Consider the following 288,358-nt stretch of genomic DNA (forward strand, 5'->3'; position numbering starts at 1 on the left):
GCCAAGACAGGACAGATGGATTCGAGTTACACATCTCCGACACAGGTTCCAAACGACAGTAACGACGTCCCAGACAATTCCTGGACTGCGCCGTATCCATCCCAACACTGTCAGGAATCGTTTACGTCAGTACGGGATTCGACCACGACGCCCTGCCATACGTCCCATCCTGACACACCGTCATCGAGTCAACCGTCTAAGATGGTGTCGAAATCATGTTCGCCAACCTCGAATATGGTGGAGAAATGTTGTCTTTACAGATGAATCGAGGTTCAACATTTCCCACAGTGACGGGCGCCAACATGTCTACCGGCGTTCGGGAGAACGTTATGCACGCAACTTTATTGTGGAGAGGAATCGTTTTGGAGGTGGCTCTGTGATGATTTGGGATGGGATGACAGCACGGCACCGAACCCCTTTGGTGGTTGTTCAGGGCAATCTCACCGGTGTTGGCTACAGAGATCAGATTCTGATGCCTGTGGTCATTCCTTTCCTGCAACGTCATGGCCCGTGATTGACATTTCAACAGGACAACGCTCGTCCTCACACGGCTAGTGTCGCAATGGATTTCCTTCACCATAACAATGTCATGTTTCTGCCATGGCCTGCAATTTCTCCAGATCTCTCCCCAATAGAGCATGTGTGGGATGAAATGGAGCGCCGTCTGCGTCGTCTTCCACATCCTCAAGGTAACGTCCGCGACTTGGCACAGGATTTGAGGAGGATATGGCAGACCTTCCATGCCCATTTGGTGGACTCTATGCGTCGCCGATGCACTGCTGTAATTCACGCACAGGGTGGTCATACCCGTTATTGACTTTGTGACTTTGTCGTATGACCCCTACTCCATTTTGATCTTCTGACGTCATCGTAACAGATGTTGTTCAGGTCCCGTTGACATTTTCTTATGGTCCGATCATTCAGCTGCTACAGCGGCTGCATTTTTTGTTCTTGCTGTGTTGTATTTCAATCCAGAATATATTTTCTCCGTGCACAGTTTCTTTATGTGGCTAGTATATAATGAATATGACAAACACGTTGCCATGTTGTAGAATCTAACTCATATGTGAGTGAGTCATATGTTGATGTTCCCGTCGGACAAATAAACAAAATATCATCTCAATATCTTCTTCCTAACACACAGGAAAAAAAGAGACGTGGTTTAGGTGCTCAGTGAGTGAGTGAGTGAATATGGTTTTTACTTCGCTTTTCGCAACATTCCAGCAATATTGTGCCAGGGGACACCAGAAATTGGCTTCACACATTTTACACATATGGGGAATATAACCCGGGTCTTCGGCGTAACGAGCGAACGCTTTAACCACTAGGCTACCCGACCGCCCCTTAGGTGGTAAATGTTTCTGTTACCGTGTACATCAGGATTTAGTAATGATACAAGAAAATGTAAACTGACGTCCTAAAGAACCTTTACCAGAGTTTGAAATCACTCTTGCTCAAAAACAACAAAACATACATGCATGAAGTAAAGTGTATTGAGAAGATCAATATATCAACATAATCAACACTGAAAATGACAATCATACCGCGACCGAGAATGACGTCAGAGCCCCCCAAAGTTGGGTGTGGTACAAAACTCGAGCTTTCAGAATCATGGTCAATAGGCAGTGTACTTAAACAATCGTTCTCACGTTCAATAACAAGTCATTAGTAGCGTGTGTGCCACCAAATGCCTCAATACACGCAAAAACTCTTCGACGCACAGAAAAAGTCAGTCGTCTGATGAGGTCACGTGGGATTTGACGCCATTCTCTTTGGATGGCCAAGATCAGTTCATGTCGGTTGGCTGGAGAGTGTGGTCGTTGTCGAACACGACGATCCACCAAGTCCCAGAGGTGTTCTATGGGGGACATGTCGGGTCAGCGTGCAGGCCACGGCAGGACGTTGACGTTGTTGGCTGCGAGGAAGTTAGTGACAATTATGGCTGTATGGGCTCTAGCGTTGTCATGCTGATAAATGACACCACGTGGCTGCAGTTGGAGAAATGGTAGGACAACTGGACGAAGAATGTTATCCATGTAACGCTGAGCTTTCAAGTTTCCGTCAACGATGACCAGCGGTGTCCTCTCCTGCCCACAGATCCCTCCCCACACCATAACACTCCCTCAACCATATGGTACGACCTCCTGCACGCAACACGCCGCCGTTCGTTCACCCCTTCGGCGGTAAACACGTTGTCTTCCATCAGCCCTAAACATACAGAATCGACTTTCGTCAGTGAAGACAACCCTCTGCCAGTCACGTCGTTGCCAACGTCGTACAGTCCGGGCCCATCTCAATCGTAGACGACGATGTTGCGCTGTCAATAGCGGGAGCAACCGAAGGTTCGTGCAATATGGGCGTGGGTGGCTTCCATCTGTACCATACCCAAGGCTCGTTCACGTTGTTCGACTGTGAGTCGTGGCATTTCTTTTGTGCTTTTTTATCACTGTGGATGTCTGACTTACCGTTGCAATCGTTTAATACCCTTACCCGCACGTGCATTTGCAGTTGTCCGTGGTGCACGTATTTTTCATTTTTTCGCGTGTTATCGCACAAACATGTAACAGACGTTTAACATTTTCAACATACACCATTGTTGTATTTAGGTTATGTGTTTTAGATAGACTTCATCGAAAATAAATGTATACTTTGTAAGAAATTTATACTTTCAGTTGGTAAAGTTTCTTTTGGACGTCAGTTTATAAACACGGGGTACATGGTACGGTATTCACACGGGGTACAGTACAGTAGAGACACGGGGTACGGTATAGACACACGGCACTGTGCAAAAGAGATACGGGGTACGCTATAGACACTGGACACTGTACAGTATGGACACGGAGTACGGTATAGATACTGGACACTGTACAGTATAGACACGGAGTACGGTATAGACACTGGACACTGTACAGTAGAGACACGGAGTACGGTATAGACACACGGCACTGTGCAGAAGAGATACGGGGTACGCTATACACACTGGACACAGAACAGTAGAGACACGGGGTACGATATAGACACTGGACACAGAACAGTAGAGACACAGGGTATGATATAGACACTGGACACAGTACAGTAGATACACGGGGTACGCTATACACACTGGACACAGAACAGTAGAGACACGGGGTACGATATAGACACTGGACACAGTACAGTAGAGACACAGGGTACGGTATAGTCACTGGACACAGAACAGTAGAGACACGGGGTACGGTATAGACACTGGACACAGAACAGAAGAGACACGGGGTACGATATAGACATTGGACACAGTACAGTAGAGACACGGGGTACGGTATAGACACTGGACACAGTACAGAAGAGACACGGGGTACGATATACACACTGGATACAGTACAGAAGATACACGGGGTACGGTATAGACACTGGACACAGTACAGTAGATACACGGGGTACGGTATAGACACTGGACACAGAACAGTAGAGACACGGGGTACGATATAGACACTGGACACAGTACAGTAGAGACACGTGGTACGGTATAGACACTGGACACAGTACAGAAGAGACACGGGGCGCGGTATAGACACTGGACACTGTACAGTATAGACACGGGGTACGGTATAGACACTGGACACAGTACAGTAGAGACACGGGGTACGATATAGACACTGGCCACAGTACAGTGGAGACACGGGGTACGCTATAGACACTGGACACAGAACAGTAGAGACACGGGGTACGGTATAGACACTGGACACAGTACAGTAGAGACACAGGGTTATGTATAATCACTGGACACAGTACAGAAAAGCCACGGGATACGATATGGACACTGGACACTTACAGTATAGACACGAGGTACGATATAGACACTGGACACTGTACACTATAGTCACGGGGTACGGTATAGACACTGGACACAGTACAGTAGAGACACGGGGTACGATATAGACACTGGCCACAGTACAGTGGAGACACGGGGTACGCTATAGACACTGGACACAGAACAGTAGAGACACGGGGTACGATATAGACACTGGCCACAGTACAGTGGAGACACGGGGTACGCTATAGACACTGGACACAGAACAGTAGAGACACGGGGTACGGTATAGACACTGGCCACAGTACAGTGGAGACACGGGGTACGCTATAGACACTGGACACAGAACAGTAGAGACACGGGGTACGGTATAGACACTGGACACAGTACAGAAGAGACACGGGGTACGATATAGACACTGAACACTGTACAGTAGAGACACGTGGTACGGTATAGACACTGGACACAGTACAGTAGAGACACGTGGTACGATATAGACACTGGACACAGTACAGTAGAGACACAGGGTTATGTATAGTCACTGGACACAGTACAGAAAAGCCACGGGATACGATATGGACACTGGACACTTACAGTATAGACACGAGGTACGATATAGACACTGGACACTGTACAGTATAGACACGGGGTACGATATAGACACTGGACACAGAACAGTAGAGACACGGGGTACGGTATAGACACTGGACACAGTACAGTAGAGACACGGGGTACGGTATAGACACTGGACACAGTACAGAAGAGACACGGGGTACGGTATAGACACTGGACACAGTACAGAAGAGACACGGGGCGCTATATAGACATTGGACACAGTACAGAAGAGACACGGGGCGCGGTATAGACACTGGACACAGTACAGCAGAGACACGGGGTGCGATATAGACACTGGACACAGAACAGTTGAGACACGGGGCGCGGTATAGACACTGGACACTGTACAGTATAGACACGGGGTACGGTAAAGACACTGGACACAGTACAGAAGAGACACGGGGCGCGGTATAGACACTGGACACTGTACATTATAGACACGGGGTACGGTAAAGACACTGGACACAGTACAGAAGAGACACGGGGTACGGTATAGACATTGGACACTGTACAGTATAGACACAGGGTATGATATAGACATTGGACACAGTACAGTTGCGACACGGAGTACGGTATAGACACTGGACACAGTACAGTAGAGACACGGGGCGCGGTATATATAGACACTGGACACAGAACAGTAGAGACACAGGGTACGATATAGACACTGGACACTGTACAGTATAGACACGGGGTACGCTATAGAGACTGGACACAGTACGGTAGAGACACGGGGCGCGGTATAGACACTGGACACAGTACAGTAGAGACACGGGGTGCGATATAGACACTGGACACAGAACAGTAGAGACACGGGGTACGGTATAGACACTGGACACAGTACAGTATAGACACGGGGTACGGTATAGACACTGGACACAGTACAGTAGAGACACGGGGTACGGTATAGACACTGGACACAGTACAGTAGAGACACGGGGTACGGTATAGACACTGGACACAGTACAGTAGAGGAACGGGGTACGGTATAGACACTGGACACAGTACAGTAGAGACACGGGGTACGGTATAGACACTGGACACAGTACAGTATAGACACGGGGTACGCTATAGACACTGGACACAGTACAGTGGAGACACGGGGTATGGTATAGACACTGGACACAGTACAGTTGAGACACGAGGTACGGTATAGACACTGGACACATTACAGAAGAGACACGGGGCGCTATATAGACGTTGGACACAGTACAGAAGAGACACGGGGCGCGGTATAGACACTGGACACAGTACAGCAGAGACACGGGGTGCGATATAGACACTGGACACAGAACAGTTGAGACACGGGGCGCGGTATAGACACTGGACACTGTACAGTATAGACACGGGGTACGATATAGACATTGGACACTGTACAGTATAGACACGGGGTATGATATAGACACTGGACACAGTACAGTATAGACACAGGGTACGATATAGACACTGGACACAGTACAGTATAGACACAGGTTGTGGTATAGACACTGGACACAGTACAGTATAGACACAGGTTGCGGTATAGACACTGGACACAGTACAGAAGAGACACGGGGGCGCGGAACAGGCATTAGACACTGTACAGTAGAGACACGGGATACGATATAGAGATTGGACCCAGTACAGTAGAGACACAGGGTTATGTATAGTCACTGGACACAGTACAGAAGAGACACGGGGTACGGTATAGACACTGGACACAGTACAGTAGAGACACGTGGTACGATATAGACACTGGACACAGTACAGTAGAGACACGGAGTACGGTATAGACACTGGACACAGTACAGAAGAGACACGGGGTACGATATAGACATTGGACACAGTACAGTAGAGACACGGGGTACGGTATAGACACTGGACACAGTACAGAAGAGACACGGGGTACGATATAGACATTGGACACAGTACAGTTGCGACACGGAGTACGGTATAGACACTGGACACAGTACAGAAGAGACACGGGGTACGATATAGACATTGGACACTGTACAGTATAGACACGGGGTATGATATAGACACTGGACACAGTACAGTATAGACACGGGGTACGATATAGACATTGGACACAGTACAGTATAGACACGGGGTACGATATAGACATTGGACACTGTACAGTATAGACACGGGGTATGATATAGACACTGGACACAGTACAGTATAGACACAGGGTATTGTATAGACACTGGACACAGATCAATATAGACACGAGGTATGATATAGACACTGGACACAGTACAGTATAGACACAGGTTGCGGTATAGACATTGGACACAGTACAGTATAGACATGGGGTATGATATAGAGACTGGACATTATACAGTATAGACACGGGGTACGATATAGACATCGGACACTGTACAGTATAGACACGGGGTACGATATAGACACTGGACACAGTACAGTATAGACACGGGGTATGATATAGACAAAGGACGCTGTAAAGCATAGACACGGGGTACGATATAGACACTGGACACTGTACAGTATAGACACAGGTTGCGGTATAGACACTGGACACAGTACAGTATAGACACAGGTTGTGGTATAGACACTGGACACTGTACAGTGTAGACACAGGTTGCGGTATAGACACTGGACACAGTACAGAAGAGACACGGGGTACGGTATAGGCACACAGTACAGTATTATATAACAGCTATATGACTTGGCATTCAACATATTTCTATACAGACTGTTTGAACCATTCGCTTCAGATTACTAACACGAAGTTAATCAGTATATTGTTTATGTTCGCATTTTGTATATTGTATACATGACCCTGGGAAAAACAACTGATCTTTGTCCATGCAAGCTACTCTTGATTTGTCTGGCCCGACCACACAGAGCAGTGCGATGTAACACTGGTGTCATCCGGCCCACTAGGACTTAACTAGGACTTAACCCGCATGGGTAACACTATGGTACAACTATTTGTCAACTGTTGACATTCTTCCATCGCAATGCAAGCCTTGTTAATAATGAAATAAAAGGTGAAACCTCGCTCTGGGCGTATGGCGCTTAATGGGAGATTATACAGCAGCTTCGTGAGGTTATGGTCATCAAGCTCCTGTGTGTTGTGGCGACACGAGAGCGGCTATGTCTGACTGCGTTGCATTTGGTGAACTGTAGTTGTCTTTATGTCCACCTCACCGTCGGTACTGGACCGAATACTTGATGGTTACTGGGTGGATGTGACAAAATGGATGTTAGCTGTCACTCCTCTGGTCACAGATCACTGCATGTCATTTACAAAGATTTATGACAGGACAAATCCAGTTAAATAAAACAGGAGAAGTAAAACGGAATGTCATTCACGATTTGTTTATAGGAATGCCAACAGATGTACCATCAACTCCAGATAATACGTATACCGTTAGCTGGATCCAGGGCGGTTCTAACATATACGTGATATGCAATAAAGGATAACTTGAATCGGCTCCATGAAGCCTTCAAGTATCGTGCTATTCTTTACAAACACGGTGTCACTGCCGGAGATGGTGTTATGATAGCGGGATGTGAGGGGATTGATATGAACTCTGTGTTCAGTTACAAGTCCCAGTGACACGCCTGTCAGACTAGGATGCATCTTGTGACGCATGGACGAGTCATCCCGAGCTGAAAGGGAGTTCAGCAGTCGTATTTCAACGAATGTAGACTGAAAAGCATAAACACTACATGAAGACAATTGTTCGGAAGAATTTGAACTTCTATATTTCTTTTACTTTAGAACAGAACAATTTGATAACTGAGAACATGATCAAGGGTATTTTAATACGATTTGATCATTCAAACGCAGCAAGAAAATGTTTTGATCATTCAAACGCAACAGGACAATGTTTTGATCATTCAAATGCTGCCCGACTTACCATGGTGCAGTGAGATGCTACAGAATATAGAAACTGCCTTTATTACGGAATACAGAAACATTCGTCAATGCTAACGTGAAAAAACACAGCAGACATTAACAACAATTAGGTATGTACATACAACATAGGCACATTTTCTTGATAATAATACTAAGAAAGAAACTCTCTCTCTCTCTCTCTCTCTCTCTCTCTCTCTCTCTCTCTCTCTCTCTCTCTCTCTCTCTCTCTCTCTCTCTCTCTCTCTCTCTCCACTATCAAACATTCACATTGATATTAATTTCCTTTCGCATCTGTGGTGTAATCTGTTGTAGCGCCGCATACCACAGTGTCTCAATGGCCCCGTCTTTCCAGGCGTTCACAGCCAAATACTGACACTTCTTCGTTTTCGTATAGCACTGTATGCCGGTGTTGACGTTCAACGTCATATTGTGGCGTATCTGATCGTGCGTAACACCGCCTGCTTTCAGCGGCAGTAGTCCGTATAGGTATACGTCATCAACCCAGAAGAACGGCGTCATGTAGGACGCGCGGTACATCGCACGAATTATTTCTGTTGATATTAACACAACATAACCGTTACAGTAGTTGACTGGGTAGTGAGAATAGCCTTTAAACTGATCGTCCTCTACCTTCCATTTCCCCGTTCCTCGCACTATTGGGCTCGACCCCTTCGTGCGGAGGTGACATAATATATGTCTTTGTTTGGACTTGAGGATCGGATAGTATTTCTCTAAGAGTAGAAATGGATTGATGAACATGTCATCGTCGACCTTGAGAACCATCTGAGCGTGCAGACAGTGCTCCGATATCCAGCGGAATGACAGAACCCCTTTATGCGTCAGATTATGATAGGTGTCCAAGAAGTTACCTTGCACAATGTCCTCGTAGACCAGGCTCTCGTTTTCTATCAATGACTGAACCTTCTCGTTTTGGGTTATACCAAATAGAAACAGTATCCTTACGCTCAGGTCTTTGAAAAGGTTCTTATTCGCCCAAGTTTCTCTGATCAGTCGCCTCCTCTGGAAGTTTTGGGTAGCACTGTGAACTATAACAAGAAACTTGAGGTTGGAGATATTGGTGCATATGTTCGGGTTGTTTATGACGTACGGGGTATCCATAGTCAGAGGGTAGGATGTTTTGGTCACTTCGGGTATCTGTTTTACTAGTTTCTTTACGGCCACGCCCTTTCGTTTGAGACGTGTGATCGTGTCGGAAGGGTGAGGGACGGCTACAACTATTTCCAGTGAGCCATCTTCTCCCACACCGGCGTTCTTCAACACCGCGTCAACACTGACGCCATCTATGTACAAGTCAAGGAAGACCTCCCTCCTGTGACGGCAGCCCACGTAGTAGGCGGCCACGATGGCGACACACAGCAGGAGGGAGAGGAGGTAGATCGTCCTAATCGGGGGGGTATTCCGCACCACCTCCATTATTGCAAGGAATGAGTCCGAGTTCTGGAATGAAACGAAATAATGGTGATTTGGGGCTTTCACATTCTGAGTATTCTGAGTATTATCAATCAAGTCTTATGACAATTATCACGTGTTATTTCCTGAGTATGAGCTTTAAACTGTACTGCCCATGTCAGAAATGGTAGAATCATAACTCTTGGATTGATTTCCATTCAGTGTTCCTTTTAATTACAAGCAAACCAGCTAACATCACCAAAGTATACAATATAGACCCTTTATTACATCCCTGAGTATTGTTAATATGTAATATTAACATAATGTACTATTTAATTCCTGATTATCACCTTGTGTGGGCATTATTTATGTCACAGTCAATGTGTAAAATCACTCAATTTGTAAAATGACAGAAAATTTTCACTTTACAAAATGCCAAAATATTTTAGTAATAATTTTAGTCAAAATAAAGTAATGGAAAATATAGAAATGGAAAATAATAGCAATATGACTGAATGATTTTGGCGTTTTGTGAATTGCCTTAGTGAAAATTTCAGCCATTTTACACATTGAGTGTAACATATACTCAACAACAAAAGTTCCTGTGACACCAATATTTGAGTGTATTTTTCAAACAAGTAAAGTTTGATTTTCAATATTGTAGTACATGTATGGAATCAAGTCACAAAAACGCAACTGCTACAGAAAAGCATGCATTCGATGCAAAAGTTGACTTTTATGCAAGCGCCATGCATTTCGCTACCCAAGAATGGGTATAAAAACATGTGCGTTAACGGTATTCCATATTCATTGTTTAGCATCGTGCTGACAACAACCGCTCAGAAAAACAACAAAATTACGCAATTATTCAACATTACAAAATGCCACGCCTGTCCGAAAATGAGCGTCTGCGAGCCATTGGTATGCTTGAAGCATGATCGAGTCAACGTGATGTTGCAAGACAACTTAACGTCCACAGAAACACCATTTCGTGTTTATGGCAACTTTGGCAACAGACGAATGCAGTCAGAGACCATCCTCGGAGTGGCAGGCCACGCGTAACCAATAATCGACAAGACAACTGGATTCGAACAACACACCTACGAAATCGATTCCAGCCGGCTACAGTGACAGCAAGAAGCATCCCTGGCCTTCGACGAATATCTTCACAAACCGTACGTCGTCGCCTCAGATGTGCAGTGATTGTCGCCAGAAGACCCGCCACACGTCCCATTTTGACAGGAAACCACCGCCAAGCATGTCTACAGTGGTGCAGACAGCGTCTACCCAGGACGGCCATGCAGTGGGGACAAGTTGTATATACTGACGAGTCTCGTTTTCACCTCAGTCACAGCGATGGACGGATTAGAGTGTACCAACGTCGAGGTGAACGTTACGTAAATCATTGTGTCATGGAAGAAGATCGGTTCGGGGGCGGCAGCGTTATGGTATGGGGTGGGACTACAGCAAGACAGAGGGCCCGTTTGATAGTGGTAGAGGGAAATCTCAATGGACAGCGCTACAGCGACGACATCATCGACCCAGTTGTTCTACCGTTTTTGCGTTGTCATGGCCCAGGCATTACCTTTCAACATGACAACGCCCAGTCTCATATTGCTCGACTTGTTCAGGATTGTATTCAACAAAACAACGTGAATGTTATCCCCTGACCGGCTCGCTCCCCTGATCTCTCACCGATCGAGCACATGTGGGATGAGATGGATCGGCGCCTTCGACGTTAACCACTAGTTCCACTAACACTCCAGGAACTTCGAAACATGCACCAGCAGATATGGACAGATATCCCACAGGACTTTGGGCGATGCCTGGTCCATTCCATGAGACGAAGATGTGTTGCTTGCATCGCAACCAGATGTGGACACACACGCTATTGATTTGTAAATTGACATTTTGGCATGTCTTTTGGCAGAGTCTTTTATCTGTTGCAAACCGAAACTGTTTCTGATTTGGTAAAAAACATAACTTTGCATTAAATCTTATTCAATGTCACAGGAACTTTTGTTGTTCAGTATATATATGTCCGCACCTTCGCATGATGTATGTATTAGTTCGCTAAGTATTCTCTGTTGTAAGCCTGGTTAGATATGTGCGCTGGTGTTTACTTATGTGATTTTAGTGTGTTTAGCCGTGTTGGCTTAGCCTATGTCTTATCCTATGTTTTTTATCTATATAAGATTATTCCGCCATCTAATGCAATTGCCTTCGGGATAATAAGGTCTTGTCGTCTTTTATACCAAATAATATTTTAGAAACATTCATGTGTGGATACTAAACTACACTCGGTGTTGTGCTTGTTGTCAACAAGCAGAACAGCTGATAATCGCATAATTCTACAATGAATTAGGGAAATACTCGATTCTGATGTGTCAATCATAGGTTTCAAATTACACAAAACACTTTTGATTAAAACAGCGAATTCAATAACCGCATGACGCTAATATAATAGGAACGTACTAAAATAAATCACTTATTTCTCAGTCCTAGAAGCGGGCGTGTGGCCCAGTCGTCTAATGCGCCCCTTGAGCACGCAGGAAACTGAGGATCGTGGGATCGATCATGTTTCTAGGTTTGCCAGCACAATACCCCGCTCCTTGGTTTCACCAAACTGTGAACGTCTGAGACCTGGAACACATTCCTCCCACGTCAAGCTGACACGCCATGATATAACTGGAATACTGTTCAAAGCGGCCTTCAATAACCCCAACTCAATCACCTACTGTCGGTAGGCATTATAAAATAATGGACAATTAAAGGTTATAACGTACAGAATTGCGGTTACTTTAATATTCAAAGTACATGTATGGTGCATTTCAAGTGTTGGTGACAACAGAAGGCCGATTGTTTCCGATGGTAATGTCTGTGTCATAATCAACAGTGTGACAGCATAATCGTGACGTGCAGTGTTGGGCTCACGACTTCTTCAGAGGTGCCCACTTCATGCTGGCTTACGAACTAGCGTTGCTTACACACTTTCTATACCTGCCATATATGCGAATAAAGAAATGATGTTCAATAAAGCGCAATTGAAAAAAAATGTTTAAAGGCTTTTATTGATGTTTCCTGCATTGAAATCGAAAACCCATTACAAATAATGGGCCTAACTTATGCCGCTTCACTCAATATTTCCGCTTACCCCAACGAGTTTGTCATGGTTGAATTGAGATAAACGTACTGCGTGTTCGGTTCAAATATAAGTTAGTTAGGTTCTATCTACATATAACCTACATATAGCCCTAAATTGAGAACAGAGTGTCTATCTCCTAATTACTCACTATAACTAAGCTATTGAGATCATGTATCTGCATTCTTCCCATTAACGCATGTTCAGGTAGTCGATGGTGTGTGGCCTTGAGCATACTTTCCTTGGTAAACATGCACCTATATACACCCACTTTATCGTAATGAATAGGGAATATCTTTTGAACAACATAATGCACTGACATAAACATTTTCTTCTACTTTCAAGGCAAGGAACACCTCCGCTGAAACACTGTAACAAGTCGTAACAGAAGTGGTATGTCAACAATACCGTTATATCATCATTTAAATTTGCCAGAGGATGAACCTAAATCTTACAGGGATAATAAGGACGTCACTTGGATTTATTTAGTGCCTTAATCAAGTAGGGCGGGGAGACGGACAAATAACCACAGCCGCCCCCATATCTGACCTGTCCAGGCCACAGTCTGTATGTAGTGACGGTAGGTCATGGGGCCTACATACTGACATACAAACACGCAGGCCCACTAGCTCTCCTGCTCTATGCCTGTGGAGATAAGATTGTTGACACGAGGGATAAACCTGCTTATAACGTCTCCAGCAAATATCTAATGACAATAAGGGTGTTTAGACTGACGGATAGGACTCGCGATAAAGTTGTTGGAATATAAACAATGCTTTGTCCTGACCAGGTTGACAGGGATGTTTGTCAGCGATACTTTATGTCAAGTAACTCAAGTGTAATAATAAGAAGTAATTCAGACAAATACGTAAGTGCAAGCTATAAACTATCCATATACAGAAATACATGAAAACACCTAAAATACTGCTTTTTAGCGGGTTGCAGACCATTCGAGATACGTGATCTCGCTTTAGTAGTAAGCGGACATTTCGAGAGAGCTGGTATGTTCTAGATATGATAGTTAGCGGACATTTCAAGAGAGCTAGTATGTTCTCGTTATAATAGTGAAAGGACATTTCGAGAGAGCCGGTATGTTCTAGATATAATAGTTGGCGGACAACCCGTGAAGATCCGGGTTAGAATAGGTCTTCAGCAATCCATGCTTGCCGTAAAAGGTGACTATGCTTGCCGTAAGAGGCGACGAACGGGATCGTGTGGTCAGGCTCGTTGACTTGGTTGATGCATGTCATCGCATCCCAGTTGTACAGATCGATGCTTATGAGATCAATCACTGGATTGTCTGGTCCAGACCCGATTATTTACAGACCGCCGTCATATAGCTGGAATATTGCTGAGTGCGGCGTTAAACAACAACTAAAAAAAGGAAAGTTTATCGGACAGTTCGAGAAAGCCGATATGATCTCGATTTAATAGTTAGCAGACAAGTCGATATGTGCTGTATTTATAAATGAGTACTCACAATACCAATGCCATGCTTCAAGAAACGTCATTAATTACATTTTAAATGGATCCATTACTCTTTTGTCGACAGTCATACTCCATATCATCATCCACCTCAGTCATACTATCATCATCCACCTCTGTCATGCTCCTTATCACCATCCACCTCTGTCATGCTCCTTATCATCATCCACCTCAGTCATACTCCACATCATCATCCACCTCAGTCATACTCCATTTCATCATCCATCTCAGTCATACTATCATCATCCACCTCTGTCATGCTCCATATCATCATCCACCTCTGTCATGCTCCATATCATCATCCACCTCAGTCATACTATCACCATCCACCTCTGTCATACTCCATATCATCATCCACCTCAGTCATACTATCACCATCCACCTCTGTCATGCTCCATATCATCATCCACCTCTGTCATGCTATCATCATCCACCTCTGTCATGCTCCTTATCACCATCCACCTCTGTCATGCTCCTTATCATCATCCACCTCAGTCATACTCCTATCATCATCCACCTCAGTCATACTATCACCATCCACCTCTGTCATACTCCATATCATCATCCACCACAGTCATACTATCACCATCCACCTCTGTCATACTCCATATCATCATCCACCTCAGTCATACTATCACCATCCACCTCTGTCATACTCCATATCATCATCCACCTCAGTCATACTATCACCATCCACCTCTGTCATGCTCCTTATCATCATCCACCTCAGTCATACTATCATCATCCACCCCAGTCATGCTCCATATCATCATCCACCTCAGTCATACTATCACCATCCACCTCAGTCATACTCCATATCATCATCCACCTCAGTCATACTATCACCATCCACCTCTGTCATACTTCATATCATCATCCACCTCAGTCATACTATCACCATCCACCTCTGTCATACTCCATATCATCATCCACCTCAGTCATACTATCACCATCCACCTCTTTCATACTCCATATCATCATCCACCACAGTCATACTATCACCATCCACCTCTGTCATACTCCATATCATCATCCACCTCAGTCATACTATCACCATCCACCTCTGTCATACTCCATATCATCATCCACCTCAGTCATACTATCACCATCCACCTCTGTCATGCTCCTAATCATCATCCACCTCAGTCATACTATCATCATCCACCTCTGTCATGCTCCATATCATCATCCACCTCAGTCATACTATCACCATCCACCTCAGTCATACTCCATATCATCATCCACCTCAGTCATACTATCACCATCCACCTCTGTCATACTCAATATCATCATCCACCTCAGTCATACTATCATCATCCACCTCAGTCATACTCCATATCATCATCCACCTCAGTCATACTCCATTTCATCATCCACCTCAGTCATACTCCATATCATCATCCACCTCAGTCATACTCCATATCATCATCCACCTCAGTCATACTCCATATCATCATCCACCTCAGTCATACTCCATATCATCATCCACCTCAGTCATACTCCATATCATCATCCACCTCAGTCATACTCCATATCATCATCCACCTCAGTCATACTCCATTTCATCATCCACCTCAGTCATACTCCATATCATCATCCACCTCAGTCATACTCCATATCATCATCCACCTCAGTCATACTATCACCATCCACCTCTGTCATGCTCCTTATCACCATCCACCTCTGTCATGCTCCTTATCATCATCCACCTCTGTCATACTCCATATCATCATCCACCTCAGTCATACTATCACCATCCACCTCTGTCATACTCCATATCATCATCCACCTCTGTCATACTCCTTATCATCATCCACCTCAGTCATACTATCACCATTCACCTCTGTCATACTCCATATCATCATCCACCTCAGTCATACTATCACCATCCACCTCTGTCATACTCGATATCATCATCCACGTCAGTCATACTATCACCATCCACCTCTGTCATGCTCCTTATCATCATCCACCTCAGTCATACTATCACCATCCACCTCTGTCATGCTCCATATCATCATCCACCTCTGTCATACTATCATCATCCACCTCAGTCATGCTCCATATCATCATCCACCTCAGTCATACTATCACCATCCACCTCTGTCATGCTCCTTATCACCATCCACCTCTGTCATGCTCCTTATCATCATCCACCTCAGTCATACTATCACCATCCACCTCTGCCATGCTCCATATCATCATCCACCTCAGTCATACTATCATAATCCACCTCAGTCATACTCCATATCACCATCCACTTCAGTCATACTTTCACCATTAACCTCAGTCAAACTATCACCATCCACCTCCGTCATACTCCATATCATCATCCACCCCAGTCATACTATCACCATCCATCTCAGTCATACTATCATCATCCATCTCAGTCATACTATCATCATCCACCTCAGTCATACTATCATCATCAAACTCAGTCATAATCCATATTATCATCCACCCCAGTCATCCTCCATATCATCATCCACCTCAGTCATACTATCATCATCCACCCCAGCCATACTATCATCATCCACCTGAGTCATACTATCATCATTAAACTCAGTCATACTCCATATCATCATCCACTTCAGTCATACTTTCACCATTAACCTCAGTCATACTCCATATTATCATCCACCTCAGTCATACTATCATCATCCATCTCAGTCATACTATTTAACAGTCAAGACATATCTTCACAGACACACACATGGACAGATCGATCACTTTGTACTGACAGAGGTCGTGCCAAATTGAAGCTCGTAAGCTACTTCTCAGGGCTGGAATCTAAATTGTAACCCAACTGTTGAACTTAAGTGAGCTTGACATCCGAAATGCCTTGTTTGATTGTATATGTGTATATTTTAGCCAACAGGTCGGACTGTTTCAAGGAGACATACTCAAGTGTAATTGGCTTCCACCATGCAAGCCGACGCTCTGTATGTTCCTTTGATGAAAGGTAACACGCGACGAAACGAATCAGGAACAGAGATGCAAAGCATGATATTCGCCTTTTAATGTATTGAAATGGGATTGCGAGACTTTCACATTTTTTCAAAACTGTACCATAAAACCTTCATGTTTGGCGAGTTGTTAGCCTACATTGTGATGGAAATCAGCCCGAACAATCGCTTGGACGCCAGGTGCACCAACACGGTTTTCAGTGGTAGAAGTCGTCAGATCTAATCAGGCCTTCCATAACCAATGCGGCTTTAAACAAAACAGCCATGAGCGGCTTTATTTTAAATAAAGGGTTATAAGTGTAGTATTGTGTGAGCCTACAGTTTTCCACTCTCATAAATTTCGAGGTAATTCGTCATTCATGATCTATAAGAAAATGTAACATTCCTTTGTTCCCATGTGGAACACAGTTTAGAAGAGCATTCGTCATAACAACATGCACGATATTTGGCTGCATGGCTGTGTATCAACGCGTGTATCAATCTACATTATATATATTGCACATATCGGAGGCTCACATTGAATATGCAAGTAGTTTCATGATGTGAGCAACACAACGACATAATTCAACGAAGGAAGGTCTTTGATATTGGAATTCGACATACAATACTAGATTGTTTATCATACTATAAAACTGTTTGGAGCATTTCACGCCTATATATCACAGATAGGATTAGGTACACGTATCTATCACTGATTGGACAAGGCGCATGTGTAGGCATGCATCACTGATTGGAGTAGGTACATGTGTTAGAGTGTATCACTGATAGGAGTAGGTACATGTGTCAGAGTGCATCACTGATAGGAGTAGGTACATGTGTTAGAGTGTATCACTGATTGGAGTAAGTACATGTGTAGGGATGTATAACTGATTGGAGTAGGTACATGTGTCAGAGTGCATCACTGATTGGAGTAGGTACATGTTTAGGGATGTATCACTGATTGGAGTAGGTACATGTGTCGGAGTGTATCACTGATTGGAGTAGGTACATGTGTCAGAGTATATCACTGATTGGAGTAGGTACATGTCTCGGAGTATATAACTGATTGGTGTAGGTACACGTGTAGGGAAGTATCACTGATTGGTGGAGTACATGTGTAGGGATGTATCACTGATTGGAGTAGGTACATGTGTCAGAGTGTATCACTGATTGGAGTAGGTACATGTTTAGGGATGTATCACTGATTGGAGTAGGTACATGTGTCAGAGTGTAGCACTGATTGGAGTAGGTACATGTGTCAGAGTGTATCACTGATTGGAGTAGGTACATGTGTCGGAGTATATCACTGATTGGAGTAGGTACATGTGTCGGAGTATATCACTGATTGGAGTAGGTACATGTGTCAGAGTGTATCACTGATTGGAGTAGGTACATGTTTAGGGATGTATCACTGATTGGAGTAGGTACATGTGTCAGAGTGTATCACTGATTGGAGTAGGTACATGTGTCAGAGTGTATCACTGATTGGAGTAGGTACATGTGTCGGAGTATATAACCGATTGGTGTAGGTACACGTGTAAGGAAGTATCACTGATTGGTGGAGTACATGTGTAGGGATGTATCACTGATTGGAGTAGGTACATATGTCAAAGTGTAAAAGTGATTGGAGTAGGTACATGTGTAGGGATGTATCACTGATTCGAGTAGGTACATGTGTCAGAGTGTAGCACTAATTGGAGTAGGTACATGTTTAGGGATGTATCACTGATTGGAGTAGGTACATGTGTCGGAGTATATCACTGATTGGAGTAGGTACATGTGTCAGAGTGTATCACTGATTGGAGTAGGTACATGTGTCGGAGTATATCACTGATTGGAGTAGGTACATGTGTCGGAGTATATCACTGATTGGAGTAGGTACATGTGCCAGAGTGTATCACTGATTGGAGTAGGTACGTGTGTAGGGATGTATCACTGATAGGAGTAGGTATATGTGTCAGAGTGTATCACTGATTGGAGTAGGTACATGTGTCGGAGTATATAACTGATTGGAGTAGGTACACGTGTAGGGAAGTATCACTGATTGGTGGAGTACATGTATAGGGATGTATCACTGATTGGAGTAGGTACATGTGTCAGAGTGTATCACTGATTGGAGTAGGTACATGTGTCAGAGTGTATCACTGATTGGAGTAAGTACATGTGTCGGAGTATATCACTGATTGGAGTAGGTACATGTGTCAGAATGTATCACTGATTGGAGTAGGTACATGTGTCAGAGTGTATCACTGATAGGAGTAAGTACATGTGTCGGAGTATATCACTGATTGGAGTAGGTACATGTGTCAGAATGTATCACTGATTAGTGTAGGTACATGTATCGGAGTATATCACTGATTGGTGTAGGTACATGTGTAGGGATGTATCACTGATTGGAGAAGGTACATGTGTCAGAGTGTATCACTGATTGGAGTAGGTACATGTATAGGGATGTATCACTGATTGGTGGAGTACATGTGTAGGGATGTATCACTGATTGGAGTAGGTACATGTGTCAAAGTGTAAAAGTGATTGGAGTAGGTACATGTGTAGGGATGTATCACTGATTGGTGTAGGTACATGTGTAGGGATGTATCACTAATTCGAGTAGGTACATGTGTCAGAGTGTAGCACTTATTGGAGTAGGTACATGTGTACGGATGTATCACTGATAGGAGTAGGTACACGTGTCAGAGTGTATCACTGATTGGAGTAGGTACACGTGTCAGAGTGTATCACTGATTGGAGTAAGTACACGTGTAGGGATGTATCCCTGATTGGAGTAAGTACATGTGTAGGGTTGTATCACTGATTGGAGTAGGTACATGTGAAGGGATGTATCACTGATTGGAGTAGTTACGCGTGTAGGAACGTATCACTGATTGGTGTAGGTACATGTGTAGGGATGTATCACTGATTGGAGTAGGTACACATGTCACAGTGTATCACTGATTGGAGTAGGTACGTCTGTAAGGATGTATCATTGATTGGAGTAGGTACACGTGCCAGTGTGTATCACTGGTTGGAGTAGGTACACGTGTAGGGATGTATCAATGATTGGAGTAGGTACACTGTAGGGATGTATAACTGATTGGAATAGGTACATGTGTAGGGATTTATCACTAATTGGAGTAGGTACACGTGTCAGAGTAGGTCACTGATTGGTGTAGGTACATGTGTAGGGATGTATCACTGATTGGTGTAGGTACATGTGTAGGGATGTATCACTGATTGGAGTAGGTACACGTGTCAGAGTGTATCACTGATTGGTGTAGGTACATGTGTAGGCATGTATCACTGATTGGAGTAGGTACACGTGTCAGAGTGTATCACTTATTGGTGTAGGTACATGTATAGGGATGTATCACTGATTGGAGTAGGTACATGTGTCAGAGTGTATCACTGGTTGGAGTAGGTACACGTGTCAGAGTGTGTCACTGATTGGTGTAGGTACATGTTTAGGGATGTATCACTGATTGGAGTAGGTACATGTATAGGGATGTATCACTGATTGGTGTAGGTACGTGTGTAGGGATGTATCACTGATTGGTGTAGGTACATGTGTAGGGTTGTATCACTGATTGGAGTAGGTACATGTGAAGGGATGTATCACTGATTGGAGTAGTTACGCGTGTAGGAACGTATCACTGATTGGTGTAGGTACATGTGTAGGGATGTATCACTGATTGGAGTAGGAACACATGTCACAGTGTATCACTGATTGGAGTAGGTACGTCTGTAAGGATGTATCATTGATTGGAGTAGGTACACGTGCCAGTGTGTATCACTGGTTGGAGTAGGTACACGTGTAGGGATGTATCAATGATTGGAGTAGGTACACTGTAGGGATGTATAACTGATTGGAATAGGTACATGTGTAGGGATTTATCACTAATTGGAGTAGGTACACGTGTCAGAGTAGGTCACTGATTGGAGTAGGTACATGTGTAGGGATGTATCACTGATTGGTGTAGGTACATGTGTAGGAATGTATCACTGATTGGAGTAGGTACACGTGTCAGAGTGTATCACTGATTGGTGTAGGTACATGTGTAGGGATGTATCACTGATTGGAGTAGGTACACGTGTCAGAGTGTATCACTTATTGGTGTAGGTACATGTATAGGGATGTATCACTGATTGGAGTAGGTACATGTGTCAGAGTGTATCACTGGTTGGAGTAGGTACACGTGTCAGAGTGTGTCACTGATTGGTGTAGGTACATGTTTAGGGATGTATCACTGATTGGAGTAGGTACATGTATAGGGATGTATCACTCATTGGTGTAGGTACGTGTGTAGGGATGTATCACTGATTGGTGTAGGTACATGTGTAGGGATGTATCACTGATTGGAGTTGGTACACGTGTCAGAGTGTATCACTTATTGGTGTAGGTTCATGTATAGGGATGTATCACTGATTGGAGTAGGTACATGTGTCAGAGTGTATCACCGGTTGGAGTAGGTACATGTTTAGGGATGTATCACTGATTGGAGTAGGTACATGTATAGGGATGTATCAATGATTGGTGTAGGTACACGTGTCAGAGTGTGTCACTGATTGGAGTAGGTACATTTGTCAGAGTGTGTCACTGATTGGAGTAGGTACATGTGTAGGGATGTATCACTGATTGGTGTAGGTACACGTGTAGGAATGTATCACTGATTTGTGTAGGTACGTGTTTAGGGATGTAGCACTTATTGGTGTAGGTACATGTGTCGGAGTGTGTCACTGATTGGAGTAGGTACATGTGTCAGAGTGTATCACTGATTGGAGTAGGTACACGTGTCAGAGTGTATCACTTATTGGTGTAGGTACATGTGTCGGAGTATATCACTGATTGGAGTAGGGACACGTGTCAGAGTGTATCACTTATTGGTGTAGGTACATGTATAGGGATGTATCACTGATTGGAGTAGGTACATGTGTCAGAGTGTATCACTGGTTGGAGTAGGTACATGTGTCAGAGTGTATCACTGGTTGGAGTAGGTACACGTGTCAGAGTGTGTCACTGATTGGTGTAGGTACACATGGAGACATACATATTCACAATTTAGGAAACAATACACTGAGTCGTCTCATATAAAATATTTTTTTATTGAATATTATCATAAATTATATACAAACATTAACATTTCTGCTTGTTCCAAAATGTATATTCGCCAAAAGTAATATATTCTACAAAAATAATATATTTTGGATGTGTATGTTTTTACGAACCTATTATTTGGGATTATGTGAACTACATTTTGACCAACTCGCGCTCTTTGTAGTGAGGGGAGATTCAAAGTACGTTTAAGAAGTGATTATCTATTGAAAGGTCATGAGAACGATTGTGCTAACATCATGAGACTTTATTTGGGATGTTCGACACTGTCACCAAAGAAGGACGAGAGCTCGTTTTTAATGTGCTGGAAACATCAGTGAAAAGTTTCCTACTACCTCACAAAGATGTTTGTGGCAGCGATTTACCTTATCCTTGTGCAACAGCAACCTGGCTCCCGCGACCGCTGCAGATCTAGCCTTGTCGAGTGAAGGTGTAGCACCGGACTAGTACAAGCTGCCACACTCACACACACGTGCATGCACGTGCTTATTTTAGAACAATAATCTTGACCGCGATATGAACCTCCATTTCACCTCACCTCATATGACCTGATGAAATGGGAAGCGTATTGCGAATTCAAATCGTAAACCTTCGTTAATGTTAATTTGGTATAAAGTACGTACGCTGTTGTGTTCAAGATGCTGCAAGGAAAAGTTGCCAACTCGCGATACTCTCTGTATCTGGCAGGAATGTATGTCAATAGGATACATTGTTTACAATATGCGTGTGCCACACCAGTAAACTATTTGGAATACGTGGATTCATCATAACAATGTCAGTATTGAAGAAGTGGCGATGTGTGGTTCACATAGTTTATTGGCCCTTTGCAAAGGTATTGGTCAAAACTTCAAAGAACTGCTTTGCTGTTACTATCTGCCATTGACTGGCGTCGAATAACTCACAGGTTACGAATTATGAACCAGAAACATGAACGAGTCAATGAGTCTCACGTCTTCTTTGCATAGTGTACTCAAAACAGCAACTGGACGACCGAACTCTTGACAAATACAAATCAAATATGTAGCGGTTCTTAAAAAAGTTAATCATTTCGGAAATGAGGTTATACATATTTAACACTATTCTTTAATGAGCAATTGAACTACGCTTGTGAAGGCATTCGATACAGAATCATCCTGCCTTTGGACATCACTGTATGTATGGGAATTGGTAGCTTTGCAATATCCTCCAAAATAAGATAGCTAAGCGATAAAACGAAGCGTGGTTTATTTCACGAAAAAACATTGTTCTATAATGACGTCATTTCCGGAGATTCGAACATGCGCTCAAAACTAGATGACGTCGTAAATTGGAAGACGTTATTTTTTAGAGGGAAGTGTCTCGTGAGTTGTTAGGGTGATGTAGTTTGGCAACGTAGATAAACGTAATAGCTGAACGATCGCATCCAAATGTGGGCGAGATATGACAATCGGTATTGGGAGAAACGGTACAGGTAATGTGAGAATACATGTATGCGGGAAAGTCCAAATTTAACCCCCTGTTCATAAAATGAACTTGTCCGACATCACGGAGTACGGATTCTATTTAGGAAGTCGTCATTATTTAAATACGGGTAAATATGTTCAATATGGATGCTTGTACATTTTAGTAACATCCTTAAAGAGGCTGTACATAATATTAATATCTCATATAAGCAATAAACGATTCGTGGTCGTTGTTTATCGTACAATAAAACACTGCAGGGAGAATGAAACTCTCGGGTCTACAACCCTCATGGTTTATTCTTACTCAGTGTTTTAATGTACGATAAACAACGACCACGAATCGTTTATTTCTTAAATGCACGGCTCTTAGTATTACGAGAACAAGACTTGGCATGGTCAAATATCAACGTTATGGAGTATTGCCAGTAAGTTTTCAACAGGACTGCGACTATTAATAAACAAGGGTTTAGGTATATGACACGTGTAGGGCAGAGGTAATTTTGACTGACTGACTGACTGACTGACTGACTGACTGACATGATACGAATGTATCAAGGTGGCGATATGATACATATGTGTTGTCTCTCGTACAATGATCACGGTTTAGTTCTCGCAGTAAAAATGTAAGTTCATATCTTGAAATGTGCACCTTTGCTTGCAGACACCACCATGACGCTGGTGTCTGACAACTGAGATCACATGACATGTGACGCAGTTCTGAGATGGTGTTTCCACCAAGGAATATAGCCAATGACGTCAGACAATCTGACGCTATACAGAAACATTGATATTCCTGTTATCCCACTGGTTGAATGGGTCTAATTATTGCCAAGATGCATGCACATACAGGTTTCCTTCTCGCGTTATTTCCGGAACAGGAACATGATAGCTCTGTGTGAAAGTGTGAGAATAATTCTACCTCAAGTATTCTCAGATGATTTTTTTCGATAAACTTATTGTTGAGAGAGCGCATGTACACTTCGTGGCAGACGTATATCCGCAGAACACCCCGCACACGACCATTGCTATGATCATGGCAACATAGACTTGGATGGATTCACACTATTTTGGTCCCATGCTATTTCGAAGTACGACAATACTGGCATGTCGCTTAGCCCACAATGAGAGTCGATTGATGGTCGATGCCCAGTAGGTCTCCTGGGAGCCATCTTGCCATGCATTAGCCACTATATAGGTTATTGGTTTGGTGCTCTTGTACTGTTCTAGTGCTACCTTATTGTTGAGTGTGAAGTACTTGGAGCCATCCACATAGTTCAGCTTCCTGGAGAACAGGGGGAGAACCCCGAACATATAAACATCGTCAATAGATATTAAAGGAGCTTGAAAAGACGATTCATATAGTAATGGGATACTGTCAGTTGTCATTATCACAACGTAACCGGAACAGAAATCTGGAAAAGTTGTTTTATCCGGCAGAACGTCTGGCGGAACATACCACTTGTCTTTCGGATTCCTGATAATGACACTGGTCCCGTGTTTCTTGTAGTGACAAACTACTGTTCGCTGTTTCTTGCATATCATAGGAAGAAAATCCTCAACAACCATAAACATATTCACGAACATATCATCATCCGATTTAATGACGTAACGCGCCTGCGCACAATTATCGTTGATCCATTTTATGGCAGTCAGTGCCTTATATGTGAGGTTACGGAATGAATCGGTGAAGTCACCCTGAACTAGGTCTCCGTAAACGGTATTCTCGTTATTTAAACGTAGCTGCGTATCTCTTTTGGAAGGAAGGCCCAATATAAATATCGCTCGGACAGTTATATCCTTAAAGACATTCCTGTTGGCCCAAGTTTCTCTGAGAATTCTCCTTCTTTGAAAATTATCACAAGCACTATTGAAATATATGAGTATATCCACTTTGGAGCCATTACAAATATCATTTGACAGCACGATATCTGGCAGAAAGGGGTGTTTTTGTGAGGTTCGAAAGGGATGAACTACTGGTCTCAAATCGAAAAAGTCCCGAAATGTATCCTTCATAACAGGAGATTTAGTTGAGGTTGCCACAGGCTGGGAGGTGTATTCACTAGTATTTAAGGCCGTCAGTTCGTTTCCTCCAAATGGAAACTGTTTACTGACGTAATCCGACAATTCAGTCATGTGATATCTGCGCTTGGTGAAAGTCGTGTGGGATGTAAAGCCTGTCGCCATCAACACAGTAACGACACAAATAGCCGTCACGCACGTCACAAGAACCTGTTTTATCCGAAGATATGTGGAAAATCGTATCCTTCCCATTCTCGCTGTTCACGGAATTACTTCACTCATCGGACTAGTCGGTGGTAGATTGGGCACAAGCAACACTCATGGTGTCACCTCTCCAATGCTGTCGGCCGAAGGTCAGCGTGAACGAATCTGACGAAAAGGAAGTGGACGGCCATCTTTGTCCTGCAGGAAGAAAGAAGCCCATATCAGCCAAATCCACATAGTTATTGTCCTACTTCATCCTGTTTAAACAATGCTTGCAGCGTTATATATAGCAAAGCGTATCCATATCAACCATGTTTTAAAGAGTTTCCTTCTCACACAATAGGGGAAGAATGTCCATCTGAGGAATAGTGTGAAGATGTCATCGTCCACTGAAGACGTTGTGGAACTGCCATGTTACCCATTCCCCAAGTCCACGACGTCCGGGTCACAATGGCTATGTACATAACGATGTCAACTGGCCAACTGTTTGGATGACAATGCCTGTTACCAGATAGATGGTATTTGCAATATGTGGAGGACACACCCAGAGGTCAGCAGAATCAACTGACGATGGCTTTCGAAGGAGTCAATACTGATAGTAACATCGACAGCTAAAAGGTCGTGTAGTCAAGACTGGGGAAAACATTGGAATTTATGTCTATTAAACCTCCCCTCAAAACCGCACAGATCACGTGCTGTAATTATCACGCACTGTGGGAGATATGATTTTTATGAATCATGATTGTTATCTGTATAAGTAGAGAGAAAATAGAATGAACAAAGATCAATTGAAGGTGTCAGATAGTCAGCACATAACGTGCTGAAATCCTCCTATTGTCGCCCGGTAGGCCCACATACCAGATGCACCAGGGTTTTCTGATAACACAACCTCCAGATTACATTCAGGAAAATGACTAATACGGAATTTATAGAATTCTCCCAACAGTAAAACGAATCACATATCGTTTAATTCAGTAAAGCTGAAGCGACATAGCAGCCAGGTCTTTACGACCTACAACGTCTTACGCGTATTTCCACGTGTATGAGTGTGAAATGATAAGATTTGAAACAAAGAATATAACACTAGAAGAATAGTATTAAACTTGATGAAACTTAAACACAAATAAAACAGTACGAGTGAGGTTGTGTCATGGAAGTGGTAGTACTTACTTAAGCGAAACCAGCGTTTGAATCAAAAGGGCCACACTGAAGTCGGCTTACTGTGACAGTAGTTCCTACTGCCGAGATGTGTGTAGGAAGTCCGCTATACAACGTCCTCACATGGCCCGCTCGGATCTACAATTCACGTGTCGCTGTGTGACTGTCACGTGACGCTGTGACTTCTATTACCAGATAGAGGAAGAACGATCAGTTTGAGTGATCAATTTATCTGATCGTTTGGTCTTTTATGTCTGTTCTACTGACCCCTTATCTCTTTTCGTTCACACACACACACACACACACACACACACACACACACACACACACACACACACACACACACACACACACACACACACACACACACACACACACACACACACACACACACACACACACACGGCTTTGTGATGGAGTGTGGGACGTGTTCACGTTCATAAACCAGATGATAGATTTATTTGCGACAAAAGTCCACAGCCGGCCCACCGAAACTCATCCAACACAAGATGTTGGTAATGCAAGACATGAACGTCCCCGGGCTAGGTACATGTATCTGTCTGTGACAATTCCTGTATGTGTGTAGAGTTCCTTCCTCTGTCGACACACAAGTACACAATTTGTCTTCTCAGTATAATGAAAACTCGGTTATTTTTATCTTTCTCCCTCGTACACCAACAAGAAGCGTCATTCCTACACCAGACATGGCATGAAGTCACTGTTCAGACGGTGTGGCAAGTAACCAATGGGAACAGCGTTCCTCCGGTGCGTTAAGCGGTGTATGCAAACAGGTATGAATGGACTGTTTCTGCACGGCCGGTGTGCGATTTCTGACCAGATTTTTTGTAAACTTAGGCAAATGATAGAGCATACAGTACAAACATGGTATTGTTTATCGAGATTCTAACAATACTTGATAATTTCCTGTGTTCCCCTCTTCCAGTGATAGAAAGGGCCTTGTGTCCCCTCTCAGTTATATGTAAACAACTAAAACACCTTAATCCTTCCCAAACCTCATTTAGAATTATTTTTCCTTTTCATGGCTCGTGTTCAAGCACGGCGATTGATCTTCAAAAGGTTATTTGTTACTTGACGATTTCATCGTTAAATCCAATCAGATGTCTAAAATGTTCCTCGAACTATGCAGATATTCCGTGTATATAGCCATGTGTGAGAACGCATCATGTTTATATCCATTATACTTAGGCCCCAGTTACAAGAGCTTGCTATTGCTTAACTTTTGCATTTGGAATACATCAACTTTTACTGTTACATTTCACGAGAAAGAAAACCGTGCAAACATAACATGCATGTATATTTCAAAATCTATATCCAAATATCACAGCACAGATACAATAACAACACTGGAGTATACTTGAGCATAAATCATATGTCACAGTGTAACACAAGTTGCGAGTGCTTCTCGGATGGCGGATAAGCCGACATGTGACCGTGCATCCAAAGGTAAGTATGTTGATGAGACACTCGAGCTACTGTCGGTACGAGCCCAACGTTACGAGAATATTTTCTTGATAATCTGTAAAACAAGTGCATCCCCCACCTTTAATGTTAGACAAAGTGTTTTTGTGGACATTATTTGAAAGATATTCCAAAACTGTTCGTAGTCTGTATGTATATTGTGTGAATCACCTTAGCGTGTGCATGTGTTTTCTGATGACGATGCTCTTTAAATTAGTGTGGGGTCCTGAACGAATATGCTTGCACATTCTTTTAATACATACTGACGGAGTTATATGAAATATAGAGCAATGAACATGGATATATATTTTTCTTCCTTTTTTAGTTTTTCTCATCAAAGTTGTACATGGAAACTTTAACAGGTACATCGTTACCGGTAACATAATGTAGCACAGCATTATCAACATTATTTTCTACATTATTCTATCCATATAATGTGAAAATGTACAATAGTTAATTTCCTACCATTCTGTCATGTGTCACCGTAAATCGGGTCTCGATTACCACACGTCCTCAAATCATAGGAAACGGGTTCGACAACATGTGCAATAATTCACTTGAGTGTCAAAAGAAAAGAAAATAAGTCAGGCAACTCCAGATGTAATTAAAATCCGCGTTAGAGATTAATGTAATGTAGGCTTGAAAACCCGGCAAGATCCTGAAAACGCTACCACACATCCTTGTACAATATGTCAGTGTAAGATGTACAGTGCACGCCCCGTGTGTCTGGGCAGCATGTTGCTGTGACGTACACACCACACTACTGTACACATCATGTATGTTCGTACGGTGCACACCCTGGACGCAAGGTATCTCTCTATCACCCGTCCGCTTCTCCGTGTCACCCACAAACTTACCTTCACAAAGTTTCCAGTCAGTAAATCTACATGGCAGCTGGGGAGTTGTATTGCCACGATGCCCAACTTTCACAAAATGTTGCGGACTCAAAGCTAAACTTTGATTGAAATGAACAACTTTTGCACAACTTTGTGACCAATCCCGACGTCACATGCACGGTGACCAGTTACACATGGTCGTTACAGGCAGTGCGGCGAGTAGCTGTCCCACCTTCTTGTCACGGCCTGTGTGACGGGAGAGATTAGAGGGCGGACTTAACATAGAATGATAAACATACTGGTGTGAGGGGGCAGTACTCACGTGTGAAATACTGTGTGGTACAGAGAATGAATGTACATTAATGACTAAGTTGTCTCTTTTTGGCGGACAATGTATTTCGACACCGTTAGTAATATAGTCTAGTTCGTTCTATAAATACACTCCAGAGGTAATTATATTGCGCCTTATTTCAAACGGAATATGCCACAGCTCACAATGCTTACTACGTTCAATCATGTCAGCCACTTTGAAAATGTTCCATTACATGAGTAGCGTTTATATGGTAGAAATCCTTCGATTATTTCACGATGGAGATTCGGGTTATTTGACAGGTACAGGCAGCAGAAGATGCAATTGAACATGAGGTAAACCTATTAAAACACATTAAAGAACACTTCAAGTTGTTTTCATGTATCAACAAGGACAGCACATCCTGGTGAGGTCGGTATGTCGGTATGATAGCACACCGGTGTAATTATCCCATATTGTCGTAACAGTCTTGGGATAGGCCGAGGTGTGGCTATATGGTTTTTTTCATGTCAACAGCTTTCATGCATTTCCTTTTCTCTTGTTTTAAAGCCGATAAGCCAGCAAGGTCCATCTTGGGTATACAACTTACAGATGATGACCTGTTAGAAGGGAGATGGTACATCTGTGTGTGTGTGTGTGTGTGTGTGTGTGTGTGTGTGTGTGTGTGTGTGTGTGTGTGTGTGTGTGTGTGTGTGTGTGTGTGTGTTTATGTGTCTGTGTTGGTGTGTGTGTGTGTTTATGTGTCTCTATGTGTGTCCGTGTGTTTGTGTGTTTATGTGTCTCTATGTGTGTCCGTGTGTCTGTGTGTGTGTCTCCGTGTATGTGCGTGTATGTCTGTGTGTGTGACTGTGGTGTGTCTGTGTGAGTGTGTGTGTGTCTGTGTCTGTGTCTCTCTGTGTCGCTGTGTGTGTCTGTGTCAGGCAGTGTGATATAAGTTGTGACCCTGGAGGAAGCGACAACATAACTGTTGATTAATACTTGAAAAAATACACTTAAGTTCTATGTGTTTTAACAATTATATTTTCCATTGAGGTTTGAACTTCAGAGTCATTTCGTTTGGCGAGTGTTACCCTTTAGGTGTATGACTGGCAGACTAGGAATACCATATGTCAACAGCAGGACGGGCTCTCGTTTCCGTATTGACACCACATGGTAGATGTATGACCAGCACACACTTGGCTCTTGGAGGCGCTGTGTCATGTCAGGTGACTAACTGAAGGCAGTTGACCACCCAGGCATGATGCACGGGCTCCACTGGTTAGTAATTGGAGGCAGTCACTCCACGGAACCACCGATTATGCCAGCTATTTGCAGTGGGATGGCCGCTGGAATGAAGACCGCGTGGTGAGAAGTTGTCTCTCACTTTGAGTTGGTCCAACTGACAATAGAGACCATATAATAGAGGTCTCTGCTGACCAGAATCCTATCATATCACGGAGCTATACCAGACAGTACTGGCAATGTAGGATACATGAATACTGGTGTGTTGGTGTCGTGATCAAGGTCGTATATCATGGTGTGTTGGTGTAGCAGGGGTATATCATGGTGTGTTGGTGTAGCGGTGGTATATCATGGTGTGTTGGTGTCGTGATCAAGGTCGTATATCATGGTGTGTTGGTGTCGTGATCAAGGTCGTATATCATGGTGTGTTGGTGTAGCAGGGGTATATCATGTTGTGTTGGTGTAGCGGTGGTATATCATGGTGTGTTGGTGTAGTGGTGGTATATCATGGTGTGTTGGTGTAGCGGTGGTATAACATGGTGTGTTGGTGTAGTGGTGGTATATCATGGTGTGTTGGTGTAGCGGTGGTATATCATGGTGTGTTGGTGTAGCGGTGGTATAACACAGTGTGTTGGTGTAGTGGTGGTATATCACGGTGTGTTCGTAATGTAGTGGTATATCACGGTGTGTTGGTAATGTAGTGGTATATCATGGTGTGTTGATGTAGTAGTGGTATGTCACAGTGTGTTGGTGTAGTGGTGATATATCATGGTGTGTTGGTAATGTAGTGGTATATCATGGTGTGTTGATGTAGTGGTGGTATAACACGGTGTGTTGGTGTAGTGGTGGTATATCATGGTGTGTTGGTGTAGCGGTGGTATAACACAGTGTGTTGGTGTAGTGGTGGTATATCACGGTGTGTTCGTAATGTAGTGGTATATCACGGTGTGTTGGTAATGTAGTGGTATATCATGGTGTGTTGATGTAGAGGTGGTATATCACGGTGTGTTGGTATAGTAGTGTTATGTGAGGTTAGGGTTTGTGAGGTTTTATATACTGGTGTGGTAGGGTGTGTGAGGTTGTATATACTGGTGAGGTAGGGTGTGTGAGGTTGTATAGACTGGTGTGGTAGGCTGTGTGAGGTTGTATAGACTGGTGTGGTAGGGTGTGTGAGGTTTACAGACTGTCGTGATAGGGTGTTTGAGGTTGTATAGACTGGTGTGGTAGGGTGTGTGAGGTTGTATATACTGGTGTGGTAGGGCGTGTGAGGTTGTATATACTGGTGTGGTAGGGTGTGTGAGGTTGTATAGACTGGCGTGGTATGGTGTGTGAGGATGTATATACTGGTGTGGTAGGGTGTTTGAGGTTGTATAGACTGGTGTGGTATGGTGTGTGAGGTTGTATATACTGGTGTGGTAGGGTGTTTGAGGTTGTATAGACTGGTGTGGTAGGGTGTGTGGGGTTGTATATACTGGTGTGATATGGTGTGTGAGGTTGTATATACTGGCGTGGTATGGTGTGTGAGGATGTATAGACTGGTGTGGTAGGGTGTGTGAGGTTTTATATATTGGTGTGGTAGGTTGTGTGAGGTTTTATATACTGGTGTGGTATGGTGTGTGAGGTTGTATATACTGGTGTAGTAGGTTGTGTGAGGTTTTATATACTGGTGTGGTAGGGTGTGAGGCTGTATATACTGGTGTGGTATGGTGTGTGAGGTTGTATATACTGGTGTGGTAGAGTGTGTGAGGCTGTATATACTGGTGTGGTAGGGTGTGTGAGGTTGTATATACTGGTGTGGTATGGTGTGTGAGGTTGTATATACTGGCGTGGTATGGTGTGTGAGGTTGTATAGACTGGTGTGGTAGAGTGTGTGAGGTTGTATAGACTGGTGTGGTATGGTGTGTGAGGTTGTATAGACTGGTGTGGTAGGGCGTGTGAAGTTGTATATACTGTTGTGGTAGGGTGTGTGAGGTTGTATATACTGGTGTGGTAGGGTGTGTGAGGTTGTATAGACTGGTGTGGTAGGGCGTGTGAGGTTGTATATACTGTTGTGGTAGGGTGTGTGAGGTTGTATATACTGGTGTGGTAGAGTGTGTGAGGTTGTATATACTGGAGTGGTAGGGCGTGTGAGGTTGTATATACTGGAGTGGTAGGGTGTGTGAGGTTGTATAGACTGGTGTGGTAGGGTGTGTGAGGTTGTATATACTGGTGTGGTAGAGTGTGTGAGGTTGTATATACTTGTGTGGTAGGGCGTGTGAGGTTGTATATACTGGTGTGGTAGGGCGTGTGAGGTTGTATATACTGGTGTGGTAGGGTGTGTGAGGTTGTATATACTGGTGTGGTAGAGTGTGTGAGGTTGTATAGACTGGTGTGGTAGGGTGTGAGTCGTATACGTATTGAACTACTTAATTGTCTGTACTATACACATGCTTTTTACATTGTTGTTTTTGGCCTATTCGACGGTGTGTGTAATGTTTCGGGAACATTAAATGAAATAGGCATACGGAATATTTTGAAAGACATTTTTATCTTGTGGTTGTCATTTTGAGACCAGCTGTGAAATGTCATAGATTCCAGAAAAGGAACTTGTCTTAAATGCAGCCTCATCTGTGGGAGTAAAGCACGTAGCATCCGTGGGGAAGCCGCATTATTTCCTAAAACGTTAAAAACAGCTGGCTAACTACACGGTATATCTTGACACGCAACACAGACGCTGGTTATTACTGACCAATTGCTGCCCATAACATTGGCGTTCAGTCAATGGATATATCGTATTTATTATAAATGTGTGTATGGGACGATGCAATGGCTTTTGAAATCAAATATGCAGGAAAGAAGAACGGTAAGTAGAATGTCGGCTAGCTGTCATCAATGTCACGTATACCGCCTATGGTCATAGGCAGCACACCCTATCATTAGTTGCTATATTCTGATGGAAGAAAATAAATAACATGCACGGTAAAAAACGGATTATTAGTGTACAAGGAAGGTGTTAAATGTTACAAAACTGTATGCACACGAGCAGCGGTAAACGCCGAAACGGGGCCAAACAAATGTTCAACAGCTTGGGGTCAAAGTAACGACAGGTGTAATCAAATGCATTAGTCAGGACTGATCCTTTGACAGGTCAGTAGTCTAATCATAGTTCCGTACTAATCCCACCACAGTTCAGTACAAGACCTAGCACAGTTCAGTACAAGACCGTGCACAGTTCAGTACAAGACCGAGCATATATCAGTACAAGACCCAGCACAGTTCAGTACAAGACCCAGCACAGTTCAGTACAAGACCCAGCACAGTTCAGTACAAGACCGAGCACAGATCAGTACAAGACCGAGCACAGATCAGTACAAGACCCACTACAGTTCAGTACAAGATCCAGCACAGTTCAGTACAAGACCTAGCACAGTTCAGTACAAGACCGAGCACAGATCAGTACAAGACCCAGCACAGTTCAGTACAAGACCCAGCACAGTTCAGTACAAGACCGAGCACAGATCAGTACAAGACCGAGCACAGTTCAGTACAAGACCCAGCACAGTTCAGTACAAGATCCAGCACAGTTCAGTACAAGATCCAGCACAGTTCAGTACAAGACCCAGCACAGTTCAGTACAAGATCCAGTACAGTTCAGTACAAGACCCAGCACAGTTCAGTACAAGATCCAGCACAGTTCAGTACAAGATCCAGCACAGTTCAGTACAAGACCCAGCACAGTTCAGTACAAGACCCAGCACAGTTCAGTACAAGATCGAGCACAGTTCAGTACAAGACCCAGCACAGTTCAGTACAAGACCCAGCACAGTTCAGTACAAGACCGAGCACAGATCAGTACAAGACCGAGCACAGATCAGTACAAGACCGAGCACAGTTCAGTACAAGATCCAGCACAGTTCAGTACAAGACCGAGCACAGTTCAGTACAAGACCGAGCACAGATCAGTACAAGACCCAGCACAGTTCAGTACAAGACCCAGCACAGTTCAGTACAAGACCGAGCACAGATCAGTACAAGACCGAGCACAGTTCAGTACAAGACCGAGCACAGATCAGTACAAGACCGAGCACAGTTCAGTACAAGTCCCACTACAGCTTAGTACAAGACCCATTCAATCATGACTAGTCAACAACTCTTATCTTACCCCATTCAATCATGACTAGTCAACAACTCTTATCTTACCCCATTCAATCATGACTAGTCAACAACTCTCATCCTAACCAATTCAATCATGACTGGTCAACAACTCTCATCCTAACCCATTCAATCATGACTAGTCACCAAATCTCATCCCAACCCATTCAATCATGACTAGTCAACAACTCTCATCTTAACCCATTCAATCATGACAAGTCAACAACTCTCATCCTAACCCATTCAATCATGACAAGTCAACAACTCTCATCCTAACCCATTCAATCATGACTAGTCAACAACTCTCATCCTAACCCATTCAATCAAGAGAAGTCAACAACTCTCATCCCAACCAATTCAACCATGACTAGTCAACAACTCTCATCCTAACCCATTCAATCATGACTAGTCAACAACTCTCATCCCAACCCATTCAATCATGACTAGTCAACAACTCTCACCCTAACCCATTCAATCATGACTAGTCAACAACTCTCATCCTAACCCATTCAATCATGACAAGTCAACAACTCTCATCCCAACCAATTCAACCATGATTAGTCAACAACTCTCATCCTAACCCATTCAATCATGACTAGTCAACAACTCTCATCCTAACCCATTCAATCATGACTAGTCAACAACTCTCATCCTAACCCATTCAATCGTGACAAGTCAACAACTCTCATTCTAACCAATTCAATCATGACTAGTCAACAACTCTCACCCGAACCAATTCAATCATGACAAGTCAACAACTCTCATCTTAACCCATTCAATCATGACAAGTCAACAACTCTCATCCTAACCAATTCAACCATGACTAGTCAACAACTCTCATCCTAACCCATTCAATCATGACTAGTCAACAACTCTCATCCCAACCCATTCAATCATGACTAGTCAACAACTCTCACCCTAACCCATTCAATCATGACTAGTCAACAACTCTCATCCTAACCCATTCAATCATGACAAGTCAACAACTCTCATCCCAACCAATTCAACCATGATTAGTCAACAACTCTCATCCTAACCCATTCAATCATGACTAGTCAACAACTCTCATCCTAACCCATTCAATCATGACTAGTCAACAACTCTCATCCTAACCCATTCAATCGTGACAAGTCAACAACTCTCATTCTAACCAATTCAATCATGACTAGTCAACAACTCTCACCCGAACCAATTCAATCATGACAAGTCAACAACTCTCATCTTAACCCATTCAATCATGACAAGTCAACAACTCTCATCCTAACCCATTCAATCATGACATGTCAACAACTCTCATCCTAACCCATTCAATCATGACTAGTCAACAACTCTCATCCTAACCCATTCAATCGTGACAAGTCAACAACTCTCATTCTAACCAATTCAATCATGACTAGTCAACAACTCTCACCCGAACCAATTCAATCATGACAAGTCAACAACTCTCATCTTAACCCATTCAATCATGACAAGTCAACAACTCTCATCCTAACCCATTCAATCATGACTAGTCAACAACTCTCATCCTAACCCATTCAATCGTGACAAGTCAACAACTCTCATTCTAACCAATTCAATCATGACTAGTCAACAACTCTCACCCGAACCAATTCAATCATGACAAGTCAACAACTCTCATCTTAACCCATTCAATCATGACAAGTCAACAACTCTCATCCTAACCCATTCAATCATGACATGTCAACAACTCTCATCCTAACCCATTCAATCATGATCAGTCACAATTCTTATTCTATGGGTAGTAGTGTCAGTTAAACGTTTCACTAAACAAGTGAGTATATGTTGACCATAACAGATCACGTTTCATAAAACAAGTGAGTATATGTTGACCATAACAGATTACGTTTCATCAAACAAGGGAGAACATATTGACAACAGCAGATCACGTTCCATGAAACAAAGTTTCGTGAATTGACAACAGACAGAATATTTTTGTGAAACAAAACTGTTTAACAAGAACAGACCGTGAATTGTGAAACAGGGGGGGGGGGGCATACGATGACAAAAGCAGAGATGCATGGTAACCATGTATTACATATCCTCATGACATAAACTGTCAACATGTCAATGCATCAGAAAACATGTCAGTATTTGTTTCCCCTGGGTCGGGAGTTCAACATTTATCATCAAAATGCATGTGATACAAAAAACTATACTCCGACCTTAGCGCATCAACCAGTACAACACAATTGTTATAGCTCCGTTATCAAGTGCTAAATGACATATTGACATTTTCTTGAAAACTTACCCCAGAGAAGACGTGAGCCAAGTGCAACAATTTCTGTCTGAACCCGAAGCTATAGATTTAGGTAATGTAGCCCTTGATATCTGATTTCACACTAAACCTCAAGTCCCGTATGTCAGCAACTTAGACCTTCGTCACTACATTGAAAAACTACCACGGCCGTGACAGCGGTTTATGGCTATTACTTCGGCAAACATCGGCGACTCACACTTACGTCATCGGCAAACATCGGCAAATAGCGAGAGCTTTTCTTGTTCCGAGTCAACAAGTCCGGTCGGTAAACAATGAGCAGTGTAAAGAAGGATTTCAAAGTATCAGCTTTTGTTTCACCTTTGTTAGACGTCATTTGGGTTGAAAATAACGTTTATTGGGATTTTTCCCTACATTTGCACACCTTTCCCAAACTGTGAAGTATATTCGATTAAACAGGTACAGTGGCGAAAGCCACAACATAAAAACAGAAAAACAAAGCATCTGTATGACCATACCAATACTGGAATACGCAAGAGGACGATATATCTTTCATAACAAAATTGAGAGGAATGGGTGGTAGTAAATATGTTTTTTTTATTCATTGCCTAACCGGTTTTGGGTTAATATGTTATGAAACAAGGGATTAAATGGTAAAGAGTGTTATTCAGGAGCATTTCTACACATTGTTATCATTGCTTCGTGTATAATTTCCACTCAGTCTTCGGTCGTGTATATCTTTGAACACTCTCAGGATGTCAACACAAACAGGACATTAGCCTCTCATAACATGCAAGTACCGAGTTGTCCCAGCAGACAATCTGAACAATTAACTTGTCTCCTCTCACGAGTGCTTGTTATAAACAGTGCCAAGACAACATTGTTAGCACCCAAAAGCCACCATGCATGTAGTGTGAGTATAGCGCTCAACTGTTTCTAAAACATGGTGCCTGTGACACACAACTGGGACTGAGATGATACGCTAACATAGGGTATGAAGATGAAACTCCATCTCTTCTCATCCCGTCCACTGCATCATTGGTCACACCTAATTTGCGATCACATAAAATGCATATGTATATCCACTGTTTGCATGAACTAGCAAAAACTTGCTATGACTGGCGAAAATAGTGCTCCCAGTGTCACCCTGTGTAGGCTGAGAATCACAATGTTCCAAGTTTCACTATTATTCACTGTGTTCCAAGTTTCCTTGTTACGGTTGCCTTTGTGAACGTTGGGAGAATTGACAGTCTGTGGAACACAGTGTTCCAAGTTTCCCTGTCACGGTTGCCTTAGTGTACGTTGAGAGAATTGACAGTCTGTGGAACACTGTGTTCCAAGTTTCCCTGTTACAGTTGCCTTAGTGTACGTTGGGAGAATTGACAGTCTGTGGAACACTGTGTTCCAAGTTTCCCTGTTACGGGGGTTGCCTTAGTTTAGGTTGGGAGAATTGACAGTCTGTGGAACACAGTGTTCCAAGTTTCCTCGTTACCGTTGACCCAAGTTACGATCTGTGAAGCGACACAGTCTGTGAACACACCTTTCTAATTGACGGATTGCCCCCGAAGATGCCGTGAGATCAGGGACACAGACAGACTTTGACACAAATCTGTTGAGTCAATGTTATGTCTAATAATAGCTTTCACTGGGGGTCAGATTGTAAATAAAACACCACAACAATCCCAAAATAAATGTTTGGTTTACAAATTAGTCTAAAGCGCACGGAAGCCAAGCAATTCCCGAAATGTATTATCCTCATACGATGTGCGTGCCTTGGCACAGCGATACGTGAATCAGTGGAAACATACAAGCAGTCAAATATTGTTGGCTCCAGAAATGTATCTATGCTTTGGACCTGACAATGAGATGGTCATCCTGTCAAGATAATAACAGTACGGCCGCTAAGCCCAGTTGAAGTCATGGCGCAAGCTTCCTTTCATCTTCTGTCTCCTTGCTTAACATTGGAACTATACGGAAGATTACCGAGGACAGATTTACCTGTCTTGTCGGGCAAACATGTAATGTCTTTGATGTGACAGGTATGCACTTTGATGTGCATCCAATGAATTAAAAAATACAACACACATAGTAATGCACCTGTACGTAACTCTTAGCAAACGACCATAGAATATGACATCGCATATACGCACTGGCGAGTCTAGGGCTAGGGATGTGCTTACAAATATTTACATGGCCAACTAAGCCTTTATGAACCCTCCAATTGTTCCTTGTTTCTCTTTAGATGGGACCGTGCCATACAAGTTGTACAAAACCTGACAACAGACGGCATGATCTAACGTCCAAAACGAATGGAACTCGCTTATTCCGTTTATCACATGCAGCCAATACATAGAGTACCAAAGTCCATTTCTTTATCAAAATGTCCTGTTCTCAAGTTCAAAGACAAATTACATTAGTCTCGTAGATCACACGTATTGTCACCCTACATCATACAAATTAAAGTATACTTTAATAGGGCGGTGTCAAACATGACATATGACCTAGTCATCGTTGAGGCTGGCAGTCACTTGATGATCCCCTAAACACATAACAACACGGTTCACAAATGATTCCTACAATTGTTAAACATATGTATTTACTAGTACCTAGAATTTCAAAAGCAGTATTGATGTTCGCCAGGGACCCTACTTTCTTTCAAAAAGGAGTGGTCTGGACATCCGTGTTAGACAAATTCAAAACGGAATGGAAATCCCATGTATCATCCAAGATAATAGCTGTCGGGCAGTCCAGCTGAAGGGCAGACTAGCCTGTAGCCAAGACAGGCAGATCGCGTAAATAGCCGGATACATGTATGTTATAAAGCAAAATATTGTCCTACCTCACATGCAGGGACTGTCTATATAAACCATGTGTTAAAGTATGTGTCTAGAGGCAAATAGTTACGTTGCTGGAGACGCGGTTCAACAATCTAATACTAAATACTCTCCTCCACAGTGTGGTGTGGTGAGCGACTTGTCACAGCCGAATGTCTGTGGTGGTCTAGCGCATGAAGGGAAGGATGTCATGTTCATCCTCTGTTGTGACACGCTCCATACAGGAGCAATATGTCAGATGCTAGTCTTTGAAAATCTCTCAATGTGAACAATTGAGGCATTCATTCACATCTTATCACAGACATTTCATTTACTGTATTCATTGTTAACAGTTTCTCGCTGACTGTTTGCAGTACAACACCATGGTCCATTCCGTCTCCATATGGCATAAAAACATATTTGCAGTGAGAGTGATCATTATTTTTTCTGGTGTATATTTCCATATACGGAATCTAAGTTGCGGATATAATTATTCAACGTGGATGCTTTTACTAACGCCAACATCTTCACTAACTTGTGGCCAGTGTCATCAATCGTGATGTAATAGTGATTGCCCCAAGCCACGAGCTGAAGAGGTTACACATCACGGGCTAAACATGCGAACACATAGTTATGTCTAGGGGTGGACTCGCGAGTACTCTAATACTTCTGGCCAGGATGGGGTAACAGCTCTTTTATCTATCACCAAGTACCTAAAAATAGATAGCTAAATAACACACAGATCGTATTTGATCATTCCGTTCAATGCATTGACAGATCAATTTGAAACTTCCACCAAGTATAGCCAACGTTTCCACAACGCATGCGATGCCCAAAAGACATGTCCTTTGTAGAACAAGAAAGTTCCTAACCTATTCCTAGGTGCTGATTATTGTTTTACAGAGCTGAGTGCAGTTCAATAGGACCGGATATGCATCGACACGGCCGCTCTTGTGGGTTTTAGAATACCTTCGAATTTAGAATAACCTTGGTCATGTTGCTAAATGTGTGACGACTAGCATGTAATCCGACAGCCAGAGGGACAGTGTGGTTTTTTTTGCATAAAGGCCACATGACCCAAGGCATAAGAACCTTCACATAAGCTTACTTGGAGTTACCCTATGCTACAGAACTGGACGTTACATTCATCTATATAAAAACAATTTGTGTAGTGAATGCTTGTTTGAAGAATGTTGCAGCACGTGCAATTACACTGACATCTGAATGTGAACACAATCTGTCGAGTGACACATACTGTCCAGGTACAGTTGTTGTAATTTAGTGAGTCAGTGAGAGAGTTTAGTTTTTCGGCGTATGTAACAATACTCCAGCAATATCACGGCGGGGGACACCAGAATTGGGCTTCACATATTGTACCCATGTGGGGAATCGAACCCGGGTGTTGGGCGTGACGAGCGAGCGCTTTAAACACTTGTCTACCCAACCGCCCCTGTTGGAATTAAACATTGGCGCTGGTGCTTATTTAGTAATTCTAAACGACATAGATTGTATCTTCAATTGATTTACAGTGCTTACATAAAACAACTTCATCATTACAAGTGTCAAGACTACAACGATTTACTTTATTCCTTGGATATTACATCCACGCCCACTTTTGTTGAGAGCTGTTTATATTCAAAACTTACATAAATAGAAGATAATTAGAAGATGTATGAGACTTATACGATAAAGGAGAATCTAAAGAGGCATGACAGTCCTGGAAAGAACAGCCATTTAACCTCTCAAAGATTTTACTTGCAATTATTTTTTTATCACCTACCTTTTGCGTAATCCAGGCAACACGGAAATTGAAAAAACAAATTTCTCACATGAATTTTCAACGTGGGACGTTTTCTGTCCTCAATACATCGAGGAAACTTACAACACTTTTACGGCTATCTATCCGGATGCATATGTAAAAGTATGATAAGAATGTTATCAAATATCATGCATCATATGCCCATCCCACTATCATGTGTCCACAGCTTGACCTAGGCAGGTGACGGGTTAGGAAGTGATCGTGACGAACCTAGCAACAGACTGACGTCTGCAAGCATTGCGCTAGATGAAATGTACAATCTAGGACGTTATTTTTCCCTCTGCGCACCTTTTTCCACTCATATTAACTGTGTCCTCCATGAAAAGAGTAATGTGCATGATGCCAGTCTCCACGTGGAGGTGGTTCCGCCTGTCATTACCCTCTGCGCGCAGACTCATGGGAAATATATCTAAAACCTTTGTTCGATATGAATAAAAGATAAATGCAATGCACACGTGTCACATCTTATCGAAAGATTATGTGTATGCAGTTTCCTTGTCACTGAAATCATTAAATTGTCAGTTTGAATAGAGATAAGATAAACCTTATTAAACACGTCTCGTATGTGCATAGACACGCATGCCAAACGTCACACACTCGGGTGCATTCTCAGGCGCACACATTTAAAGCAGTTTGTGAAATAAGCGAGTACAAGAAGTAGTCTGTCAGATGCACTGTGTTAATAACAGGAAGGCAGGGGCAGTCTGTTTACCTGTGTATTTACCCGGGGCGACTATAAAGTTCTGAGCCAAACTACGAAGGATGTCCAGTACACCCAGTTTAAATGTAGTAAGCACAATACTTTCCATGCTTAAAGACTGCATTTAAACCACAACCAAGCAGTATATTTCTGCAGGCATTAAACTGACTAGGCATTCACTGTTGACAAAAACTGGGCGTCATGAAGTAACTGCAGCTGAATAGGCTAACTATTACAGCAAGCCATCCATGTTAACTCTGAGGGATGTTGCTCCATCATGTCCCGCTGTAAGAGATGGGCAGCAGAGTTCACAGTGGAAGAGAGATCCTCGATGGTGATCCAAGATGAGGAAAACCTTCAACTGCCATCAAATGTTGACAAAATACATAACTAGTACATAACCTGGTATGATCGACACCTCACAACACGTCACCTAGCCAGTACAGGCACTACTGTGGGCAGCTGTCATGGGAGAGTGGAGAAGGAACTGAGCGTGATAAAGGCTTCAGCAAGATAGGTTCTAAGGCTTCTGAGTCTTGATAAGATACGCTCAAGGTTCATCATCTCTCATCATCATGTCGTTTTGAAGCAGACCAAGCTGATTGTGTTGCGTAATGGGTAACCATGCATCAGCCACACACTGAACAACAGTCAAAGCAGCGGAAACATCTAACGTTTCCTCCGATAAAAGGCAACGTCTCTTCCACCAGCTGACAAGGTGATTGCTTCAGTTTTATGGGATTCCAAAGAAATCCTACAGGTAACTACCTCCCAAAAGGTTAATGGCCAACACCATGCTAATCTGCTAAGGCAACTGCGTGGGAATATCAAGATGTCGTCGAAAAGTCACTAGATGTGTGTTGTTCCACCAGGACAAGGCATCTGTACACAAGACTGTTGTCGCCATGCCTGCAGCGTATGAGTGTGACTTTGAACCCATTGAACAGCCTCCGTATTCACCAGATTTGGTACTGTCAGATTTCACCTCTTCCCAAGCTTATAGAAAGAACTGTCTGAGATGTGCCTGTGGGTATCTATCGAATATCAATGAATCAAAACATATTCATATCTAGTACGGTGAGCTATATATATACAACACATGACAGCTCCTTCTGTCTATATGTCTGTGTGGACACAGCTGGTGGCTCCTTCTGTCTATATGTCTTTGTAGACACAGCTGGTGGCTCCTTCTGTCTGTATGTCTGTATAGACAGCTGGTGGATTCTTCTGTCTATAAGTTTGAGTAGACACAGCTGGTGGCTCCTTCTGTCTATATGTCTGTGTAGACACAGCTGGTGGCTCCTTCTGTCTGTATGTATGTATAGACAGCTGGTGGATCCTTCTGTCTATATGTCTGTGTAGACACAGCTGGTAGCTCCTTCTGTCTATAGGTCTGTGTAGACACAGCTGGTGGATCCTTCTGTCTATATGTCTGTGTAGACACAGCTGATAGATCCTTCTGTCTATATATCTGCGTAGACACAGCTGGTAGATCCAGCTGTCTATAGGTCTGTGTAGACACAGCTGGTAGATCCTTCTGTCTATAGGTCTGTGTAGCCACAGCTGGTAGCTCCTTCTGTCTATAGGTCTGTGAAGACACAGCTGGTGGATTCTTCTGTCTATATGTCTGTGTAGACACAGCTGGTGGCTCCTTCTGTCTATATATCTGTGTAGACACAGCTGGTGTATTCTTCTGTCTATAGGTCTGTGTAGACACAGCTGGTAGATCCTTCTGTCTATATATCTGTGTAGACACAGCTGGTAGATCCTTCTGTCTATGGGTCTGTGTAGACACAGCTGGTAGATCCTTCTGTCTATATGTCTGTGTAGACACAGCTCGTGGATCCTTCTGTCTATAGGTCTGTGTAGACACAACTGGTGACTCCTTCTGTCTATAGGTCTGTGTAGATACAGCTGGTGGCTCTTTCTGTCTATATGTCTGTGTAGACACAGCTGGTGGCTCCTTCTGTCTATATGTCTGTGTAGACACAGCTGGCTGGTGGCTCCTTCTGTCCATAGGTCTGTGTAGACAAAGCTGGTGGCTCCTTCTGTCTATAGGTATGTGTAGACACAGCTGGTGGATCATACTGTGTATGGGTATGTGTAGACATAACTGGTGGATCCTTCTGTCTATGGGTATGTGTAGACACAGCTGGTGGATCCTTCTGTCTATGGGTATGTGTAGACACAGCTGGTGTATTCTTCTGTCTATAGGTCTGTGTAGACACAGCTGGTGTATTCTTCTGTCTATGGGTCTGTATGGACACAGCTGGTGTATTCTTTTGTCTATGGGTCTGTGTAGACACAGCTGGTGTATTCTTCTGCCTATGGGTCTGTGTAGACACAGCTGGTGTATTCTTCTGTCTATAGGTCTGTGTAGACACAGCTGGTGTATTCGTCTGTCTATGGGTATGTGTAGACACAACTGGTGGCTCCTTCTGTCTATGAGTATGTGTAGACACAGCTGGTGTATTCTTCTGTCTATGGGTATGTGTAGACACAGCTGGTGTATTCTTCTGTCTATATGTCTATGTAGACACAGCTGGTAGATCCTTCTGTCTATATACCTGTGTAGACACAGCTGGTAGATCCATCTGTCTATAGGTCTGTGTAGACACAGCTGGTGTATTCTTCTGTCTATGGGTATGTGTAGACACAGCTGGTGTATTCTTCTGTCTATAGGTCTGTGTAGACACAGCTGGTGTATTCCTCTGTCTATGGGTATGTGTAGACACAGCTGGTGGCTCCTTCTGCCTATGGGTCTGTGTAGACACAGCTGGTGTATTCTTCTGTCTATGGGTATGTGTAGACACAGCTGGTGTATTCTTCTGTCTATGGGTCTGTGTAGACACAGCTGGTGTATTCTTCTGTCTATGGGTCTGTGTAGACACAGCTGGTGTATTCTTCTGTCTATGGGTCTGTGTAGACACAGCTGGTGTATTCTTCTGTCTATGGGTCTGTGTAGACACAGCTGGTGTATTCTTCTGTCTATGGGTCTGTGTAGACACAGCTGGTGTATTCTTCTGTCTATGGGTCTGTGTAGACACAGCTGGTGTATTCTTCTGTCTATATGTCTGTGTAGACACAGCTGGTGTATTCTTCTGTCTATGGGTCTGTGTAGACACAGCTGGTGTATTCTTCTGTCTATAGGTCTGTGTAGACACAGCTGGTGTATTCTTCTGTCTATGGGTATGTGTAGACACAACTGGTGGATCATTCTGTCTATGGGTCTGTGTAGACACAGCTGGTGTATTCTTCTGTCTATGGGTCTGTGTAGACACAGCTGGTGTATTCTTCTGTCTATGGGTCTGTGTAGACACAACTGGTGTATTCTTCTCTCTATGGGTCTGTATGGACACAGCTGGTGTATTCTTTTGTCTATGGGTCTGTGTAGACACAGCTTGTGTATTCTTCTGTCAATGGGTATGTGTAGACACAGCTGGTGTATTCTTCTGTCTATGGGTATGTGTAGACACAGCTGGTGTATTCGTCTGTCTATGGGTATGTGTAGACACAAGTGGTGGCTCCTTCTGTCTATGGGTCTGTGTAGACACAGCTGGTGTATTCCTCTGTCTATGGGTCTGTGTAGACACAGCTGGTGTATTCTTCTCTCTATGGGTCTGTATGGACACAGCTGGTGTATTCTTTTGTCTATGGGTCTGTGTAGACACAGCTTGTGTATTCTTCTGTCTATGGGTATGTGTAGACACAGCTGGTGGCTCCTTCTGCCTATGGGTGTGTGTAGACACAGCTGGTGTATTCTTCTGTCTATGGGTATGTGTAGACACAGCTGGTGGATCCTTCTGTCTATGGGTCTGTGTAGACACAGCTGGTGTATTCTTCTGTCTATGGGTCTGTGTAGACACAGCTGGTGTATTCTTCTGTCCATGGGTCTGTGTAGACACAGCTGGTGTATTCTTCTGCCTATGGGTCTGTGTAGACACAGCTGGTGTATTCTTCTGTCTATGGGTCTGTGTAGACACAGCTGGTGTATTCTTCTGTCTATGGGTATGTGTAGACACAGCTGGTGGATCCTTCTGTCTATGGGTATGTGTAGACACAGCTGGTGTATTCTTCTGTCTATATGTCTATGTAGACACAGCTGGTAGATCCTTCTGTCTATATATCTGTGTAGACACAGCTGGTAGATCCAGCTGTCTATAGGTTTGTGTAGACAAAGCTGGTGTATTCTTCTGTCTATGGGTATGTGTAGACACAGCTGGTGGCTCCTTCTGTCTATATGTCTGTGTAGACACAGCTGGTGGCTCCTTCTGTCTGTATGTATGTATAGACAGCTGGTGGATCCTTCTGTCTATATGTCTGTGTAGACACAGCTGGTAGCTCCTTCTGTCTATAGGTCTGTGTAGACACAGCTGGTGGATCCTTCTGTCTATATGTCTGTGTAGACACAGCTGGTAGATCCTTCTGTCTATAGGTCTGTGTAGCCACAGCTGGTAGCTCCTTCTGTCTATAGGTCTGTGAAGACACAGCTGGTGGATTCTTCTGTCTATATGTCTGTGTAGACAAAGCTGGTGGCTCCTTCTGTCTATATATCTGTGTAGACACAGCTGGTGTATTCTTCTGTCTATAGGTCTGTGTAGACACAGCTGGTAGATCCTTCTGTCTATATATTTGTGTAGACACAGCTGGTAGATCCTTCTGTCTATGGGTATGTGTAGACACAGCTGGTGTATTCTTCTGTCTATAGGTCTGTGTAGACACAGCTGGTGTATTCTTCTGTCTATGGGTCTGTATGGACACAGCTGGTGTATTCTTTTGTCTATGGGTCTGTGTAGACACAGCTGGTGTATTCTTCTGTCTATGGGTCTGTGTAGACACAGCTGGTGTATTCTTCTGTCTATGGGTATGTGTAGACACAGCTGGTAGATCCAGCTGTCTATAGGTCTGTGTAGACACAGCTGGTGTATTCTTCTGTCTATGGGTATGTGTAGACACAGCTGGTGTATTCTTCTGTCTATGGGTATGTGTAGACACAGCTGGTGTATTCTTCTGCCTATGGGTCTATGTAGACACAGCTGGTAGATCCAGCTGTCTATAGGTCTGTGTAGACACAGCTGGTGTATTCTTCTGTCTATGGGTATGTGTAGACACAGCTGGTGTATTCTTCTGTCTATGGGTATGTGTAGACACAGCTGGTGTATTCTTCTGTCTATGGGTATGTGTAGACACAGCCGGTGGATCCTTCTGACAATGGGTATGTGTAGACACAGCTAGTGGCTACACAGATTCCGTTTATTCCAGGTGATCCATTGATTCCATGGTACATTACATATATCTAAAATATAGTTGCATCTTCATATATCTCCTTTGTTACAAAATGTTTTTTTGTGAATTCGAAGATGTACATAATGTTCCTGCATCCAATATAGAATTAGAATGCATTTTAAACACTATGTAAGACTGGTAAGTGCTGGTGGCTATGACTATTTATATAAGGGTGCTATGTTTTTATAGACGCCCGACTCTTAGACTGTTTCGGACGGTTGATAATACAAAAGTTGAACGATGCTGACGCCCACTTGACACCAACCCGACACTGGCCCATGTTCCGAGTGACCTAGTGATTGTACATAACAACAGCGGGAAGTTGAGGTTATCAAGCGAGTGTTACATCATAGCCCCACCAACGCCCAGCATCATCAACCGGCCCATATCATCCAATATCCTAATAAGCACAGCCGGCAGACACTCTACTCAACAGCCAGTACGTGCTATCTTAAATTAACAATACATTTGTCACACAAACGCTAAGGCTTAACGGTTTGAAAATAAATTCAATAAAGGTAGTTCTCAGACTTATTTCTTGAATACGCAACGCGGGGATTAAATGACTAAAGAGCATGGCCTTATATCAACATTTCTACGCATCTATATCGGTTTTAAACCGTCCACTCCACTTATGTGTCCTGTCTGCCATTTCCTCCGACAACGTGGGGACGCTACATATTCGGCACTAAGAGGCGTCTAAATTGGATTGGGGGATCAGACTGAGTGATTTTGTTCAACGGTGTCATCGTATCCCTAAGGCTCATGATATCAGCCACTGGGTTAGAGCCCGGGTCAGAGGTTGCAGAAGCCCTCCGCGATGTAGCTGAAGTAGTGCTGACTGCGGCGTAAAACAGGCGTAAAACCATAAATCCTGTCCCTATTTATTTATTTGTGAAATCTAAAAGACATGTCAGGGCATCACAGTGAATAACAAACAAACATGACGTAAACCCCACTCAACTAGAAACACAGAGCAATAAGCTTGTTTCTTGAAGGCGTTATGCTTCTCTGTGAAACATTTACATATATCCTGTTATTAATTTCCTGCAAATATCATAATTTGATTCAAGAATAAGTAATACGTTACCAATAAACATTATTAGTTGAGTACTCCAAAACACTGTATGTGAAATCCTTAACACTCGACATCATGTTTTCCTTTCTCAAACACACCTCCCATCCCCTTACCAGCACCACCCATTCCCTTCATCCCTCCCATACCAGCACCACCCATTCCCTTCATCCCTCCCATACCAGCACCACCCATTCCCTAGAACCTTCCCATACCAACACAACCCATTCCCTACAACCTTCCCATACAAGCACCACCCATTCCCTTCATCCCTCCCATACCAGCACCACCCATTCCCTTCATCCCTCCTATACCAGCACCACCCATTCCCTTCATCCCTCCCATACCAGCACCACCCATTCCCTACAACCTTCCCATACAAGCACCACCCATTCCCTACAACACTCCCATACCAGCACCACCCATTCCCTACAACCCTCCCATACCAGCACCACCCATTCCCTACAACCCTCCCATACCAGCACCACCCATTCCCTTCATCCCTCCCATACCAGCACCACCCATTCCCTTCATCCCTCCCATACCAGCACCACCCATTCCCTTCATCCCTCCCATACCAGCACCACCCATTCCCTTCATCCCTCCCATACCAGCACCACCCATTCCCTTCATCCCTCCCATACCAGCACCACCCATTCCCTTCATCCCTCCCATACCAGCACCACCCATTCCCTACAACCTTCCTATACCAGCACCACCCATTCCCTTATCCCTCCCATACCAGCACCACCCATTCCCTTCATCCCTCCCATACCAGCACCACCCATTCCCTACAACCCTCCCATACAAGCACCACCCATTCCCTTCATCCCTCCCATACCAGCACCACCCATTCCCTTCATCCCTCCCATACCAGCACCACCCATTCCCTACAACCCTCCCATACCAGCACCACCCATTCCCTTCATCCCTCCCATACCAGCACCACCCATTCCCTACAACCCTCCCATACCAGCACCACCCATTCCCTTCATCCCTCCCATACCAGCACCATCCATTCCCTACAACCCTCCCATACCAGCACCACCCATTCCCTTCATCCCTCCCATACCAGCACCACCCATTCTCGACAACCTTCCAATACCAGCACCACCCATTCTCGACAACCTTCCCATACCAGCACCACCCATTCTCGACAACCTTCCCATACCAGCACCACCCATTCCCTTCATCCCTCCCATACCAGCACCACCCATTCCCTACAACCCTCCCATACCAGCACCACCCATTCCCTACAACCTTCCTATACCAGCACCACCCATTCCCTACAACCTCCCCATACCAGCACCACCCATTCCCTACAACCTTCCCATACGAGCACCACCCATTCTCCATAACACTCCCATACCAGCACCACCCATTCTCCACAACACTCCCATACCAGCACCACCCATTCCCTACAACCTTCCCATACCAGCACCACCCATTCCCTACAATCCTCCCATACCAGCACCACCCATTCTCCACAACACTCCCACCCAATACCAGCACCATCCATTCTCGACAACCCTCCCACCCAATACCAGCTCCACCCATTCTCTACAACTCTCCCACCCAATACCAGCTCCACCCATTCTCTACAACTCTCCCAGCCCATACCAGCGCCACCCATTCCCTACAACCCTCCCACCCAATACCAGCTCCATCCATTCTCTACAACCCTCCCAGCCCATACCAGCACCACCCATTTCCTACAACCCTCCCACCCAATACCAGCGCCACCCATTCTCTACAACCCTCCCACCCAATACCAGCTCCACCCATTCTCTACAACCCTCCAATCCCATACCAGCGCCACCCATTTCCTACAACCCTCCCACCCAATACCAGCACCACCAATTCTCTACAACTCTCCCACCCAATACCAGCACCACCCATTCTCGACAACCCTCCCACCCAATACCAGCTCCACCCATTCTCGACAACCCTCCCACCCAATACCAGCTCCACCCATTCTCTACAACCCTCCCACCCAATACCAGCACCACCCATTTTCTACAACCCTCCAAGCCCATACCAGCACCACCCATTTTCTACAACCCTCCCATCCCATACCAGCTCCACCCATTTCCTACGACCCTCTCAGCCCTATTCCAGCACCACCCATTCTCTACAACCCTCCCAGCCCATACCAGCACTACCCATTCCCTACGACCTCCCACCCAATACCAGCACCGCCCATTCCCTACAACCCTCCCATACCAGCACCACCCATTCTCTACACCCCTCTCAGCCCTATACCAGCACTACCCATTCTCTACAACCCTCCTACCCAATACCAGCACCACCCATTCTCTACAACCCTCCCATCCCATACAAGCACCACCCATTCTCTACAACCCTCCCATACCAGCTCCACCCATTCTCTACAACCCTCCCAGCCCATACCAGCACCACCGATTCCCTACAACCCTCCCATACCAGCACCACCCATTTCCTACAACCCTCCCATACCAGCACCACCCATTTCCTACAACCCTCCCATACCAGCACCACCCATTCCCTACACCCCTCCCATACCAGCACCACCCATTTCCTACAATCCTCCCGCCCCAAACACGCACTACCCATTCCCCACAACCCTTAAATACCAGCACCACCCCTTCCCCTACCTCTTTACAAAACAAACCTTGACTTTCCAATTGTGTCTGTTAATCCATGCCTTTCTGCCTCCGAGCTCCATAAGACTTTAGGCATAATTTGGGGTTTGACAAAGAAACGTGTGGGTGGCTGCTTGGTCTTGTGCTATGTGCTATCCCGCTGAAACACCGTGTTGCAGTATAACATGGACACTGACACGTTCAGTTATTGTTTCATCTCCTTAATGTCGAGCGACAGGCCTGGCAACAAGATCTACCTACGTTTGGTATAACAACATACTAGTTATTTTTTATCAATACGCTTCAATCCTTCCAAGTTTCAAAGTGGGCTTTGTCTACCCGGGATGTTATTATTTACAAGGATGGATTACCCAAGTTATAAAAATTAGACTTAAACGCCCTTGAGTGTTGAGTTTCATGCACGACATGTTTACCAATGTTTATACAGAGTCAGGTGGTACACTTACTGAGAAACCTTTCAATTTCATTATATAGTTTTGGTAACATGTCAAAAATAATAAGGCGTTATCATTTTCATTTCATTTTCACATTGTGTCCACAAGAGCAAAATTCGTTATGTGAATCTTGTTTTTCGTTACAGGTATCTTCCCGTTAGTAAGTAACAAACAACCACTCTCATGAACAGTAGCAGTTGCGTGCAGAACGTATTGCATGGACAGATCGCGTGAAGGGCGCGTCTTCAATCAGAGAGTGTTAAATAATACATTTACTCATACGGGAAGTCTCATCATGTCCAGGTTCGTCTACATTTGCTTCCAAGCTCACCTGCTATTCGGGCCTCAGTGGTACGCGAGGTGACGCCGACGTGATGGAGATGACTTAAGACCTTGTCGTCGTGAGAGACGTATCGATCCGTGGCGAGACAGGGGCTACACATTCTATTGAAAGTCCTTGGAGAGAAGTTTCATAATCGATGTTTTCATGTCATTAAGGAGAAAAGTAACTTTCAACCATATAAGTCCAGATCAACTAATTTTACATAAGGACTTGTATATACACAACATGTGTATACCCCCTATGAAATTCATTGTAGGTGATTTTAAAAAAATGATTGCTTTCTATGTTTTAGTAGCGTTCAATCGTGATACAGAAGTTTGGAGCGGGGTATAAATGGATTAATTTGGGGTGGGGTTGGGTGTATGGCTGTAACTGTAAAAGGTTAGGGGGTCATCGTAGTAATCAGATGTGCTTATTGTCAGCTTCCTGTACGAGAGAAATACTACTTGTCGGACATAAACATATTTATGGACACAACACGACTTAAACCTCGGCGGGATACGAACCTGCAACCTCTTGATTTGTAGTCATTCACGCTACCCCCTGTGATACGGAGACCGAGATTGGCTAAGTTGTACGTCTGTATGTTGATATTGTACCACGATCTTTGTAAGGCTTGCCAGTATATTTGTAATGCAAATGCCTGTTGATCTGATTTGTACATTTAATGTCAATATGCATTTTACATCTTATCCGTAATTGACTTAAATTCGAGGCAGGTTCATATCGTGGGGATGTTGTGTTTTGGTGGTGTTTAGGCTGTGAAACGTTAGCTCCTTTCATGTGTTCAGGAATAAATGCGTTTAGATAGAACACACCAAATGTGTATTCCGTTTAGGATTTCAACACATTACTAGTCATGTTAAGCTCTGAACATGTCATGTCCGTGGTTACATTCTAAACACATTTCTTACAGAGTATCCTCAGGGGGAAAAAACGATTCTAGTGTACAATGATTCTTACAGGGGTCTATGTCACACCAGTAGAGTAAATGTGAAGGTCAGTCGGTCATATCCTTAGTTGGGACATAGTCATCCAGGGGTCATATGTCATACCATTAGAGTAAATGTGAAGGTCAGTCGTGGATATCCTTAGTTGGGATATACAGTCATACAGGGGTCATATGTCATACCATTAGAGTAAATGTAAAGGTCAGTCGGCGATATCCTTAGTTGGGGCATAGTCATCCAGAGGTCATATGTCATACCATTAGAGTAAATGTGAAGGTCAGTCGTCGATATCCTTAGTTGGGACATACAGTCATACAGGGGTCAAATGTCATACCATTAGAGTAAATGTGAAGGTCAGTCGTCGATATCCTTAGTTGGGACATACAGTCATACAGGGGTCAAATGTCATACCATTAGAGTAAATGTGAAAGTCAGTCGGGGTTATCCTTAGTTGGGACATAGTCATCCAGAGGTCATATGTCATACCATTAGAGTAAATGTGAAGGTCAGTCGGCTATATCCTAAGTTGGGACATAGTCATCCAGTGGTTATATGTCATACCATTAGAGTAAATGTGAAGGTCAGTCGGCAATATCCTTAGTTGGGACATAGTCATCCAGGGGTCATATGTCATACCATTAGAGTAAATGTGAAGGTCAGTCGGCAATATTCTTAGTTGGGACATAGTCATCCAGGGGTCATATGTCATACCATTAGAGTAAATGTGAAGGTCAGTCGGCGATATCCTTAGTTGGGACATGCAGTCATACAGGGGTCTATGTCATACCATCAGAGTAAATGTGAAGGTCATTCGGCGATATCATTAGTTGGGGCATAGTCATCCAGGGGTCATATGTCATACCATTAGAGTAAATGAAAAGGTCAGTCGGCGATATCCTTAGTTGGGACATACACTCATACCGGGGTCATATATCATACCATTAGAGTAAAACGTGAAAGTCAGTAGGTCATATCCTTAGTTGGGACATAGTCATACAGGGGTCATATGACATACCATAAGGGTAAATGTGAAGGTCAGTCGGCCATATCCTTAGTTGGGACATAGATATCCAGGGTTTATATGTCATACCATTAGAGTTAAGTTTGAAGGTCAGTCGGTGATATCTGGTGATACGCCTGTCAATGTGGCTTGTACTATGCCCGTCACTGTGGCTTGTGGTATGCCTGTCAATGTGGCTTGTAGTATGCCTGTCAATGTGGCTTCTAGTATGCCTGTCAATGTGGCTTGTAGTATGCCCGTCACTGTGGCTTGTAGTATGCCCGTCACTGTGGCTTGCAGTATGCCTGTCAATGTGGCTTGTAGTATGCCTGTCAATGTGGCTTGTAGCATGCCCGTCACTGTGGCTTGTAGTATGCCCGTCACTGTGGCTTATAGTATGCCCGTCACTGTGGCTTTTTTCTGATGTACGAGTTTGTTAACGTATGCATAAACCCACATAAACTGTATATACAATGTTCATATTGGGACAGACCAACAGACGTATTTTTGGATACATCTCCGATAACGCTTTTATATCCTTATCTTTCTCTATTAATCAGATGAGCATGCAATATTGGGTACGGTTGTTTAAAGGCATTCATACTTCTCTGCATCGATACTGCGAGTTAAGCGTATTGTGAACAATAATAACGTATGGTATCAAGGCCGAATGGTAATAATGTACACTCCAGCGACGTGGGATATCCAATATTTCATATATTTCTGTATTATACACTCATTCTCATATGTCGGCCACACATGTGACAGCAACATGTTACATGGCATCGGATGGGTTGACTACGGGCGTATTGCTTTGAAAGGAGGTTACTAATTGCAACAGATTTGTGAGTCATTTTAACATAGTTCCAAATTTCCTAACTCTCATGTGTGATGCGGTCTATTTTGACCCGCCCTGCGTGGCACTGTTTCACTCAAGAGTTGCACGGAAACCTTTGAACTGGATCTTATAATGCGTCTGTCCATTAACATATAGTTCTTGAATCCGCCAGCAGGTGGCCACATGGTAGCCGCCACCTGGTGGTCTCGTTTCTTGCCGCTCCATGGGTCACTGACGGAAGTACCCTATTAACACGTCATGTTCGTCTCCTGCACTTGAGAATAAGATTTACTGCAACATGCACTTCAAACACACTGTACCACACCACTGACAGGTTCTGTCTTCTGTCCGGTCCTGAGGAGTTGGTCCTTTGTAGGGCGGTAGCGGAAGTGGCGATACAAGATCGGCAAGGGAAGACGTGTTACACGCACGACTGAGACGTCGTTAGATGAATCTATTATACAAATGCTTATCTAAAGGAAGCCTTTGCAACTCAAGTATTATAAGGAAAACTGCACATTGATAGAGAGGAATTTCATGTGGAGGTGCAGTCTAATAAATTACTAGATATGACATTTGATATCCGGGATCTAAGGTTTTATGGTCTAGTCGCATGTACAATGTTCTTTGTGTTGTATGATGACGGAGTCACATCTTCAGTTATACTCAAATTATAGCTGGTATCGTTAAAGAATTTATCAAAAGCGGCTGGTAAATTCCCCACGACTACGTTTTCTCCAGGATTTCGGCTACTCCCCTACTGCATGGCCAGGTTGTTGCCGGCAAGGTGTATATACTATTCTGACAATTCATCAGGAAAAGATACTCATGTGGTCGCCGTGCCATAGCTCAGCAACTTGTAATTTCTCACATTCAGACAGTCAACAAACATGGACAATCCTAGTCAACACAATGACGCCTCATATGTGAAACATAATCCGTATTACTCTGTGAACTAATATTTATATTCGGCTATCCTTTTGTCTGGGGTGTGCTTCATGCCCGCAGTTATCGGTGGGGTGGACTTATCATGTGTGGCCATGTCTCAATGAACAAAATAGAATTAAGAGTGTAAATCCGTGCGAAAACATTCTCTACAGTGTTATAATAAGTTTTACCAAATGTTTACGAACAAACTTTTGGCAACCTCTATTGTAAAACATAGTAATTTGTACTGAGAGTATATTAACCTGTCAAATATTATAGATTTACTCCCTGACGGATTTCCATATACCAAAGTAGATAATTTAGCTTAGAGTAAGAATGCGATTAAATATTAAAAATTTCCAATCGAATTTTCATATAAAGACAAGGTGTAACTATATTTCAAAATTAATATCACCACAAACATAGGCATTATGTCTTGATTCTTTTAGTGGAAAGTATTCTATACCATCTGGTTTACTGTACAATCGTTTTCTCCCATTCAAACCTATGTATGATGTTTGGCATCGACGATCAATTTACTTGTACGATGCATGCAGATCTCTAAAAGAGGTGTGAAATACACGCTTAGGAACATTACAACCTACATTGTTGATCCGGGGATAGTGGCATAAGACCGTATTTAGTATTTTACACCATACTCATGTCATTCACAGAAACATGTATTGAGTATCTCATCACTGACGTAGCTTAGTACGCGCTAATTACTGAGGTCAGTGGTAATATGAAATCCTGTTTGGCGCGATAAGGTCATGTTCCACTCTCGTGTTTCTATAGCAAGGTATGTAGGCAACTGTTAGGATATATTGTGCACGTCTCGGCAGGGTAGGGAATAGCTGTATTCACTTGTCTACCACTGAAAGCAGGGACCATGATACTACAAATGTCGTGTGTATTCACTTGTCTACCACTGAAAGCAGGGACCATGATACTACAAATGTCGTGTGTATTCACTTGTCTACCACTGAAAGCAGGGACAGCTGAAACCATGAACGTGCCATCACGACACCCCCTCCCTCCCATATTGAAATAGAATTACGGTCAGTGCAATATTGTTTGCAATTTTGTTGTGCAATTTACATGATCCATGCAAGGTCATACACACCAGAGACCATATATGGTCTCTGTACACACTTAGTCTCTCTCACATTCACTGAACCATATTATATATGCCCTTCCGCCTAGCCCTTTCTGTAATGCAAAAATACCTAAATGAAGTAAGTCTAGATTTTCTTCAGGAATCTCCCATCTCAATGGGGCTCCTTTTCAATTTAAATTGAGTTATTTGTTTCAATCAAATTATATATATTCAGAGACTAAGCGTTACTTTAGTAGTAACTTTACTATTCCGTTTCATCAGAAGAAAGAGTGATTCAAAATAGTCGTGCAAAACGTATCTGAATTCACAAACAAACCAGCACATGTAATATGATACTCCACCGTCGACACGATAGTCCAGATTGCACCCAGAACACAATTATATGTATTGTACTACTGAGGTTAATATCTCAAAGACAATGATCCAACACACCTACCTGACACTAGCGGGTCGTGAGCACGTGTTCACTCTAATGAATCCCTTGACAGTGATGCTGTGGGACAGTATCTGTAGATGCGGGCACCAGGCCCCGCTCATCAGGGTCAATACCGTTTTACGGCCATGGCCATACCGGAACTGGCGTCTCCAGCTATCAGTGCTGGATTGTACAATGCTAAGTGTTTCCGCTATGCATGACGACAAGTTGCGTTGCTGCGTTTGAGATATAACGGCATAAACGGGACAGGCAAACAGGATTCAGCACGCACGCACACACACACACACACACACACACACACACACACGCACGCACGCACGCACGCACGCACGCACGCACGCACACACACACACACATAACGTATCTGCTATGATGTCGTACCACAGACTCTCCATACGCTACGTCAGAGCGCATTACAGAACATCGTGGATGTTATACATCTTTGTTACAAAACCACTTATCTTTAAGTACATCTAATATTTTAATTACAAATGACTTTGTCTCCATGGGGTAGAATTTATAGCCGCAGGTGGCCATAAAATACATGTTACAGTCTCTGCTGCCCCGCAGGTTTGTCTAAAAAGAGTGACAGCTGCAGCTGCAGTGATATATTCTGACTAAGAGTGAATATCTTGAGGATTCGATCCTGAGCGGTTACACATGGTGAAGAAATACTCCTAGTGAAGCCGATAATAGCTACCTCCCCTAGTCGGAAGTGTAATTTCTTAACGGTCTCTTTCATGACTTTGCAAGCAGAACATGAACTAGAAAAGTATAGTTGGAGAGGTTATTATTTTTCTAAAACAGAACGGGTTTTTTTCTGACATAGATTAATATAGGTGAGTTTTAATCATAAATTAAACGTTGAGTCTCCGAGAGATGTGACCGCGGCTCCCACCGAGAGTTCCATCATCCTCGATTACCCAGGGTATTTGTATGCATTATCAACGGTTCAGGACTGCAAAGGTATTTGTCCCACTTTAAAGGGGCACTGATCTATAGCAATTCCCCTGGACTGGTTGTTACCCGGATGATATAGCATAGACTAGTTCGCGACCTGTGCTGCGCAATTCGTAAGCGCATTTGTCACGTTTATTGATAGTATAAGGGCGTATGGTCACGCTGATAAACAAAATGAAATACAGTTTTGGAAATAATAAGGAAATGTAGGTATCTTTGTGGGTAGCATCGGTAATGGTGTTGAAGTTTTGATACGTCACTTGCTTGGTAATTGTGCGATTTTTGTTTACACTATTTTGACTTGCAACACAAAGTAAATATTTCACCTGAGCATTGCTTATTTTATCGCGTGTATACTTTTACAGTCAAAATGGGCAAATGTTCACTTAGGAAATTCATTAAACGCCTAAATGTTTAGTTATTTTACAAATGCACTGAAAAATATTTACAAAAAAAGTAAATCAACTGACCATTCATCTCTGGCTGGGCTGCCACGTGCATATTACATAACACACATTTCACCTCACATCAAACCTGGATTTAGATTGAATAATTACCCCCGACACAATTAATGCCAAATGGGAACCTTTATCAGGTAATCTGAGTGGTGCTACCACTAATTATACCTGTAATAAGTTCATTAACCGAGCATTACGCCAAATACACAAGTGTAGGGTTATACCAGAAAACATGGATGACAACAAGGGAGTAGTAATCATATTATATCCTTTCACTGCAGTTATATTTTTTTTTGATTAAACTATAAACATCAGGGGTATTTCCACAGGAAGGCTTGAAACCGGAAGCATAACGTCGCTCGTCAATGACGACGTTGTTAACAGGTCAATTGCAACGACGTCAGAGACAGTCCCCGTAGTACCCATCCACCTTGGACACGAGTTCCAGACAGAATCTCTCTCAGGCCGACCAACCCTGGCAACAGAGACGTGTCTGTGATGACATGTGAATGCTGGGCGCCCAACCACCGATCTGGCCTGCAAGATACCCTGATATGTCACCAATATAACGTGTCTGCCGTGAAATGGAACGACGTTTGAGATCAATTTTCCGAGCCTTTGGTTAGTGTATAGATGAAATATATATTTGCATGTTAAGTATTTATGTACGACTTGCGTGTGTGGCATTATTTGACAAACATTCGGTACATTCCAAGTATAGTTTTATTTGTTTCGGAAAAGAGCGTTTAGTTTAAGAACGACTAAGGTGCCCAGGTCCCATGACGGATTGTGTCTAGGTGAGCCGGGACGTTGGGCTATTGTAACATTCTAGAAACCTGAAATTGTCAACAAGACGGATAGCCACGGTTTCGCCCCATGTTTGTTTTCTTCACGCAGACCTTTGGTCAACAAGACGGGTTGGGCGGAGAGACAGGCAAGCAACGCTGCAGGCGATGTGGTATGTGTTGTTCCATGTCAGGGCATGCAGGGCAGGCAGGGCCGCCCAGCCACTCGTCCAGGAGGATTCGACTCAAGCAAATGTTGTGACGAGTCTGTCTGACCTAATCGTGAGGTGACAGTCTCAAACAGGTACATTTGAGGAATGAGTCGAAGAATGATAAGTTCCAAACTTTCGTTTCACGACTATAACACTGCACACATCATTTGACGTTTATGATAGATGAATCAGCTTTCATATTCCAATGCATGCACAGCACGGGCCTGCATGTACACTACGACTGATCTGTGTAAATGAGATGCAAAAGCACACCGGAGGTGATGTATGCGTTAATAAGATATATTCAAAATGCATATTTTTCTGAAATTAAATACAACAGTGTCAGCAAAACATTACTTAAAATATCAGACTTGTAAAACAAATATGATTTATGACAAGATAGCATGGGTAGTGGTCACTAATGGTGGCCACGCCCGATATTGACATTGGTAACTGAGATATCACACCACCCCTCTCAGAGCGCCTGTCTCCTGTTACCCTAGGCCTGTGTCTCCAGTCAATTTGTTATGATAAAACATTTATCAGACGAATGGCCAACTATTATGTTGTTTTGTTATAATAAAACATTTATCAGACGAATGACTAACTGTTATGTTGTTTTGTTATAATAAAACATTTATTAGACGAATGACCAACTTTTATGTTGTTTTGTTATAATAAAACATTTATCAGACGAATGACCAACTGTTATGTTGTTCTGTTGAATAACATTACATTTACACCACTTTACATAAAGCACTTACCCTTTTCCATTAGTACGATTCCATTATTCTCTTTACTGTAGTGAAGCCTTTTTTGGCCATTTGGTTTTTGGGGGTTTTTTTGCTTGAAATTTCAAGATGCTATGTGGAATATTTCAAGATACTAAGTTGAAATTTCAAGATAATGTTGGAATTTCAAGATACTAATTTCAACGTAATTATCTTTCAAGATACTAAGATACTCAAACTTACGCACTAAAAGGCCTCTGTAAATGTTCATCAAATAAGATGCATGAATAAAATACTTCATTGAATATATCAGTCCGCAAAAGGATTAATAAAATATTTTTTGACACAAACACAACATAAAGGAAGCAGAATATACAGACGTTTGCAGACGTATATCTGTCATGTTGACATCGCAGTACCCTGCGTGACCTTCACATCGAAGCATGGTCACAGTCACTGCAAGAGTTACTCCCGCCCACTACTGACGTGTGTGGACTTCCCTAAAAAACTGGCATTGAGGAACCCATGTTGCCTCACAGAATGAGTGCAGTGCACCCTGGGAATTGCCAGATACCTTTTGATGCTGTTACTATTTGAAACACTGGAGATAGGACCGCAGCCGGCAGATCGACAACCGCGACTGACAAGTGCTACGTACGTCCCTTGGGGTATTTGAACAGCACTGGCCTTGAAAAATGTCACAAAACTTCTGATGGCCATCGACGGAAAAGGTGTTTTTTTAATAAATGCAAAGGCACTGACCCAGCGGACCCCGCTGTAGCACAGTCGAAGTAATTTACGAATTGTTAGGGTAACTGCGCGTGCTCGTACGGCGATGGGTTCACGCGACAAACGGCCGCACTTTCGGTTTTCTATTAGAAAATTGGCGATGTCTTTGATCTCGCCTCTAGCCAAGAAAGAATGGCCATTGGAACAATGTTTAACATCAGTCAGACAATTCATCAAACACTGTGGTAGAGATATTTGCTTCATCTGTCCCCGTCATGTTGTACAGGCATAGAGGTATATGCTGCATCTGTCCCCGTGGTGCTGTACAGGCATAGAGGTATATGCTGCATCTGTCCCCGTGGTGCTGTACAGGCATAGAGGTGTATGCTGCATCTGTCCCTGTCATGTTGTACAGGCATAGAGGTATATGCTGCATCTGTCCCCGTCATGTTGTACTGGCATAGAGGTATATGCTGCATCTGTCCCCGTCATGTAGTACTGGCATAGAGGTATATGCTGCATCTGTCACCGTGGTGCTGTACTGGCATAGAGGTATATGCTGCATCTGTCCCCGTGGTGCTGTACTGGCATAGAGGTATATGCTGCATCTGTCCCCGTCATGTTGTACTGGCATAGAGGTATATGCTGCATCTGTCCCCGTGGTACTGTACTGGCATAGAGGTATATGCTGCATCTGTCCCCGTCATGTTGTACTGGCATAGAGGTATATGCTGCATCTGTCCCCGTGGTACTGTACTGGCATAGAGGTATATGCTGCATCTGTCCCCGTCATGTTGTACTGGCATAGAGGTATATGCTGCATCTGTCACCGTGGTGCTGTACTGGCATAGAGGTATATGCTGCATCTGTCCTCGTCATGTTGTACTGGCATAGAGGTATATGCTGCATCTGTCCCCGTGGTGCTGTACTGGCATAGAGGTATATGCTGCATCTGTCCCCGTGGTACTGTACTGGCATAGAGGTATATGCTGCATCTGTCCCCGTGGTGCTGTACTGGTAAAGATGTATATGCTGCATCTGTCACTGTGGTGCTGTACTGGCATAGAGGTATATGCTGCATCTGTCCCCGTCATGTAGTACTGGCATAGAGGTATATGCTGCATCTGTCCCCGTGGTACTGTACTGGCATAGAGGTATATGCTGCATCTGTCCCCGTCATGTTGTACTGGCATAGAGGTATATGCTGCATCTGTCCCCGTCATGTTGTACAGGCATAGAGGTATATGCTGCATCTGTCCCCGTCATGTTGTACTGGCATAGAGGTATATGCTGCATCTGTCCCCGTGGTGCTGTACTGGCATAGAGGTATATGCTGCATCTGTCCCCGTCATGTTGTACAGGCATAGAGGTATATGCTGCATCTGTCCCCGTGGTACTGTACTGGCATAGAGGTATATGCTGCATCTGTCCCCGTCATGTTGTACTGGCATAGAGGTATATGCTGCATCTGTCACCGTGGTGCTGTACTGGCATAGAGGTATATGCTGCATCTGTCCTCGTCATGTTGTACTGGCATAGAGGTATATGCTGCATCTGTCCCCGTGGTGCTGTACTGGCATAGAGGTATATGCTGCATCTGTCCCCGTGGTACTGTACTGGCATAGAGGTATATGCTGCATCTGTCCCCGTGGTGCTGTACTGGTAAAGATGTATATGCTGCATCTGTCACTGTGGTGCTGTACTGGCATAGAGGTATATGCTGCATCTGTCCCCGTCATGTAGTACTGGCATAGAGGTATATGCTGCATCTGTCCCCGTGGTACTGTACTGGCATAGAGGTATATGCTGCATCTGTCCCCGTCATGTTGTACTGGCATAGAGGTATATGCTGCATCTGTCCCCGTCATGTTGTACAGGCATAGAGGTATATGCTGCATCTGTCCCCGTCATGTTGTACTGGCATAGAGGTATATGCTGCATCTGTCCCCGTGGTGCTGTACTGGCATAGAGGTATATGCTGCATCTGTCCCCGTGGTACTGTACTGGCATAGAGGTATATGCTGCATCTGTCCCCGTGGTGCTGTACTGGTAAAGATGTATATGCTGCATCTGTCACTGTGGTGCTGTACTGGCATAGAGGTATATGCTGCATCTGTCCCCGTCATGTAGTATTGGCATAGAGGTATATGCTGCATCTGTCACCGTGGTGCTGTACTGGCATAGAGGTGTATGCTGCATCTGTCTACGTGATGTTGTACTAGGATGGAGGTATGTGCTGCATCAGTCTATGTGATGTTGTACTAGGATGGAGGTATATGCTGCATCTGTCTACGTGATGTTGTACTAGGATGGAGGTATATGCTGCATCTGTCTACGTGATGTTGTACTAGGATGGAGGTATATGCTGCATCTGTCTACGTGATGTTGTACTAGGATGGAGGTATATGCTGCATCTGTCTACGTGATGTTGTACTAGGATGGAGGTATATGCTGCATCTGTCTACGTGATGCTGTACTAGGATGGAGGTATATGCTGTATCTGTCTACGTGATGTTGTACTAGGATGGAGGTATATGCTGCATCTGTCTACGTGATGTTGTACTAGGATGGAGGTATATGCTGCATCTGTCTACGTGATGTTGTACTAGGATGGAGGTATATGCTGTATCTTTCTACGTGATGTTGTACTAGGATGGAGGTATATGCTGCATCTGTCTACGTGATGTTGTACTAGGATGGAGGTATATGCTGCATCTGTCTACGTGATGTTGTACTAGGATGGAGGTATATGCTGTATCTTTCTACGTGATGTTGTACTAGCATGGAGGTATATGCTGCATCTGTCTACGTGATGTTGTACTAGGATGGAGGTATATGCTGCATCTGTCTACGTGATGTTGTACTAGGATGGAGGTATATGCTGCATCTGTCTACGTGATGTTGTACTAGGGTGGAGGTATATGCTGCATCTGTCTACGTCATGTACTAGGATGGAGGTATATGCTGCATCTGTCTACGTGATGTTGTACTAGGGTGGAGGTATATGCTGCATCTGCGAAACTGTGATTATGTAGGACAGAAGTTGTCAATGAGCTATGTTACCTTTAGAATTGACTACCGAACCCATTAGTGTCCTCAAAGATGATAAATGATCTGAAATAGGTTGATTTTTAACTGAGGAATTATCGATCATCCTTCAAAGAACGTGTCTAATCCTATACTCCAGCAAAGCTATGTTACTTCTGCAGTACTCTCTACATGCATGCATGTTAAGGGATAGGGGCATAACAACGCCTCTCACCTTGTAAGCGAAAACCCAAATGGTGGACAACCACTTAGGAAATTGAAGATATATTTCAACCTAATGTGACGTCACAAGATTCAACAGATCGATACAGGTAGGCGCATGTTTCAAGCTCTCTCCCAGCTGCCCCCGTGTTGCAACCCATACTTGGATGTGAGGACATGTTTCAATCATCGAGCGAGGACAAGGTGAACCTTGGACTTGACAGGACCATGTAACTAATAATATTGATAAACAAAGTCGCAGACGAGGTCTGGTTTTTTTTATTTAGTAGTAGTAGTAGTAGTAGTAGTAGTAGTTATTATTAGTTATTATTATTAAGTTAGCGATGCACGCCATTGGGTCACTGAACCTGACCACCAGGGCGTCCAATCTTTCAATACTTGCCAATAAAGTTATTTGAACCATTTTCAGGTGAATACCAGGAAGAATCCCACACGGAAACACAAACGTAGACGTGTGCATGATAGGAAGGGAGGCAGATTTATGGCTTCTGCTATCTCAAATCGTGGACACGTCTTTCGCAAATCAAGCTGACATCCCAATACCCCATGACGGACTGTTGCTGGTCAGTGGCAGCCGTAACACAAACTGGTCACCGGACTAACACGTGACGTAACAATGCTACTTTCCGGAATGCCTCGATACGGTGCCGATCGTTCAGTCAGTACAGACGCATACCAGATGTTGAGTGCTAATGTAAGTGATAGACTGTGCCCCCTTCCCCTGGGTGCATTCATGCTGGGGTCAGGTTAGCTAGGGATAGGGGGGAGGGAAGCTGGAGTGGCAGGAATTTGGGTTCATGGAGACTCGCTGACGTAACAATACGATCTTCAGAGATGTATGGGGAATTACAGCAGGAGTCGCTGTGCTCATGTGGAGACTGTGTGTTAGTATGTCATCGGAAATAGATATCTGAGGTGAATTATAACGTATATCTTCTGTATATCCCTATATCTTCCTGTGCTGTCACACACACACACACACACATATCACAAATCACAAATCACACGCTCTACGGGCGCAAGAGTACAATTGAAGAACACATCAAACGATGGCATTAGCTTATAAGCCTACTCTTCCATCCAGCCACGGGAAAGTGTGTTAGACTCACAGACCCAGGTATTGTGTTGTACACTGTTCCGGCAGGCCTGGAGATACTGACTGGTAGGTCAGGATGTGTTCCCCTACAGGAGACACTGCTGGAGGACTGGAAGCACGAACTGACCAGGGTCGAGTTGCTTCCTCCGTTACTTCATCTTGTCATAAATTAATCCATTCTGTTACCTTTCTTCTTCGATTTCTTCAAGTAGCGGTGCACATAGTGGCAATATGGAACACATGGTGTCAGTTATAGCGCCTGTCAATGTGACGTTACCGTAACCACTGTTGCATCTACATACCAGCAATTCAACTTAAGGAAACTAAAACCCTCAACAGTAACTGGCATTACGATATGTTTGAGACAATGATCACATGCCACACCCACCCTGAACCTAATCAAGGAACAACATTGGCGGAACGAGATACATTATTAATGCCCCGTCTGTAATTAACCTTGTTATCTACACAATGACCCGTAACACTCACTGGGAAACTGAAATCAAGGAAATCTAAAACTTCAAATCTCTATGCGAGAAGTTTTCCTTCAAATAAGGCAGAATGAGATACGTTCGAAACGTTAAAGACTTACCTGTTGAGGTATTAATTGTACACTGCTTCCAGCCAACATACGCATGCCAGGTGACACACACCACGATTGACTCTGCTGAATTACCACAGTCCCATCCTATGCGCTGATAGCAACCAGAATTCTATTTTCATACCACCGAATTCAACAACGTTCGTACGTGACAATCTAGGGCGGAGTCTGCTAGTGTGAAACAGTCACGCCAGTCCGCCCGTGTGTCTGTGGGCTACTCCCATCGAGCAGCGCAGGGGAGGTAACTGTTGGAGGAGCCATACCTATTATATATCGAGAAGTCATTAGCTCAATGAGAGCATGTCAGGTCGCTCAGACTAAACCAGATAACTTCGGCCAGTGTTTGTAGTGACCAGAACACTTGGAAATTGCCCAGATAAGAAATATATATGTTCACAGATATATGGGACGTGACGAGGGCGAGTTAATGCCAGACAGAGAGCCGCGATATTCGAGCCGGTTATTTCCGTTTCTATCGGCAACATATGCACGCCATGCCCGAATGTGTTGTAAGGTAGCGGCTGTCTCTGCTGAGCCGCGCCTGAATGCCTGAAGATGAATTCCACTGATACAACCGGGATACCCAGTGCACCATATTGGCAAATGGGGAGACAAATTACTGTGCCATCAGATCACTATCCGAACATGCCACGTATTTCGGGAACATTCTTATTGTCCCGTTTCGTAGCTCGTCTCAGAAAATTTGATCATTCTAATACAACCAGATTCTACTTATAGTGGGGCGGTTTAGGCTAAAATTGTGCACTTTGGGTTAAAAGCACCAAACTTGGCACACTTATACATTGAACCATTCCGAACATTTTCGGATATGGATCCACCTCAGCAGGGCCCCCTGGTGGTAGAAAAACCAAGATGGCCGCCAACATGGCTGAACTCTCTAATGATATCAATATATACTCAATATATCATACATATCTGATCCATTTATACATATATCCATAGTAATGCATGCGGGATGAATTGCAGCAGCGCTGTATATAATTCAAATATAGCTTGCAGCACCCCCTGGAGTTAGAAAATCCAAAATGGCCGCCAGCATGGCTGAAATCTCTAATCAGTCTATACTCAACACATCATAGTTACCTGGCCAATATATATTAATTAGCCTTGTAAATAAATTTATTTAGGAGTAATCACAACAATCCTGTATATTATTCAAACCTTGTATGCGGCACCTCCAGATGGTGATGAAAGTCCAAGATGGCCGTCGACATGGTTGAAATCTCTTATAACTTTAGTCTATACTCATTATATCATAATTATCTGGTCTATTCATTCAATGTATCACAGTATCTTTTTCAGGATCAATTGTAACAATGCTTTATATAACTCAAATCTCATATGCAGCGCCCCCTGGTGGATATGTTTTAGTTTTCAGAAATTGTCTAATTCTACAGCAGATATAGATATCATTTGATATCTTGGGACTTAGGACAAGTTGATAAGTTTTGATATGATGAAACATTTTTAAATGACAGTGTTTCAATTAGTATGTATTGTCTATGACCTGTTCTCGGCATATTATTATATAAATACTCTACTTAGAAATGTTCTACCTAGTTAATATTAGATCACCCCAAGATCACTCATCTGGGAATGGTTTCATATCTTAAAAACAGGAATATATGTTAAAGTATTATTGACATTATTGCCATGAACCTATGACGTTAACTTACTTACTACTTAGTAGAACCAGGAATATCGGTTCAATGTATGTGTTTACGGTTCTAAAATTCACTTACAGTGAACACTTTCCTTCAAAGTATCACATGGCACTGTACTCAAGAAAGGCAGTGTAAAGTTTACAAAGGTTTGCCAGACTTCTTACAGGTTTAGTTTAGTTTAGTTTATAATACTTCTTTGTGCTTGACACTGTGTTGTCCACTTGGGTATCTATATATTACTGCATGTACTCTCCAAACCCCTGACTACAAGATTCTGTAGTGTGGGACGTTTGTCAAACACCTGTCCCCATACATGCATTGGTGCTATCTTAGAGCTACCTCTTTGGGTTGAAATGTCAATTGCCTCAGATCTTCATGAACAGAGATTATGCCTTTCATTGACCAAATAAACCAGTGAGAACGACAAACCGCTCAAGAATCTGCATTGTGTTGTCAGAGATATCTGCTGATGATGGGAAAGCATTGGTGACTTCAGGAAATACTTGACACGTATCCCAAGCATATGAACCGGTGAAGGCAGGAAATAGTGACAATTTCTTTGAATTCCGTGGGCCTCTAGAAGAAAACTCTCGGCTGTATCACTCAATTCAACTGCACCTCCACATCCTTTCATACGCCTATTGAATTAGTCATGTGTCTGACCTTGTGCCACACAAGAGAATGTCCGTTTAGACTTGTGTGTCACTAATCCACCGGAATAATATTCGTGGTACAGCGGTGCTCGTGCTCTACCGTAAGAGGGACATATCTGTGAAATGCAAGCCATTAACATAACAAGTGATGCTTTGGGAAATCTGCTTTTTTAATTGCACCCACCAGGCACAATATGCAAAGTTCTTGTTCAAGAACAAGGGGCCAGTAGTGATACGGGATGGGCAGCTTACTTCAGTGCACACCAGTTTCTGAAAGGATCTTCTGTGTTCGCTTCTGTTACTTATATTGCACATATGCCTTATGTTGGTAAAGTGGGTACACATGATGAAGGAATCAGCAAATCTGCGTGAGGCAATTCCAGCAACACAGATTGTAGTTTTCCACCTACTTCCGTGGGGACAGTTTCTGAGAATCCTGAAAGCAACTGTTTCTATATGCAAATCGACCAAACATGATAAGGAACTTCATCATATAATTCGGGGCGGTCGGGTAGCCTAGTGGTTAAAGCGTTCGCTCGTCACGCCAAAAACTGGGGTTCGATTCTCGACATGGGTACAATGTGTGAAGCCCATTTCTGGTGTCCCCCGCCGTGATATTGCTGGAAGATTGCTAAAAGCGGCGTAAAACCATACTCACTCACTCACTCAATTCAGGACAGTTCCACTGGATTGTTTTAGCAATTGTGTATAGTAGTTCATCGGAGGCAAGCGCATGCATCTGACCAGGATTCAAATCTTCAATACCCTTTTTTACCATATTAATTGAATGCTGTATCATAGCAACAGAGTATGCTCCTTCATGTGATATGACCAGTTTTTCTCATGGTCAGGCATTGTGTTAACACTTTCTACATCCTGGGTGAAAGGTCCTTTTAATTGAGGCACATAATTACCCATCTTGCTAAAACAGGATGGGGGTACATTGGTATTTACTGTGGGCTGTTTGGAAATGGTTTTCCTTGTTTGTGTGCTTTCTTCAGCCAAAAGACCATGTGATGTTCCTTCCTCTTCAGCTGTTGGACGCTGCTGCAATAGTGAAATGCTGGCACCATGAAGTGGATAAGTTGCTGTTGTTGAGCAGGGATTATGATAGATGTTATCTTTTGAGAATGTGGGTGGGTATACCACACCTTCGTCTTCATAAAACCCACAAACTGTGCTAAATCTGATCAAATACAGCAGACACTCATGCTAAATGCACAAACCCATATTGTGAAATGTGTCAGCAAGATCACGTTTTCCTGTTTAATACCAATTAAACTATGACTTGTATTTCTCGGACTCAGTGGTGTCTTTGTGTTGATGAGCTGGTGCACCGAGATTTCACGCTTTGAAGACAAGATGTTCTGAGATACAGTAAACTACGTTTATAACAAACACGCTTATAACGAACTGGCGGATATAACGAAATGGGTTTTTTTGGTCCGAGCCAGTTGCTGTATATATGGTGTATATGTTTGTAACGAACTATGGTAACAACGAACTAAAATTAGTGGTCCCTTTGAGTTCGTTATAACCGTAGTTTACTGGAGTTTGGAATGCTTGAGGATTGGGTTTTTTTTATACCCGGTCCTACAAATTTCATACTGACTTGAGCTTTCAAAGGCAGTCAGAAGGAAATGTTCCGATGAAAGTTTATTTCAACCTTAAATCACGTCTGCGGATAAGTGTTGCTCGTTTCGTTAACCTTAATGATTCTGAATAAACAGTGTTGGTCTTTATCTTTATCACATTCCAAGTTCAGTTACAGAATCATAACCAAGTTCATGCAGTCTAATATATTCCCCAGATCTGCTTTACGGAATACAGATCTTGCTTCAAATGAATGAGTTTTAGTACCAAAAGCTTATATATTCAGTAAAGCATTATTTGGAATTGTTTTAAAGCCAGATTTGATTGAAATGATTGCAATGAACAAATGATAACTGATATTGTGGACAAACATTTGACATTTTATGAGGATTACGTCATATTGGCGGCCATCTTGGATTTTCTTCGTCACCAGTGGGCGCTGCATATTAGATTTGAATTATATACAACATTGTTGCAATTAGTTTATATAAATGACTAAAATTGACAAAATAATGATGTTATATTGAATATGAATTGACATCATAAGAGATTTTAACAATTGTGGTGGCCATCTTGGATTTTCTACCACCACGTGGGGCTGCTGAGGTGGATCCATATCCAGAAATGTTCGGAATGGTTCAATGTATAAGTGTCCCAAGTTTGGTGCTTTGAACCCAATTTTGTACAATTTTGACTAAAATACTGACTTAACCGCCCCACTATTATGCAGGAATCTAACACGTCTCTAGACCGGGTTATGGGTGGAGGGCAGGGTTAGACCCGCTACATCTTCACTGGAGAGCTCAGGACAAGGCTATAGGTGGAGAGCAGGGTAAGACCCGCTACATCTTCACTGGAGAGCTCAGGACAAGGTTATAGGTGGAGGGCAGGGTAAGACCCGCTACATCTTCACAGTAGGGCTCAGGACAAGGTTATAGGTGGAGGGCAGGGTAAGACCCGCTACATCTTCACGGTAGAGCTCGGGACAAGGTTATAGGTGGAGGGCAGGGTAAGACCCGCTACATCTTCACGTTAAATCTCGGGACAAGTTAATAGGTGGAGGGCAGGGTAAGACCCGCTACATTTTCACAGTATAGCTCGGGACAAGGTTATAGGTGGAGGGCAGGGTAAGACCCGCTACATTTTCACAGTAGGGCCCAGGACAAGGCTATAGGTGGAGGGCAGGGTAAGACCCGCTACATCTTCACAGTAGAGCTCGGGACAAGGCTATAGGTGGAGGGCAGGGTAAGACCCGCTACATCTTCACGGTAGGGCTCGGGACAAGGTTATAGGTGGAGGGCAGGGTAAGACCCGCTACATCTTCACGGTAGAGCTCGGGACAAGGTTATAGGTGGAGGGCAGGGTAAGACCCGCTACATCTTCACGGTAGAGCTCGGGACAAGGTTATAGGTGGAGGGCAGGGTAAGACCCGCTACATCTTCACAGTAGAGCTCGGGACAAGGTTATAGGTGGAGGGCAGGGTAAGACCCGCTACATCTTCACAGTAGAGCTCAGGACAAGGTTATGGGTGGAGGGCAGGGTTAGACCCGCTACATCTTCACGGTAGAGCTCAGGACAAGGTTATAGGTGGAGGGCAGGGTAAGACCCGCTACATCTTCACGGTAGAGCTCGGGACAAGGCTATAGGTGGAGGGCAGGGTAAGACCCGCTGCATCTTCACGTTAAATCTCGGGACAAGTTAATAGGTGGAGAGCAGGGTAAGACCCGCTACATCTTCACGGTAGAGCTCGGGACAAGGTTATAGGTAGAGGGCAGGGTAAGACCCGCTGCATCTTCACGTTAAATCTCGGGACAAGTTAATAGGTGGAGGGCAGGGTAAGACCCGCTACATCTTCACTGGAGGGCTCAGGACAAGGTTATAGGTGGAGGGCATGGTAAGACCCGCTACATCTTCACGGTAGAGCTCGGGACAAGGCTATAGGTGGAGGGCAGGGTAAGACCCGCTGCATCTTCACGTTAAATCTCGGGACAAGTTAATAGGTGGAGAGCAGGGTTAGACCCGCTACATCTTCACAGTAGGGCCCAGGACAAGGCTATAGGTGGAGGGCAGGGTAAGACCCGCTACATCTTCACTGGAGGGCTCAGGACAAGGTTATGGGTGGAGGGCAGGGTAAGACCCGCTACATCTTCACTGGAGGGCTCAGGACAAGGTTATGGGTGGAGGGCAGGGTAAGACCCGCTACATCTTCACTGGAGGGCCCAGGACAAGGCTATAGGTGGAGGGCAGGGTAAGACCCGCTACATCTTCACTGGAGGGCTCAGGACAAGGTTATAGGTGGAGGGCATGGTAAGACCCGCTACATCTTCACGGTAGAGCTCGGGACAAGGCTATAGGTGGAGGGCAGGGTAAGACCCGCTGCATCTTCACGTTAAATCTCGGGACAAGTTAATAGGTGGAGAGCAGGGTAAGACCCGTTACATCTTCACAGTAGGGCCCAGGACAAGGTTATAGGTGGAGGGCAGGGTAAGACCCGCTACATCTTCACTGGAGGGCTCAGGACAAGGTTATAGGTGGAGGGCAGGGTAAGACCCGCTACATCTTCACTGGAGGGCTCAGGACAAGGTTATGGGTGGAGGGCAGGGTAAGACCCGCTACATCTTCACAGTAGAGCTCGGGACAAGGCTATAGGTGGAGGGTAGGGTAAGACCCGCTACATCTTCACGGTAGAGCTCGGGACAAGGTTATAGGTGGAGGGCAGGGTAAGACCCGCTACATCTTCACGGTAGAGCTCGGGACAAGGTTATAGGTGGAGGGCAGGGTAAGACCCGCTACATCTTCACAGTATAGCTCAGGACAAGGTTATGGGTGGAGGGCAGGGTTAGACCCGCTACATCTTCACGGTAGAGCTCGGGACAAGGTTATAGGTGGAGGGCAGGGTAAGACCCGCTACATCTTCACGGTAGAGCTCGGGACAAGGCTATAGGTGGAGGGCAGGGTAAGACCCGCTACATCTTCACGGTAGAGCTCGGGACAAGGTTATAGGTGGAGAGCAGGGTAAGACCCGCTACATCTTCACGGTAGAGCTCGGGACAAGGTTATAGGTAGAGGGCAGGGTAAGACCCGCTGCATCTTCACGTTAAATCTCGGGACAAGTTAATAGGTGGAGGGCAGGGTAAGACCCGCTACATTTTCACAGTAGGGCCCAGGACAAGGTTATAGGTGGAGGGCAGGGTAAGACCCGCTACATCTTCACGGTAGAGCTCGGGACAAGGTTATAGGTGGAGGGCAGGGTTAGACCCGCTGCATCTTCACAGTAGAGCTCAGGACAAGGTTATAGGTGGAGGGCAGGGTAAGACCCGCTACATCTTCACAGTAGGGCCCAGGACAAGGCTATAGGTGGAGGGCAGGGTAAGACCCGCTACATTTTTTTATAGTCCTATGACTTCTAGCATTTCCGACAGTACTTTAGTATGATGAAATCTCAAACAATATACGGTCAAGCAGAAGGACCAGGAGAAGTATAACGTATATATATTTAATATTAGTACACACAGTTGAACAGACGTATCGTATTATTTTCATGCTTCGATGTTTGACATAACCTTGTTATGATTATTATGACGAGTGAGTGAGTATGGTTTTACGCCGCTTTTAGCAATCTTCCAGCAATATCACGGCGGGGGACACCAGAAATGGGCTTCACACATTGTAGCCATGTCGCGAATCTAACCCCAGTCTTCGGCGATACTGTATATAGATCTGTTTGCGCACACCTACATACAGTCAACAAATAATGATGTATGTCGACATTTAAACAATCACCTATTAACTTTTCAGGTAAGAAGACGATCACATAAACATCTGAAACCGTTAGAACGGTTTACCAAAACAGAAGGAGAAGAAGAATACGGTAAAAATGTAGGGGATTGATTTGAGCCCAGCGGGGAGTGATCTGAGCCTTGAGTGCGTGGTTTGGGCCTAGTAGAGGGGAACGACCTGAGCATAGGATAAAAACACTCTAGAGAGATTGTTAAGGGCGTTGAGCCTGCAACATCGGGTTAGAATAGGTCTCCAGCATCCCATGCTTGTCGGAAGAGGCGATAAACGGGATCGAATGGTCACGCTCGCTGACTTGGTCGATACATGTCATCGTAATCATATTAAAAGTCGATGCTCATGATGTCAATTACTTGATTGTCTGGAGTCATTGGAGATTCAGTTCATAGATACAGTCCTAGATGTAGCGTCAGTTGTCCAAATATACGGGAAAATAAATTAGTATTACACATTCAATGAAAAGATCCGATGCTATTCAACATTCACGACTTCTCTAGTGTGAATGGTGAACATATCAAGATTGTATCGCCCACTCATCTAAGTCAGGATACTTCAGTTTATAAACTCAACACACTTGCGACAACAATAGTAGCTATGAATATATGTTAACCCCATGTTCTAATAAGTTGCTTGGTTGCTTGTTGACCAGTTGATGTAGATCACAAACAACACAAACACCTTGTTTTCAGATGCAAACGTCTGAAGGTGTACGTGATGGCCTATTTTCATAGGAACCAACGATGTTCGATTGATTAAGGAATACATGGCACCGGTGAAATGAATGTTAAATAAATAACTGGCGACTGACACATTTTCAGTAATCACGAGTACCATGTCGGTTATTCTATTTATTACCAAATATCATTCCCAACACATTAATTTGAAGATATAAAGCTGAACTTTTTTGTAAGCCGGATTCCTTGTCTGCCGCCGACAGCATGCGTTACCTATTGTTTTCTGGCGTCATTACACTGAGGGACTTCATTCTATTTGTTTTGTTCAAATTGTCATTTTGACTGACAAATCAGCAGTTAACAACTCCATAACAGTTCCCGGGGTCAGGTGAAGCGGGACATCACATGGCTACAATGCTATTGGAACACTGTCAACCTCGACAGTACATGTATCTGGTAAATACGTTGACAGGTCATATTTGTTCAAATCTTAACAAATAAATTCAGTAAAAAAGTGCAACAATTTCAAAATCCCTTTAATGAAGGGTGTTATAGTAATATATTCTAACTATGTTTGGGAAAGGGGATTCATTTCTAAAACTTAATTAAAAAAAGCATAAATAGGTAAACTATTCAGCTATGTAAAATGATTTCATCGTAAAGGGGAAATTTGTGCTGCAATAATATATGCAATTTCTGTCCTTTGATTTTTAGTTATCGTAATTATGTTAAATTGTTAATAATTTCACAAATCGGAACAATATTGATCCTGACACCGCATTCATGTATTTGTATTACATAGAATAAATACCTTTTTAATCTGAAATGTGGTTTTAAAACTTAATTCAGCTTGAGCTGAATGGTGTGAGACTTTGAGCCCGTACATTACACTTTGGCTCTGTCCACAACATTGTGTTAAATGTATTATATCAATAGTTTCCTCAGTTGAGCATCGTTCAACGGCCCAGATAACTTTCATAATTTGTGTTATCCATATGTTGTGACAATGTAACATACCCATTCTGTCTAGCAGGCTACAGGACTATTGTGATATGGGTGAGATCCCTTCAACAGAGCAAGTAGGATTAACTGTGTCGAGTTGTTTTAGATGACCCAACGTTCCAGACACATATCCATGGGTTCCAAAGAAAAGGGCGTGTTCGGAAATCATACAGGATGTTTCATATCAATATGTGTATTTAACATATCTTTTAAGGAGATTTAAAGAAACATGTCGCTATTTGTTTAATATGTAACGAAAACAATGTGCACAGAACACTTTCCTTAACTGCGAATATTCATCATGGACATCATAAGAAACCCTGCTTACATTTATCATACAAGAGGCCTACAACACAAGAGGCCTACAACAAAAGTGGCCTACGACACAAGTGGCTTTCAACAACAAGAGGCCTAAAAACAAAAGAGGCCTACATCACAAGTGACCTACAACACATGAGGCCTACAACACAAGTGGTCTACAACACAAGAGGCCTACAACACAAGTGGCCTACAACACAAGAGGCCTTCAACACAAGTGGCCTACAACACATGAGGCCTACAACACAAGTGGCCTACAACACAAGAGGCCTACAACACAAGAGGCCTACAACACAAGAGGCCTTCAACACAAGTGGCCTACAACACAAGAGGCCTACAACACAAGTGGCCTACAACACAAGAGGCCTTCAACACAAGTGGCCTACAACACAAGAGGCCTACAACAGAAGATGCCTTCAACGCAAAAGGCCTATATCACAAGTGGCCTTCAACACAAGTGGCCTACAACACAAGTGGCCTACAACACAAAAGGCCTACAACACAAGAGGCCTACAACACAAGTGGCCTACAACACATGAGGCCTACAACACAAGAGGCGTACAACACAAGAGGCCTTCAACACAAGTGGCCTACAACACAAGTGGCCTACAACACAAGAGGCCTTCAACACAAGATACCTTCAACACAAGTGGCCTACAACACATGAGGCCTACAACAGAAGATGCCTTCAACGCAAAAGGCCTACAACACAAGAGGCATACAACACAAGAGGCCTACATCACAAGTGGCCTTCAACACAAATTGCCTACAACGCAAGTTGCCTACAACGCAAGTGGCCTACAACACACGAGGCCTACAACACAAGTGGCCTTCAACACAAGTGGCCTACATTACAAGTGGCTTACAACACAAGAGGCCTACATCACAAGTGGCCTTCAACACAAGAGGCCTACAGCACAAGAGGACTTCAACACAAGTGGCCTACAACGCAAGAAGCCTACAACGCAAGAGGCCTACATTGCAAGTGGCCTTCAACGCAAGAGGCCTACAACGCAAGAGGCCTACAACACATGAGGCCTACATCACAAGTGGCCTTCAACACATGAGGCCTATAACACAAGAGGCCTACAACACAAGAAGCCTACAACACAAGAGGCCTACAACACATGAGGCCTACAACACACGAGGCCTACAACACAAGAGGCCTACAACACATGAGGCCTACAACACAAGAGGCCTACAACACATGAGGCATACAACACATGAGGCCTACAACACAAGAAGCCTACAACACAAGAGGCCTACAACACACGAGGCCTACAACACACGAGGCCTACAACACAAGAAGCCTACAACACAAGAGGCCTAAAACACATGAGGCCTACAACACACGAGGCCTACAGCACATGAGGCCTACAACACACGAGGCCTACAACACATGAGGCCTACAACACAAGAGGCCTACAACACAAGAGGCCTACAACACAAGAGGCCTACAACAAATGAGGCCTACAACACAAGAGGCCTACAACACATGAGGCCTACAACACATGAGGCCTACAACACATGAGGCCTACAACACAAGAGGCCTACAACACATGAGGCCTACAACACAAGAGGCCTACAACACATGAGGCCTACAACACAAGAGGCCTACAACACAAGAGGCCTACAACACATGAGGCCTACAACACATGAGGCCTACAACACAAGAGGCCTACAACACATGAGGCCTACAACACATGAGGCCTACAACACACGAGGCCTACAACACATGAGGCCTACAACACATGAGGCCTACAACACATGAGGTCTACAACACAAGTGGCCCATAGGGGAACCATATTGTTCCTAATAGGTCAAGATGCGGACCAGTGGAACGGAACAGATCACAATGTTTACCCCCACGTGCTCTTTGTTAGTGAGCAGACGACTGAACCTCTCAGCCAAAACCACGTGGCGGCGGGCGGGTGCGGGAAGTTGGTCGCGGGGGCAAGGATCTGTGCAGTGTCAACACACCAATATGCGTATGCGTAGAACAGGCAAATTTTGCCAGACTCCTGGGTGCAGTTTAATCTGGTCCTCGTCAAAGAGTCATTTTAAATTTTAAATTCAAACTAAACATTTGCAAACACTCTGGTATATAATGGACAGTCTATATGGTAAGACTTGGATCAATTCAGAGTGAATCTAAAATGGTGCGCATTGTGTAACATTTAGATGACGACAGACAATACCACCATGTGGATCCTAACAGTTCATAATTCTGGCAATCGATCAAATCGTTTTCCAATCTGATGGAATCATAATCTTTGTTTAACACATTTTTGTGCTTTTTTAAGCACACTACCACAATCACAGAAAGACATCTTCCAATAGAATATAAATACTCACGGACAAAAGAAACTAGATGTTGGGTCGGCTGCCCAAATGTACAAAGATACAGTCCTAGATGTGGCGTCAGTTGTCCACATGTACATACATACAGTCCTAGATGTGGCGTCAGTTATCCACATGTACATACATACAGTCCTAGATGTGGCGTCAGTTGTCCACATGTACATACATACAGTCCCAGATGTGGCGTCAGTTGTCCACATGTACATGTATACAGTCCTAGATGTAGCGTCGGTTACCCATATGTACATAGATACAGTCCTAGACGTGGCGTCAGTTGTCCACATGTACATATATACAGTCCTGGATGTGGCGTCAGTTGTCCACATGTACATGTATACAGTCCTAGATGTGGCGTCAGTTGTCCACATGTACATAGATACAGTCCTGGATGTGGCGTCAGTTGTCCACATGTACATGTATACAGTCCTAGATGTAGCGTCAGTTACCCATATGTACATAGATACAGTCCTAGACGTGGCGTCAGTTGTCCACATGTACATATATACAGTCCTAGATGTGGCGTCAGTTACACACATGTAGATAGATACAGTCCTAGATGTGGCGTCAGTTGTCCATATGTACATATGATACAGTCCTAGACGCGGGGTCAGTTGTCCACATGTACATAGATACAGTCTTAGATGTGGCGTCAGTTGTCCTCATGTACTTAGATACAGTCCTAGATGTGGGGTCAGTTACACACATGTAGTTAGATACAGTCCTAGATGTGGCGTCAGTTACACACATGTAGATAGATACAGTCCTAGATGTGGCGTCAGTTGTCCACATGTACATAGATACAGTCCTAGATGTGGTGTCAGTTACACACGTGTAGATAGATACAATCCTAGATGTGGGGTCAGTTATGCACATGTACATAGATACGGTCCTAGATGTGGCGTCAGTTACACACATGTAGATAGATACAGTCCTAGATGAACAGTCCTTGATGTGGCGTCAGTTACACACATGTAGATAGATAGGGTCCTAGATGTAGGGTCAGTTATGCACATGTAGATAGATACAGTCCTAGATGTGGCGTCAGTTGTCCTCATGTACTTACATACAGTCCTAGATGTGGGGTCAGTTACACACATGTACATAGATACAGTCCTAGATGTGGCGTCAGTTACACACATGTACATAGATATAATCCGATATATGGTGTCAGTTGTCCACATGTACATAGATACAGTCCTAGATGTGGCGTTAGTTATGCACATGTAGTTAGATACAGTCCTAGATGTGGCGTCAGTTACACACATGTAGATACATACAGTCCTGGATGTGGCGTCAGTTATGCACATGTATGTGATACAGTCCTAGATGGGGGGTCAATTTTCCACATGTACATAGATACAGTCCTAGATGTAGCGTCAGTTGTCCACATGTAGATAGATACAGTCCTGGATGTGGCGTCAGTTACACACATGTACATAGGTACAATCTCAGATGTAGCGTCAGTTACACACATGTAGATAGATACAGTCCTAGATGTGGCGTCAGTTACACACATGTAGATACATACAGTCCTAGATGTGGGGTCAGTTATGCACGTGTACATAGATACAGTCCTAGATGTGGCGTCAGTTACACACATGTAGATAGATACAGTCCTAGATGTGGCGTCAGTTTTCCACATTTACATAGATACAGTCCTAGATGTGGCGTCAGTTACACACATGTACATAGATACAGTCCTTGATGCGGCGTCAGTTGTCCACATGTACATAGATACAGTCCTAGATGTGGCGTCAGTTACAGATATGTAGATAGATACAGTCCTAGATGTGGCGTCAGTTACACACATGTAGATAGATACAGTCCTAGATGTGGCGTCAGTTACACACATGTACATAGATACAATCCGAGATATGGCGTCAGTTGTCCACATGTACTTAGATACAGTCCTAGATGTGGGGTCAGTTACACACATGTAGATAGATACAGTCCTGGATGTGGCGTCAGTTACACACATGTACATAGATACAATCCGAGATATGGCGTCAGTTGTCCACATGTACTTAGATACAATCTCAGATGTGGCGTCAGTTACACACATGTACATAGATACAGTCCTGGATGTGGCGTCAGTTATGCACATGTAGTTAGATACAGTCCTAGATGGGGGGTCAATTTTCCACATGTACATAGATACAGTCCTAGATGTAACGTCAGTTGTCCACATGTAGATAGATACAGTCCTGGATGTGGCGTCAGTTACACACATGTACATAGATACAATCTCAGATGTAGCGTCAGTTGTCCACATGTAGATAGATACAGTCCTAGATGTGGCGTCAGTTACACACATGTAGATAGATAGGGTCCTAGATGTAGGGTCAGTTATGCACATGTACATAGATACAGTCCTAGATGTGGCGTCAGTTACACACATGTAGATAGATGCAGTCGTAGATGTGGCGTCAGTTACACACATGTACATATATACAGTCCTTGAAGTGGCGTCAGTTACACACATGTAGATAGATACAGTCCTAGATGTGGGGTCAGTTATGCACATGTACATAGATACAGTCCTAGATGTGGGGTCAGTTATGCACATGTACATAGATACAGTCCTTGATGTGGCGTCAGTTACACACATGTAGATAGATACAGTCCTAGATGTACAGTCCTTGATGTGGCGTCAGTTACACACATGTAGATAGATACAGTCCTAGATGTGGCGTCAGTTGTCCACATGTACATAGATACAGTCCTAGATGTGGGGTCAGTTACACACATGTACATAGATACAGTCCTAGATGTGGCGTCAGTTGTCCACATGTACATATGATACAGTCCTAGACGCGGGGTCAGTTGTCCACATGTACATAGATACAGTCCTGGATGTGGCGTCAGTTACACACATGTAGATAGATACAGTCGTAGATGTGGCGTCAGTTGTCCACATGTACATAGATGCAGTCCTAGACGTGGGGTCAGTTGTCCACATGTACATAGATACAGTCCTAGATGCTGCGTCAGTTGTCCACATGTACATAGATACAGTCCTAGATGTGGCGTCAGTTACACACATGTACATAGATATAATCCGAGATATGGTGTCAGTTGTCCACATGTACTTAGATACAATCTCAGATGTGGCGTCAGTTACACACATGTACATAGATACAGTCCTAGATGGGGGGTCAATTTTCCACATGTACTTAGATACAGTCCTAGATGTAGCGTCAGTTGTCCACATGTAGATAGATACAGTCCTGGATGTGGCGTCAGTTACACACATGTACATAGGTACAATCTCAGATGTAGCGTCAGTTACACACATGTAGATAGATACAGTCCTAGATGTGGCGTCAGTTACACACATGTAGATAGATGCAGTCGTAGATGTGCCGTCAGTTGTCCACATGTACATACATAAAGTCCTAGATGTGGCGTCAGTTACACACATGTAGATACATACAGTCCTAGACGTGGGGTCAGTTATGCACATGTACATAGATACAGTCCTAGATGTGGCGTCAGTTTTCCACATGTACATAGATACAGTCGTAGATTTGGCGTCAGTTACCCACATGTACATACATACAGTCCTAGATGTGGGTCAGTGCCCACGTGTGTCCTGCGACACAGTGAAGTAGGGTGTGTCTTCCATGTCAGTTTGTGTGGGTTCTGAGATGACTTGCCCTGATGTGCGAGTACGTCCAGCTCTCTGCCAGGTCTGTCCAGAACAGTGCAGTCGAGACGTAATTACACGTTATCTTCTTATAGTTTTGAGATAATATTTCTCACGCCAACAAATATTTCATGTCTTAAATCGTAAAAATGTAATTCCGTATTGACACAGAGCTGTGCTCCCATGACCAGGGGTGTCATTTAACAAGAATAAAGTAATAATAAAAACGAGGTAATAGGTGCCCAGGTTTATTACGGATTGCGTGAATAGGCGACAATATGAAGGACAATGTGAAGGATAAAAAATATCCAATTTATATTGACAATTGAGTAAACACACCAGCGGCGTAGCTAAGCAACTGTATTACAGTAATAAATTGAGAGTAGATAAAACAACTCCTTGACCAGATACCGACAGTCTGGGCGTTTAGCCAAAAGTGTGTTTCTTAACATGGAAAAAACACGAATAACAAATTAAGTTCAACACTTCTACACCCATGCGGAAGATGTTAGTATCAAAATATAACGCTGAACATGAGCTATTCAACGGTATCATTAAAGATATACAACAAGATATGTACAGTTACATTAGAAATACATTAGAAATATCTGTTACTGCTTAGATCCCTAATGTTTGAAAATAGTCACAAAAACATTTTCAACACATATATAAGGCAGCAAATAAATAAGGGAAATTCACAAACAATCAGATATTGTTCAGGAAGCGTCCCGATTCAGCCGTTACCAGTCGAATTCGTCCCGATTCTCCCGTTCTCAATCCGAATCTGATACGATTGGTATCTTCCGGATGGTAAAAAAACGATCGTCCAGATTCTCCATGAATGCGATCCGACAGAGATCAGACAGAGACCGGACAGTGAACCGCCAAAGACGGTTCGCATTCGGCAAGATCTGGACGCAATCTGGACTCAGTCGGGAAGAAACGCCAATGAACAATTCATGCCCGTTCATCACGACAGCGTCCCGATCCACAGGACACCGTCCAATCAACACAGGCCATTATTACGATTTTGATCCGATACAGCACAATCTGTCACGACATAGTCACGATTGTAATCCGACTAGACAAAATCGGCTAAGTTTAGCGAATGTGACGGGACACACCATACTGTCGGGAGTGCTTGGGCGACCTCTCTGGACCTTTTCCGATCCGTAGGACTCTGCTATGAACGTATACGACATCGTTCAGAAAATGATAGGACATTCCAGATCATTGAGGATAGTTATCCGACTTTTTCATAATCGGCACTGTGTGAACCTGGCCTTACACGGAAGACATGCTCCCCAAAACACTCCCGGGTCTTCTCTGCTGCATCCGACCCCCGACTTCTAGCCCAGACCACCTTCTGACATGGGACATTTGTCATGGGCCCATGTCTCCACCCACATGGAGCACTGCTGATGTAGTCGTGTAAGATGCCGCAATTCGCTGTGCAGAGTTGCGTCCCTTGGGTACGCAAGTCAACTATGCTTGAGGGTTCAAATCCCGATGCGCCTAAATTATGTTTCCAGGTTTGTCATCACCATACTCGTGATCATGGGTTTCACGAAAGTGGTAAAATGTCTGAGACCAGCATCACTTCGGGCTTTCCTCCCACATTAAAGTTAAATGTTGTTAAACCTAACGCACTCACCCTCTTCACCCAGATATACACCATACACGCCTTCGTGGAAGTACAGATGATCCCCTTAGTATATGCCCTATTAACAGACCAGAAACAAACAATCTACACCAGATTCTTCACTAACTTGAGAACCAAGGCGATTGAGATGACTACCGTGCAAGTAACGCTTGTACTGGCCTTTACAGGCTTTGACACAGTGCATCTGGCGTATAGTGCATGTAAGTTGGGTCTTCAGAGATCAGCATGTCGATCTGTTTGTGCTACGAGATGTTTCCCTTCCACTTGTTCCAGTGCAGAACATGGAAGATGTGTGGCTTAGTGCCCTGGAAGATGTGTGGCTAAGTTCCCTGGAAGATGTGTGGCTTTGTGCCCTGGAAGATGTGTGGCTTAGTACCCTGAGAGATGTGTGGCCTAGTGCCCTGGAAGATGTGTGGCTTAGTGCCCTGGAAGATGTGTGGCTTAGTGCCCTGGAAGATGTGTGGCTTAGTGCCATGAAAGATGTATGGACTAGTGCCCTGGAAGATATGTGGCTTAGTGCCCTGGAAGATGTGTGGCTTAGTGCCATGAAAGATGTATGGACTAGTGCCCTGGAAGATGTGTGGATTTGTGCCCTGGAAGATGTATGGACTAGTGCCCTGGAAGATGTGTGGATTAGTGCCCTGGAAGATGTGTGGATTAGTGCCCTGGAAGATGTGTGGCTTAGTGCCTAGGAAGATGTGTGGCTTAGTGCCCTGGAAGATGTGTGGCTTAGTGCCATGAAAGATGTATGGACTAGTGCCCTGGAAGATGTGTGGATTTGTGCCCTGGAAGATGTATGGACTAGTGCCCTGGAAGATGTGTGGCTTAGTGCCCTGGAAGATGTGTGGATTAGTGCCCTGGAAGATGTGTGGCTTAGTGCCTAGGAAGATGTGTGGCTTAGTGCCCTGGAAGATGTGTGGCTTAGTGCCATGAAAGATGTATGGACTAGTGCCCTGGAAGATATGTGGCTTAGTGCCCTGGAAGATGTGTGGCTTAGTGCCATGAAAGATGTATGGACTAGTGCCCTGGAAGATGTGTGGATTTGTGCCCTGGAAGATGTGTGGCTTAGTGCCCTGGAAGATGTGTGGCTAAGTGCCCTGGAAGATGTGTGGCTTTGTGCCCTGGAAGATGTGAGGCTTAGTACCCTGGAAGATGTGTGGCCTAGTGCCCTGGAAGATGTGTGGCTTAGTGCCCTGGAAGATATGTGGCTTAGTGCCCTGGAAGATGTGTGGCTTAGTGCCATGAAAGATGTGTGGACTAGTGCCCTGGAAGATGTGTGGATTAGTGCCCTGGAAGATTTGTGGCTTAGTGCCCTGGAAGATGTATGGACTAGTGCCCTGGAAGATGTGTGGCTTAGTGCCCTGGAAGATGTGTGGATTAGTGCCCTGGAAGATGTGTGGCTTAGTGCCTAGGAAGATGTGTGAATTAGTGCCTAGGAAGATGTGTGGCCTAGTGCCCTGAAATTTGTGTGGCTTTGTTCCCTGGAAGATCGGTTGCTTAGCGCCCTGGAAGATGTGTGGCTTAGTGCCCTGGAAGATGTGTGGGTGGCTTAGTGCCCTGGAAGATCTGTGTCTTAGTGCCCTGGAAGATGTGTGGATTAGTGCCCTGGAAGATGGGTGGCTTAGTGCCCTTGAAGATGTGTGGCTTTGTGCCCTGGAAGATGGGTGGCTTAGTGCCCTGGAAGATGTGTGGATTAGTGCCCTGGAAGATGTGTGGCTTAGTGCCCTGGAAGATGTGTGGATTAGTGCCCTGGAATATGTGTGGCTTAGTGCCCTGGAAGATGTGTGGCTTAGTGCCCTGGAAGGTGTGTGGGTGGCGGCTTGGTGCCCTGGAAGATGTGTGGCTTAGTGCCCTGGAAGATGTATGGCTTAGTGCCCTGGAAGATCGGTTGTTTAGTGCCCTTGAAGATGTGTGGATTAGTGCCCTGGAAGATGTGTGGCTTTGTGCCCTGGAAGATGGGTGGCTTAGTGCGCTGGACGATGTGTGTCTTAGTTCCCTGAAAGATGTTGTTTAGTGCTTAGGGCTTAGTGCTTAGTGTTTGTGTGCTTAGTATGCTTAGTGTGTGTGTGTGTGTGTGTGTGTGTGTGTGTGTGTGTGTGTGTGTGTGTGTGTGTGTGTGTGTGTGTGTGTGTTTTGTATGGAGGCAACGTTTATGCATCCTTGTATGCATATCAAAATAACACTGAGAAACATGTAAATACCTGGTAGATATAGATTAGATTCTGTACACATTAACTGTATACATATACTTGAATCAAATTGTATCTTTGTTTTCATATCAATTTACCGAAATGTATATCCTCCAGATGCAGTAATGTGTATCGCTTATATCTCTATATGTTTTGATGGTGACACGTCCTAATTCCCCAAAGGGTGAAGTAACGCCTTGAGCCATGAAAGCCAGCAGCTACTAAATTGTTTTGACCTGGAGCCAACAAATTTGGATACGAGTTAAGTTCTTTTCATATTTACATATTTTATGAGTGTTTCATTCATTTAACACATTCTCCCATTCATTCTCAACCCACATGGGTCGGCCGTGTGTCTCTTGGAAGTGCATGGGTCCGCTGGTCGTGCGTTCGACTCGCTCGATGCGCCTTGGTTTTGCTACTTGGCCTGTCTATACACATGGTCTTGGGCTGCGGTTCACGTGAACGACGTCCGTTCCTTTCGTCTTCGTTCCAACATTTAGATGGTAGTATATTATTTCGATTTCAAGTTATCTTCTTCATTTAAATGCCATGATTATATATGTGTCCCATTGTAGTGCCTTGTGGCCTCTGGAAAGATGGTGCTTAAACAGTTGGCATTATTCACAAACTAATTCAGGCCACATTATGCTTTTGCAAATCCTCAAACGTGTCGGTTCAATCTTGAGGTTTCGGAGAACTAAATGTTATATTTTTCCAATTAAAAAATAAAAGACACTTGTTTATTATACTTGCATGATTACCCCCACTTTGTTCCTATACATCGTTTCAACTTGCAAGACCTTGTGTTTTCGGAAAACACTTCGAATCTTCAGGATGGGAACTATTTTCATTCCGCTCATTCATTACGCCGAACCTCAGTATTCACATAACCTGTACACAAACGGAATATGTCGGCAGGTTCCATGTTTGCCACATCATTTGATTGATTCATCTGCATCCACTACATCCCCATCACACTTGGCCTTCACGACATCCGGACCTCCCACGGCAGAAAGCTGGAAGATTGCTAATTGGGGCACATGTTATTATTAATGTATTGTTGAACTATTGGGAGGGGGATTTGTCGGCCACAGAAGAGAAATATGGTCAGGATATCTGGAGTTTAGGTGGCCCCGTGTTTTGGGGTTGTTGTTTTTTTATTTTAACTTCAAGTAAAATGTTAAAACCACTTGGACTTAACCAAGCTTGACTAACAGACAACATATACACCTCATTGACAATAAAGAACAGAAAAGTATCAGTACTTGAAATGATACATAAATGACCATTGTTGTTCCGCCATGTTCGATACACATGTTTGCAGCTGGACCATGTCGGACCCCACCCCGGGGGCTGCCTGGACTAAGGTGGCGCACAGAGACCCCAACTGACCGTTGTTAATGAGTGCCCCCTCACTGTTCGTCGTCCAGTTGGGCATAGCTAGGTCTCCTTCCACATACGGACAATGAGTGAGGGTAAGTAAAAAGCTGTTTTGGTCGAAGCCCACACACTTATCCTTGTGTTTAAACCTACCCCATCTATCAACAGAAAATGTGTTCTCTTTAACAACGACAACAAACGACATACAAGTTGACGTGAGGCCTAAGTGTCCGGTATCAGCCACATACAGACAGTGTTTGGTCAAGGAGCTGGCCACCTCGCCATACTGTACATCGTCTTCTGATGGCACAGGTTGTTCTGGGAGGACAGTCTTCAGGAACCAAGAGAAACTCTTGCTCTTCCTTTGCCACCTCAGTCTTCGTCTTTCCTCAATGGACTCCCATTCAGCTTTGGAGAACTCAGGTTCAGGATCTTGCCAAGCTCTGATAGCCGCCCTCGTCAACTCTTTGTAATCATCCATCCAGACTTCAGCGACCCGTAAGTTGTTCTTGGCCACCACGTAATTTCTTTCCGCAGAACCGAAATTGATCTTTGTGTCTTTGAAGATGTGTCCCACCTTGGAGCAGGGTATGAGCTCCACCCTGCCCCCGGTCATCCACACGTTGAAAGACATCTCAAAATGTTCTCCTCCCCAGATAGCAAGACCGGAATCAAAGCGTCCCAAAGCCTCGAAGTAGGACTTTGTTAGTACAATAGACCCGCCTTGTAGAACAGGGAATGGGACTGGGGCAAAGTCGCTCCTCTTGAACTGGTTTAGATATTGCGGCAGAGGAAACCATAAGTAACTGCGATGGAAGACACCAAACAGTAAGGTATAACAAGAACAAGTCCACAACTGTGATTGAATGCGACGCATAAACATAGTTCAGAATGACGTATCAAATATAATAAAAATATCAACATTAGATTACAGACTGCGGTAAACACGTAGAGTGTGCCGTTAGTATAACTGTATTGTACTGCAAGACTAATAGACGACTGTTTTTATTGGTTCTTAGTAGTTTGCCTTGGATTACCACAATAATGTCATTTTATCACCAGATAAAACAAGAAGTGCCAGCAACATCTATTTCAAATGGTCATATATATCAACGTAATCAATATAAATCACAATTGCTGGACAGATTACTGATTGTTTGCTCATTACATTTCGCATACATTACCTGTACAACATTATGAAAAGCTTGTATACATTGCTAACACTTCTTACCTCATATCCCAGCCAAATCCACCTCTATGGTCTATAGTCTGGCCAGTGTCAATGTCGAATGTGTCCGACAATATGGGCGGTATTTCTGATTGAAGCACCAGCTCCTCCTCCTCCCCGAGGCGGTGCAGTAGTGGCTCCACCCAGCCGTGGTTCACTTCCATGTGGGCGTCCAGAAATACCAGCACCTCTCCTCGGGCAACGTCAGCCCCAAATAACCGGCTCCGTATCAAACCTTCACGCTTCTTGTTGCGAAGCAGTTTAATTCTAGGATCAAGAAGACTGAAGTAATCCTGCAAGTCCTGACCCAGGTAGCTGAAGGTACTCATGTCGTCCACCAGCAGGACCTCCAGCAACACTTGCGGGGGGGTCCGGGTCAGCAGGGCATGCACGTGACGCACTAGGGGGGTGAGAGCCTCGTTGTAAAACGGGGAGATGACGGATATTGTTGGAAAGGACGTGTAGTTGAACGTCCTCTCAAGACACTCTTTGGGTCTCGCGTCTTTGATATCTCGTGTGACTGGTATCTCGTCACTCCTAGTTAAATTATAACCATAATGGTCATCATCGGGTCGAATGTGGGATTTCATTATCTGATCCAACATATGTTCCAAGCGCAATGCTTTGTCGGGGGCAATGTCATACTTCTTGTAGGTGTCACTTCGTATCTTCCTGGATCTGTGAACGGAAGTAAATTCAGTGTGAACACGGAAAGCTGCATAGTGATGATGATCTGAGGGACCTTATACCACGGGGGCACAACTGGGCACTATCACAAATTAAATACTTAACACAAATTCAAACTCCCCAACATGACTGGCCAGTCCACTGGAACTTTCGGCCAGTCAAAGACCCATTGTATCTGCGTTACAATGGTATTAACTGGCTAAAACCTTCAAGAGAGGTAGGTATAGATCGTTGGAATATCATAGCTTTAGACGTAATACTTCTGGAGACTACTAATCTCATTAAAATCAGATAGGAGATCGCGTTAGTTGAGCTTTTAAATTAGCGATGATTCTAAAGTCTATGTACGACTGCGTGAAGCTGAACGAACTATGACGAAAGCAGAAAGTATAGAGACGCCATAATATTGCTATGGATACAGTCGAAGGAACATTTGTGTTCTCTGTTGGCTTTCACTTGTACAAATCAAAGATTTCCAAATTAAAGAGATAAAAAAATAAAGCCGAATTGTTTTAGAAAGCGTGCAGATAATTGTCTGAAGACCCGACGAAGTGTTGTCTTTAGATTCGCTTAGGGTTCACCCGTCTCAACCATGTGTGGAGTTGTCGGAAGATCTACAAGCAGAGAGGTTTCTGATCAGAGTAACAGATGTTAATTGGGAGACAACGAGGGGTGGCTGAACAGTTCGCACCCTACTTACCAATAATACGCGAACTATAGAAACATATGGAAAAGTATGTAAGATAAGAAGAGATGTTCCAAATGTGAACCGATGCATGACATATCTAACAATCAGTCGAGTGTTACCACAGTGTATTTATTCTTATCACGATATGCTGCACGTGATTTCCAAACTTCACACGCAAATCGTGCACGAGACAAATGGTGCATCTCGAGTCATGGATCTATGACGTCAGATGTGATGCGTTCATGAGCGTCGGTTCACAGAACATAACAGTATGTTCGTTTGTGCATCGAATTAATCTTGGATATGTTTCATATATTAACCAACTTGTATGGTATTCGCGTTTCTCTTGCCGGTGAGTGTATATACATTTAACATGCTTAAACGCGTCATTTGAACCAAATACACACCCAGGTTGCATGTTTCTGCAGGCAACAAAATGACGGTGTATTCTCTGTTGATGATAACTTGACAACATTGTCTACCGCGCTGTCATCAAGTATCTCCAAGAGGGGGGCCACGGAGTCCAGGGGAAGAGAGAGTCTTGATGATGAACCAGGATCAGGAAAACCTTCAATTGTGTGATTATGGGTGACTCACCACACGTCACATAGCCAACACGGCCGGCATCTCTCACGTGATGGATGAAGTGGGCATGACAAAGCTTTCAGCCCGCTGGGATCAGGAACCTACAGGTTAACCATCTCACGTGAGAATTTGAAGCAGACCCAGCTGATGTTGGGAGACGGGGGACGGGCAAATATTTGTACAAGTATCACTTGTCCCCAACTTGTATTTTCATGATTCAAATATGCTGGGTACAGCACTGAATAAGCAACAATATCAATCAACGCGGTTCCTCACAGTCAGACACAGTTTACAGCCACCTCTCGTACATAGAAAGAAATAACATGACTTAGTGTTGCTTGTGTATAAACATAGCTGTGCCTACTTCAGACGCTCGTTTCATGTTGAATAGAAAACGTGCAGTGGCTCAAGAAATACCTTTGATTATAATTATAGTTGTTTTAAAACCATATCATCATGCATTGGGTTTCACTGTTGTCTGGAAACAGAGGTAAGGACCTCAATATCGATACGACTGTCATAATATCCATCCTTCAAAACTCGCTTTAAGAAACAGGCCAATGAATTGAACTCACCCTGTCTTGACCGCGAGACCTCTACAGACCTCTGCACATATTGCCGGCTCGGGCTCATCTTTGTCAACAATCACATACAGAATACCCGCCATGAACATACCAGCTACACAAAGCTGCCATGTCAGAGCCGTGTTTCCTTCTCTCTTCTTCTTCTTCATGGTGAATAAAGGTGTCGCAGTGGTGGTGTCGGCATTTGATAGCACCATGCTGAGCCTGGCCCACCGGGTGAAGGCAACAATGTTATGTTTTGACTCAAGACAACATCCGTTGAGAACAATCAATTCGTGGGGTTGGAGGGGTGTGTTACTTGTGGTGGGAAAACATAACACACTACCAGCTTCCTTTGTTGTCAGTATGACAAGCTGATGTTTATGTCCACATGTCAAAACGGAAGATGCACGATTGTATCGATATTAACTGAACACGTGTAATAAATCTATCTTCGCCTTTTTTCATCACCGATGTATGATGATGATTTTGCTCAGATTTACTTAGTTATTTCAAACAAGAGTATTTGATGAAGTTTTTAGGATATCCGTTTTGACCCAGTTTGTGTAATTAGGGGATCGTTCAGAAAACGTACAATTTTCTGTGCAACAACTTCTGGTTCATTGCAGTTAGCGGCAAGTAGCACACAGCTAATGAACTAGATGAACAGTGACGATAAGATAAGTCCTGCCATTTGTTATTCTGACACTGATACTGAAACTAGTAGATCCACTTTGACCCTGATACTAAAACCAGTAGATCAACTTTGACAGTGCTACTGAAATCAGTGGATACACTTTGACAGTGCAACTGAAATCTGTGGATACACTTTGACACGGCTACTGAAATCAGTGGATACACGTTGACACTGCTACTTAAATCAGTGGATCCACTTTGACACTGCTACTGAAATCAGTGGATACACTTTGACACTGCTACTGAAATCAGTGGATACACTTTGACAGTGCTACTGAAATCAGTGGATACACTTTGACAGTGCTACTGAAATCAGTGGATACACTTTGACCCTGATACTAAAACCAGTAGATCAACTTTGACAGTGCTACTGAAATCAGTGGATACACTTTGACAGTGCTACTGAAATCAGTGGATCCACTTTGACAGTGCTACTGAAATCAGTGGATACACTTTGACACTGCTACTGAAATCAGTGGATACACTTTGACAGTGCAACTGAAATCAGTGGATCCACTTTGACAGTGCTACTGAAATCAGTGGATACACGTTGACACTGCTACTGAAATCAGTGGATACACGTTGACACTGCTACTGACATCAGTGGATCCACTTTGACACTGCTACTGAAATCAGTGGATACACTTTGACACTGCTACTGAAATCAGTGGATACACTTTGACAGTGCTACTGAAATCAGTGGATACATTTTGACACTGCTACTGAAATCAGTGGATACACTTTGACAGTGCTACTGAAATCAGTGGATACACGTTGACACTGCTACTGAAATCAGTGGATACACGTTGACACTGATACTGAAATCAGTGGATCCACTTTGACACTGCTACTGAAATCAGTGGATACACTTTGACAGTGCTACTGAAATCAGTGGATACACTTTGACAGTGCTACTGAAATCAGTGGATACACTTTGACAGTGCTACTGAAATCAGTGGATACACTTTGACAGTGCTACTGAAATCAGTGGATACACTTTGACAGTGCTACTGAAATCAGTGGATACACTTTGACAGTGCAACTGAAATCAGTGGATACACTTTGACAGTGCAACTGAAATCAGTGGATACACTTTGACAGTGCTACTGAAATCAGTGGATACACTTTGACAGTGCTACTGAAATCAGTGGATACACGTTGACACTGCTACTGAAATCAGTGGATACACGTTGACACTGATACTGAAATCAGTGGATCCACTTTGACACTGCTACTGAAATCAGTGGATACACTTTGACACTGCTACTGAAATCAGTGGATACACTTTGACAGTGCTACTGAAATCAGTGGATACACTTTGACAGTGCAACTGAAATCAGTGGATACACTTTGACAGTGCAACTGAAATCAGTGGATACACTTTGACAGTGCTACTGAAATCAGTGGATGCACTTTGACACTGCTACTGAAATCAGTGGATACACTTTGACAGTGCAACTGAAATCTGTGGATACACTTTGACACGGCTACTGAAATCAGTGGATACACGTTGACACTGCTACTGAAATCAGTGGATCCACTTTGACACTGCTACTGAAATCAGTGGATACACTTTGACACTGCTACTGAAATCAGTGGATACACTTTGACAGTGCTACTGAAATTAGTGGATACACTTTGACAGTGCTACTGAAATCAGTGGATACACTTTGACCCTGATACTAAAACCAGTAGATCAACTTTGACAGTGCTACTGAAATCAGTGGATACACTTTGACAGTGCTACTGAAATCAGTGGATACACTTTGACACTGCTACTGAAATCAGTGGATACACTTTGACACTGCTACTGAAATCAGTGGATACACTTTGACAGTGCTACTGAAATCAGTGGATCCAATTTGACAGTGCTACTGAAATCAGTGGATACACGTTGACACTGCTACTGAAATCAGTGGATACACGTTGACACTGCTACTGACATCAGTGGATCCACTTTGACACTGCTACTGAAATCAGTGGATACACTTTGACACTGCTACTGAAATCAGTGGATACACTTTGACAGTGCTACTGAAATCAGTGGATACACTTTGACACTGCTACTGAAATCAGTGGATACACTTTGACAGTGCTACTGAAATCAGTGGATACACGTTGACACTGCTACTGAAATCAGTGGATACACGTTGACACTGATACTGAAATCAGTGGATCCACTTTGACACTGATACTGAAATCAGTGGATACACTTTGACACTGCTACTGAAATCAGTGGATACACTTTGACAGTGCTACTGAAATCAGTGGATACACTTTGACACTGCTACTGAAATCAGTGGATACACTTTGACAGTGATACTGAAATCAGTGGATACACTTTGACAGTGCTACTGAAATCAGTGGATACACTTTGACAGTGCTACTGAAATCAGTGGATACACTTTGACAGTGCAACTGAAATCAGTGGATACACTTTGACAGTGCAACTGAAATCAGTGGATACACTTTGACAGTGCTACTGAAATCAGTGGATACACTTTGACAGTGCTACTGAAATCAGTGGATACACTTTGACAGTGCTACTGAAATCAGTGGATACACGTTGACACTGCTACTGAAATCAGTGGATACACGTTGACACTGATACTGAAATCAGTGGATCCACTTTGACACTGATACTGAAATCAGTGGATACACTTTGACACTGCTACTGAAATCAGTGGATACACTTTGACAGTGCTACTGAAATCAGTGGATACACTTTGACACTGCTACTGAAATCAGTGGATACACTTTGACAGTGATACTGAAATCAGTGGATACACTTTGACAGTGCTACTGAAATCAGTGGATACACTTTGACAGTGCTACTGAAATCAGTGGATACACTTTGACAGTGCAACTGAAATCAGTGGATACACTTTGACAGTGCAACTGAAATCAGTGGATACACTTTGACAGTGCTACTGAAATCAGTGGATACACTTTGACAGTGCTACTGAAATCAGTGGATACACTTTGACAGTGCTACTGAAATCAGTGGATACACTTTGACAGTGCTACTGAAATCAGTGGATACACTTTGACAGTGCAACTGAAATCAGTGGATACACTTTGACAGTGCTACTGAAATCAGTGGATACACTTTGACAGTGCTACTGAAATCAGTGGATACACTTTGACAGTGCTACTGAAATCAGTGGATACACTTTGACAGTGCTACTGAAATCAGTGGATACACTTTGACAGAGCTACTGAAATCAGTGGATCCACTTTGACAGTGCTACTGAAATCAGTGGATACACTTTGACAGTGCTACTGAAATCAGTGGATACACTTTGACAGTGCTACTGAAATCTACTGATTGGTCCATAGGAGAGGCTTAAAGGAACTGTCAAACGATAAGCTTGGTCATTAGATTGAACTTGGATATACCAGTTAAACAAATGCGGACCTTGTAAACATTTCCGTGAACGTGATTTTAGCAAAATCATACAATAGTGAGCATCGTTATTAATTAAAAAAATACAACCAAAAATTACATTTGTGCCAACAGTCCTGTATAAGACAGCTACGCGATAAGTCGCAACGAACAATGAAGAACGAAGCGTGATATTTTCACGATAAAACATTGTCCATCATGACGTCATTATTAAAGATTCGAACATGCGCTCGCAACTTGATGACATCGTATATTAGACGTTATATTTGAGAGGGGAGCGTCTAGTGTGTTGTCCCCCATAGATGCACCGGGCTACGCAGATAAACGCAGTTGCTGAACAATCGCATCCAAAAGCGGGAGAGATAAGACAATCGAAAGGTACAGGTAATTGACGTGAGGATTGTGAGAAAATGCGGGAGATATCCACCTGTGCATGAAATGGACTTGCCCGACATTGTCGAAGTCGGATTCTATTGAGGGAGTCATCAATATTGAAATACGCGTTAATATTTTTAAAGCTTTTACATTTTATATCATCATCCTTAAAAAGGTGTAAATAATGTGTGCCCCACGTGGTTCATTCTCCCTGCGGTGTTTTATTTACAATAGTCGTTTATTTCTTAAATACAATCTTCATATATTTTCACCAGAAGTCCTCTTCACTGTCAACTAGCCATAATCAGCTGTGCAAGCATCAGTGTCGTGCTACCTCTGACTACCGCTGACTTTCCACAACGATCTTTGTAACTGTTGAATAAAGGCTCGAGTGCACGTGCAGACACCCCAAAGTCCACGGATCGCTTCACCACAGAAGAAAAAGGTAATTCATTTAGGTACTTATTCAATATCAAATTATCAAATGTGGTATTTACTTGTATGAATTTAGGATGACACTTTATCGAAATAGTTCTAAACAATAACAAGTCTGGATGTTCAGCTACACAGTTTACTCTTGCTAACTAAATTATCGGTACTCCTTTTTTGTCAAGGTAACACTAAGGACTATTGACAATAGTATTGTCGATAGAAAGGTTTCGCATTTGTAAACTGGAATTGACATTAAGTTTGTTTACAAAGCCTGCGTATACACATATTTGAAAACACCCATGAAGACCCGGGTTAGAATTGGTCTGCAGCAACCTATGCTTGCAAGAGGCGACTAACGGGATCGGGTGGTCATGCTCGCTGACATGGTTGATGCATGTCATCGTATCCCAATTGCTTCTACGAAGTCAGCGAGTCTGACCACCCGATCCCGTTAGTCGCCTCGAATGACAAGCTTAGTCGTATTTTGCGACAAGAATGGGTTGCTGAAGGCCTATTCTATCCAGATCTTCATGGGTCTCTGGATTTTCTGGTCTAGATTCGATTATATACAGACCGTGTCATAGAGTTGGAATATTCCTGAGAGCGGCGTGAAACGATAAACAAACATATTTGAAACTAAAGTGTTGGTTGTTTATGTCAGATTTCACTGAAGTAATTAAACACCGTCTTCTCAGTTCATATGATTTTTGAATGTGCTATTTGGCGCGATATACCACAGAAAATTAGCATAATTAAAACTGCACCATCCCAAAAACGGAACCCAAAATATTTACGGCATCACTGACTATGAAATGAGATTTATGCCTAATATACACACTGAAAAATACATGGTTTACATTAATAAGTCGAAGTGAATTTTATGGTAGGGTACTGACGTATATTCAAATAAAACGCAAATATTCGTTGTCTTTTCAACAGTGGGATCGACAAGATTACCCTGGGCTTCTTAAGGAGTTTTGTGCTGACTGGGGTTGGAAAAAAAGAGCAGTGATACATATCGAAAATTGCTGAAAGATTATTGAAAACCACATCGTGTGAAGCAGACATAAGGGGTCCCCGTCTGCCTGTTACCCCCAGGCTTTTATAAACAGTGATCAGAGGGATGACTAAATGTTATGTTATTTTCAAAAACACAACATTTACACCACTTAATATAAAGCACAGTTACTTTTTTCCGTTCGTATACATTGGTCAGTGTTACAGCTGGTTCTGGGTTTTACAGTTTCCTCAGTGTTATAGAATTGAGAGTAAGAAACAAATGTTTGGTAATGTTAGCCCAGGCAGCCTATAGTGCATGTAGAGTCTGTGGTTCTGGGTGATGCGGTACTGAGTCATCCAACTAGTCCCATAGCTGTTCTATTGCTTTCAAATCTGGAGCACAGAGCCACTTCAGGATTTCATCACAATGGCACTGGGCTGTTCATATGCCTTGCTCTTGCATGGCACCTCCGACGTTGCAGTTGACCATGTCAAAACAACACCTCTGACAGGCCGGCCATCTGGCACCTGCCTCACTCACGTGTCCTCCCTGCTTGCTCATATATCCTCCACATCCCTGGTATTGCTGTTATTATTGGGGATGCTGCTTGCTACAAATGATGAAGTGGTCCTGGGCAGCTGTCCTACCATGCTATTTATATGAATACCAAAGTTTTAAGATGGTGCTCTGCAATACATTAAATACCCTGACTGTCAGACAATTGTTGTTTAGTTGTGTTAGAGTTCATTGTCTGGCATGACTTGGCAGTTGAACAGCTGACACTGTTTAGTAACAGAACTACTCCCACTTCATTAGGCCTACTGGTTGCACAGTTGAACAGTTCCACATTATAGCATCCACCATGTACTACATGACAGACAACGTTTCGTGAATTTGTACTGGTTACAGTCATCCCTCCCTCTATGACACAGGGAGGCGACGGAATGCTGCAGCCACACCATAACACTTCAATGACAACCACACTCTTGTATAAAGAACACATTTTAATCAATTTTCCACAATTACATTTCAATTCTCAAAATAAATGATAGTATTTAACAAACTGTTTTCACAACCGCAGACTCAACAGTGTCTGCCCAAGGTACTGTACACATCCAGACGTCTCCGCTACCCTCACCCTATGTTTGGGCTCAGTGTCAGCAGAAGTGGAATTCTTCAAAACAATTGATCCCATTTACAAAACAGTTGGTGATGTGACAAATCATAAAATAATGTACTATTCACAGTGGTACTGACGTGATGAAACAGGGGTGAACAACTCAACTCGGTAACAACTTTGTGTTAACATAGAATCAACTTAAGATGGCCCACTTCATATAGAGCCAGCATACAGGAACTTCCAACTGAGTGTCTGGTTTTCAAGTGTATCACAATGATGAGTTATTGACTTTGCATAAATCAAACATATGGCTTGTTCAGGTGACCTATACTCCAGATTCATGAATTGATGAAATAAACAAGCTATTTGTTTTGTATTGCTATTTCATGATAAAACACAGCTTAAATAAACAGTGGAACAGGGAGTCATTGAGAAGCCAGGTCTAGCAGGTTGGTCTATTTAAAGTAAAATATTTCACTAGGAAATAAAATGCATAAAACTTCATTTGAAACTAGAACAGTAAATGGTTCCATTGAAAATAGTCCACAATATTCCATGTGCAGACATAAATCAGTTATAGCTTTCAGAAAGTAATGTAAGTTTAACTACAGAAACAATCTGCCTTTGGCATAAGAAGTGAAGTTATTCAAAGGAGAACATATCCATAACTTGTAAATGTAAGTGTTAAATGGTCACCTGTTGAGTAACAGGTATCTTAGAGTTAGTTTTCATCCTGGCAGGTCTGAACAAGGAACAAATGTTGCTTGTTGCCAGACAGGCTGATTTGTGCATGCACCCATGCTGCTAAGCTGGCTGCTTTGGTGGCTCGCAGGACAGAAGAACACAGCTTTACTCCCAGGCACGTGCACACCTATTTCTTCCTGGATCGTGTTTTTCTTCGAACCTGTCAAAGTAAAAAATATATGTCACTTCTCATGAAGAAGAGTTGGTGACAAAGAGACCACTGGCTGGCACCAGTAACACTCAGCACCTCGTTCTGACACTATACTTAGCAGACCTAGATGGTGGAAGCTATCCCATCTGTGGCATGTATATTTATGGTAGATTTTACTACTGCATGTCCACAAATGGACATGATACGTAAGATGTTAGATATTGTAGAAATATCCCCACCCCAGTGATTGGGAAGAAATTTTCTTCATGCACTTATGGCCCCATGTTTACAAATTTTAAGGACCAATTTTTTGCAAGTATGGACCATTCATTTTATGGGCCATAGATAATTGTTTTCCCCACAAACACACATCTGCAGGCCATCAGGAGCAGCACACCCCAGGTGAGGGACACCCTTGGTCAGTACAAGGCTCTTGTTTCCCCGCTATCAAACTTATTCAAGGCTTTACTAGACATAAAGCCAGTTGTAATGTTGATCCATCTTGTAAGTAAACAAAGCTGTGAAATTATATCAATAAATTTATCAATAAACATTTCAAGGGGAGGTTTGTTTCTATTACAATTCAAACTGCAATTCCAGAACTTTGTTTGAGAAATAATTGACTAGCTTCACTTCATTAAACATGGTTAAATCTCAGCAGCCTTTATGTGTTTGCAAGCAGTGGTAGATCTCCAGGACACCAATATCGTGAGGCTGCTTACCCCTCCTTCAGCATCCTCTCCTGCCCCGACTGACTGGACGGCCCTGGTGAGTGCTGCAACCCTTCGCGGAGGCGACGACGGGGAGTCCGTCTCTGCTGTGTCCTCGCCATCAGATGTGCCATTGGACATCGCCTTTGCTCGCCGCCTACAATTGTATGTGACAGTTTCATCAACTGACACACTGCAGTGTCCCTACATTACAATGCTGACTAAATGGCAGTGTTCAAGGTTAAATTACTATACATAACAATTACATTAGAATTTAGGGACATTAATTTTCTCCTTGCTGATTGAACAAGCTTCTTAACAAGTAATAATCTTTGTTCCAAAGTATCAGTGTGATGGTACACATGAAGACATCTGAAGGTGGCCCATGCACCCTACGGTACCAAGTACACATGAAGACATCTGAAGGTGGCCCATGCACCCTATTTTACCAAGTACACATGAAGACATCTGAAGGTGGCCCATGCACCCTACGGTACCAAGTACACATGCAGACATCTGAAGGTGGCCCATGCACCCTATGGTACCAAGTACACGTGAAGACATCTGAAGGTGGCCCATGCACCCTACGGTACCAAGTACACATGAAGACATCTGAAGGTGGCCCATGCACCCTATGGTACCAAGTACACATGCAGACATCTGAAGGTGGCCCATGCACCCTACGGTACCAAGTACACATGAAGACATCTGAAGGTGGCCCATGCACCCTACGGTACCAAATACACATGAAGACATCCGAAGGTGGCCCATGCACCCTACGGTACCAAATACACATGAAGACATCCGAAGGTGGCCCATGCACCCTATTTTACCAAGTACACATGAAGACATCTGAAGGTGGCCCATGCACCCTATGGTACCAAGTACACATGAAGACATCTGAAGGTGGCCCATGCACCCTACGGTACCAAATACACATGAAGACATCCGAAGGTGGCCCATGCACCCTACGGTACCAAATACACATGAAGACATCCGAAGGTGGCCCATGCACCCTATGGTACCAAATACACATGAAGACACCCGAAGGTGGCCCATGCACCCTACGGTACCAAGTACACATGAAGACACCCGAAGGTGGCCCATGCACCCTACGGTACCAAGTACACATGAAGACATCTGAAGGTGGCCCATGCACCCTATGGTACCAAGTACACATGAAGACATCTGAAGGTGGCCCATGCACCCTATGGTACCAAGTATACATGAAGACATCTGAAGGTGGCCCATGCACCCTATGGTACCAAGTACACATGAAGACATCCGAAGGCGGCCCATGCACCCTATGGTACCAAGTACACATGAAGACATCTGAAGGTGGCCCATGCACCCTATGGTACCAAGTACACATGAAGACATCTGAAGGTGGCCCATGCACCCTACGGTACTAAGTACACATGAAGACATCTGAAGGTGGCCCATGCACCCTACGGTACCAAGTACACATAAAGACATCCGAAGGTGGCCCATGCACCCTATTTTACCAAGTACACATGAAGACATCTGAAGGTGGCCCATGCACCCTATTTTACCAAGTACACATGAAGACATCTGAAGGTGGCCCATGCACCCTACGGTACCAAGTACACATGAAGACATCTGAAGGTGGCCCATGCACCCTATTTTACCAAGTACACATGAAGACATCCGAAGGTGGCCCATGCACCCTACGGTACCAAGTACACATGAAGACATCCGAAGGTGGCCCATGCACCCTACGGTACCAAGTACACATGAAGACATCTGAAGGTGGCCCATGCACCCTACGGTACCAAGTACACATGAAGACATCTGAAGGTGGCCCATGCACCCTATGGTACCAAGTACACATGCAGACATCTGAAGGTGGCCCATGCACCCTACGGTACCAAGTACACATGAAGACATCCGAAGGTGGCCCATGCACCCTACGGTACCAAGTACACATGAAGACATCCGAAGGTGGCCCATGCACCCTATGGTACCAAGTACACATGAAGACATCTGAAGGTGGCCCATGCACCCTATGGTACCAAGTACACATGAAGACATCCGAAGGTGGCCCATGCACCCTACGGTACCAAGTACACATGAAGACATCCGAAGGTGGTACCAAGTACACATGAATACATCCGAAGGTGGTACCAAGTACACATGAAGACATCCGAAGGTGGTACCAAGTACACATGAAGACATCCGAAGGTGGTACCAAGTACACATGAAGACATCCGAAGGTGGTACCAAGTACACATGAAGACATCCGAAGGTGGTACCAAGTACACATGAAGACATCCGAAGGTGGTACCAAGTACACATGCAGACATCCGAAGGTGGTACCAAGTTCACATGAAGACATCCGAAGGTGGTACCAAGTACACATGCAGACATCCGAAGGTGGTACCAAGTACACATGAAGACATCCGAAGGTGGTACCAAGTACACATGAATACATCCGAAGGTGGTACCAAGTACACATGCAGACATCCGAAGGTGGTACCAAGTACACATGAAGACATCCGAAGGTGGTACCAAGTACACATGAAGACATCCGAAGGTGGTACCAAGTACACATGCAGACATCCGAAGGTGGTACCAAGTACACATGCAGACATCCGAAGGTGGTACCAAGTACACATGAAGACATCCGAAGGTGGTACCAAGTACACATGAAGACATCCGAAGGTGGTACCAAGTACACATGAAGACATCCGAAGGTGGTACCAAGTACACATGAAGACATCCGAAGGTGGTACCAAGTACACATGCAGACATCCGAAGGTGGTACCAAGTACACATGCAGACATCCGAAGGTGGTACCAAGTACACATGAAGACATCCGAAGGTGGTACCAAGTACACATGAAGACATCCGAAGGTGGTACCAAGTACACATGAAGACATCCGAAGGTGGTACCAAGTACACATGAAGACATCCGAAGGTGGTACCAAGTACACATGAAGACATCCGAAGGTGGTACCAAGTACACATGCAGACATCCGAAGGTGGTACCAAGTACACATGAAGACATCCGAAGGTGGTACCAAGTACACATGAAGACATCCGAAGGTGGTACCAAGTACACATGAAGACATCCGAAGGTGGTACCAAGTACACATGAAGACATCCGAAGGTGGTACCAAGTACACATGCAGACATCTGAAGGTGGTACCAAGTACACATGCAGACATCTGAAGGTGGTACCAAGTACACATGCAGACATCTGAAGGTGGTACCAAGTACACATGAAGACATCTGAAGGTGGTACCAAGTACACATGCAGACATCTGAAGGTGGTACCAAGTACACATGAAGACATCTGAAGGTGGTACCAAGTACACATGCAGACATCTGAAGGTGGTACCAAGTACACATGAAGACATCTGAAGGTGGTACCAAGTACACATGCAGACATCTGAAGGTGGTACCAAGTACACATGAAGACATCTGAAGGTGGTACCAAGTACACATGCAGACATCCGAAGGTGGTACCAAGTACACATGAAGACATCTGAAGGTGGTACCAAGTACACATGCAGACATCTGAAGGTGGTACCAAGTACACATGAAGACATCCGAAGGTGGTACCAAGTACACATGCAGACATCTGAAGGTGGTACCAAGTACACATGAAGACATCCGAAGGTGGTACCAAGTACACATGCAGACATCTGAAGGTGGTACCAAGTACACATGCAGACATCTGAAGGTGGTACCAAGTACACATGCAGACATCTGAAGGTGGTACCAAGCATGAAATAAGCAAAACACAAGAACCAACAAAACAGCAATCTGAGAGACCAGCTGTGCCCTCCATTCATTCTTCCCAATTTCACATGGAAGTTCCTGCTAAGTGTACTCACACATTCCTCACATTGGTCTTCTTCACCAGAGTTTCTTGTTTTTTGGTTTGCAGGGTCTTCTGTGGTTCTGCACTGGGTGTGGGTGAGGGAACGATCTCCTGGTCACTGTCAGTGGTCTTTATGTTGCTGCGCGTCAGACGGGACCTGTGACAAAACAAGTATCAATCACAAGTTTTCAACATCTGAGACTGAATGACATCAAAATACAAATCAGAGTGGGGATGAAATGATGAGGGAGGCTGGGGATGAAATGACGGGGGCGGTGGGGGATGGGAATGAAATGACGGGGGTGGTGGGGGATGGGAATGAAATGACAGGGTAGCTATGTCACGGTTACTTGCAAGTATACACACATTATTTTTTTATAGTTTCTGGGATGTTTTTGAAGGGGAATTACCCCTACCTCCATTCGAAAAGAACCAATTTGTTCAGACGAAGTCCCTTGACCCAACCTCGGTTGTATGCATACTGATGTCAAATCCAAAACAGGAAGTGCTGTAAACCATATAATCCACACAAGCCTTACTGCAGTAAGATTCGCCTATGACAGGTAGAAATCTACTTTGTTTACAGAACTCGGTAAAGAAAATCAGCATTGGTCAATCCTAAAAGTTGAACGAAGAACAACAAACATTTTGAGTATGCCATTTTTAATAAATTTGTAAGCATGCTCCATTACGATCCGTCATAAATTAATTACCACGATAATATAGCGTACAGTCACTTGATCTCGAGGATGACTGTTACCACGTTCTGATGTATACCCTTGATGTGCCTGGCTACTTTTAGTGTGACACGACGTCGTGATGTTTTCGACCAATTATCAAGCTAAAAGAATTACGAATGCATCCAAGTGCTTAATATGCAGCACCTGATTGGCTGAAGCAAACCTACAGACCATAGCTAACATTAATACTTGCAAAATCAAGTAGATTTAATAGATTTAGGTAAAAAACCTGGTTTAGGTATTTGTCATAAGAGTTTGATTTAGCAAACGGAAGTTTTAATCAACATGCTTCGCTGTTTTGTTTGGCAACAAATACCTTTACGCAAAGATGTACGGCTTTGATTTCAGTAACAGTGGCCATTTGATATGAAATTATGAAATTAATAATGGTCCTGTCACTGCGTCCACGAGACCCACACATGTTACGCAGGTGCATTCAAACTCATATGTGCGTCCAAGATGCTAAAAACGCGCTCTTCAGCCAACACTGATTAAGTGATGGGGGACAGTGGGGATAAAATGACGGGTGCGGTGGAGGGTGGGGTGAAATGATTGGGATCTCCCTGGGATATTCTACAGAAAGTCCCTTTTGTCCCTGGCATCTTCTACAGAAAGTCCACGGAGGGATGGTGGGAATGAAATGAGGAGGGGGAGGGATGAAATGACGGGTGACGGTGGGGATGAAATGATGTGGAAGATTGGGGGTGAGGATGAAATGATTGGGGAAGGTGGGGGGTGAGGATGAAATGACAGGACGGTGGGGATGAAATGATGAGGAAGGTGGGGGGGGGGGTAAGGATGATATAATTGGGGAGGGTAGATATAAATGATCAGGGATGGTGGGAACAAAATGGGGGGGGGGGGGGGGGGGGGGGGACAGCGAGGGAGGAAAGAGAGGATGGGGGATGAAATGATGGGGGATGGTGGGGGTTGAGGATGAAATGACATGGGACAGTGGGGATAAAGTGATGAGGAAGGGTGGATGAAACGACGGGACGTCGGGGATTTAAAAAAGTCGGGGGATGGTGAGGATGAGTGAGTGAGTTGGGTTTAATGCCGCTTTTAACAGTATTCCAGTTATATCATGGCTTGTCAGCTTAATGTGGGAGGAAAGCCCGAAGTGACGTTTACCTCTTTACCACTTCGGTGAAACCCACGAGCACGGGTATGGTGCTGACAAACCTAGAAACATAATCAGGGTGAACTGGGATTCGAACCCACAATCATAGGTTTCTGGCATGCCCAAGGGACGCAACTCTGCACAGCGAATTGGGGCGCCTTAGACGACTGGACAACCCGTGCCCCCTGGTGAGGATGATATGACGGGGGATGGTGGGGATGAAATGACGGGGACATCGGGGATGAAATGATGGGGGATTTCGGGGATGAAATGACAGGGGATGGTGGAGATGAAATGATGGGGGATGTCGGGGATGAAATGATGGGGGATTTCGGGGATGAAATGACGGGATGGTGGGGATGAGATGACGGGGGATGTCGGGATGAAATGATGGGGGATGCCGGGGATGAAATGACGGGGGATGGTGGGGATGAAATGACGGGGGATGGTGGGGATGAAATGACGGGGGATGTCCCAGATATATTCTACAAAAAGTCCCTTCTGTCCCAGGCATATTCTCCAGAAAGTGCCTCTGTCCCAGGCATATTCTCCAGAAAGTGCCTCTGTCCCAGGCATATGCTACAAAAAGTCCCTTCTGTCCCAGGCATATTCTACAGGAAGTGCTTCTGTCCCAGGCATATTCTCCAGAAAGTGCCTCTGTCCCAGGCATATGCTACAAAAAGTCCCTTCTGTCCCAGGCATATTCTACAGGAAGTGCTTCTGTCCCAGGCATATTCTCCAGAAAGTGCCTCTGTCCCAGGCATATTCTATAGAAAGACCCAGGGATGATTCTACAGAAAGTGTCTCTTTCAAAGGCATATTCTACAGAAAGGCCCCCTGTCCCAGGAATTTATTTTGCATTTGAAGACAATCAATACAACACACATTACAAAGCTAACTTAAGGAAATTTGCTTAAATAATGATGTGAAATCAAACCACAAATGGCACTGATATTTCAGATGGATCGAACAAGTAACCGATAAGGCTGAAAAAATAAAATAAAATTGGTTCTCAGGCATTAGCTTTTGAAAATATTGTGAGCGGCCTTTTTTGTTGTTGTAGTGTACCCACTAGTAAGAATCTAAATCTGTATATCACTGTGTATAAGGCAAGTGTTTAATAACCAGAATTAGGAGGCTTTCAAGGCAAATTTACGCAAATTAGTCATGTAATTACACTGTCTGGTTGTAAAAAGAGTTCATAGTATACCTGGACTAGTGTTGGTAATCTGTTTTATTAATTTTATTCAACATTTCATTCAATATTGCTTCATTTCGGCAAAATCGTATGTGAAGTGATCGGAAGATGCACAACTCACGGTTATTTACAGCAATATATATTAGCGTCAAATTACAGCTTTTGACACCTTGAAACAAACTTTTGTGGATAGAGAATGGACATATATATCATAAATACCATACACTGAATTGCTGAAAGTCATATTTGTAGTAGTTCGACTATTATATGTCAACATAAAGTTTTCGCAATCGCGGGCACGGGAGCATCAACAGTGATTGGTCAAATTCTTCCATAAGAAAAAAAATCCGGCAAAGGCGATCAGCTGAACCAAAGTGCTACGCTAATTTATTTCACATATATATATAGTAAAGCTGCAACTAACAGGATATTGGAATAAATTATTCCTCATAAAATAATAGTTTCAGAAAAAACTCTTCCACTCATTTTTCAAAATTCCTTAAACATGTTAAAGTTATTGCATATTTTTTTACCGAATCACCGGTAGATTCCGCGAAAGGTGTTTACAGCTGAGTGCTACTGCCAGCTTAGTTTACGAGACAAGACGCACAGTAATCTTAAACTCTGCATATAAAACAATACCAATCATAACAGGAAATACAATTTAATCGGCAAATCATTATGTTTAGTGATGTTTTATCTTAAATTTCAAATTTGTATTGGCCAAGTTTAATTGTTATCTATTCCGTTTCCCTGAATATGCTGAAGGGCTACAATTTAATTTTTTTCTGCAGAATCCAAACACATTTCTATTGCAAATATAGGGATTTTGTATGTATTAGTGGATGATTCATTCGGAAATCGCTTTATAGACAGGGTAGCATCGATTTCCTGCTTTTTCCCTCACACAGTACACAAATACCATTGAATTTGTATTTGAATACCATCATCATGTCTAGTGATGTTGTATCACAAATGTAATGTTTTCATTGACCAAATTTGCAAACAGCAAAGCAAGCACACAAACTCCTATTGCCACCATGACCATAACACACGAGATGCGCAGTAAAGCAGTGCGCATGGAAAGGGAAGTAACACAATATATTGGATCGCATTGTTTTTAAGTATTGTAGCATTTCACTGATGAGGTTGTGTGTTCGAGATGCGAAATATTTAAGGATTTTTTTTGTTTTTGAATATGAAAATAAAAACGAAACGTGCAGCAGACTTTATGATGATGCAGCGGTGCCTGAGAACCAAGAATATGTTTTTTTTAGTCTTATCCATAATGCTTTTAATAATATCTTACTGCAATTACTTGCACGCCAGTAACATACATTTTATGCCCATTTCCTTAGGTACACGGAAAGTGTCTTGGAAACAAAAAATTGTTGATACATGTTGCTTCTGATTTTGCTTTTGGCTTTTTAGACCAACAAATCACTGTCAATCAGATGTGGTTACACTCAGGGTCAGTGATGAAAGTGTGTTCAGTTGTCTGCATGCTGGACATGGCCTTTCTCTTGGACATTGTTCAATACGTCATATACCACAATACTATTGTTCACTATAACATATCCCACTGTTTTTGTTTTTGTTCTGGTATTTCTTGGACAGAGACGGTAAGCCTGGTTGAGAAGTTCGGGGTTAGGAAAATCCCAGGTGGCTTCAGCATGCAAAGAGTTACCCTCCCCCAAACTTACATTCTCAAACCAAGCCATGTGAATATTTACTAAAAGATGTCCTCTCCCCCTATGATGAATTGTATTTGACAACATTGCCACAATCTAAGGATCACAAATCAAAACAGAACAAACTAACATTATGAAAGAAGCAAACTGCTACCATGTTATGAAGTATGTTGAAACTATTGGTACAGAGACATTTGCTGGCTGAGGAGTCCATAGACAAACGTAGGATATTTGCTTTGTTCTCCAATATGGAAGACAGTAGACATGTATTTGAGCAACATATCTACATCAACATCACCAAACAATCTACAAAAATAGCCATTGGACATGAGACAAAAAACTGTCTATTCACAGTTGGCGGCGTAAAGGGATCTATTAACAGGTCAAATGTTAAGGTTAAATCTTCTGACACAATGGTAACACCAACACTGACCTTTTAACCTGAGCAGAAGGCTGAGGAGGTGGGGACGAGGCTCTGCGTTTCCGTGGTGATGCTCCTGGCGTGGACACTGAGCCCTCCTTGGACACACTGTCAGTTTCACTGACGTCACAGTTATAGCTCTTCCCACCACCACTGGCAAAGTTGAGGGAGAGGAAGAGTGAGCATATCCAGTAGGAACAACACTAGGTAGTAGCTGGCCCTCCATACAGGCTCACCATCAGCACACACTTAGCATTCAACATGGAGTTACATGGTCATTAGGCACTTCAGAAAAACCATCTACACTGTTAGTGTTGGATTGCCTTAGAACTTAAAACTCTATCATAAGGTAAACCAAAAAAAATAGTTATTAAACTAAACTTAATTCCCGTTTTTAAAAACAAGTTGCTAGCAACTCATGTGAGATGAACATTTGCTATATTTCATAAATCACAAATCTGACACTGGAGTCACCCAAATTTCAGATGATATGAATTCGTAAGCCACTTTGGATAAATACAGGTAATATATTTGTCACATCTATCTAACTCACTTCTTATCTTTTGTCCCTTTTGATTTTTTTGTATCTGCTGCCCTAGTATTTCTCTGTGATTCAACGTCCTCTGAGGTTGCGCCTCGTGTTCGTTTTGATGGCACATCCTCTTCTGAACTCCCATGACGTTTCCGAGAATGTTTTGCACTTTCACTACCGTCCCCCTCACCTGCCTTCGCAGTCCTTTTATTTGTACCATTCACAAGAGATTTTTTCACAGAATCCTTGCCCCTCTTAGCAGGGGAAAGTTTCACTTTAAAGTCTTCGAGTCTTGTTTGTTTAGTCCCTGCTTTTACACCCCTACCTCCCCTGCTTGTGTGTTCACTGGATGACTGAGATTCATCAGAGTTCTTATCTTGAGAAGAGCTTCGGGTACTTTTCTTGGCCACTTCTGGACTGGAGGACTTGTCGGAGTCTCCACAGTTCTTCTCCAGGGAATCGGACTCATTGGAATCACCGTCATTCTCCTTCCCTGGTTCCTCCTCTTTCCTGGTACAAGAAACAGGCACATTACATGGGGACTTCACATTGCAACAAGGTATTGACTTCACATTACATGGGGACTTCACATTGCAACAAGGTATTGACTTCACATTACATGGGGACTTCACATTGCAACAAGGTATTGACTTCACATTACATGGGGACTTCACATTGAAACAAGGTATTGACTTCACATTGTGTGGGATACTGGATTGAAACAAGGTACAGACTTCACATTGTGTGGGATACTGGACTGCAACAAGGTACTGACTTCACATTGTGTGGGATACTGGACTGCAACAAGGTACTGACTTCACATTGTGTGGGCTACTGGATTGAAACAAAGTATTGACTTCACATTGTGTGGGATACTGGATTGCAACAAGGTACTGACTTCACATTGTGTGGGATACTGGATTGAAACAAGGTACAGACTTCACATTGTGTGGGATACTGGATTGAAACAAGGTACTGACTTCACATTGTGTGGGATACTGGACTGCAACAAGGTACTGACTTCACATTGTGTGGGCTACTGGATTGCAACAAGGTACTGACTTCACACTGTGTGGGATACTGGACTGCAACAAGGTACTGACTTCACATTGTGTGGGCTACTGGATTGCAACAAGGTACTGACTGCACATTGTGCGGGCTACTGGATTGAAACAAGGTACTGACTTCACATTAGGTTTGGACAGGCTCTGGAGCTACAATATTGTGTAGTTCTGTGGAACATCAAATATGCTTTTTGTTCTAAAAATGCTGCATATGACAAAAGCCAACTTGACATAACCAACCCACTTTTTTCTGAGAGGTCCCCTCTTGGTGCGAGGAACCTTTGGATGTGGGTTAACGACTGGCCCGGGACTCTCCACGATGATCTCTGTGGTGGTGGGATCGGGCTTGCTGCCATAGCCTGAGCGGGGCGGACCATCGATCAGTGCCTGCACTCCCTTCCTCTGGCAAACCAAAACAACATTAAGTAGTAAGAAAGGATAAGAATTTATGGATGAACAACTTCTTGATTACAATTAACAGCGACGTTTCGGTGTAGATTCTAACACTGTTATCAAGCAAGTGATCCGTTGATTGCTTGATAACAATGATAGAAACTATACCGAAACGTCGCTCTTAATTGTAATAAAGAAGTTGTTCATCCATAAATTCTGATCCTTACTTTGTACTCCAACTTCTAAATGCCTATCAAAGAAACATTTAGAAGATAAACATTAGATGTCAAGTTTCTGGGCACTCTGGAAAAGGTGATAAGGAAAAGGCGGCAAGGCGACTATCAAATTTTACTTAACCAGGTCAATCAAGTGTGAAATATTACCTGTCAACTATATTTTTGGCAGTTAGTTTTTAAAATTAAATCAAATGAACAAACAATAAGCTATGAGTTGGCCACAAGATAACTGTGACCCAGGATCTACCAACAAATGCCACTCTGTAATTCTGCATGAGTACTACAGATACTGCTGTCACCCTCTTGTTAGAGTCACACAACTGTTACTGGAGTAGCGCAAAGGAGAAAAGTCTATTACTTTTGATTAAAGGTATAAAAATGCTGTGGATGAAAATCACTTCCTACTGAACTTGTGAAGGCCCAGGGTAGAATATGTCTTCAGCAACCCATGCTTGCCGTAAAAGGCAGCTATGCTTGTCTAATAGGATCGGGTGGTCAGGCTCGCTGACTTGGTTTTTATGCATCTCATTGTATCCCAATTGTGTGGATCGATGCTCATGATGACAATCACTGGATAGTCTCGTCTAGACTCGATTATTTACAGACCGCCATGATAGCTGTTATATTGCATATAAAACAACAAACAAATACACTTAATACGTCTAACTACATAATCTACTCACCCTTGGCCCATCAAAGTTGAAGTCTTTTGGAAGGTAACTTTTTGTGTTGGTGTACGACTGAAGTAAAAGGAAACAAGTTCAATGGATTAAAATCAATAATAAAATTTCTGTGTTCAAGAAAACGAGTCCCTTTGTTCACGGCAAGGTCTAATATAATGTTCCACTGAAGAGTCCAGACAACAACCAGTGTAGTGGGGATGGGCACATCGATTGTCTCACCTTGTCAGGCTTGGTGAAGAGTTTGGCCGGCAGGACGGGCTCTGTGTTGTTGTCCTTCAGAGTGATGTTGGTGGTCTTGGTGTTCATTAGCCCCAGGGCCACATCACATACAGCATACAACTTCTGCAACAGTCACACACTTTGTAAGAACACGTTTTCCTGAGGATAATTATTATAGTAAAAGCATTGCTGGTTCTTGGAAGCTTGGAAATACATCAGAGGTTACTGGGTTCACATGCTTGGGGCTCCAATTTATGAAATAGTTACAAACCAGCTTACCATACCTGTTGTTGTGATTTATGAATGTATGGTAAGAAAATCAAAGTCAGGGCTAGACAGCAACCAGTCAGAATCTTGTCACAAACACCACTTGTCCAAATGGAGCTGTCTGACTTGTCGGCTCTGACTCACTGTGTCTTCCCCTGAAGGCAAGTCACCCTCAATTGTACTGCCTTTGCAAGATCAGCCTTGATGTCTTCCTGACTGAACCAACATTGTACCCACAATTAGTGGTCTGTCAACCTACTCTGTACCCACAAGGAGTGGTCTGTCAACCTACTTTGAACCCACAAGGAGTGGCCTGTCAACTTACTCTGTACCCACAAGGAGTGGTCTGTCTACCTACTCTGTACCCACAAGGAGTGGTCTGTCTACCTACTCTGTACCCACAAGGAGTGGTCTGTCAACTTACTCTGTACCCACAAGGAGTGGTCTGTCTACCTACTCTGTACCCACAAGGAGTGGTCTGTCAACTTACTCTGTACCCACAAGGAGTGGTCTGTCAACCTACTTTGAACCCACAAGGAGTGGCCTGTCAACTTACTCTGTACCCACAAGGAGTGGTCTGTCTACCTACTCTGTACCCACAAGGAGTGGTCTGTCTACCTACTCTGTACCCACAAGGAGTGGTCTGTCAACTTACTCTGTACCCACAAGGAGTGGTCTGTCAACCTACTTTGAACCCACAAGGAGTGGCCTGTCAACTTACTCTGTACCCACAAGGAGTGGTCTGTCTACCTACTCTGTACCCACAAGGAGTGGTCTGTCTACCTACTCTGTACCCACAAGGAGTGGTCTGTCAACCTACTCTGTACCCACAATTAGTGGTCTGTCAACCTACTCTGTACCCACAAGGAGTGGTCTGTCAACTTACTCTGTACCCACAATTAGTGGTCTGTCTACCTACTCTGTACCCACAAGGAGTGGTCTGTCAACCTACTCTGTACCCACAAGGAGTGGTCTGTCAACCTACTCTGTACCCACAATTAGTGGTCTGTCTACCTACTCTGTACCCACAAGGAGTGGTCTGTCTACCTACTCTGTACCCACAAGGAGTGGTCTGTCTACCTACTCTGTACCCACAAGGAGTGGTCTGTCAACTTACTCTGTACCCACAAGGAGTGGTCTGTCAACCTACTTTGAACCCACAAGGAGTGGCCTGTCAACTTACTCTGTACCCACAAGGAGTGGTCTGTCTACCTACTCTGTACCCACAAGGAGTGGTCTGTCTACCTACTCTGTACCCACAAGGAGTGGTCTGTCAACCTACTCTGTACCCACAATTAGTGGTCTGTCAACCTACTCTGTACCCACAAGGAGTGGTCTGTCAACTTACTCTGTACCCACAAGGAGTGGTCTGTCTACCTACTCTGTACCCACAAGGAGTGGTCTGTCAACCTACTCTGTACCCACAAGGAGTGGTCTGTCAACCTACTCTGTACCCACAATTAGTGGTCTGTCTACCTACTCTGTACCCACAAGGAGTGGTCTGTCAACTTATTCTGTACCCACAATTAGTGGTCTGTCAACCTACTCTGTACCCACAAGGAGGGGTCTGTCAACTTACTCTGTACCCACAAGGAGGGGTCTGTCAACTTACTCTGTACCCACAAGGAGTGGTCTGTCAACTTACTCTGTACCCACAAGGAGTGGTCTGTCAACTTACTCTGTACCACCAAGGAGTGGTCTGTCAACCTACTCTGTACCCACAAGGAGTGGTCGGTCTACCTACTTTGTTCATATCATCATCATCGGGGCACTGGGCATCTTTGGTCTGTTTCATGTTCTCTATCATCCGCCGGAAGAAGGCATAGTTGTAGTCTTCACTGCGGCCAGTTAGAGGGTCCATCACAAACCACAGGCAGCTGGAAGCGAAGACTGCAATGTGTAACACTCAAAAACCACAGACAGCCCATACAACCACAGCCAGCTTACCCCAGACTACATACAAACATAGCCCCTCTACCCCAGACAACATACAACCACAGCCAGCTTACCCCAGACTACATACAAACACAGCCCCTCTACCCCAGACAACATACAACCACAGCCTCTCTACCCCAGACTACATATAACTACAGCCACTCTACCCCAGACTACATACAACCACAGCCATTCTACCCCAGACTACATACAACCACAGCCCCTCTACCCCAGACTACATATAACTACAGCCTCTCTACCCCAGACTACATACAACCACAGCCATTCTACCCCAGACTACATACAACCACAGCCTCTCTACCCCAGACTACATATAACTACAGCCACTCTACCCAAGACTACATATAACCACAGCCATTCTACCCCAGACTACATACAACCACAGCCTCTCTACCCCAGACTACATACAACCACAGCCCCTCTACCCCAGACTACATATAACTACAGCCTCTCTACCCCAGACTACATACAACCACAGCCATTCTACCCCAGACTACATATAACTACAGCCTCTCTACCCCAGACTACATACAACCACAGCCTCTCTACCCCAGACTACATACAACCACAGCCCCTCTACCCCAGACTACATATAACTACAGCCATTCTACCCCAGACTACATACAACCACAGCCACTCTACCCCAGACTACATACAACCACAGCCGCTCTACCCCAGACAACATACAACCACAGCCTCTCTACCCCAGACTACATACAACCACAGCCCCTCTACCCCAGACTACATATAACTACAGCCATTCTACCCCAGACTACATACAACCACAGCCTCTCTACCCCAGACTACATATAACTACAGCCACTCTACCCCAGACTACATACAACCACAGCCTCTCTACCCCAGACTACATATAACTACAGCCACTCTACCCCAGACTACATACAACTACAGCCTCTCTACCCCAGACTACATACAACCACAGCCTCTCTACCCCAGACAACATACAACCACAACTACAGTCAGCCACAGACTACACACAACTACTCTACCCCAGACTAGATACAACCACAGCCACTCTACCCCAGACTAGATACAACCACAGCCTCTCTACCCCAGACCAGATATTAAACCATTTGATCCGTATTAGCATTGTGTTAACTGCAGTACAAGAACTATGAGCACAGGTGGTGGTACAGGGCAAAACATATAATGATGTAATGTAGTCCAAGTTTACAAAGTCTACACATATCCTAACATATTTAAATAGAAAACATGATATATTCCATATTATCTTGTGTATTTCTTAAAGACATTGGTCTGGACTACTCATTTAAAACACTTGTTTTTTTTTAAATAAGTAAGAGTGTGAAAGGTACACCATCCATGTGAAGTGACATAACAGGTATGGCAACCCATGTGAGCAAGGGACATTGCACTGTGAGGTGGTGACAGCCATAGTGGAGACAGTATTCCTGCAGAAGACCAGTGAAGAGAGAAACTCACTCTTTGATGTTCTTGAGTGCATCTGTCTGCTGGAAGGTCTTGAAGTCAGGGTCGTGAGCCAGGAGATGGACAGTGTAGGGCAGAATGTAGTCTGGCAGGATGGCAAACATTCGGTCTGAAACACACATCGTACAGTTAGCAAGGACAAACTGCTGTTGCCATACAGTCCACAATAGAGTTCACCTGAATTTCAATAATATCAACATGACGACCTGACCTGCCAACATTTTCAAGGTACTTGGTACTGAAGACTACAGGAACCTTTTGTGCATTGGCACTCATTTCTACTGTTCCCATCTGATGACCATTGGCTGCCATTGCTTAGATCTCAGAGTCAGCATGCATGTTTTGTTATTGGACAGATAAACATGTAAAAGAAACAATGTTGCTCTCAAACGACACATAAGAATGCCTTTTCAAATAAATAGTTTATAACAAAACCCTTTTAAATAAATAGTTTAGAACAATGCCCTTTCAAATTAACAGTTAATAACAATGCCCTTTTAAATATAGATTTTCTTTCTTCTTCAGAAAACACATGGTCCTTAAATAATGCAGGGATTTTTCTTGAAGTGCTCTGAGGCCGATCTTCTGTCCGAGAGGTCCAATGAAGAGGAAAACCTTGACCATTTCATTTTACATAACTGCACTGAATGCACTATTACAATGCAATGTTAAAATATTCCTATGAAATAGGAACCTTAAGAGAATCCCAAATTGAACAAAAGGGGCAGTTAGCTAAGAATCCTAGATGTGAAATATCTCACTTCTCGCTGCGGGATTCTGTTTGAGGTAGTCGCGCCTCTTCTGAATGTTGACGTTAAGGAACTGTTTGAGCTGACGCTGCCTCTCTTTCAGTGGATCATTGGCTGCCAGGGAGAAGATACTCATGAATTCAAGTGGCAGGCGCATGTTCAGGAGGCCCTTGTGCAACTTGATGGCAAACTTGACTCGGACATGATAGCAGCTATCCTGGGAACATCAAACGACAAGACATGTTCAAGCTTGTGCAATTCCCCGAGATACCACAGTGAGTTTGGTTCATACAATTGAACAATGACAAAATGAGCATTCAAGAGATTGATAAGCTTAGGTCATGTGACCTGCCTCCTATTTCCATGAAGTGATGAGTCCGACCAGTCATCATTATAACAAGCAGGGATGGGTACCCGACCCCCTATTACCTGACCCTACCCAGGTACTCACTGAAGGACTCACGAGTTGGCTACAAAATGTCTGATTGGGAATAGTTTGACCGTAGCCCTGGTAAAATGTATTTAGATACTCGTATAAAACGATCTGGTCATGCAAACACTGAAGTTGACTGAAGTTTTATCTTTATTCAAACCTTTTAAGGTCAGAAGGAATGGGTGCATAGTCAGAAAGAAATGCGAACATTAGTGATTTGTAGTGTAACCATAGAGTTCTAGATCATTTTTGCCATTAAACAATATATCACGTGACTAACCACTTGTCTGGGTGGTCCTGTGGGTACCTGGGTCCTCCTCAGTACCCACTCGTCCCAGCCCTAGTAACAACCATGAAATACTCATCTCCCACGTCAATGACATGAAGAAATATTGTACGTTTTTCAAGATCTGCTCCGACAAGGAGCACTACCGCCATTTTCATAGACTATCTATGTGGCAAGTTTGTTTGAGGTATCTCTCATGGTTTTTTAATTCTGCTCCAGAAACGTGACGGACAGACAGATGGACGTACAGCACCCATTCCTTTATCCCCCTTCCACTTCGTGGCGGGTGATGATATTAAGGCAAAAAGTGAGCAGGGTTCACTAATATCCCCAACTTCGACTGAAACATATTTATAAGTTCAAAAACATGAAAACACAATATTTTCTCAGAAAACCCACTTATAAAATCAAACTTTATATTGCACCTCCGTAGCCCAATTGGAAAATGCATAAAGTAGTTGCACACAAGTTGAAGTAAAAAAATTCTAGGTTCAAAACATGAAATAAAATAATATTTCTTTTAGAAAATACACATATCAAAATCAAACTCATACCTGCAAATTTAAATATTGAAATGAAATTATGCGCTAGACCTCTCATCTTGTTATAGTAAGTTTTGTTAGGTTTGTTTGTTGTTTTACGCCGCACTCAGCAATATTCCAGCTGTATGACGCGATTGTAAATAATTGAGTCCGGACCAGACAAGTGATTGACATCATGAACATCAATCCACTCAATTGGAATCAATGGCAAACATCAACCAAGTCAGCGAGCCTGACCACCTGATCCCATCGCCTTTTACGACTAGCATGGGTTGCTGAAGACCTATTCTACCCCGGATCTTCACAAGTATGTTATAGTAAGTGTTCACCCATTTTGAACAGAATTATTGCAGTTGTGTTCAAATTATAGGCTATACACAAAAATGCCCTCAGAAAGATGGATGGAGGGAGGGAATTCCTTGGTAAACAACATCTTTTAGGTCAGGGATATAATAAATGGATATCTGGAATGTGCTATATGCCATCTGTTGAGGCTTGATGAAAACGGTAACACGACTCCCTGGTCAGTGGATCTCAACTTTCTAGAGAGTATGGAATCTTCACGGGACCGCTGTTGGGTTAACAGAGGCATATTTTGAACAAAGTCGCTTGCCTCCAGAGATTGCAGATGTGCTCCATGTCTTTCAGTGTGGGGCAGGACCGAAGCCCTAAGTGGCAGGGTTCAAGGGGTCACCCCTCCAACTACCCTCCGTGACCAACACTGCTTAACCTCACCTAGGTGCCATTGTACACAACAATCTGAACACTAAGGTGATCGTAACTGCCATACCTTAACATAGACTTACAACAGTCATAGTGCTAAGGTGGGGGACACCAGAAATGGGCTTCACACATTGTGCCCATGTGGGGAACCAAACATGGGTCTTTAGAGTGACGAGAGAACGCTTTAACCACTAGGCTACCCTACCGCCCAGTTTTAGATTTTAAGGCCGGCTTATCTATCGCACATAACATTTTGATAGATTTCAAGGACCAAGTTACTGCCCCGGCTTATCTATGAGATTGGCTTACCTATGGTCATATACGTTACTATCGGTGTGTCCCTAGTTCAGCTTGATAACTCATAAAAAAAGGAATTTGAACCAATGCCACTTTTCTCAACATCTCCAAGATTTAATTGTGTCATGGCAGAATGAAGATAAACATTCCATGTTTTCAATGTAGAGCTAGACTATTTGAACCCTGCTGGGCATTTGGTTACAAATGAAGTTTAAAATTATGGTTAAATCAACCATCTAGATAAACAAATGAGTCCAGTCAGATTGATGAATGAATGGTGACCCATCTTCATCAACTTCCATGGGTCATAATCTTACAATTTTTACATCTGAAATTGGTAAAAAATACTTGCCTACTAAAACCTGTAAGACCCTATGACAAGCAAAAGATTGTCTGATCTAGACAGAAAACAGTACTGGCCACAGGTTCCTTCTATCATTCAAAGATCAGCATGCAAACAGATGAAGCAAAGTTTCAGCCCGCGGTAGACATGATGGGAGGTGTGAATAGGCTATTATTCCTTGTCTTAAGAAGGTAGGCAGTGGTAAACCTTACATTGATGAGGAGTGCCAGGGCCTGGAACTGTTCACAAGGGATGATGTCGGAGTAGCATGTCTCCTCGGCCAGCTTCAGCATGCAGCAGCCGGCCTGGAGCCGCAGTCGTGCCAGCTCGGGCTTACTGGAACAACAATAACACGTCATTACACTGCAGTAGACAGCTGTATGGGCAATTACAAACTAGGTCTATCCAGGTCCACCGTACGTTGGTCTGTTCCTAATAAGGTGTCAACCTTTTGATCATATGGAGTGGAACTGCAATTATTTCTTTTAAACAATCTATTCACAAAAATATGTGAAAAAAATTTGTAACACAATGTTCAAGGTCAAGTTAAATTCCTGATTTGTTTATTTGTGATTCTCTGAAGTGGTTCTGATTCATTCTGATTATTGCTTGACTAATTCTTGTGTGAAATCCCTTCATCCTACTTGATCCTGCCATGTTCCATGAGATCCCCCTCATGTATGATGACTGTGTAGAGGAGCCGGAGTGTCGAGGTGCCTGAGTTGTTTTGGTTGCTCTTCAGCCCCTGCAGCCATCGCACCAGCAGCTTCATCGCTTGCACCTGCACAAAAACAAACATGCTTCACACACACAACCTACCAGTTGGGTGTTGGTGTGACCTACCAGTAGAGTCACACCAATACACAATCTACCAGTAGTCACACCAACACCCAACCTACCAGTAGAGTAACACCAATACACAACCTACCAGTTGAGTCACACCAACACACAACCTACCAGTAGAGTCACACCAACACAACCTACCAGTAGAGTCACACCAATACACAATCTACCAGTAGTCACACCAACACACAACCTATCAGTAGAGTCACACCAACACACAACCTACCAGTAGAGTCACACCAATACACAATCTACCAGTAGTCACACCAACACACAACCTATCAGTAGAGTCACACCAACACACAACCTACCAGTTGAGTCACACCAATACACAATCTACCAGTTGAGTCACACCAACACACAACCTACCAGTAGAGTAACACCAACACATAACCTACCAGTAGAGTAACACCAACACACAATCTACCAGTAGTCACACCAACGCACAACCTACCAGTAGAGTCACACCAATACACAACCTACCAGTAGAGTCACACCAACACACAACCTACCAGTAGTCACACCAACACACAACCTACCAGTAGTCACACCAATACACAATCTACCAGTAGTCACACCAATACACAACCTACCAGTAGAGTCACACCAACACATAACCTACCAGTAGAGTAACACCAACACATAACCTACCAGTAGAGTCACACCAACACATAACCTACCAGTAGAGTCACACCAACACACAACCTACCAGTAGAGTCACACCAATACACAACCTACCAGTAGAGTAACACCAACGCACAACCTACCAGCAGTCACACCAATACACAACCTACCAGTAGAGTCACACCAACACATAACCTACCAGTAGAGTCACACCAACACATAACCTACCAGTAGAGTAACACCAACACACAACCTACCAGTAGAGTAACACCAACGCACAACCTACCAGTAGAGTAACACCAACGCACAACCTACCAGTAGAGTAACACCAACGCACAACCTACCAGTAGAGTCACACCAACACACAACCTACCAGTAGAGTCACACCAATACACAACCTACCAGTAGAGTCACACCAATACACAACCTACCAGTAGAGTCACACCAACACACAACCTACCAGTAGAGTAACACCAACGCACAACCTACCAGCAGAGTCACACCAACACACAACCTACCAGTAGAGTCACACCAATACACAACCTACCAGTAGAGTAACACCAACACATAACCTACCAGTAGAGTCACACCAACACATAACCTACCAGTAGAGTCATACCAACACATAACCTACCAGTAGAGTCACACCAATACACAACCTACCAGTAGAGTCACACCAATACACAATCTACCAGTAGAGTAACACCAACACACAACCTACCAGTAGAGTCACACCAACACATAACCTACCAGTAGAGTCACACCAATACACAACCTACCAGTAGAGTCACACCAACACATAACCTACCAGTAGAGTAACACCAACACACAACCTACCAGTAGAGTCACACCAACACATAACCTACCAGTAGAGTCACACCAATACACAACCTACCAGTAGAGTCACACCAACACATAACCTACCAGTAGAGTAACACCAACACACAACCTACCAGTAGAGTCACACCAATACACAATCTACCAGTAGTCACACCAATACACAACCTACCAGTTGAGTCACACCAACACACAATCTACCAGTAGAGTAACACCAACGCACAACCTACCAGTAGAGTAACACCAACGCACAACCTACCAGTTGAGTCACACCAATACACAATCTACCAGTAGAGTCACACCAATACACAATCTACCAGTAGTCACACCAACACCCAACCTACCAGTAGAATCACATCAATACACAATCTACCAGTAGAATCACACTAATACATAACCTACCAGTTGAGTTAGGACTCTCAGATTATCAAATTAAATATGAACATCTTGGGCTAAAATGTGGGTCACAGTGTTCATTTCAGAACTCGGCCATAGAGACTTTTACACAAAATTCCTAAAAGGCGCAAAAAATATATATCACCAATATCCAAAAACTAAAATACATTTTTGGTTGTACCTTTGTCTTTTGACTTTAATTCTACTCTATGGAAATAGGAAGCAAACACGTTATAGGAAATGGAATACATTAATCATGTAATGTAACCTCGAAAGTCTTCAGTTAACATTCCATAACAATTTGGATTCATGACAAACAAGGGAAATACCAACTTTTAAATGCCACTTAAAGTTGTTAGGTTTTCAAGATAGGTTTTTGCGATGTGCTCCAGTTGACTGACCATTGCAATACTACATAATAACAGTTCATTGCATTTCTTTCCGAACTGATGGTTGTAACGTGTCTGCAGATCAAGAAGCAGCCAGTACAGCTCCTTCAAGAATCAGAGAATATCAGTGACATTACTTCAGACACCTATCGTGGTAAGGAATAAACTTGCAATGAAAAATTGTTAAAGTAACACACTCCAAGTTTTATGTCTTTATTTCAAAACTACTTGTGTGTCCCCTCGTTTCAAATATTCGGTTCTTAGACAGGTAGGGTGATTGGGCTCCACTCTTCAAGTTTCTGAAATGAACTCTGTGCATCAGGACTTATGTTAGAATGTCCCCAGCACTTCATTGCTGGTTAAAAAGTCCAGTAACTACTAAGACCTGGTGGTCAGCCTCAGTGACTTTGTTACTTAAAGGACATTGTTAATACTGTGGGACATGGTTAATACTGTGGGACAATGTTAATACTTTGGAACATGGTTAATACCTGTAGAACTCGGAAATTATTGCTGTGAGGATGCCCACAATGACAGTATTTGATCATTACCAAATGCTTCTTGTTCATAGTTGGTCTACCTTTCAGCACGCACAGGAAACATACCTTTGCTTGCGTTTCTTCTGCCACCAGGTGGTCACTATACCAGCTTTCTGTTGCCTCCACACTGTCTGTCTGTAACACCGACATCAAGGAGTGTTAGTTCTTTAAATTATCATTATACCATGAAATTGGAAATTAATTGATTCTTATAGGCCAAACAGAGAATAAACCCCCTCTAACTGAAACAACTGATTTGATGGCCGCATCAACTCGGATGCTAAATGTTTTAGAACAGTACATCTTTTTCAGTCAATGTCGGTAGGCATTTTTGTATAATTATATGTACAATTGAAAGTTCAAAGTTCCTGAAGTACAATATTCAGAGAATGTTAAGCAAATATACAACTGTGTCAACTCAACCTCTGGACAGTGCACCCGACCCAATGTGTATTGTTGGTGCCTTACCCTGTCCTGCATGAGGAGATCTTTCACTATGATTCTGGATACAATGGATTTCATGTCTGTGGCGAACTCTTCAGGACACAACTTGGCTATATGTCCCAATGCTACTATTGATGTGATGTAGTTGGCTGACTCAGGATCTAGGTTCCTCTTCACATACTGCAACACACAAAGGTCTCAACATCAGCACCAGAGTGGCAACCAACAAGATCGTGCAGGCTTCAGTGTGTCCGGTAGCTTACAACAGAAGTTAATAGCTATCCAAACTGTACTGCTTGGTGAGGATAAAGAAGAAATTGAAAAACTGTTAAAAATGATCCTAAAGTGATTTGCTGCTGCAGAAACATTCACCTGTTAAGAACAGACATGGGAAACTATTGAAGGGGTCACTACAAGCTTATGTGCCATAAACAGGGAAATGGCCGAGGTAAGTGTTCCATGATTCAGTTTCTTGACAAGACACTTCCCTCTCCTTTGTCTCCAACTGCCGTAGACACTCACCTCGAACACCTGTGCCAGAATAGGCTCTTTGTTCTTGCACACTACGCTGATGCATCTGATGGCATGCTTCGTCTGCTTTGGGTTGCCCATCTTGGCTGTACGGACCAGCACGGGCACCAGACTCCTACAACGATATTCACTGACTGAAGGTCTGCTTACCAGAACACTGTCATTTATCCTGCTTGTCATTTACACAACCACATATCCCGCTGAGTTGTAGCAGAATCACAAAGGGAACCTAACGAGGGACACATAAAACAACATGTACCCCTCGTGATCCTGCTACAATGAATTTAATGAATGTTTTAATTTGACATTGTAAAAGAATTAAATCAAATTTAGACTTGATACAAAAAAAGCTAGATTGAGCTTAGGTTAACTTTTGCTATGCCACATGACTTTCTTTGACACAGGGGGAAAAAGCGTGCATCATTTTGCTTTGAAGCAGGGAATAAGGGATCTATACTGCCTGTCAGAAATTTACAGGCAGCCCGTGTTTGTGGTGGTGCAAAAGAGATTTATTCTCCCGCAGAGACATTTATTATCCTCTAAGCCGGGATACATACCACTTGTCATCTCCACTACAACTTATCATGCTTGTCTTCTACACAATCACTTATCCTGCTTGTCATCTACACAATGACTTATCCTGCTTGTCTTCTACACAATGACTTATCCTGCTTGTCATCTACACAATGACTTATCCTGCTTGTCATCTACACAATCACTTATCCTGCTTGTCATCTACACAATCACTTATCTCGCTTGTCATCTACACAATCACTTATCCTGCTTGTCTTCTACACAATGACTTATCCTGCTTGTCATCTACACAATCACTTATCCTGCTTGTCTTCTATACAATCACTTATCCCGCTTGTCATCTACACAATGACTTATCCCGCTTGTCATCTACACAATCACTTATCCTGCTTGTCATCTACACAATCACTTATCCTGCTTGTCATCTACACAATCACTTATCCTGCTTGTCATCTACACAATCACTTATCCTGCTTGTCATCTACACAATCACTTATCCTGCTTGTCATCTACACAATCACTTATCCTGCTTGTCTTCTATACAATCACTTATCCCGCTTGTCATCTACACAATCACTTATACCGCTTATCATCTACACAATCACTTATCCCGCTTGTCATCTACACAATCACTTATCCTGCTTGTCATCTACACAATCACTTATCCTGCTTGTCATCTACACAATCACTTATCCTGCTTGTCATCTACACAATCACTTATCCTGCTTGTCATCTACACAATCACTTATCCTGCTTGTCATCTACACAATCACTTATCCTGCTTGTCATCTACACAATCACTTATCCTGCTTGTCTTCTATACAATCACTTATCCCGCTTGTCATCTACACAATCACTTATACCGCTTATCATCTACACAATCACTTATCCCGCTTGTCATCTACACAATCACTTATCCTGCTTGTCATCTACACAATCACTTATCCTGCTTGTCATCTACACAATCACTTATACCGCTTATCATCTACACAATCACTTATCCTGCTTGTCATCTACACAATCACTTATCCTGCTTGTCATCTACACAATCACTTATCCTGCTTGTCATCTACACAATCACTTATCCTGCTTATCATCTACACAATCACTTATCCTGCTTGTCATCTACACAATCACTTATCCTGCTTGTCATCTACACAATCACTTATCCTGCTTGTCATCTACACAATCACTTATCCCGCTTGTCATCTACACAATCACTTATACCGCTTATCATCTACACAATCACTTATCCCGCTTGTCATCTACACAATCACTTATCCTGCTTGTCATCTACACAATCACTTATCCTGCTTGTCATCTACACAATCACTTATCCCGCTTGTCATCTACACAATCACTTATCCCGCTTGTCATCTACACAATCACTTATCCTGCTTGTCATCTACACAATCACTTATCCTGCTTGTCATCTACACAATCACTTATCCTGCTTGTCATCTACACAATCACTTATCCTGCTTGTCATCTACACAATCACTTATCCTGCTTGTCATCTACACAATCCTTTATCCTGCTTGTCATCTACACAATCACTTATCCCGCTTGTCTTCTACACAATCACTTATCCTGCTTGTCATCTACATAATCACTTATCCTGCCAGTCATCTACATAATCACCTCTCCTGCTTGTCATCTACACAATCACTTATCCTGCTTGTCATCTACACAATCACTTATCCTGCCAGTCATCTACACAATCACTTATCCTGCCAGTCATCTACATAATCACTTATCCTGCCAGTCATCTACATAATCACCTATCCTGCTTGTCGTCACCACAATGTTGGAGCGCATCAGGCTCATTAGCATAAATAAAGGGCTGGAATTTGAATCATGGTTTTTACAAGTTCGTGCAAAACACCTGTTCCTGGTATTGACTAGTCTTCAACAAATCACAGGCATTTGATTACTAAAATCTTTCTACAATAATTGTTCCGTACAAGTTTGAGTGATTCCTATTTTGACTAGCTGCATCAAGCATGTTTACAGTGCATACATGGAGGGACTTACGAGTATATGTCTGGGTGCATCCTCTGCAGGTTCGAGCCTGTGTTGGTGATGATCTGTTGTGTAATATCACCTGGAAAACAGATGTTTCAGAAACATGATTTCAGATTTACTACGAAGTTTTCTCACAAATTACTAAACAAAACAATTAATCTGAAACTGAAGACAAATGAAACATAAGTTGCCCATCAAAACACAGCTGCAAGAGAGAATTATCAATAATAGAACCCTGGTACTTACTGACTGTGTCGTCATCATGATTCAAGAAAGTGAGGAACTTTTCAAACACTTCCGCCGTCCGAAAATGATGTGGATATGCATATGACAGGGCCTGCAAGAAAAGTTACAGCTCTTAAGTCTTCTGCTTCCATCTAATACAAAAATACAATGTAGAGAAACTATCTACCTTTCAAAAAGTAGTAAACCAATACATTCTACAACTAAAAATGTTCATTGCAAGTACAAAGAGTTCTCTCCCTTTGACCATATACAGTGTTCCCTCATTATTGTACTCTTCAATATAGCGCTATCTCGGTTATAGCGTGTGGTAATGCATGGCTCCCAAAATTTAATAACAATTTCAATAAACTCAAGTTTTCCAAAGACACAATGTTTTCCCCCCCATCTCAGAAAATATTATGAGCTGATCACCGCGATCACTTAACACCGGAAATACCAGTCAACAAATCCGAACTGAAGTACGCAATTTAATCCTATTATTATAATATCTGGAAATAAAAAAATGCTCATTGATTATCTGGACTAATGTTTGCAATTTATTTTTTTAATTATATTCAAAATTTCATTCAATAATTATAATGATGTTTACAACAATTTAAGCAAAATCTTATGTGAAGTGATGAGTAGATCGCACTGCAACCACGGTCAGATTACCGCTATTGACAACTTGAAACAAACTTTAGTTGCAAGAGAATGGATACACATATCATAAATGCTGTACCATGACCCACTAAAAGTCATATTTGAGACAGTTTGACTATTAAATGTCAACATAACATTTTCGCAATCGAAATACAACGGTGGCTGATCAAAATCGTTCCATCCCTCCAAAATCATCCCGCATACAATGTGTACCAATTGCTACCCTTGTGGTTCTTACAATTTTAAGTATATATGGTGGAAGCAGCAATTAAAATAACATGATATTGGAATATGTTATTCCTGATAAAATAATAATTTCAGATACAATTTCTTCCAACCATTGAATCAAATTTCAATCAATGTGGTATCACGGGGTACATTTTAACTGAATCACCGGTAGATTGGGAGGAAATGTGTGCACAGCTGATTGCTATTTTCAGCTTAGTTTACGAGAAGATACACAGGTAATCTTAATCTCTGCAAATAAAACAATGCCTTTGAGAGCAGGAAATACATTTAAAATGGTTAATCATCATGTCTTTTAATGTTTTATATCAAACTTCATACTTTTATTGACCAAGTTTGTTACAGATCTACCTGCTTTTTCACCTGAAGGGATATGATGCTTTGTTTTGGGGTTGTTTTTTTAAAGCTCATATTAATACTCGATAAATCTTTTTTTAAACTATGAATCATAAATAACATCTATTCTAATCTTTAATGAAACTCTGAAACGTGCAACGTGGATCATGTTAGGTACACAGAGCATGTATACTGTTTTGTTGGTCAACTACCGCCTCCGACAAAACTTTTGTTAAACCGCTCATCATCTATAACGCTCATCAGTTATTTGGACCCCAAAGGTGGCGTTGTAACAAGGGATCACTGTATCTTATTTGCTGGTCCAAATGAAACTTCTAGCAATAAAACATACTGGATCGAGAGCTGTGCATAGCATCTCAAGTGTGTGACTTGTGGAACATTCTCAATTTCATGATCTTTGAATTACATTTGTATGCATTGAGTCTATAAACTTACCATGAATGACTTTATCAACTTCTACCAAGTTCTGATGCATTTGATAGGCATTTCCTCGTGTGTATAGTGTGGTCAACAAAATGACCTTGACATAAGCAGCGTAAATGAACTAACAAAGCTGGCTTACTCATCCTCACTGAAGTATGTGGGCTCATGTTACCTAGGGTTTGCCCTGATACATGGAGCCTGAGTGTTTGATGAACTAGGGTTTGCCCTGATACATGGAGCCTGAGTGTATGATGAACTAGGGTTTGCCCTGATACATGGAGCCTGAGTGTTTGATGAACTAGGGTTTGCCCGGATACATGGAGCCTGAGTGTATGATGAACTAGGGTTTGCCCTGATTCATGGAGCCTGAGTGTTTGATGAACTAGGGTTTGCCCGGATACATGGAGCCTGAGTGTATGATGAACTAGGGTTTGCCCTGATACATGGAGCCTGAGTGTTTGATGGACTAGGGTTTGCCCGGATACATGGAGCCTGAGTGTTTGATGAACTAGGGTTTGCCCGGATACATGGAGCCTGAGTGTATGATGAACTAGGGTTTGCCCTGATACATGGAGCCTGAGTGTTTGATGGACTAGGGTTTGCCTGGATACATGGAGCCTGAGTGTTTGATGAACTAGGGTTTGCCCTGATACATGGAGCCTGAGTGTATGATGGACTAGGGTTTGCCCTGATACATGGAGCCTGAGTGTTTGATGGAAAAGGGTTTGCCTGGATACATGGAGCCTGAGTGTTTGATGAACTAGGGTTTGCCCTGATACATGGAGCCTGAGTGTATGATGGACTAGGGTTTGCCCTGATACATGGAGCCTGAGTGTTTGATGGAATAGGGTTTGCCCTGATACATGGAGCCTGAGTGTATGATGAACTAGGGTTTGCCCTGATACATGGAGCCTGAGTGTTTGATGGACTAGGGTTTGCCCGGATACATGGAGCCTGAGTGTTTGATGAACTAGGGTTTGCCCTGATACATGGAGCCTGAGTGTATGATGAACTAGGGTTTGCCCGGATACATGGAGCCTGAGTGTATGATGAACTAGGGTTTGCCCTGATACATGGAGCATGAGTGTTTGATGAACTAGGGTTTGCCCGGATACATGGAGCCTGAGTGTATGATGAACTAGGGTTTGCCCGGATACATGGAGCCTGAGTGTTTGATGGACTAGGGTTTGCCCTGATACATGGAGCCTGAGTGTATGATGAACTAGGGTTTGCCCTGATACATGGAGCCTGAGTGTTTGATGGACAAGGGTTTGCCCTGATACATGGAGCCTGAGTGTATGATGAACTAGGGTTTGCCCTGATACATGGAGCCTGAGTGTATGATGAACTAGGGTTTGCCCTGATACATGGAGCCTGAGTGTATGATGAACTAGGGTTTGCCCTGATACATGGAGCCTGAGTGTTTGATGGACTAGGGTTTGCCCTGATACATGGAGCCTGAGTGTATGATGAACTAGGATTTGCCCTGATACATGGAGCCTGAATGTTTGATGGACTAGGGTTTTCCCTGATACATGGAGCCTGATTGTTTGATGGACTAGGGTTTGCCCTGATACATGGAGCCTGAGTGTTTGATGGACTAGGGTTTGCCCTGATACATGGAGCCTAAGTGTTTGATGGACTAGGGTTCGTCCTGGTACATGGAGCCTGAATGTTTGATGGACTAGGGTTTGCCCTGCTACATGGAGCCTGAATGTTTGATGAACTAGGGTTTGCCCTGATACATGGAGCCTGAGTGTTTGATGGAATAGGGTTTGCCCTGATACATGAAGCCTGAGTGTTTGATGGACTAGGGTTTGCCCTGCTACATGGAGCCTGAGTGTTTGATGGACTAGGATTTGCCCTGATACATGGAGCCTGAATGTTTGATGGACTAGGGTTCGTCCTGGTACATGGAGCCTGAATGTTTGATGGACTAGGGTTTGCCCTGATACATGGAGCCTGAATGTTTGATGGACTAGGGTTTGCCCGGATACATGGAGCCTGAATGTTTGATGGACTAGGGTTTGCCCTGATACATGGAGCCTGAGTGTTTGATGGACTAGGGTTTGCCCTGATACATGGAGCCTGAGTGTTTGATGGACTAGGGTTTGCCCTGATACATGGAGCCTGAGTGTTTGATGAACTAGGGTTTGCCCGGATACATGGAGCCTGAGTGTTTGATGGACTAGGGTTTGCCCTGATACATGGAGCCTGAGTGTTTGATGAACTAGGGTTTGCCCGGATACATGGAGCCTGAATGTTTGATGGACTAGGGTTTTCCCTGATACATGGAGCCTGAGTGTTTGATGGACTAGGGTTCGTGCTGGTACATTGAGAGGCTTGGACAAGCCCTGTATGACATGGCTTCTCTCACCAGCAGCAACTTGACGGACTTCTCTCCAGCATTATGGATGCCCTCCATGTTCTCACCAAGTCCTGTCAACGTCTCATTTACATGATTCACAAGCTTCTCCATGGCAACAGCGTCAATCATTACCGGGGCGATACGTTCCAGTAGTGACTTGACTAGGTTGTACATGTAGTTGGCCTGTCCAGGATTACACCCAATTTTCTTCAATATCTCTTTCTGAAAGAATAACACATCCAACATAACATAATACTCACTCCCACCTAAACAGGAGTATTTGTGCCCATCACACATCAGATCTGTCTGTTGAGACATAGCTACAATGCAGTGGCTGACGGCATGAGCAATGTGCATCTATCAACCAAATCAATGAGCGTCACACGACAACCTCCATTCAGGCAATAATGTGACAAGCACTAGAGTGCTGGGGGCCTATTATAACCTAAGGCCCCCACTGCAGGACAGGCAATGGAGGGGTGGAGATCTATGCTGACCTGATCCTATGGGGTCTATGTTTCCAAGGTTAAGTCAATACTCAACAACAAAAGTTCCTTTGATACCAATATTTTAGTGTATTTTTCAAGTAAAGTTTGGTTTTCAACATTGTAGTACATGTATGGAATCTAGTCACAAAAACGCAACTGCTACCGAAAAGCATGCATTCCATGCAAAAGTTGACTTTTATGCAAGCCTCATGCATTTCACTACCCAAGAATGGATATAAAAATATGCGTGTTAACAGAATTCCATATGCATTGTTTAGCATCATGCTGACAACAACCACTCAGAAAAACAACCAAAATACGCAATTAATCAACATTACGAAATGCCACGCCTGTCCGAAAATGAGCGTATGCGAGCCATTGGTATGCTTGAAGCATGATGCAAGATAATTTAACGTCAACAGAAACACCATTTGGTGTTTATGGCAACGTTGGCAACAGACAAATGCAGTCAGAAACCATCCTCGGAGTGGTAGGCCACACGTAACCAATTAACGACAAGACAACTGGATTTGAACAACACACCTACGAAATCGATTGCAGCCAGCAACAGTGACTGCAAGGAGCATCCCTGGCCTTCGACGAACATCTTCACAAACTGTATCTCGTCGCCTCAGATGTGCAGGGATTGTCTCCAGAAGACCCACCAGACGTCCCATTTTGACAGGAAACCACCGTCAAGCACGTCTACAGTGGTGCAGACAGCGTCTACAGTGGTGCAGACAGTGTCTACGCTGGATGGCCATGCAGTGGGGACAAGTCTTGGTTTCACCTCAGCCACAGCAATGGACAGATTCGAGTGTACCGAAATTACCTTTCAACATGACAAAGCCCAGCCTCATATTGCTCGACTTCTTCAGGATTTTCTTCAACAAAACAACGTGAATGTCATTCCCTGGCCGACTCACTCCTGGCTGATCGGCCTTCAACGTCAACCACGTGTTCCACAGACACTCCAGGAACTTCGAAACATGCACCAGCAGATATGGACAGATATCCCACAGGACTTTGTGCGACGCCTGGTCCATTCCATGAGACGAAGATGTGTTGCTTGAATCGCAACCAAAGGTTTGATTTGTAAATTGACATTTTGCCATATTCATGTTTTTCATGAAATCCCACATTTTCTGAAGTCAGTATGGCAAATTGAACCATTTGAACACTTACAGGAGTCTTTTATCTGAAATTGTTTCAGATTTGGTAAAAAACATAACTTTGCATTAAATCTTATTCAATGTCATAGGAACTTTTGTTGATCAGTATATTTATCCTGCATTACTCCTTAATGAATTTACTGCTGGATTTCGACAGAAAGACGAAGCTGTGAGAGATCCAGCTCCAGAAGAAGTTGTTCTAACCAGTGGTGTAGCGATACCCACACGCAGCTGTCATGTGACCTGGAAGTGGTGACGTCACATAAGAGAACATTATTGCTTAAAACGTAACATCTGAACACTTCGTGGGGAGGTAAAACTGAGATGGGAAGGCACTTAGACGAAGTAATGCAGGACAAATACACAAATGTAAAAAAATTTTTTTAGATTTTACTAAATTTTTTTAACTTATCCTGCTTTACCACTCAAGGTCCAAATAACCAGTACAGCATCCTGCGCGATGACCGGAAAACAATGACCATTCCTGTCAGTAGGAAAACGAGAGTGTGCGGGACCTTCAAGCACACAAGAGGTTGAAAGGTCAGCTACACATCAAGAAGAGTCAATGGCTTGGGGTTGGTGACCTGCTGACAAACAACCAAGGGGCTAAATCTGTGGACGCCCTCCACATCTCTCCAGTTGTGGCTGGCAAGGACTGTCAGAACGCCAGAAGCAACCTTCCATGATGGATCAGTTGCTGTGGAGAGCAATTGGTTGAGGCAATCGCTCTGATCTCGTGGGGGATATTGACCCTGCCATATAAGCCATATCCAAGACATATCAGTGCTCCCGTTCATACATCGAGGAGATGATGAAGGAAGGTGCTTCGTTACTCCGCATGTTTTCATCGGCTGTTGACATATCAGTTGCGGGAAGAATAAAAGAATTGATGTAGCTGGCGTGTAGGCATCATAGGTCTACTGAAGTTAGTTCCTCGGTGACATTGATGTAAGCTACAGGCGTCTGATCGAGGGGTTGCAGCATTAATACAAGTACTCATGCAAACCAATGTGTAGAAATACACTGCACGGCTAGCGTTAAGTCAGTTGACCTAATTCCGGGCGAAGATGTATTACAGTCAGAGAGTTCTTGACATGTGACACTTAAATCACCCTGCACGGTAGTCTTGAATCCCACATTTTGGCCAAAGATGAGGTTCAGGCTCCACACACGGACAATCCCAAATAAACTGTGTGGTAGACAGACAAGTGGTGTTCCCGAGTTCTTTGAGGAATGTGTGACTTGACTGGTGTAGGAGCAAAATGATCACTATAATATTGAGACCCCTCATCTTGATCTGCCAATAATGATCCTGAGGTGGGTACCTGGCAGCCTATGACGAGTCTGTCAAATGGCTAATCAAGTGTGAATAGTGATGATCTACAAGTTCCGGTAGAGATAATGTCTACCAGAAGCCATATAAACAAGTACTTTTGACCTCTTCATGGAATCATTTACCGAACGTTGATCGTACATCGATGGGACAGGAATTGAGACAAAACAGGACATTTTACCACACCCTCACTAAGAGGCCATGTAGAGTGAGAACGGTTAACATAGGATTTGGAGGAATGAACGTCGGGTGGGACTAGATAGTGTCCATCTAGTCCATGTCTGGTCCCGGAGACAGCGCTACAGAAGCCAACCTATCCGCCATCTACAACTTGATTCATCCTAAGATGTGTGTCATTCCAAGTCCGGAGAGCGAGGGTCACTCAGAGGAGTCCAAATGGTAGTCACACTACTTCCTTCAGACGGGAGAACGGCTCCACGAATGGCGACAAGACCGGGATGACTTATAGCTGTGCTGAGATGAACTAGGAGAGGCTGAACCATGTGACGATCTAGCAAGAGTGCATGATGTAGGATCTCTGTTAACAAGAGGTGATAAAGGGGAAGAGGATGAAAGCGCCGGTGGCCCTGCTGATGAGATAGTGACCAGAAAAGTTGGCAGTACAGTGGGAGTCCGAGAGACAGGATAGGAGACGCCCATGGCGCCAGATGTGTTGGCACCACCAGTGGCTCCACCGTCGCAGGAGGCACCACCAACACCAATGGGGCAGGAGGTGTCAGGAGTCATTGGTGTAGAATCTGGCATCATGTGGGCCGGAGGCATGTAACCTGTCTAAACATGGACGGCATCCAAGAGTACATCAAGCTAGGAACCATAAATGAGGCAGGCAGGACATGCTGTGGCACCGGCTGGGAAGGCAGCGGTTGAGCAGTAGTGGCTGTAACCAGATTTCGCCACCGACGCAGCCATGTAAGGGTTGAAGATCACATGCACCGGTGCAATCAACATAGACATTAGAGGGGTCATACTGTAGACACAGGAGGTGCAGGCACCCAAGATGCTGCAGAGGCGTAGATTGGCACTGCACCACATTCAGTATATGAGTCGTCACCATCATGGAGGACGTGATCATCGGCTGTGGCAATGTTGTATGAGGGGTTGTTGGGGCGGCTTAAGCCAAAGATAAAGTGGTGGTAGACTGCGACTCAATGGTCACAACTGGCATATCAGTGATAGCCGAGGTAGACGGGGATGCAACGAGGTCAGACATCATTGGGTGATGGCAAATACGCGGCATACATGGTTTCTGTGCAGATTTCAAGTCGAGAGAGAAGTCCTTTGGAGATAAGGGGCGGCAGCATCAACACTGCCATGATGTCAATCTAGACACAGAGGGTGAAGATCCCCGACTTCCATTACAAACAATACAACAATGCATAAAACTGTAATTTAAGCAAAGTCATATTCACAAACATGCAAACATGCAATGGGTCACTAAAGGTAATTTGTAACTCAAATATTCACTGGTTTATAGGACAGAAAAATAGCAATGCAGGATAAGTTAAAAAATTGAAGTAGTATAGTAGTAATCCAAGACATCTATGTACGTACCACAGCCTCCTCTGCCTTCTTACAGGAGCATTCAGGGTGCACCACCACCTTGAGTAGGTGCCGCATCCGCTTGTCATCTCGCAGCTTCTGGCTGAACTTCTTCAGGTATTCCTGGGGCTTCTGTTGCTCAGGTAGCGTCCCTGTCGGGGGGAGTCGGGAAACATTGCAGCAAACTTTCTAATCATGTACATACATTGCCTGATGGATCACAAAACTATAGGTATGACTGCTGATACATACTAAGATATCATGGATACCCCACTCAGGCTCAGTATACTGACTCCAAGCTTGCAAGTCCTTTTAATCCCTTGAATACCAAATGCCAGGCTGGATAACAATAAGTACCATCTCTACACGCGGTATAACGCGGCCAGGGGATCAAACCAATGACCTTCTGCCCTGGGCAAATGCTCTTTCCACTAGACTAAGACAGTCCTCGATATATACAAGCAGTGGGAGTGTCAAGTTGATAAACAAATCTGGAACTTCAAGTTATCAAGAAAGAGGTAGAACCTTGAACCCATGATAAAAAAATGATTAACCATTAATATACCATATACATCCTATCTACATAGAACGTAAACTTGGACATACAGACTTCCCTTCCAATATATTGTATTTGGCACTGCATTTCTTTACAAAGTAGCATTATATATTATGTAATATTCTCTTAATTTGCCACCAGCAGAACAAGAAATACTTACGAACAAGACCTGCCAGTCTAGGGAAGAGTGGCGGGGCATTTGGTTGTCCATGTAATTCTATAGCCTCCAGTAGCTGCATCACTTGAACTCGCACCCTGCACAGAGACAACCCTCTCAAAACACAAAATGACACACCACCCTGCACAGAGACAACCCTCTCAAAACACAAAATGACACCAATGTGAGGCCGACATGTATCACTACTCTCAATAATTGTCCATCTATTCCTGAATCAGGGCTGGATTTGACCTGGACCAGCTGTATGTGGACGTGGAAAGCTGACAACCAGGTTGCACCCTGGTCCCATACATGGATCAAAGTTGAAACACAGATACATAAACTAGTCTTAATGAGTAATATGTCAGATATCTGAGGACATCCTACAGGGATTAGTGATATGTTATGGTAAATAAAGCTTAGAAATACTGAGTTTGTTCAAAGAGTCATGTTGTGTGACGTAAATTGCACTTGGTGCATGTAGACATAAATATTAGGCATTTTTCAATAAAAGGTAGACTGGTACATGTTTTATACAGAAAAATTAAGCCTTGTGAATTTAAGGCTGTTTTCAACAGTTTGTCAGTTTTATCCTGTTGTGTCACTTGATGTGGGAGGCAAGTTCTGTGTGGGTCATAGGTGCTTACCACTTGGGTGAAACTTGCATGCAAGGGTTTGGTGCTGATAAAGTATATTAATCAGGGTAAATTTGGGATTCAAACTTATGTTATTGACATGGGATGGATGAATGTCTGTCACAGAAAGAAAAGGTGTATACAGGTCATTTACAACTTGTCAGGGAGGAACGTGTGATACTTACGAGCTTCTGTGCTTCAATAATTCATTAAATGCTCTGCAAAAAAACAAACATATTTTAGCCATCAAACAATACAAACAAACAGCTATGTGCTAATTTTACTAACTCGACAGGAGGACAAATGCATTAACATCTGATTTATGAAGCAAAACTTGGCCCAGTTAGAACGATATTTGTCGTCTGCTGGTGTGTGGACTCACTTGACGGCATGGTCATCCAGGGTGCAGTAGAGGCGCAGAAGTCGAAGCATCCGAACATCCGCAGGCAGCATGTACGGCACCAGGTTGATGTTGAAGATCCGCTCAACAAGTAACCTGTCACACACAATAACATTCTTTGACATTCTAGTCACAACTCAACACATAGCATGCTGCTATGTTTTAATACTACAACCAATATCTTACGCATGTCTGGGCATATCAGTCACTATTTATACAGGATTGCAGGGATTGCTTTTCTGAGCCTTACACAGAAAAACTTGACCTGAGACATTAAAATGATTTATTTTTCAACATAATTCCCTTGCACATTGACATACTTTTGGTGGGTTTTTTTCCCAGTTTCGTAACAGTTCTCTTGGCTGTACAAAATGTTCTCCATCGTTGCCATGACATCATGGTTCGAGTGGAAATGGTTTTCCGGCTAGAGCTTTCTTCATGTTTTGGAACAGATGGATATCTGTTGAAACCAGGTCAGGAGAATAAGGTAGGTGCCCTTCAACGCTGCACTGTGGATTAGCATGACTGGCGCATTGTCCTGATGGAAGGGAACACCTTTTCTCAGCTTCTTACCTTTCTTAGTCTAAATTTCATCCTATAAATGCCTTGAAAGAGCAGCATATATATGCCTTTTACTATCTGGCCTTTTGAACAATAGCCCACCATTATGTCGACTTTGACATTCTCAGCATCCAAGAACACAGATGCCACAACCTTCTCGCTGATGGGACAGTCTTTGCCTTCTTTGATGGTGGTGATGACAATTGCTTCCACTGTTTTGATTGTTATTTGCACTCAGGCAGAACTCAGTGTTTGAAGTAATATTAAAACCCAACAAGACTGTCGGGCAGCTGACCCATAAGTGTTGCCTGCTCATCTTCAAAGTTACCTGCCTGCATTCAGACATTACAAATATAAAAAATAAGAGACAAATGGCGATTGATTGTCAGGCAGGTAGAGGACAATTTCATACAGCCCGACAGAAGAGTTAGCAGCAACAGAGAGGAAGTATTTTGGACATTAAGCTTTCATTTAATACTGTTTTGCAGCACATCTTGCTAATGTGGAAGGAAAAACAAGCTATGCAACTGATGGGTGTATACCTCAATGGAGAAACCTTTTAGCCCTGGTAAGGTGTATATATCAAAGAGGAGAAGCCCTTGAGCACTGGTAAGGTGCGTATACCATGGAGAAGCCCTTGAGCACTTGTAAGTTGTTTATACCACAGAGGAGAAACCCTTGAGCACTGGTAAGGTGCCAAAAATGGATGATAAGCCCTTGAGCACTGGTAAGGTGAGTATTCCACGGAGAAGCCCTTGAGCACTGGTAAGGTGTGTATTCCACGGAGAAGCCCTTGAGCACTGGTAAGGTGTATATACCACGGAGAAACCATTGAGCACTGGTAAGGTGCGTATACCACAGAGAAGCCCTTGAGCACTGGTAAGGTGCGTATACCACAGAGAAGCCCTTGAGCAATGGTAAGGTGCGTATACCACAGAGAAGCCCTTGAGCACTGGTAAGGTGCGTATACCACAGAGAAGCCCTTGAGCACTGGTAAGGTGCGTATACCACGGAGAAGCCATGGTAGGAACATACTCATCAGGTCACATTCACTTTTTCAGGGCATCAACTACTGACATTTGTAACAGAATCCACTTTCTCAGATACTTAACTTCTCACAATATTTCTCAGCACATGGCTAGAACCTTGTTACATTACCTAGCTCCACAAGATGAAACTTACCTGTCATCATTGCTGTTCTGGTAGTATGCGTGGAACACCTTGTTCTTGATCCACGCGACCTTCTTCTCATGTTGGGGGTTGATGGTCTCCTTGGTCATCACCTGCTTGTACATGGTGCCCAGACCAAGCAGACCTTCACGCCGGATCTTGAACTGAAACATAACTCATTCTCAGTGCAGCTCTTTGCAACATCTACTACCAAGGTAACCCTTCATATTTCTCAAAATTCGCAATTGTATTTTAGTGATTTTTGTTCATGAAACATAACTGCCACATGGAAACTATTCTACCAAATATATACTTTGACTTAAAATATTCTTACTTTCAAAATGACTGTTATTGAGTTGGGCTTAACGTTACTTTGAACAGTTCTCTAGTTATATCACGCCGTGTCAGCTCAATGTTGGAGGAAAGCCTTAAGTGATGCAGATCTCAGACATTTACTAAAAAACCCAAGCACTGGTATGGCGCTGACAAACCTAGAACACAATCGGAGCAAACCGGGAATCAAACCCACAATCTTAGGTTTCTGCTGTACCCAAGGGATGCAACTCTGTACAGCAAATTGCACGCCTTAGATGACTGTGCCACCTGTCCCCATTTCTAAAATGATGCCATGCACTTACATAACCATAAGAAAAGCAATATTAAGTCCTACTGGTGCCTACCTTTTTGTCCAAGGTTCTCTCTTTGATGAAGGTCATCATTTCTTCATTGACAAAGTCGAAGTCCTTCTTTGCGACATTCATGACACAGTTGATGACTTCAATCCTTACAGTCTCCTCAGGGTCGTGCTGCCGCACCTTCAGTTGCTCTGGAGAAACAAGTTCAATTGTCAACACAAACCCATGTCCTTCTTATATTGCTTTCAAATATCCATTTTCCACACAAAACATTCTTTGAAAACAACATGTTTATGTCACCGTAGAAGTCATCAGATGTTTGTAGGAAAAATGAAGGCCTACACTTACCAAGGATATCTTTAGTGAGTTCTGGGTGGTTCAGCACGAAGTACTGTGCAAACGAACAGCAGATGATCCGTACAGATGTACTGATGTCATTGAATCTGAAACAAGAGGTTAAAACAAACCTAGCATTTGACGACATTATAACAATATAGATAGCAACATAGATATTGAACACTGACAACCACACACCCACAAAATCGTAAACGGATGACAGACCGAAGGTTGTCTTCTGTGCTGGTTGTTGTCTAAATGTGATGACCGAGTGTGTGACAAACAATGGAGGTCGTCTGTGCTGGATGTCGTCTGAATGTGATGACCGCATGTGTGACAAACAATGATAGTCATCTGTGCTGGTTGTCGTCTGAATGTGATGACCAAGTGTGTGACAAACAATGGTAGTCGTCTGTGCTGGATGTTGTCTGAATGAGATGACCGAGTGTGTGACAAACAATGGTAGTCGTCTGTGCTGGATGTCGTCTAAATGTGATGACCGAGTGTGTGACAAACAATGATATGCCTCTGTGCTGGATGTCGTCTGGATGTTGTCTGAATGTGATGACCGAGTGTGTGACAAACAATGATATGCCTCTGTGCTGGATGTCGTCTGAATGTGATGCCCGAGTGTGTGACAAACAATGGTAGTCCTCTGTGTTGTCTGTGCTGGATGTTGTCTGAATGTGATGCCGGGGTGTGTGACAAACAATGGAGGTTGTCTGTGCTGGATGTTGTCTGAATGTGATGCCCGAGTGTGTGACAAACAATGGTAGTCCTCTGTGTTGTCTGTGCTGGATGTTGTCTGAATGTGATGCCGAGGTGTGTGACAAACAATGGAGGCTGTCTGTGCTGGATGTTGTCTGAATGTGTGTGTGTGTGACATACCTGCCTAGAAAGCAGTACCACAGTGGTTTGTTCTGATTCGCCAGGTCAGATCCAGGTTCTGAGAACATCTTTGCCAGCAGTTTCGTCACATGTTTTCGCTCATGCTCTTCATTACTCTGCAAACAAACAGCAGGGGCTAGTTAGTCGCAAATCATGTCTAGTCTTCATGTTTAACAACAACAAACAGCAGGGGCTAGTTAGTCGCAAATCGTGTCTAGTCTTCATGTTTAACAACAACAAACAGCAGGAGCTGGTCAGTCGCAAATCGTGTCTAGTCTTCATGTTTAACAACAACAAACAGCAGGAGCTAATTAGTCGCAAGTCATGTCTAGTCTTCATGATTAACAACAACAGACAGCAGGAGCTAGTCAGTCGCGGCTAGTCTTCATGATTAACAACAACAAACAGCAGGGGCTAGTTAGTCGCAAGTCGTGGCTACTCTTCATGATTAACAACAACAGACAGCAGGAGCTAGTCAGTCGCGGCTAGTCTTCATGTTTAACAACAACAAACAGCAGGAGCTAGTTAGTCGCAAGTCATGGCTAATCTTCATGTTTAACAACAAACACGGTGATTCATTTCATTTCATTCATTCATTCATGAGTGAGTGACTGAGTGAGTGAGTATGGTTTTACGCCGCTTTTAGCAATATTCCAGCAATATCACGGCGGGGGACACCAGAAATGGGCTTCACACATTGTACCCATGTTTGGGAATCAAACCTGGGTCTTCGGCGTTACGATCAAACGCTTTAACCACTAGGCTACCCAAGATGATCATTAGGTGATTTTACTATGTTAAAATGGATTACCTGATTCATAGCCAAAGAAAGATGTAGATGGGGATACCATGAGTTTGAAACACGAGGTGTGGGAGGAAGGTCAGGGCTTACCTTGAGTTTAAACTCCAGCTGTGGGAGGACAGCCAGGAGTACGTTGGGAGACACCTGATTTAACTCATAGATGAGATCATACAGGTGGTCTGACACCTCACTCTCAGAGGTCTTCCCCAGCATCAAAGTGTTGTTGAAAAACTGAAATATACATTCTCCTATCAGTGTGGACACATGATGGAAGACATGTTCAACTTTCCTATGCTGTAAACAATGTTCGCTGTATTTAACTGCCTACAGGCAAACTGAGGCACTGAGTAGCTACTAAATATTGATGTGTTAATCCCATTATGTCATGAACAGAAGTAGCAGATCTGTGCTGAAGTGACTTACTGCCTGAATGTATGGTTCAATGGCGTTGCTGGTTCTCCTCAACAGGTCCTTCGCCAAGGCATAGGCATGTTTGTTCTGCGACTGAAACACAACGGTTCTAGTACTGAAAGAAAAGGCTACTTTTTTACCTACTTTGCTGCACACATCAAACCCTCAGGTTCTACTGTGTAGACAAGGACCTCCCACCATCTGGTTCTACTGTGTAGACAAGGACCTCCCACCGTCAGGTTCTACTGTGTAGACAAGGACCTCCCACCCTCAGGTTCTACTGTGTAGACAAGGACCTCCCACCATCTGGTTCTACTGTGTAGACAAGGGCCTCCCACCGTCAGGTTCTACTGTGTAGACAAGGACCTCCCACCCTCAGGTTCTACTGTGTAGACAAGGACCTACCACTGTCAGGTTCTACTGTGCAGACAAGGACCTCCCATCCTCAGGTTCTACTGTGTAGACAAGGACCTCCCACCATCTGGTTCTACTGTGTAGACAAGGACCTCCCACCCCCAGGTTCTACTGTGTAGACAAGGACCTCCCACCATCTGGTTCTACTGTGTAGACAAGGGCCTCCCACCCTCAGGTTCTACTGTGTAGACAAGGGCCTCCCACCCTCAGGTTCTACTGTGTAGACAAGGGCCTCCCACCCTCAGGTTCTACTGTGTAGACAAGGGCCTCCAACCCTCAGGTTCTACTGTGTAGACAAGGGCCTCCCACCCTCTAGTTCTACTGTGTAGACAAGGGCCTCCCCCCTCAGGTTCTACTGTGTAGACAAGGACCTCCCACTCTCTAGTTCTACTGTGTAGACAAGGGCCTCCCCCCTCAGGTTCCACTGTGTAGACAAGGGCCTCCCCCCTCAGGTTCTACTGTGTAGACAAGGGCCTCCCCCCTCAGGTTCTACTGTGTAGACAAGGGCCTCCCCCCTCAGGTTCTACTGTGTAGACAAGGGCCTCCCCCCTCAGGTTCTACTGTGTAGACCTACCTTCTGAGGCTCTACAATGTTGATTAGTACAACATCCAACAGTTCTTGTGACACTGTGTCAGCCTCAGCTATTAGGGGTGTCATCATGTCCAACATGAAGTTCTTCACCTTGCTGGAATGCTTGTCACTGTGGAGGGAGAAGGGTAGTGGTATACTGCATCGCAGACAAAACACTGGTCCTCTTGGACCTCGATACAAGCACACCGAACCCCTTCGGCTTTTATCTCTCTGGGATACAACTCAATACTACCACAAAAACATTCTTCCAAATCTTCACAATTATCAATCAAACATATATGTTACAAAGAAAATTATCTACTCAAATATGATTGTGGCATCCTAGCTCCGAGTATGTAACTAGGCTTCTGTTCTAGGTGAGCCTACACTGTATAATGCAGGGCACATTGAATGGTAAATGGAGTGACAACATTCACTGTACCTGACTGTGGAGAACATGAGTTTGAAGAGGGAGCAGAATATCTCCTGGTTGTCGTCTAGCTCAATGCATATGTTGAAGGACTTCACCCAGGCCAGGTTCTGTAAACATCACATATCACTGTAGTGGGAGCAGTACAAACATGTAACAAGGACTGCACATGGCATGCTGCACGGGAGTTACGGGAACTAATGAAGGTGAGGGCCAGTCCAGGGCATGAGTCAATCATATGAAAGAATCACTATATCATGCTATATCACACAAATCAAGTGGGTTTTTTCATTCCGGACAATACAAAGCCAAAAGTTAACTCCACCGCTACCAATATTATTTCAGGTAATATTTTCATTTCAGTGCCAAAATCAAGAAAATTTCAGGAAATAAATGCTGTAAAGTTTAAGACATTTCATCAAACAAACTTTGCCACCAGGTATCACATGTTATTTCCCGCAAGGTATGATGTTATTTGCAGCTAGGTATGATGTTATTTGTCGCTAGGTATGATGTTATTTGTCGCTAGGTATTACATGTTATTTGCTGCCAGGTTACAAATCTTATTTGCCACTTGGTATCACATTTTATTTGCCGCCAGGCATCACATTTTATTTGCCGCAAGGTATGATGTTATTTGCAGCTAGGTATGATGTTATTTGTCGCTAGGTAATACATGTTATTTGCTGCCAGGTTACAAATCTTATTTGCCACTTGGTATCACATTTTATTTGCCGCCAGGCATCACATTTAATATGCCACCAGGTATCACATTTTATTTGCCACCAGGTATCACATGTTATTTGCCACCAGGTATCACATGTTATTTGCCGCCAGGTATCACATGTTAATGCAGTTAGGTATCAGGCGTTGTTTGCCACTAGGTATCACATTATTTGCCACCTAGTACCACACGTTGTTTGACACAAGGTATCACACTATCTGCCTCTAATAAAAGGAACTGGTAATGTATCATCTTACTTCCAATAAATAGAAATATCTCTTGAAAGAAGGAGCCTCAGGATCTTCCAACCCTCGCAGCTGCTTGATCAGGAACAGGAAGATCTCCTGAAACACCAGCATATCAACATTACTTCCAAACACCAGCATGTCAACACTACTTCCTGTCTAAGATAAACACAAAAACACCAGCATGTCAACATTACTTCCAAACACCAGCATGACAACATCACTTCCTGTCTCAGACAAACATCAAACACGAGCACGTCAACATCACTTCCTGTCTCAATCAAACACCAGCATGTGAACGTCACTTCCTGTCTCAGTCACACACCAGCATGATGTCACTTCCTGTCTCAAACACCAGCATGAAAACGTTACTTCCTGTCTCAGACAAACACCAGCATGTCAACATCACTTCTTGTCTCAATCAAACACCAGCATGACGTCACTTCCTGTCTGTCTCAAACACCAGCATGAAAACGTTACTTCCTGTCTCAGACAAACACCAGCATGTCAACATCACTTCTTGTCTCATTCAAACACCAGCATGACGTCACTTCCTGTCTCAATCAAACACCAGCATCTCAACATCACTTCTTGTCTCATTCAAACACCAGCATGACGTCAATTCCTGTCTCAATCAAACACCAGCATGTCAACGTCCCTTCCTGTCTCAGACAAAAACCAAACACCAGCATGACAACATCACTTCCTGTCTCAATCAAACACGAGCATGTCAACATCACTTCCTGTGTCAATCAAACACCAGCATGTCAACATTACTTCCCGTCTCAGACAAACACCAGTATGACGTCACTTCCTGTGTCAATCAAACACCAGCATGTCAACGTCACTTCCTGTCTCAGACAAACACCAGCATGACAACATTGCTTCCTGTCTCAGTCAAACACCAGTATGACGTCACTTCCTGTGTCAATCAAACACCAGCATGTCAACGTCACTTCCTGTCTCAGACAAACACCAAACACCAGCATGACAATGTCACTTCCTGTCTCAGTCAAACAACAGTATGACGTCACTTCCTGTGTCAAACACCAGCATGTCAACGTCATTTCCTGTCTCAGACAAACACCAAACACCAACATGACAATGTCACTTCCTGTTTCAGACGAACACCAGCATGATGTCACTTCCTGTCTCAATCAAACACCAGCATGAAAACGTTACTTCCTGTCTCAGACAACGCCAAACACCAGCATGACAAGCTTCCATGTGGGTGTATATTAACACTCATCAATGTTTTGCATCTCCTCAGAATAGTACTCAGTGATGTAATTAAAACATTTAACACTGCAGCTGCTACCACAACGCACCTTCAAATGATCTTGATCTTTGTATGGTGCTTCTGGGGCAAATATTCTGAAGACGTCAGCAATGCAGCATGCCACCAGAAGTCGGACGTCTTTGTTCTGGTGGTCCAGGTAGAAATCTGTGGCCAGCATGAGGGCCAGTCCAGCATACTGGTCATTGTCATCCTGACCCATGTCCTGGAAGGCTCGGGCCAGTAGCTGCAACAAACAAGGCAAATTCCATCCCATCCTGAACCCTGGGGACAACAGTTCCACACTATGAAAATGAGTTTTTGTTTTCTTTGTTATGGTTTTTTAATTTCCGATTCTTGAATCGATTCAAAATCCTTACATAGCGATTCGGTAAAATGATTCATGCTTATCAAGTTTAACCTGCTTAAATTATTTCTTATGTTAATAATGTTAGTATTTTACCGTTTACATGTTCCATTTCAATTTATCATTTTTCTTTGATAGATTAAAAAAAATATTCACTATTTCCCGCAATGTTATTGAAAATAAAATTTTCGGACACGCACTTCGACAACGGGTCCACATCGAACATGTCAAAGAGCAAAATTAAGATGTTTCAAGCAAAACTTCAAATATAGTATACAAAGTAATAAATCAAATCAACAAAAATATATCTAAAACTTGTCAAACATACAGCTAAGTTAATATTTCCATCTTTTCGTGCGATTGTGTGTAATGTTAATTAAATGACATCTCCGGTTTCGTCGCCACAAATTCTTGGCTTGGACACAAAGTTTAATGCCACAATATATGCATGAAAAATCTTTGTCACAGTTCGTAACCTGGCCCAATACATCCTGGCTCGCATACTTTTAATATAGATCGCGATTTCCTGCTTAAAATGTTCAGAATAGCATGAATTGACAAAATTCTTCCGTCAAAATCTGAAAGTTGCTGTATAGATGTAAATTGATAGGCTGCCTTAGGTCACGTGCTCAAATTTGACCGATCACGAACCTTGTAGCAGATTTCAGCAAGAAAGCGGCATTAGAAACCAATTTTTATCCAATGAAATCATTTTCTATAACTACGAAAAGACTCCAGGCGATGTTACGAGTGTGTAGATGAAAGAATAAGCTTTCCAGTGATGTGTCATATGCCAGTCTTCGACGAACGTGTTATTCATACAAAGCCTCAAAAACAGGGTTATTTCTTCATGTAACTGAGCAGACAGACGCTGTTATCGGGAAATGGGTGATGACAGATACTATTTATAATTCTTCTTAAAATGCTTTTCCAATTACGTAAACAATGAAAATAAATCAGAAACAGGTAAGTCGATTTTTGCTTCCTTGGCCCTAAATGTGAACGTTATGAATGTGTTAGCTTACATGTTTTTATTTAATTGATTTATCAACTTAATTAAGTTGTAAATGCATTATTCAAATAATGTGATTAACATAGCTCATATTTATCAACAATAGAATCAGACCTCTCAAACTGTGTAAAACATATAGTAGTAAAAGATGTTTTACAAGCAGATATTTTCTTTGATAAATGTTTCATGAAATGGCTTCATCTATCACACAAGAGCCTCTGGGATCTCGTTGTCACAGCAGTAAACGCTTCCAGTTGAATGGTGTTGAAAGAGTTAAGCAGTACCTAAAGTCATGTCATGAGTGCCATTCCACGTAGCAATACCTGAAGTGTTATGAGTGTAAAATGAGGACTTTTAGTTTGCTGGTTGGTCACACGATTTTGTTAGTTTTGAATGAGTGTTTTAGGCATTTAGTTGTCCGTTAATATTCACTTGCATTCTGCTGAAACTGAACACCAAATAAAACAGATAAAGGGTGTTTTTTTATTATTTACATTCAACATGTTTCTGTAAGACAAAAGATGCACCATTCTTTTAATATTAATTCATAAATACTCAAATTTTTCAAAAAACTTGTTATAAAACAAGTGATAGCAATTGAAGTAGTCAAATCATGAATCAATCGAATTGAATCGCACTGTATGTGAATCAGCCCACCTCTAGTTGGTTATATTCAGATCGGTAATTGTTAATTTGAAATCAATAAATATCAATCAAAGTTATTCACTTAGCAAAACATATCGTCTCTGACTTTTAATGGTACCGTTAATAAGTGTTGAAGTGTTACACCGGCCAAACTCTAATAATAACTGAAAATGAATTTTATATTTTTATCCGCTGTGCTATAATTGACACTGGCATGCTTGACTGCACATGGAATCTTATCAATCAGTTGGTATAGCGCTACCTCCTTCTGGTGTTTCTACTAAACCGAACAATTTGATAGGCTAATTGGGCAGGCACTACCCAATCATGACACCGTTTACAGCGATAGAAACAAGCATATTTAGTCCACTAGTCTTTACAATGATAACATATAGCAAAACCCGTAAAAATGGTAACATTCTACTAGTCCTTATGACAACTATTCAGCAGAGCTATAGGACATGTAGGACATGTAGGACAAGTGCCAATTTCTATTGATGTGTTTAGTTTGTCGGTCAGGTCTAGTGTTATTGGAGTGATCTGAATTGTATGTACACAAAACTGGAATTTAAACAAAAAGTAAAGCCCTACTATGTGAAAGACAGAGCAGACATGCAGTCTGTTACCGCATACGACAAGAATTAATGCAACAGTAGTGGAAATCAAGTGAAACATGTTTCCAGTCTGGCGTCCCCATGTTCATGCATTGGACAAAAACATTGGACTATGCATTGTCGTAAGAGGCGACAAATGGGATCAGGTGGTCAGGCTCTGTGACTTGGTTGATGCATGTCATCGTATTCCACTTCTGTGGATTGATACTCATGACATCAATCACAGGATTCAGTGAATTGTCTGGTCCAGACTTGATTATTTACAGACCGCCGTCCTATAGCTGGAATATTGCTGAGTGCGGCGTTAAACAAGAAACAAGATATACAAATTAAGACTTCCTACAAAGGCAGTATTCATGAAGAAACAACGGCATCTCTCGCTTGATCACTCACAACACTGCACCTCAAGTGTAACTTTCCAAAATAAATAAAACAGCAACAACCCAGCATAAACATGTACAACTATATCACATGTGTCACCCAATATTCCATTGTACTGGTGCAGTACCTTGAGTCTTCTGATAAGTTCATCCTTGGGTATTTCCTCACTGACTTCCTTGCAGCCAGGTGGGTAACACACCTTCACAGTTTTGTTCAGCGCTTTAGCCATCTTGATTGGGCATCTGAAACAAATAAACACAAGTATTAAATGCCATCGTAATGAAACTTTTTGCATTAAATCTATTATGTGACAAATCTTCTTATACAAATATCTAATGTTTGTTTATTGTTTAATGCACTCAGCAATATTCCAGCTATATGACAGCGGTCTGTAAATTATCAAGTCTGGACATGACAATCAAGTGATTGAAATCATGAGCATCACAATGGGATACAATGACATGCATCAACCAAGTCAGCAAGTCGCCACTTATGTCCAAGATTTTTCAACTTTTATACATCTTCAGGCTGTTGTCACATATTTGACTTTTATTACATGTTATTTTGTTATTTGTTTACACTTTGGTTTAGTGCAGTTTATAAGTGTTAAAAACTACTGATTAATTTCAAATATTGCATTACTGATAATTAGTTAATGGGGACAGTCAATTGAGGTCAAGAAAATACTTTTTGACAGCCAGACATTTTGTAACTATTGCAGACAATATTTAGCTGACATCAAATGTGTACCTTTAAATAACTGAACTCTCTACGGTAGTAAGAAAGTACTTTATATAAACCATTAATACCTGGTAACTACGTCATAATCATCGGTCAAATTGATGTCATATCATTATTTGCTGATTGACAACTGGACTCACCAAGTCCAAATCCTTTCAAACTTTCTACAAATGATGTCTGTACATGAAAACAATCGTTTATTATATTTGAAACTGCTCTTTGGGGCAAATATATTTGACTTCTCATCTCACTATGACTTCTTTCGTTCAGTTGTCATGGAAATTACACTTAACCTTGAAGGAATTGCTTAAAACACCAACAGTAGACACTATCGGTTGGATGATACAAGTGCAGTTTCAGCATTTTACATGAAACGATTCAGGAGAAAACGGCATAACCAGTTTTAGCTGAACTGGACAAACCGGGCAGACAGTGGACACTGCCGGACAGATATTCTGATGTATGAGCCAAGTAGCCGTGGCCGCATCAATGCCAAAACATCATCAGCTACATGATGATGTTTTGGAGAAAACTTGTCCCCTTTGAGAAGCGGACAAACAGAACGACGGATGGACTGGCGAACTCTGTTCCTATATCCCCCGCTCCACTTTGTCTTGAATTGTCTCCACATTTTGAATGACAATCAGGGTTAATGTCCCAGTACACATGTACACTATGTTAGTACACTGATATGTAGTATAAATGGTCAACAAGGACAAGATACTTGAAAAAGGTTGCTATCTGCATTGACATTAAAACAATCTCTACAAAAATACTGAAGCCTCAAACTGCATTTGACTATGAAAGTCAAATAAAGGTCAAAATTATAAATGAAGGGAAAAACAGAGCTATATAAACAGGGCACAATTTAAGAAACATGATTTAGCTTGCATCAGGTGCATGTTGATATGAAAACCTTGGCTGCATCAGACAAAACCAGCTTGCACCATAAAATTATCACAGTTGAAACAGACTGGTCTGCTGCCAGTGTCACATACTGTATATTAATAGCTGTAAAACTTAATAGGAACATTTGCACATGACTTGAGTTATACCCCCAGTTATAGGACGTCAAGTCTAAGAAAGCATGACAAATACACCTACCACAGGGACTAGTTATGTAGTAATGTAAGTAAACTTTAGAAGTATGAAGTGTGTCCAAAGAAAACATTTGCGTGGACAAGTGAGGGTTAGTCAGAGACATGCTTGCAATTTTTTCACATGCACTTGCTGCATGTAGACATAAATATTTAGTTGCATTTTTCTATTACAGGTTGCACTTGTGCATGTTTTATATAGCGAAATCGTGGCCTGCTACACATTTCAAATTTCTGAGTACAAGCAAGTTGTGATTACTAAAATGCCTCAGTATCACTACACCTTATTCCGTACTTGTAGGCCATGGGCTTTCTTCTACAAATGAAATACAATTTACATCAAACAGTATAAAAACACACAACATTTCTTTGCATTTTTTTAACAAAAGCAGTTTTAACATAATTGCATATCATCAAAATTGGAGTATTTGTGTTCTTACAGAATTGACATAAAACAAGTACTTTGTTGTATTCAAATTGATAATAGGGTCTTGCGATGACAGTAGTGTATTAAACTTCAGAATATTTTTTGGAAAGAAGTAAAATGTAGGTTTTAGGTCACTTTGTCCAAGATGGCTATAAGCTGGAAATATTAACAAAAACTGATACTTATTTTCAATATGGTTTAAGTTAAAAACTTTACATTTTCTAAATTCACAAGGAATATTAAAATTTCGCCAATGTTCAGTTTCTAAATTTTTAGAACTAAGCAATGAGTCAATGTGGTCCTGAATTTATTTACAGTAATACTACTCAAATAGTTCTCACATGAAATGGATGTTTTAAACTGCGCATAATAAGCCATTTGGGGGCTTTCGGATTTATTCCACGTGTTTGAAAGTGCCAAACATCACCAAATCCTAATAAAAAAAAAAGTTTTCCGTTTCGTTACCCACTTTATGTGGCCTTGTTCATGGTACAACTACAACATATAACATTTTTTGAAAAATGAGATTCCAGCATATTGAAAAGAGACATTTTGAGACATTTCAAAACAGCAAACAACTGAATTAAATAGAATATCTACTTCACTCGCCGAACAACAAATTATTTGAAGTTGATAACGTTACATTTCAAAGACGATACAGGCACATAATTTAACTTTTTCTAATGGTTCTATGTCACTGAAATCCAAACTTTCTGCCCCGTATAAAAGTATTGATGTGACCTTTGCACCAAATAATTTGAAGTAACAGTGAGGCGAGTATGATTTCAAGGAATGTATACTACCTAACAGGATCAAGAACACCTTTCTTGCCTGAATTGCAAAATTATTTCAATATTTTGGACACAGTTATCTACTGCTAAAATACAAATCAAGGTAACTTTATCCAGTAACTACTTCAACCGCATTTCTATCATAATACCATTTTTTCACAACATGATAAACTTCCCCATTCTTAAAGACATCTCTTTTTTGTTTTCGATAGATACACCGACATTTCCCATTTACAACAGTAATCATGCAAGATATTTAATTTCATTTGTTGTTAACAGTATTGCCTAACACAATAAAGTCATCAGCAAATAGAAGTAGAAAAAAATTACTAACTGTGGAAAGGTACTGAACACCAAAACGACAATTTTGTTTCATTTCAGTAACCAATTCATTTATTGAAACAGAAAGGGACTAACCATACACCCTTGCCTCACACCAAGCAATCAAATGTAACAGATACTCTGTTGTTTGAACGAACATTACTGAAGATTGATTGTAACATTTTACCAATTTTAGCACTCAAACCATGTTAGTGCAATAGCTTCCATAGAAGATGCTGCTGAATGGAATCGAATGCTTAGAGAAATCAATAAATGCTACATAAAATATACCTGCATGAAAGGTAACACTGAATGACAGAATTTAAAAGAAAACAGTCATCAATAGTGGATTAACCTTTTTTGAAACCTCAGTGTCAAAAAACACTAAAAAATAAATATGAAATGGGATGTATCTAGACCCGCTCAGAGGCCCAAGTCTGGTGCAAATGTCAGTAAATATTCCCAAATTGGAACTACAAATTTCCAAATTCATGTTACAATTTATAAATAACTATTATAGTTTTGTAGAAGTAACCTGTATTTCACTTAAAACAGACCAACAAATAGGAAGGTTTTTATGCTTCCTTTTATTGTTGCATTAACAATCCCCAAACCCCTCGGAATTTTAGAAAATATGATCTTTCAAAAAAACATCCCAAGTTTGAACAAAACAACAATCTCTTCCCTATTTGCCGGTCAGTTTGAACAAAACAACAATTTCTTCCCTATTTGCCGGTCAGTTTGAACAAAACAACAATTTCTTCCCTATTTGCCGGTCAGGTTGGTTGGTTGGTTGGTTGGTTTGTTGTTTTACACCACACTCAGCAATAATCCAGCTATATGACGGCGATCTGTAAATAATCGAGTCTTGACCAGACAATCCAGTGATTAATATCATGAGCATCGATCCACGCAATTAGGATCGATGACATGCATCAACCAAGTCAGCGATCCTGACTTTTACGGCAAGCATGGGTTGCTGAAGACCTATTCTACCCCGGAATCTTCCGGTCAGTGGCACTAAGTTGAGAATCCTAAACAAATTCCTGACAAACTTTTGAAACTTTGAAGACCTGTTGAATATTTCCAATTTGGAACTTGACAATGTCACTGAACCTTTGAACATGAGTAATCGGTGAAACACTCATGCATGTATCGAGTAATTGTTATGATTTCCTGCATTTTGTTATGGAGTCAGGAGTCAATTTTCACTTGATTCTGATAAAAAAAAAAGAAGCAAATTTGAAAGACATGATAATAATTAACCCTTTTCAAAGTTCAGGGTGACTTTTCGAAAGCCTTAAATTCTGTCATGCAATTGTTTCTAATCGATACAGTGTTCAAAATCAAGCAAATCTTGAAATTTTAAAATCAGTGCATTTTTATTCAATCTTCTTGCCAATTTAGATACTTTGCTATATGATACTGCGACGTTGTTGTGCTGGATGTAAATAATAACGTAGCTGTAGTTACAAAAGATAATCCAGTAATTAAACACTTACAGAACAATACTTATCTCTAATGTCAATTATGTACTGTATTCTATTTCTCATGTCACTTTCAATACTTTAGTAATTTTCATGTTTGGGAGAGGCATTCAGGTAAGCAAAGTTTGCTTGTTTGCCAAATCGTCCACTTTATGGAAATAAATATGTTTGTATCAAATCAAGCATGAAAGTCATATACTCTAATATTTAAATTAAAGCTAGATTTACATGACTACCCTACTGTTATGATTGTGACACCACTGCTAGCGCCAACTAGCCTAAGTTGAGACCTGTTTGTAGAAACATGGTCCATTCAGGCTTCCAGAACCAGGCAATGTGTAGCAGGCATGTCAGACAGCGCAATATGGATGTACTTCTACTTTCCAGTGACGTTACTGTATCAATATAAGTGTATGAATATCAACAGTAAATAAATAAATCACAGAAACATATATTAGTGCAGACCTTTGAGACATGCTGAGAGTACGCAAGTTAATCCCGTCACACACTATCAGGTCACAAACAATGTTCAATATATACCGTATATCGCTGTGTATAAGGCGAGTTTTTCGTACCTAGAATGAGGGGGTTAAGAAGGGGGGTCGTCTTATACACGGTGTCGAAGATCTCACCTTTTTTTCCAGGTGTGTCACTTTCAACTTTCACTGACGATGTCCAGCCCAGCATTTGACAAAAAAACTTCACATTTTGTCCTAAATAACTGTTCCAGTAACTATTTCCATACATACATTTCCGGTACAAAATCTCATTCAATATTATTTAAATGACTTTCAGTGAAATCATGCGGGAACTGGTGGTCAGAGCACACCACACCAACTCACCGCTACACCAGCTACCCTAGAAATGGGTGCGTGCAGCATACTCAAGTGAACATTATACACAAGAAAATATGGATACATTTTTTAAGAATACCATGGTTAAGATGGACCATGGGAAGGCAGTCAATTCAATTCTGAACATTTTTGGGATCAGCCTGTCCCATGATTTAAATTAAATTGCAGGTCTATATAGTGGTTATCTCTATCTATACAAATACAGAATAATTCACTTTATTAATAATCAATATATTGTGATAATTCTGAGTCAATACATCGATGTCATATTTCCAATCAATGACACCCATACTGTATGCCTGCTGCTTTCACTGAGTAGTGTTCTACACAGCTATGGCAATACTACAGAGGCAGTCTGTGCTAAAACATTCAGTCAGTATTTTCAGTAGATATTAGTCCTAGTATATGGACTAGTATAGTCTGATCATAACCTGGCGGAAGAATTTTATTAGATAGCGGCTTTGGACTAATGGATGAAGAACAGACTGCCAAGGGGACACTGTGCATGAAGTATCACCTGAGGAATGATAAGAATGGAGGACTTTCCTTGTTGCAGGACTACAAGCTAAACAGCAATTTCTGCAGGGGTAGACATTGTGACTTGATTCCTAAGCAGGATTAAGACCTAGTGGTTTATGAAAGTTTTCTAATTTTTTTGGAGATAACGAGTAGTCCTGCTATATAATCTTGGGACTCTTCATGCTCATGGACTAGTGACTGTTGTCAGGTCTAAACCTGAATCTGCCATTATTAAGTCCCGTTTCGCATTCAAGGTACATATTCCTTGGGTTGATTACCGTATATGACCGCGGATAAGCCGACCCCATAGATAAGCCGAGGTGCTAACTTGACCATTGAAATACGAGAGAAAATGATATGACCCACAGATAAGCTGAACCAGGAATTGAAAGGCAAAAAACACTGCGAAGTCGGACTGCAAGACATGTGCCGGTACTCGCAGATATTAAAAAATATAAGATGAAAAACGTTGTAATTATATTGAAAAAGTCATTATTATTTCTAATAAAGATTTAACAAACCAGACATCCACTTTCATAATGTGGGAAGCTGTTTCTTGTGGGTTTTTTTAATCTCATAATGATCGTTATATGTTGCCATCAACAACAAGCGCCATTTTGCGAATCGGTGTATATGGAATAATGAACCTGTGAGAAAATATATCAGCTAGAGCGAAGACTCGCAGTTTGAATTCAGCATCGTAAGCATGGCGTATTCGTTTCAAACTCATGATGAGAATGTCAGTCAGTAAAAATATACCAACTTTTATAACCCCCTTTACACCACTATTGCATGTTAATCCAACTGAATTAAATAAACTATCATACTATGAACACATTGAATGCGAATCACTTTCTCGCAGGCTTCTCCAGTTTATTAAACTAGTCTCTCGAAAACAAAGGAATTAAGCCCCTACTCCCAACACGATCGCTAAGCACCCACAACTTGAAAATGTTTGTGTAAACAACATGACAATACCTATCGGCCCGTTATTATCAATGCTCATTTCCTTGTATACCGTCTTGCTTTTTAAACAACAGAAAGCAATCACAGTGGTCACCGTTTGTGACGTCACAGGAAACAGCTGATCATGTTTTTGCAAATGGCGAACAGAATAAGTCGCCGATACAGTTGTTTATTTGCCTCTTTCAATAAAGGTAGACACTTGTTCACTATCAATTTATGAACTTTGCAAAACGTACGTAATAGCTATTGGCGATTTCATCTGGGGATTATATATTATAGCTGTGAATTACATATATTGTTACATGTAAAGATTGTGGAGTTTACGAAGAACGATAAACTTTGAACATTCAATTGAAAACTTATTATCGGAAGTAGTAACATGCATAATATTTTTTTAATAATGACAACATTGGTGTATAATAATAACTTTATTGATAATTTATAACAATAATGGCTCTAGTCGTGGCAACTTCCAAACTTTCGGGAAGTTGTGATCTTTCGGACCTTCATTCAGGCGATGTTTCTGACAGATCACGATCTGAAAAATACTATCATGTATCCCGTGGATAAGCCAACCCCTTTCTACAGAATCTTTTTTCTGGTCCTCAATATTCGGCTTATAAGCGGTCATATACAGTACACTTGGTCAAATCCAACCAGCCCGAGGCTCATTTCAGACAAGTGGTTTATGTAACAGCTAGATTTTGGAAGAAATCAACTAGTCCTTCTAGATTATCACCAGTATCAGACTAGTGGCCAGCGCCTATCTGGTGGCATCATCCCTTATTAGTGCGTGTTTAAATATCCATTTGGAAGTAAGAGACATAAAGACTGGAGAATTCCATGATATGGCATAGGATGAGAGCACTTCAACTGAAAAATACCATATGCCTTTTTCAAAGACTTAGTCATTAACTTCTGCATTTGACATGTAATCCAACTTCAGAAAATCAAGAGCAGGACATTCTAAAAAAAAGTATTGTCACTTGAGATAGGTGAGGTCATCCGACAAAGACTGCAAAACTAAAAGTTTCCAAGTGTTTACATGTATTTGGGAAATCCTATGAATGCATACACCACAAATGCTGTTACTATACTGGATGTTTTAACACATGGGTTACCAGTGGGTTATGACATTCATAACTGCTTGACCAACTTACATAAACCAACTTATCACACTTGACACAATACTTGATGAGACATGCTCCATTACATTGTTTATTCGGGCCTCGTCGGCATGTGCAGTGACCCCAACGTGATAACAAACTCCAATATGTCCAAATAATAAAGTTTCACATAATTAATGGGAGCAAGGCACTATTTTTTGGCATTAATTTCATGATTTACAGCAAATGTATATACACACAATATATTTGTAACATACGAAAGCTTCATTGGCAACATGGGTTAATCATGTTCATAGTGAAGAATATTTCCTGATCATGAACTTGGAAGTAAATTAATCCTAATTGGTGAGCGTTTTTAGATCCAATGAGCCTCTTCAGGCCATCCATAAACAATAATCTTTAAGCTGATTTCAGTAAAAACTTAAAACATTTTTACATTTACTTGTGTCAGGTAATTACTGTCATGGAGAATACAAGTTGTGCAATCGATTTAAATACATTTAAATTTCTTTCATGTCCTTTAAGGATCAAATCGAGAAAATCATTGACACAAATGACTGTCGACAAGGAAATTCACAGCTCAATTGAAGGGATACTACTCTTGCAGCCTTATTGACCAACCAATGAGAGAGAGACATAAATTCAGCTTGTTCCAGCCTGCTACGGGCGTCTTTCACAAAATTGATCGTTATATCGCCACACTAACATACTTCGTGCACAATATGAATGCTTCAACAGCTGTTATAAATATTATTTTGTCTCATAAGTGCACAAGATGTCTTATTTGAAAAAAAAAATCATGAAGTGCTCTTCTGAGCACGAATCCTTGAGAGTAATAAACCGGCAACACTACACATCTAGGCAACATTTAAGTCTCTCTGAACATACAGATGGTGATAATCTGTAAAATGGGATTCCTAATCCTGTTATGATAAATGTTGTCTGTTTGTTCACACTCAAAATGTAATTTTGATCTAAAAGAAATTCACGTCATAGTGTGCATGGAAAATGTTCGTATTTGGGTACATCAAAATTAAATACGCAGTACACACCTATGCACCAATATTCTACGACGCTTTCCTTATTCTATTTACTACATTTCGGATTCAAACAATAACTATTTCTTTAGGATTGCATGTTTTTATGAAGAGTTTTTCAACACAAAGATTGTGGGTGAAGCGGCCATGATGGATTCAGTGCAAACCTGAGAGACACATCTCTGCACAAACTTACCTGAAAATCCGATGAAATGAACTTCAAATGCCCAACTCAGTGAGAGCAACGATAACAAAATTTGAACGTTAAACCAAACCACCTTTATGATGTTGTCTTATGTTGTGAAAAGTATTATTTTTATCCAAACCGACAGCTTCGGCAGGAAACGGCGCGAAAGACTAGCCTTTCCTTCGTATGCCCATGTCAAGGACTTTAGAAACGCAGTTCTTGATTGGCCAGCTGTCGGTAAACACTTCCTGGATGTAATTGATTTCGATTCATGATTCTGTAATGTCAGAGTGCGCTTGTTAAATTCTTGTCAAAACTCGAAACAGAATATTTAATCTGATGAAATGATAGTAGCATGCTGGTCTTTCTAATACAGATACAGTAAATATTGCTCCCTGAAATACTTCGCGCAGTGGGGACATGGTGACCAATCGTATTTAGCGTAACATCGTATCTTTAGGCAAATCTGCGCAAGTGTATTGCGCAAATGTGCGAACGTAAATACTCAGGAACAAGATGACAATATTGGTGTTGTGAGAAGATATCGTGTGATATAATTCGCAACCAGCATCAGAAGACACACATCCATGTTGTTTAACCTAATCTCATACAACCTTTCTTTATTCATGAGTTGTATTCCTGTCAATCTCTGTCCCCCGATGTTTATTAACGTAAACACTGCAGATCACTTATACTGATTGCAAACACATACTGATATAGAACTAGTTATATTCTTACACTTTCAAGTATTGGATATAAATATATCAAACAAAACATGCCCAGGTCCACCAGGAATCGTAGTTCAAGTCCACAGAAGATGGCAACTCAAGCTGGAACTGACAACCTCAGTGAAACTAAAAGAAAGGAAAGAGACAAGCTCTACCAAGAGATTCAGGAAATGTTCCAAGATACTATTGATCATGAAGTGGTCCACCTAGTGTTAACGGAGTGTGAATGGAGAGGTAATGTGCACGAAAGAACATGCGTAATTCCAGCAATGGTCTGTTGTTTTTAAATCATGTGTGTGATGAGTTAGCCGAACTCACTTTAGAGTTAAAAACTTTTGATTCATGATCATGTACATTTTCATAAGTTTCAAATCCTACTTGATGATTTCATTGTGAGTGTCATTTTCTGTATACTTTCAGTCATAGACTGTGGTTAGATGTCTAAATCATTTACATAACATCTTTCGCATCAGGCTAAAGTGTCACCATGTCACAACACACGATTCCCCGCTTAGCCTGATTATGTCTGTGTTCATGGGTTTCACCAAAGTTGTATACGTGTAAGACCTGCATCACTTCGAGCTTTCTTCCCACATGAAGCTGACACACCATCAAGTAACTGAAATACTTTTCTAAGCAGTACAACTCACTGATTCTCAAGGGGCGGTCGGGTAGCCTAGTGGTTAAAGTCTTCGCCCGTCACGCCGAAGACCTAGATTTGATTCCAGACATGGGTACAATGTGTGAAGCCTATTTTTGTTGTTCCCTGCAGTGACATTGCTGGAATATTGCTAAAAGCAGTCATACTCACTCACTCACTTTTACAGTCTCTTCCAATCTTATCCAATTTCAGAAGTGGAAATATCCACTAGAAACTAAAATCAAACTTATAAGCATCTGTATCTCTTGGGAGAAAATGTCTTGCTTTGTTTGCTTCCTGTTTATTTATGGCTTGATCAACCATTAGTTGACTTGCAGCTCAAGGTTCAGGCTAACCTGAACATGGTAGTAACAAATCCTCACCAGTCCTGATTTCTAATTGGCCCAAGCTGATTTGGTCTAAAAAGGACAGTTATGTTATTCAAACAATATTGACAAACATATGACACAATGTTGATAAACTGACAGTTTACTTTTACAGATACCAGTGTTTCATACCTGACTTGGATGTGTGTTAGGGCCAAGTAAAGTGAAAAAAATTATTGTGATTCGTTGCGAATATCATTTTTCCTAGATTTATTTAGTCAGTTTCCAAGAGATATATTCAGTATGTTTGTAGACAGTATCTAAAGGTCCAAGTGCTAAAATCACAGACACATTCTCTTTAATTGGCTTCCAAAACAAACCTATTTTGGGGGCATGGCCTAAAGCTGCCAGCACAGCGGTGACAACTGTTTTCATTGGCTGATATATTTGACTTCTATCTTTTGTTTCATAGACATAATACATATACTGTTTCTGATTTCCCCTGTTAATGACACAAAAACACCAGCATTGCATACATTCTTGAATGTGTGAAACAACCTTTGCGTGTGACATTGTGAATAATTATTAAAATAACAAGTGACAGTTGGTAAGTAGCATTTTGTTACTGATATCCTGCTGCCCTTGGCTGTCAAGGATTAATCCCCAGAGTGAACAACAGAAGCCATTTTGTTATTAAGGTGACAATTTGTGGATACAGTAATCAATGGATGAGCAAAAAAAAAAAAGACGTAATGAATTAAAACGTCCTGGGCATCGACCTGATCTTCATGGTCATTGAAATAGTGTTGCACATCTAACACCGGGAACCCATCTTAACCCCAGTAAGAAGAATCCCCTCAGTGTCAGAAGTTTACATTTGGAGGACTATTTCACCTGTCATATTTTATCATCTGTTTTATGCTATTTCCGGTTTTTTATTTAATTTTGGACAAGTATTTGTGATTAAGTATGCCCCAAGGTATTAATATCTGCAAAGTTGCTTTGTTGACTTTACATGCCCTTATGATGTCAATACACTAGGAGTGGCTGAAAAGTTCTGAGAAAATGTATGGTATACCATTAACAGTTTTCATTATGTAGTACAATACTTTCCATGCTTACAGGCTGCATTTGAACCAAATACACATCCAGCATATTTCTGGAGGCATTAACAAAGGACTTTCTGCACATGTGTTTGAGACACACGTTTCATTGATAATGATTATTTGCATATTCCCATATGAAAGGGTCAGTGTATGGTTTGCGATTACGTGAAGTCAGGTAGAGGGTGATACATATATACATGAATTGTTTGATAGGCATTACATAGGAGTGGTGGGATGACAAAGTAGACAATTTATGGATAACAACTTCTTTAATACTGTAAAAAGATAGTTTCAATATAGATCCTTATACCGTTGAATGAGTTAATTAATTAATGAATTAAGACTGAATGAGGGACATTGTACAGAATATAGGTGGAGGATTAACCATGTTAACAGTAACAATCATAGTATACATGTGTGGGATAACATGAGTAGGTAATGACAACAGGAGGATAATACTGTCACAACACAATGGACAGAGAACACATGAATGGGACATGAAGCCAATTAAACATTATACATGATTATTGCTTAATGAGTTCATAGTAGATACTGATGTAAATTGAGAAATAGTACAATGGCTACACTTGGGTTCATATTGAAGAAATAATTGTATTTTTTATCTTATCCTGCATTTACTGCTGTTTTTTGACAGAAAGACGAGGCCATGAGAGGTCCACCTGCAGAAGAAGTTGTTCCAACCAGTGATGTAGCAATACCCACACACAGCCGCCACATGACCCAGAAGTGGTGACCTCACATAACAGCACATTGCTACTTTGTCTGCCAACACGGTCAGACAGACGTTTTGTTGAGAAATAAAGCCTCTCCAGTTATCCAGCATCCTTTGCTTCTTATTTCTACTTCGTTTTCACTTTCTTTTGTGTTGTTGTTTATGGTTTGTGCCTCGTTGAATTGCTTGTCACGGAAGCAGGGATCCTTTGTGCCTGGATTGCAAGGAACCCTGTTCAACATCGTCACAGTGTTGCTTTAAAGGACTTCTCTCTCTACTTAAGAGGTGCAAGGAAGCGACAAACTCAGCATGCTCGTAGACACACTATGATATCTGACATCACTGTATCTCAATCTTCTTCTGTTACTACCACTTAGTCGCAGTCTACCACCTTTTCATCTTCGACCTCTGCTTCCACTGTGACCCCTCAGACGACATCACCTGAGCTCCTCTCGTACGCTGACAACACATTAGGAGATTAAAGCGCTGCCACCATCGACGACTGCGCAGATCTACGCCTCCACAACATCTCAGGTGCTTACACCACCCTTGCCTATTACAAACCCCTGAATGTCTCTGTTGACAGCGCCAGAGATCTCCAACCCTTACATAACGACTGCGGTGACCACTGTGCCATCTGGCTATGGACTTTTGCCTAGAATACCTGCTCAACAGATGCCTTATTAACCAACCCCACAGCATGTCTTGCCTGCCTCTTTTATTGATCATAACTGGATGCACGCTTGGAGGCAGTCCTTGTTTAGTCCATGGCGCCAGCAGCCTCCTATGACTCAAACACCTTCTGCCCCAATGGTGTTGGAGGTGCCTCCTGCGACGTCGGTAGTGGCAACACTACTTGCAGTCCCTGGTCCTCCAACGCTTCCTATCAGCTCTCTGGCTCCACTCATGGTTCCAGCTGCTCTTACAACTTTTCCGGTCACCATCTCGTCAGTGCGCTTTCCTCATCTGCCCTCTTGTTGACAGAGATCCTACACCGTCTGCCCATATAAGATCATCAAGTGGATCAGCCTCTCCTAGTTCAACTCGGTGCAGCTCTAAGTCATCCCGGTCTTGTCGCCGTTCTCCCGTCTGAAGGAAGTAGTGTGACTACATGTACCATTTGGACTCCTCTGAGTGAGCCTTTCATCCCTGTTTATGATCCTCCCTGACACACATCTTAGGATGTGCAGATTGGATGGTGGATAGGTTGGCTTTTGTAGTGCCGTCTCCGGGACCAGACGTGGACAATAAGGACACTATCTGGTCCCACCTGATATCCAATTCTCCAGATCCTATGTTAACAGCTCACCCCTCGGCTCGCGATGAGGACTTTGCTAGGCTCTCTCTCACTCTGTCCTTTGAAGTGCATCGTTATTGGAAAGAAGACTTCCTGGTTCACTCCTTTGATGTGGCTGATGGAGCTCATGTCCTTGATACCGACCTTCATCGCATGACTGGTTCCATGAAGCCTACGACGATAGAAGGCCCGAAACAGTTACGTCCTACCAATTGAGACAGATTGACCACATGCATAACCAGTTTTGGGCCGCTCTGGCTGAGTTTATTCATCCAGCGCCTTTGCATTGACGGAATGGGATTTCGAATTCAAGAAGAAACTCCTCCATCATCCTTGGTCCAGTTCCACCAGTTTTGTTTAAAGGTGCCATCACTGACACTCACGCTCAAGTATCAAGTTTTGCCAGGGATGAAACGGCTCTGAAAGCCCTGGAACACATCACCTAACATGCATTGGCTAAGTCACCACGGCAAGAGTGCCGATCAGAAGAGCAAGTGCTTAACTGTTGGGTCAACAACGACTGGGACCTCCCAAGCCCAGTCGTTAAAGTCACCGACTCTGCTATAGGAGGGAGATTTTTGGCAAAATTGGGCCAATCTGAAGGACCCGTATGTCACAAACGTCCTCCGCCAGGGGTACCGTCTCTCACGAACAAAGGACCCTCCTCTCACATCATTCCTGGCAGATGCCTACATCTGCCATCAATGCCAACTCCTGTGAGACAACATTAACATTCTGCTACACATCAAGATTGTTCACTACCCAGTCAGACATCCGGGATTCTACTCCCCCCATATTTCTGGTCCCCAAGAAGTGTTCAGACAAACTTCACATGATACACAATGTCTCCATTTTCAATCAACGCTACCTGGAACGTCCACCTTACATCAGAATGTCCACGTTGCTGCTCAGGACCAGAATCAACGCCAACGATTCCCTGATCATCCAGGATTCGTATCTCCATGTGCCCATCCAACGCTCTACCGGATGCGATGTCCAGATCAGACATGGTGGCTCCAACGGAATGGAAGTTACATCCCGAGGGGTTCGCCATGATTTGCCAGCGGATCAACCATCCCAACATCGTTCTGTTCGCCACCAGTCAGAACTTAAAGTTGCGCACCTACATCTCCCCAGTTCCGTATCTGCAAGCATTTACGGTCAATGCCCTCCTCGTTCTCTGGGAAGGATTAAAAGCATACACTTTTCCGCCTCTAATAATCCTTCCCAGGGTTCTTCCAAAAGATATGGGGCACTCAGAACCTAAATCTTATTTTTGTCGCACCTTGCTGGCTGGCGAGAAGTTGGTTTTGTGGAGCTCAGAAATCTCGTCAGGGACGATCCTCTCGAAGTGCGGGTTTGGCCAAACCTACTGTTCCCTCCACACACAGCAGGTTACCGCATCCGACCCCCAACAGGTTTTGTCTGCACGCTTGGCACATTTGCCAAGGGCTACTCATAAAGGGCGGCTGATCAAGTTCAGACCCCCAGCCTGGGATCTGAACATGGTTTTACAGTTGTTGCAGGCAGCTCCCTTCGAACTATTGCATTCATCATCTTCTTACGACCTCATCAAGGAAAAGTTTTTTGTTTTAGCTCTAGCTACAGCAGCACAGGTCAGCGAGCTACATGCCTTGGACGTCTCCCGTGTACGGTTTTAGCACAAAGCTCTTGGGGACGTTCATCTTGGGATGTGCTGGGATTTCATTGCCAAGAATAAACTCCCAGGACAGCCAGACAGTTCATTCACCATCCCTCCCCTCATCGATAACTTTTGTTATGCCTTGTGCATGCTTTGCGATGTTTCCTCAGATGTTCTAAATCACAATGCAAGTACAGGAAACATCTTTTTATAACGGTTTCTCCTACTTCGCAGGCAGAAGTTTATCGTAATACTATCTCCCTATGGCTTCGGGTGGTCATTCTCCAGGCATACAAAGCTACTGGTTTTTACCCCACCCCGAGGCCAACAACCCTCATGAGATCAAGGCGGTCTCGTCAGGGCAGACCATAGCTCTCCATTATGGAAGGGTGTTTCTGGCGCTCTGATACCATCTTTGCCAGCCACTATCTACAAGACATGGCCTTAGAGGAGGATGCTTGCGTCCATAGTTTTGGTCTCTTGGTGGTGGCTCAACAGGTCACCAACCCCCGACATCATTGATTCTCTCAGGCCCGCGATCTGGCCCATTTAACTCTCTGGTTTTGTTTACCTCAGATGTTTTCCACATTAGCTCGGTAGGTGAGTTTTAGATTCTGGCTCACACTTACCGTTTCTCACACTTGGTGTTACCGTTTTCTTCACACTCTTGTTTACCTTCTGACAGAAGGGTCATTGTTTTCCGGTCATCGCGCAGGATGATGAACTGGTTACTTGGACCTTGACAAGGATTTATTTCGGATCTCATCTGAAGGTATGCCTACCTTAATGCAGGATAAGTTAAACACTTCAGTAAAATCTAAATATATTTTACATTTGTGTACTTGTCCTGCATTACTTTGTCTAAGTGCCTTCCCATCTCAGTTTTACCTCCCCACGAAGTGTTCAGATGTTAGGTTCTTAGCAATAATGTAATCTTATGTGGCGTCACCACTTCCAGGTCACATGGCAGCTGTGTGTGGGTATCGCTACACCACTGGTTGGAACAACTTCTTCTGCAGCTGGACCTCTCACAGCTTCGTCTTTCTGTCAAAAAACAGCTGTAAATGCATTTTGTAGTAATGCAGGATAAGCATACAAATGTAAAAAATATTTAGATTTTACTAAATTTGTATTATTTCAGTCGATGAAGCTATCGAGACACTGTTTGCCATGAGCCTGGATGAACTATCTGAGAAGAAAGTTGTGTCCAAAAGCACTGATCTGGATGTCATAGCTTGCAGCCTTATTGGAGAGGTCGAGAGTCACCACAAACCTCATTCAACGAGTACTATGGAAAAAAACCGAATAACTAACAACAATGAGCCTGTTTTACAACCGTTGGAAAACTTAGACCCTGTTGAGATGGTATTGAGTAGAAATCTTTCTGATCCACCAGAAAAGGAAACAGAAAAGTTAGTGCAAGACTTGCTGACATCAGAATCGCCATCCTTGCCTGGGGATATGTCCAATGTAGAGTATCAAACTTATGTGGACATGTATAATGTTTATGGCACATATGTCCCAGAGATCATGGAATCAATTAAATTAAAAGATGAACCTTTAAGAAATTCACAAGATATAAAATCATCCCTTTCACAATCTGACGAAGGTGATTCTGTGATTTCATCACCTACAAGTGGAATTTCAAACATAGGTCTACTTGATCCAATATGTTTACAGAAAAGTAATAAATGTCATGGGAACAGAAACAGCTGTCCGTCAGATAAGCTGTATGTTGACACAGCCCCACATACACTCAGCCTGTATAGTAGTGACACTGTTAGCACAGGACACAAGGCTCTGCACACATTGCTGGCAGAGGAAACCAAAATTAGTCAAATGGATACATTTGGTCCCTTGAAGGGGAAAAAGTCCATTTTAGCTCAAGATTCAGGAAAGGCATCTTCCAAGGGAGGTAATTCAAACACTCTAGGTCATTTGCAGAAACAGTCGGCAAAATCTGATGTAAGTATTGGTGCACTCACAAATAATGGTGACACAACATTGAGAGACGGTGGTGATGCAAGTGTGGGTGAATCTGACCAAGACATGTTTTCTGCAACACACAATAAAACAGAGGACAAAGGACATTCAGATTTAATTAGTATGGCCCCCTTGTCAGTAGAAGCAGCTGTGTTTGTACCAAGATTAGCATCCACCCAACCTCCTCCAGGCCTCAGTCAGTGGGTCCCGGCCAGGCAGCTGGAAGGAAATCCTATCTTCATGACCCCTAAAGGGCCGCATCCACGAAGTCGCCTATCACCCAAACATTATCCAAACAGATCCCCAGGTTTACCCCATTCAAGATGGCAGAGGCCCAGCACTCATCCCACTCAGCCAAAGCCCCTTCAGCCTCTATCATCTATGGCAGCGCAGAATCCTTACAAGTTCTCAGGGTCAGTACTCCAGGCCATTCCACCTCCTCCATCATCGGACCACTTTCCAACAATGCCAGAGAGAAGCATAGGACCAGTCCGTCAAGTACAAGGCAGCAATGCATCTCAGATGATCTACTCCAAGGCAGCAGCCAAGCCGGGTACCAACTCCAGACTCTGCAACACAGCCTACTTCACACTCCATACCAGCCAGTAATAACCAAGTGATATCCTGTGCTGAGCAGAAAGAGCGAGTGAAGACATATATGGTCAAGGGGAGACAACTCCTGGTGATCCTCAGGGGATTACCGGGCAGCGGCAAGACATACCTTGCTAGGTAAGCTGTTCAGGAAACTGGTTTCCTTCTTGTGTTTTAGAGACTGTCACAGTCGCAGGTTCCTTTTCTCAAGTTACTGTTGTAATTTGAAATTAGGCACTGTCATTTATGCCAAATCTATTTGAATCATTGCAGTGAATGTGTTCTGTAAGTACAAGAATTTAGCCTTCAAGTCGAATGTTTGACCTCATGACAATGTTTGGTTAAAGTTACTAACATGATATTAATTGAAGCACAACCGATCTTGATTAGGATGAGAGTTTGGATTTAAGATACCGCAACTGCAATGCAGACTTGGTTTTGCTGATCTGCAAGTGTAATCCTGTATTGGGTTTCAGGGAGATTGTGTTTGACGGGGCCATCTTATCCACTGATGACTACTTCCTGCGCTGCGGAGAGTACCGGTACAACCAGGACCAGCTGACTGAAGCACACTCCTGGAACAAGCAGAGAGGTACCAGCATCACCAGGACCAGCCTTAAGGTCTTGAGAAAAGCACACACGATATCCTGAAGTAAAACCTGGCAGAAATAATGCACAAGATGTGTTTTAGAACCTGGGAAGAAAGTATATAACGTGTTTAAGTGATACATGAGCCTGTTTTATATGTTTTAAAAAAAATTTAAATATTAAAAGATTTTTGGGACTATTTTTAAATATTTATTACTTGTGGCACTAAGGTGTGTGACATACATCATGGTAAAAAAGACTGTCAGGGCAAAGTAGGTCCCCAGTTTGTCATGCTTGTTGAAGGAGCCAACTGGCAGTGGGAACTGTGTGTTTGTTTGTTTGTTTGTTGCAGCATGTGATGCTATGGAGAGACATGTGAGCCCTGTGATCATTGACAACACTAACACCATGGACTGGGAGATGGTGCCCTACGTCAAGATGGTGAGACCACCTCACTGTACCAAATATCTCCCCATTTTTTTTCAGTTCCGAAGCACATTAATTGTTGGTAATTACTATTGTGGTGCCACGAGGACATATATGGTCCCTCAGTTTTCACTCCCTCTCAGTGACCTCTCACTGATCTTTTGTATCTGTGTTATACATTCATTGAACTTTAGGCCTCTTATTCCAAGTCTGTCTGTCTGCCGTCTGTCTTAGTGACATGGGACCATATATAATATTTAAAACACTGAGTGCACAAACACCCCAGTCATCTCCTCGTTAACCTCGTGTCATATATTATGTTGTGCTACAGATGGTGCTTCTTGACCTTTTCTCCTCCATAGCTGTACTTCCAAGTGAATGATGGAAAGTTGTTATTGTGCACTCATGTGCATGTAAATAGCCATGTGGAAATATTTTTTATATTCATTATTAGGCCTTTATTGTTCAAATGAAATAAATATGTGTGTATAGATCCCCTTAGTTATAACTCTATTCTTGCAGGCAGTGGCAAGAGGATATGAGGTAGAAGTGCTAGAACCCAGTACCCCGTGGAAGTCTCACCCAAAAGTTCTAGCCAAGTGAGTCATGTCGCCATGTTTCATGTTCTTGTGTCCCCCGGGGTCTGTAAGTTTGATTCATTCTAGGGCAGTTGACCCCTGGAAAAGTGTTGTTTGAAGGTGTGTTACAAATGGGGGATCTTGTTTTCCCCCTAGGACAATTGCACCCTGGAAACTGAGAATTACCTCACAACTGTAATCTTGATCAAGTTTCTGGATTCATCAATCCCTGAGTAACTAAAGGGTAACGTTATCTGACATCCAGACATTCACAAAGTGTTTCTGGACAGCTGACCTGCTTCAGTGTAGTGAATAGGAAGTTAGTGGGACTCCTATCTGATGAAAGTATAATTAATGCCTTCAACATGAGCATAGAGCTGTTAAAAGTGCCCTGTTTACCTAGGAGGAACAGCCATGGTGTGGGTCGGGATGCCATCAGGAAGATGAACCAGAGATACCAGCACAATGTCACAGCTGCAGGATTGCTGGCCAGGATCTCTCCACACAACAGGTGAGCTGCTTCCCCACCACAGGCCTCAGGCTGCTTACGATGTGCAACCTGCTCATGTGGTGTCATGTCACCTGATATGTAAGCATGGAGCATTGCTCATTCTATCACGCACAGGAGCAAGTGTTATATTTGGGATAATACTTTCTAAGTAATGTGCAGATTCTAGTACTTTTTCAGGTTGAGATTCGAACCCACACTGCTAGAGTGCCAGCTGACTTTGTGTGCTGGCAATAAGGTGCCTCACTCTATCAGTGTGGGTTCAAATCCCGGGTTGGACTCAACCCAAAAATTTATTAGAATCTGTACTCCACGAAGAAAGTGTTATCCCAAATATAAAACATTTGTTACGTTTGACCAGACCCATAAACATCCGGGGTAGAATAGGTATTCAGCAACCAATGCTTGCGATGAAAGGCGACTGTGCTTGTCATAAGATGCGACTAACGGGATTGGGAAGTCAGGCATGTTGACTTGGTTGATGCATGTCATCATATCCAAATTGTGTGGATTGATGCTCATGATGTCGATCACTGGATTATTTTCTGACCACCGTCATATAGGTGGAATAGTGCTGAGTGAGGCATTAAACAACAGACAAACAAACAAAACATTTGACCCTTTTCTAAATGACATTGTGTGTTCATATCAGACACGGGTTTGCCCGACACAGATTGATTAGTGACAGGCAGCTGGGATCTAACTGGAAAATTGCTGAAATCATTTACTTGCTCTCCCTAGTGTATATTATGATAACTATCAAATATTACATTGACAAGTGTTGAAAGAAGTTGATTCTAAAAGACTCTTTCTCCTTCAAAAGGGTCCTGTCCATTTAGTTTGTCTGCTCATTTCCTTGCAGCATTAAAGAATCTGCAGATGCAAGAGATGGCTCCCCTCTCAAGCCTCAGAAGGAAGGTGTGAAGACCAGTGTTCGACTGGTCCAGTATGATCTTTCGTCAGAGGAAGAACAAGAGGATGTCATGAAGGTGCCACCACAGGGGAAAGCACCAGTGTGTCTAACACCCATGTCAATCAAACAGGGCACCATGCCAGCAACACCAAAAGTGCTCAAGTTGAACTTGAACATAAAGAAGCCACTGACAAACAAGCAGGTCAAAGAGAGTGGAGGTGCACCAGGTTCCCCTAAAAAGAGAAAGAGGAAAAAGAGGAAAGCCAGTTCATCCAAGTCTGAGGTGATGCAGACAATCGAGGAGATTTTTCAGAGCTGTGGTGAGGGTGAGATAGATGAGGGTGAGATCCAGGCACTGCTGTTCATGAGTCCACTGTCGGAAGCAGAGAAGCAGGACATTCAAGTCTGGCTGCACGAGAAACTTGATAACAGGAAAACTATATCTTCTGTTCCCATAAGGGAAGACCCAATTGCCAAGGTTGTTGAGGACATTCAGAATGAGGGTTGTATGATGAATAGCTGTGACAGTCTGGAGAAGGAGTTGAATGACATTGCGCCCACAGAGTTGACAGCTGCTGTGGTTAAGGCTAAAAGTGTTGTCACCACGTGCAGAGAGGGTGTTGGTATTGAAAACATGTCAGATCTTAGAAAGCCATCATATGAAGGGGATGATGATGCTGAGGCAAGGATGACGACACTAGATGTTTATGCCAGTGACAACTGTGACAATGAACCTTGGTCACAGAACCACACGGGACCTAAACCGAGGAGATGTCGTCCCAGAAGCCAAAATCTTAGGGAAAATACTGACCAAAATGATTCCACCCTTGAGAAGGAAAAGGACTACACGACCGAAGCAGAAATATCTGAACAACAAACACAGTTTTCTATATCAATGGAAGGATTTAAAAGGGATGAAAAAGAGGTAGATGAAACTGAAACAGTGGATGTCCTAGCTGTTCGGGGAGTACCAAGACCAGATGGAGAACAATTCAACTTGAGGAACACTGGTGGAAGAAGCAAAGGAGAAACAACTGCAGATGCATCTAAAGTTGAAATCCTTGAAGGAGTAAGAGCTGTTAACCAGGAAGTGATCACTGAGGTTGATGAAATGACGTCAAAAGATTTTGTAAGAGAAGATGTTGAGGCAATAGCAGAGGTTAAAAAGAAAGTGTCAGTATCTGGGAGTGATGGACAAAAGATAGGTGATGGAAATGAAGCTGTTCCTGTTGAAGTGACTGACATTGAACACACAAAATGTATTGGCCAATGTTTTGAGCCAAGCGAGAAGGTTGGAGATACATCTGAGGATTCTGAGGAAGCTTTTGAATCTTTTGATTCAGATGAATTTGAGGTCATTTGTGGGGAAACTGGCGCAAATAGAAAATTAGCATGTGACCAACGAGATGAGGAAGATATCAGCAAGGAAGAGAAACATGATGATTCCTTCCTCAGCTTGTCCCTGAGTTCCAGAGAAGAAGATGATGGACTTAGAGCTGTGGATACATCTATGGCGGATGATGAAATGGAAGTCGGGCAAGGGGACCACCAGCCTCTTGTCCATGTCGTATGTCGACAAAACGACATCCAGGACTCTTGGTGTCATCGACAAGAAACTAAAGATGAAAATGAGACTTCAAATGAAACTGGAGCTTTTTATCCATGTGAACCAAATGAAGATTCACTAATTGTCAAACTAGAAGACACTAGTTCTGTTGCCAAGGTAGATATCGCATGTGCAAGTAGCGAAGTATCCAGGCTTAAGACTTGTAATGAAAAAGGCAATTTTGGAAATAATAATAGTGATGAGAATGATGACCCTGATAAACAGCTGTGTGAAACCATCACAGGTCATTGTAACTCCACTAATATGGACATGGCTCCAATGTTAAAAGGAAACACTATAACTATTCTTGATGCAGATCTCAAAAAGTCTCATGAAGATTCCCCTATCCAGAAAACACCTATTCCAAAGAAGTCAAAAACTGTACGGAAGAAACAAGAAAATGTGGTTTTTCAATTTTTAGATGACGATGCGAAACAGAAATTTCAGACTGAAAGTTGGAGTTCCTTTGGACTCACTACACCGGCACAACCCTCTGCTTCAAGGGTCAGTGACATGCAGAAATCAGAACCTAAGAGTAGAAAAGTTGCATGCAGATCCCATTATTCATTTACAAGTTCAAAGGACTTTGCATTCATGACAGATATTAACTGCAACAAACCATTACACCAGATTAAAGATTCAAAACTATATACTGTCTTATTGGGAAAATCAAGAGACATCAATTTTGAAAAGACTCAGAGAATGAAAACAAAATCACACAGTTCGAGAGAAGAAAGAAAACATGATAGTCTAACTTTGGACAAAGGCTGTATGACTGATGAGAAGGATCTGCAAGCCCCGGCTGATGTGGAGTTCCTTGTGAAAGCATTCCCTGGTGCTGAGGAGAATCATCTGCGTGATGCCCTGGATATATGTCAGGGCAATGTTGAGTGGACAGTAAATCTGCTCCTGGACTGGGGAGAATCAGTGCCATTTTCAGCAGTTGACAAAGAGGAAATCTCCACTCAAATGAAGCAGAAGACCCCTGACAAGACCATAAAGCTTGCTAAACAGGCACTTGGCACAAAAAGTCCCCTGTCACTTTTTGATTTGTGTCAGAAGGCCATTGAGGCAAACAGTTTGGCCAGCAACGATGAGCTGCAAGACAAAGTCATTAAGACGGGGTACCAGCGCCTTCAGAGGATGGAGAGTCACAGCATGATGCGTGTGCGGAGCTTCAGTCAGAGTGAGTCAAGCTTGGCAAATGACAGTCTGCTGAGTGATATTATACAGGATAGCATCTCTGTGTTATCTGATGTCTACATCAGCCCAGATAAGCTCAGGAGTCCCACGGAGAGACAACTCCCATCTCCAGTTCAGGACATGGGTGCCAGTGCCGAGGGGGACTGGGGAGTTGAGGAGGACTGGTCGGAGGAAGACAGGTGTGTGCTGGAGGGTGATGCCCATGTGACACTCCCAGTGCCAGAGGAGCTGGTTAGAGATTTGGAGGAGCTGTTTGGGCCTGTGCAGTCAAGCCTAACTGGTATGTAAACTACATACTGTATTCAACACTTTAGTTGTTGTCAGTACTCAGCTGTTTTGGTCTCTTTTTGTGGTAATTCAATAATTGATCATTGTCAGACTTGTACCCAGGGATGTACAAAGCCAAAAGTACAACCAGGTCATTTTTAAGAGGTGGAATATAGAATAAAACTTATGGTCTATTGGTCTAATTAGGATATAAACATACTGTGTTTTCAATGTAGAGCTAGGTTACCTGTAGATTTAACCATGCTAGATTGAATTAGGAACTGAAAAACTGTTTATCTTTGGTGGTAGCAAATATATTGAGTGAAGTGTCCAGTGTTTTGAGTGGGTTGTCAATCTGAATGACGGATTCACAGACGACAGCCTATTAACAAAAATATGGCGCTGTGTATACACATGCAGTTTGTTTACACTGTAATACTTCACTTGAACATATGTCAGGCATTGAAAGCATATGAACAAGGCAACCTTGTAAGCTAGCATGAGATGCGCACCCCTAAAGAAAACTAAGCAAGCCTAGCAAAGCTTTCTTTCTACACCGCACGTCACTCATTGTGATGCAAGAGATATGGTGTCAGTCGTGTATATATAAATAGAAAAGCACTAAATTCCAAGCTCACTGTTCTCCCCAAAACTCAAATACATTCTCTTTAAAGATTTCTGTTGTGTTTTCTGCAAGCAATGTGTTGCCACACATCCTTTGAATATTGTAGTAATCACAACTTTGCATTTTGTAACTTATTATAATATATAATTATTTAAATATGCCTACCAACAATGACGGTAAAATGACGGTATTGTGATTTGACCAGAATCTAATATTTTTTTGTTATCCTGCATTACTCCTTAATGCATTTACTGCTTACCTTCCGAAAATACAGGACAGTGCCTAGAGATGGGCTTGGGTGAAGAAAAAGATTGTTTCACTCTCAGATCCTACTTTTTGTATGGACCATCGCCGCTAACATGTGACCTTGATGGAATATCACCTATTACGTTATTGCCTGTCGCGTTGCAGCTAGGACATGTCTCAGCTGGGCTCCTGAACTTTTGCAGGTTTTTTAGGCAGTTAGCTTCGGCTACCACACCAAATTATACCTGCGATGGGTGATGTGTTCCTTTCATATTACTCCCTCAATGTTTTGTGTGTTAATATGTGGGTGATTTTCATGTAAAAAGACTCGCTTCAGCCATTTTGAATTTGTGTTGCATTTTTTTACCTTCCAAGGTTGTCAAATTTTTTGCAATTCATAGCTAGGTATTTTTAGCATGCTTATGTTTATTTAAAATACCTGTAATTTTGGTGTTACATAGGGTGTATCTTTTCATATTATACACTTTCAAAATCACAACTCTCTATCTGTGAATTTAGAGTTGACTCCCACCTACTGTCACCAGTTTATAGGAGGCCTATTCCAGACAGACCAGGACCTCTTTATCAGTACCAAGGGACAGATGGCTAAAGATCCTACGCCACCTGGCTCCTACTCTGCATCAACCATGCACCTCACCAATTTCAAGTGTTACTGGGGTTACTAACTTCAGCACAAGATTCACAAATTCCTGAATCCTTACATCAGGCGACAGGATCCAATCAAAGCCATCCCTCTACCAGCCCACTTTAGGCCCCACTTCAACTGGTGGACCATAGAGTCAGATCCCCGAAACTACATCTGTTTGTAGACGCCTCCCTTCAGGGGTGGAGTGCTCACTTACAGAACCAGACAGCCCCAGGGCTGTGGTCCAGTGCACAACAAACTTGGCACATAAACAGTCTGGAGTTGGAAGCGCTCATTCTGGCCATTTCACGTCGGCAGAAACAGATACAGTCCGCCCAACTCGCAATATCCACTGACAACAGCATGGTGGTGTGGTGCCTGTGCAATCAGAGGACAACACACTCCCACTACCTTCTTCATCAGACATTCAAGTTCTTCCATCTGGTGGATCTGTTGAAACTACAATTCATAGTTCAGCACATCCCCGGATGTAAGAACATACTGGCCAACGCTTCAACTGGTACTTCAACGCTTCAGGCAACCAAACATTGACCTGTTTGTGACTTACCAGAACCACTAACTTACCCTGTTACTGGATCCGCAGGCTTGGGCGGTGGACTCATTCAGCATCCCCTGGGAAGGGCTAAAAGCGTACGGTTTTCCGCCGCCACATCCCATGGTGATACAAAAGATCAAAGAGACAAGGAACCTTGCACTGACTTTGGTGGCTGGAAAGGGTGTGATTCGTCGACATCAGAAATCTTGCAGAAACGATCCTCTTCTCCTCCTCTTCACCCAACACAATGCAGATTTCATCTGCACACTTGGTTCGTCTTAAAAAGGCGTCAAGTGCTAAAGGATACTTGGTGCGGGTAGCCAAGGCTATTGCATTTGCGCATCGTCCCTCTACCAGGGGTTTAGACAATGACAAGTCGGGATCATTTTGAAACGTTTTGCAAGGCCAAAAATCAAGACCCCACGACAGTGCCACTAGAAGTCTTAGCCGAATACCGCCTACACTTTCGTACCAAAAGACACTTGAAGGGTAGCACCATTACACATATTTGGTAGCGCTCAATTCAGTGTTGGCCATTCCAGAGAATCATAAGATGACCAAGGGCCCAAAACTACAGGCCCAACTACGCTCTTTCAGGCTTGAGGACCAGAAGGCTAAATTCCGTCCCCCTGCTTGGGATTTGAATGTGGTACTTCGAGGTTTGCGAGGGCCCCCCTTTGAGCCCCTCAAAGCATCCTCATGTTATGACCTCACTGCGGCGCGGGTGAGTGAGTTACACGCACTTGACATCACCAGTGTACAGTTTGAGCATGGTACACAGGGAACGGTACATCTTGGGTTGTGCTGGGATATTTTAGCAAAAAATCAACTACCAGGTCAATTCGATCGTTCCTTCACTATTCCTTCAATTTTGGAGATTGTTGGAGTTGAAGATGAGAGTGAACTCCTCTTGTGCCATGTGCACGCACTACAAGTTTTCATCCACCTCTCCCAAACTAGGTGTTCACAGAAACGGTTATTCAACCCGGTTTCCTGTTCATCCATGACCGAAGTTAGTAGCAACATCATATCTCTATGGTTACCAGCAGTCATCCTACAGCCTTACAGGATCTCCATACTTGATTCTCCAAGAGCGAATAATCCTCACGAGATCAGAGCAATAGCCTCTACCGTGGCTCTACATAGTAACTGTTCTATAAGAGCAATCATGGAAGGATGTTTTTGGAGGTCCAACACAGTTTTCGCAAGACATAATCTTCGTGATGTGCCTCTTGGAGACGTTGAAGACCCTCAGGCTCTCTGGTAGTAGGGGCGGTCGGGTAGCCTGGTGGTTAAAGCGTTCGCTCGTCACACTGAAAACCCGGATTCGATTCCCGACATGGGTACAATTTATGAAACCCATTTGTGGTGTCCCCTGCCGTGATATTGCTGGAATATTGCTAAAAGCTGCGTAAAACCATACTCACTCACTCTCTGGTAGTAGCCAACCAAGAAACGCCTGACCCAAATAATGAACTCATCCTATCTGGAGCCAGTTTCCCTCCTGCAGTAAGACATGCCCATTAAAGGAATTGCTTCAAGCTTTTATCAGCTTTACAGTCGGTAAAGATTTTAGCTTTCGATATCATCCGTTATTACCATGTGTATCATTTCTTTTGTTCTATCTGTAAATAATATTGAACTTACCTTACCATTACAGTGTTTTGTGCTTTTGCACCTTGTCAATTGACAAACATGTGTCTCCTTTGGGATTTGAGTTGTTGAGGTTTTTTCTTGGACATATGAAGGTATACTCTTCCATACCGTCTGATAAAGATGCATTAAGGAGTAATGCAGGATAAGTAAAAAAATTAGTAAAATCTAAATATTTTTTACATTTGTATACTTATCCTGCATTACTTCATCAAAGGACACCCACACACACTTTGGCTTCAGAAATCTCATTTTTTTATGCTTGGGTGACAGGCAGTAACGTAATAGTCGATATTCCATCAAGGTCACATGTCAGGAACGATGGTCCATACAAAAAGTACGATCTGAGAGTGAAACAATTTTTCTCTTCACCCAAGAACATCGCAAGGCGCTGTCCTATATTGTCGTAAGGTAAGCAGTAAATGCATTTAGGAGTAATGCAGGATAAGTATACAAATGTAAAAATAATTTAGATTTTACTAAATTTCCAATTTCCTGATAGAAGTGAATATTATCAGGTCAAACTGTGTGAAAGAAGGATTATTTGAACATGTTGAAATTTGTCTATGATCTTAAATTCCAAATGTTTGATTGTATATAAATACATATTTGTGGGTGGGTGACCATTATGTCAGGCACTTGCATGGGTCTGTGGGAGTAATGTGAGTTTGCTGTTATTTTACAGGGTGCGAGTCGTTTGAGGTAACCCTGGACATGAGGACAGCCAAGCGTTTGTTTGAAAACCTGCAGAGGAGGCCAGCATCCCGAGGAGCCCATATCAGACAGCAAAGTGAAGAATTTAGAAAACAAGATGAGTTGAGGAGGCAGAGTGAAGAGAGGTCACGAGAGAAACAGCTTCGTGAGGGTCAGTGTGTGAAAGTTTCATCCTTTAACATATGTGATTATTATTGGTCATGAATGCTGGTTCTACAATAACTTTGAAGAATACTTGTTTCTGATTTGTCTGATCACAATAACCTCCGTAAGTTGCATTAAAGATAAGGTATCTGTGTGTATTTAACAGTGTGAAGTTAGTGAATAACCTGTACCTTACGTTGCCATCTGAAACAAGGCAAGGTGAGAAACAAGAAAGAGTTGTCTTGCATGATTGATGAGTGTTTGTGAATCAGATGAAGCCCTCGCCCGGAAACTACAACAGGAAGAAAACCATGGCCCACACCAGGGGAAGGAGACTCCCAGTTCTATTCTAAGAAACATGAAGTCCGCACAATTATTTGAGCTCCCCGGCTTCCGGCAGCAGGGGAGTGGCACTCACGTAATCAGCAGGAGGCGGACGGCACCCACGTACAACCTGATGGACATCATGAAAGAGGAGGAAGCCAACCAGCAGAGGAGGGAAGAGCAGGTGAGACTAGGCGGGGCAACAGGTGAGACTAGGTGGGGCAACAGGTGAGACTAGGAGGGGCAACGGGAGACTAGGAGGGGCAACAAGTGAGACTAGGAGGGGCAACAGGTGAGACTAGGAGGGGCAACGGGAGACTAGGAGGGGCAACAGGTGAGACTAGGAGGGGCAACAAGTGAGACTAGGCGGGGCAACAAGTGAGACTAGGCGGGGCAACAGGTGAGACTAGGAGGGGCAACAGGTGAGACTAGGAGGGGCAACAGGTGAGACTAGGCGGGGCAACAGGTGAGACTAGGAGGGGCAACGGGAGACTAGGAGGGGCAACAAGTGAGACTAGGAGGGGCATCAGGTGAGACTAGGAGGGGCAACGGGAGACAAGGAGGGTCAACAAGTGAGACTGTAGGAGGGTCAACAAGTGAGACTGTAGGAGGGTCAACTAGTGAGACTGTAGGAGGGGCAACAAGTGAGACTGTAGGAGGGGCAACAGAGGAGACTAGGTCAACAAGTGAGACTGTAGGAGGGTCAACAGAGGAGACTAGGTCAACAAGTGAGACTGTAGGAGGGTCAACAGAGGAGACTAGGTCAACAGGTGAGACTGTAGGAGGGTCAACAGAGGAGACTAGGTCAACTAGTGAGACTGTAGGAGGGTCAACAGAGGAGACTAGGTCAACAGAGGAGACTGTAGGAGGGTCAACAGAGGAGACTAGGTCAACAGGTGAGACTGTAGGAGGGTCAACAGAGGAGACTAGGTCAACAGGTGAGACTGTAGGAGGGTCAACAGAAGAGACTAGGTCAACAAGTGAGACTGTAGGAGGGTCAACAGAGGAGACTAGGTCAACAGGTGAGACTGTAGGAGGGTCAACAGAGGAGACTAGGTCAACAAGTGAGACTGTAGGAGGGTCAACAGAGGAGACTAGGTCAACAAGTGAGACTGTAGGAGGGTCAACAGAGGAGACTAGGTCAACAAGTGAGACTGTAGGAGGGTCAACAATAGGTCCATGGTATTTATCTAAATAGAAACGTGATCATGCTCCTGTGTGGTGTAGAAATATGTTCAATGTACATGGCCTATTATTATTTTCAATGTGAATACACTGGATAATTGAGGATGGCATTAAACAAGCACAATATAAATACACTGTATTATATTAGCACCTAAAGCACTATCTTGCAGTTCAAAGAAAGTGTTATCCATAAAGTTGTATGTTAATGAGATCTTTAGTTACAAACTTTCTCCCCTTGACATTTGTAATGAAGACACATACTGTATTTTCTTGAGTATAATGCACACCCTCCTCTAGCGGATTCAGTTTCAAATAATTTGAATATTATGCGCAGAAAAAATTACACCGTACCCCTTTAGCAAATTCCGGTAAACAAATGGGTGATGAGAAACTTGGTACAAATTTGAAATTAGAGATAAAAAAATCACCAGACATGTTGATTTACCGTTTAAATTGTATTTTTTGTTCTGCTAGGCATTGTTTTACATCCAGAGATTAAGATTACCATGTGTATTTTATCGTAAACTAAGCCAGAAACAACAATCAGCTGTTCACACGTTTTCTTGGAATCTACCGGTGATTCGGTCGAGACACACCCAATGATATAACTTTATAGGATTTTAATTGCAAGGATCTGCAAAAATTGTATCTGAAACTATTTTTTTATCAGGAATAATGTATTCCAATATCTTGTTATTTTAGTTGCAGCATTTACTAAATGACTATATTTAAAATAATCATAACCCTAAGCGAAGCAGCTGATCGCTATTGCCAGTTATTTTTCACATGGAACCAGTTTGACCAGTTACCGTCGAGGCTCCCGCACATGTGCTTGCGAGAACTACGTGTTGACATAGAATCGTCAAACTAAGAAATATGACTTTTAACGAGTCAAAGTATGGCATTTACGATATATGTATCCATTTTCTGTCAATTAAAGTTTGTTTCAAGGCGTCAATAGCGGTAATCTGACCATGGTTGCTGTTAAATATGGTTAATAACAGTGAGTTGTGCATTCTTCCGATCGTTTCACACAAGATTTTGCCGAAATTAATAAAAAAAATCTTTTTAAAGGAATAAGAAATAAGTTACAAACACAAGTCCAGATATACAAAGAACACTTTTTATAGCCAGACTGTGTAATTACATGATTAATTTGCGTACTTGAGTATGGATTTGTTGACATGGTATTTCCGGTGTTACATGTTCACGGTAATGTCTTTCCGTTGGGGTAAAAAACCATCAAAACTCATTATTGCATGTATAATGCACACCCCCTTCTACACAGCTGTGTTTTTTTTGGAAAAAGTGTGCACTATACTCAAGAAAATATGGTAGCTGTTACAACACACAAACTGTTGGTGTGTTTGCAGCTGAGGGTGCTGGATGCCACGGGAGATAGGATGGCCATCTCCACCAAGCTGAAGAGACAAAAACTGTATAACCAATTCCCAGGAGTCGATGAGAACTTCCTGGAGGAAATATTTGAAGCAAATGGGTAAGTCTGTGAGGAACCCCTGGACACTTAGAATACGAAGAGTCTCCTGAACATTTTACTCAGATGGAGTGTTACAAATATGGTGATGAAACTTATTCAGTCCCAATATGAAGTGGCTGAATGCATCATGCATGCAACCTATCATGGAGTTTCCAGGTGTTCCGAGGCTATTAGAAAGCTACCCCGGGTATTCAAGATTATAATTCTACTAGTTCATGCTGTAAATTATTTATCACCCTGCTACTTCCTCCTGTCAAAATGATTTGCCACAACGTTTCAAGTTTTTCTCATAATGTTGGCAACTTCCGAGTTCACCTGATCTATAACAATCATATTGGACTTTAAACCAGAGACTTATTCTGTATCTTAATTATTCTTGAGAATACTCTTCCTCTTTTGCGTCTTTGCCATAAATCCAGTATTTTGGCTGCAATCACTGTCCTCTTTACTGTCGTCTATACAAATAAATGTCCAGGCTTTAGCACTTTAGCAGCTCTTCTGTATGTGAAGGCAGGAATAACCTCCCTTCTTTCCAAACATCAGTCTGCTAGAGACAGATGATTGGGGAGGTGGGAGGGAGTGCTCCAGATGCAGGGTTTATGGCATTGATGTATTAGAGGTGGTATTCTTAGCATTATAGACAATGTTCGATATTTGAATATATTTATGTCAAATTAAAGATTGAAATTTGGAAGTTTTTATTATTTTATAAGAACTAGTAACTTTTTGCAGGGCTAGCAGAATGAAAATCCCACTAGCTCTTTGGGATTGTTTTGTTTTTTAGTTAAATTCTATCCCTGGGAACTGCACCTTTCATCCAGGACCAAACAAAAGCCGTGTGTGGCTGTACCGTTATTATAAGTGGTTGTTGTAGTTGCTGCCTGTGTCTGCCCTGACAGGTTCAGCCTGGAGGAGACAGTGGATGTCCTACGTGAGGCGGTGGGCAAGACGCGGTCACCGCGGCAGGCGGGAACATTTGCCCAACACAACATGGGAGATGATGACCACAAAGAAAATGCCAAAAAGAAGAGTCTCCAAGATCTGGTTTGTGTCTCTTGTGCAATTTGTCTTTCTCAGAATAAGACTGAGTAGCAACTTATTACTGACATACAACATTATTGGATGCCATGACAAGGGCCCCATGTCCTTATTTGATTTCAGGCTGATACCAACTTTTATTACCCACGTGGTGAAGATACAGGTGGTTAGATACTAAATCCGTACGTCACACGTGTGTCGTACAAGGTTGACCTCGTTTTATTCGTTTTGATTGGACAATCGTGACCTTGGTCACACCGGAACTACTTTTTTCATTCATAAACAATCACAAGACGTCATTAGCTTTCACAACTCTTTACTACTACGAAGCAGAACTGTAGGATTCTCGTGAAAACAAAAAATCACAAGCAATTTTAATACATGTCATGACAATAAATGGTGTTTTGTTTGGCTAACTTGAAACATTTTGCAACATCCAACATCTCCCACACGATCGTCTGCTAAAATATAAGTGCAGATTGAAAGATGGCTACCACTATTCGTGTTAACGATTGTGTCAAAATTGACGGAGAAGTTAGAGGACGGGTGCTTTCTATTGTTCAGGCACTTGGAACATTCAATGCCTACAATATCAAAACTATAAATGGTGAAATGAGGCAAGTAGGACGGCATAGACTTTCTGTTGTTCCTGAGACTGTATCATCGGCCCCTATATCCGTTTTGAACCCATTTGACACTGTTCCAGAATGTGTCTATGAGGAACTATTTAAGGATGCCTTTTTTGATGATATACCAGGTGACAATGTGTATCAGTATGACTGTTCAAACATTGACAATTTCATACATCAAAATCGAAATCAAAACACCTGGAGAAAAACCCAATATGACATAAGTATTTTGGAGAAATTCATGAACGCCAACGCTGATTCTAGGACGGTTGAAACCATACCCCCTAATGAACTATGCAATGTATTGTGTAGCTTTTTCACCTTGGCAAAGAAATCTATCGGCCAGGACTCTTTGACATCAAAGCTATCAAGTATTGACAGATTTCTAAAATCAAGGGGGTATGAAAAGTCCTTGTTGCAGGATCGTCAGTTTTCAAAACTTGGCGAAGTCCTGTCAACCAAACAAAAAGTTCTAAAAAGAGAAGGGCGAGGAAACTTACCTAATAGGGCCGAAAGTCTGTCGAATGATGAAATCAACATGATGTTTGATGCAAACGAATTGCGTCCTAATAATCCAGAATCCATTCTCAACACACTGTGGTGGAATAACACAAGACACAAGTCTCCGAAGTGTAAAAGCTCATCACTTGATGAGGTGGGGAGATGTAGTTCTAAAACTCGACTCTGAAGGTAGAGAGTTCATTGAGTACAATGAACGGCAAACAAAGACACGCAGAGGCAATGACACACGTAATGTCCGTGAAGCGCCTCCCCGTGCATGGTCTACCAACGACCCACGATGTCCAGTTGCACTGTACAAACTGTATGCCAGTTTGCGCCCGGTAGATTTTTGTTCACCAGACACTCCGTTCTATTTGGCCACGAATTCGAAATTAGCACCTGCCCCTAACCATCCTTGGTTTAAACGTGGACCAGTGGGAAAAAATCAATTGGCTCAATTATGAAAAGAATATCCAATTCAGCGGGAATCACTGGAAAACATGTCACAAATCACTCGGCCAGGAAAACCATGATTCAATCACTCCGTGAGATTGGTGTACCAGGCACAGAAATCATGCAAATTTCCGGTCACAAAAACATCCAAAGTGTGAACAACTACAGCAGTATTTCCAGCGTTCAACATTGTGACATAAGTAACATGATCTCTTCCAACACGCGCGGTGACCTTGCCCTTCCCGAAAGCACATCTCGTTTCGTCAGTGTTGTGACCTCCGCACAATCCAAGCAAACTCAGTGCGGCTTTGTCAATTCCATTTTCTCTGCTCCTATATATGGAGGAACGATAAACATTAACTTCCTTGGTGACCACAGTGATTTCCATGCTCCGAAACGTCAAAAGCTGGAAACTAGGTCCACTGACGACAGTAATGTTGAGTAGGCTAACATGTACTGGCGGCATGAGTGAACATCCCGCGGCATGGCCGAGATTCAAACAGGAGGCGACGTTTGACTTTTTACATGTTCTTGTTCAGTGTGTACACATCATACACATTCCTGTTAGTTTACTCTCTCCAAATTAAAACTGTTATTTCCTGGCATGAGCTGTATTGTCAATTATTCATACACAAACAACAGGAACTATTTACCAATGCGTAAATAAGTTACCATGTCTATATTTGGGCATGTTACTATTCATGAGCAACCAGAGTTAGAGCCAGTTTGGCGTATAAAGTAATGAAAACGCTATTTTCGTCCTTAAAAATGTGGGTAATAAATAAAATACTACACTCGTTCTCGTAAGATACTATTTATACGAAACTCGTGAACTTTCTATGGTATCTGACCTCGTTTTCCCTCGGTCAGATACCACAGCAAGTTCACTCGTTTCGTAAAAATAGTATCTTACGAGAACGAGTGTAGTATTCTATATGTCTCCTTCCCCTCCCCCATCCCTCTCCCCCACCACTCACACACATAAGGCTGACATGCTGTGATATGACTTCAAATCGTTTAAAGCAGTGTTATACCAACACACTCACTTACAATAGCTATACCCATCAAGTTTGTGATAAAAACCGGCTATGACCCTGCCTTGTTAATGTGGGAGAGGTCCACCATGAATACAGTTGATGCTGTGGCAGTGATAGTAACAATCCTTCCCAGGTTGACCAGTCGTGGCAGCAGCAGCAGCACCCAGCAGGGACGTCGGAGTACCAGGATGGGGCAGAAGGCATGGACTACGACAACATCCGTGGGGAGGCCAACATACACCATAAGATGAGGAATGAGTGCTTTCAGAAAGCTCAGGAGGCCTTCCGACGCGGTATGAAGGATGTGGCCTCATTCTATTCACAGCAGGTATGTCAGATTATTGCAAGGGGCAGTTTTACACATTTGAAGTAAATAACAATCATGTGCATCATTTTGGCAGAGTTCTCATTAAATGAAATCTGTTTTACATGCACTCATTTTGAATGAACTATCATCCCAGTCATGGCCTAGTCTCTAGTGGGTTATCTCCCTTTGACCAGTCTTTCCTTTGTATTGTAGGGGCATCTGCACACATGCAAACTGAAGGAAGCCAACATGAGGGCCTCACAGAAAATCATGGAACACAGGTAACTGACTTGATAACGAACAGAAATAACTTTCTTTGCTCACAAGATCTAAACATAGGTCCGTTGTCAGAACATTCTAGAATTAAGAATGAAATGTGTAAAAATCACTGTTTTCTGAGAAATGTCATAGAATACTACTGCACAAGATGGCACATGCAGACATTCTTCCAGCACTGCTAGACATTGGCTGCTGTGTGAGGTGTTGCTTTGTTTCCCCAGGACATCCTTGATGCAGCAGGGGACCCTGGATCTACACGGCTTCCACGTGGATGAGGCTGTCGCTATACTCAAGTCGGTCATTGAGGACAGAGAGATAGGTAGGCACTGTTCCCTGGATAAGTCGACAGTTAGAACCTCCCACTGGCTTCAGGAAAAAAGTAGTTTAATGCATAAGAATTCAATGCCTTTACCCATCAGTGAAGATAAGCACTTGATAACTAAGAGAACACACATCATGTCATGGGTGTGTCAAATGTTGAGGTCAAATTGATGGTCATGCACTCATGAAATAAGTTGAAGCAATTTCATTCAGAAAATATTCTATTAAATATGAGTATGCATATTAATCATGCTGCCTCAGTTTGAGCTTTCTCTTTTACATTCATTGTTGGAAGAAGCTCTTGGAATATCTGTTTGATGATAAATGTTCAGAGTTGCAGAGTTAGAGGATAGAATATTACAGTTGATTTCATTATAAGCGTTATAAACAGGTTTTGTCTTCACACCAAATATTGCTCTGACATACTTTGCATGTGCGTGCAATATGAGGGGGCGTGGGTGGCCCAGTCATCTAGGGCGCCGCGATTTGCTGTGCAGAGTTGCGTCCCTTGGGCATGCCAGAAACCTATGATTGTGGGTTCGAATTCCGGTTCACCAGATTATGTTTCTAGGTATGTCAGCACCATACATTTCACCGAAGTGGTAAACGTCTGAAACCTGCATCACTTCGGGCTTTCTTCCCACATTAAGCTGACACGCTGCAATATAACTGGAATACTGTTAGTAGCAGCGTTAACCCCCTGGATGCCACAGGGACATATATGTCCCTCCTCTACAACCCTCACTTTGAAGTCGAATAAAATTCAAAATACATCATGCACACTAATACACTTCCCAGTTTTGAATAAGGTGGGAGATTCCCTGTTCTGTGATATCATCAATTGGCATTTTAGGCCAAGCAAAAGTACAAAAAATGACCTCTGAAAATTAGGTACTTCGTAAATGTCGCCATTTTACACATTACTAAATCAACACTCACCACGTTTTTTACAGCATGTTTTGAAATCTAAATTTCGGATATTTACTCCGAGAAATGAATATCAAAAATAGCATATTAGTGATCACGGGCATCTTTCCTTTATGAAATCACCAATGATCATTCCAAAACGTCTCCGATAACCATAGAATCGTTTTGAATGTTTTGGAAAATACGCAAACACGAACGCCGAAGTGAACTTTCCGCCATATTGGATAGTGTTTACAAAATCACGTTTCATGTACACCGGTTATGCCTGTAACATACCGTATATTTCAAACTGAGCTTGGATACACAGATCCTTGAATTCCTTTAGAATAGAATGAACAATGGTCTTTGTCACCAATACGAAGTGGCTGGATGAAATCAAGCAAGATAAGTTAGGTTTGAAAACGAACGCTGTGCTAAAAAAAACTGCACTTGTTTGAAATGTAAACAAAGCAAAATACAGATTTTACACACTGTGGCATTTTCTCCTATTTTGTGCTATCCATTCGTCTATTCGTTCAAAACATTGGCTCAACATTTGCAGAATATTCATGGGAAGAGAATCGTTGTAAGAAATAGGGAATTTAAAATAGATACATTGACAATTTCTGTTGAAAATATCAAATCATTGCAAAGTTACTGTCCTGTGTGACGCCATGACTGACGCAAAATCACACACAACGACGACGGTATTTATCGGAATTTCTGACTATTTCGGTTTGTTTCAATGAAATTTATATCAACAAATACAAGTACATAGATTGTTAGAATGTTTCTGATTACTTACATGTCACATTTATGTACATTCGATCCCTGAATCAACTAAAGTCTCCTTGTAAAATCCGGCGTACTGTTGACAGTGAACACGCCATGTGCCACAACATGTATGAACGAACCTTTGATAATCTCCTGTTTGTTTGAACATTGTTTACATAACAATTGATAGGTTTTTATTGTCGTATACGATATTTCTCTCCTTTGGACAAGTGTTACAAGATGAAGTGTAAATGTAACTGCAGCATGTACGTATTTCTTGGGAAGTGCAATAGTCAATATTATAAGTTCATATTAGCAAAGTCCATGAATAGCCGTATCATTTTATTTTATAACTAAAACTGAATATATTACTTTCACAAAATGGATAATATGTTTTCGGTAAAATATATGCACACATTTCTGAAAGAATTGTCTTTGTCTCGGAACTGTTTTTGATGTCGTTTGATACACAGAACAGTGATATCTAACGATTCACTAGGTGTGCGTTAGTCACACACAATTTACGAATTATACATCTCGTTTTGCATTATATAATCAATGGGTTCATTCTTTTTTCAATATTGTGATCACGGGATATTAAACTGTTTACTTAATTTCTCCAGGAATTGTAAAATGTATAAAATAAAACCCATGCCATGTATCCCGTTGGTTCAACCTTATACGATTATCCTGATAATTCTATACCAATAGAGCTTTCTTCACATCTTTTATTGTGTAATTCTGAGACAAGATGAAGAGAAATAATAACATAATAATGAACAAATATATGTCCAATATTGAATATAATTTTGGTTGTTTTGAAATATTCATTTGGGTATTTCATAATGTAAATTGATGTCAAACAGATGCGTGTCTTGTCCAATTAAGATACACGATAAATTATCTAATTGTTTACATATTCAAGACATTATTTACTTGGTGAAAGGAGTAATTTTATGTTGTGTCGAAAAAGCGTCAAATTCCGTTCTACACATTGAGATTTTCCAAACCATGAACGAAAGATATGGGAGATATATATTAATCAAAATACCAGTGTCGTCTTTCTCCGACGTTATCAAAGACTTAAAACCAGCCATGACGTCAAAAGGAATGGTGTTATTTTTGGGGGTAATTCATTACATTTGATGATAAGGCATAGTGCTCCATTAATAATGGTGCAACATTAGTCAAATTACACTTACACAATCAGGAGAATGTTGGAATATAAGGACTAAGTTATAGGTTAGATCCATTTCTCTATTACCTCTTTTTTATGAAGTGCGATTTCATCATTTCTTATGGGTTTTTTTAATAACTAAACGTAAACAGTTTCAACATCGATATTTGTGTTGGAATAGTTTGGTTCCTCGTGAGCGAAACACCACGAAAATATATTGTCCTTACCCACAGCTATTTCTCACCAATTGACCTGAGTTACAATCAACTAGTGATAAGCGTAGCAGAGTTATGCCCCCTTTTCTTTGTATGGGTGACCTCTTGGTTGCCTTTTGACGTCAGAGAAAAATCAGTTTTCGTCATTTACGGCATGCTATTTTTGGCATTGAATGTATGTCGTTATACATACGCATATAACTCCATTTGATATATAGTTATGTCGTTCAGATATTAGGCAGTATTTAGTTTGCTGACAGTTTCCGTAAAGCTTCGAAATTAAAAAAATCGTCGCACAGTACTTTTATCAGTGTTCGATAAAGAGCGGAGAAATTTACTGTTTATCAATGCAGAATAAATTCTCCGACAACACTTAGAAGTGTATTTTTTAAAACCAGTTTAATATTTGCAGTTTACACCATCAATTAGGAAATTTAATATTCTCCACCTCTGCGTAAGTTTATAGTCAGAGGTATATCCAGTGCTGCGTGAGCACAATTCTCGCACAACCTTCACTTTTCCGATCTTAGGAAAATGTGCGTCAGAAAAAAACTCGGCATCCATAGGGTTAAACCCAACTCACTCTCTCGTGCAATATGAACAGATCAGTTGTCAGAGAATCATTGTTAAGATGACAAGATCACACATTGCCATACAGTGTTACCCCTTGGTAATATACACACAGTGTTACAGCCTCAGAGATGTTAACATTAATGGATATGTGAACAAGATATTTTTTGTCAGCAAAGCAATCAGACCATGTACAGTGCCTCATTACCTACAGCAGAAGCTCTATACCACTCCATTCTGGGTAAGAATATAGGTCACCAGCAACCTTTGCTTGTCGTATAGGTGACTAAATGGACCATGTGACTTGGTTGATTACATGTCATTGAATTCCAATTGTGTGAATAGATGCTTGTGGTGTCTGTTACCGTATTGTCTGGTCCAGACGCGATGAGGTACAGATCACTGTCATCGAGCTGTTATATTGCAGAGTTAGGCTTAAAAAGTCAGTGAATTGGTTCTCAGGCAATGGCTTTTGAAAATATAGTGCAAGCAGGCGGGCAATGTTTTTGTTTTTTGTTGTTGTTCAAACTGTTATGTAACAAAACATTTGCGTACAATCAACCTGGGAAAGGGCCTCCCTACATGACTACCATTGGACTACCAGTAATTGCACAATACATGCATACAATGAGCATTGATTTTATTTCACAACGCGAAGATGTTATTGTGAGCACACAACACCAGAAGAAGCATGTCAACAAATCTGTACTGAAGTATGCAAGTTACTCCTATTATTACACTATCTGGATATATCTATTTTGTATCTGGACTTCTGTTTGTAATCCATTATATTACTTTTATCCAAGATTGCATTCAATTTTGTTTACCTTAATTTCAGCGAAATCGTGTATGATCTGATCAGAAGATCCCATCAACTCACCATGAACTCGCCTTCAAACGAACATAAGTCGTTAGAGATGTATAGTCTTCAGTCTTCCTATCACTGTATTGAAATTTCTTTTCAGTAATGATATTGGCCATGACATTAAATATTTTTAACACTAAATTTATTACCTATAGACAGGGGAGAAAATGAGTGAATAGCTGATAGCCATTTCCGGCTTATTTTACAAGACAAATACACATGTAATTAATCTCTGTGTTTGAAATATTATCCAGCATACCGTACACAAATACCATTATATTTGTAAATCATCATGTCCAGTGATGTTTCATCGTAAATTTCATGTTTTCATTGACCAGAATTGCAAACGGCAAAACAAGCACATAAACTGCTATTGCTGCCATGACCATAACATGAGATGTGCAGTAAAGCAGTGTGCATGTAAAGGGAAGTAACTGTGTGCTATTTTGGATTGCATTGTTTTTAGCTCACTGGGTCTGAAGGACCAATGTGAGCTAATACAGTACCGTGGCGTCCATCAACTGTCTGTCCATCGTCTGTCTGTCAACAATTCATTCAAACGACTTCTTCTTTTGAATTACTAATAGGAAATTAACGGAATTTGACTGGAAGCATGCCTAGGTGGTGGGGATTCAAAATTGTACAAATGGTGGGGCTTAGGGGGCAGAGCCAAATAGGGGTAATTTGGCTATATTGCTTTAAAAGACTTCTTGCACATATCCTACCAGGACTGGCCCTTCTGTTCCATCTGTCCGGCACTCCCAAAGGAGTTAGAACCTTGATATTATCCCCACCCTATGATAAACAGATACATTGTATACATTTGTTTGTTAGGAAGAGATAATACATTTATGCCAATAGGATTCGCCCTGGGATCCAGCCTTGCCTCTGGAAACTTAGATCCTGGATCATAACATGGAAACGGTTCAGACCTTTATGCTACATTTGTATCTAGAGAAGTACACATTCATGCTGTCAGATTTGCCATCCACCTTTATTAAATGCTGACAGAGGCAAAATTACGAAATCTTTCCAGTATTATATAAATCTGCAATGCAAATGTATATTTTGTCATGATTGTGTAAATATCCAGGTGAGCGATACAGGCCCTATGGGCCTTTTGTTTAAATATTGTAGCATTTCACTGCAGGGGGTTGTGTGTTCAAGATGCAGAATTTTAAAGAACTTTTTGGGCTGGGTGAATGGAAATAAAAACGAAATGTGCGACTGACTTTATAATGATGCGAGTGGTGCCTGGGAACCGAGACTATCATTTCTTTTAGCCTTAAACACACACAGAATACACCACTCCAAAAACATGATAATTGAAATAATCTGAATAAAGCAAGGTTTAATGGTTGGAAATGTGAGTACTAGTATTTCCTTGTGGTTATTCTCTGGATTTGAAAAGATAATAATGTATACATGTATGTAATACCCAACAGACCTGCAAGCTCGACCTGACCGGAGGAAACAGTCCTTGTTTGTCATCACTGGAAGAGGCAGGCACAGTCGTGGGGGTGTGGCAAAACTCAGGCCAGCGATCATCAGCTATCTCAACAATATGAACTATAGGTGAGAAAAGCAACGGCATCCTTGTCGTGCATTCAGTGAAGAGAGCTCCTCCAACTGATGAATTTAGCATTGTGAGGTGTCACATTCCTTGTACAGATTCTGTCTATATTTCATAAAGAAATACTGAAGCAGGTCTTCTGTTGTCCCAGTTGATCGTTGACCGCTGCAGGCATTGCTATTTACCCCACACATTTAATGATGCAAGTAACAAATTACAGCCTATTTCTTGCAGCAGTCTGCTATTCTGAGTAGTATACCAGTAGTATTTTAAGTTGTTTACCAGAATGTAGTGAAGTTACATAAACAGTTGGTCAGTAAATGTGGACAAGTTGGAGTCAGACCCTGCTGTTCGAGGCAAGGTTATTTTGAAAATTTTTACATTAATGAAACATGGACAATGAACTGAAGAAAGTCTGTTGCCAAAAGATCTAGAATGATTCAATATTTACATGGATCATCAACTGAAAATCACCTGGACTTAGGTACTTCTTGTTAACCTGATGGAAGCTAGGATACTAAAGTACTCACGGAAATGAAAAAAAACTGTTTTTCGCAATTTAGAAATCGACACAAAGTGTGACGTAGCTGTAAATACGAAATAACAAAACAACTCGAAAAGTACTAGTCTGGATGTGCTAGTTTGATCTCAGTGAACAAAACAAAATGTACTTTACAGGAGGTAATTTGTCGGCACTTTCAACATTCAAAAATAAAACTAAGTCCAAATTGACATAGCAGAAACAGACTATAGGCATTATGCACCTGTTCTCACCTGTCGTCAAGGTGTCATAGGTCACCTTGATCTACTTACACCTGGTTATGCCCGGTTTCACAATAGTCTGTTTTATTCACATTTTTACACACTTTTACGTGTAAAAAGGCATAAAAACATTTGATACGCTGTATTTGTGCCACGGCCCAATTAGTACTAATTTAGTTGTTTGACTATTTATATATTTTGTATATTATCTGCATTTATTTAAGATCTGAGGTCGAAAAAACAGGTTTTTTTTCATTTCCGTGAGTACTTTAGGACAGACAAGTCATAGCCACAACAGTCCAAGTGAGTCCGTAGTGTGGCATGTTGTTCTTCTGGTGTGTGGCCATCTGTCCAGAGTATTTCTCCTTGTAGCTCATCTGCACCAGAGGTTAATGTTATCATAATGAATTGTTCTTGCTGTTTTATTGTATGAACAGCTGTTTAATGTTTGCGTAATGATGTTTTCTCAATTATTATGACCCTTTAACCTAATGTTGCAAATATTCCAGAAACTATCAGGCGAGTGTGATAAAAACATCACCAAACAGAGGATATCACATCTTTTGAGTGGGGCTCTGGTCAAAATTAGTGAAAGGTGAAGATCACAAGGAAACATGCTGTGATGAGGCTGCTGTAATGGCTGACACTTTGCTGTTTCTCAGATACATCTGACCAAAATATTCTGATACTTTGGATGTTTGTCGTCTTTTTGGTGCTTATTTTTTTAATGAAATGTTCTTGCTTTTTTATTGTATGAAAGAGAAAAAAGAAAAATGGAAGTCATCAGAAGGCATATGGCTCAGAGTTGAAGATTTTATGTTTATTACCTTTCTGGTGTCCACCGTCGTGATGTTACTGGAATATTGCTAATACTAGTGTTAAACCATTATCACTCACTTACCCTTTTGACCTTAGTATTCATGCAGAAACTATTGGAATATCAATGATAACATCAACCCTTTGTCACATGTCTGTCTTACAGACATGTTTGACTACATGTTCAGGTGAGCTACCATGCCATTGCATAATTTTGCTTGTTGCTTCCTCCAAGTAGAGATGTTGAATGTATGATAGAGTAGAGTACCTCAAACGGATCCACAAGAGTAAAACTATACTCTGAAAACCATATTGGATTATTGTGTTGTCTGTCCTTGTGTTACTGGTACCTCTCACCTGCTGTTCGTGTGATGGTTGCATCAACTGGAAGAACTGACACACTTTTTACACATTTCAGATACATGGAGCAGCAGCCAGGGCTCTTCAAGATATTCCTGCAGTATCGGGCATAACAGTGCCAGTTTTCTACTTATCCTGTGATATGTACCTGCTCTCCTGACAAGTCTAATATTTACAAGTCTATATGTATAGAAATTATGTATACTATTACACTAACAACCTTCTACACAAATCATTTTCATCTTGGACATAGTGTTGATGTCTTGTAGATATGTAAAATATGTGAATACTTCACCCACGCTACATTCCCAACTTGTCATACACTTGTGCCTTACACTGGGATTTGGGAAGGCTATTTAGGAGATAATCATACTGTTTTCAATGCAGCTTCGTTACCTTTAGATTTAACCACTCTAAATTAAATTTGCGAACCAAACGGAGACAACAGCTTTTAAACAAAATTTTGCTTTTTTCTACATACGACCGACATATCTTTGGCATCCCAATGAGCGAGCGATATGTCATCATTGTGACGTGCGGTATAGAACGAAACCTTTGTTAGGCTTGCTAAATTTTCTTTAGGGGTGCCCACCCCATGTTACCTTACGGAGTTGCTGTGCTACGTGCTCTCAATGTCATATGTTCGAGTGAACGGTATTATTTAAATATACGTACCGACAAGGACTGAGAAAGAAGTACTGTTCTATAAATATTAGTCTCTGCAGTGCCAGCTATGTTATGCTGACCACTTACAACGTGCCTTGCCGATAAGCCAGGAACAAAGAACAATGTGGCTGGTCCACCTGCTGGCTGGGGACATGGTACAGGCAGACTTCATCCATCAAGCTGTACAAGGGAGGTTAGATACAAGATGTATTAATGAGCTGTGAACAACAAACATTTCGTCTGTAGAGAATGTGGACATTCTGTGAACTGTTTGACAGTGAAAGTACCTCAGAGTTTGCAACTGTTTCACCCTTAAGACATCTAAACTGTTAATAAAACAAGAGTTTTACTGTTATCTGTATTTATCAGATGATGGTACTTTTTGCTGTTCATACACTACTGATGCCAAGAATTCTATTTTGTTGTGAAACTTTTCATCCAGAATGACTGAAATGAATAATATGCTTATGGGGGTCTTATCAACCTGGTTTATTAGCATGATAGTATGTTTACTTGAAAAAATCATGTTGACTATCTTTTCAAATAATTTTTATTTTTGTACGTGTTTTTAGATGTAATGTCATATACACCTATTTCTGTCCAATTGAAGGACTAGTTTGGAGTGTTATGGAGTACTGGCTGGCCAGTCAGTCAGATCTTACAAGAGTACTGGCTTAAATACTCCATAAAGATGTGTTTACAACTACCCTGTTTTGTTGTTGTTACATATTCAGGCCTACCAGACATGGGAATTATGAACACAGTTGTAATGCCACACAAACTGCAAACAGACACAAACCCCATCAAGTTTATTAAAACTAATAAGTTAAAAAGTGATGTAAGTTGTGGGCGCAGTAATCAAATGGATGAACAGAATGAAAAAAGAAGAAGATGCAATTCATTAAAAATTCCGAAGTGGAAGCAGGCAGAGGATCCTGTTTTAACCCCAATCTCAGTGGCGGACTTTTTTTTTGTTTGAGGGACGATTTTTCTGGTTGTAAAGGACTTTGCTTGCCCTTTAGTATGCTATTTATGGCCATAACTTACCATTTTTGGCTCATCTGACTGACAGTCAAGTGATCTTATGTCATGACAGATGTCTGTTGCCCGGTTGTGCCATCCATCTGTCGTTTGCTTTTACATTATCGACATCTTTGAAACTGCAAGGCCACTGGAGCTACGGTGTCAGTGAAAATGTGCTTACACAATTTCAAATTTGACTTTAAACATGGCTGCCATGTTTTCTTCTTAATTCAGGAGAGCTACAGAGCCTTGGTGCAATATTTTAGTCAAAAGTGTAATAAAATTTAGAACAGACTTTTAAATAACAGTAGGGTCTATTAGAAACCTCTAAGGTAAAATCTCTCCAGGCAACACTCCACTTCTGGAGTGTAGAATCGAAACGAAACATGACAGATGATGAAAAAATGTGACACTTGTTTATGAATAACAACCACTGTGTTCTTTACAAGGACTTTTCAGGGTCCCTTCATTAGATTACCTGTGTTGAGTTAATATACATACATGCTCATATGTTTACAAAAGTTTGGATTAATGGACAAAAATAATGTTATGACCATCCTGACAAATTTTCTGCTGGCAACAAACCAAAATTCTTCATACAACATCAATCACTGGAAAAAAGGAAACTGTAAGAAACTATTGAAATACAACAAAGAAGCCATTGACTGCATATGATAAATTCTTTGGCAACGTTGAAACATGTTCCATTTCACTTAAATCTGTATTTGTGTACATGAGTTAAAAGACAGTATTTGTAAAACAAGCTAAACATTAAAGATCAGAAGATGGCATGTAGAAACCTCGGTAAGCAAAAACATTGCTTGAATCAACACACTTATCTGTGCTCTTCTTACAGTGACAATAGGCAATTGTTGCAAGCGACTTGAGCGTGTACGGGCCAGACGTTATGATCGCCTAAAAATCTGCTGCTTAGTGCATGCAAATCAAGGGTAGATAAGTAAGTTTCTAACAGACCCTAGACAGATGTTTCCAGTATTACTTCTACACAAAACCAACGTCTAGTATCACATCTTTGCATGTCTGAGACTGAGAGGCGATACCCTCAAAATATACTAAGTGAAAAAGATCATCTGAATCTATAGAACTAGACCATCGTCTTGTAACCACAGTGACGGATGTCTTCAGTTTCAAGCTACAGATGTAAACAGACATCCCTTCAAGTTTCATTATTGAAGATAGTGGTCTAAATGCCTTTATTTTCTGCTAGCTGGTAACAGGTGCCCAACTCAATAACCATGTGCCCACCATGTGTTATGCATTCCACTGAACACCACCCCAGACTCACTTGAATTGACAACAATGGTTGTTCAATATGGGTCAATGATATATCATTTATTCTGTATCAACAATTTACAAACTCATTATCTCCTTTAATCTTCTGACAAGAGTCTGTCAATAGAGTTACTTCCCTTTGCGTCACAGAAATTGCTGTCAAGAAGTAGACTTCATTTTCCAGTGCCCACCACATACACACATCTTGACAAACCTCTGCTCCCATGACTTGAGTATCAGTGATTTAGCTGTACTGTGAACTAACGACATAGCACTGCACCGACAACATTCCCTCACTTTACCTGAAGGATTCGCACCCAGATGTATGTGTCGCACAGCGTCGTGATGCTGTCTGGTCTCCATGGCAACATCAGTTGTGTACAGTCTTGACTGTTTTAAGTTGTACAAATAGTCTGGCTCATGACCCACAAAGAAACTCAGTGGAAATTGTTGACTGAAGATAGCAAAACTATAGTTCTCTTCCCCAAAGCTTTGCTTCATGTTGGGGATGATGACTTTGCTTGGCAGGTGGCAGCATTCATCCATCAGCGAATCATCATACTCAAAACTATTACCGTCACGGATAGAGAGCCAGAGTTTGGTGAGCAGCTTATAGATGTGGGAGACGCAATCTATGTGCGTCATGTTGGTGAAGGTGGGGAGGCAGCCAGGGTTGATTACCCCCCACACACGGATGATGACAATGAGCTCGCGGAGCGTGTGGAGCACGGACACATCGCGGAGCAGGGAGGAGCCGAGGAAGGAGGAGTAGGACTGGTAGAGGGGGGCGGAGGACAGCAGGTGCAGCGCGAAGTCCGCCACCCACTGGATGAATGGCTGGAGTGGCTGCAGCGAGTCTGTAACAACACACAGGTCAGTGAAATAGATCAATAACATAGAGGCGAAGTGATTGATGGACTATTGATGCTCAGCCCAATGGCAATACAACAAGAATGGGTTCAAATATCAGTAGTTAACAATAATATCATGAAATGCATTGACCAAAGCAAGGATGGAAGAGGAACTATCGCGATACTATGTCAATAGTAAAGACACCCCTAGCTATACAAACACAGGACACAGTTCCACTGATCTAACACTTCTTCAGCAAAACAACAAATGTTAAAAGTAACATATAACTGGTACTTAAACCTAATCTGTATTTCTGGCCATCACCAAAGATGGGGTCAGCCTTGCCAAGTTTCACTTGTGAAATGAAACCATGAAGGGACACCCAAAGGCTGGAAGACACATAACACATATCTCAACAGAATTGCCCTTCTGTTTATGCCACCAGTTTCTGTGTAGAAAAATCACATAATAAAATAGCATAATGACGTAAGCCGTGGTTTGGGATGGAACAGTGCTTGGAATGAGCACTCGACTGACACTACGATAGAAATGTCATATTCTGAAGGTGTTTCACAGACAAGAAGAAATGCTCCATAGTTCTACAACACTTACATTCAGACTGAGTGTTGAGCTTGTCTTTCCTGGCAGGCTCCACAATAAACTCATCTGTGTCCAGGTTGGTCAACACAGAGTCTAGCTCCAGGTCACTGTGCTTGCTACACACTGCAGACAACTTCTCGGCTGGGGACTGGTGGAAACAGAGGCCATGTCAGTTGGGACATTTAAATGTCGGATTAGTATCATGTTTCTTTTCCAGAATTTCATGTTAACCTCAACACCAGGTCAATATACCATATATCCAGTAGCTAATCTGCATGTCTGGTTACTAATTCAGAGTTCAAGAGCTACATCGTGACCTGACCATGCTTAATAGAACTGAGATGAACAATTTACCGACAGGCAATGGCAATGGCAACAGAAATTGGCTGCAGGTTGGTGATTTCACCAAATGCTAGCATGTCGAAAGGGTCCTACAGTATATGGGGTTTGGGGGGTTACACATATTAAGCATGTTGTACAAATAAGCATATGAAAAACAAGTGGATCAGTTTGTCTGGCCTAAACAAACCACTAACCTTATCCTGTGGAGATACAGACTTTGGCCTGAGAATCCCCTTGAGGACGGAAGCAATGGCAAAGAGAGAGAGGAGGGCGTGGCAGTCAGAGGCCTTCTGGTGTCCGGCGGGCAGACAGCTGTAGAGACCTATTCGCAGCCGGATCAGCCTCATCCTCAGCAGCTCTTGGAGGGAGATGGGCTGCTTCTGGAATGTGTCCATCAGCCGCTGACAGATCCTCTCTATCAGCCCTGCGCAACATGGAGGCAGTCAGTGAGGATGGGAATTCAAGGTTATTTCAATGGCTATTTATCACATAATGGGTAGTCAATGGCTTCACGATGTGTTTCTGTAAACAACATGGCTGCAACTCGTTGGGCAGCACATGATAAATGTGAATGTTCACAAACTCCATCATTGTATTTATATGCAGTTTCACAAGTTACTTTGGTGAGAGAAATACTGACTACAATTTGAAGAAAAACATCATGTGCTAGAGATTATTACCCTCATGTGTTTCTGTATTGAAACTATTATATGATAGAAATAACAAAATATGTATCAGGACAAATGTTTTTGCCAGACTCAATTTACAAATAATCTCTGCATCACAGCACTTCAGTTGCATGTTTGTCCTCCAACCCAAACAAACCAGTGGTTCACCGAGTGAGGTAGGAACCACATTCCAGCTGACAGTTGGTCTCCCATGGCAGCATTCTTCCAAGAACTATTCATTCTCATCCATCATTATGACCAAAATCTCATCCCTACGTTAGCCACTTTTTGACAAGCCTGGGGGTACTGGTGACCTGGGTCACGGTGAACATAGGATATATGCATGATGGAAAACGCTTTCTTGCTTTGTGCTGGAAATAAACCAAGAAGTTGTGTACGAAGTTCTAAAATTTGTACTGATAGGTTCAGAATAGAATATATTTCATCAGCAAATCGTTCCTAGAGAGAGTGTTCTTACCTTGGCCTATGATCATGAGGATATCCCACCAGTCATGGCCGACATACATGACATACTCAAGCAGGTGTATGATGACTGGCGCCATCAACTGTATGGGGCCGTCCCGGATGTTGAACACCTGGAACATGTAAGTCTTGTCACCACAGAACCCAATCAGCCCACACCCAGATGGTGTCTGTTGGATTGTGGACATGTACGACGCAGGCCGTGGTAACTTCTCTCCAGGGAGGCCAGGATAGTGTATTCCTATCAACATCTCCCAGGAACATGTGGTTATAACTTGGAAACTCTGGCGATGAAGGATCTTTACAGATCCATCTCTGTAGGCTGCAGCGAAGTAGGAGACAAAGCCAGCAGCATCGTTTATAGTCCTGCTGACACTGATCTGTGGACATGCTATACTGGAGATCATGGAGCTGTGCTGGATGGTGGCCTTGTGCATCCACTTCGGGGTCTTGTATGCATAGTCAGGATTGGCAGTGCTCTGAAACATCCGATGAAGTGACATGGTTTGTTCTACAAGCTGCCACACCTCTATGCTACTGTAGCCATGACTACCGCAGCCGATGAGCAGTGTGTCGCTGCTCTCCTGGTTCATGAACATGAGATGGGTGATCCTCATGGTCTGGCTGTCCTTGTTGCCGTACTCCATCTGGCTCTTCATGTAGAGACTGGCTCCAGCACAACACGTGATCTCGTGGGACATCTGCAGCATCTTCACAGTGACGGTGAAGCACTGTATGGCAGAGGACATCAGACCATCACTGGTTGCAATGATGATCTCACCTGTGTTGGTGAAGGCCACATCAGCGTCCGAGAGCCGTAGGTGAGATGGTGCGAGGTTCTCCTGCACAGTCACCAGCTTCTTCTCTTGCTCCTGTAGCAGGCTGACACTCACCTGCAAGTAGAACATGGCATTGTACAAATTGCTGTACTTAGTCTAGTTCGAAGTGTGATGGTCTTAGTGCTACAGCTCTATCAAGTCTATACTATAGCATGTTGGTATTACGGTCTTAGTGCTACAGCTCTATCACGCCTATACTGAAGCATGTATGTATGATGCTACACCCCTTGCAAGTCTATGTTTCGGTCAACAAGAGTCATCAGAAAGATGACATATCCACCCGACAGCTGTCTGTAAAGTAACCACAAGTAAATGTGTAAATATGTATGTAATGAGTCAAGAGTTGGATGTTTTTGAAGAAGCATACATTGTTTACCCACAAAAGATCCACCATGGTCGCATCCATATGAAATGGAAAGTAAAACAAGTGTGTTTCTGTGGGTTTTTTTATGTAAACAAATGACAAATTACAAGAAACAATAACTAAACAAGTGTATAGTCAATGAAGTCATCTATATCCCCCGCCCATTTTAACACATTATGGTCCCAAACCAGGTAACTGACCCAACATTTCTCTTAGCCCATGTCAAAATAGCTGCAATGGAAATTCTAAAATAAACATTTCTAAAACTCCTTTATATCATATGGCACCAGTTCAGTATGTCCCTTATATATAGACATGCAATGTTTGGCAAGGAAATATTAAACAGTTTATTTGTTATATTCCATAAGTGAACCCACCTTATATTAAAACTTAAATCCAACTTGTTACCATGGAAACGTAAAAAATAAAAATATCTAAAATTCCTAAATAGCAAAAGGCAACACTTCAGGATGTGACTGAGAGATTTGCCAAGTATCGATCAAATACTCTGAATGGTTTTCGGGTTCTGCCCCTGAAAAGGAAATGATTACAGACAGACGGACGGATGGACAGACAGACAGACAGACAGACAGACGGACGGACGGACTGACAGACGGACAGACAGACTGGCTGATCGCTATATACCCCGCATTATATGCCGACAGGGGGGGGGGGGGGAAGGAAGAGATATAACAAAGGCGACTAAAAACATTAATCAGGTTGCCACTCTGTAGGTTTTGCTTTTCTAATTCCCCTCCATTCTGTTCCATGAAAAGTTACTTTAATGTTAATATAACTATGAGCACGCATTTGTGGGTTTGATAGGGTGCATTTATTTATATCTATTTATATCATGTATATTATTGTTGTTCGTGCTGCTGTTATTATTATACACCTCAGAAACAAGTGTTGGTCATTAAAGACAGCACTGCTCATGACACTGTAGGCGCTGCAGTTGACTCACCAGGCCTGTAGCTGTGACAGCCACCCAACCCTCCATGGGCTTACTCCCAAACAGTGACAGCGTGGGCTTAAACTTGGTGCGAGGGAACTTGTCACTGTACAGGACGCTGTCTCGCTTGTCAGGGCTGAAAGGAATCTGAACCATGCAGGAAGATGTAGTCAACAGGAAGTTCAACATACACAGGCTGTCATCAGAGGCTGAGGTCAGACCAACAGCAAGGTGTGGACAAGCACTATACAACGCAAAGTCTGCGTAAATTCATAATCTAACAATATTGTATACTATTTTGAAACGGCCTGTTGATCATAACAGTAGATGTTTTATTAACATGCCTAAGCACTTGAAATGAAAATGAAAATAAGGTACCAATAAGAATAGATCTCAAATAAGCAAACTATTGTAACAGCACCACTATGAATTCATAAAACATTTGCATTTTTTTGTCAAGCCTAATTTGTGAAACAAATGGGTCCAAAGCCAACCTACCTGGATTCCATTGTGCAACCAGACCAAGGCAAGTACCTCCTCACCATCTAGGCTACAGCTGTCAAACTTCACCCACGTGTTTATCAGGTAATCCTGAAGTATAAAATACTATCAATCAAACTCATATCAATAGTTGACAAAAGTTTATCCCATTTCCTTGAAAGCCTCATATTTTTCATAATTATGCCTCAAAGTGAAATTGACCAATCAGAGAGCATCTCCCAGAGGCAAGGGATTTAACTGACTGTAAAAGTCCAATTTCCACCCTCCCACCTGTGACTATTACGAGTTATGTCCCTTCTATGCCTCTTCTATGGACCAATCAGATTCCACCTCTCGTATCACCTGCATTTGCTTCAATATGGTGGCGCCCTGTCAAGACGATCTGATCGATAATCAAGATCTATATTTTGATAAAACGACTCTTACATCGCGAAGTGCATCAAATCACATGAGCACCTTGACTAAAAACATGAAACGATTTAGAAAATATCTGTTGACAACGAGTTGGCGGTGCACATGCTTTGCAAATCATGTAATCGACAAAGATCTGCATGGCAATTTACGAACAGGATTTCGATTTCGTTGTGTGATTTTGATTGGACTATGCATAGACTCTTTAGTCCAGCCAAAATGTAACTCCAAAATACCAGCCTAGTTTGGCAAGGGTGGCAACTGAACTTTTAAAGTCAGTTAACTCTCTTGCCTCAGGAAGATGTCAGAGAGCAGAACTACTGACCTCACATGAGCCCGTATACTGTCAGTAATAATCCAAGATGGTTGATACTGACCTAATATGAGACCATATACCGTCAGTAACAGCCATCTTGGATTTTCCAACACCCACCTCACATATTTCACATGGAAATTCTGGTACAGAAATTCATTATTTGACACTGTTTTGATTTTTACTATCATTAATTGTGATGTGTAGGGACATTAATCTGTTTTCAGATCAGGTTCATGACTTTAATGATAAAGATTATAGTTAAAACAAGGTTTGGCCTCTAAGGTTTGAAGAGTAGTCTCCCTTTGACCCTTCACGCAACGTAAGGTTGTTAGTGTTAAGTTTTCATTTTGACATGACACGTGCGATATGGATACCAAAGAGTGTAAACTTTTCATCATAATAAATTGATTATGGTGTCTTTAGTTGCCATATACGGTGTCATATTAGGTTAGCACGAAAATATACAATATGATATAATATTTTCCTGCTACCACATATGACACCGTATACGGCAACTAAAGACACCATAACCAATATAATGCCCTGCAACAGTCATCACACAAACACCTACATCAAACGTGCCAAAAAGTCATCACACTCACATCAAACTTGCCAAACAGTCATCACACAAACACCTACATCAAATGTGCCAAACAGTCATCAAAATCACATCAAACGTGCCCATCAGTCATCACACGAACACCTACATCAAACGTGCCAAACAGTCATCACACGAACATCAAACGTGCCAAACAGTAATCACACCAACACCTACATCAAACATGCCAAACAGTCATCACACTCACATCAAACGTGTCAAACAGTCATCACACCAACACTTACATCAAACGTGCCAAACAGTCACTTCACCAACACCTACATCAAACATGCCAAACAGTCATCACACTCACATCAAACGTGCCCAACAGTCATCACACTCATGCAATCATCTGACTCACATCAAACGTGCCAAACAATCATCACACTCACATCAATTGTGCCAAACAGTCATCACACTCATGCATTCATCTGACTCACATCAAACGTGCCAGTCATCACTCTCACATCAAACGTGCCAAACAGTCATCACACTCACATCAAACGTGCCCAACAGTCATCACACAAACACCTACATCAAATGTGCCAAACAGTCATCAAAATCACATAAAACGTGCCCATCAGTCATCACACGAACATCAAACGTGCCAAACAGTAATCACACCAACACCTACATCAAACATGCCAAACAGTCATCACACTCACATCAAACGTGTCAAACAGTCATCACACCAACACTTACATCAAACGTGCCAAACAGTCATCACACTCACATCAAACGTGCCCAACAGTCACTTCACCAACACCTACATCAAACATGCCAAACAGTCATCACACTCACATCAAACGTGCCCAACAGTCATCACACTCATGCATTCATCTGACTCACATCAAACGTGCCAAACAATCATCACACTCACATCAATAGTGCCAAACAGTCATCACACTCATGCATTCATCTGACTCACATCAAACGTGCCAGTCATCACACTCACATCAAACGTGCCAAACAGTCATCACACTCACATCAAACATGCCCAACAGTCACTTCACCAACACCTACATCAAACATGCCAAACAGTCATCACACTCACATCAAACGTGCCCAACAGTCATCACACTCATGCATTCATCTGACTCACATCAAACATGCCAAACAATCATCACACTCACATCAATTGTGCCAAACAGTCATCACACTCATGCATTCATCTGACTCACATCAAACGTGCCAGTCATCACACTCACATCAAACGTGCCAAACAGTCATCACACTCACATCAAACATGCCAAACAGTCATCACACCAACACCTACATCAAACGTGCCAAACAGTCATAACACTCACATCAAATGTGCCAAACAGTCATCACACTCATGCATTCATCTGACTCACATCAAACGTGCCAAACAGTCATCATACTAATGCATTCATCTGCCTCACATCAAACGTGCCCAACAGTCATCACACCAACACCTACATCAAACGTGCCAAACAGTCACTTCACTAACTCCTACATCAAACATGCCAAACAGTCATCACACTCACATCAAACTTGCCAAACAGTCATCACACTCACATCAAACGTGCCCAACAGTCATCAGACTCATGCATTCATCTGACTCACATCAAACGTGCCAAACAGTCATCACACTCACATCAAACGTGCCAAACAGTCATCACATTCACATCAAAAGTGCCCAACAGTCATCACACAAACACCTACATCAAACGTGCCAGTCATCACTCACATCAAACGTGCCAAACAGTCATCACACTTACATCAAACGTGCCCAACAGTCATCACACAAACACCTACATCAAACGTGCCAGTCATCACTCACATCAAACGTGCCAAACAGTCATCACACTCACATCAAACGTGCCCAACAGTCATCACACAAACACCTACATCAAACGTGCCAGTCATCACTCACATCAAACGTGCCAAACAGTCATCACACTCACATCAAACGTGCCCAACAGTCATCACACTCATGCATTCATCTGACTCACATCAAACGTGCCAAACAGTCATCACACTCACATCAAACGTGCCAAACAGTCATCACATTCACATCAAACTACCCAACAGTCATCACACAAACACCTACATCAAACGTGCCAGTCATCACACTCACATGAAACATGCCAAACAGTCATCACACTTACATCAAACGTGCCAAACAGTCATCACACTTACATCAAACATGCCCAACAGTCATCACACCAACACTTACATCAAACGTGCCAAACAGTCATCACACTCACATCAAACATGCCCAACAGTCATCACACTCATGCATTCATCTGCCTCACATCAAACGTGCCCAATAGTTATAACAATCAGCTGCATCTGCCATGAAACAAATGTGCCCCAAACCTCATTATATGCCCCAACCATCTGCCACACATCAAATGTGTCCCAAACCTCATTATATGCCCCAACCATCTGCCACACATCAAATGTGCCCCAAACACTCATCACACTCACCTGCATCTGCCACACATCAAACGTGCCCTCGCAGTCGACTGTGAGCAGCCTCCACCCTGTGGCGTCCCATCGGATGTGTGAGACAGGGTTGTTGGAGTGGCACACCACAAACTCCTCCCATGGCTTGTCCATGTCCAACACACACACCTCATACTGGATCTCAAAGGGGCAGGTACTGCAACAAAATTTCAGCATGTTCCTGAAGACTTCAGCGTGATGAACAAGCACTGAACTACTAAGCGACCCTTTATATCTCCAGAACTGGACAATAAAGGTTTGCAGTAATACTACTCACAAGTATCATGCAACATTTCTCTCTCATCAAGACCCAGTAGAGATTTGGATTATTGTTAGAGAAATGATTGGGACGCATTATACAGTAAACTATGTTCATAATGAACGCGCTTATAATGAACTGACGGATATAACGAAATGTGTTTTGATCCCGTCCATTTGCTGCATATATGCTGTATGTATGCTTATAACGAACTATGGTCATAACGAACTAAAATTAGTGGTCCCTTTGAGGTTGTTATAACCATAGTTGACTGTAGTTCACCTCAAACAAAGATTCCTACATGGAACAAACTGACTGAGGTGTTCCTCCCAACAAACATACCAAAGGGTATTTACCTCAGTACATCAGCAAACACACATAACTAATGACACAAACATCTCACATAAAGGGTTATGTACCTTTGCTTTTACTGATTCTTACATGTTTCACAGTGCTTTGCCAACTTTGGGTGGTGCAGCATAACTGGTTATTGACGTGAAGCTTGGTAGCACTGCCTACAGCAGACTAGCCCCCTCCAGTACTGCCTGTGTGGCCCAGGCAGCCCTGTCTCAGTAAACTGACACTTCCTCACTCCAGTAGAGATGTGTATGAACTCACAACAAACACTTGCAGATTGTACAAGACTCAAATAGATATCCTACTGGTGATTGTCCTTATCTTTAGGTCTAGCAGCAGTCTGTGTCTAGATCACTGGCCATCAATCAATATCACTGATAACTAACATATTTGATTTGCTATTGACATTAAATCCCAAGGTTTCTTATCATTGTCCTTTGCCAAGATCTATGTACAGAGAAGTAGGATAAAACATCCATCTACCTCAAACAACTATGCATTACATTAAAGGCACAAGTCACCATTTGTGTGTCGCTGATGTTAGTGTCAAGACACTAGAGTCTTGGGACGAGCTTCAAAGCAAATTCTGTATCCATGAAGAATCTATCCAGCAATGCATACCGGTATGTGTTTTCATAACATTGACATGTTGAAAAGGTTGAAACGGTTCAGCACAAAACAAAACTCAACAATGTGATACATGATACATTTCATTTTGTATCCTTATGCATCATCCCAAAAAACATACTGATTATCTTCAGATCACATGGGATACAAACTTCTGATGAACAGTTTCACACAAAATTCTACTGACTGACAGTTTCACACAAACTTCTACTGACTGGCAGTTTCACTCAAACTTCTACTGACTGACAGTTTCACACAAACTTCTGATGAACAGTTTCACACAAACTTCTACAGACTGACAGTTTCACACAACCTTCTACTAACAGTTTCACACATACTTCTACTGACAGACAGTTTCACACAAACTTCTACTGACTGACAGTTTCACACAAACTTCTACTGACTGACAGTTTCACACAAACTTCTACTGACTGACAGTTTCACACAAACTTCTACTGACTGACAGTTTCACACAAACTTCTACTGACTGACAGTTTCATACAAACGTCTACAGATTAACGTGATTAACAGTTTCACATCTTTGTCAGATTTACAACCTTTATCAAGAATAGTGTACCTTGAAATGACAGTAGCATCTTAATCTGAAACTTCCTTCAGCAAATGGTAATTCCAATAAAATGTTGTCAGTTGGCAGAACAACAAAGTCAAAGAACGCTACTCTTTGAATTTTGATTCACTGAACTTAACTCAATTGGTATCTGTTTTGTTGTACTTATTTCCAAGTTTTTGAGGGTTTTTTAAACTTATATCAATGTTTTGTAGTAATAATTTTAGTAACATCTAAATACTTTTTCTTTTGGATACTTATCCTGCATTACTACCTTAATGCTTTTACTGATGTTCTTGACTAGGAAGTTGGAGCTGTGAGAGCTGCAGGCTTCAGAAGTTGTACCACCCAGTTGTGTGGCATATGCCCTCCCACAACTACCACGTGACCGGAAGTGGCGACGTCACGAATAACAACATCAGTGCTAGTATCCAGTGTCCAACCCAGGCCACGCGATTGCGCGATTCACGCTATAAAAAAAATCAAAACGCCCCTCATAAAAAAATCAAAGCGTGATCTGTCGCGCACAGTAATTTCTTGTACAGTCACTTACTTTATCAGCTGTTTATCCCTACCTTTAGATTCAATACTCACTAAATCTTTAATCAATTAACAAGGAAAAACAGTTCACAGCAAACATTGTAAACAACTGTCGAAGACCGATCGATAACAAACGGAAGTTCAAACACGAGGGACGTCCCTTGGGTTGCTGAATAAATTATCGACAGGATTGGCATAGGAAAGAAATTTGATTTACTTTAGTAGAAAACGTATAAAAACTTTGATCAAAATTATGTTGTATTTTGTTGTTTAGTAAACAAAAACCTTTGACAAGATGTTTAAAGAAAAATAAATATTCTATCTTGAATAGTTCTGAAAATATTTTTGAGCATTTAGTTCGTTTTAGTTTCGTTCCTGAAATCACTCAATATGAATCGCTGACTGTCAGAGCAGACGATCTTTTGAATAGTGAATGACCATGTCGCACAAAAACAAAAGAATTACAGACTTTTTTAATCAAAATAGAAAAAAGCACAAAGCATTGTTATTCATTTCAGTTCTTTATTCTGATCTGTTACACTTTTATATGATGATGTTCCAGTACATAACACAAAATAAGACATTTTTGAAGAAAGCAATTATCCCCCCTAGTTTTTCAAAATCCATCCTATTTTCTACATCATGGGGGGACAAGTCCACCCTTGATTTTCAATTCTGGGTTGGACACTATAGTATTTGACATCCGAAACTTCGCAGGGAGGTAGCAAAGCAATGGATGGGCACTTTAGACGTAGTAATGCAGGATAAGTATCCAAATGTAAAAAATATTTAGATTTTACTAAATATTATATCTTATCCTGCATTACTACCTCATGGGGGATGTTGTGACAGGTCCATACCAGCGAGGTCAGAAGCCGGCAGGATAATGGAGCACAGCCACAGTGAGAGAGTGTTACAACTAACTTCCATCTGAGATGTAGGCGAGACTGGGATGAAGTCATTTCCGAGATCCTCGTTGCGTCTTGGATGGATTGAGGAAAACCTTTAAGGCCTGAACTGGGTACAGAAGAAGTACATCCTCGTCTTCAGAACCCACTATCGATGATAAGGGGGTAACAGTGAAGGATCTGTCCGGCTTTCTTGGGAGTTGATTCTTAGCAATGAAATCCCAGCACAGCCCAAGATGGACAGCACCATGCACTCTGTGCTCAAACTGTACTTGGGGGACATCAAGAGCATGTAACTCGCTGACTCCAGCCAACACGCCAAGAGAAATACCGTCTTTTTGATAAGGTTGCAGAAAGACCAGCGGTAGAAACTAACATTTTTAGTCCACAAGTCCTTATAAACATATAGCAAAACCTTTAAAAATGGAAAATTGCTACTAGTCCTTATGATACCTTAACTATTGGGCAGTTGGCAAGGACTACAGGACTAGTGCCAATTTCTAGCGCTGGAAAGATACTGAGTGGAGTGGTTCAGAGGGTGTGGTATGGAGCGACTTCAATACCACATTCAAGGTCCAGGCTGGGAGACGAAACTTGGCACGTTGATCCTGCAGACTAAACGACCGGGATCTTGGTCAGTCTGCTATCCCTAGGAACTGCCAACACCGAAAAGAGGGCAAACAGTTCAGTCGTTATGGTACTACCCTTGAAGTGAGATGGAGAAGAAATTTGACCATAAATTGTAGTGATGCAGTCAAAAGTCGACAGGGTCCTGTTTCTTATCCTTAAAGAAGGATTCAAAGGAACACCACTTGTCATCATACAGAGTGCATGTCGACAGTCTATATGCTAATAGCCTTTGCCACTCTGGCTGAGTAGCACTTGGCACCTAGGGCCCGGTGGAGATGTACCAAGCGTGCAGAGGAAACGTGTGGCAACTGACTGTGGGGATGTAGGTGTGGCCACCCGGGGAGCTCGAGAGGGTTGCGGCTGGTAAGGTCTCTAAGATCCACAAACCAATTCCATGCCGGCAATCAAGGCTCGATCAAAAGCAGTAATAGATTTGGTGTGCTCTGGATCTTCTAGAGAACCCTTGTAAGTAGTACAGGTGGCAAAAAAGCGTACACTTTTATGCCTGTCCAGGAAATGCTGAATGCAGCGACCGCCCAAGCTAGAGGTTCCAGGACCAGGGAAATGTTTGTCTGGAGCTGATTATTCTGGCTTGAGACGAATAGGTCAATGAATGGCAGGCCGAACCACTGGCACACCAGGGTGAAGGAATCGGGGTGGAGCATCAACTCCATGGGAGCCACTTTGTCTGGAGAGTGCTTCCACTATGGGTGTTGCGACAACCAGGGATGTCCTGGACAACGAACCTCAGGTTTAGTCTATCCTCTAACTGAAAGAACTGGAAGGTCTGAGACAGTAGGGATGACAAGTGAGGAGTCCCCTGGACAATGATGTTGTCTGTGGATGTGGGGAGCACTGTGCACTGAGGCAGGGAATGCCAGTGCGACACGGCCAGGATGAGTTCCAGATTGCTGATGTGTCACACAGATAGTTTGACCACAGCCTAGAGGCAGTCTAGTCCTCCAGATGTGCCCCCCCCCCGAACCCCGTCATGAGGCGTCGACGAACAGCTGGAATGGAATTAATAAATTAAATGACAGAAAGGAAAATAGATGAATGTATGTACATTAACACTGCGCACTGTTTTCTTTATATATCAATGTATGTACATTCCTAGAAAATGTTTTCGGTCATATGATTAGGTAAAACAAGTATTTGTCACAAAGTGACGAAATGTCCCCCGCCTGTATATACACCATAGTACCAAATATGAAGACAATCCAGTGTTAGGTGAGGTGAAATTGGGTTTAACGTCGCGTCCAAGATTATTGCACTTATATAGCGACGTGCATGTACATGTGTGTGTTTGTGTGGCTGCTTGTACTAGTCCGGACTGATGCCGATTTATAGTGCTAGCTCACTGAGATACCATGCCGCAGTTTAACATGAATACCCCACTCAGACACAGTATACTGACTCCGAGCCGACCAGTCCTTGTTTTAGCCCCTTAATGCCGAGCGCCAGACAGGGTAACAACAAGTACAATCTTTTAACGTCTTTTTGTATGACGCGGCCCGGGATCGAACCCTGGACCTTCCGCTCTCCGGGGGGACGCTCTACCACAGGACCACGGAGGCGGTCCAATCCAGTGTTAAGTTCTTGAGATATCACGGCAACACCGTTTCCAACTCCAAAAGCAGATTTGCCTGCTGTGACCTTGAAAATGGGGTCAGGGTCACCAAAACCGACAGGTGTCTGCGGAGTCTGTATATACACCATAGTTCCAAATATGAAGACAATCCAGTGTTTAGTTCTTGAGATATCACGGCAACACCGTTTTCCAACTCCAATAGCAGATTTGCCTGCTGTGACCTTGAAAATGGGGTCAAGGTCACCAAAACCAACTGGTGTCTGCGGAGTCTGTATATACACCATAGTTCCAAATATGAAGACAATCCAGTGTTTAGTTCTTGAGATATCGCGGCAACACCGTTTTCCAACTCCAAAAGCAGATTTTCCTGCTGTGACCTTGAAAATGGGGTCAAGGTCACCAAAACCGACTGGTGTCTGCGGAGTCTGTATATACACCATAGTTCCAAATATGAAGACAATACAGTGTTCAGTTCTTGAGATACCGCGGCAACAAACAGGTGGGACTTACGGACGGACGTACGGACGTAAAGACGTACAGACTACGTACGGACGTTCGTGAATACTATATCCCCGCTTTCGCGCGGCTGGGGACAACTACATTGCCAACTAGCATGAGGTCATTATTTACAACACAAGTATCATCCACAATTAACAATAGTGAGTGCATCAATTTGTTTCTAGCTGATTAAAAAAATGGACATAGTGTGAGCTTGAGCTGTATTTCGTGCCACCTGTCATTTCATACCAGGAGGAGATCCTGGTCCGTATGAATTGGAGCTTGTAGGACAGAGTTCCAACTTGGGCTCGTTGACGATCCACCCCAGTTGAGTGAGTAGACGAGTGAAACCCTCCTGTGAAGGAGGAGGGTTTTCAAGGCCTGCTGTTTCAGTAGACGGTCATCAATGTAAGACTCGACAGAACATTCCTCGGGTGCAGGTACGCGGTAATTGGCTTTGAAGCTGGGATGGATGGGGACATGAAGATAATGGCCCTGGAAGTCGAGACTGATCAGGAAATCGCTGGTATTGATGCTGGTCCTGAGCAGTCTCGCAAAAATGGAGGACATTCCAGGTAAAGCTTGTTGAAGATGGCAGCACCAGGAACACTGGAGAGAAGAAGCCTAGATGCACCACTGGATCGGGAACAATCTCGACTGGACCGGCTGACTAAAAATATACCGGTCCTTATCATTTTCGGATGGTCCCCCATGTTACTGTGTAAAAACATACCTTTCGATCAGAGTTTTCTCTTTTTATTTCTGAACTGTAGATTTGCTGCAGGAAGGTTTTTTTCACCAGAACGCATGTCCAAGATCAAAAGATAAATAATCTTCACTGGCAAAGTCGGTTAAGACTTGCCGTATGTATCTGGTTTTGTAGACTGAAGCCGTGTTCGGCTGGTACACTGCTGACAGGTATTGTCATGGCAACAGCTGCAAAAACAGCAAAATCAGGATAAATATCCTCATATATCAGCCATGATAACTCGACAATTCTGTTGAAGTGTGTGTGTGCGTGTGTGTGTGTTTGTGTGTGTGTGTGTTTGTGTGTGTGTACCAAGTCCCACAAGTGTAGTTTTGTAGCTGGCGAAATCATGGTTGGCCTAGTCGCCATCTATGATATATGTGACGTCATTATTTATTGGACCAATCACAGGACTGAAATGGGTAATCTCCTGATTTAGGGAATCCCTTCCATAGTTATTCAATTCTTCGCATGAATCTGGGAAGTGAGATGGGTTCAGGACTTTGTCAAGACAAGCAAGGGTAGACAGACTGTCTTCTGGAAATCTGGCATGCAATGTACTGCAATATTCAACGATGAAGCCTGTACAGAACCAGCATCTGCATATGTAACTTTCAAACCACAAAACACGCCATTTGTGATGTTGTCAATAAACAATTGCTCCTTTTCTCCTGGCGTTTTTAGCAATCATTGCAATGAGTCGCAGGTTGAGTTCAAAATTGGTATTATCATGCCGAGATTCAGATTGTCTTTCTGAAATACTGTGTATTTCATCTCTTTCATTTTTTATGAGCCTATCTATTTAGATAAACATATGTCTTAGATAGTGTAAGTAAGTTTCATTGAGAAAATATGAAACATGAAAAATTATTACTATTTACATATTTATTCTTTGTTCACATTGGATCACACTCCGGTGCAGTGGTGACTTAGCATAGCTCCACTGCCACAGGATGATTGGCATATCAATTCACTGGACTTTTGTCTTGTTTGTAAACCAAAATGCTTTTCAGAAATAGACTAATGCAAGTATTTGGGGGCGCTTTACATATTGTTTTGCATTATTATATACATACTACAACTGCGACAGTGAGTTGCATGACAATACATATGATATTTACACATTCAAGTGACCGCATCGCAATAGCTCTCTGTAGGTTTCGATGACAGCACATGGAGCCAAAAAATATTTTGACATGCACCTTTCGCATTTGTGGTAGCATATCTAGATCTATATTATTTTGTTAAACAATATCTAAAGCTCACCAAAGGCTTGCATTAGGCCTGTTCTGTTTTCAGAATAAGCCCGTTTGTTAACAAACACGCGAAAAGTTCAGTCACGTGATAGTGATATGCAAATTAGCAAATGGCAATGGTGCAATGCAAAGTCATTACTGCACATGTGCGTGCACGTGGTTCTGAACACATTCGGAAAATATTGATTTAATCCGTTACATGATTACTATAGCTTTGTTGTGTCAAGATACCAAAGATATACAGATGCAATCGGAATGAAACGAAACAAGTCGAGTCAAGTTTATTTTTAGAAAACTGGGATTTCCTTTCTGTGTGGAAGAGAAACACAGACTGATTTTAGAGTTGAGTGAACAAAGTTTTAACACCTTGTTGCAGACAGAGACTCAGTTGAAGTTATTTTTTTCTAACATTCTTTCTACCAGACACTGGGACCGTCACACTAAACATTTACGGGTCTTTGCCAGTTTTTACCAGCCAAAAGCCGGCATATACCGGAGAACGGAAACACTGCTGAAATATTGATTGATTTAATTACCTGTTTTGCTAAAAATATGGTCGGTAGATCTACAATGCAAATATTACTAAACTATGGCCATATATGTTTACAGGTGTTCCAGCTAAATTATGCCAGTTCCCTGGCTGAACCAATGGAACCTATCCATGACATGCATCTATTTACTTTTCGGCTCATTTGATGCAGAGGTTCCAGACATGACAAATTGTATGACATATAACTATGTCGATATTCGGGCTAGGACAAATTGTAGGACATATAACTATGTCGATATTCGGGCTAGGACAAATTGTAGGACATATAACTATGTCGATATTCGGGCTAGCACAAATTGTGGGACATATAACTATGTCGATATTCGGGCTAGGACAAATTCTCTGTTACCAAGATAATATTTACTCACACTGACTTTTGCTCCAGGTAAACCAAAACCTTAGGTTGTGTTTTCAGAAGATGTACGTTCAAACTGTTAATCATTTTAATCTAACTTAAGAACACACACACTCTGTTTATTCTTCATAATTTATATTTACACATGATAATCTTTGCTTTTTATTCGTGAATTATTTTTCTCCTTTGAACCTGTTTTTCTTCCTGACCCTCACCGTTCTAACCTCAACTTAAAGACGTATATTGCAAAGCCTGATAATCCTGGGGTGTCAGTTGCAGCTACACTACCGACATCTATCTAACTTGTGAGTTCCCATGAAACAGTGTAAGAAGTACACAACATTCAACTTATTGAGTGTGCTTATTAAAATTCCTTACCTCCTTTCAAAACAAACATTTTGGCTCCAAATGGCCCTTGTAAAATGATAATCAGCGCTGATTGGTGCCAGCTGTCACCCGATACCAAGCGCCTTGATTAGGTGGACTCTTGCAAATACCAACCCTTCTACTGGTCTATTTTGGTCATTTTCAGATACATTTAACACCAATAAATCACAGTGATGATTAGAGGCCTCAAAAACACCATGAAATATTTCCACTCTTATCACTGTGTAAAGCTAACAGTTCAGCCAGAAATAGACACCCGTTCTTAAGACATATCCCATGTTATGACAACCTGATTGTTTATTCAGCCAAAGTTGGGAAGATTGTGCGTGAACTTTCAGCCATAAACTATGACATCATGCCTTATCAATGCTTCACACAGATATCGGGGACACTTGACGGCAGTATCAGCTCACATAGGCATAGCAATGTTTACAGCCAAATACTGAAATCTCAACAATTTTCAGGATGAATACCAAGCATTACTGAGGCAACTTCTCAAGAGCATACTTTAGACAGGAAGCAAGTGGGGACAATACTCACAAATACCAGATTTATCACATGCTACAGATTACACAATAGGCCTCAGATGAATCACACTTCATATACTCCTATTGTCAAAACAATCAAAGGTAACCAGTCTCAAGTAGGTGAGTGAGCAAGCGAGGGCGCAAGTCCATTCTCAATTATTATGCATTTTGGATGCAAGTTTTGATACATGTAGTAGGGAATAGAACCTGGGACTTCAGCAATGATGAGCCAACACTGTAACCAATAGGTAGGCCAAAATATACAAACTCTTAAATCATAATTTCAAACTCAAAACACAGACTAAGCATATACAGGGATTCATTGACAGACGTTGCAAATCACTGCCAAACTAATGGATATAAACATGATAAACACTTCCTGGGACTTCTTGTTGATGATTGTATGGCCCAACTACTCCGGGATCAAAGGTTAGGGTCCAGTAACCCTAATACTTGCCACATTCTGTCTCTGTTAAACTATGAAGCATATCCCTGCTAATATAGAGTGTTGGTCTTGACGGACAGACGGACAGACAGACAGCACTAAGTCTACATTTTCACACTGTTTCTCTCAGCCATCGTATTGTATATCATACTGGCCATGTTTTTTATGTTACTTGCACTTGTAATTCTGTCCATACTAAACAAGTTTTCTAAATCATTAAAGATTTCAATGTCTTATGGTGTGACCTCCATAATTCCTGTTGCCAAACATGATGGATGCACATGTTACCAATGCAGGTTCCTCCACTCCCAGAAGGTGCTGTAGGAACTTTATTATTTCTATATTAGTTCAGATCAGATCGGATTCAGTATAATACCCCACTGTCAGTATAATACCTCACTGTCATAGTTTCTTTAACCATGGGCGTGGTGGCTGATGAACCTCTCCATTTCACTTTTTAAGAATACGGGTACAATAAACCTACAATTTTCTCATGTTCCCTGAAGATTAGGTATATAAATCCTTTTTCAAAATCCAGTCATGATGGGAAAATCAAAGTCAACAGTAAACTTTCCCTGGCTTGAACATGCACTCCAGCCCTTCTGATCATCAAGCCACTGTTGAATGCTCTGCCACTGGGCTGACTCACAGTGAGTGGATGGAGAAGCATTTTGAAACCAGTTCTGTTTTAATAATAAAAGTTTCTGGGTGAATATTGTTTGGTCTGTTCCGTTACTTTTGTTAGCTTTGAAGTGTAAACATTACATCACATGATAAACTATGTCCATGTTTACTTAATCAGGGTGTGGGATATCTCCCAGCTGTGACACCACTACAAAGGTGTACAAGTTGACAACCCAGCAATCAGAGGAAGCTGAATAAGATCCATTATCCAAAACAGGGTTTAATGTGTAGGATAAAACATGTCCAAGGTTTTTTTTATGATTTAAAACCTGAACCCATTGGAAAAAAATAAGATTTCATCCCGAGGATAAAGGTTTCAAAATCTCATAAAAACGCAAGGGAAACTGTTTTATCTAACTTATGAACCGACAAAAAAATGTAAAAACAACATTTACCAACAATTTTCTGTTTCAAGTAAACTTTTCCTGAACCTTAGGAAACAGGCATAAAATATCTCTTCCTGGCACACCTGTACTTGAGAAAACTATTCTTAAAAGCATTGTGATTGATCAATACCTTGGTAGCCTTGTGGTTCACTCACTGGGCTACACATACGAAGGTTGCAAGTTAGATCCACTGAACTAAACAGAAAATATTGTTATTTGATAATAATTCATTCCGTATATTTCCTTGTCTTCATTCCGTTTAAATGCAAAATAAATCACAAGGGAGAGACATTCACATGTTACAATATCACCAGATGTAGTAGATATAAAATCCCTCAGATCTTATATAAAATCCCAACAATATATCAAACATGTTAAAGGAGATCTATTGAACAAAAGCTTTTCAAAACATGTTAAAGAGTCTTACAAGTACAAGAGTCATGTGTGATTTCATTGTCATGTAAACAGCGTTAAAAATTGGCACTAAAGTACTCACGGAAATGAAAAAAACCCTGTTTTTCTCAATCTAAAAATCGACACAAAGTGTTACGTAGCTGTAAATACGAAATAACAAAACAACTCAAAAAGTACTAGTCTGGATGTGCCAGTTTGATCTCAGTGAACAATACAAAATGTACTTCACAGGAGGTAATTTGTCGGCACTTTCAACATTCAAAAATAAAACTAAGTCCAAATTGACATAGCAGAAACAGACTATAGGCATTATGCACCTGTTCTCACCTGTCGTCAAGGTGTCATAGGTCACCTTGATCTACTTACACCTGGTTATGCCCTGTTTCACAACAGTCTGTTTTATTCACATTTATACACACTTTTATGTGTAAAAAGGCATAAAAACTTTTGATACGCTGTATTTGTGCCACGGCCCAATTAGTACTAATTTAGTTGTTTGAATATTTACATATTTTGTATATTAACTGCATTTATTTAAAATCTGCGGTCGAATAAAAAGGTTTTTTTCATTACCGTGAGTACTTTAGTCCTGTAGTTCTTGCCAAACTGCAATAGGTAAGGTATCATAAGGACTAAAAATGTTAGTTTCTACTGCTGCTAATTAGCATCAAACAACTGCCCAGCTAGAGGCCATCATATTGGACAGACGTCCGCCATTCTGTTTTGTTTACAATGCATTAATCTACATGAATTGAAATGATGGAAAAGTTTGGATAAAGCAATGTCAGCGAGGAGGAAAATGGAAACCTATTGGATATGCTGTTTTGTGATTCTTGCATTTTGAGGCATCTGTCTATGAGAGAGTTCCTCTTAAAAACACAAATTCACATATTCAGTTCATGGTCTTGCGTACTTGAAACCATTGTCTCAAATTGTCTAATTCTGCAAGAAAAGGTCTCTCTTAGTTTATTCACAAAACATGCAGAATGAACTTTTCTACATATTTTAGAGTGCCAAACCAATCCTCCCCTGAATACCGAATACCATCTAATATTTCAATTCAAGTCTCATTTGCTCTCCCCTGGAGCCAAAATACTACTCAACACAAATCTCAAAAGCATTGAGAAAAGGGTGCAATTTCAAACAAAACTACTGAAAAATATTTTTTTTGAAATAAATATATAAATGAACCTTTTGCATACACCATTAAATTTACTTAACCACATCTCTGAGTACTGAATACCTTCTTCATAGACCCCTGAATCCCACATACCACATCTCTGAGTACTGAATACCTTCTACATAGACCCCTGAATCCTGCGTACCACATCTCTGAGTACTGAATACCTTCTACATAGACCCCTGAATCCCACGTACCTCATCTCTGAGTACTGAATACCTTCTACATAGACCCCTGAATCCCACGTACCTCATCTCTGAGTACTGAATACCTTCTACATAGACCCCTGAATCCCACGTACCTCATCTCTGATTACTGAATACATTCTACATAGACCCCTGAATCCCGTGTACCAAATCTCTGAGTACTGAATACCTTCTACATAGACCCCTGAATCCCACGTACCACATCTCTGAGTACTGAATACCTTCTACATCAGTGTACATAGACCCCTGAGGTTGGCAGCCTCATTTTTGAGACATCTTTCATAAACTAGACTTGAAGTTGAGAATCTTCTGTATGCACAGTATTTGTAAACCCTGAAACTAATTAGTCCTCATTTAATAAATAATAATATATAAATAACATAAAACATGTGAATACTCACCACCACATACATAATATAGACCTTTTTTCATATGAAAACAGGCTAGATGATATCCCTCTATTGATCAATGAAGTACAAATTCTTATAATTGTTTACGGCAGTATTAACTGAACAAACCATCACCAGACAATCAGATTCCACCTCCCATATCACTTGCAAATGCTTCAAACAAAATAGCGGCGCCAAGTCAAGACCATCTGATCGATAATCAAGATCCATATTGTAATAAAATGGGCCTTACCTCGCGATATGCATCAAAACACTTGAGTACCTTGATCAAAAACATGGAAAGTTTTGCAAAATATCTGTCGATGCCAAGTTGGCGGTATACATGTTTTGCAAATCCTTCAGTCAACCGAAACCTGAAAGTTGAAATCCATGTTGTTTACAAACCGAATGTCTAGTTCATTGCATGATTTTGACTGGACTATGCATAGACTCATTAGTCCAGTCAAAATGTAACTCCGGAATTCCAGAGTAGTTTGGCATGGGTAGTTGGGAAAGTGGACTTTTAAAGTCAGTTAACTCCCTTGCCTCGGGAAGCTGAGCGTCAATTTACACCTGGAACATTTTACACAAGAATTAGAGTCTCACGAATTATATACTATTGATAAACATCCACTTTATTTAGAAATGTAAGGACAGCTTTTAACACCAGATTGTGTTCCCTACTCTTTCTATGTTCACATCAGACTGATCGTCTTCACTCAGTAGATCTTCCTCACTTTCCTCACTGCTGTCAAGATTATTTTGACGAACCACTGGCTCATATTGATATGGACAAGTATGTGTAAGGTCACAAAGCGAAAATTTGACGTTTTCATTGATGGCATTGTCAGGGTATGCCATGGCGAATGCTAGTAATCTACCATGCTAGTAATCTACCATTCACTCTTCACAGTGACCATGATGACGTCACAGTGGTTTCCAGAATATGTGAGTGACTGAATGAGTTTGATTTTACGCCACTTTTAGTAATATTCCAGCAATGGGCTTCACACATTGTACCCATGTCGGGACTCAAACCCAGGTTTTCGGCAAAACGAGCGAACGCTTTAACCACTTGGCTACCCGACCGCCCCTTCCGAAATGCAAGTAGGTCTAAATATTTTTGTCACAAATATTGCCTTTAGAATTTTTTCCTTCAAGATACTAGTTTTAATATGCTTTATAAATGATTTCATCCGGGTATCCAATATTTATAGTTTACTGTACATCTCCTTTAACGTCACTGGTGGTTTGTACAAGTCCCATAACCACCAGGGCAGGAGTTAATAAGATCCATACTTACATGGCTACATCATCTATCATCATGTAACATACAGTATTATCACAACTAACAATGCTTATGTCATCAAAAAACAAAGAAAAATACATTCCAATTAGCATAAGCTGACGTAGTAAAGCAAAGTTGATTCAATTACCCAGTGTAGTACCATGAATTTGACCTTCATATTAAATACATGGCATGTCGTGTTGGGTGATTGATTACAAGGTTCCAACCCCTGTAAGTGTTTTCTAAATATCAATTTGAACATTCCTCTGTGTGCAACTATGTACGTATAGAGCTGACATTTACAAGCATGTTATTAGTATTATTGACCTGAGATTTGAGAATTTTCTTTCACAGATTTGCATATTTTAAAAACATCCTAGAAGATATCTTAAAAATCATCAAAAGTCTATATTAGTTTAGAAATATTTTTATCAATGATTGCCACCACACTGTATTTATCATTTTTATTATAACCAAGAACAAAGAAAATGCCTGACCAAAATACCTTCATATGACAATATTGCAGACTCGTACCCCAAAGTGATCTCTGGCTCTACAAACAGCATGTGGCTTGAACAAGATCACTTCAAGGATCTGCAGTTTCACCATTATAACTGAACCGTCACCTTCAACCAACAGCATGTGATGTGTACAAGATCACTTCAAGGATCTGCAATTTACTATCATAACTGAACCGTCACCTTCAACCAACAGCATGTGATGTGTACAAGATCACTTCAAGGATCTGCAATTTACTATCATAACTGAACCGTCACCTTCAACCAACAGCATGTGATGTGTACAAGATCACTTCAAGGATCTGCAATTTACTATCATAACTGAACCGTCACCTTCAACCAACAGCATGTGATGTGTACAAGATCACTTCAAGGATCTGCAATTTACTATTATAACTGAACCGTCACCTTCAACCAACAGCATGTGATGTGTACAAGATCACTTCAAGGATCCATTTGATTTTGTTGTTACTTATTTCATATGGTTTTTTTCTATTTCAAAGCAAACACACACAGATTAAAACAATCTTTGAGTCTTGACTGTGAACCATTGACCATGTTGACCTACCGTTAGTATTCGACTCACACATCACTTCTATTAGTATTACCAAGTGTTCACATTTACCGGTTATTACCAGTTTTTTCATCGGTAAAATAAGGTTTAGACCGGTATTTCATGGGTGTGCCAGTCCCTGTGGACCGGCAAATAAAGTACCTTATAAATCTTTGTTGTTGAAAAAAACATCAGCAATATTCATATTCGTATATTTTTTTGTACGAAGTCAGCTTGTCTGTTACCATCAAGGGTTTCCCCATAGTCTATTTTTAGTGCAAGGAATTAACATTTTGCTTTGCTTCGAAGTTAAATATATATTTGTGGTGACTTAGTCTCGAAATATTAAAAAAGATGAGAAAATTGTGACTAAACTTTGTGTGAATGATGTGTAGTTCTAATTAAGTTACTTCAGAGATTATGTCATTGCATTGAACTTGGTGTTGAAAGAATTAACACCAGGTAATTTTCATATATATTGGTTTTCATATATATTTTTGGTAACAAGTTGGGAATGACAAAAATTAGGGGGAACAGGTAATTTTCAGACTGCCAGTCCCCCTTGACTAGCAATTTCAAAAGCAAGTGGGAACACTGATTACCTCACATCTATTAAGATGCATGGTTCACTCCAGGAATTTTCTGACATGGGGCCTTTATGTGAAAATGTCAAATATTCCAGAGGTAAGCCATACATCACAATGTTAAAATGCCCCATTGTATTTGAAAATGTGTTCCTTTTTTTCAAATTTAGGGGCTAAAAGCACAAGGCCCCACCCTAGAATTATCCCTGAAGATGAAAGTGTTTATTGAACTATCTCGTCACAGCAGGCCTAATAAATGATTTTTATTTTCATGAGTCCGCAAAACTGATCTCCTACAGACTTGCCATCTAACTCATGGTAGTTGTCCATAGGGAAATGTCACTCGTAATTACTAACCTTTACAAGTTATGGACAAAAATGCACCAGGCACAACATGTCTCATATTAATCTAGCTCTGTTTGAAGCTGATCCAAACAATCCAAATAGGGGAAACATTTGACATCACCACCAAGGAAGGCAGGAAAGGTTATGGCCATCGTGTTCTGGGATGTCACGGGTGGGCGATCTTCCAAAAGGCCAGACAATAAACAGAAAACATGCAGCACTTTCGAGGCAATTATAGGATGAAAGTAAGACAACGAGATGTGGGAAGCTGTTAAAAGATATGCTCTGCCATCAGGACAATGCACAAATCAGTCACTGTCATGGCTACAATCCTTGACCAGCATTCATCGTACTCTCCTGATACTGCAGGTATCATCAACAAACTAAACCACTCCACACCCTGGCAACAAACCAAATTCTACTGTACAAAGATTCACAACTGGACAAAGCACAAGCTCCAAGCGATTACATATGATAAGACAGGCCGAGCGATCAATCAAGTTTTCCTTCCCAGTGCACTGAACATTTAATTTTAACCATCTTATCAACTCATTTAATCTATTGCATAACCACTTAAGCATTGACTGTGTATTTTTTCGGTTCAATGAGGTAGAATCGAAAAACTGATGCGCAAACTTTTTTAAGGATCATACAGTTTGCACATCGGTTTTTCGATTCATACCTCAATGAACCGAACAAAATACACATTCAATGCTTATAATCAAATTCCACAACTAAAACATACAATAGTTTAACCAAAAACAGTTGTTTATATCAAAGAAGTCAAAAATGACGAGATTGATAAATATTCCAGGTGTAGGAATACGTACTGTGGCATGACATGAATCAGGTGATTGTTTAATTTATGCACATAACATGACACGCCTACACAGTCAATAGTCAATCAACAGAGAGTAGAAACAAAACAAAGTTCATTGGACCTGTCAATCAAGGCAAGAGGCCAAAAGAACTGCAACAGTCAGACTGTAACAAGCCAGAACAAATATGCCCAGGCTGTTTCATCTGACATGGTAAGTTACCTCCAGATTCAAACATTAGTTCCCTGAGAACAGGAAGACAGTTGGAAAAATGCTACATGTAGTTAGAAACGAAACCCGAAGACATGAAAGCTGTGGAACTGAGGTGATAGGAAAAAAAGGCGAGCACATTTGCTGTTTCATTCCTTCTCGGCCTTCGGTGTCAAAGACTTGGTTGGACAATGAATATGCATGAATGTCGCTAAATGCCCTGTCCATGATGATACACGTGAGGACAAAAGGTAATCCCCTCGACTATAATATTTGGATTCCCAGACATTACGTAGAAATAAAAGTAGTCCCCTTCTGTCAGCATGGCTTAATTTTTTACAGTCATTGGGAAAGGAGTGCAATAAGGCTGAAGAAAAAAATGAAATTGGTACTCAGGCAATAGCTTTTGAAAATATCGTGGGGGGGGGGTTGTGAACAAATTAGTAAAAATCCAAATCTGTATATCGCTGTGTATAAGGCGCCGCATTTTATATAACTAGAATTAGGGGGCTTTCAAGGGTGGGGGGTTGGACAGCCATCTGCATAATGCTACCCCTGCGTCACAGGGCCATATGACGCAGTTGAACCAATCAACTCATGTCGGGAATCGAACCCGGGTCTTCAGGGTGACGAGCCAACGCTTTAACCACTAGGCTACCCGACCGCCCCTATCCAGTTATGTATGACTGTTTGATAATCTCATACCAACTTTGACTGGAGTAGGTCCGATAGTTTTCCAGATATTGTAGTAAACGTTGGTGCCTTAAATTACCTTCCAGACTATACGTATGTGAAGCAATGGAATTTAGTTGCACCAAGATATATTGGGTATCTCTGAATTTTATTTAGCAGACAAATTGAAATTTAGGTCGCATAAGCGACCGTTTTAGTCGCAACTTTGAGGCCTGACACTAAACATATAATAACTATAACCCTAATGACCAAAGAGGTATGCAAGATCAATCTAGAGAAAGCCACAGCCAGAGACAATTAGGGCCAAATATCACTGAAGGGGTCGTCGGCACAGGTACTACAGACATGTACCCTAGCCAAAATCAGAATACAGAATGGTACCCTACGATGAGTTGCACTCTATTGGTTCCTTGAATTTTAACATGGAAAATATATCTGTTTCTGGATCAGAGCTGTCATACTGCTGTATGAGATGCATTCAAGCGTGCTCAATATAAAAATGAGCATACACACTGATGTACATACAATACTTTTACATCTCACGATGCACAGCATTATCCAGCATTATCAGGCAAACCAGACCCACTACATTAACTGGTTTCGGATTGTTTGTTGGTTTGTTGTTTAATGACGCACTCAGCAATATTCCAGCTATATTACGGCAGTCTTTAAATAATCCAGTGTTTAACATCATGAGCATCGATTCACACAATTGAAATACAATGACATGCATCAACAAAGTCAGCAAGCCTGATCCCATTAGTCACCTGTTACTTACAACAAGTATAGTCGCCTTTTACAGCAAAAATGGTGTGCTGAAGACCTATTCTACCCTGGATCTTCACAGGTTCGGTTTCAGATTGAGGAATATTGAATGATCTGTCGCATAGGGTGTCGTGTATCGTTCTGAATTCTGATTTTGGGTAGGGTACATTTCAATATACAAAAATGTCCCCAGGATACAAATGATATCTGTAGTGCCCATGCTGACAACGACCCCTTTAGTTCAGTATCTATCCAGTACATTTGCAGAGACCCGTGAAGATTCCGGGGTAGAATAGGTCTTCAGCAACCAATGCCTGATGTAAACGTCGACTATGCTTGTCGTAAGAGGCGACTAACGGGATCGGGTGGTCAGGATCGCTGACTTGGTTGATGCACGTCATTGATCCCAATTACGTGGATCGATGCTCATGATATTAATCACTCGATTGTCTGATCCAGACTCGATTTTATACAGACCGCCGTCATATAGGTGGAATATTGCTGAGTGCGGCGTAAAACAACAAACCAAGCAACCAACATTTGCAGATTTGCTGATGAGTAAACACACATACAATGACAGACATTTATGCATTTGATACTCCATTTATTATGACAGTAAACGCATATAGTTTATGCATGGATATGTCGGTGCTATTTCAGATACAGATCCTCAAGTAAATTATTTCCTATGTATTGTGTTAGCTCTAGTTTGTTACCTCCCCTTAGTATACGTCTTGCCAACCAGGCGTCAGTTGGTGTTGACAGAATGTCACCACTACTTTTGTTATATTGTGTACAGAGGTGGCACTGGCTAACAATGCAGGAGACTGTATAGACCTCGGCCTTTCGGGTTTCATTTGGCGACCCCATTCTGCCAATGGTTAGTCGGAGTCATGTCCCTGTGAGTGACTTACCTATCCGTTCCATTGTTGTTTGGTCTGCTAAATGCAAGGATGTTCCGACATGATAGGCTACAGCAAGTGTTTTCTTCAACTTTCCATTCCCTGGAACGCGGAAGTGCGCGAAAATCAAGAGAATACACAAGTTCCATTAGTTATCTTCTGTAAACTTGAAATTTACAAAGGAAATGCCCGCTTTTCCTCTGAGCACTGCCAACTTCCGGTTAACGATACTGCTGACCAGACAACTTGTCAATAGCTGATATCTGCCAACCAAGATTATACAAAGCCACATATAAATATGCTTGAATTTACAACACCGTTACCAAAAAGAAATTATCATAGAAACTTGGTATAGTTCGATTTAATGTTGACGCTATGAGGTACTAATTATTTTACACACAAAAACAGATGATTGAATTCAAGCAATATTGAAATGCTACATATTTTCACATCATTATTTCATGACATCGATATGAGCTTTGGTGGATCCACACAGACAGCGAAGAAAAACAAACGTGCACATTTGTAATAAAATTATTTTTTTGCACACAGTTCAATAATCAGTACAGTGAACAGTGCTACTCTCAAACTGAGATCTAATTTATTCGTATAGTTTGCGGGTGGGAAAGAAATGGAAATTATTTGGTAAATCTGTATTTGCGGGTTGCCGCTGTAGGCGGGTATGCATTTGGAAGGACAGGGATGGATACGGGCCCGCCATGGACCAAATACTATAAGCGAGCAACACTTTTAAACATCGTTATGACAGTAATAGGATATGTTCATGTGAATTAGAACTAGCCATCAGGGCATGGTGTCAGATCCCGGCATACACTCTACATAAAGGTGTTTATTACGTGGTAAATGACTTCATGTCCATACGCTAGTGTTTCTCCACTAGCTCGACAAATGGTAGAGTTGTGCCTGTTACAGGATCCGCACATTCAGTGTAAGACATATATGCTTTGAACAAACGCACACATTATATATTATCATAAAGTTTATATATCAGTGCGTGTGTGTACTTTCAGTATTATTCATTCTACGAATAACATGGTTTTGACAGATATCTTCCTCTTTTCCCCCTAACCCCTGGCGTCGTTTAACGAGATGATTGAAGCCAAAATACCCGCCGCGCCGTTGAGAACAGGAATTCTTATATCAATTAATGTGTTATAAAACTACACCCAATATAGGCTGCATCGGTAATTAAAACTGATACATGTTTCTGTTCGGACTCCTGTAGGCTGATGTATTGGTGGTTATTTGTTTTAGCTATTTCCATCAGCATAGGTCTAAGACATTTAACCAAAGCGAATATGTTAAGATTTAGGTGCAAACACAAAGTAGTGCAAACATTTAGTCATTAGTCATTATCCTGGGCGATGGGCACACAGTTAACCCCTCTCTGTTTACTGTGTTTGTACGTTATGATATTATTCAAAATCTACGAGAAGTACAAACATATATAGTCGTCAATCATATGAAATATTCAATAACTATCACAGAAATGTTTTCTGTAACTGTAAAATTGTCAATTCAAGTGGGAAAATGGGCCATACCTATAACTGATTTATTTAACTTCCATTCTGTTCTGTCTTTAGTAGGGAAATGATAATTTTAACACTCCTCTACAATGTCGTAATATGGCAATATCACAGTCAGTGACTAATAAGCTTTATTTATATACACAACATGGTATGTATGTTATATTTCATATCAGAATATCGTTTTGCCAAATTCACACATTAACCTGATCAGGTGATGATGGCCCGCCCAGCACGTATTCTGGCCTAATTAATCCGGGAGTCACCGATACGTGACCAGTGACGGCGTCAAGGCGACTATACTTTGTTTTCATAATTCTATCATTTTAATGATTGGAAATCAAAAAGTAGATTAACTGTGGGACAAGTACCGACAACCGAGTGGGTTTGCAAGGAAACCTGGATATGGCAGGCCTAACAAACCACCTAGACAAGATCGTCTCATTACATTACATGCACTCTGCAATAGATTCAAATCTGCTCCTCTAGCTAATTCTGCACAATATCAGAAAGGCGAATTTCAACATCTACCGTTACAAACCGACAGCTTACCATAGGAGGCAAAGATTGGGGTGGGCTTGGCAACACCATGCAATGACGGGCTGTACGACAATGACGTCACACATTTTGACAGACGAATCCAGGTTTCGCCTTCGATTCACAGATTGTAGGGCCCATGAAGACCCGGGGTAGAATAGGTCTTCAGCAACCCATGCTTGCCGTAAAAGGCGACTAACGGGATCAGGCGGTCAGGCTCGCTGACTTGGTTGATGCATGTCATCGATCCCAATTGCGTGGATCGATGCTCCTGTTGTCAATCACTGGATTGTCTGGTCTAGACTCGATTATTTATAGACCGCTGTCATACAGCTGGAATATTGCTGAGTGCGGCGTTAAACAACAAACAAACAAACACAGTTGGTAGAAACGTAGTTGGCAACGTAGCGGCGAGCGGTATGCCAGTGCAACATGTTTTGACCATGATCTATATTGGGCGGTAGAGTCAAGATGTGTGGGCAGTATCACGCTTGACAGGCGAACTGATTAGGTTATTGTGAATGGACATTTGCATCCTGTAGTTCTTACATTACCTAGAATTATCAGCAGAAATTTTGAACTACATGATCACAATGTCAAGGCCATCATCGATTCTCTCTAACGAAAAGGCATACGGACATTGGACTAGCCCGCTAAGTCCCCCGACACGTCCCCGTAGAGCATCTGTGGGATATTCTCGGATGGAGAGAGACCCAGCACCCGCCAATGTGGCACAGCTTCAGGCGGAATGGCGGACAATATCAATGGCACGGACCCGTATCCATGATGACCATGTCGTATCAGTGTTGACCATGTCGTATCAGTGTTGATCATGTCGTGTCAGTGTTGACCATGTCATGTCAGTGTTGACCATGTCGTATCAGTGTTGATTATGCCGTATCAGTGTTGACCATGTCGTATCAGTGTTGATTATGTCGTATCAGTGTTGACCATGTCGTATCAGTGTTGATCAGGTCGTATCAGTGTTGATTATGTCGTATCAGTGTTGATCAGGTCGTATCAGTGCTGATTATGTCGTATCAGTGTTGATTATGTCGTATCAGTGTTGACCAGGTCGTATCAGTGTTTGTTATGTCGTATCAGTGTTTGTTATGTCGTATCAGTGTTGATCATGTCGTATCAGTGTTGATCAGGTCGTATCAGTGTTGACCATGTCGTATCAGTGTTGATCAGGTCGTATCAGTGTTGATTATGTCGTATCAGTGTTGATCAGGTCGTATCAGTGTTGACCATGTCCTATCAGTGTTGATCAGGTCGTATCAGTGTTGATCATGTCGTATCAGTGTTGATTATGTCGTATCAGTGTTGATTATGTCGTATCAGTGTTGACCATGTCGTATCAGTGTTGATTATGTCGTATCAGTGTTGATTATGTCGTATCAGAGTTGATGATGTCGTATCAGTGTTGACCATGTCGTGTCAGTGTTGACCATGTCATGTCAGTGTTGACCATGTCGTGTCAGTGTTGACCATGTCGTATCAGTGTTGACCATGTCGTATCAGTGTTGACCATGTCGTATCAGTGTTGATTATGTCGTATCAGTGTTGATTATGTCGTATCAGTGTTGATTATGTCGTATCAGTGTTGATCAGGTCGTATCAGTTTTGACCATGTCGTTTCAGTGTTGACCATGTCGTTTCAGTGTTGACCATGTCGTATCAATGTTGACCATGTCGTATCAGTGTTGATTATGTCGTATCAGTGTTGATCAGGTCGTATCAGTTTTGACCATGTCGTTTCAGTGTTGACCATGTCGTTTCAGTGTTGATCAGGTCGTATCAATGTTGACCAGGTCGTATCAGTGTTGACCATGTCGTATCAGTGTTGATCATGCCGTATCAGTATCGTATGTTGCAAACAGGAACGGCGCAAAACGAAATTGCCAGACATTTTAATGTTCATCGAAACACAAGATCATCTCTTTGGAGACACAATATATAACAGGGCAACACCCATGACGTGCCACTGACCGGTCGTCCGCGTATGACGTCACGTCAACAAGACAACAGCATTCTGTTGGTGAATCTACAGTATCGATAGTTTACCAAACTGCCACATTAACAGCTCTGACAATTCCTGGGTTGAGAGCTATTAGTGACAGACCCGCACGCCACCGGTTGAGGGAGCTGTTCAGTTCACAGATGAGTCCAGGTTGCCTCTGGAGGGCTCGGATTGGTCGTGAAAGGGTCTACAAACACTCTTCAATGATAACTAACCCCTGTTTGGTATTCTATTCATGTATAAAGCCATCCTTTCAACTTGAAAATTGTAAAGTAAATATTTTCATCCCCAAGTATAGTTTTGGACGGTTACAGTTTAGAGTCGGTTATAATTGATTGGGTATTCAGAAATATAGAAGAAGCATGTCTGTTGATGTAGAGAACGAGTTTGTGTGCCCAGAATGTAATGTACTTGAAGACGAAGCGCACGTAATTTTCATTGACCTCTGTCCGCACAGATAAGAAGCAAACATTTGTCAGCATATGAGCATCTCAACACTTTTGTTAGTGATGACATGGTAAGCATGCGTAACTCTTATAATGATGAGAGGATCTTTGATAAAGCAAAGTACCCTTTTTACATGTTCTGTATAAGAAAAGAATGGTAGACTAATTACTACACTATTGATGTATTGAATGTTACAAGTGGGTATTATAATACTTATGCAGTCACACCTTACATATGTTGTGAATTTGTGAGTCACATGACTTTATCTGTTCTATGGGTCTTATGGCCTTTGACCTCAATAAAATGCTTGAATCCTTAAATATAAGGCTCCTTTTCAATGTTATTTACAAAACTGAGAGAACTAATAAACGATGAGTGAGTATGGTTTTACGCCGCTTTTAGCAATATTCCAGCAATATCACGGCGGGGGACACCAGAAATGGGCTTCACATATTGTACCCATGTCGGGAATCGAACCCGGGTCTTGGGCGTGACGAGCGAACGGTTTAACCACTAGGCTACCCGACCACCCCCAAAAAACTAATACACAAGGTATGTTAATGGTCATAGACTTCGAAAAAGCTTTTGATACAGATTCAAAAACAATGTATTCTTAAGGTGGTAAAGATTCTGATTTGGCCTATACGCGATACAATGGATTGCTATACCACTGTAAAACACTTCCTCCTGTATAATTCAAGATGGACATCTTTCAACTTCCTTCAATACCACCAGAGGTTGTCGCCAGGGGAACCCAAGCTCACCTTATGTGTTACCATGGTAGCGGAAATCTTAGGAATTATGATTAGAAATAACTATTATTAATGGAATAGTCTTAATAACGAGGAATATAAGCTGAACCGGTACGCAGACGGTCACAGAACTATTTCTAGGCGGGACCGATACTAGCCTCAGATCCTCTATAGACACTTTAACAGCCCTACATACATTTTCAGGTCTGAATATGAACATAGATAAAACAAAGGTATTATGGAGAGGGTCCATTATAGGTAGCAATATAAACTCATGTCTGGATTCCCAGCTTGATTGGCACATGGGTGAGTACGAAGTGTCAGGTATCACACTAAATGTTCATCTTCAGGACCTCCGGGAAAAAGACTAGAAACCATTAATAGACGATTAGCCATTTGGAGGAAACGGCATTTGACCCTCATTGGAAAAATGACTGCCATTGCCCACACTATGCCCTTTTTTATTCTTTACCTAATCCTCCAAAACAATTCATTGATGAACTTAGTAAAATATTTTTTAAATTCATTTGGAACGATAAACCCGACTAAATAGAGACAATGGTCGTGATAAAATAATACAGGAATGTAGGCATGAGAATGGTAAACAGAAAAGCATTGAAAGACTAAGACGAGACTTATCTAAATACAGCTTTACAAATCCAGGTATTTTCCCCATAAATGCAAGCTTACTTCATATATGGGAAACGTATTACAAGAAACATAAAACAGATCAGAAATTATCCATGAACAACGCTGGTTTAACCATTAATTTATAATTTATAAACCCATGTCACACTGAAAAAGGCTGGAATGACAAAGGCATTCATACCATAAGAGACATATGCACAGATCGATGCCACAGGAAGGTTAATTCCCTGAAAGTAAGAGACAACATAAAGGCACCTTCTTGGACTATAATAGGATGTTGCTGAACATACCGGAAGGATGGAGAGAAACCGTAACAAATTCAGCTAAAATTCCCAACAACTGACTTAGGGCTAAATGATACCCTTCTAACTATTTTAAAACATTCAAGGGGTATGATAAATATATTGCAACGGAAAATTTACCTATTGTTTGTTCAAAATGGACGACATGTCACGAACGACATTTCATGGAACGAAATATAGGAAATGCACTAAAGATACCAAACGTTTGGATTTCCAGTATACATTTCTATATACAGTGTTATGTATACCAAAAACGAATTACTGGCAATGTATCTTGTTGACAACAGTGAATGTGAAAATTGAATGTGTATCGCTAATACATGTATTATGGAATACCAACTAATAGTAATCGAGTTTGCACCAGACAATCCAGTGATGTCCATCATGAGCATCGATCCCGCAAATGAGGTACGATGATACGCTATCAACAAGAAGGCAAGCTGGATTTCTACTGGGTCTTCTACAACTGATACTCTTTTTTGACACTTTTTGAGATAAGATAACATCGCTGTACTTCCATGGCCGACATCTCTGCCCCTTCAATGCGCCGCCACATTTGAAACAACATCCCCAGGCTCTTGTCAATCATCTGGTGTCGTCAATGCGCCGCCACATTTGGAACAACCTCCACAGGCTCTTGTCAATCATCTGGTGTCTTCGATGCGCCGCCACATTTGAAACAACACCCACAGGCTGTTTTCATTCATCTGGTGTCTTCGATGCGCCGCCACATTTGGAACAACCTCCACAGGCTCTTGTCAATCATCTGGTGTCGTCAATGCGCCGCCACATTTGGAACAACCTCCACAGGCTCTTGTCAATCATCTGGTGTCTTCGATGCGCCGCCACATTTGAAACAACACCCACAGGCTGTTTTCATTCATCTGGTGTCTTCGATGCGCCGCCACATTTGGAACAGCCTCCACAGGCTCTTGTCAATCATCTGGTGTCTTCGATGCGCCGCCACATTTGGAACAACCTCCACAGGCTCTTGTCAATCATCTGGTGTCGTCAATGCGCCGCCACATTTGAAACAACCTCCACAGGCTCTTGTCAATCATCTGGTGTCTTCGATGCGCCGCCACATTTGGAACAACCTCCACAGGCTCTTGTCAATCATCTGGTGTCTTCGATGCGCCGCCACATTTGAAACAACACCCACAGGCTGTTTTCATTCATCTGGTGTCTTCGATGCGCCGCCACATTTGGAACAACCTCCACAGGCTCTTGTCAATCATCTGGTGTCGTCAATGCGCCGCCACATTTGGAACAACCTCCACAGGCTCTTGTCAATCATCTGGTGTCTTCGATGCGCCGCCACATTTGAAACAACACCCACAGGCTGTTTTCATTCATCTGGTGTCTTCGATGCGCCGCCACATTTGGAACAGCCTCCACAGGCTCTTGTCAATCATCTGGTGTCTTCGATGCGCCGCCACATTTGGAACAACCTCCACAGGCTCTTGTCAATCATCTGGTGTCGTCAATGCGCCGCCACATTTGAAACAACCTCCACAGGCTCTTGTCAATCATCTGGTGTCTTCGATGCGCCGCCACATTTGGAACAACCTCCACAGGCTCTTGTCAATCATCTGGTGTCGTCAATGCGCCGCCACATTTGGAACAACCTCCACAGGCTCTTGTCAATCATCTGGTGTCGTCAATGCGCCGCCACATTTGAAACAACATCCCCAGGATCTTGTCAATCATCTGGTGTTTTCAATGCGCCGCCACATTTGGAACAACATCCCCAGGCTCTTGTCAATCATCTGGTGTCGTCAATGCGCCGCCACATTTGGAACAGCACCAATCCTGTTCTGTTTATCCAAATCCACGGCTAGATCTTATTGTATTTTATTTTAGTCGTACTTTCATAAAGCTTTCGTTTTCTTAAATAGAGATTTTAATGGTAAATGTTAGATTAACAAAATATTCAAGGCATAATGCTCAATATAATTCGTAATATGTATTCGTAGACAACAGCAGCTGTGAAAATTTCAAATGTCAGCATTTTTTCGAATAATTCGATTGTTTAAATGGTGTTCGTCAGGGTTGTATTATTCCACTTCTATTCTATATTTATTAACCAACTTGAAGTATATTACACCAGTACGGCGGGAGAGGTGTGTTTAGATTTTTTAGACTTGCTTTTATTACTATATTTGCCGATGATTTGTCTGAGGTTTTTTCATAATGTTATTCGTTTATAAGAGAACATACATATATTATGGAAGTATTTTTGAAAGCAGTGCTTGAAAGTTAATTCCAATAAAACTTAAAACCTTGTGTTCAGTAACGGTGGTAAACGTACGAATATTGAAAAATGGATGTTCATGTATTATGATATCGCACTGAAAACCTCAACCTCAGTGCAAACCCATATTCACACAAATGTAAAGCACGTTTCCTATAAACGGTTTCCAGTGGAAATTAACAAATCTTGCTCCCACCGTTCTCTTTGAAATGTCGAATTCTCAAATACAATGTAAGCCCTATGCTTTGGAATTCTTCTGATGTATGGGTTTGTCATAGATAGGAGGCATTAGAACAGTTTCATGTAACATGTTGTAAATATGTGTCGGTAACTCGTCTCCTGCAGCTGTGCTGGATGAGCATGGTCCATGTATCTATACTGTACTTATACTTTACGTTGAAACAATACCGTGAACTGGACACCATGCACTTGTCAAGCATACACATAATTTGCAAACGTCAGTTTGGTAGTCGTGTTATTCCTGTTCAAAGAATAAATAAATGATTTAGTACACGGCAGGTATGATGACTGTGAAACTTCCTGGTGTATTAATGTGATAAGTATAAGCGCCGTGTCACCCAACACACAACCTATAGGGAGTTGAAACGTCAACTGAGCCGAGTATGTTTGCAAAGCAGACCTTTGGGGGCGGACATGAACCGTTTCTTTGAGGAAGTTCCACACGACACAAACTCGGTCTTTTATTTTTTCTTTTACGTGTAAACTCACTTGACGTGGAAATATTTCAAGAGCAACGCTGTTTTCGGGCGTAACGCCAAATGTTCCATATTTCCTATAAGGCCGTGCTACAATGTCATGCCTACTTGCGTACACACTGGTGCTGGGTCTGTTGTGTGGTCATGGGGGTCCAAAGGCAAACCGAGACACCATAAACCGACGACAGGGGCCACCTCCAGGAATGTTCTCTTCCTCAGCCCGTGTAGCCCAGGCTTCACCACCAGGGCCATCGTGATTGTGGGGCCAATGCAGCCTCTGTGCACGCGGTTATTCCACAAGTCACGTTTCCAGCTATCAATGGCAACCAAGTTCACGGTAATGTAACGGTGCGATCAATTCATGTAACAATTTCATATGGATCCGTGCAGTGATCTGCGTGGGCGTTTCGTGAATAACGGTGTCTCACGGGCACTGTGAAAGGCGGCGTCCAATCAAGAGCCGAGCACAGCCATACGAACAGGCGCGGACGTGACTTGTTATGACGAATATATAAATGTATATATAACAAGCCTGCTCAACTTCATGGTAAAATGCGACTCTGCTTGTCATTATAGAGGCGACTAACGGGGTCGGGTGGTCAATTTGGTGACTCGGTGACTTGGTTGATGCATGTCATCGTACCCCAGTTGAGTAGATCGAGGCGACACCTACGCCTGCACGAAGGGCTACACCATACGGTGCAGGTAGTAGTGTACTTCCTTAGTACATATGTAGCCGCAACAAATTAATTATTTTCTTCTCGTTACCTTAATTTTCGGCCATTTAAAACACAATTCTTAAAAGTCCTAGTCTGTATATTTGTTACAGTGCATGATCAAATGACTGACATTTTCACTTAGGCAAACTATTTCAGCCATTTTTCTATTATTTTTCATTTATGATATTATGATAACGAATTCCAAACATTGTCATGCCCTATTTCATCACCCATGACTGAACATGATAGGATTAAAAGCGAACCAGAGTCAATGTGTTTTCATTATATTTTTGGCTTGTAATCCTCACATAATTAGCATATTGTGATGCTATAAGCCCTTTTGAACTTCTTACTAACTTTTAGGCAGTCTGACGTAATTGGGTTTTTTTGTAAAATGACTGATTTTGACACACATACATAACACATTTACTGAAGAAAACATAATCAAGTTATTGTGGTCAAAACACCCATTAAGATCTATTACTTGTCTCTAATGCAGTAAAAGTTAACTGACTTTGTTTTGTCACACTGATAGTGTTGGTGTATTGCCGACACGGGTGTGTCTGTGTTTCTCATGTGCGGCTTGAGTACCGTGTGATAACGGGGATGTATGGACTGACGCGGGCTTGGTTCCCGGCCCGGCACCACGAACTCCATTGCAGAGATTATAAGCTGATATGTCTGTGTACAGCTGACGTCATTATCAACTGTGTAAAATCACTGATTATATATTTTATAAGAAGACGCTACTCATTGGTCTGAAATGGTAAATAGTAAGTAGGTCACATGTATGCCACCGCTTATAACAGAGTGCGTTACTCCCATTACATACGTTCGTATACGTAAGCAGTTAATTGCTCTCTCCAACAGCGAAAGGTCAAAAGGCGCTCATACATGTTGCAGGTGCCAGTAACACAAACCTCTCCAACTAGCAATCGTATACTTCATCATATAATGACAAGGTCCCTAGAAAACATCCTAGTTATGAATAATCCGAAGAAATGGGACTTCAGACATATTTTAGACTAACGCTTTGTCTCTGAAAATATCATTTTGGTTGAAAACCAAAAGCTCCATTTAAATTGAAAAGTAGGCCCTGTGAGATTGGAGATCCAGAACCTGGAAAATAATATGGTTCATGGACTGTGAGACAGACTAGACATGTAAAAACGCTGAACAGTATCTGTGTTATGCACCATCATCGAGGAGGTTCCTATGCTGCCAGCACGTCTTCCTCATGGTAATGTGCCGCGGAAGATAATCTTTACTTATCATTTGATATTACGCGTGACGCACATCGGGAAATGTTTACGACCACTTCACATGGCCCTGAATTTATCAAATACCCAGGATTTACCAATAAACAGATCACATCGCAATGACGCAATACCATGGGAACAAAAACAGTAGCGAGGATGACGCGGAAACTGCTCTTCTGTCCAGGGAAGTGCTGCAGCTGCCGGCGGCCTCTCCCCACACACATCCAGTGTGTACTCGCGCGTGCGTCCGACCCCTGACCCCGGCTACGACACCAGCTATCCCACGGCTCCTCTATAAAAGCAACGGGTTTACCCAACAGTAACAACGAAAAACAATCTAGCCTGCAGCTCTCACATCCTTGTGATCCCACAATGATACTAGGTGTCCTGGCTGTGTGGGGAATATGCCTGTTTCAAGTAAGTGAACAGTGTTTAACTACTTTCTCTATTCAAGAATAAATCAGCGCGGCTCCAGTGGTTCTGTAGAGCACAGTGCTGTACGGTCTGTGAAGGTTTAATAGTGCCTGCTTCTGTTGGTACTATTTGAAGTAGTTGGCATATATGGGGGTACTTGGGTATGTATAACGTATACTTTGTTGTCAATATGGTTAGACTTATACCACGTTCATCTGCGCGTCTATACATATGTGTGTATACGTGTGTAGAAATTCACACGTGAGTATACTTGTCATCTGAACGCGTTTACTCATGTGTGTATATTTACTCCAGGAGCAAATTTGCGTCATGTCTGGAGCCAGTGCAAATGTAAATGTAAATTTGCACTACGTGTATATGTTGCAATGTGAACGTCTATGTCAACGTGAGAGGATTATCTAATTAATATCTGTTCTCTTGCCGACACCAAACAAACTGTCAACAGTTGCCAACCTTTACAGGTATATACAGAGTTCAGCGGACGGTGGTATCTTCTGGTTTCAAGGAGTCAAAACTTTGTGTACAAATTAAATCAAACACATGTTGCTTCGCGCGAAACTTTTCGGTGAAGTAACTCTCTTCTCATTCAACTTTGATCGGAAAACAACCTGTTTTGTGTTGAAAGTCGTGAACAGACTGACGAATATTTGTGCGCCTTACACAATTTACATACTTTATTTACAACCTAAGATGCTTTTCATGTGAACGCATAGTAAATTTACATATAGATAGTTACACATGTGTAGAATTCCTTACGTTACGTTACTGTGCATGTGAACGGGGTATTAATAAGATGTATTAGGACCAGTTGGAAGCTGTTGGACGGTTTCTTTTGATCTATTTAGTGGCTTTGTCTTCTTACTAAACCTTTTATATGTTTTAATCTAGCAGTTTAATAAACATGGACATGGCACTCATGACTACGCCTTGACGACATAGTCCATCTTTAACATGCATGGAAAAAGTCAAGGTTTCGCGGCTATAACGTTACCTTAGAAGTTGAACAGACCTCATAATAACCATTGCTTCATTCATAGCATATATCTATCATACAAAACTGGCTTCCACAGAAGATTTAACTTGGGTGAGATCCAGTGGTCTCTCCTAGATACCACTGCAGTCAACTTGCATTGGTTACAATCAAATGACATTACTAAACTATTCCACTGAAGGTGGTTAGCAGTACTTTTCGCTTAAAACACTGTTTATTACTGTTTACACACTGGAACAGTTGACAAATGATCTTGGATGATAAATAGAGTCCCACCCTCTTGCCTTTTGATATCAAATATATCAAGACTCGTCGATAAAGTTTAAAACTCCTCGGGAAGCCTCAGAGAACTAAAATTATATTGCCTCGTGTCATATATTTCATATCAAAAGACACTCAGATGAGATTCTCTATTTATCAGTGTGAGAGCAGGCGATATATCCTAGCTGATATCGTTACCGTGAAATACCATCACAATGCATTTCAAACCATTGTGACGTCATGATAACAATGACATCACTGATCTCTCTTCCACTGAAGCTGATTAGCCTTACTGTTTACTCATACGACACTGGTTTGTTAGTTACTGTTAGTTACTAACTATAGTTTCGCGCATGATCTTAATGTCATTTTCATACTTTTTACTAAATGGGTTTTCAGTGTGATATTAAATCTTGTCAATCGTAATCTTTCGATAACCACAAAGTCTTACAGAGTTGCTGTGTAATGTACACTACTCTGATTCAGCTGAAGTGGCGTGTGTAGCTATGTAGATGTTTTCATCTGAGAAATTTCTGGCAAGCCGCCTGTCCTCCGATAGTCTCTTACCTTTCTTCACTGGTTGTGTTCATCTTAGCCAGACCACTACAAGATTTCGAGGACTTGCGGACAAGATATTTATTGATACGCAACATTTACAGTGACTGAAGACAATTGATATTTCGCAGTCTAACAAATGCTATCAAGTTGTTGCAAAAACTGCTTTATGGAACACTGCTAGGCTACCGCTTAGTCTCTGAAAATATATAATTTTGATAGAAACAAATAACTCCATTTAAATTGAAAAGGAGCCCCAGTGAGATTTGATCAGAATCTGAACCTGAGGAAAGTCTAGACTTGCTTCATTTAGAGCTTTTGCATTAGAAAAAGGTTTGGGCGACAGGAAAATAATATGGTTCAGGGACTGTGTGACAGACTAGAACACTAGCAGCATACCCATACCTCATTGTGTGGGGATAATAACCATTCTTTATACCTTAATACACTTTGCGAAGAAGCACCCCTCCAGGGAAATCTCCAGTGACGAACGCTGATGTTTATCTGGTAGAATGGTAACTGCTTCTGTCTAAGTGTAAGATCGAAACTGACGTATTGGGGAAAGTAGTGTCCCCCTGGGATGGATCGTAGTAGTGGATGAGTCAGTATCAGCTGATGGCTGAGCACCGTATATCACGTCCAATAACCCGCCCGGCGTCACTCACCAAGTACACTCGTGTCTCGACAAACACTCCGGCTAACTTACTCTCATGTGATGTATTCTTCTCATTACTGACATTTCCATTTTGTTTCATCAATTCAGTGACAAGTAACGGGTACCGCAGTGTACTTAAACGTGGTCTCTGCGAATGGATGGTTGATGCAGGGTTGATAGAAGTTGTTGATGGTGTTCACTTCGTTGTAGGCAATGACGTCATTGGTCTGTTTCAAAAGATAGCTGTGTAACATGAGAATGAAGCAACAAGAATGTTCATAATACCCATCCCAGCGACACCCCACATGGTGGCGGAACCCCTCTACATGTGGCAGACACGCGCTCGCGCTCAAACAGACACACACACTGACCCTTCCTATCTCCCAGCCCCTGATTTGTGGGCAGTACCTAGAACAGTGTGAGGAGGGCTCGGAAGTCCGATCTCATGACGTCGTGACTATTTGATAAGAAAACCCTGCTTACTTGGAGTGTCGGCCACGCTACACAGCTGCACCAGAAGGCCCAACTCACTTGAAGTGTCGGCCACGCTACACAGCTGCACGAGAAGGCCGTGTCTGACGCGGCTCAACTTCTTCATGTGTAACCTGTCATTAATGTCGATGACTCTATGTTTTATTTATTTTGTTTGTTTGTTGCTTTACGCCGCACTCAGCAACATTCCAGCTATTTGACAGCGGTCTGTAAAGAATCGATTCTGGACCAGACAATCCAGTGATTGACATCATGCACATATCATGACATGCATCAACCAAGTCAGCGAGCCTGACCACCCGAGCCCGTTAGTCGCCTTTTACGGCAAGCATAGTCGCCTTTTACGGCAAGCATGGGTTGTTGAAGACCTATATGTTGGATATACGTTGAAAGTAGAGTGGATTCTGTGTGCGTCTGGTGCACAATAGGCATGGTCCAGAACCTGTTATTGTCCATTGTTGGGGGCACGGGGGCCCATTCATCAATTCGCAGTTCGCGTCCCTTGGGCACGCCAGAAACCTATGATTGTGGTTTCTAATGCCGGTTTGCCCTGATAATGTTTCTAGGTTTGTCAGCACCATTCCTGTGGTTGTGGGTTTTTGTTTGTTTGTTTGTTCGTTTGTTGTTTAACAATATGCCAGCTATCTGACGGCCTACAGAAAATAATCGAGTCTGGATCAGACAATCCAGTGACTGACATCATGTGCATCGATCTAGGCATGGGACACGATGACATGTATCAACCATGTCAGCGTGCCTGACCATCCGATCCCGTTAGTCGCCTCTCATGACAAGCATAGACGCCTTTTACGGTACGGTAGAGACTAGCATCGGTTGCTGAAGACGTATTCTCTACCCGGATATTCACGGAGGAGAATAGCATGGGTTGCTGAAGACAGACCATATACGTATAAGTAATACATATACCATAAGACATTACGTATATTCTACCCGGATCTTCACGGGGGAGACTAGCATGGGTTGCTGAAGACGTATTCTCTACCCGGATCTTCACGGGGGAGACTAGCATGGGTTGCTGAAGACGTATTCTCTACCCGGATCTTCACGGGGGAGACTAGCATGGGTTGCTGAAGACGTATTCTCTACCCGGATCTTAACGGGGGGGACTAGCAAGGGTTGCTGAAGACGTATTCTCTACCCGGATCTTCACGGGGGAGACTAGCATGGGTTGCTGAAGACGTATATTCTACCCGGATCTTCACGGGGGAGACTAGCATGGGTTGCTGAAGACGTATATTCTACCCGGATCTTCACGGGGGAGACTAGCATGGGTTGCTGAAGACGTATATTCTACCCGGATCTTCACGGGGGAGACTAGCATGGGTTGCTGAAGACGTATTCCCGGATGCATGGTCTGTCATTACCAAGGCGTACTTGTACTCTGTTGGCTGCCACGATACACTGATGTAGCCAGGTTAGGATGCATGGTCTGTCATTACCAAGGCGTACTTGTACTCTGTTGGCTGCCACGATACACTGATGTAGCCAGGTTAGGATGCATGGTCTGTCATTACCAAGGCGAACTTGCGGTCCCTAGTCTGTCATACAGACCCTGATACAAATATATCCAATACAACCCATGCAAGTCTATAATGTTTGGCAAGTATAGATTACTGAGGAATCAAGGCGTACTTGTGATCTCACGGCAATACATGTGAACTTGTGGCCATGCTGCACATGACTGAATGATTTGAATGGAATTAGCTAACACTGTAAGTTAGTCGAGTTTCCTCAAAGTCACTCACAGTTTTATTCTCAAAATGGCCTCCCTTATTCACTCTTTAGCCATTAATGCCATTTAGCCATATATTTATTAATCTATATGACACTTGTTTGAATACCACTTCTATTTTGCTAAGTATGTTTATTAAACTATCCTGTTCAATGTATGATCGGGAAACCTTGTTTATAAATCCTCATCCACTAGACATATGATTGTAGAAATATATACCGTTTAACTTTATCATTTGCAAATACAAATACATTCCCTCTACGACAACCCTCTTATATTTTCTGTTTATTTTTCCAAATAAATACAACCTATATTAGAATTTACATCTCAGAATCCAAAGGCTTAGGTATGTATACACTACCTGATATACAAGCTTATGAAGTTGTGAGGTAGACCTACACACTCTAAGTTTTTATAACGCCCAGAAATAATCAATAATAATCCTTTAGAGCACAGGTAAATGCTTTCGTCCCATGGGTGGTCACTATTTTGATAAGGTGGGGGTACATTTGTATGCTGATAAAGTACTGTAAAGTATACAGTTTATATCGGCATGAAACTCTCCTGCTTCATGAAACTTGTACATTTCAGCATGCCAGGACTTAAACAGCCAACAATAGCTTCTATTATTTATTAACACCAATAACGACATTTTGTAATTGATTTAATATGGCATAGCAATCTGGATCTCTTTGTAGCCTTGCTTAAATTTGAAAACCGTCCTTTTTCCTTGACTCTATTTGCCATGGCAGAGTGAGTGAGTGAGTATGGTTTTACGCCGCTCTTAGCAATATTCCAGCAATATCACGGCGGAGGACACCAGAAATGGACTTCGCACATTGTACCTATGTCGGGAATCGAACCCGGGTGACCCTGTGACGAGCGAACGCTTTAATCACTAGGCTACCCGACCGCTCCTTCATTGCAGAGAGACAGTTTTGATGCGTCAGCCTGAAAATCCAAAATCCAATCTCGAATAATTGTCCCTTAAATGCCTCAATATAGCGCAGGCTATCTGATAAAGAGATCTGGGGGTAGCGTTTCAACATAGAAAGACTGAAAGCCTATGGTTTAATTCTTCCGCCAAAATTGCGAAAACATCAAGTGGTAAGGACATGTATGGTTCATAAACATACGAGTTTCTTTTTTATGTGTTGCCCTTCGGTCCAAATGTTAAAACCCAACTTTGTATCAATCCTGGTTTTAACTGGGATTCGATCTTCAATCATGTCATCTACCATGGCTGAAGTACAAGATGCAAAACGATCAATCTCTTTTGAGATCGATGGTTTTAAATTTTGTCAAGTTTTAAATCTTCCAAAGTTTGGCTCAGTTGAGTATCAGATAAAGTTGTGTTTTCACTTGCCTGAGATAACCAAATGTCATCATCACTATGATCCATGGTTGTTACTTGTCATGACATTGTTAACACGCGGGCAATACATCATACACAAGGATACGGCATGCTCGTGTGCTCTGCTTCGATTGTGAATGAGTTTGTGCGATCTGCAGCGTAAGTTCGCGGAGCTCGAGTACTTGCCTGCATGTGTTCTAAGATGGATAGAGAACTTGTGCCAGTCAGTACTTTATCGGGTTTTTGCTCTGACGAATGCCGACAATATATGCCCGGCTATAATGCGCCAACGGCTATATATGCTGTGAACGTTGGCGACGATGCCCGGCGACAACCCCTCCTTTATCTAACAACTAGTACAAGACTAGAAACGATATTTGCACCGGAAACATGGCTTGCCGATCGGAAGTTGCAACAGTATAGGACAAGACGGTAGTTGACCTACATAATCTCCTTTAGATCAAAGGTTTTCTTTTGTCCTCGCTGGCACATCTCACGAGAATTTCAATGTGCAGAAAGTCCTGACGCAAGCCTCTTACGACATATATCATCGCCGGGCACATATTGCCAATGTCACAGTTATTGCAGTTATTTGAAAGACCATAGACATGATAAGTGTTTAGATGTCTCCGGATATTGTTAATGGGGACAGCATTATGGAGATGCTTCTCATTAGTTGTTGTTCCCTTGCCCTCGGTTTACGATTGTTAGATTTAATTGTTACTTCCATAAGAAGAGATATGATCTAAAAAGTGTATTATATGGAACTACAAATTTAACTGGAGATATTTATCTTCGACCAGAAACCAGAAATGTTTTATCTTATGAAATGGGTAGTGTTGGAATACACCTCTGATACACAAGTTTTGTTTGTTTGTTTCTTGTTTAACGCCGCACTCCAGCTATATGATGGCGGTCTGTAAATAATTCAGTCTGGACCAGACAATCCAGTTAATGACATCATGAGCATCGATCCACGCATTTGAGATATAATGACATGTATCAACCAAGTCAGCGAGCCTGACCACCCGATCCCGTTAGTCATCTCTTACGACAAGCATAGTCACATTTTACGGCAAGCATGGGTTTCTGAAGACCTATATGTTAGATATACGTTTAAAGTAAAGTGGATTCTGTGTTCGTCTGGTGCACAAATGTACCGATAGGCATGGCCCAGAACCTGTTATTGTCCATTGTTGGGGGCACGGGGGCCCATTCATCATTTCGCAGTTCGCTGTGCAGAGTGGCGCCTTTTACGACAAGCATGGGTTGCTGAAGATCTATTCTACCCCGGATCTTCACGGGTCTGATACACAAGTAGCATACTGGTGATATACAAGTGATACACGAGTAAGGCACCTATAGATTGCTGTAGAATTCTTTATCTGTAAAACTTTATAATGTCTATGTACTTATCTATATGACACATGTTTGAATACCACTTCTGTTTGGCTAAGTATGTTTATTATATTATCCTGTAAATGTATGATGCAATTTTTAGAGGGTAAACTTTGTTTATAAATCCCCATCCAATATCTGTTAATGTTTCCAAATATAAACCATAAAAATGGAAATTTACATGGTAATTTTCAGTGATTTGCTAGGTTATATAGCTATAGATATACATGCTCTGGAAAATTCACCACGTTTCCATAAAAAACTGTAAAAATGCTTTGGGAAATCTCTAAATAGCAACAGGCACCAGTGCTCAATATCACCAGTGTTCGAGAAATGCTCCTTAAATTAAAGATTTCTGACGGACGGACGGACGGACGGACGGACGGACGACTATATAAACAGACACATTCTGGGCATGAGTTGATTTAATTTCGTGTGAACATTTCAAGAAATGTAATATATTTGTATAACATTTTCTTTCTTGAGTATATATATATATATATATTCTGACAGTATTGTCACTGGTGTTACTTTGGGGTTGCTCTGTATTTAAGTATGTGAGGCCATGTCTCGGGGTGGTAATGAAGAAACATTGCTTGCACGCGTGGTGTTCAGGGGATGTTCAAGTGAACCATCAGTACACGGAGAAAGAAAGTTCCCTAGAACCCGGCCGAGCAGCTGCCGTCCATCTAGATTGTGTCCCCGTGGGTAGGTCTGGGCGAAATAGCTGTGGTCAAACAAAGTTCGAAGAATCAGCACATTTACGACTGACACGTCACAACATGCACAGTACGTACAGATTGAGATCCCAGCTCACAGTTCGGGTGTAGTTATAAAACAAAATCTACACGTAGAAATAGATATATGATAATAAATACTTGGTTTGAGATCTGCAGTTTTATTTGAAATGTTTATGACCCGAATTCTATCTTCCAGCCTTAACAGGTGCTCAATTATTGACAATTAGATGTGTCTTTAACTATCTATATATCAAAACCCAGTGCAGAGCAGCTCTCAAGGGACACACAACAGCCCACGCACCGACACATTGTAATATATTTCCCACATCTCATCTCAGAGGTTTGGTTCAGGCATTGGTCCATATATTGTTATTGGATTAATTCCCACCAGCCACGACTTGAATCAGACAATCTACTCTTACATGTGTCCCTGGAGTGCCCTGGTGGAGAACGATGTCCCTCGGGACGCACGCAGCTTCTCCACAACGCGGGGACTGTGTAGAATGTGTTTTTTCTGTGCCAGCTACTAAACAAACCAAACAAACTGCCGAAAGTGTTTTAATGTCAATGATCCTGGCTATGACAGTAGCAAGTGATGTTGTGTTTGTCATGTTAAGGGCACCCTGCAGATGAACTACCAGCAGGCCATGCGACTTTCCCGCATCACCAACATCACAGAACTGTTTCGGGCAGTCGACATGAAAATGAATGGGCGTAGAGTCGAAATAGAGGAAGGTATGTACAGATGATCAATAACAGTGATAATGGGAGCAAGTTCAATGAAGTTCAACGTATTAATATCTAATAAATTCTTCGTTTGCCATCCCATTTACTGTTTTTAGTATATTGTTTCTAATATACAGGGGTTCTTTTTTTCAGTTTTGCCAAACTTAGGAAGTTCGGATGGTCGGGTGTACGTAACTGCTGGTACGTACGCCAAGTCAGCAATCAATACGTATTCCCTTAACATCTATCATCATTTACGTATTGTTGCGTACGTTGGTCCAGAAAACGGTCGATATTTCCTTAACGTGTCAGCGCGTCCAAGTCGGAACAAACGAACCGCTCTGTTTTCCAAACGTGTGCTTGTACGGAAGTCTGGTAGTCACAGACAATCCCCAATGATAAAAGCCCGTTCATACACGGCTTCATTAAGCGTATATATCATCTCCTTATCGTGGGAGTGTAATCTACTGTCCATGTATTGTTCCAGGAGCAGCAGAGTTCGCCTTCCCTGACGAATGTTCCCCACGTCTCATGACCGTGGAGATCCCCAGGGACATGACCCATGACGTCAACGTCATGACGTGGCCGACATGTACACGTGTTATGCGCTGTGGAGGTTGCTGTGCCAACAGCATGTTGCAGTGTGCGCCCCGTTCTTCTAGGCCGAAACGAATCACGGTCAGTGTGTGTGTGTGTGTGTGTGTGTGTGAGAGAGAGAGAGAGAGAGAGAGAGAGAGAGAGAGAGAGAGAGAGAGAGAGAGAGAGAGAGTCGGCGACAGGATTACGCAAAACATCAGCGCCATGCAGCTGCAGTTATAATGTTGAACCGTTTAGACCACCCAAACCCCAATTTGAAATTAAAAGCACAGTATTATCCAAACAAGTATAATGCTGTCCAATAGCCTCCAATATCTGTCCCGAGATATTTCCTAATTGACTAAATTGTGAAACCATGAAATGACAACACAAGAAACACACGGGTTTACAGTAAGAACAGGTAATACAAGGGGTAAAATATGTGGCAGCAGGAAGAAGTAACAGTCCCTAGATTTAATATAAGAGCTCACAATTCACACATTTTCACAGTCGAATGTCATGAAACTGTCTCGGTTTTTGAAGTTCATAAAGGTAACCCCTCCGCACATGGCAGGTAGATGTAAAGCCTGAAATCTCCCTTGTGAAAGCCCTATCCCAGCCCGAAACTTCTCGAACTATCAAGCCTGTCATGTTCAAATTTAGAATCTTGCCACGACAGTAATCGACATTTTACTAACGCTTCAATCATTTGATGCCAACGTCAATCGCTACTATCACATAATATCACGTTACATTGTCTTGATGATTCCAGGTGTTTATGTCACGTTACAGTCTACATTGTCTTGATGGTTCCAGTTAAAAATTGTTAAGTCACGTTACAGTCTACATTGTCTCGATGGTTCCAGGTGTTTATGTCACGTTACAGTCTACATTGTCTTGATGGTTCCAGTTGTTAAGTCACGTTACAGTCTACATTGCCTTGATGGTTACAGGTGTTTTTGTCACGTTACAATCTACATTGTCTTGATGGTTCCAGTTGTTAAGTCACGTTACAGTCTACATTGTCTCGATGGTTACAGGTGTTTATGTCACGTTACAGTCTACATTGTCTCGATGGTTCCAGTTGTAAAGTCAAGTTACAGTCTACATTGTCTCGATGGTTACAGGTGTTTATGTCACATTACAGTCTACATTGTTTTGATGGTTACAGGTGTTTATGTCACATTACAGTCTACATTGTCTCGATGGTTACAGGTGTTTATGTCACGTTACAGTCTACATTGTCTTGATGGTTCCAGTTGTTAAGTCACGTTACAGTCTACATTGCCTTGATGGTTACAGGTGTTTTTGTCACGTTACAATCTACATTGTCTTGATGGTTCCAGTTGTTAAGTCACGTTACAGTCTACATTGTCTCGATGGTTACAGGTGTTTATGTCACGTTACAGTCTACATTGTCTCGATGGTTCCAGTTGTAAAGTCAAGTTACAGTCTACATTGTCTCGATGGTTACAGGTGTTTATGTCACGTTACAGTCTACATTGTTTTGATGGTTACAGGTGTTTATGTCACATTACAGTCTACATTGTCTCGATGGTTACAGGTGTTTGTGTCATATTACAGTCTACATTGTCTTGATGGTTCCATGTGTTTATGTCACGTTACAGTCTACATTGTCTTGATGGTTCCAGTTGTTAAGTCACGTTACAGTCTACATTGTCTTGATGGTTACAGGTGTTTGTGTCATATTACAGTCTACATTGTCTTGATGGTTCCACTTGTTAAGTCACGTTACAGTCTACATTGTCTTGATGGTTCCAGGTGTTTATGTCACGTTACAGTCTGCATTGTCTTGATGGTTACAGGTGTTTATGTCATAATACAGTCTACATTGTCTTGATGGTTACAGGTGTTTATATCACGTTACAGTCTACATTGTCTTGATGATTACAGGTGTTTATGTCACGTTACAGTCTACATTGTCTTGGCTGTTCCAGGTGTTTATGTCACATTACAGTCTACATTGTCTTGATGGTTATAGGTGTTTATGTCACGTTACAGTCTACATTGTCTTGATGGTTACAAGTGTTTATATCATGTTACAGTCTACATTGTCTTGATGGTTACAGTTGTAATGTCACGTTACAGTCTATATTGTCTTGGCTGTTGCAGGTGTTAAGTCACGTTACAGTCCACATTGTCTTGATGATTCCAGGTGTTTATGTCACGTTACAGTCTACATTGTCTTGGCTGTTCCAGGTGTTAAGTCATATTACAGTCTACATTGTCTTGGCTGTTCCAGGTGTTTATGTCACGTTACAGTCTACATTGTCTTGATGGTTACAGGTGTTTATGTCATGTTACAGTCTACATTGTCTTGATGGTTCCAGTTGTTAAGTCACGTTACAGTCTATATTGTCCTGGCTGTTGCAGGTGTTAAGTCACGTTACAGTCTACATTGTCTTGGCTGTTCCAGGTGTTAAGTCACGTTACAGTCTACATTGTCTTGATGATTCCAGGTGTTTATGTCACGTTACAGTCTACATTGTCTTGATGGTTCCAGTTGTTAAGTCACATTACAGTCTACATTGTCTCGATGGTTACAGGTGTTTATGTCATATTAAAGTCTACATTGTCTTGATGGTTCCAGGTGTTTATGTCACATTACAGTCTACATTGTCTCGATGGTTACAGGTGTTTATGTCATATTACAGTCTACATTGTCTTGATGGTTCCAGGTGTTTATGTCACGTTACAGTCTACATTGTCTTGATGGTTACAGGTGTTTATATCATGTTACAGTCTACATTGTCTTGATGGTTACAGGTGTTTATGTCATGTTACAGTCTACATTGTCTTGATGGTTACAGGTGTTTATATCATGTTACAGTCTACATTGTCTTGATGGTTACAGGTGTTTATGTCACATTACAGTCTGCATTGTCTTGATGGTTACAGGTGTTTATATCATGTTACAGTCTACATTGTCTTGATGGTTACAGGTGTTTATGTCACATTACAGTCTGCATTGTCTTGATGGTTACAGGTGTTTATGTCATATTACAGTCTACATTGTCTTGATGGTTCCAGGTGTTTATGTCACGTTACAGTCTACATTGTCTTGATGGTTACAGGTGTTTATATCATGTTACAGTCTACATTGTCTTGATGGTTCCAGGTGTTTATGTCATGTTACAGTCTACATTGTCTTGATGGTTACAGGTGTTTATATCATGTTACAGTCTACATTGTCTTGATGGTTACAGGTGTTTATATCATGTTACAGTCTACATTGTCTTGATGGTTACAGGTGTTTATGTCATGTTACAGTCTACATTGTCTTGATGGTTACAGGTGTTTATATCATGTTACAGTCTACATTGTCTTGATGGTTACAGGTGTTTATGTCACGTTACAGTCTACATTGTCTTGATGGTTACAGGTGTTTATGTCATGTTACAGTCTACATTGTCTTGATGGTTCCAGGTGTTTATGTCACGTTACAGTCTACATTGTCTTGATGGTTACAGGTGTTTATATCATGTTACAGTCTACATTGTCTTGATGGTTACAGTTGTAAAGTCACGGTACAGTCTACATTGTCTTGATGGTTACAGGTGTTTATGTCACGTTACAGTCTACATTGTCTTGATGGTGCCAGGTGTTTATGTCACGTTACAGTCTACATTGTCTTGATTGTTACAGGTGTTTGTGTCATATTACAGTCTACATTGTCTTGATTGTTACAGGTGTTTATGTCATATTACAGTCTACATTGTCTTGATGGTTACAAGTGTTTGTGTCATATTACAGTCTACATTGTCTTGATGGTTACAGGTGTTTATGTCATATTACAGTCTACATTGTCTTGATGGTTACATGTGTTTGTGTCATATTACAGTCTACATTGTCTTGATTGTTACAGGTGGTTGTGTCATATTACAGTCTACATTGTCTTGATGGTTACATGTGTTTGTGTCATATTACAGTCTACATTGTCTTGATGGTTACAGGTGTTTATGTCATATTACAGTCTACATTGTCTTGATGGTTACATGTGTTTGTGTCATATTACAGTCTACATTGTCTTGATGGTTACAGGTGTTTATGTCACGTTACAGTCTACATTGTCTTGATGGTTACATGTGTTTGTGTCATATTACAGTCTACATTGTCTTGATGGTTACAGGTGTTTGTGTCATATTACAGTCTACATTGTCTTGATGGTTACAGGTGTTTATGTCATATTACAGTCTACATTGTCTTGATGGTTACAGGTGGTTGTGTCATATTACAGTCTACATTGTCTTGATGGATACAGGTGTTTATGTCATATTACAGTCTACATTGTCTTGATTGTTACAGGTGTTTATGTCACGTTACAGTCTACATTGTTTTTATGGTTACAGGTGTTTATATCATGTTACAGTCTACATTGTCTTGATGGTTACAGGTGTTTATGTCATATTACAGTCTACATTGTCTTGATGGTTACATGTGTTTGTGTCATATTACAGTCTACATTGTCTTGATTGTTACAGGTGGTTGTGTCATATTACAGTCTACATTGTCTTGATGGTTACAGGTGTTTGTGTCATATTACAGTCTACATTGTCTTGATGGTTACAGGTGTTTATGTCATATTACAGTCTACATTGTCTTGATGGTTACATGTGTTTGTGTCATATTACAGTCTACATTGTCTTGATGGTTACAGGTGTTTATGTCACGTTACAGTCTACATTGTCTTGATGGTTACATGTGTTTGTGTCATATTACAGTCTACATTGTCTTGATGGTTACAGGTGTTTGTGTCATATTACAGTCTACATTGTCTTGATGGTTACAGGTGTTTATGTCATATTACAGTCTACATTGTCTTGATGGTTATAGGTGGTTGTGTCATATTACAGTCTACATTGTCTTGATGGTTACAGGTGTTTATGTCATATTACAGTCTACATTGTCTTGATTGTTACAGGTGTTTATGTCACGTTACAGTCTACATTGTTTTTATGGTTACAGGTGTTTATATCATGTTACAGTCTACATTGTCTTGATGGTTACAGGTGGTTGTGTCATATTACAGTCTACATTGTCTTGATGGTTACAGGTGTTTATGTCATATTACAGTCTACATTGTCTTGATTGTTACAGGTGTTTATGTCACGTTACAGTCTACATTGTTTTTATGGTTACAGGTGTTTATATCATGTTACAGTCTACATTGTCTTGATGGTTACAGGTGTTTATGTCATATTACAGTCTACATTGTCTTGATGGTTCCAGGTGTTTATGTCATGTTACAGTCTACATTGTCTTGATGGTTCCAGGTGTTTGTGTCATATTACAGTCTACATTGTCTTGATTGTTACAGGTGTTTATGTCACGTTACAGTCTACATTGTTTTTATGGTTACAGGTGTTTATGTCACGTTACAGTCTACATTGTTTTGATGGTTACAGGTGTTTATGTCACGTTACAGTCAACATTGTCTTGATGGTTACAGGTGTTTATGTCATGTTACACTCTACATTGTTTTGATGGTTACAGGTGTTAATGTCATGTTACAACTTCTTCTGATAACATGTTGATTTTGATTATAGAACTGTTCTCCAAAACGCACCCTATGCATAATGATTAGATCACGAGAACGCACTAACGTATGGTTGTGACTGCGCGTGAAATGCTATGGTTTGGACCAGATATAAGTCGATGGCAATCAATCAAGTTTGCTTATCGTTTATTTACATTTATTTACATACTTGAGTCATGGTTTATTTAATATCCATCCACCATAGTGTTCACATTATGACATGTTATCACGTTTAAACCTTGTATCGTTTAGTTTATTGGTCAGTTAACAGGTACGTTATTCACGTTTAGTTTATTAGTTCATTTAAGATAAGACGAACTCTGCAACTATTTAGATGCACTGCGCAACACTTCCTACATTGTCTTGGTGGTTCCAGGTGTTGAAGACGCTGTTGTTCGAGTCCAACCTGCCCGATCTTCTCATGGAGTGGGACGGCACACACGAGGTCACAGTCGAGGAACACCTAGAATGTGTCGTCACCTGCCGGCTCACCGCCAACGACTGTAACAAGAGACAGGTACTCGCATGTTTTAATAGCATGCAGTGTGATTATATTCGAGAGATATCTCCTTTCTTGTGTACAGAACGTATAGTTCAGACATTTCCCCTTTCTATTGTATAAATAAAGTTACAGATTTCATATACAGTTTTGGTAACTAAGATGGTGTGGTCCAAATGGCTCTCGAGACTATCGACCCCTTGCCCAGACAGAGAAAGGAATCTTTGTGACAGTGTTATGCTTGTTTGGTTCCAATGTGTTTCAACTGCTTTAAATGGGAAAGGAACAGGAAAGGCAGAATGTGAATTTAATGTTTTGAACTTACAAATGTCTGTTCATTGTTGGCAGCGATTCGATTCTTTCGAATGCTCCTGCACGTGCAGACGACACCTTACCTGCTACCCCTACCAACGATGGGACATAGAGACGTGCACGTGTGTGTGCATTGAACCGGAACATGAGTGTGAGGACGGCTTAACCTACAGCCCACGTACATGCAGGTGAGGCTAAACTCATGCAACAGAAGATTAGCCCATAGCCCACGTATACGTGCGTCAGAGGGCGAGGTAATGGGTGCCGATTAATGGCTAGCGGCAGGTTTGGGGCGTCGAGGAATGGCTAGGGACAGATGTGAGGCGTCGAGGAATGGCTAGCGGCAGGTTTGGGGCGTCGAGGAATGGCTAGGGGCAGATGTGAGGCATCGAGGAATGGCTAGCGGCAGGTGTGAGGCGTCGAGGAATGGCTAGCGGCAGGTTTGAGGCGTCGAGGAATGGCTGGCGGCAGGTGTGGGGCGTCGAGGAATGGCTAGCGGCAGGTTTTGGGCGTCGAGGAATGGCTAGGGTCAGGTGTGGGGCGTCGAGGAATGGCTAGGGGCAGGTGTGAGGCATCGAGGAATGGATAGACAGGTTTGGGGCGTCGAGGAATGGCTAGCGGCAGGTTTGGGGCGTCGAGGAATGGCTAGGGGCAGGTGGGGGGCGTCGAGGAATGGCTAGGGGCAGGTGTTGGGCGTCGAGGAATGGCTAGCGGCGGGTGTGTTGGGCGTTGAGGAATGGCTAGCGGCAGGTGTGTTGGGCGTTGAGGAATGGCTAGCGGCAGGTTTGGGGCGTCGAGGAATGGCTAGGGGCAGGTGTTGGGCGTCGAGGAATGGCTAGCGGCAGGTGTTGGGCGTCGAGGAATGGCTAGCGACAGGTGTGAGGCGTCGAGGAATGGCTAGCGGCAGGTGTTGGGCGTCGAGGAATGGCTAGCGGCAGGTGTGTGGCCTCGTGGGGTGGCTAGTGGCAGGTGTGAGGCGCCGTGGGATGGCTAACGGCAGGGTTGGGCGTCGTGTGATGGCGAGCGGCAGGTGTGGGGAGTCCTTTAATGGCTAGCGGCAGGTGTGGGGCGTCGTGGGATGGCAAACGGTAGGTGTAATGAAATTGTCTTTATCAATTGCAGCTGCATCATCAACAGAGACCAACAATATTCTAATCTTGAAACGGATGATGAAAGTTCGGAAAATGTAAGCCAAGTTAACACAACTCTACAAACCACAGTGACGAACGCCACATCAACAACAGCAGCACCAACAACTACGATGGCTCCGACGACGGTGGATCCTTGCGCCAGTCAGTTCTGTCCGCCAGGATTCCTGCGAAACCCCAATGGGAACGGTGGATGTGTATGCACACCAAACTTCAGTTTCGGGGGGAAATAGTCGCCGATCAATTTTGTAACACGCCTCCTTTCCTTAAAAACAAACGGTAAAAACGACAGATAGTGTACCAACAATTGGTTAAACGGCCCTATAAAATATTTAACCAATGACACTTTGTTGCGATGACGTATATTTGTGTCCTATGTTTTCAGTCGTTTCATTATCATATGGTAGTAATACTAGCGACAATACGTTAAGCTACATTCATAATGCAAACAAGCTGAGGCTGTATACATAGAACATCTCCTGGGTCTGGGCCCACAGCGCTAGGACTGTTGCCAACACATGTTTCAAGAAGTAGAAACGTCTCAATAGCGTAGTGCTTTGTGCAAGGAGGTCCAGCTATACACACACACATGCACGTTGTACGATTGTCTTACTGACATACACACCATTGTATAGTTCAAATTGAAATAAAGCAACACAGTAAACATCTTGCAAGGTTACAAGATACTTATGTTTAAAGCGGATATATATATGTTTACGATCTAGTTAGTCGGTGAGAGGTTGCGCACGTGTACACACTTATGTGATAACATGTAAATGCGAGCCTTAGCATCGGAACTCCCAAACTGAAGATACCACTTTACAACGACAAATTCGTCTGAAAATAACAAACATAAGCCTTAAGTTTATAATTTTAAACCAAAGGAGGTAATAAGCAGGCCAACCAACTCTGGCTGTTCTAAACAATGGGGAGACATCGAGCGGAGAGACCCGAAAGTTTACCTAGGCCATTACACGTGATTTTTGTAATATTTTGTAAAAGGGTCAACGTTCTAATATTTTGTTTTTATTCAAAATTCAAAGGCAGTTGGTGTTCTCTATGTTTAGTTCTGATAAGTGTTATTGCGATCCTGATTGTATAATGCGTTCATGATTGTATAATGCGTTCATGATTGTATAATGCGATCCTGATTTATAATACGTTCATGATTGTAAAATGCGATCCTGATTGAATAATGCGTTCATGATTGTAAAATGCGATCCTGATTGTATAATGCGTATTTTCTACTGTTACCTAAGACCGGCAAAACATGGACCAGTAAGTGCCACATGGTGCTGACAACCAAGCGACAAATTTCCCTGAAACGCACTTCTATCGTTAATGTAACCTTGTTTACGTTTGACAATACAGTTGTGGCATTGTTACTTTACACTAAATTATCGTGTATTTTATATTCTCTTTTTCTTCTGAATGTGTATGCATTGGTGTATTTAAGCATGTAATAAACATGAATGAACCTTATCTGAGTGTTTTTGTTAATTTAACGTAACTTCGCAACCTTGAGTACACACAATACTGGTATTACATGCAACTAAGGGTTAACATTTTTTGTGCACGTGCATTTGACCATATCAGCTACTGCCTCTCCATGACTTTACTAAAAGAAACTTGCCGAAATTCCCGATTCGCCGTTCGGCAAGGGGGGAAACTGGACTTTTACAGTCTGTTAACTCCCTTGCCTCGGGAAAATGTCAATCAAAAGATCGAGGCTATTTTATCCATTCCCCAAAGTAATTCCCGATTCCACGGTGTCATGACCGGTTAACCGTAATAGAATCACGGCGTTGGCTGTTTAAAATGTTTAGCTTAGAGTTCCCTGGTCTTGAAATACTGTATTAGAAAGTGCTTTAAATTATGGGAACTACTTTGGTTGGCTCTCTAACGTCCTTCGTGCACTTGTATATATATATTCTGTAAAACAAAAAAACCGCAAAAGTGATTTTTAGATGTAAATTTTATGGTGGTAGTCGATTGTTCAAAATTGGCACACTTCATTGTCATTGTCCCAGGTTCCATATGTCAGACATGAAACAGTAGACTTTCCAGGTGAAAGTCATATGTTCTCAATAACGTGTATAGCCACCAATAGTCAAAAACTGACTGGCATCGTCGTCCCTGGGACGTAATCAGATTCCGAATTGAGGCATGGGGAATGTCCACCGCTCTGCCTGCAGTGCTTGAGCCAACTGTTGGTGGTTCTGTGGTTACTGCTGACGTACCCGCAGCCGTTCATCCAGTGCATCCCATAAATGTTCGATTGGATTTAAATCTGGAGTCCTGGTGGGCCGTAATTTGGGGGGATTTTGACGGCACATAGTTACAATGATGAGATTCTTCGGCCATTATGCATCAAGCGAACGTCCTTTTCCAACAAGACACCTCCCGCGGCAAGATTTGTCAACAGCCTTTCTCAGGAATCACAATATCCAGGCCCTGCCATGGCCCACCAGGTCTCCAGATTTAAATCCAAAAACCGAAAACACTCAATAACGCCCGTAGTGGTTTTTTTTTTACCAGGCTGTTATGTTTGGCGATATGCAAGGATTACAGCTGGTCCATGCCATCTTGGGACGAAAGTCATCACTTGAATAATGTCCATACCCAGTTCAGAGGAAAAATAAAACAAACCTAATGTAAAGTACTCTTAGGATGACCCTCTTGATTGTTTGAGACTGTTCGCGCGTCTATCTTTTATGCACACTTCTCTTCACGTTTTAACATGGGAGAGAACTCTTACTTACTCCCCACACAAGCAAAAACGCAAATATTCAGGTGAGCTATCCATCGTATCTATACAGCTTTGCAACAATTACGAAAAACGATGCTAATATTTTGCATGTGTGTAAGTATCAAAGACAATGAAGATGTGAGAAAATAATTAATATACACACTGACTGAATGATTCATTTAGTTTCCAGTTCCTACCTATTGCAACAGCAAATAGTGCATCGACTCCCACCTGTTCACCAGTGTGATGCTTTACCCCAAAGCAGACAAAGACAATGCATCACATTTGTATACAATTTTATTGTGGTAAAAAAAGGACTAAATGAACATGTATCATTATATATGAAGGACTCAGCATTCAACTGCCATAAGATCACCTGTATTTACACAAAGATTCTTTCTACACTCATAACATCGGGAATAGTAAAAATAACAATGCATGCATGTCAGTTTACAAATCGTGAGGGGGTCCTTGCGGTTTTCTCTAATAGAATTGAATCTAGGGACCCCAGAATATATTTTTTAATACTGGATTATTGCAAGGACCCCTTGATTTTCATGCTTTGCTTCAAACACTGCATATGCATTAATTACAGTCCCCTCGTGGGGTCCATAAATTAATCAATGTGTAGACAGGAATTGTTCTCACATCATAAAACATGTACACATGATAAATAATCACTAGTAATAAATAAATGCTAAACTTTCATACATCATGTTTACATTCAGACATGATTATTGCACCTTAAGTATGTTAAGTTTTGGACAATGCTATAAGCTTTCATGAATACTGAGTTATATTAAATCTATTTCACTTCTCAATGAAATGTACTGTACAGTGTTAAAATAGTGTGTTTTTGTTAAATAATAAGACTAAAAACTACACAACATAGCTACCATTTAAACTTTTTTGTGTGTGAAGAAAAATATATTAAACAATTCCTGACTAGGTATTTTATTACCAATCACAATAAATAGTTTTTCCCCAATATATTATATAAACTGAACTAAATATATTAATCCAAAGGGAGATTTTCTTCCATTTAAATAGCCACAGTAGAACAATCATAATCATTGTAGTGAAACGATGAAACATTTAGGTGCTAGACCTATTTCAAAATTACAGGGATACTTTAGCAACATATAACTGGAAATGAGTAAATATATATATATTTGATATTAAATCACATTTCTTGAGAAAGTGGTAAACAGGCAGTTCTTTGGGAATGAAAAGAAAAACAAATGAGAGAAAGCTGCCTCATCAGTGATACATTAAAAAAAGTTTAATCAAATCAGTAGTGTACTAGAAATAATGGAAAGCCCTGATGGAACCCCTGAGCATTTGGTTAAAATTTGGATAATGACAAGGACCTCTAACTTTTTAGTGACTGAACACAGACTGAATATGGACCAGTTATAACATTTTTCTTTTATTCACTGGAATGTGTGTATCACCTAAAATAACATTAAACAAAATGCATTTTACATGTCTATACTTAAAGGACCAGGGTAAAACTAAGCACAAAGGTGAGCTCATATCTAAAATGTGTTACACTATATGAAATTCTCATATTTGTGTGTTGAATGTTTTTATAAGGTGTTTTAGCTCAATTTGTTTGAACACCTTGATGGCGGGTATTCCAATTTTATCACAGACAAGTCAATGAAATGATTCAATATACAATGAATGATGATGTAAATGATAATGAGATTCACCATGAAGTAGTCATAAAGATTTGATTCATTTTTTAAGAATACCTGAACCAAACTGCTCACATTCATCAAGACCCAAGAAAAAAGAGAGGGTGAAAGACTACTACTAGTTTGAAATAAATTGTGGATTACTCTTAGTGTCTATCGCTGAATATGTCAAGTAAACTTAATATCATAAATATCTTATCAAACTGTAGCTACCAGGAGTATAGTACTTGTGTATAGTACAGGGGGAATAATTAGTATGCAGGTCTTGTTTCAGTAATTCTACAAGTACCATTTTGCCAGGGTTAAGTCACTTATCAGACAGTAAGGAAATAGAAATGCAACTTTGTAGGGTCTCATGGACTACTGTACATTTTACCACATTAATCACTGGGTAATATTTGATCTAATTCGTATCCAAACACAACACTGACAATGATGAACAGATAAATGTTCCAAGTTGACTTTTTTCTTTGCTCTGGATTTGATGATGTAATCTGAAACATCAGAAGGTGGAATTAGTGAAAGAAAACATCTTACTGTACATTTACTCTTAATGATAATAATTTAAGCACTCATTGCAATGCAAACTAACATGTCAAAATCATGTTAAAAAATTGGTAAAGAAAATTATATACTTGGAGAATCTGTAACCAGATCATTATAAATCCAAACGCTAAGTTCATGGCAACACATGTTCTTTCATCACCAATGAAAACATAGGACAGACATTGAAAAAGCTATCTGAAAAAGATCCTTTGGTGCTAACTGCTCCAGTTAACGTCTTGTTCTTGTCTTGCAACCATTGACTCTAAACAATGTTTCAATGTAGGCAATGGTAGCATTAAGAAATGGTTCATGTATGCAGTTGGGCTGATAAGACTTTCGTGACTTGGAACAGACTCATTTCAGTAACTGACTAAAGCCCAAAGGATACTTTTAAGATAGGACAGCTAGCCTGTCAATGAGTTTATATTATTTATTTCCTTCAGAAATATCATTTCTCAAAAACGCATGATTTTTACCTGTGCATAGTCTAGTAAGAACTGATTTCTGTAATGGGTGGAAGTTCACTTTCTCCTTCGGAACTTGGTCTTGATCGTATTTTCATGAATGGGAAGCAAACAGATGGACGGCTTGATTGACTGGCTTGGATCCCACTCTCATTCAAACTTTGGCCTAGGAGATCTTTGCATTCAAATAACTCTGAGTCTTGGATCTATTACAGCAAAGATTGAGCATAATGTATTGAAACAACTTGTTTAGTCATGTCATTAAATGTCCACAAGATTTACATGAAATAATACCTGCTATTAGGTCTTGACAAAATATTCTGAAGGAAAATAAGTCTATTAACAAATGTATCCATGTCTACAAATATAGTAATAAAATGTCTAAGAAATGACTGAAAAAGTGCTGAATTTTGGGAAGACTTTGAAACTGCCTTCGCTATTATCGAAACACATGTACCATGAACCTTGAGGTTTTGATTACAATACAGTAAGTACACTAATGTCAAGACACAGATCTGGGACCTTATATGACCACAGGATGAAAGCAAAGCTTTTGCATATTTTACTCTGAAAATTATGAAAGGACTCGTTACAATCTATTAGGTGCTGAAGACTTTGCTTATTTAAAATCTGAACAAATGTTATTGACTCAAACAAAAACTTGCTTGGCGAATTGTAACACCCATTATAACAATAGCATCAATTCTGAATGAATTTCCATTTCATTTAAATAATAGAGCTTTTAATCAAAATTTCAACGTAAATATTGACCACATTTAAAATCAATCAATCCTTTATGTCAACCGCATAAGTGTATGGAATAACATTTGATATAACTGCAATACTTACATCACATATTAACTGTAGATGTATCAAAATGAGTCTAGTCTCATTAGAGATATTGCCTTGCTTCTCCAGTATGTGACAAAGTATACAAAAGGCAAGTGTTGGTGGCTGTGAATAGAAATATTTATGTGACCACATTTGGAAATATTTATTCATAAATCAATCTACAGCTTGTTTCTCCTCATGTCCTATACAAAGCATTGTATATAGATGGAATGAAATGTTTGTTCTCTTCATCTGGTGCAATTGCAGGATAAACTAATCACTTAGCCATGTAAAGACAATGTGCTTTATTACAAATTAAACAAACTTGTACAAAGTGAGAATTATGAGCACTTATTGGAGTATTTTTTTTATTATGTGTTTTATGTCTTACTTAATCCAGCATGGTTTGAAAGCTAGGAATGGGTATTTTGGTATTGTAACACACCTATAGGGCCATGAAGAGTTGCCATCAATTGATCGTTCTATTAATCATTATAACCATACCTTGAATACTGTACTGTCATCTAGCTTGGTGAAGCTTTCGGCCATATGGATGAGATTGTCAAGACAGAGAGATGTATGATGCAATTGAGCAAACAGTTTTTCAAACAGTCTAAGGAAAGTGAGGTAGTTGGTTTTTGGAATATCCCATTTGAGTTTTTGTAGAATGACAACCTCCATCCTGCAGAGATCCGACGATGTCCACTTGTTGCCATGTAAATAAGCAAGTTCACTGCCACTTGGAATTTCCTGTAATAAAGGTATTTTATTTAGTTTCAAGACAATAACCGAAGTAAAATCATCTAGTGAACTAAGAAACAAAAGTGACATAAGATTACAAACCTTTTGTCAAAGACCATTCATAAATAACAGGATAAATGGTCTCTGCTTCTTCCTGCCATACCTGCATCAAAACATTTATTTACCAGTCTTAGGTTCAGTCAAGTCCACAATACAGACAGATAAATATTCACACTTTGGGGAGCCATGTCCATTAGCCCGTTACATATAACTATTTGGTTCTGAATCTTAATTACCCGGTAACTAACATTGCACATTTTGCTCCTCATGTCTTTTGGAAAGAATCATTGTTCTACATTTTACTATGGCAAGGTTCGAAGACATCAGGTAATGAAATTGAAAAAAATAAAATAAACTGTATGTAGAACTGAAAGCATTACCTCTTCTTCTAAATGCACTTTGGATGAAATGAAAAAACAAGCGGCTGCAACACATGACAGGTACTTCTCCTGAACCTGTAGAGACAAATACCATGACGCATCACTTTGGTATTATTCAAACACTGTCAATACAAACACAAGTACTACTAAGCACTACTTAGAGGTTAAACCAGTCAATATAAACGCCTATCATGAGCATTGTTCAGGAACCTAAAGTCAAAAGATATTAAACAAGGGGACTTGAATCAAACATTAACCCAATGTTTCATGGACTTAAACATGAAAAATCATACATATAGGAAGGCACAAAATATATTGTCTTTATAATTAGAATTCTTATAAAAATGTTAAATTAAATGTCTTTACTCTAAGATAGTTTCAAAATGAGACTTACTCGGACGAGAGACATGAAAGAGTCCAAGACGCTAATGGATGTTGCAAACACATCGCTAGTCCCACCAAAGAACAGATGGAGACATTGAATAATAGTGACAGCTCTCAATCTCAGATCCATACCACTTCTTTTCTGTTAATACAAAATTCAAATCATGAAGAATTTGTAAAAGAATTTAAAGAAGTTATCTTACTCCATTTCTACAGACAAAAGCATGATATTGATAAAGACATGTGGTGGCTGAGGCAGACACCATGAGTTAAATCCAACAACCTGGTCATCCATTATTAATGTAGCCTTCATACTAGCTGTTAATGTAGCATTAAAATTACCATAAATGTTACATTACCCATGTTAATAGCTGACTGAAATAAATTATGGACTAAATACTATATTTTCTGGGAAATGGCTATCCTAAGCTTTCAATAGTTTGGACTATTTGAAAGGTGTGACTCAATTTGTTTCCAGCACCAAAATGAAAATTGCTATCTTTTTGTAATCCCTTAAATAAGGGATAGAATTGATCAAAGTAACCTATGCCTGTTGAAAGAGTTGTCTATTTTGGATCAGGTTATCACACTCAGTGACTTGGTTGTTCATAACTGTTACAACAGTCTGCAACTTTAGTCACTAGTCTGAAGCCTGAGTCTAGTCAGATGATGTTCAGTCTAGTAAGCTGAGCTAACAGCGATTCTAAGATCATTGTTCACCCAATTGGAAAAGTAAAGAACAGCACCTTAAAATGAAGCAAGAGCACTGGGACACCATTCCACTGGTCCCTAAGAAAGTTCACTACACTGTAGCCAACATACTAATGTAAGTGTCACACACTGTTCCCAACAAATTTTTTTTTTTTTTAACCATACTCGGAGTCAAGTGCTTTATGGACTTTTCATGGCTTTTTCAACATTTCATAGGACATTCTTCTGTATCATTACCAAACTTTATCAGTCAATGTCCTTGACAATGAACTGATCTGAATCCCCTTTTACCATAATAAAATTCAAGTGAATAAACATAAATTATAATAAGAGATGAATTTAATCGATAATCAATGGTATGTAGGCTAGTAAATATTACTGAAGTACAAGGTGGTATAAACAAATTACATATTTTTGTGGCATCATAAACATTTCCTTAAAAACAAACAGTATTGTTTACCAAGGCTGGAGGATCCACTTGCAATGTTTTCATTGTTTCTTGAAGCTTCATGTATATCTCAGAAAGCTGAAACCGCAATGCAAGCAAATTAAATTAGATATTACAAAAAGTAAAGCATATGGTAAGATACTAAATACCCAACACATGAAAGGTTGCTAGAAAGCACAACATCAACATAATTTGTGTTTTTGAGTCATCTCGGCCTAGGTCTATGCAAATCATAGAAATTTAGAAGCCCATATTACAAATTACTCACACCTTCTACAAGAACATTGCTCCACAAACTATGCTCAGAAAAAGTTAAGAATCTACTAAAACATTGTTCATCCAAAACGCCCTACTGAAAATTTAAAAGCAGTTCCTGAAATTGTAATGTAGGATACACACAGACTCGAACAAAGATAAAGAGACCAAGTTACACAGATGGGTCTAGATCAGGATACATGATAACATTTGATAAATTGGACATGGTAGGAAGAATGACTACGATTAGGCCTTATATCTCTTTCGTAGACACACACATACCTTTTCTGACGAAACCTGAGTCTGAATGTTCAGATGATTCAGCAATAAAGGAAAATCATCCATAAATGGGCTGTTGTCGTCTGCAGGTGACTTGGCAGACGTAAACACCATCTCGTCTTTTGGTTTGATTTCTCTCTGGACGACCATTGTTCTTTGGTTCACAAACAACTACTTGTTATCTAACCCCGCATATGAAGACTTATCATCCAAGCATGAAAACTGTCAAGATTTTCTTCGCTTATCTGCTTGAACACCTGCCTACACCTCCATTGTCACCCAGCTGAGTTTGACAGCTTGAATCTTTCGAATCTTGGCGGCCGTCCAGCAAGTCAGTTAAGTTTGTTAAAAACGTGTTTCATTGGCTCCTATAAATACAAAACACAATACTATTAATGCTTCCCCGTCAGTGAAGACGTTGATTGGCTTGGCAGGGACACCTTCTTAACACGTGAATTTTTATTGGATGACCGAAAGATTTGCATAAAGCCCAAACAACCTCTCTATACAAAACAAATCACAAACAATAACAAGCTCAATTAACATTGACAATTCACTTACATATGTGCAGTTTACCTTGAATCCGAAAATTAAAGTTTCAATCGTTGTCCTTTGAGAACTAAAGGTAGTCACTGACAGTCCGTGAACGGGCACCTGCCAGTTTTGACAGTTCTGGGTCTAGTCACTGTATGACATCAACCATAACTGTAACACTACGCAAAAAGTATAGTTCTGTGATGAGATCCATCTCAAGTGCATATATGTTTCTAAGATTGATTGTTGATGATATACAACGATACCAATATATGTTACTTCATTGCATGTAGTGTTTCTCAGGAATGTGAAACGGCGTGTACCGCTGTGACAACCAGCGTAGGGATATATTGTGGTTTGTGATCATCCGGTTGAGATCTAATTTTAGAACACAAACGGAACGATCTGGAAAGTGGAATATCTTTCTCTTCATTTTTGTTTCGAAAACACAGAATTATGGGGGTACAGAGACAATAAATGTAACGCAACCAACGTTTATGGACCAGGGAGCGTCCTTTCTTCCAAAACTGTCCCCGGGTCTTTGTCAGGTACGTAATATTTTACATTTTTCTGAGTTGTAGGGACACTCGGTTGATTTTGACAGTTCAGCGCTTTGTGACCTAGATAGAGATTCCTTGGCTCACATTAGAAATGCCCTGTAACTCATTGGTTCTTTGTCAAGTGAATACATTAATTAACTCATATGATATGTCGTATAGGAGGTATGGACATGGGGTAATTTTGATTCCTTTATAATCGAGCATTTATCGGTATTTGCTTTCACAATTTCCATAGGAAGCGGAATTTCACAATGGCGACCATGGATTTCCCAAGGTCAATATCAGATTGAATATTCGTTGAATTTTCGATATATATTTTACCATTGACCACGATTGTGTACACACACATACATACTTTGGACGTGGTTAATATTTCTTTCACGGCGTGTATACAAACGGGAGGGATAATTGGGAACGCTGTCATTTCCTGGGTGTCATGTATCCAGTCAAATTTGACATACGTGATTTCGTTTGATTGGGCTATCGGGATGCTGGCATTGCTCTAACTTCATTAGAAGTTTCATTGTGTTCGTAGAAAAAATTGTCGAGGGTTCATGTTTCAACTGCTCTACAACGATCTCGATCTACAGTTTGGCGGTTTTCTAAGTTAATTTTTTGGGATACTCGTTTGGTAGCGGGAATGAATATTGTCTTTTCGATTATAGTAGCCCTTGGATATAATACCTTTCGTTCCCCACCCTTTTTCATTATAAACCTGTTGAGTACATAGGTAATATGATAGAAAAACGGGTTGGGGGAAAAAAAGGTAACTCTTTAGTCTTCCAAAGTTCTTGTGCTGATAATGTATCTGAATGGATGGGCTGTTAAAGGGTTTGATATTTTTATTAATAGAGGACAATTATTTGTTTGGCGAATTGTGTGAAAACATGACCCCATGCCACAATTTTACACATTCATACATGTTAATGTTTCAATAGAATCCTTCATGTATGTGATAGTACCAAGTCAGTGTCATTGTATTAATGATATGAGATTTGGTCCCATAACAAGTGATTAGAAAAAAAACAATTGTAAATTCCATCCTTAATCTTTTTACACAAACAGGTATTTATGGGAGTCTAAATGATACGTTTTGAGTCCTGTTCATACAAAAAAAAAAATTTTCATTCAGTAATTCATATTTTGAATGTTTTGCCTTGTTAATGCTTGGTCTTATATGAGTTGGTCAGCCTCACTGTATATGGTTTCAGGTATCGTGGTGCATCGTGGGGGGAGGAGATGCTGCTTCACAGTGGTTTGGATGCTAGGCACCTTGTGCAGATGCTGGGGGAAGCCTTGAACAAGGAACAGGAACAATGGAAGCCAGTTTCATACAAAGCAACTTCAGAGGTACACAATAATCACTGAACTCATTTTACCCTACCACCATTATCATGATGATGAAGCCAGCTTAAAGAGTCTGCTTATACTTTCTTTCCTCATCATGGAAACCAATTGGAAGTGCTTTATGCTTATGGCTTACATTATAGTAATGTTGCCTCCCAGCTGCAGATGACTTTAGTCACTTTACCTTTTAGGGTTTTGTCCTTCAGAAGTCAGCTCTTGTCTGTTGGAGGGGTGGTCGGTAGCTTAGTGGTTAAAGCGTTTGCTCGTCACGCCAAAAACCCGTGTTCGATTCCCGACGTGGGTAAAATGTGTGAAGACCATTCTGGTGTCCCCCGTCGTGATATTGCTGGAATATTGCTAAAAGCAACATTATAACCATACTGTAATTTGTATTGAGGTGTAGACTCATTTGAAGCTTGAACTATTGATACATTTTATTAATTAGAACAGTTCATGAATTAATTAACCCATATCAGGCCTCAAAGTTGCGACTAAAACGGTAGCCTATGTGACCTAAATTTCAGTTTGTCTACTGTCTAAAATTCAGAGGAAGCCAAATGATTACCTAGAAAAATATCTTGTGGCGACTAAATTCTATTGCTACATATCTGTAGACACACAAAAAAGTAAGCTTGAAATGGCAAGGGTAGAAACTAGGCTTTTAAATAGGCTCGCAGACTTGTGGACACTCTTGCCTCAAGGACACAAATATAAACATTATAAGGCATCTGTACGTTACAGGAGCTGAGTATAAGCATGATAAGACATTTGTACGTTACAGGAGCTGAATATAAGCATGATAATACATTTGTGAGTTATAGGAGCTGAATATAAGCGTAAGGCATCTATGCGTTACAGGAGCTGAATATAAGCATAAGGCATCTGTATGTTACAGGAGCTGAATATAAGCATGATAAGGCATCTGTATGTTACAGGAGCTGAATATAAGCATGATAAGGCATTTGTGAGTTACAGGAGCTGAATATAAGCATAAGGCATCTGTGTGTTACAGGAGCTGAATTAAAGCATGATAAGGCATTTGTATGTTACAGGAGCTGAATATAAGCATGATAAGGCATCTATGTGTTACAGGAGCTGAATATAAGCATGATAAGGCATTTGTATGTTACGGGAGCTGAATAAAAGCGTGATAAGGCATTTGTATGTTACAGGAGCTGAATATAAGCATAAGGCATCTGTATGTTACAGGAGCTGAATATAAGCATGATAAGACATTTGTGAGTTACAGGAGCTGAATATAAGCATGCAGTGTTTGCGTTTACGGCGTCCCATATACAAAAAATATGCACTGAAAAAAAAATAGGACACAAGAAAACCAACCTTCACGCGTCCCCTTACGCGTTTTTTATTTTGAAAAAAGTTCACTTCACGCATAACTTATTGTTGTTTTGTTTCATGTGTCTCTCGCTCCCAAAACCCATGTGATAATGTGTATCCAATATTCGCTGGGTTACGGTGCAAGTCAGATTTGGGAACGCGGGAAACTGAGAGGTATCTGATGACGTTTCTCTTCCATGTCGTGTCCGTAATGGCATCGCCGATTGGTTTACAAAACGGAAATAGAAATGTAAGCCAATTGCAGACCTTGTAAACAGTATTTTGTCAATGTCAAGGACTAAAGTCCAAATGGCATCCCCGAAACTTTGTCAAAAAAAAAAATAGGTTTCAAGAAAGTTTGCTTGAAGAGCCAGTATACTCTTTCAACACCGTAGGCCGGTAGACCAGCCATGTCGTAGTCACGTCAAAATAAAGGGTAAATCTATATAATTTTATGAACCTACCTGTCATATCATCCATTTATTAAATCAATCACATTTCACAATGTCTGAAATACATATTCCATTTCAATTTATCATTTTTTATGGAAAGATTAAATGATTCACTATTTCCCGCGATGTTATTGAAAATAAAATTCTCGGACACACACTTCGACAACTGTCCACATCGAAAATGTCAAAGAGATAAACAAAGACGTTTCAAGCAAATCTTTAAATCTAGTATACAAAGTAATAAATAACATCAACCAAAATATATCTATAAGTTGTCGAAGTTACAGCTAAGTTATTATTTCAATCTTTTCGTCCGATCGCGTATAATTATAATGTAAATCAAATGACATCTCGGCTTTCGTCGCCTCGATTTCTCGGCTCAGATACGATGTTTCCAATATGCCTGAAAAACCTTTGTCACAGGTCCTAACCTAGAACGATACATCCACGAAGTTCCATGTTTTTAATATAGATCGCGAGCTTGAAACGTTCAGAATAACAAAAAGCTTTCGTCAAAATCTTTGATTACACATGTGCCATTGCTGTAATTTGATTGACAGCCTTAGGTCATGTACTCTAGTTTGACCAATCACCACCCTCGTAGCAGATATCGACAAGAAAGCATGTGACAAACTTACAGCGACGAAAAGACTTGGCGAGGTTAGTGTAGATGAAAAATAAACTTTCTAATACGAAGCTTCAAAAACGGACGTATTTCTTCATGTTACTGACAGCCGCAGGTATCGAGAAATTGGTGATGACAGATACTATTTACAATTATTTATAAAATACTTTTCCGATCAGTTAAACAATGAAAATAAAAAAGAAATAGGTAAGTGGATTTTATATGTTTATATTTGACAAGAATCGTCAAATTTACCCTTCATTGTTCCTCAATCTGGACGTTTGAATGTGTTAGCTTACATTTGTTTTTATTTACAACTTACTTAAGTTGTAAATACTTTATTTAAATAATGTGATAAACATAAATATGTATAAACAGTAGGATTAGACCTTTCAAATGGTGTATTACATGTAGTTGTAAAGATGTTTTACAAGACTAACATTTAGTCTATGAAATCTTATATTACAAAATACCCTTCTCGACTCTAAAAATAAATATATAATTTCCCCTTTGCTTATTTCCTAGCTAGAGCTGGCTTGACTTGCTTTTGTATACGTTTCTAGATTGGTGTTGTTTTCACAAAATATATATATTCCACAGTCATGGTGCAGGACTAATGTTTTACAAGCAGATATTTTCCTTGATAAATGTTGGCTTCATCTATCACACAAGAGTCTCGGGGAACTTGGTGTCACAGCAGATAAAGCTCCTGGTTGACTGGTGTTGAAAGAGTCAAGTGGCTAATCTATGAAGATTTCAAAGATGTTTTGTGTACACACATAAAAACTGAGACTTAAAGATTTTAACCACACACTTATTTATGCTCAGAATGGCCAGAATGGTAACACGAACACTGAGCATGATAAGGCATCTATGCGTTACAGGAGCTGAATATGAGCATAAGGCATCTGTATGTTGCAGGGACTGAATATAAGCATGATAAGGCATCTGTACATTACAGGAGCTGAATATAAGCATAAGGCATCAATGTTACGGGAGCTGAATATAAGCATGATAAGCCATTTGTATGTTACAGGAGCTGAATATAACCATCAGGCATCTGTACTTTACATGAGCTGGGTATAAGCATAAGGCATTTGTATGTTACAGGAGCTGAATATAAGAATGATAAGGTATTTGTACGTTACGGGAGCTGAATTTAAGCATAAGGTTTTTGTACGTTACAGGAGCTGAATATAAGCATGATAAGGTATTTGTACTTTACAGGAGCTGAATATAAGCATGATAAGGCATTTGTACGTTACAGGAGCTGAATATAAGCATGATAATGTATTTGTACGTTACAAGGGCTGAATGTAAGCATGATAAAGGTATTTGTATGTTACAGGAGCTGATTATAAGCATAAGGCATTTGTATGTTACAGGAGCTGAATATAAGCATAAGGCATTTGTATGTTACAGGAGCTGAATATAAGCATAAGGCATTTGTATGTTACAGGAGCTGAATATAAGCATAAGGTATTTGTACGTTACAGGATCTGAATATAAGCATAAGGTTTTTGTACATTACAGGAGCTGAGTGGAGGGCAGAGGGATGAGAAGGCATCATGGTTGGTGTTCCTCAACTCTAAGTTTCACTTCATGCCCGAAACTTTCAACTTGGCTGTATCCATCCTGGACCGGTTTCTTCAACTTGTTAAGGCAAGTTGCAGATACGTATAGCTTCAGAAAATAAAATCAGACAGAATTAGTATGGTCAGTTCCAAGGATCTACAAAGTTTTGAATGTATTTGTTTTCCGTTTTCCACATAAATGAAATGTATCTTTCCATGTCAATTTTGTAACGCTCATTAGTGACAAATTGTTCAGCAAATGAAGTCCATGTGCATTTGAAACTGATTTTCATGTTCATCATTTCTCTCTCCATTACATGTTTTACATTAAGACCATTTTCAAATTGCCGTGCCATTGACCTCCTTCACAATTGACTATGCTTTATTTCATAGGGAGTAATTGTTGTGAAGAGTCATGTTTCTTTATGTCCAGGTTCGCCCCAAGTATCTGCACTGTGTCTCAGTCAGCTGTTTCTATATAGCTGCCAAAACACTGGAAGAAGATGAGGTTAGTGTCATATCTGCAGTCATATTTATGCTTGGATTAATATACTTTGTTTCTTAATACATGGACTTAAAATTGCCTTCATATCTTAAACCTTCCAGAAAATATTGCTTCTGCGTATTTTTTGTTTGAAAAGAAATGTTTGCTATTTTGGGGAATGAAGTAATTCAATTTTGGAAAAACAAGAACAAAAAGGTGTATATGTGCAGGCTGTAAATGCCTCTTACTGCATAATGGATACTGGATCTCATGACCAGGAAAGCTATCTGTGCAACCAACTATTGGCTGCCAAGTTGTGTTTAACTGATGGATGGCTTGATGTTGCAGATGATCCCCAGCACCCTGGATCTTGTGAGGCAGAGTGAGTGTGGCTGCTCCGTGTCGGAAGTTCTCCGTATGGAAGCAATAATTCTCAACAAGCTCGGCTGGAATCCGAAGCATGTCACAGCCATCAACTTTCTTCACATTGTAAGTTTCAGTTTGAATTTCTACTCATCTGAAGCCTCAGTAGGGCTAGTAGACAGATAATTGATACTAGTATGTTTTCACAAAGTGGATAAGTGAGTTTGCATGAAAGACCTGTCACAGTGATATACCTAAGCTTCCTGCTATCCTTAAACTTGTTAAAAGAATAGATTGTGACTAAGGCTGTGATGACTATCAAATTAATTGTGTTGTTTTGCTAAGGATTTGTAAACATCTCTGCATGCTTTTAGCAAAGTTTTACTAACTGAACTTGCGGAATTACAATGATGTACAGTCATGTCAATACTCTACTTATCATTTTTATCGCATAACCAGAGCTCCAGATAAGCTATGTATGTGCGTAAAATACACATCAGAAATGCAGAAATACGCAGTAAAATAAAACTTGTGTGTATCAAATACGCAACTAACATTACAGATGAGCTACAGAAATAAAACTTGTGCGTATTATCAAAATATTGTGAAGTAAGCCTGCGTTTTTGATTAGCAAATCAGCAACTTATTTTGAAATTATAAACGGGCATTCCGTCAACCTTCCCAAACTCCATGATGACAGTTACGTCATGATCATTTGCCATCACACTCTTGTGGAAGTATCGTGGTATTTTCGAGTCTTATAAAGCTCTCGAACCCACACGACACCAGTTTGCAGGGACTAGATGAATAGTGTTTTTAAATATTTAACTTAAATCCCACATGTGTAAAAACTGGTGGGTTACAGAAATTTGAATACCCAGCTAGAATTACTGATACACAATGATTTTAAAATGCATGGGTAAAATACCCACAACACCAAAAGCTTACACTCTGCATAACCATGCAAATTAACAAACTGTTTGACCATACATTTTTTCAGTCGATACTCCGGACTTTCGAATATTAATTGCATGATCGACAAGTGGGGCTTTAATTTTGACAATATTTTACTCTGAGCACCTGTCTTATGTACGATGTGTTTTTTAATAACTCTACACTTATTGTAAATGTTGTGATGCATAAGTTTGCAATGATTGAATACCAATTCATAATCCTGGGATTGCTGTTGATCTGCACAATAATTCATTGGTACTCACAATTGTCTAGTGTCAGTGTCACCTGTTTGTTGCACAGAAACGTTTCCCCCACCATGGACACATTGTTGTGGTGCATCACTGGTGAGAAGTCACAGTCGTGTTATCTGTTACATCAATCACTGGATTGTCTGGTCCAGACTGGAATGTTACTGAGTGTGGCATTAACAACAAACAAACAAACAAACAAACCTGTTACATGACGAACATTACAGATAAGCTACAAATATAAAACTTGTGCGTATCATCAAAATATTGTGAAGTAAGCCTGTGTTTTCGATTAGCAAATCAGCAACTTATTTTGAAATTATAAAATACTGGAATATTACTGAGTTTGGCATTAACAACAACAAAAAACAAAAAAACTGTTACATGACAAGTTCTGTTGTTCTTATGCATATCAGGCATAGAAGCATGTTTGTATCATGTACTATTCTGTTTTCTCGTTGACAGATCCATGCGGTGCTGATGAGACATCACCCCCACCTGTTGGACAGTCTGATACAGATGACCCCCTCAAGTCACATGACCATTCTTACACGCAAACTGTTTGCGTGTCTATGCTGCCATCATCTGCTTGCCTTCCGACCTGTGAGCCTCGTTTTGGCTCTCATCAGTTTGGAAATTGAGCAGATAACAGCGGCATGGCTGCCTAGCATCATTTTGCTGCAGAAGATGACCAAGGTTAGTATGTTGGCCAGCCAACAGTGCTCTTGGACTAGATCTTCTTCTGGGCAGTAACCAGCCCTCGCTTGCATTGCTTTCCTTATGTTGAGGTAGATTTTACTTGTAAGTTGGTTAATCAAAATTCTAAAACCATGTATGATGAGATTGCCAAGGCAAGTATTCTTCCTGTACAACATATATTATTCTAGTTTGTCTCATTGCAGGTCGATAGTCAAGATCTCATTCGGTGTCAAGAGGTTGTAGCCCAATTCCTTGAGCATCGCCGCCAGAGAGTCACTTCATATAAGTTCAAGCCTGTGCCTGTCCGAAATAAGTCGAAGAAGCGCAAGGTGGCTCCCAGCGGCAGTGACGAGGAAGAGGAGTTCTATGATGGATTCAAGCGTCTTTACAATGAAGAATCCTGCTCTTTTGACAAACCGACATCTTTGAGGGGCTCATGTGGGTCAGAGATGCACCAGGATACTGACGGAGAACTGTATCCTCAAGTACAGACTATCTGTGCAAATTAGCAATCATAGATACCTTGGCAAATAGACACTGTCTGTTTGTGCAAGGCCGTTTAGCCAGTTTGTGTGGAAGCAGAAGCTTTCTGCACAAACTACTTGGCTAATGAGTTTCGCCAAGAAGATGACTTGAACCGTCACATATCTGACGGTTCATAGTTATCCTTCCTCTGCACCAGACCTCTGCAGTTTGCACATTTAGTGTTGTCTGTGTTGTTGTAGAGGCAGAAAGTATTCCTCTTTGTGTAACATTATTGGTCTTGTTCCAAGCACAATTTATTGACTATTTTATTACTGCAAGCAGTCTTGTATGGTGGTTTAATATGTTTTACATGTTTTATGATTATCTTACCTCCATCTTGAAAGCTTTCATTTTAATACATAGGGAGATTGGGTATAATCTCAAACCAATGTTTGAACAGTTTTATTTCGAGTCTTTGAAAATGGAAGTTGATTGTTTTACACATAGGTTAAGCCACCATACAAAAAGCAGACATGTTTTAATTTTCATATATGCTGCAACCTGACCACTGACATAATCACTAAATAATCAGTAACCAACAGTGCATAGTCAGTAAAAATGAAACAAATGCTTTAAAAAAGAAGAAAAAAAACTACAAAGAAAGAAATACACGAAAAAGTCAAATGTCTTTCATGTGTTATTGTGTATATTGTACTATATTAGTCTGTTGGCTTTAGTTGTGAACTCTACAGGCTGTAGACTAACAAACATTCTTTGCTCTTGATTAAACCAAATGTTTATGTGGGAAGCCATGTTGCATCAAACGGCAGCAGAGAGTTTTGTGACAACACCTAAGATCCATGGTGTTCTGGACCAGTCTAAGTATTCAGTTGTATAGGCTGTACATATTTGCTTGATGGACACAGAAATGCTTGTTTTCATAGTGTAGATGAAATTAAGTATTTGGCCACATAGTGTTGTATATAGTTTTGTTACCGGTTTGGCCATTTTACGAGGAAAAGACAGTACATGTTAAACTGAACTATTTGTCGTCAATGCAGATACTTGAAGCATGTTTTCCTGATATCTGAATATCACTAGTTACATAGTCTTCAAAGAAAATGTATATACAAACCACCTGAATAATATATTGATGTTTATTATATGATTATAATGTTGATATTGAATGTCATTATGACATTGATGTCAAATAAATCCATGACTTATGAATCCAGGTAAAACAAGCATTTCTGTTGTCAAAATTATCTTATAGTAATATATTGTGAAAAGCTGTAAGTATAGAAGCCATTTTGATACTTCATGAACGGTTATGACTGAGCCTGAGTCAAACAAAATGTATATGATGGTGTCATTGTAATATATCATGATTGTGTGCACGACTAACAGAGCTCAACTCCGGCCCTGCTCAGGGGAAAGATAAATCATGTGGGCTTACATTTGCAGAGCCATTGTCAGGAGTTTGGTTGTAAATCTTTCCTGGCTGTGTTCAGAATAGTTCTCCTGGAGAGACTGCAGACCCATGTGATTTACCTCAAACTTGTGCAAGATCAACCATTTATCCCACCTAACACTCTGGCAAACATTTTGGAAGTTCTTTATTTCTGAAATTTCCCCATGTACATCATGTAAAATACTTTCATTGCACTGCCACATTGTAAATGTCATCATGATTCATTTCATTATGTAAAAAAAAATCAGTTCAGCCTTCTTCTTTTTTTGGATATTCCTCATGAATTAGCTTGCAACATTGTAGCTGTTAAGTTGAGTCAACTGGACACAATCAAACTAGGGTGCTGCAAGTTTGCTGGCTGAAGCGAGTTGAGCTCTAGTTGGTTATTACAAGATGGAACGAGTCCCAACTTCAGGAACATCTTCAAGAACAAACTGTATTGTTATTTCTATGGTGCTCTTGTGACGAACAGTGAAACCTGCTTTAAGGTAAGAGAAGTAGGTCTTCTTGGACACAGCCCTTGGTCTATAGGAGACACATCTGTGGGATACACCGTGGATGAAGTTTGAACTGTTGTGGTCTGTCATCTAGTTCACATGTATGTTTCACGAGGCAAGAGTTAGTACTTTCTTTTTATTTTATATCTACATATTAAGTCTTTTCTGCAGGGATTGTTTGATGATGTGATGCTTTGGACTGAATTTCTAAATTGACGTTGACATTGTCCTCATGTCATCTTCACATGTTGTTGATCAATCTTGAAAACAAACAAAAATAATTTCTTACATGGTTTTAATCTGAACACTTTCGTTATCATCTGGAGTTTATTTTGTTTTTCTGTGTTATTAATTTATTATGCCAACAGTTATGTTTGAGTTTATTCCAGGTAACTACATGTGTATCCAATCTGAGGGGATATGTAGCTGCATATTTCTGTACATTGTTAGTCTGTTATTCTGTATGTTATGTTGACTTTGCCTGTTATAAAGTTAGGCAGGTTTCACTGTAACTGAGATTCCACATCTAGCCAGGTTTCCGTGGTTACCACTGGCCTATCCTGAATGACCATCACCTGGACAGTCGTGACGTTTATATGGGATTTTGTATGCAGGTGATAAGCCTCATGCTACTGTAAGCATTGGACTATAATCTGTGTGCTGTATCAGAATGGAAGGATGAGCTTGTGCCTCACTCTCCCCAGGTTAGGGGGCGTTAAGTGGTGGCTGTATGTTGTCTGATGTCAAGCATGAATGATCTGCTGTACCAACAGCTTGGCGAGATTAAATGACATCAAAACGAAACTTCTGTCAGTCTTTTTTTAATGCCCGGAGGGGATACTAGGGCAGTCCAGCCAACTACTTCACTCAAATATACTAAAAAAAATTGCATTGCATGAACTTGTAGAAGTTGGTTATTACAGTGAGACAATGTTTCTTTTTTACATGAGGCAGAAATTGCAACATGTAGAATTCTGTTGGAAATGTATGCAATACATTTGAAGCGTCCTATGTAAAGGTGTACAATTACCCCAATTCGACCCGTTAGAATTGGTCTTCAACAGCCTGTGCTTGTAAGAGGCGACTATAGACTATAACAGGATCGGGTGGTCGCTGACTTGGTTGATACATGCCATCGTATCCCAATTGTGTAGTTTGATTCTCATGTCAATCACAGGATTGTCTGGTGCAGTCTCGATGTTTTACAGACAGCCGCCATGCAGCTGTAATATATTGCTGAGTGCGGCGTTAAACAATTACATCTATGCAAGACGGCGATGGGGAAGAAAACGGCCATTTACGTAATATATCCAACTTCCGGTTCTAAATACCAGGGGTGGTCGGATAGCCTAGTGGTTAAAGTGTTCAATTCCCGGTATGGGTACAATATGTGAAGCCCATGTCTGGTGTCCCACGCCGTGATATTGCTGGAATATTGCTTAAAGCAGCGTAAGACCATACTCACTCTGAATACCAAGCTTACAGATGAAAACAGGATTTGAAGTTGACGTGAGCCCAATACTGACTTCGTTCGCTAACAACTGAATGGGACGTAGCCGCAGAACAGGGTGCAGTGTTTCCGCCAGCAGTTGCCACTTGAGGTGTGACAACCTGACAGGAAAGACACCCTTGTTAGTTTGTATTTGGCAGAAGTAGTCTCATTGGTTACTTCAAATGTGTACCTAAGCAAACCATAACTGCGCCTACACAAACAATGTTTTGTTAACATCCAGTACACTAGGTTTTGTTGCTATCTTGTTATCCTCAAGGATATTTACAGTTATCTTTGTACTAAACAATTAGGTAAGGTTTATACGAAGGAACTAATCAAAAGATCAGAAATACCTGTCCTTGCCAGCTCATCGAAATAGTGTGTTGTGAAATCAATTTTATGGTTTGTTGGTTTTGTGTGTACTCAGTACCAGAAGAAACGCACTTCTCATGTTGTAACTACCGATCTTATCTGTATCCTACAAAAGTGATCTTTTTGCACGAATGCTAGAGTAACATGTCTAGAAACGTTCATGCACCGTTTTTAGATTCGACCACTGAATAGACTGTTCATAACCATGAAACAAAATGGCAAGAAAGTGTCTTTCTGAGGACGTGCTAAGAAAAACATGAACGCTTTTAACGTGAAACATGGATAGTTCGGTGCTAAAGGTACTCATGGAAGTGACAGTTCTTTGAGTGACGGGCGCGGTCGGGTAGCCTAGTGGTTAAAGCGTTCGCTCGTCACGCCGAATACCCGGGTTCGATTCCCGACATGGGTACAATGTGTGAAGCCCGTTTCTGTTGTCCCCCGCCGTGATATTGCTGGAATATTGCTAAAAGCGGCATAAAACTATACTCACTCACTCACTCTTTGAGTGACACGGAATGAACCAGGAACACTTTAGGCACAAACGATCGTCATCGAGTATCAATCATGACTGGGGCTGGGAAACACGGCGACATGAATGGCAAGAGACCGACAGGTTCACCACACTACGATTTATCGTCTTATTGCACATAATGAACTACTCTCAATAGAGAATGTCTGTTTGCCACACATAGGAGAGTTTGCCATAAAGTCGAGTCCTACAAATAAACAAATCGCGCTAATATATATTAGTCGACTATACAAAACGCATCAAAGGTGAACTGCGTCTACTAGACTTGGACAGAACGTCCTGGGATGAGTGTGATAACACTGAGGCAGCCAACTATGATATCATTTGTAATTACAATGTATACTGAACAAAACAATCAGCATGGATATCTCTGGGGATTGTCCATAGGGTGAGTGAGTTAGTGATTTGGGTTTAACGCCGCTTTTAACAGTATTCCAGTTATATCACGGCGTGTCAGCTTAATATGGAAGGAAAGCCCGAAGTGATGCAGGTCTCAGACGTTGACCACTTCGGTGAAACCCACGAGCACGGGTATGGTGCTGACAAACCTAGAAACATAATCGGGGCGAACCGGGATTCGAACCCACAATCATAGGTTTCTGGCGTGCCCAAGGGACGCAACTCTGCACAGCGAATCGCGGCGCCTTAGACGACTGGGCCACCCGTGCCCCCTTGTCTATAGAGAAGACTCAGCACACCATTTGATAAAAAAAATACCTCCCAAAATAGTCACGACCCCAAACTTTTTGTGTTCAGTATACATTATTCCCTTATCCCAGGACTGAGGGTTCAACAGTATTTTACACGCGAGGAACGTACAGAATGCATTACTGGAGCTACGCGTACCTGAATGTTTACGGATCACTGAACCCATGTACGGAATGTGACATTGTATTCACAAATGTGCGACGTTAGAAGTACTGGTGTATATTTAGATTTTTCTGGTATACCGTGGTTTCAGAACTTACAAATTGAATGTACGGCACCCAACAAAAATATCTAATTATCCAGTTTCTTTTTAAATCGATTTTCCACTGTACATAGTTAATTATAACGCTTGCAGAAGAATGATTGCATGATATGGAATAATCTACATTTTGACAATACTTACAAGCAGACTTATATGTTGACTTTCATTTTGTCAATATTTACAATTATACCTGTATCTTAACTTACATTATGTCAATATTTACAAGCAAGCCTGTATCTTATCTTACATTATGTCAATATTTACAAGCAAGCCTGTATCTTATCTTACATTATGTCAATATTTACAAGAATACCTGTATCCTAACTTACATTTTGTCAATATTTACAAGAATACCTGTATCCTAACTTACATTATGTCAATATTTACAAGAATACCTGTATCCTAACTTACATTATGTCAATATTTACAAGAATACCTGTATCCTAACTTACATTATGTCAATATTTACAAGAATACCTGTATCCTAACTTACATTATGCTGAACGTAATCAGTGGCAAGCCTTGCCTCGGGCGAGGCAGCCTGTGTGTTCTTAACACGGTTATACACTGACCGACTTTCATGCTCAGAGTATACTGTCTACTGTTAGTCCCGCCTCCTTGGCCTGAATAAACAGGTCACGCACAAATCTCGGCCAGCGCTATGTGCACAACTCCAATATGCGCTTATCCAGAGGACTATTTTTGCATGAAGAAAATCAAACTTGTGAATAATGCTACACCGAATCCATGATATTTCTTCTAGAGGCATATCCTGGTGGGTATTAGCAGGATGTTTCTGTATGAGTTCAAGATATACATGCATGGAGACGACTTACCGGATCGGGTGGTCAGGCTCGCTGACTCGGTTGATATATGTTATGTATCCAAACTGCGTGGATCGATGCTATCAATCACTGGATTGTCTGGTCCAGACTCGATTATTTACAGACTGCCGTCATTTATCTGGAATATTGCTGAGTGCAGCGTTAAAAAATAAACAAACAAACAAAACTACAAATGACTGGGCCTCATTTCACTTACAGTCAAATTGTGTAAACGTGGAATAAGATATTGAAGCTATAGATTTTATGGTTACAGCCGACAGCCGACAGCCGACATTTCCACAAGCAGCCAGAATGAAATTCTTTGTGGTTGGGGTATTTCTACTTCCTGATGCCGACTCCAAGGAAACCAACAAGGACAAGGGGGGGGGGGGGGGGGGTATTTGAAGAAAATACAACAAAAATATATATAGATAAGATGAGCAAAAGAAACGTTACCAACCAACATTGTTTGTTCCTGCAGACAGAACAGGACCAATGTCAAGGAAGATACGTGTATTGTCAAAAGACATGAATTAGCAACATCATTACAAGAATCACGTTGGCCTAATCTGTACCCACGGACCTATTTATACAAGTCCGTGTCTGTACCCTATTGCAGCTTGAGATGGATCAGTTGTGAGGATGAAGGGTTTGTTTTGGTGGGGACATGCAAAGTTGGGGGCTGTTGAACTATTCTAAAAGAACTATTCTAAAGATACGTCTTTTTATCAGAAAGTTGTATATAGGGGAGGCGATGCCAAATTTGCTACAAATTTGCGATAATAGTAGGCCAAACCTAAGAAATGGGGGGTAGGATCTGCATGTCTGAATCTATTTTTGAAGGATCGACATAGATGTCTTTGCTGAAGATATGCCTAAGTAGGTGACTTGTCTACATATATTAATATGTAACGCCAATTCATTTCTTTCTGTGCCTGAAATGATTTGCTGAAATGCCATAGGTGCATTATTAGGCCAAAAGGGAGGTGATTCCATTCAAAAACACCATCAGGTGTAATGAAGGCCGACTTGTGATTTGTATCTGGATGGAGTGGTACATGCCAAAAGCCACTAGCACAATCAAGAACACTAAAAGTTTTGGCATGGCTATCGCCTATATATGACATCAACAACATCTTCAAAACGTGGTGCAGGGGAAACTATAGGCATGGTAACCGCATTGAGGCGTCTATAATCTACGGCAAAGTGGTAAGGGCTATCTCGTTTTGTAACCATGACAACCATTGGCTTTTAACATTTCTTGCACCTGTCGGGAACATAATGGCTGCATTTTGCACATAAAAGGGGAGTCTAATGGGTCTGGCGTCACCTGCTTCTATTTTGTGATGAGTAAGTGAGTATGTGCTAATCCCGACCAATCTGAAGCAAAAACTGATCTGTATACTTTACTGTATACTTGTACTTTCAATATTGTCACTATGTTTAAAACGCGTTTCAGGATAAAAGCTCCACAAGGTTCATGGGGTATTGTTTTAGTGAAAACCACTTCAATAAGTTTCTTAAAGACTTCATTTATCCAAAATACCTTATTGTTTCCCATCTAACTATAAGCCCCCTCCGGGCAGGACCTTTAATTCCCAGCGCTATTCATAAATGTCAATTAACACTTGCTTACGTCGCCTGATCTGTATGGTCTTATATTATATAAAAATACTTTTTTAGACTGCTATTTTCATTGTTATGTTTTAAAATCACCTACAACTGTACAGTTATTATGTTTTAGTGACCAGTGAGAAACTTTTAACATTCTTTCCATAGGTTAAATTTGAAATGTGCGACACTAAAAAAATCTCAGCTCTCTTTTAAGAAGAAAAATAAGTCTCTGCCACTAAAGATTGAGCAGTTTTTTTACAGACAAGGAGACACCAATGGAGTCGATGTTTCTTCTTGCAGGCAGTAAGACACCCATGTCAGCTGGCACGCATGGATTAACATTCTACACTGCACTGCATATTTGTTAAATGAACAAACAAATGCAAACATTTGTGTATGGTGATCTTCTTCAACCAATTGAGGAATCTCTTCCAGGCACTGACATCTTGTCTACCTCGGAGAATACTATGTACAGTTCAACATCGGGTAGCTTACTTAGTGAGTGAGTGACGTTAGTTTTTAAGGGGGAGGGGGGATTTTGTATTGAGACCTGTTATTTATTAATTAAAAGTATGACACCACCACCAGGTTGTCAGAAGCCCTTTGGACAGAGCAGGACTCCACGGCTGCCTTGATGAAGACATTGCAAGTTGTCAGAAGACCCCTGGACAGAGCAGGACTTCATGTCAGCATCAATGTAGACATTGCAGGTTGTCAGATGACACCTTGACAGAACAGGATTTCACGTCAGCATTCATGAAGACATTGAAGGTTGTCAGATGACATCTTGACAGAACAGGATTTCACGTCAGCATTCATGAAGACATTGAAGGTTGTCAGATGACACCTTGACAGAACAGGATTTCACGTCAGCATTCATGAAGACATTGAAGGTTGTCAGATGACACCTTGACAGAACAGGATTTCACGTCAGCATTCATGAAGACATTGAAGGTTGTCAGATGACACCTTGACAGAACAGGATTTCACGTCAGCATTCATGTAGAGATTGCAGGTTGTCAGAAAACCTTTAGACAAAACAAACCCCCAAACAATCACAAACTCATTCACTCATTCATCACCAATTTAACTTGTTGCCCCAGTGTAAAGTATGTGTGAATTGCGACAAACATGTAAGTTTCCCTTATGGGTAAATGGTTATTAGCAGACAGCACCTCTGTCAGGGTTCTTTTCCACCGCTGCCTACACGTCTTGGCATATATGGAGTGCAAGTGAGAACCCAGTTACTGGTGTTGGACAGGGAGATAAGCCACCTTGTAGATAGCCCAGTTTAGTTTGGGTACATCCTGTGCAAACAGATTGGAGGTTGAGATAACACTGATAGGCCCCAGTAGGTGGACAATGACTAGCTGTGTTATTGTCATAAAGACCAACAACTAGATAAATATGTCTTGATCGTACATTAAAGAAGAACGGTAAATTTATGACAAATTGGTTTCATCCTTGTAAATAATTAATATGCAAAACGTCATTCGGAATAAGTAACAGATAATTAATGTTTGTTTGAAATACATGCACGTGCATCTATTGAACCACAGTAGAGCAATACCATTGATCAGTTGAAAGAACATGAAGGTATGAGACATGAAATTCTTTAAATTGAATTCCAAAATAGCCCCTTGTTTTCATTCGGCTACGATCCGTCTAACTTCTATCCATCTATTTCACAACGTGACTCCAAACTTCAAATCGGCAAAACAATTAACAGACATGTTACGTGCCGAGTTTAGTCTCCAGTGTGGTCATTCCGTCCACGAGCAAACACTGAAAGAATTGACACCCCCTATGTGCAAACATAACTAGTTTAGGGCGAATTTGCTTTGAATAAACATCATTTTAAAAGAATATTAAAGTCCTAAAAATCAATTTATGGTTATGTTTCTTCTTTAACAACCGCATCACCGTGTACAGGCCAGACTTGGAGGAATTGCACGAGGAAAAGTTGAAAGGCAGCCATACTAGAAGATGTTTGTCCCACTTGGGGCACTGCACATATTATACTAGTATGTGGTGAACGTGTTTAACAAAAACATGCTGTATCTTCGCAATGAGTTCAATGGGATCAACTAAGACATGTTAAATTCGAGCAGTAATGAGTATTGAAGATACCCTGCAAAGACCAGCCAGTAATCTACCTGTATTTAAATTGTGAAGTGGACCTGAAACCTGACGATGAAATTGTCACAGTGGGACAAAGATATATTCCAGAAAGGACAAGAAAGTCCATGATATGGGTTTGCAATGTTTCCGAAACCTGACAAACTGCAAGAAATGACAAAATCTCGAAAGGAGATACTGTATGTCGAACATATAACCAACAAGCTGAATGATGTAAACGACGAGGAATTGAACGATAGTCTGTGGAGATTTGTGTGTGCAGCACCCCCAGATGAGGTTATCACCCAAAACGCCTACATGCCTTAACACCTACAGCCCAGTACCCCTACACTTGGTTAAAACAACAAAGGGGTTTCACCTACTTATAATGGAACAGTCCCAAAGACTAATTAATCCAGAGTGAAGAGTGAAGGATGAAGCAAGTAAAGACAAGCTGGATTAACATTTGGAAAGATTAACTGAAACTGAATAAAAGATTATATTAATTAACTTAAGATTGGTTTGTTTAAACATATTATATATATTAAGAAACCTGAGCTGGTGAATAAGCAGGTTTTCCTTTTTTTAACACTGTCCCGGGAAATACAGAATTGGTTTAAAACCAAGTAAAGGTTCAAGCATGAGTGTACCTAAAGTATTCAAATAAACCAGTTTCAACCAATTATATTACGAGTACGTTTGCTGTGGTATATAAGCGTTGTCAAAAAATGGCCAGTCTCCAGAAGTTTTGTTTAAGATATCGTCTCACCACGACTTGTATTCACTGGAAGTATGTTAAAAACACCTGTAAAGGGAAAGTGACCATAGTTGGTAATATCATTAGGAATTCTACAGAACACACCCATCCTCCAGAAGACATGCAGCGTGTCTGCTTTGTCAGCAACTTGAAGAAGAGAGCAAGAGAAGAAACAACACAGATGCACACTCTGTACAGCGAAGAACTAGCGAACTACAACCCAGAAGAAACTCGTATCCGGAACCAAGTATACATTATCCATGCAAGATACAGCTCTACAACATACCGTCTTGTCTGTGCCTTATTGACGGATCGTCAGAAAGGTACCTACTCCAGACTTTTCCGATTGCTAAAGAATGAAGTTCAACAGAGACTCAACCGTCCTCTTGTCCCAGTGTGCGTACAAACTGACTTGGAGTTGGCTGCTATTCGGGCTGTGGAGGCAGAATTCCCCGCTGCTGATGTCAAAAGATTTCATTACAGCCAAGCCATTTGGAGGAAGACGCAGGACTTAGGACTTGCTGTTCCGTACAAAGAAGACATTAAAGTGTGCAAGTGGATAAGAAGAGCTACTGGACGCCTCTGCTTCCACAAGCAGTTATTCAAGACACCTAGATCGATGCCATGGATGACACTCCCAAAGTTCTAAGAGCTGTTGAATTCAATGACTATGTGGTTATCAACTGGGTTGACGACGGAGCACAATTCCTGCTGCCATTGTGGAACCATCACTCAACAATAGGTCCGAGAACAAACAACAATCTGGAAGGATTCCACAGCAGACTGAACCGTAGACTACCTCATCGACATCCCAACATCTACCGCTTCATTTAAGTCATCAAGAAGGCAGAGCATGCAGATCGCCCCAAGATTTTGCAGATCGACTTTAGTGCTGCCCTCAGGAGTAGAAACTGAGTCTACCGAAAGGTAGAGAATCGCTTGTGCCGCTTAAAAGAACATTTGACCCAATGATTAAAAAACACCCATCCAATACATTGATCTTTTGAAACTTGGCTGGTGACTTGTTGTGATTATCATCTGACTGATTAGTTCTAAACTAATTTGATTATTGTTATTATCATCTGACTAATATTCTTGGGGTTATTCCATTGACAAAGGTAACAGACAGGGTATTAGGTGTGCATTCAACTGTGAACTTTGTTGTTATAAGCTGTGGGTGTTTTGGCATGTAGGCGTTATGGGCGGACACTACAGATGGGCGTTATTATCCCCCGGCCACGTTACGTCATCTCAACAACGTGAGGAACCCTGTGGCTCTGCTGTCGGATTCTGACAGAGTTAGGAGGATGAAGCCAGCAAGGGTCTTGGGTTAACTCTGGGTCACCTGAAGGTGATTACTCTCGGTAATGAAGGGAGAAGCGCTCCTTCTGGTCATCATCGTCGCGGGTGACGGTTGATGCTATGGCTTACACCACTGGGCTGAACCTTGCTGAAAGACGTGGAGACGAACACAGAAATCTGCTTATCGAACAGTTCGACAAATGAAGATGGGCAATACTTAAAACACACGGAAAACGTCAGCTAAAAAGCCTTCTGGCAACCAATGATACTCCATAGGAACTGTCCGAAAAGAAATCTGCCTTGGACCATTGGAAATGTTGGATTTGACGGTATGTTACCTATTTAAATTATCTCAATTGCTGTGAAATTATATTGAAAGTAATGTAAGATAACGGATTGAACTATATTGAAATGTTTTGGGGATAAAATCTAAACATCTCTCTATCGAACGTGCTAGAAGACTTCATTTCCTCAACTCATGAAGATACAATATGTAGGAAATCTTACTAGTATATCTAGCAATATATAGGAATAAAGGCAGGTCTTCATGTGACAAATTCTTACAAGTGAAATTTAGGAGAACGCAGTTTTGTTAAAATTGATAAACTGATAATAGGACAATAAGTTATAAAAATTAACCTACAGATAAACATGTTTGTATTCTGATGTTTATATTTATATACTCCATAAGGGAGTCGGTGACGGACAGGAGGGAAGTAGGCAGGAGCCGGATTGTTCAGGGGTCCCGTCAGACTCATGTCCCTCAACATCCGCATCACAAGTAAACATCGTGAGCATGTGCAGAATCACGAGTTCTTCTGTTTGGAAAGTAGTGCGGGTCCGGCGTTTAAAATCTTTGACAGTCAGTTAACCCTGGTTTGAAACAAAGGAGCCATAGTTTACGACATATTAACACACAACTGAAACACTAAGAACTGTGAAAGCTTTGTTTGTTTGTCTGTTGTTTAACGTCGCACTCAGCAATGATCATGCTATATGACGGCAGTCTGTAAATAATCGAGTCTGGACCAGACAATCCAGTGATTGATACCATGAGCATCGATCTTCGTAATTGGGACCAACCAATCCCGTTAGTCGCCTCTTACGACTATGACAACAAAGGGTACGGCTGGCCCGGGGATGGGTAGGTACTGTGCTTATGGGTTTCGCTCTATGCTGAGATCAAAATACCCTGTATGACTCGTTCACTTTTGCGAAATCAATGTTAAGAGATAAAATTACTCTGATATATTCAGGAGTAGTGAAAAGCATGTTCCTGGTCGGCATCCCAATGATAATCAATACAGAACTGTGGCAGACGTGACATCTGCTGTCGGACTTTCTGTAGCTTACGTATCACGTGTGCCATCCCTGACGTCAAAGAGAATACATCCCTGACAGCTGTCGTAATTGATGAAACTAAAGCGCTGTGAGTAGACAATGAACATACATGCAGCACGTACAGTTGAAGCACGTGAAACATTCACTGACTCTTTAAACATTTCATAATGGTGATGATAGAAATGGTACTCTTTACAACGAATTGAAATCATGTACTAAAGTATTGAATTTCCCCAAATGATAATATCTTTACAACTGAAACAAACATTTTAATGAATGCGTTATCTTTAAAAACTATTTTCATATGACGATGGAGAATGTTTAATTCAAGTATTTTCTATACAGCAGCTTGTTTTAGGAATTGATCATTCATGTTTTCATTAACACCAACGTCATATTTTGTTCGTCAAATATGGGCGCTCTTTAGTACATTTGATGGAGGCTAGTGCATGTACTCGCAATACACGAGGGGCATTTTCACTGTTTACATATGCTTTGTCGCCTTTGTAACTGTTGAGAGAAACAGATGAGCGTGACGAATTGGCCGCATGAATATATCATTCTCGACACTTTCTGAGTACACATAAAGTTGTTATTTCTTGATACACGGTTTGGCTACCCTGTAAAGTGAAAACTGATGGTGACACTGGCGCCTGCATTGTTAGCATTCCTCGCGGCGTGGGTGGACTGACGCAACACAAGGTGTACTCTCTGTCGTCATCACATCAGGGTTATTAATGGTAATCGTTGGGAGATGACGTCACACTACTCCTGTGGAAGGGGCAGGTAAGCGTGTATTCTGATGGTGGGATGAGAACTGCTTGATGTGTAGGATGTCAACACGTGCTTCAGCTGGTACAAGACACCTAGTGCAGTATGTGTGGATATTGTCCCAGACACAAGACACCCAGCGCAGTATGTGTGGATATTGTCCCAAACACAAGACACCCAGTGCTTATGTGTGGGTATTGTCCCAGACACAAGACACCCAGTGCAGTATGTGTGGGTATTGTCCCAGACACAAGACACCCAGTGCTTATGTGTGGATATTGTCCCAGACACAAGACACCCAGTGCAGTATGTGTGGGTATTGTCCCAGACACAAGACAACCAGTGCAGTATGTGTGGATATTGTCCCAGACACAAGACACCCAGTGCAGTATGTGTGGGTATTGTCCCAGACACAAGATACCCTGGGCAGTATGTGTGGGTATTGTCCCAGACACAAGACACCCAGTGTAGTATGTGTGGATATTGTCCCAGACACAAGACACCCAGTGCAGTGTGTGTGGATATTGTCCCAGACACAAGAAACCCAGTGCAGAATGTGTGGGTATTGTCCCAGACACAAGACACCCAGTGTAGTGTGTGTGGATATCGTCCCAGACACAAG

General features: G+C 41.8%; 8 protein-coding genes and 1 pseudogene across 17 annotated transcripts; 4 read left to right on the forward strand and 5 right to left on the reverse strand.

Annotated features, from left to right (window-relative positions):
- Positions 1-7,874: 7,874 nt before the first annotated feature.
- On the reverse strand, positions 7,875-66,825 carry LOC139450095 (beta-1,3-galactosyltransferase 1-like). Of its 8 annotated transcripts, none has more exons than XM_071231733.1 (2): positions 66,612-66,825; positions 7,875-9,731 (listed from the first exon to the last, which is right to left on the reverse strand). In XM_071231733.1, exons 1-2 carry the CDS (start codon positions 66,654-66,656, stop codon positions 8,529-8,531), a joined length of 1,248 nt encoding a protein of 415 aa, XP_071087834.1. In that variant the 5' UTR covers positions 66,657-66,825; the 3' UTR covers positions 7,875-8,528. The 8 variants fall into 8 exon arrangements, with proteins under 8 accessions (XP_071087834.1, XP_071087839.1, XP_071087841.1 ...); XM_071231738.1 differs by lacking the exon at positions 66,612-66,825 and adding an exon at positions 57,779-57,900; XM_071231740.1 differs by lacking the exon at positions 66,612-66,825 and adding an exon at positions 41,992-42,071.
- Positions 66,826-76,478: 9,653 nt separating this feature from the next.
- Positions 76,479-77,378, forward strand: LOC139451005 (uncharacterized). The gene has a single exon (XM_071232824.1). It carries the CDS (start codon positions 76,479-76,481, stop codon positions 77,376-77,378), a length of 900 nt encoding a protein of 299 aa, XP_071088925.1.
- A 10,085-nt stretch (positions 77,379-87,463) lies between these two features.
- LOC139449474 (polypeptide N-acetylgalactosaminyltransferase 4-like) lies at positions 87,464-91,506 on the reverse strand. The gene is made up of 3 exons (XM_071230889.1): positions 91,349-91,506; positions 88,817-89,491; positions 87,464-88,391 (listed from the first exon to the last, which is right to left on the reverse strand). The coding sequence occupies exons 1-3, from the start codon at positions 91,504-91,506 to the stop codon at positions 87,464-87,466; spliced, it is 1,761 nt and encodes a 586-aa protein (XP_071086990.1).
- A 6,743-nt stretch (positions 91,507-98,249) lies between these two features.
- On the reverse strand, positions 98,250-158,172 carry LOC139450086 (sister chromatid cohesion protein PDS5 homolog B-like). The gene is made up of 35 exons (XM_071231724.1): positions 157,971-158,172; positions 148,535-148,649; positions 145,441-145,635; positions 144,125-144,211; positions 143,156-143,253; positions 142,717-142,843; positions 141,741-141,821; positions 141,408-141,548; positions 140,516-140,631; positions 139,640-139,734; positions 139,337-139,482; positions 138,669-138,820; positions 136,908-137,021; positions 136,711-136,743; positions 135,894-135,988; positions 135,190-135,329; positions 130,634-130,846; positions 126,589-126,679; positions 126,352-126,421; positions 123,775-123,898; positions 123,277-123,432; positions 122,875-122,943; positions 119,825-119,961; positions 119,393-119,516; positions 116,569-116,773; positions 115,802-115,916; positions 114,126-114,258; positions 112,115-112,237; positions 111,896-111,952; positions 110,828-110,985; positions 109,541-110,029; positions 109,000-109,140; positions 103,831-103,974; positions 99,983-100,127; positions 98,250-99,269 (listed from the first exon to the last, which is right to left on the reverse strand). Exons 2-35 carry the CDS (start codon positions 148,634-148,636, stop codon positions 99,237-99,239), a joined length of 4,449 nt encoding a protein of 1,482 aa, XP_071087825.1. The 5' UTR covers positions 148,637-148,649; positions 157,971-158,172; the 3' UTR covers positions 98,250-99,236.
- A 289-nt stretch (positions 158,173-158,461) lies between these two features.
- Positions 158,462-194,597, forward strand: LOC139450085 (NEDD4-binding protein 2-like; annotated as a pseudogene).
- An 828-nt stretch (positions 194,598-195,425) lies between these two features.
- Positions 195,426-226,042, reverse strand: LOC139449530 (mediator of RNA polymerase II transcription subunit 16-like). Of its 2 annotated transcripts, none has more exons than XM_071230963.1 (8): positions 225,844-226,042; positions 205,633-205,807; positions 201,851-201,943; positions 201,365-201,499; positions 199,193-200,090; positions 198,241-198,470; positions 197,717-197,852; positions 195,426-197,109 (listed from the first exon to the last, which is right to left on the reverse strand). In XM_071230963.1, the coding sequence occupies exons 1-8, from the start codon at positions 225,978-225,980 to the stop codon at positions 196,412-196,414; spliced, it is 2,502 nt and encodes an 833-aa protein (XP_071087064.1). In that variant the 5' UTR covers positions 225,981-226,042; the 3' UTR covers positions 195,426-196,411. The 2 variants fall into 2 exon arrangements, with proteins under 2 accessions (XP_071087064.1, XP_071087065.1); XM_071230964.1 differs by lacking the exon at positions 225,844-226,042 and adding an exon at positions 206,329-206,415.
- Positions 226,043-237,218: 11,176 nt separating this feature from the next.
- LOC139450072 (vascular endothelial growth factor D-like) lies at positions 237,219-255,969 on the forward strand. The gene is made up of 7 exons (XM_071231713.1): positions 237,219-237,452; positions 246,287-246,404; positions 246,549-246,596; positions 246,883-247,073; positions 252,905-253,045; positions 253,376-253,527; positions 254,462-255,969. Exons 1-7 carry the CDS (start codon positions 237,408-237,410, stop codon positions 254,718-254,720), a joined length of 954 nt encoding a protein of 317 aa, XP_071087814.1. The 5' UTR covers positions 237,219-237,407; the 3' UTR covers positions 254,721-255,969.
- A 1,580-nt stretch (positions 255,970-257,549) lies between these two features.
- LOC139449717 (cyclin-G2-like) lies at positions 257,550-264,705 on the reverse strand. 2 transcript variants are annotated; one of them, XM_071231230.1, is made up of 9 exons: positions 264,612-264,705; positions 264,039-264,403; positions 263,514-263,579; positions 262,353-262,484; positions 261,959-262,033; positions 261,282-261,527; positions 260,796-260,900; positions 259,959-260,152; positions 257,550-259,430 (listed from the first exon to the last, which is right to left on the reverse strand). In XM_071231230.1, exons 2-8 carry the CDS (start codon positions 264,183-264,185, stop codon positions 259,970-259,972), a joined length of 954 nt encoding a protein of 317 aa, XP_071087331.1. In that variant the 5' UTR covers positions 264,186-264,403; positions 264,612-264,705; the 3' UTR covers positions 257,550-259,430; positions 259,959-259,969. The 2 variants fall into 2 exon arrangements, with proteins under 2 accessions (XP_071087331.1, XP_071087330.1); XM_071231229.1 differs by having other exon boundaries at positions 264,597-264,705.
- Positions 264,706-264,956: 251 nt separating this feature from the next.
- On the forward strand, positions 264,957-276,444 carry LOC139449449 (cyclin-I-like). The gene is made up of 7 exons (XM_071230849.1): positions 264,957-265,117; positions 266,341-266,479; positions 270,425-270,553; positions 270,899-270,973; positions 271,298-271,438; positions 272,980-273,210; positions 273,417-276,444. Exons 2-7 carry the CDS (start codon positions 266,369-266,371, stop codon positions 273,720-273,722), a joined length of 993 nt encoding a protein of 330 aa, XP_071086950.1. The 5' UTR covers positions 264,957-265,117; positions 266,341-266,368; the 3' UTR covers positions 273,723-276,444.
- Positions 276,445-288,358: the final 11,914 nt, after the last annotated feature.

The sequence above is a fragment of the Haliotis cracherodii genome, unplaced genomic scaffold, assembly GCF_022045235.1.
Source record: "Haliotis cracherodii isolate W230 unplaced genomic scaffold, xgHalCrac1.p SCAF_8, whole genome shotgun sequence".
Classification (NCBI taxonomy): domain Eukaryota; kingdom Metazoa; phylum Mollusca; class Gastropoda; order Lepetellida; family Haliotidae; genus Haliotis; species Haliotis cracherodii.

Excerpts from the sequence above, each read along its gene's own strand:
- LOC139450095 (XM_071231733.1), bottom strand. The coding sequence starts at position 66,656 with ATGCGTATGTTGGCTGGAAGCAGTGTACAATTAATACCTCAACAG. Across the intron at positions 9,732-66,611 it reads TACAATTAATACCTCAACAG|AACTCGGACTCATTCCTTGC; the intron begins GTAAGTCTTTAA and ends GTTTCATTCCAG.
- LOC139451005 (XM_071232824.1), top strand. The coding sequence starts at position 76,479 with ATGAGGCCTACAACACAAGTGGTCTACAACACAAGAGGCCTACAACAC.
- LOC139449474 (XM_071230889.1), bottom strand. The coding sequence starts at position 91,506 with ATGAAGAAGAAGAAGAGAGAAGGAAACACGGCTCTGACATGGCAGCTT. Across the intron at positions 89,492-91,348 it reads GGTCTCGCGGTCAAGACAGG|ATCCAGGAAGATACGAAGTG; the intron begins GTGAGTTCAATT and ends TTCCGTTCACAG. Across the intron at positions 88,392-88,816 it reads GGATTTGGCTGGGATATGAG|TTACTTATGGTTTCCTCTGC; the intron begins GTAAGAAGTGTT and ends CTTCCATCGCAG.
- LOC139450086 (XM_071231724.1), bottom strand. The coding sequence starts at position 148,636 with ATGGCTAAAGCGCTGAACAAAACTGTGAAGGTGTGTTACCCACCTGGC. Across the intron at positions 143,254-144,124 it reads GATATTTCTATTTATTGGAA|AACCTGGCCTGGGTGAAGTC; the intron begins GTAAGATGATAC and ends TGATGTTTACAG. Across the intron at positions 115,917-116,568 it reads ACAGAATCCCGCAGCGAGAA|ACCGAATGTTTGCCATCCTG; the intron begins GTGAGATATTTC and ends TGTGTGTTTCAG.
- LOC139449530 (XM_071230963.1), bottom strand. The coding sequence starts at position 225,980 with ATGGAACTTGTGTATTCTCTTGATTTTCGCGCACTTCCGCGTTCCAGG. Across the intron at positions 201,500-201,850 it reads GGTTGCACAATGGAATCCAG|ATTCCTTTCAGCCCTGACAA; the intron begins GTAGGTTGGCTT and ends TGCATGGTTCAG. Across the intron at positions 197,853-198,240 it reads CTGTATCTCCACAGGATAAG|TCCCCAGCCGAGAAGTTGTC; the intron begins GTTAGTGGTTTG and ends TGTTTCCACCAG.
- LOC139450072 (XM_071231713.1), top strand. The coding sequence starts at position 237,408 with ATGATACTAGGTGTCCTGGCTGTGTGGGGAATATGCCTGTTTCAA. Across the intron at positions 246,405-246,548 it reads TAGAGTCGAAATAGAGGAAG|TTTTGCCAAACTTAGGAAGT; the intron begins GTATGTACAGAT and ends TCTTTTTTTCAG. Across the intron at positions 253,528-254,461 it reads TACAGCCCACGTACATGCAG|CTGCATCATCAACAGAGACC; the intron begins GTGAGGCTAAAC and ends TATCAATTGCAG.
- LOC139449717 (XM_071231230.1), bottom strand. The coding sequence starts at position 264,185 with ATGGTCGTCCAGAGAGAAATCAAACCAAAAGACGAGATGGTGTTTACG. Across the intron at positions 262,034-262,352 it reads CTTTCATGTCTCTCGTCCGA|GTTCAGGAGAAGTACCTGTC; the intron begins GTAAGTCTCATT and ends TTGTCTCTACAG. Across the intron at positions 260,901-261,281 it reads ATGACAGTACAGTATTCAAG|CCACCAACACTTGCCTTTTG; the intron begins GTATGGTTATAA and ends TTCTATTCACAG.
- LOC139449449 (XM_071230849.1), top strand. The coding sequence starts at position 266,369 with ATGCTGCTTCACAGTGGTTTGGATGCTAGGCACCTTGTGCAGATGCTG. Across the intron at positions 266,480-270,424 it reads CATACAAAGCAACTTCAGAG|GAGCTGAGTGGAGGGCAGAG; the intron begins GTACACAATAAT and ends TGTACATTACAG. Across the intron at positions 270,974-271,297 it reads AAACACTGGAAGAAGATGAG|ATGATCCCCAGCACCCTGGA; the intron begins GTTAGTGTCATA and ends TTGATGTTGCAG.